At 35.7% G+C, this 227,442-nt stretch overlaps 1 protein-coding gene, 13 long non-coding RNA genes and 2 pseudogenes across 16 annotated transcripts; 12 read left to right on the forward strand and 4 right to left on the reverse strand.

The window, feature by feature from the left end:
* The first annotated feature begins 580 nt into the window (after positions 1–580).
* Positions 581–5,222, forward strand: LOC146751620 (uncharacterized). The gene is made up of 3 exons (XR_014941285.1): positions 581–3,541; positions 4,589–4,633; positions 5,178–5,222. It is a non-coding gene; the product is annotated as an uncharacterized LOC146751620 (long non-coding RNA).
* A 7,729-nt stretch (positions 5,223–12,951) lies between these two features.
* Positions 12,952–73,264, forward strand: LOC146751621 (uncharacterized). Its single transcript, XR_014941312.1, has 3 exons — positions 12,952–13,842; positions 72,721–72,784; positions 73,158–73,264. It is a non-coding gene; the product is annotated as an uncharacterized LOC146751621 (long non-coding RNA).
* Positions 44,329–50,963, reverse strand: LOC146751622 (uncharacterized). Its single transcript, XR_014941320.1, has 2 exons — positions 48,767–50,963; positions 44,329–48,147 (listed from the first exon to the last, which is right to left on the reverse strand). It is a non-coding gene; the product is annotated as an uncharacterized LOC146751622 (long non-coding RNA).
* On the reverse strand, positions 55,926–57,472 carry LOC146751623 (uncharacterized). Its single transcript, XR_014941325.1, has 2 exons — positions 56,783–57,472; positions 55,926–56,200 (listed from the first exon to the last, which is right to left on the reverse strand). It is a non-coding gene; the product is annotated as an uncharacterized LOC146751623 (long non-coding RNA).
* Positions 73,265–73,524: 260 nt separating the features above from the next.
* Positions 73,525–75,717, reverse strand: LOC146751624 (uncharacterized). Of its 2 annotated transcripts, XR_014941309.1 has the most exons (4): positions 75,302–75,717; positions 74,479–74,593; positions 74,001–74,118; positions 73,525–73,593 (listed from the first exon to the last, which is right to left on the reverse strand). It is a non-coding gene; the product is annotated as an uncharacterized LOC146751624 (long non-coding RNA). The 2 variants fall into 2 exon arrangements; XR_014941308.1 differs by lacking the exon at positions 73,525–73,593 and having other exon boundaries at positions 73,691–74,118; positions 75,302–75,710.
* Positions 73,983–74,723, forward strand: LOC146751625 (uncharacterized). The gene is made up of 2 exons (XR_014941303.1): positions 73,983–74,072; positions 74,487–74,723. It is a non-coding gene; the product is annotated as an uncharacterized LOC146751625 (long non-coding RNA).
* A 263-nt stretch (positions 75,718–75,980) lies between the features above and the next one.
* On the forward strand, positions 75,981–81,112 carry LOC146751626 (doublesex and mab-3 related transcription factor 3-like; annotated as a pseudogene). Its single transcript, XR_014941298.1, has 2 exons — positions 75,981–77,206; positions 79,482–81,112. The product of XR_014941298.1 is annotated as a doublesex and mab-3 related transcription factor 3-like (transcript).
* Positions 81,113–85,488: 4,376 nt separating this feature from the next.
* Positions 85,489–92,143, reverse strand: LOC146751627 (uncharacterized). Its single transcript, XR_014941323.1, has 2 exons — positions 92,058–92,143; positions 85,489–86,100 (listed from the first exon to the last, which is right to left on the reverse strand). It is a non-coding gene; the product is annotated as an uncharacterized LOC146751627 (long non-coding RNA).
* A 2,924-nt stretch (positions 92,144–95,067) lies between these two features.
* Positions 95,068–105,619, forward strand: LOC146751628 (uncharacterized). The gene is made up of 7 exons (XM_085533906.1): positions 95,068–95,232; positions 95,686–96,289; positions 97,070–97,107; positions 97,270–97,422; positions 102,685–104,656; positions 104,855–104,901; positions 105,531–105,619. The coding sequence occupies exons 1-5, from the start codon at positions 95,068–95,070 to the stop codon at positions 102,832–102,834; spliced, it is 1,110 nt and encodes a 369-aa protein (XP_085390032.1). The 3' UTR covers positions 102,835–104,656; positions 104,855–104,901; positions 105,531–105,619.
* Positions 105,620–107,668: 2,049 nt separating this feature from the next.
* Positions 107,669–111,676, forward strand: LOC146751629 (uncharacterized). Its single transcript, XR_014941324.1, has 2 exons — positions 107,669–109,072; positions 109,502–111,676. It is a non-coding gene; the product is annotated as an uncharacterized LOC146751629 (long non-coding RNA).
* Positions 111,677–112,519: 843 nt separating this feature from the next.
* LOC146751630 (uncharacterized) lies at positions 112,520–116,135 on the forward strand. The gene is made up of 2 exons (XR_014941316.1): positions 112,520–114,132; positions 115,423–116,135. It is a non-coding gene; the product is annotated as an uncharacterized LOC146751630 (long non-coding RNA).
* A 16,963-nt stretch (positions 116,136–133,098) lies between these two features.
* Positions 133,099–136,714, forward strand: LOC146751631 (uncharacterized). The gene is made up of 2 exons (XR_014941318.1): positions 133,099–134,711; positions 136,002–136,714. It is a non-coding gene; the product is annotated as an uncharacterized LOC146751631 (long non-coding RNA).
* Positions 136,715–141,202: 4,488 nt separating this feature from the next.
* LOC146751632 (uncharacterized) lies at positions 141,203–143,565 on the forward strand. Its single transcript, XR_014941319.1, has 2 exons — positions 141,203–141,562; positions 142,853–143,565. It is a non-coding gene; the product is annotated as an uncharacterized LOC146751632 (long non-coding RNA).
* Positions 143,566–143,675: 110 nt separating this feature from the next.
* Positions 143,676–150,415, forward strand: LOC146751633 (uncharacterized). Its single transcript, XR_014941317.1, has 2 exons — positions 143,676–148,412; positions 149,703–150,415. It is a non-coding gene; the product is annotated as an uncharacterized LOC146751633 (long non-coding RNA).
* Positions 150,416–150,636: 221 nt separating this feature from the next.
* On the forward strand, positions 150,637–206,754 carry LOC146751634 (uncharacterized). Its single transcript, XR_014941299.1, has 5 exons — positions 150,637–150,696; positions 150,799–155,262; positions 156,557–157,021; positions 206,046–206,109; positions 206,518–206,754. It is a non-coding gene; the product is annotated as an uncharacterized LOC146751634 (long non-coding RNA).
* Positions 206,755–207,502: 748 nt separating this feature from the next.
* On the forward strand, positions 207,503–215,271 carry LOC146751635 (doublesex and mab-3 related transcription factor 3-like; annotated as a pseudogene).
* The last annotated feature ends 12,171 nt before the right edge of the window (positions 215,272–227,442 follow it).

Here is a 227,442-nt window from a genome sequence, read left to right on the forward strand (position 1 = left end):
GTAATACTATTCTTTTCAATATTTGTCCTTATTGAGCAATTGAGATTTGAGAATTGAGCCCTATACTTACACCTGATATTTATCCCGTAGGTCGAAATGATGTCAGTGTTTGTAGATATTGGGGAGTTGCTGTTCACAACTTTGCATTAATTAAGGTGTTAGAGAGACACATTCTGTGAGTGCTTCCCTTCGTTTTTACACAGAAAATCAACAGATCAACCTGTAACAGTGAATTAGGTTTTCCTATAAATTTGATATAAATCCTATAATCACACGTGTGCTAGAAGGTTAGGAATGTGAAATGCTTTGTTTTTCCAGATATGTAACCCAGCTTTTATTTATGTCAGGGTAGAATCTTCTCTCTTGCTCTGTGCAATAAAACAATCCTTGCATATTACAGTTTAAATTGCATTTTTATCTTGGTGATTGTGTTTTATTTAGAGAGAAAATACAGTATTTTGTCTGTTTTGTGGTTTTGATTTTTAATAAATAATTGAAGGGGAAAGGGTCTGGTCTGTCACTCCTTTAGAGTATAAGCAGTTGTGTGCTAAATGCTGCTTTTAAGCATCTATCTTGTCTGTCTTGTGTGTCTTTCCATTTACAGGACATAGTGACAGTAACACTTGAAGTCCTAGGAAATATTAAGGAAGAAAACGTTAATCTCTTTATACAGGTAAATATGAATACATCGCAGTCAAGTGCGAAATCACTGTGTCCTTTTGTAGAAAATCATCTTACGCTGTTCTGTTTGTGAAAACATTTTTCCTCTTTGTAGAATCTTGTGTGGGAAAAGAATGTGAAAGATAGGACTGGATGTACCATGGATGTCATAAGACTGAAGGTTTGCCTGAAACTTCCAACCTCTTTGTTTTGTGCTTTCCCTCTTTTTAAATGGAAAGAAACTGCAGTGTATTGTCAGCCACATACAGGTCAAAGAGCAGACAAAAGAGAGAACATCAGTTTGTCATTGATCCATGTAGAGACACTTAAATACCTGCTGGCCAATGAGACCACTCAAGGTAGCTGACAGAGAAGCAAACCACAGTACTACTTGCTGTGTAGTGAAAGGGGAGACTTGCAGTCCCAAACATGAGTGGGACAGGATGAATGATCAGGACATAAGTGAAAGGAGGTGATGTTGTTTTCCCCTCCTTTACTCTGAAAGGTCTCATCCGGATATTTCACCTAGATGGCTCCTTAGCTAGGGATGTAGTTACAGGTTTCTGTCCACGATTACAGTTATTGGCATAATAAACAGAAGTTTAATTGAGTGTAACAATGCAGCACAATGCTAGTTATGGTCCACCTAAAATTTTTTGATTACATCAGGCTGCAGTTTTAAAGATGTGATTTACACATAAGTGTATTCATCCCCGTGTACGATTCATTGCATAGTTCTGAGGTGAACGTTGGTGATGCTTGAGGATATACTTTCATTTTCCTTAAACCACAAAGCTAAGTAAATGATAAAAAAGTCGATTGTATGATTAGACAAGGTCTAAGGAAAACAATCAAATGTGCTGTGATTTGTTTCCTGAGAACATATGTGTGTCACAGGCAGCAAGGTAATTATTTCTACTTCACTGGAAGAAAGGTTTGTTTCTTGACAAGTAGAACAACAGCAGCATAAAGCCGGCAGTGCTGATGCACTTCAAGCTGTCTGTTGTACTCATTAGCTGTACTGCTGATTAGAAGTATGCTTCTGTTGTACTGAGCTTTGGGATCAAAGTAATATTTACATTCTATTTTAGACAGTTTTCTAGTGATGAAAACTCTTTTAGTGCAACGTTTGGCATGTGAGTTAATGGACTTAGTTTTGAAAGTATTCCGTTGTTAATTCCATTGCTAGTCATTTCACCACACAGATATTTGTTCTTTCTCTGCTATTGAGAGATTCTGTTTCAAGACAGTGTAAGTGTTAAGCATGAGAACTCAGTGGGAACAGACTCAGCATTTTTGCCTATTTTACATCACCTTGGACAGGTGATGAGGCTTTCATAGAGACATATATCATACATACAATCAAAGTGGCATGGTAGGAGATGACATTGAAATTTGCACAAATATTCCAGGTTACCGTCCAAATGAGAAGCTGAAGGCAGAGTATAGCAAAGTATAATTATTAATTGTAAGAATGGTTGTTACAAGAGATGACTCTGTTGCATTGTTATTTTGATCAACCTCTGCATATTTGTCAGAGGTTTTTCCCTGCTCTGTGTACTTGTAAAGTTGTTTTGTTTTTTTTTCTCCATAAGTATTTTGTTTTTAAAGGTTTGTTTATATACTCTAAGAGTTATTTTTCTGGTAAGGGACTCGTATCTATTCAAGGCAAATCTCATCAAGAGATAGTCCAAGGTGTCCATGAGCTGTATGATCTGGAAGAGACTGCAATAGAATGGAAAGAAGATGAAAAAAGAACCAATAGGTTCATTCCCAGGGTGAGAGAGTGAGGCAGACTACTACATACTGTATCGGATTAACAGATGATGTAGTTGCCTGGAAGTAGAATAAAATGTCAGGTAACAGAGGCATCTAAGTAAAGTGTACTGAAAGAACAGACCTACAGAACAGTGAGGATTGGTAAGTGCAGAAATAGTTTTTCATTTCTAGCTTTTTCATTGATAGTTGGCCATAAAAACAGTTCCTTACAACGTAGTAACTTAAGCAGTATGAATGAAAATCATACATTGTGTAAAATGATTTTGGCATAGTTTAAATGCAAATTAATTTGAGCGTTTATTAAACATGCTCAATCCAGTTGTTTTAATTATTGTCTAGCACTTGACAGAGGAGAAGCCAGAAGGCCTTGTCAACGAAGCATCTCGGTATGGATATCAAAACCACTTTTTTAATCATTGTCAGTGACTGCACTGTGCGGAAGATCATTCAAAATTGATTCTTTTTCTTTTCTAAGGTTTTCCCCTCCCTTGCTTTTAAACAAAGGTAGAAAACAAAAATTACTCTGTACTTCATTTGATCATTCTGCTTAGATATGAATTTTCTAATAAGTAGGTTGATCTGAAAATAATGCCTCCTCTTTTTTTCCATGGAAACTACAACAGATAGAGTACAAATAACAGGTTGAAAGAAGCTCAACTTTCAGCTACAAAAACAGTTTTCAGTATAGTCTCCTCACCATTAGCTATACATTTTTGCTAGCAGTGAAAAAGCCTCAGCATGCTGTGCTTGTAAACATTTCAGTGGCCATGGCTTGTCTTTCATGTCACTGTCTGCTGCTACTTTTGTCTACTGAAATGCACAAGCCACAAGTAACCTCAAGAAGCTAATACTGTAGTCATTCCATGATGTTTTAGTTGGCTGATGGTTTGGTTAATGTTTGCCTTCCTGTACTAACAATCTAGTAATTTTACAGTGCTATGAGAGACATACTGCTTCTGCCTTACAAAAAACTGCTTGTTCAAGGTGTTCCTTTTTTCTTTTTCCAAATGCATAGGCAGGTTGCATTAGCTGATCTTGTAATCGTCAATAAAACGGATTTGGTGTCAAGGGAAGAATTGAATAAAGTCAGAACAACTGTCAGGTATGAAATTTCTGGTATAACCGTGACATTGTACATGCTCAAATGTTATTAGAAATTAGATCTCACGATTGTTCCAACAGATCGTGTAGTGAAAAAGAGCAGTGAGAAAGCAGTGAAAAAGAGTCTGCCCCTTTCTGGAGATGTTTCCAGTGCATTTCTGTGCTTCCACAGTCTTATCAGCTTGCCTAAGTAAGATTTGATGTTACCTGCTCAGAAGTGTAGAATTATAGAATAGAATCAAAGAATGCTCTTAAGTTGGAAGGAACCTTCAAGGACCATTGACTCCAACCTCTGGCTCTACTCAGGACCACCCAAAATTCCAATTCTATGTCTGAGAGCTTTCTCCAAATGTTCCTTGAACTCTGGCTGCTTGGGGCTGTTCCATGTCTACGGCCCTCTGGTGAAGAACCTTTTCCTAATACCCAACCTGACCCTCTTCTGGTGCAACTCCACACCGTTTCCTTGGCTAAATTAGGCCTAAAAAATGCCTTATAATAGACTTTGTCTTAAGTGCTCACATTCTTATACTATTGGGCAGCTGTTGCCATTTGTCTGAGTTAACTACAGGGGGCAGTGTCTGGTAGTCCATACATGTTTATTAGCAAATATAAAGGGGTATGGAAGATATCTGAATAATTGTCATGGATGTAAAAGAACAAACGGGCTGAATCAAAGCAGTGTTCAAAGATGTGTTCCATCTTTCTCAGTACCCTGGCAGACAAAATGGAATATTGAGAAATACTTTGCAACGTTATTTGTGGTTCAGACTCTTGAGAATTCTTAACCTTGCAGTTTGTACTGGGAGAAGAAAAATGCTATGTTCAGTAGTAGTATTTTATTGTCAGAAGTTGTGAATTTTGACCTTGGTTCGGCTATAAAATGTCACAAAAGCAAACTTTTTCTTGATGCCTCTTGGACTGTAAAACATTGAGTAACAGTGTGAGAGATGTCGTTATGTTTCTTGTATTGCTCTACATTGTTAAATTGTTCAATGGATATATTACAGTTGCGTTTGCACCTCATTTTGCTTTTTTCTATTTGTTTTAGGTCAATAAGTGGACTTGTCGAAATTTTGGAGACACAAAGGTCGAGGTATTAGATTAACCTGTATTCCAACAAGTACCAAATCCTGTCCCACTGACATTATTTTTACAAAGCTTTCATTATGATCTGTTGGCTGTGCACATGCATACCTACCTGTACTGTGTTTTAATGTGTGCTTGTGTTCGAAGAGGTACAGAAAGATTGTTCCCATCAGAGAATTAGATAACACTTAGGCATCCAATACAAATCACATCTTTCAGAAAACAGATTCTTGTGTGGTTTTTTTTTTGTTTGTTTGTTTGTTTAGTATTAATTTATTTTTAAACTGTATTCACTAAAAATCTCTTTTTATGCTCCCATATTACTGTACAGCTGAAAGCTGCTTTACTCCACGGTAGATAGCACTGACTGCTGACATCTGAAAATAGGGCTAGCTTCTGGTGCTTTGCATTGGAATAAGAGATCAGGAAAAAAAACCAACAAACATGAACAATTATTTATATGTTTAAAAATGAGTAATCAAAGCTTCAGTACACATAATTCTTACATGCAGTGAAAATACAAAGCTTTCTTTCTCTCCCTATCTGTGCAGAGTTGATCTTTCCAATGTGCTGGACCTGCATGCTTTAGACAGTCTATCTGGAATCAGGTATGGCAATAATTTCACTTTTATTAAAAGGAATGCTCATTGCATAGATACACGCATGAAGTAGGTACATTTACATTTAGGCAGAGTCTGCATCTGAATTTCTGTTCCATGTTCTAGTTCAGACACTTGTTTACAATTCTCAGTAAGAGTAAGAAGTACTAGAAAGAGGATGTTTTTCCACTTGAGATACATGCAGCAAAAGATTGTAGGGTTCGTAAAATGAAATGAGAGCCAAAGCACCCATGATTGTTTGGCGTTTTCCCCCCGTTTCCCTTGTTGAGGCTTTCAGTTGTCCATTAGTACTACTGCTACTAAATAAGATCTCAGTGCTTTTTTCTGGTTCTCTTAAAACTCAGAGGATTTAATTTTTTTCTTGCTTTACATTGTGATGAACTGGAGACCTTAGTTGTCTCAGGAAACTCTGAGTTCCACAACAACCTAAGCCTTGGAAATGTTGTTCAGCGTGTTCCTGGATCCGTTATGTCCTCTGGTTCTTTTATGACTAAGAGGCTCAGCTTTAAATTAGCAAACACTGCACAGTGTGCAGTGGGAATTAGCTTTGGGAATGAGTTAAGTAGAAAGTGGTGTATAGTATTTCACTTCATTTTATACTGCACATTTTACTCTTAGAAGCAATGGCTTTGTTCCTTTTTTACTTCCTAACATAGTTTCAAAAAGTGATGCCCAACAAATCATCCCACAGGTGTCAGAAGTTACTTTTTGTTTTATAAAGATGTAAGAGTGTAAAATGTAGATAGAAGTCCATGGCGACTTACTCTATGATGGTTAAAAGTTAGTAGGAGGGTCGTACTATTAGCCTTGTTGTGAAAATGGGTCTCCTAAGTCTTTCTTGTAAGACACTGACAGCTGAGTTAGAACAAAGCGTTTCTAACCATAACAGACTCTCTTGGCCCAAGGACAGCTTGAATCCAACCAGAAATGACCATCCAATAGGTCACTCCTTGCTTTATCACTCATATGTCAGAATTTTTTTCCTAATCTAGAAAGGAAATCCGTAATTGTTCTGTACATTACTATAGTCAAATTAGAGAATTGACAGTGGAATTCCAGCAGTTAAGCTGTGGCAGACTTCCTATCACAGATCATTTGAAAGATCAAACAAACATAATTAAACATAACTATTCTGAGATTAAAGCTGAATTAACAGTTGAAAATTACTTTGATAACAGCACTTTAGTTTTGGTCTGCAGTACTGAAGAGTTTGTGTAGATCTTGTTTGAGATAATGACACTGCATCCATCCAGTGCAAATGCAACATCTGCTTGTTTACAGCTTGCAGAAAAAATTGGAGAGTATGAAGACAACAGATGCACATCTCGACAAGGTAATTACAACAAGGACTGCTTCAGTCTCGCTGTTAGAAGATAGTTCAGGATAACTGCAACCATGGCATACTAATCATCTTATTTTTTCAGAAGGTTTCAGGTAGAGAATAGTATGTTTAAGATCTCTGGAATATTACACTGAATGCCATGTACTTTGATAGAGATAGATAGTAAATGTATATACTGAGTTCTGCTTTCAAATATGGTTTAAGAGTTCTGTTTTTGGAAACAGTGTTCTTGTACATTACTACAACAGACAAGTAATACTATTCTTTCCAATATTTGTCCTTATTGAGCAATTGAGATTTGAGAATTGAGCCCTATACTTACACCTGATATTTATCCCGTAGGTCGAAATGATGTCAGTGTTTGTAGATATTGGGGAGTTGCTGTTCACAACTTTGCATTAATTAAGGTGTTAGAGAGACACATTCTGTGAGTGCTTCCCTTTGTTTTTACACAGAAAATCAACAGATCAACCTGTAACAGTGAATTAGGTTTTCCTATAAATTTGATATAATACCTACAATCGCATGTGTGCTAGAAGGTTAGGAATGTGAAATGCTTTGTTTTTCCAGATATGTAACCCAGCTTTTATTTATGTCAGGGTAGAATCTTCTCTCTTGCTCTGTGCAATAAAACAATCCTTGCATATTACAGTTTAAATTGCATTTTTATCTTGGTGATTGTGTTTTATTTAGAGAGAAAATACAGTATTTTGTCTGTTTTGTGGTTTTGATTTTTAATAAATAATTGAAGGGGAAAGGGTCTGGCCTGTCACTCCTTTAGAGTATAAGCAGTTGTGTGCTAAATGCTGCTTTTAAGCATCTATCTTGTCTGTCTTGTGTGTCTTTCCATTTACAGGACATAGTGACAGTAACACTTGAAGTCCTAGGAAATATTAAGGAAGAAAACGTTAATCTCTTTATACAGGTAAATATGAATACATCGCAGTCAAGTGCGAAATCACTGTGTCCTTTTGTAGAAAATCATCTTACGCTGTTCTGTTTGTGAAAACATTTTTCCTCTTTGTAGAATCTTGTGTGGGAAAAGAATGTGAAAGATAGGACTGGATGTACCATGGATGTCATAAGACTGAAGGTTTGCCTGAAACTTCCAACCTCTTTGTTTTGTGCTTTCCCTCTTTTTAAATGGAAAGAAACTGCAGTGTATTGTCAGCCACATACAGGTCAAAGAGCAGACAAAAGAGAGAACATCAGTTTGTCATTGATCCATGTAGAGACACTTAAATACCTGCTGGCCAATGAGACCACTCAAGGTAGCTGACAGAGAAGCAAACCACAGTACTACTTGCTGTGTAGTGAAAGGGGAGACTTGCAGTCCCAAACATGAGTGGGACAGGATGAATGATCAGGACATAAGTGAAAGGAGGTGATGTTGTTTTCCCCTCCTTTGCTCTGAAAGGTCTCATCCGGATATTTCACCTAGATGGCTCCTTAGCTAGGGATGTAGTTACAGGTTTCTGTCCACGATTACAGTTATTGGCATAATAAACAGAAGTTTAATCGAGTGTAACAATGCAGCACAATGCTAGTTATGGTCCACCTAAAATTTTTTTATTACATCAGGCTGCAGTTTTAAAGATGTGATTTACACATAAGTGTATTCATCCCCGTGTACGATTCATTGCATAGTTCTGAGGTGAACGTTGGTGATGCTTGAGGATATACTTTCATTTTCCTTAAACCACAAAGCTAAGTAAATGATAAAAAAGTCGATTGTATGATTAGACAAGGTCTAAGGAAAACAATCAAATGTGCTGTGATTTGTTTCCTGAGAACATATGTGTGTCACAGGCAGCAAGGTAATTATTTCTACTTCACTGGAAGAAAGGTTTGTTTCTTGACAAGTAGAACAACAGCAGCATAAAGCCGGCAGTGCTGATGCACTTCAAGCTGTCTGTTGTACTCATTAGCTGTACTGCTGATTAGAAGTATGCTTCTGTTGTACTGAGCTTTGGGATCAAAGTAATATTTACATTCTATTTTAGACAGTTTTCTAGTGATGAAAACTCTTTTAGTGCAACGTTTGGCATGTGAGTTAATGGACTTAGTTTTGAAAGTATTCCGTTGTTAATTCCATTGCTAGTCATTTCACCACACAGATATTTGTTCTTTCTCTGCTATTGAGAGATTCTGTTTCAAGACAGTGTAAGCGTTAAGCATGAGAACTCAGTGGGAACAGACTCAGCATTTTTGCCTATTTTACATCACCTTGGACAGGTGATGAGGCTTTCATAGAGACATATATCATACATACAATCAAAGTGGCATGGTAGGAGATGACATTGAAATTTGCACAAATATTCCAGGTAACCGTCCAAATGAGAAGCTGAAGGCAGAGTATAGCAAAGTATAATTATTAATTGTAAGAATGGTTGTTACAAGAGATGACTCTGTTGCATTGTTATTTTGATCAACCTCTGCATATTTGTCAGAGGTTTTTCCCTGCTCTGTGTACTTGTAAAGTTGTTTTGTTTTTCTTTTTTTCTCCATAAGTATTTTGTTTTTAAAGGTTTGTTTATATACTCTAACAGTTATTTTTCTGGTAAGGGACTGGTATCTATTCAAGGCAAATCTCATCAAGAGATAGTCCAAGGTGTCCATGAGCTGTATGATCTGGAAGAGACTGCAATAGAATGGAAAGAAGATGAAAAAAGAACCAATAGGTTCATTCCCAGGGTGAGAGAGTGAGGCAGACTACTACATACTGTATCGGATTAACAGATGATGTAGTTGCCTGGAAGTAGAATAAAATGTCAGGTAACAGAGGCATCTAAGTAAAGTGTACTGAAAGAACAGACCTACAGAACAGTGAGGATTGGTAAGTGCAGAAATAGTTTTTCATTTCTAGCTTTTTCATTGATAGTTGGCCATAAAAATAGTTCCTTACAATGTAGTCACTTAAGCGGTATGAATGAAAATCATACATTGTGTAAAATGATTTTGGCATAGTTTAAATGCAAATTAATTTGAGCATTTTTTAAACATGCTTAATCCATCTGTTTTAATTATTGTCTAGCACTTGAGACAGGAGAAGCCAGAAGGCCTTGTCAATGAAGCATCTCGGTATGGATATCAAAACCACTTTTTTAATCATAGTCAGTGACTGCACTGTGCGGAAGATCATTCAAAATTGATTCTTTTTCTTTTCTAAGGTTTTCCCCTCCCTTGCTTTTAAACAAAGGTAGAAAACAAAACTTACTCTGTACTTCATTTGATCATTCTGCTTAGATATGAATTTTCTAATAAGTAGGTTGATCTGAAAATAATGCCTCCTCTTTTTTTCCATGGAAACTACAACAGATGGAGTACAAATAACAGGTTGAAAGAAGCTCAACTTTCAGCTACAAAAACAGTTTTCAGTATAGTCTCCTCACCATTAGCTATACATTTTTGCTAGCAGTGAAAAAGCCTCAGCATGCTGTGCTTGTAAACATTTCAGTGGCCATGGCTTGTCTTTCATGTCACTGGCTGCTGCTACTTATGTCTCCTGAAATGCACAAGCCACAAGTCACCTCAAGAAGCTAATACTGTAGTCATTCCATGATGTTTTAGTTGGCTGATGGTTTGGTTAATGTTTGCCTTCCTGTACTAACAATCTAGTAATTTTACAGCGCTATGAGAGACATACTGCTTCTGCCTTACAAAAAACTGCTTTTTTTTTCAAGGTGTTCCTTTTTTCTTTTTCCAAATGCATAGGCAGGTTGCATTAGCTGATCTTGTAATCATCAATAAAACGGATTTGGTGTCAAGGGAAGAATTGAATAAAGTCAGACCAACTGTCAGGTATGAAATTTCTGGTATAACCGTGACGTTGTACATGCTCAAATGTTATTAGAAATTAGATCTCATGATTGTTCCAACAGATCGTGTAGTGAAAAAGAGCAGTGAGAAAGCAGTGAAAAAGAGTCTGCCCCTTTCTGGAGATGTTTCCAGTGCATTTCTGTGCTTCCACAGTCTTATCAGCTTGCCTAAGTAAGATTTGATGTTACCTGCTCAGAAGTGTAGAATTATAGAATAGAATCAAAGAATGCTTTTAAGTTGGAAGGAACCTTCAAGGACCATTGACTCCAACCTCTGGCTCTACTCAGGACCACCCAAAATTCCAATTCTATGTCTGAGAGCTTTCTCCAAATGTTCCTTGAACTCTGGCTGCTTGGGGCTGTTCCATGTCTACCGCCCTCTGGTGAAGAACCTTTTCCTAATACCCAACCTGACCCTCTTCTGGTGCAACTCCACACCGTTTCCTTGGCTAAATTAGGCCTAACAAATGCCTTATAATAGACCTTTGTCTTAAGTGCTCACATTCTTATACTATTGGGCAGCTGTTGCCATTTGTCTGAGTTAACTACGGGGGGCAATGTCTGCTAGTCCATACATGTTTATTAGCAAATATAAAGGGGTATGGAAGATATCTGAATAATTGTCATGGATGTAAAAGAACAAATGGGCTGAATCAAAGCAGTGTTCAAAGGTGTGTTCCATCTTTCTCAGTACCCTGACAGACAAAATGGAATATTGAGAAATACTTTGCAACGTTATTTGTGGTTCAGACTCTTGAGAATTCTTAACCATGCAGCTTGTACTGGGAGAAGAAAAATGCTCTGTTCAGTAGTAATATTTTATTGTCAGAAGTTGTGAATTTTGACCTTGGTTCGGCTATAAAATGTCACAAAAGCAAACTTTTTCTTGATGCCTCTTGGACTGTAAAACATTGAGTAACAGTGTGAGAGATGTCGTTATGTTTCTTGTATTGCTCTACATTGTTAAATTGTTCAATGGATATATTACAGTTGCGTTTGCACCTCATTTTGCTTTTTTCTATTTGTTTTAGGTCAATAAATGGACTTGTCGAAATTTTGGAGACACAAAGGTTGAGGTATTAGATTAACCTGTATTCCAACAAGTACCAAATCCTGTCCCACTGACATTATTTTTACAAAGCTTTCATTATGATCTGTTGGCTGTGCACATGCATACCTACCTGTACTGTGTTTTAATGTGTGCTTGTGTTCGAAGAGGTACAGAAAGATTGTTCCCATCAGAGAATTAGATAACACTTAGGCATCCAATACAAATCACATCTTTCAGAAAACAGATTCTTGTGTGGTTTTTTTTTTGTTTGTTTGTTTGTTTAGTATTAATTTATTTTTAAACTGTATTCACTAAAATTCTCTTTTTATGCTCCCATATTACTGTACAGCTGAAAGCTGCTTTACTCCACGGTAGATAGCACTGACTGCTGACATCTGAAAATAGGGCTAGCTTCTGGTGCTTTGCATTGGAATAAGAGATCAGGAAAAAAAACCAACAAACATGAACAATTATTTATATGTTTAAAAATGAGTAATCAAAGCTTCAGTACACATAATTCTTACATGCAGTGAAAATACAAAGCTTTCTTTCTCTCCCTATCTGTGCAGAGTTGATCTTTCCAATGTGCTGGACCTGCATGCTTTAGACAGTCTATCTGGAATCAGGTATGGCAATAATTTCACTTTTATTAAAAGGAATGCTCATTGCATAGATACACGCATGAAGTAGGTACATTTACATTTAGGCAGAGTCTGCATCTGAATTTCTGTTCCATGTTCTAGTTCAGACACTTGTTTACAATTCTCAGTAAGAGTAAGAAGTACTAGAAAGAGGATGTTTTTCCACTTGAGATACATGCAGCAAAAGATTGTAGGGTTCGTAAAATGAAATGAGAGCCAAAGCACCCATGATTGTTTGGCGTTTTCCCCCCGTTTCCCTTGTTGAGGCTTTAAGTTGTCCATTAGTACTACTAGTAATCAATAAGATCTCAGTGCTTTTTTCTGGTTCTCTTAAAACTCAGAGGATTTAATTTTTTTCTTGCTTTACATTGTGATGAACTGGAGACCTTAGTTGTCTCAGGAAACTCTGAGTTCCACAACAACCTAAGCCTTGGAAATGTTGTTCAGCGTGTTCCTGGATCCGTTATGTCCTCTGGTTCTTTTATGACTAAGAGGCTCAGCTTTAAATTAGGAAGCACTGCACAGTGTGCAGTGGGAATTAGCTTTGGGAATGAGTTAAGTAGAAAGTGGTGTATAGTATTTCACTTCATTTTATACTGCACATTTTACTCTTAGAAGCAATGGCTTTGTTCCTTTTTTACTTCCTAACATAGTTTCAAAAAGTGATGCCCAACAAATCATCCCACAGATGTCAGAAGTTACTTTTTTGTTTTATAAAGATGTAAGAGTGTAAAATGTATATAGAAGTCCATGGCGACTTACTCTGTGATGGTTAAAAGTTAATAGGAGGGTCGTACTACTAGCCTTGTTGTGAAGATGGGTCTCCTAAGTCTTTCTTGTAAGACACTGACAGCTGAGTTAGAACAAAGCGTTTCTAACCATAACAGACTCTCTTGGCCCAAGGACAGCTTGAATCCAACCAGAAATGACCATCCAATAGGTCACTCCTTGCTTTATCACTCATAGGTCAGAATTTTTTTCCTAATCTAGAAAGGAAATCCGTAATTGTTCTGTACATTACTATAGTCAAATTAGAGAATTGACAGTGGAATTCCAGCAGTTAAGCTGTGGCAGACTTCCTATCACAGATCATTTGAAAGATCAAACAAACATAATTAAACATAACTATTCTGAGATTAAAGCTGAATTAACAGTTGAAAATTACTTTGATAACAGCACTTTAGTTTTGGTCTGCAGTACTGAAGAGTTTGTGTAGATCTTGTTTGAGATAATGACATTGCATCCATCCAGTGCAAATGCAACATCTGCTTGTTTACAGCTTGCAGAAAAAATTGGAGAGTATGAAGACAACAGATGCACATCTCGACAAGGTAATTATAACAAGCACTGCTTCAGTCTCGCTGTTAGAAGATAGTTCAGGATAACTGCAGCCATGGCATACTAATCATCTTATTTTTTCAGAAGGTTTCAGGTAGAGAATAGTATGTTTAAGATCTCTGGAATATTACCCTGAATGCCATGTACTTTGATATAGATAGATAGTAAATGTATATACTGAGTTCTGCTTTCAAATATGGCTTAAGAGTAATTCACAACATCCTTCTCTCCACATTGGGAAGATATAAATTTGATTGGTGAACTTTTCTATGAATGAAGAATTGGATGTAGGATTGGGTCCAGAGACAGCTTGTAAGTGGCTCAATGTCTGGATGGAGTTTGGTGATGATTGGTGCCCGCTCTACAAAACTGACAGAACAACACCATTTTTATCAGGACACACTCTGTAAGATTTACTTTTTCTTTAATTATTTATTTTTTAATTTTTTTCCTTTGCCAAAGAAAAGTGGGAGTGTCATCAGCTTTTCCATAGCACAGGATCAGCTTAAGTCAAGGTCTCTTCTCTTCTCTTCTCTTCTCTTCTCTTCTCTTCTCTTCTCTTCTCTTCTCTTCTCTTCTCTTCTCTTCTCTTCTCTTCTCTTCTCTTCTCTTCTCTTCTCTTCTCTTCTCTTCTCTTCTCTTCTCTTCTCTTCTCTCTTCTCTACTTTTCTCTACTTTTCTTCTCTTTTCCCCTTTCCTTTCCTTTCCTTTCCTTTCCTTTCCTTTCCTTTCCTTTCCTTTCCTTTCCTTTCCTTTCCTTTCCTTTCCTTTCCTTTCCTTTCCTTTCCTTTCCTTTCCTTTCCTTTCCTTTCCTTTCCTTTCCTTTCCTTTCCTTTCCTTTCCTTTCCTTTCCTTTTTTCTTCCCTTCCCTTCCCTTCCCTTCCCTTCCCTTCCCTTCCCTTCCCTTCCCTTCCCTTCCCTTCCCTTCCCTTCCCTTCCCTTCCCTTCCCTTCCCTTCCCTTCCCTTCCCTTCCCTTCCCTTCCCTTCCCTTCCCTTCCCTTCCCTTCCCTTCCCTTCCCTTCCCTTCCCTTCCCATTCCCATTCCCATTCCTTTCCTTTCTTCCTTTTTTTTTTTAATCCTCTATCCCCTCTCCTCCTCTCCCACCCCCTCCCCTTCTCTCCCCTCCTGTCCTCTCCCTTCCCATCCTTACCCCTCCCCTCTTTTTCTTTTTCTTCCCCCTTTTCATATTTTTCTAATTCTTCTCCAGTTCTTCTTCTCTATCTTCATTTTTTCTTCTTCTGCCTTGCTTTTTTCTCTATTTTCATTTTCGTTGCAACTTTCTTAAAACTTTTCACATTCTTCATTATTTCTTGCTTTTCATCTTTCTTTTCTTTTTTTTCTATTCCTCTTCCTTTTCCTCTCCCATTTCCCCCCCTATTTTCTTTTGCTTTTGGTTCTCCTTACCCTATTTGTTTTTCTTTTCCTTCCCCATTTTCTGTTCTCCTTTCTCTTTTTCTTCCCTATTTAATTTTCATTTTCTCTTCCTTCCCTCTTTATACTTTTTTTTTTTTTTAATTTCCCCTTTATGTTTCCCTTTCCCCTTCCTTTTCCCTTTCCTTGTCTTACTTTTCTTTATATTTTTCCTTTTTTTAAATTTTTCTTTCTTTTCTTCTTCTTCTCCCCTTCTTTCCTTTGGCTTTTTTTTTTTTCTTTCTTCCCCTCTTTGTTTCTTCTTTCTCCCCCATTTTCTTTCTCTTCTCCTTTTTCTATTCTTTTTCTTCCCTATTATCATTCTTCTTCTATTTTCTTCCCTGTTTTCTTCCCTCTTTTTTCTCCCTTTATCTTTACTTTCCCCTTTTGTTTTTGGTTTTTTTGCCCTATTTCTTTTTCTTTACCCTTTTCTTCCCTATCTTCATTTAATTTTTCTTCTTTCTTGCTTTCTTTTTAATTTTCATTTTCTTTCCATTTTTCCTCCCCTTATCTCATTCTTTTTTATTTCTTGCTTTTCTTCTCTCTTTTCTTTTTTCCTCCTTTTTATTGTTCTTTTTCTTCCTACTTTTAAAAGCTTGATATCTTTTTTCTTATTTTCTTCCCCCCTTTTTTTTGTTCCCATATATTCTTTACTTCTTTTCCTCTTTCTTTTCCATTTCCCCCCCTATTTTCTATTGCTATTGGTTCTTCTTACCCTGTTTTTCTTTTGCTTCTCCCACTTCTGTTCTCTTTTTCGTTTTTCTTCCCTATTTCATTTTCATTTTCTATTCCCCCTTTGCTTTCCTCCTTTTTCTTGCCCTTCTTTTTTTCTTCCCCTTTATGTTTCCCTTCTTCTTTTCTATTTCCTTTTCTTTTCTTTTCTTTTCTTTTCTTTTCTTTTCTTTTCTTTTCTTTTCTTTTCTTTTCTTTTCTTTTCTTTTCTTTTCTTTTCTTTTCTTTTCTTTTCTTTTCTTTTCTTCTCTTCTCTTCTCTTTTCTTTTCTTTTCTTTTCTTTTCTTTTCTTTTCTTTTCTTTTCTTTTCTTTTCTTTTCTTTTCTTTTCTTTTCTTTTCTTTTCTTTTCTTTTCTTTTCTTTCTCTTTTCTTCTTTTTCTTCCCTATTATCATTCTTGTCTATTTTCTTCCCCGTTTTCTTCCCTCTTTCTTCTTCCACTTTTATCTTTACTCTCCACTTTCTGTTTCCGTTTTTTTTTCCTATTTATTTTTTTTTTAACTATTTGTTCCCTATCTTCCTTTTATTTTTCTCCTTTCATGCTTTTTTTAATTTTCATTTTCTTTCCATTTTTCCTCCCCATTTCTCCTTCTTTTTTATTTCTTGCTTTTCTTCTCTATTTTCTCCCCCCCCCCCTTTTTTAAACTTTTTTTCCTAGTCTTAAAAACTTGATAATTTATTTCATAATAAATGTTTCTTCCCTTCCCCCCCCGCCCCCTTTTTTTTTGTTCCCATTTATTTTTACTTCTTTTCCTCTTCCTTTTACATTCTCCCCCCACCCCCCCTTCCATTTTTTTTTTGGCTTTTGGTTCTTTTACACTACTTGTTTTTCTTTTGCTTCTCCCATTACTCTTCTTTTTTCCTTTTCTTCAATATTTAATGTTCTTATTCTATTTTCTTCCCCCTTTCCTTCCCTCTATTTATTGCTCTCATTTTTTTCTATCCCTTTATGTTTCCCTTTTTTCCCTATTTATTTTACTTTACCCCTTTATTCCCTATCTTCATTTTATTTTTCTTCTCTCTTGCTTTCTTTTTAATTTTCATTTTCTTCCCATTTTTCTTCCCCTTATCTCATTCTTTTTAATTCCTTTCCTTTCCTTTCCTTTCCTTTCCTTTCCTTTCCTTTCCTTTCCTTTCCTTTCCTTTCCTTTCCTTTCCTTTCCTTTCCTTTCCTTTCCTTTCCTTTCCTTTCCTTTCCTTTCCTTTCCTTTCCTTTCCTTTCCTTTCCTTTCCTTTCCTTTCCTTTCCTTTCCTTTCCTTTCCTTTCCTTTCCTTTCCTTTCCTTTCCTTTCATACTTTCCTTTGCTTTCCTTTCTTTTATAAATTCCCTTCTTTTCTAATTCCCTTCCTTTGCATTATACCTACCTTCCCTTTGTGTTCCTTAGCAGTTTCCTTTAGACCTTCCTTTGCATTCCTTTTTTTAGAAATTAACCTCCCCTTCCTTTTTTATATACTTCCCTATCCTTACAATTCTACATACATTGACTTTCCTTTATACATTGCTTTCCTTTCCATTATATCTACCTTTCCTTTCTTTTCTATTCCCTTCCTTTCCCTTCCTTTATACTTACCTTTGCTTCCTTTATTTTATACTTTCCCTTCCTTTATACTTTCCATTCCCTTATACTTTCCTTTCCATTCCTATTTTTAAACTTACCCATTCCTTTCATTTATACTTTCTTATCCTTTCCAATATACTTACCTTTGCTTTCCATTCTTTTATACTTTCCCTTCCTTTATACTTTCCTTTCTTTTATACTTTCCCTTCCTTTATACTTTCCTTTTCTTTATACTTTCCTTTCCTTTATACTTTCCTTTTCTGTATACTTTCCTTTCCTTTACACTTTCATTTCAATTCCTATTTTTAAACTTAGCCTCTCCTTTCATTTATACTTTCCTTTCCTTTCATACTTACATTTGCTTTCCTATCTTTTATAAATTCCCTTCTTTTATAATTCCCTTCCCTTTGCAATATACCTACATTCCCTTTCTGTTCTGTAACATTTTCCTTTAGACCTTCCTTTCCATTCCTTTTTTTGTTTTAAATTAACCTTTCCTTTCCTTTTTTATATACTTGCCTATCCTTACAATTCTACATACATTGATTTTCCTTTATACATTGCTTTCCTTTCCATTATATCTACCTTTCCTTTTTTTTCTATTCCCTTCCTTTACCTTCCTTTATACTTAACTTTGCTTCCTTTCTTTTATACTTTCCCTTCCTTTATACTTTCCATTCCCTTATACTTTCCTTTCCATTCCTATTTTTAAACTTACCCATTCCTTTCATTTATACTTTCTTATCCTTTCCAATATACTTTCCTTTGCTTTCCTTTCTTTTATACTTTCCCTTCCTTTATACTTTCCTTTTCTTTATACTTTCCTTTCTTTTATACTTTCCTTTTCTGTATACTTTCCTTTCCTTTACACTTTCATTTCAATTCCTATTTTTAAACTTACTCTTTCCTTTCATTTATACATTCCGTTCATACTTACCTTTGCTTTCCTTTCTTTTATAAATTCTTTTCTTTTATAATTCCCTTCCCTTTGCATTTTACCTACATTCCCTTTCTGTTCTGTAACATTTTCCTTTAGAACTTCTTTTCCATTCCTTTTTTTTTTTTAAATTAACCTTTCCTTTCCTTTTTTATATACTTCCCTATACTTACAATTCTAGATACATTGATTTTCCTTTATACATTGCTTTCCTTTCCATTATATCTACCTTTCCTTTCTTTTCTATTCCCTTCCTTTCCCTTCCTTTATACTTAACTTTGCTTCCTTTCTTTTATACTTTCCCTTCCTTTATACTTTCCTTTTCTTTATACTTTCCCTTCCTTTATACTTTCCTTTTCTTTATACTTTCCTTTATACTTTCCTTTTCTGTATACTTTCCTTTCCTTTACACTTTCATTTCAATTCCTATTTTTAAACTTAGCCTCTCCTTTCATTTATGGTTTCCTTTCCTTTCCTTTCATACTTACCTTTGCTTTCCTTTCTTTTATAAATTCCCTTCTTTTATAATTCCCTTCCCTTTGCATTATACCTACATTCCCTTTCTGTTCTGTAACATTTTCCCTTAGACCTTCCTTTCCATTCCTTTTTTTTTTTTTAAATTAACCTTTCCTTTCCTTTTTTATATACTTCCCTATCCTTACAATTCTACATACATTGACTTTCCTTTATACTTTGCTTTCCTTTCCATTATATCTACCTTTCCTTTCTTTTCTATTCCCTTCCTTTCCCTTCCTTTATACTTACCTTTGCTTCCTTTCTTTTATACTTTCCCTTCCTTTATACTTTCCATTCCCTTATACTTTCCTTTCCATTCCTATTTTTAATCTTACCCATTCCTTTCATTTATACTTTCTTATCCTTTCCAATATACTTACCTTTGCTTTCCTTTCTTTTATACTTTCCCTTTCCTTTTCTGTATACTTTCTTTTCCTTTACACTTTCATTTCAATTCCTATTTTTAAACTTAGCCTCTCCTTTCATTTATACTTTCCTTTCCTTTCATACTTACCTTGTCTTTCCTTTCCTTTATAAATTCCCATCTTTTATAATTCCCTTCCCTTTGAATTATACCTACATTCCCTTACTGTTCTGTAACATTTTCCCTTAGACCTTCCTTTGCATTCCTTTTTTTTTTTTAAATTAACCTTTCCTTTCCTTTTTTATATACTTCCCTATCCTTACAATTCTACATACATTGACTTTCCTTTATACTTTGCTTTCCTTTCCATTATATCTACCTTTCCTTTCTTTTCTATTCCCTTCCTTTCCCTTCCTTTATACTTACCTTTGCTTCCTTTCTTTTATACTTTCCCTTCCTTTATACTTTCCTTTTCTTTATACTTTCCTTTCTTTTATACTTTCCTTTTCTGTATACTTTCCTTTACTTTACACTTTCATTTCAATTCCTATTTTTAAACTTAGCCTCTCCTTTCATTTATACTTTCCTTTCCTTTCCTTTCATACTTACCTTTGCTTTCCTTTCTTTTATAAATTCCCTTCTTTTATAATTCCCTTCCCTTTGCATTATACCTACATTCCCTTTCTGTTCTGTAACATTTTCCCTTAGACCTTCCTTTCCATTCCTTTTTTTTTTTAAATTAAGCTTTCCTTTCCTTTTTTATATACTTCCCTATCCTTACAATTCTACATACATTGATTTTCCTTTATACATTGCTTTCCTTTCCATTATATCTACCTTTCCTTTCTTTTCTATTCCCTTCCTTTCCCTTCCTTTATACTTACCTTTGCTTCCTTTCTTTTATACTTTCCCTTCCTTTATACTTTCCATTCCCTTATACTTTCCTTTCCATTCCTATTTTTAAACTTACCCATTCCTTTCATTTATACTTTCTTATCCTTTCCAATATACTTACCTTTGCTTTCCTTTCTTTTATACTATCCCTTCCTTTATACTTTCCTTTTCTTTATACTTCCCTTTCCTTTATACTTTCCTTTTCTGTATACTTTCCTTTCCTTTACACTTTCATTTCAATTCCTATTTTTAAACTTACCCTTTCCTTTCATTTATACTTTCCGTTCATACTTACCTTTGCTTTCCTTTCTTTTATAAATTATTTTCTTTTATAATTCCCTTCCCTTTGCATTATACCTACATTCCCTTTCTGTTCTGTAACATTTTCCTTTAGACCTTCCTTTCCATTCCTTTTTTTTTTTTTAAATTAACCTTTCCTTTTTTATATACTTCCCTATCCTTACAATTCTACATACATTGACTTTCCTTTATACATTGCTTTCCTTTCCATTATATCTACCTTTCCTTTCTTTTCTATTCCCTTCCTTTCCCTTCCTTTATACTTACCTTTGCTTCCTTTATTTTATACTTTCCCTTCTTTTATACTTTCCATTCCCTTATACTTTCCTTTCCATTCCTATTTTTAATCTTACCCATTCCTTTCATTTATACTTTCTTATCCTTTCCAATATACTTACCTTTGCTTTCCTTTCTTTTATACTTTCCCTTTCCTTTTCTGTATACTTTCTTTTCCTTTACACTTTCATTTCAATTCCTATTTTTAAACTTAGCCTCTCCTTTCATTTATACTTTCCTTTCCTTTCATACTTACCTTGTCTTTCCTTTCCTTTATAAATTCCCATCTTTTATAATTCCCTTCCCTTTGAATTATACCTACATTCCCTTACTGTTCTGTAACATTTTCCCTTAGACCTTCCTTTGCATTCCTTTTTTTTTTTTTAAATTAACCTTTCCTTTCCTTTTTTATATACTTCCCTATCCTTACAATTCTACATACATTGACTTTCCTTTATACTTTGCTTTCCTTTCCATTATATCTACCTTTCCTTTCTTTTCTATTCCCTTCCTTTCCCTTCCTTTATACTTACCTTTGCTTCCTTTCTTTTATACTTTCCCTTCCTTTATACTTTCCTTTTCTTTATACTTTCCTTTCTTTTATACTTTCCTTTTCTGTATACTTTCCTTTACTTTACACTTTCATTTCAATTCCTATTTTTAAACTTAGCCTCTCCTTTCATTTATACTTTCCTTTCCTTTCCTTTCATACTTACCTTTGCTTTCCTTTCTTTTATAAATTCCCTTCTTTTATAATTCCCTTCCCTTTGCATTATACCTACATTCCCTTTCTGTTCTGTAACATTTTCCCTTAGACCTTCCTTTCCATTCCTTTTTTTTTTTAAATTAAGCTTTCCTTTCCTTTTTTATATACTTCCCTATCCTTACAATTCTACATACATTGATTTTCCTTTATACATTGCTTTCCTTTCCATTATATCTACCTTTCCTTTCTTTTCTATTCCCTTCCTTTCCCTTCCTTTATACTTACCTTTGCTTCCTTTCTTTTATACTTTCCCTTCCTTTATACTTTCCATTCCCTTATACTTTCCTTTCCATTCCTATTTTTAAACTTACCCATTCCTTTCATTTATACTTTCTTATCCTTTCCAATATACTTACCTTTGCTTTCCTTTCTTTTATACTATCCCTTCCTTTATACTTTCCTTTTCTTTATACTTCCCTTTCCTTTATACTTTCCTTTTCTGTATACTTTCCTTTCCTTTACACTTTCATTTCAATTCCTATTTTTAAACTTACCCTTTCCTTTCATTTATACTTTCCGTTCATACTTACCTTTGCTTTCCTTTCTTTTATAAATTATTTTCTTTTATAATTCCCTTCCCTTTGCATTATACCTACATTCCCTTTCTGTTCTGTAACATTTTCCCTTAGACCTTCCTTTGCATTCCTTTTTTTTTTTTTTAAATTAACCTTTCCTTTCCTTTTTTATATACTTCCCTATCCTTACAATTCTACATACATTGACTTTCCTTTATACATTGCTTTCCTTTCCATTATATCTACCTTTCCTTTCTTTTCTATTCCCTTCCTTTCCCTTCCTTTATACTTACCTTTGCTTCCTCTCTTTTATACTTTCCCTTCCTTTATACTTTCCTTTTCTTTATACTTTCCTTTTCTTTATACTTTCCTTTTCTGTATACTTTCCTTTCCTTTACACTTTCATTTCAATTCCTATTTTTAAACTTAGCCTCTCCTTTCATTTATACTTTCCTTTCCTTTCATACTTACCTTTGCTTTCCTTTCCTTTATAAATTCCCTTCTTTTATAATTCCCTTCCCTTTGCATTATACCTACATTCCCTTTCTGTTCTGTAACATTTTCCCTTAGACCTTCCTTTGCATTCCTTTTTTTTTTTTTAAATTAACCTTTCCTTTCCTTTTTTATATACTTCCCTATCCTTACAATTCTACATACATTGACTTTCCTTTATACTTTGCTTTCCTTTCCATTATATCTACCTTTCCTTTCTTTTCTATTCCCTTCCTTTCCCTTCCTTTATACTTACCTTTGCTTCCATTCTTTTATACTTTCCCTTCCTTTATACTTTCCTTTTCTTTCTACTTTCCTTTCCTTTATACTTTCCTTTTCTGTATACTTTCCTTTCCTTTACACTTTCATTTCAATTCCTATTTTTAAACTTAGCCTCTCCTTTCATTTATACTTTCCTTTCCTTTCCTTTCCTTTCCTTTCATACTTACCTTTGCTTTCCTTTCTTTTATAAATTCCCTTCTTTTATAATTCCCTTCCCTTTGCATTATACCTACATTCCCTTTCTGTTCTGTAACATTTTCCCTTAGACCTTCCTTTCCATTCCTTTTTTTTTTTAAATTAACCTTTCCTTTCCTTTTTTATATACTTCCCTATACTTACAATTCTACATACATTGATTTTCCTTTATACATTGCTTTCCTTTCCATTATATCTACCTTTCCTTTCTTTTCTATTCCCTTCCTTTCCCTTCCTTTATACTTACCTTTGCTTCCTTTCTTTTATACTTTCCCTTCCTTTATACTTTCCATTCCCTTATACTTTCCTTTCCATTCCTATTTTTAAACTTACCCATTCCTTTCATTTATACTTTCTTATCCTTTCCAATATACTTTCCTTTGCTTTCCTTTCTTTTATACTTTCCCTTCCTTTATACTTTCCTTTTCTTTATACTTTCCTTTCTTTTATACTTTCCTTTTCTGTATACTTTCCTTTCCTTTACACTTTCATTTCAATTCCTATTTTTAAACTTACTCTTTCCTTTCATTTATACATTCCGTTCATACTTACCTTTGCTTTCCTTTCTTTTATAAATTCTTTTCTTTTATAATTCCCTTCCCTTTGCATTATACCTACATTCCCTTTCTGTTCTGTAACATTTTCCCTTAGACCTTCCTTTGCATTCCTTTTTTTTTTTTTTAAATTAACCTTTCCTTTCCTTTTTTATATACTTCCCTATCCTTACAATTCTACATACATTGACTTTCCTTTATACATTGCTTTCCTTTCCATTATATCTACCTTTCCTTTCTTTTCTATTCCCTTCCTTTCCCTTCCTTTATACTTACCTTTGCTTCCTCTCTTTTATACTTTCCCTTCCTTTATACTTTCCTTTTCTTTATACTTTCCTTTTCTTTATACTTTCCTTTTCTGTATACTTTCCTTTCCTTTACACTTTCATTTCAATTCCTATTTTTAAACTTAGCCTCTCCTTTCATTTATACTTTCCTTTCCTTTCATACTTACCTTTGCTTTCCTTTCCTTTATAAATTCCCTTCTTTTATAATTCCCTTCCCTTTGCATTATACCTACATTCCCTTTCTGTTCTGTAACATTTTCCCTTAGACCTTCCTTTGCATTCCTTTTTTTTTTTTTAAATTAACCTTTCCTTTCCTTTTTTATATACTTCCCTATCCTTACAATTCTACATACATTGACTTTCCTTTATACTTTGCTTTCCTTTCCATTATATCTACCTTTCCTTTCTTTTCTATTCCCTTCCTTTCCCTTCCTTTATACTTACCTTTGCTTCCATTCTTTTATACTTTCCCTTCCTTTATACTTTCCTTTTCTTTCTACTTTCCTTTCCTTTATACTTTCCTTTTCTGTATACTTTCCTTTCCTTTACACTTTCATTTCAATTCCTATTTTTAAACTTAGCCTCTCCTTTCATTTATACTTTCCTTTCCTTTCCTTTCCTTTCCTTTCATACTTACCTTTGCTTTCCTTTCTTTTATAAATTCCCTTCTTTTATAATTCCCTTCCCTTTGCATTATACCTACATTCCCTTTCTGTTCTGTAACATTTTCCCTTAGACCTTCCTTTCCATTCCTTTTTTTTTTTAAATTAAGCTTTCCTTTCCTTTTTTATATACTTCCCTATCCTTACAATTCTACATACATTGATTTTCCTTTATACATTGCTTTCCTTTCCATTATATCTACCTTTCCTTTCTTTTCTATTCCCTTCCTTTCCCTTCCTTTATACTTACCTTTGCTTCCTTTCTTTTATACTTTCCCTTCCTTTATACTTTCCATTCCCTTATACTTTCCTTTCCATTCCTATTTTTAAACTTACCCATTCCTTTCATTTATACTTTCTTATCCTTTCCAATATACTTACCTTTGCTTTCCTTTCTTTTATACTATCCCTTCCTTTATACTTTCCTTTTCTTTATACTTCCCTTTCCTTTATACTTTCCTTTTCTGTATACTTTCCTTTCCTTTACACTTTCATTTCAATTCCTATTTTTAAACTTACCCTTTCCTTTCATTTATACTTTCCGTTCATACTTACCTTTGCTTTCCTTTCTTTTATAAATTCTTTTCTTTTATAATTCCCTTCCCTTTGCATTATACCTACATTCCCTTTCTGTTCTGTAACATTTTCCCTTAGACCTTCCTTTGCATTCCTTTTTTTTTTTTTTTAAATTAACCTTTCCTTTCCTTTTTTATATACTTCCCTATCCTTACAATTCTACATACATTGACTTTCCTTTATACATTGCTTTCCTTTCCATTATATCTACCTTTCCTTTCTTTTCTATTCCCTTCCTTTCCCTTCCTTTATACTTACCTTTGCTTCCTCTCTTTTATACTTTCCCTTCCTTTATACTTTCCTTTTCTTTATACTTTCCTTTTCTTTATACTTTCCTTTTCTGTATACTTTCCTTTCCTTTACACTTTCATTTCAATTCCTATTTTTAAACTTAGCCTCTCCTTTCATTTATACTTTCCTTTCCTTTCATACTTACCTTTGCTTTCCTTTCCTTTATAAATTCCCTTCTTTTATAATTCCCTTCCCTTTGCATTATACCTACATTCCCTTTCTGTTCTGTAACATTTTCCCTTAGACCTTCCTTTGCATTCCTTTTTTTTTTTTTAAATTAACCTTTCCTTTCCTTTTTTATATACTTCCCTATCCTTACAATTCTACATACATTGACTTTCCTTTATACTTTGCTTTCCTTTCCATTATATCTACCTTTCCTTTCTTTTCTATTCCCTTCCTTTCCCTTCCTTTATACTTACCTTTGCTTCCATTCTTTTATACTTTCCCTTCCTTTATACTTTCCTTTTCTTTCTACTTTCCTTTCCTTTATACTTTCCTTTTCTGTATACTTTCCTTTCCTTTACACTTTCATTTCAATTCCTATTTTTAAACTTAGCCTCTCCTTTCATTTATACTTTCCTTTCCTTTCCTTTCCTTTCCTTTCATACTTACCTTTGCTTTCCTTTCTTTTATAAATTCCCTTCTTTTATAATTCCCTTCCCTTTGCATTATACCTACATTCCCTTTCTGTTCTGTAACATTTTCCCTTAGACCTTCCTTTCCATTCCTTTTTTTTTTTAAATTAAGCTTTCCTTTCCTTTTTTATATACTTCCCTATCCTTACAATTCTACATACATTGATTTTCCTTTATACATTGCTTTCCTTTCCATTATATCTACCTTTCCTTTCTTTTCTATTCCCTTCCTTTCCCTTCCTTTATACTTACCTTTGCTTCCTTTCTTTTATACTTTCCCTTCCTTTATACTTTCCATTCCCTTATACTTTCCTTTCCATTCCTATTTTTAAACTTACCCATTCCTTTCATTTATACTTTCTTATCCTTTCCAATATACTTACCTTTGCTTTCCTTTCTTTTATACTATCCCTTCCTTTATACTTTCCTTTTCTTTATACTTCCCTTTCCTTTATACTTTCCTTTTCTGTATACTTTCCTTTCCTTTACACTTTCATTTCAATTCCTATTTTTAAACTTACCCTTTCCTTTCATTTATACTTTCCGTTCATACTTACCTTTGCTTTCCTTTCTTTTATAAATTATTTTCTTTTATAATTCCCTTCCCTTTGCATTATACCTACATTCCCTTTCTGTTCTGTAACATTTTCCCTTAGACCTTCCTTTGCATTCCTTTTTTTTTTTTTTAAATTAACCTTTCCTTTCCTTTTTTATATACTTCCCTATCCTTACAATTCTACATACATTGACTTTCCTTTATACATTGCTTTCCTTTCCATTATATCTACCTTTCCTTTCTTTTCTATTCCCTTCCTTTCCCTTCCTTTATACTTACCTTTGCTTCCTCTCTTTTATACTTTCCCTTCCTTTATACTTTCCTTTTCTTTATACTTTCCTTTTCTTTATACTTTCCTTTTCTGTATACTTTCCTTTCCTTTACACTTTCATTTCAATTCCTATTTTTAAACTTAGCCTCTCCTTTCATTTATACTTTCCTTTCCTTTCATACTTACCTTTGCTTTCCTTTCCTTTATAAATTCCCTTCTTTTATAATTCCCTTCCCTTTGCATTATACCTACATTCCCTTTCTGTTCTGTAACATTTTCCCTTAGACCTTCCTTTGCATTCCTTTTTTTTTTTTTAAATTAACCTTTCCTTTCCTTTTTTATATACTTCCCTATCCTTACAATTCTACATACATTGACTTTCCTTTATACTTTGCTTTCCTTTCCATTATATCTACCTTTCCTTTCTTTTCTATTCCCTTCCTTTCCCTTCCTTTATACTTACCTTTGCTTCCATTCTTTTATACTTTCCCTTCCTTTATACTTTCCTTTTCTTTCTACTTTCCTTTCCTTTATACTTTCCTTTTCTGTATACTTTCCTTTCCTTTACACTTTCATTTCAATTCCTATTTTTAAACTTAGCCTCTCCTTTCATTTATACTTTCCTTTCCTTTCCTTTCCTTTCCTTTCCTTTCATACTTACCTTTGCTTTCCTTTCTTTTATAAATTCCCTTCTTTTATAATTCCCTTCCCTTTGCATTATACCTACATTCCCTTTCTGTTCTGTAACATTTTCCCTTAGACCTTCCTTTCCATTCCTTTTTTTTTTTAAATTAAGCTTTCCTTTCCTTTTTTATATACTTCCCTATCCTTACAATTCTACATACATTGATTTTCCTTTATACATTGCTTTCCTTTCCATTATATCTACCTTTCCTTTCTTTTCTATTCCCTTCCTTTCCCTTCCTTTATACTTACCTTTGCTTCCTTTCTTTTATACTTTCCCTTCCTTTATACTTTCCATTCCCTTATACTTTCCTTTCCATTCCTATTTTTAAACTTACCCATTCCTTTCATTTATACTTTCTTATCCTTTCCAATATACTTACCTTTGCTTTCCTTTCTTTTATACTATCCCTTCCTTTATACTTTCCTTTTCTTTATACTTCCCTTTCCTTTATACTTTCCTTTTCTGTATACTTTCCTTTCCTTTACACTTTCATTTCAATTCCTAGTTTTAATCTTACCCTTTCCTTTCATTTATACTTTCCGTTCATACTTACCTTTGCTTTCCTTTCTTTTATAAATTCTTTTCTTTTATAATTCCCTTCCCTTTGCATTATACCTACATTCCCTTTCTGTTCTGTAACATTTTCCCTTAGACCTTCCTTTGCATTCCTTTTTTTTTTTTTTAAATTAACCTTTCCTTTCCTTTTTTATATACTTCCCTATCCTTACAATTCTACATACATTGACTTTCCTTTATACATTGCTTTCCTTTCCATTATATCTACCTTTCCTTTCTTTTCTATTCCCTTCCTTTCCCTTCCTTTATACTTACCTTTGCTTCCTTTCTTTTATACTTTCCCTTCCTTTATACTTTCCTTTTCTTTATACTTTCCTTTTCTTTATACTTTCCTTTTCTGTATACTTTCCTTTCCTTTACACTTTCATTTCAATTCCTATTTTTAAACTTAGCCTCTCCTTTCATTTATACTTTCCTTTCCTTTCATACTTACCTTTGCTTTCCTTTCCTTTATAAATTCCCTTCTTTTATAATTCCCTTCCCTTTGCATTATACCTACATTCCCTTTCTGTTCTGTAACATTTTCCCTTAGACCTTCCTTTGCATTCCTTTTTTTTTTTTTAAATTAACCTTTCCTTTCCTTTTTTATATACTTCCCTATCCTTACAATTCTACATACATTGACTTTCCTTTATACTTTGCTTTCCTTTCCATTATATCTACCTTTCCTTTCTTTTCTATTCCCTTCCTTTCCCTTCCTTTATACTTACCTTTGCTTCCATTCTTTTATACTTTCCCTTCCTTTATACTTTCCTTTTCTTTCTACTTTCCTTTCCTTTATACTTTCCTTTTCTGTATACTTTCCTTTCCTTTACACTTTCATTTCAATTCCTATTTTTAAACTTAGCCTCTCCTTTCATTTATACTTTCCTTTCCTTTCCTTTCCTTTCCTTTCATACTTACCTTTGCTTTCCTTTCTTTTATAAATTCCCTTCTTTTATAATTCCCTTCCCTTTGCATTATACCTACATTCCCTTTCTGTTCTGTAACATTTTCCCTTAGACCTTCCTTTCCATTCCTTTTTTTTTTTAAATTAAGCTTTCCTTTCCTTTTTTATATACTTCCCTATCCTTACAATTCTACATACATTGATTTTCCTTTATACATTGCTTTCCTTTCCATTATATCTACCTTTCCTTTCTTTTCTATTCCCTTCCTTTCCCTTCCTTTATACTTACCTTTGCTTCCTTTCTTTTATACTTTCCCTTCCTTTATACTTTCCATTCCCTTATACTTTCCTTTCCATTCCTATTTTTAAACTTACCCATTCCTTTCATTTATACTTTCTTATCCTTTCCAATATACTTACCTTTGCTTTCCTTTCTTTTATACTATCCCTTCCTTTATACTTTCCTTTTCTTTATACTTCCCTTTCCTTTATACTTTCCTTTTCTGTATACTTTCCTTTCCTTTACACTTTCATTTCAATTCCTATTTTTAAACTTACCCTTTCCTTTCATTTATACTTTCCGTTCATACTTACCTTTGCTTTCCTTTCTTTTATAAATTATTTTCTTTTATAATTCCCTTCCCTTTGCATTATACCTACATTCCCTTTCTGTTCTGTAACATTTTCCCTTAGACCTTCCTTTGCATTCCTTTTTTTTTTTTTTAAATTAACCTTTCCTTTCCTTTTTTATATACTTCCCTATCCTTACAATTCTACATACATTGACTTTCCTTTATACATTGCTTTCCTTTCCATTATATCTACCTTTCCTTTCTTTTCTATTCCCTTCCTTTCCCTTCCTTTATACTTACCTTTGCTTCCTCTCTTTTATACTTTCCCTTCCTTTATACTTTCCTTTTCTTTATACTTTCCTTTTCTTTATACTTTCCTTTTCTGTATACTTTCCTTTCCTTTACACTTTCATTTCAATTCCTATTTTTAAACTTAGCCTCTCCTTTCATTTATACTTTCCTTTCCTTTCATACTTACCTTTGCTTTCCTTTCCTTTATAAATTCCCTTCTTTTATAATTCCCTTCCCTTTGCATTATACCTACATTCCCTTTCTGTTCTGTAACATTTTCCCTTAGACCTTCCTTTGCATTCCTTTTTTTTTTTTTAAATTAACCTTTCCTTTCCTTTTTTATATACTTCCCTATCCTTACAATTCTACATACATTGACTTTCCTTTATACTTTGCTTTCCTTTCCATTATATCTACCTTTCCTTTCTTTTCTATTCCCTTCCTTTCCCTTCCTTTATACTTACCTTTGCTTCCATTCTTTTATACTTTCCCTTCCTTTATACTTTCCTTTTCTTTCTACTTTCCTTTCCTTTATACTTTCCTTTTCTGTATACTTTCCTTTCCTTTACACTTTCATTTCAATTCCTATTTTTAAACTTAGCCTCTCCTTTCATTTATACTTTCCTTTCCTTTCCTTTCCTTTCCTTTCATACTTACCTTTGCTTTCCTTTCTTTTATAAATTCCCTTCTTTTATAATTCCCTTCCCTTTGCATTATACCTACATTCCCTTTCTGTTCTGTAACATTTTCCCTTAGACCTTCCTTTCCATTCCTTTTTTTTTTTAAATTAAGCTTTCCTTTCCTTTTTTATATACTTCCCTATCCTTACAATTCTACATACATTGATTTTCCTTTATACATTGCTTTCCTTTCCATTATATCTACCTTTCCTTTCTTTTCTATTCCCTTCCTTTCCCTTCCTTTATACTTACCTTTGCTTCCTTTCTTTTATACTTTCCCTTCCTTTATACTTTCCATTCCCTTATACTTTCCTTTCCATTCCTATTTTTAAACTTACCCATTCCTTTCATTTATACTTTCTTATCCTTTCCAATATACTTACCTTTGCTTTCCTTTCTTTTATACTATCCCTTCCTTTATACTTTCCTTTTCTTTATACTTCCCTTTCTTTTATACTTTCCTTTTCTGTATACTTTCCTTTCCTTTACACTTTCATTTCAATTCCTATTTTTAAACTTACCCTTTCCTTTCATTTATACTTTCCGTTCATACTTACCTTTGCTTTCCTTTCTTTTGTAAATTATTTTCTTTTATAATTCCCTTCCCTTTGCATTATACCTACATTCCCTTTCTGTTCTGTAACATTTTCCCTTAGACCTTCCTTTGCATTCCTTTTTTTTTTTTTTAAATTAACCTTTCCTTTCCTTTTTTATATACTTCCCTATCCTTACAATTCTACATACATTGACTTTCCTTTATACATTGCTTTCCTTTCCATTATATCTACCTTTCCTTTCTTTTCTATTCCCTTCCTTTCCCTTCCTTTATACTTACCTTTGCTTCCTCTCTTTTATACTTTCCCTTCCTTTATACTTTCCTTTTCTTTATACTTTCCTTTTCTTTATACTTTCCTTTTCTGTATACTTTCCTTTCCTTTACACTTTCATTTCAATTCCTATTTTTAAACTTAGCCTCTCCTTTCATTTATACTTTCCTTTCCTTTCATACTTACCTTTGCTTTCCTTTCCTTTATAAATTCCCTTCTTTTATAATTCCCTTCCCTTTGCATTATACCTACATTCCCTTTCTGTTCTGTAACATTTTCCCTTAGACCTTCCTTTGCATTCCTTTTTTTTTTTTTAAATTAACCTTTCCTTTCCTTTTTTATATACTTCCCTATCCTTACAATTCTACATACATTGACTTTCCTTTATACTTTGCTTTCCTTTCCATTATATCTACCTTTCCTTTCTTTTCTATTCCCTTCCTTTCCCTTCCTTTATACTTACCTTTGCTTCCATTCTTTTATACTTTCCCTTCCTTTATACTTTCCTTTTCTTTCTACTTTCCTTTCCTTTATACTTTCCTTTTCTGTATACTTTCCTTTCCTTTACACTTTCATTTCAATTCCTATTTTTAAACTTAGCCTCTCCTTTCATTTATACTTTCCTTTCCTTTCCTTTCCTTTCCTTTCATACTTACCTTTGCTTTCCTTTCTTTTATAAATTCCCTTCTTTTATAATTCCCTTCCCTTTGCATTATACCTACATTCCCTTTCTGTTCTGTAACATTTTCCCTTAGACCTTCCTTTCCATTCCTTTTTTTTTTTAAATTAAGCTTTCCTTTCCTTTTTTATATACTTCCCTATCCTTACAATTCTACATACATTGATTTTCCTTTATACATTGCTTTCCTTTCCATTATATCTACCTTTCCTTTCTTTTCTATTCCCTTCCTTTCCCTTCCTTTATACTTACCTTTGCTTCCTTTCTTTTATACTTTCCCTTCCTTTATACTTTCCATTCCCTTATACTTTCCTTTCCATTCCTATTTTTAAACTTACCCATTCCTTTCATTTATACTTTCTTATCCTTTCCAATATACTTACCTTTGCTTTCCTTTCTTTTATACTATCCCTTCCTTTATACTTTCCTTTTCTTTATACTTCCCTTTCCTTTATACTTTCCTTTTCTGTATACTTTCCTTTCCTTTACACTTTCATTTCAATTCCTAGTTTTAATCTTACCCTTTCCTTTCATTTATACTTTCCGTTCATACTTACCTTTGCTTTCCTTTCTTTTATAAATTATTTTCTTTTATAATTCCCTTCCCTTTGCATTATACCTACATTCCCTTTCTGTTCTGTAACATTTTCCCTTAGACCTTCCTTTGCATTCCTTTTTTTTTTTTTTAAATTAACCTTTCCTTTCCTTTTTTATATACTTCCCTATCCTTACAATTCTACATACATTGACTTTCCTTTATACATTGCTTTCCTTTCCATTATATCTACCTTTCCTTTCTTTTCTATTCCCTTCCTTTCCCTTCCTTTATACTTACCTTTGCTTCCTCTCTTTTATACTTTCCCTTCCTTTATACTTTCCTTTTCTTTATACTTTCCTTTTCTTTATACTTTCCTTTTCTGTATACTTTCCTTTCCTTTACACTTTCATTTCAATTCCTATTTTTAAACTTAGCCTCTCCTTTCATTTATACTTTCCTTTCCTTTCATACTTACCTTTGCTTTCCTTTCCTTTATAAATTCCCTTCTTTTATAATTCCCTTCCCTTTGCATTATACCTACATTCCCTTTCTGTTCTGTAACATTTTCCCTTAGACCTTCCTTTGCATTCCTTTTTTTTTTTTTAAATTAACCTTTCCTTTCCTTTTTTATATACTTCCCTATCCTTACAATTCTACATACATTGACTTTCCTTTATACTTTGCTTTCCTTTCCATTATATCTACCTTTCCTTTCTTTTCTATTCCCTTCCTTTCCCTTCCTTTATACTTACCTTTGCTTCCATTCTTTTATACTTTCCCTTCCTTTATACTTTCCTTTTCTTTCTACTTTCCTTTCCTTTATACTTTCCTTTTCTGTATACTTTCCTTTCCTTTACACTTTCATTTCAATTCCTATTTTTAAACTTAGCCTCTCCTTTCATTTATACTTTCCTTTCCTTTCCTTTCCTTTCCTTTCATACTTACCTTTGCTTTCCTTTCTTTTATAAATTCCCTTCTTTTATAATTCCCTTCCCTTTGCATTATACCTACATTCCCTTTCTGTTCTGTAACATTTTCCCTTAGACCTTCCTTTCCATTCCTTTTTTTTTTTAAATTAACCTTTCCTTTCCTTTTTTATATACTTCCCTATACTTACAATTCTACATACATTGATTTTCCTTTATACATTGCTTTCCTTTCCATTATATCTACCTTTCCTTTCTTTTCTATTCCCTTCCTTTCCCTTCCTTTATACTTACCTTTGCTTCCTTTCTTTTATACTTTCCCTTCCTTTATACTTTCCATTCCCTTATACTTTCCTTTCCATTCCTATTTTTAAACTTACCCATTCCTTTCATTTATACTTTCTTATCCTTTCCAATATACTTTCCTTTGCTTTCCTTTCTTTTATACTTTCCCTTCCTTTATACTTTCCTTTTCTTTATACTTTCCTTTCTTTTATACTTTCCTTTTCTGTATACTTTCCTTTCCTTTACACTTTCATTTCAATTCCTATTTTTAAACTTACTCTTTCCTTTCATTTATACATTCCGTTCATACTTACCTTTGCTTTCCTTTCTTTTATAAATTCTTTTCTTTTATAATTCCCTTCCCTTTGCATTATACCTACATTCCCTTTCTGTTCTGTAACATTTTCCCTTAGACCTTCCTTTGCATTCCTTTTTTTTTTTTTTAAATTAACCTTTCCTTTCCTTTTTTATATACTTCCCTATCCTTACAATTCTACATACATTGACTTTCCTTTATACATTGCTTTCCTTTCCATTATATCTACCTTTCCTTTCTTTTCTATTCCCTTCCTTTCCCTTCCTTTATACTTACCTTTGCTTCCTCTCTTTTATACTTTCCCTTCCTTTATACTTTCCTTTTCTTTATACTTTCCTTTTCTTTATACTTTCCTTTTCTGTATACTTTCCTTTCCTTTACACTTTCATTTCAATTCCTATTTTTAAACTTAGCCTCTCCTTTCATTTATACTTTCCTTTCCTTTCATACTTACCTTTGCTTTCCTTTCCTTTATAAATTCCCTTCTTTTATAATTCCCTTCCCTTTGCATTATACCTACATTCCCTTTCTGTTCTGTAACATTTTCCCTTAGACCTTCCTTTGCATTCCTTTTTTTTTTTTTAAATTAACCTTTCCTTTCCTTTTTTATATACTTCCCTATCCTTACAATTCTACATACATTGACTTTCCTTTATACTTTGCTTTCCTTTCCATTATATCTACCTTTCCTTTCTTTTCTATTCCCTTCCTTTCCCTTCCTTTATACTTACCTTTGCTTCCATTCTTTTATACTTTCCCTTCCTTTATACTTTCCTTTTCTTTCTACTTTCCTTTCCTTTATACTTTCCTTTTCTGTATACTTTCCTTTCCTTTACACTTTCATTTCAATTCCTATTTTTAAACTTAGCCTCTCCTTTCATTTATACTTTCCTTTCCTTTCCTTTCCTTTCCTTTCATACTTACCTTTGTTTTCCTTTCTTTTATAAATTCCCTTCTTTTATAATTCCCTTCCCTTTGCATTATACCTACATTCCCTTTCTGTTCTGTAACATTTTCCCTTAGACCTTCCTTTCCATTCCTTTTTTTTTTTAAATTAACCTTTCCTTTCCTTTTTTATATACTTCCCTATACTTACAATTCTACATACATTGATTTTCCTTTATACATTGCTTTCCTTTCCATTATATCTACCTTTCCTTTCTTTTCTATTCCCTTCCTTTCCCTTCCTTTATACTTACCTTTGCTTCCTTTCTTTTATACTTTCCCTTCCTTTATACTTTCCATTCCCTTATACTTTCCTTTCCATTCCTATTTTTAAACTTACCCATTCCTTTCATTTATACTTTCTTATCCTTTCCAATATACTTTCCTTTGCTTTCCTTTCTTTTATACTTTCCCTTCCTTTATACTTTCCTTTTCTTTATACTTTCCTTTCTTTTATACTTTCCTTTTCTGTATACTTTCCTTTCCTTTACACTTTCATTTCAATTCCTATTTTTAAACTTACTCTTTCCTTTCATTTATACATTCCGTTCATACTTACCTTTGCTTTCCTTTCTTTTATAAATTCTTTTCTTTTATAATTCCCTTCCCTTTGCATTATACCTACATTCCCTTTCTGTTCTGTAACATTTTCCTTTAGAACTTCCTTTCCATTCCTTTTTTTTTTTTAAATTAACCTTTCCTTTCCTTTTTTATATACTTCCCTATCCTTACAATTCTACATACATTGATTTTCCTTTATACATTGCTTTCCTTTCCATTATATCTACCTTTCCTTTCTTTTCTATTCCCTTCCTTTCCCTTCCTTTATGCTTAACTTTGCTTCCTTTCTTTTATACTTTCCCTTCCTTTATACTTTCCTTTTCTTTATACTTTCCCTTCCTTTATACTTTCCTTTTCTTTATACTTTTTTTTATACTTTCCTTTTCTGTATACTTTCCTTTCCTTTACAATTTCATTTCAATTCCTATTTTTAAACTTAGCCTCTCCTTTCATTTATAGTTCCCTTTCATTTCCTTTCATACTTACCTTTGCTTTCCTTTCTTTTATAAATTCCCTTCTTTTATAATTCCCTTCCCTTTGCATTATACCTACATTCCCTTTATGTTCTGTAACATTTTCCCTTAGACCTTCCTTTCCATTCCTTTTTTTTTTTTTAAATTAAGCTTTCCTTTCCTTTTTTATATACTTCCCTATCCTTACAATTCTACATACATTGACTTTCCTTTATACTTTGCTTTCCTTTCCATTATATCTACCTTTCCTTTCTTTTCTATTCCCTTCCTTTCCCTTCCTTTATACTTATTTTTGCTTCCTTTATTTTATACTTTCCCTTCTTTTATACTTTCCATTCCCTTATACTTTCCTTTCCATTCCTATTTTTAATCTTACCCATTCCTTTCATTTATACTTTCTTATCCTTTCCAATATACTTACCTTTGCTTTCCTTTCTTTTATACTTTCCCTTTCCTTTTCTGTATACTTTCTTTTCCTTTACACTTTCATTTCAATTCCTATTTTTAAACTTAGCCTCTCCTTTCATTTATACTTTCCTTTCCTTTCATACTTACCTTTGCTTTCCTTTCCTTTATAAATTCCCATCTTTTGTAATTCCCTTCCCTTTGAATTATACCTACATTCCCTTTCTGTTCTGTAACATTTTCCCTTAGACCTTCCTTTGCATTCCTTTTTTTTTTTTTAAAATTAACCTTTCTTTTCCTTTTTTATATACTTCCCTATCCTTACAATTCTACATACATTGACTTTCCTTTATACTTTGCTTTCCTTTCCATTATATCTACCTTTCCTTTCTTTTCTATTCCCTTCCTTTCCCTTCCTTTATACTTACCTTTGCTTCCTTTCTTTTATACTTTCCCTTCCTTTATACTTTCCTTTTCTTTCTACTTTCCTTTCCTTTATACTTTCCTTTTCTGTATACTTTCCTTTCCTTTACACTTTCATTTCAATTCCTATTTTTCAACTTAGCCTCTCCTTTCATTTATACTTTCCGTTCATACTTACCTTTGCTTTCCTTTCTTTTATAAATTCCCTTCTTTTATAATTCCCTTGCCTTTGCATTATACCTACATTCCCTTTCTGTTCTGTAACATTTTCCCTTAGACCTTCGTTTCCATTCCTTTTTTTTTTAAATTAACCTTTCCTTTCCTTTTTTATATACTTCCCTATCCTTACAATTCTACATACATTGACTTTCCTTTATACATTGCTTTCCTTTCCATTATATCTACCTTTCCTTTCTTTTCTATTCCCTTCCCTTCCCTTCCTTTATACTTACCTTTGCTTCCTTTCTTTTATACTTTCCCATCCTTTATACTTTCCATTCCCTTATAATTTCCTTTCCATTCCTATTTTTAAACTTATCCATTCCTTTCATTTATACTTTCTTATCCTTTCCAATATACTTACCTTTGATTTCCTTTCTTTTATACTATCCCTTCCTTTATACTTTCCTTTTCTTTATACTTCCCTTTCCTTTATACTTTCCTTTTCTGTATACTTTCCTTTCCTTTACACTTTCATTTCAATTCCTATTTTTAAACTTACCCTTTCCTTTCATTTATACTTTCCGTTCATACTTACCTTTGCTTTCCTTTCTTTTATAAATTCCCTTCTTTTCTAATTCCCTTCCCTTTGCATTATACCTACATTCCCTTTCTGTTCTGTAACATTTTCCTTTAGACCTTCCTTTCCAATCCTTTTTTTTTTTTTAAATTAACCTTTCCTTTCCTTTTTTATATACTTCCCTATCCTTACAATTATACATACATTGACTTTCCTTTATACATTGCTTTCCTTTCCATTATATCTACCTTTCCTTTCTTTTCTATTCCCTTCCTTTCCCTTCCTTTATACTTACCTTTGCTTCCTTTCTTTTATACTTTCCTTTCCTTTATACTTTCCTTTTCTGTATACTTTCCTTTCCTTTACACTTTCATTTCAATTCCTATTTTTAAACTTAGCCTCTCCTTTCATTTATACTTTCCTTTCCTTTCATACTTACCTTTGCTTTCCTTTCCTTTATAAATTCCCTTCTTTTATAATTCCCTTCCCTTTGCATTATACCTACATTCCCTTTCTGTTCTGTAACATTTTCCCTTAGACCTTCCTTTGCATTCCTTTTTTTTTTTTTTAAATTAACCTTTCCTTTCCTTTTTTATATACTTCCCTATCCTTACAATTCTACATACATTGACTTTCCTTTATACATTGCTTTCCTTTCCATTATATCTACCTTTCCTTTCTTTTCTATTCCCTTCCTTTCCCTTCCTTTATACTTACCTTTGCTTCCTCTCTTTTATACTTTCCCTTCCTTTATACTTTCCTTTTCTTTATACTTTCCTTTTCTTTATACTTTCCTTTTCTGTATACTTTCCTTTCCTTTACACTTTCATTTCAATTCCTATTTTTAAACTTAGCCTCTCCTTTCATTTATACTTTCCTTTCCTTTCATACTTACCTTTGCTTTCCTTTCTTTTATAAATTCCCTTCTTTTATAATTCCCTTCCCTTTGCATTATACCTACATTCCCTTTCTGTTCTGTAACATTTTCCCTTAGACCTTCCTTTCCATTCCTTTTTTTTTTTTTAAATTAACCTTTCCTTTCCTTTTTTATATACTTCCCTATCCTTACAATTCTACATACATTGACTTTCCTTTATACTTTGCTTTCCTTTCCATTATATCTACCTTTCCTTTCTTTTCTATTCCCTTCCTTTCCCTTCCTTTATACTTACCTTTGCTTCCTTTCTTTTATACTTTCCCTTCCTTTATACTTTCCTTTTCTTTCTACTTTCCTTTCCTTTATACTTTCCTTTTCTGTATACTTTCCTTTCCTTTACACTTTCATTTCAATTCCTATTTTTAAACTTAGCCTCTCCTTTCATTTATACTTTCCGTTCATACTTACCTTTGCTTTCCTTTCTTTTATAAATTCCCTTCTTTTATAATTCCCTTCCCTTTGCATTATACCTACATTCCCTTTCTGTTCTGTAACATTTTCCCTTAGACCTTCGTTTCCATTCCTTTTTTTTTTAAATTAACCTTTCCTTTCCTTTTTTATATACTTCCCTATCCTTACAATTCTACATACATTGACTTTCCTTTATACATTGCTTTCCTTTCCATTATATCTACCTTTCCTTTCTTTTCTATTCTATTCCCTTCCCTTCCCTTCCTTTATACTTACCTTTGCTTCCTTTCTTTTATACTTTCCCATCCTTTATACTTTCCATTCCCTTATAATTTCCTTTCCATTCCTATTTTTAAACTTATCCATTCCTTTCATTTATACTTTCTTATCCTTTCCAATATACTTACCTTTGATTTCCTTTCTTTTATACTATCCCTTCCTTTATACTTTCCTTTTCTTTATACTTCCCTTTCCTTTATACTTTCCTTTTCTGTATACTTTCCTTTCCTTTACACTTTCATTTCAATTCCTATTTTTAAACTTACCCTTTCCTTTCATTTATACTTTCCGTTCATACTTACCTTTGCTTTCCTTTCTTTTATAAATTCCCTTCTTTTCTAATTCCCTTCCCTTTGCATTATACCTACATTCCCTTTCTGTTCTGTAACATTTTCCTTTAGACCTTCCTTTCCAATCCTTTTTTTTTTTTTAAATTAACCTTTCCTTTCCTTTTTTATATACTTCCCTATCCTTACAATTATACATACATTGACTTTCCTTTATACATTGCTTTCCTTTCCATTATATCTACCTTTCCTTTCTTTTCTATTCCCTTCCTTTCCCTTCCTTTATACTTACCTTTGCTTCCTTTCTTTTATACTTTCCTTTCCTTTATACTTTCCTTTTCTGTATACTTTCCTTTCCTTTACACTTTCATTTCAATTCCTATTTTTAAACTTAGCCTCTCCTTTCATTTATACTTTCCTTTCCTTTCATACTTACCTTTGCTTTCCTTTCCTTTATAAATTCCCTTCTTTTATAATTCCCTTCCCTTTGCATTATACCTACATTCCCTTTCTGTTCTGTAACATTTTCCCTTAGACCTTCCTTTGCATTCCTTTTTTTTTTTTTTAAATTAACCTTTCCTTTCCTTTTTTATATACTTCCCTATCCTTACAATTCTACATACATTGACTTTCCTTTATACTTTGCTTTCCTTTCCATTATATCTACCTTTCCTTTCTTTTCTATTCCCTTCCTTTCCCTTCCTTTATACTTACCTTTGCTTCCTTTCTTTTATACTTTCCCTTCCTTTATACTTTCCTTTTCTTTATACTTTCCTTTTCTTTATACTTTCCTTTTCTGTATACTTTCCTTTCCTTTACACTTTCATTTCAATTCCTATTTTTAAACTTAGCCTCTCCTTTCATTTATACTTTCCTTTCCTTTCATACTTACCTTTGCTTTCCTTTCTTTTATAAATTCCCTTCTTTTATAATTCCCTTCCCTTTGCATTATACCTACATTCCCTTTCTGTTCTGTAACATTTTCCCTTAGACCTTCCTTTCCATTCCTTTTTTTTTTTTTAAATTAACCTTTCCTTTCCTTTTTTATATACTTCCCTATCCTTACAATTCTACATACATTGACTTTCCTTTATACTTTGCTTTCCTTTCCATTATATCTACCTTTCCTTTCTTTTCTATTCCCTTCCTTTCCCTTCCTTTATACTTACTTTTGCTTCCTTTCTTTTATACTTTCCTTTCCTTTATACTTTCCTTTTCTGTATACTTTCCTTTCCTTTACACTTTCATTTCAATTCCTATTTTTAAACTTAGCCTCTCCTTTCATTTATACTTTCCTTTCCTTTCATACTTACCTTTGCTTTCCTTTCCTTTATAAATTCCCTTCTTTTATAATTCCCTTCCCTTTGCATTATACCTACATTCCCTTTCTGTTCTGTAACATTTTCCCTTAGACCTTCCTTTGCATTCCTTTTTTTTTTTTTTTAAATGAACCTTTCCTTTCCTTTTTTATATACTTCCCTATCCTTACAATTCTACATACATTGACTTTCCTTTATACATTGCTTTCCTTTCCATTATATCTACCTTGCCTTTCTTTTCTATTCCCTTCCTTTCCCTTCCTTTATACTTACCTTTGCTTCCTTTCTTTTATACTTTCCCTTCCTTTATACTTTCCTTTTCTTTATACTTTCCTTTTCTTTATACTTTCCTTTTCTGTATACTTTCCTTTCCTTTACACTTTCATTTCAATTCCTATTTTTAAACTTAGCCTCTCCTTTCATTTATACTTTCCTTTCCTTTCATACTTACCTTTGCTTTCCTTTCCTTTATAAATTCCCTTCTTTTATAATTCCCTTCCCTTTGCATTATACCTACATTCCCTTTCTGTTCTGTAACATTTTCCCTTAGACCTTCCTTTCCATTCCTTTTTTTTTTTTAAATTAACCTTTCCTTTCCTTTTTTATATACTTCCCTATCCTTACAATTCTACATACATTGACTTTCCTTTATACTTTGCTTTCCTTTCCATTATATCTACCTTTCCTTTCTTTTCTATTCCCTTCCTTTCCCTTCCTTTATACTTACCTTTGCTTCCTTTCTTTTATACTTTCCCTTCCTTTATACTTTCCATTCCCTTATACTTTCCATTCCTATTTTTAAACTTACCCATTCCTTTCATTTATACTTTCTTATCCTTTCCAATATACTTACCTTTGCTTTCCTTTCTTTTATACTATCCCTTCCTTTATACTTTCCTTTTCTTTATACTTCCCTTTCCTTTATACTTTCCTTTTCTGTATACTTTCCTTTCCTTTACACTTTCATTTCAATTCCTATTTTTAAACTTACCCTTTCCTTTCATTTATACTTTCCGTTCATACTTACCTTTGCTTTCCTTTCTTTTATAAATTCCCTTCTTTTCTAATTCCCTTCCCTTTGCATTATACCTACATTCCCTTTCTGTTCTGTAACATTTTCCTTTAGACCTTCCTTTCCATTCCTTTTTTTTTTTTTAAATTAACCTTTCCTTTCCTTTTTTATATACTTCCCTATCCTTACAATTCTACATACATTGACTTTCCTTTATACATTGCTTTCCTTTCCATTATATCTACCTTTCCTTTCTTTTCTATTCCCTTCCTTTCCCTTCCTTTATACTTACTTTTGCTTCCTTTCTTTTATACTTTCCCTTCCTTTATACTTTCCTTTTCTTTATACTTTCCTTTTCTTTATACTTTCCTTTTCTGTATACTTTCCTTTCCTTTACACTTTCATTTCAATTCCTATTTTTAAACTTAGCCTCTCCTTTCATTTATACTTTCCTTTCCTTTCATACTTACCTTTGCTTTCCTTTCCTTTATAAATTCCCTTCTTTTATAATTCCCTTCCCTTTGCATTATACATACATTCCCTTTATGTTCTGTAACATTTTCCCTTAGACCTTCCTTTCCATTCCTTTTTTTTTTTTTAAATTAACCTTTCCTTTCCTTTTTTATATACTTCCCTATCCTTACAATTCTACATACATTGACTTTCCTTTATACTTTGCTTTCCTTTCCATTATATCTACCTTTCCTTTCTTTTCTATTCCCTTCATTTCCCTTCCTTTATGCTTAACTTTGCTTCCTTTCTTTTATACTTTCCCTTCCTTTATACTTTCCTTTTCTTTATACTTTCCCTTCCTTTATACTTTCCTTTTCTTTATACTTTCCTTTATACTTTCCTTTTCTGTATACTTTCCTTTCCTTTACAATTTCATTTCAATTCCTATTTTTAAACTTAGCCTCTCCTTTCATTTATAGTTTCCTTTCCTTTCCTTTCATACTTACCTTTGCTTTCCTTTCTTTTATAAATTCCCTTCTTTTATAATTCCCTTCCCTTTGCATTATACCTACATTCCCTTTATGTTCTGTAACATTTTCCCTTAGACCTTCCTTTCCATTCCTTTTTTTTTTTTTAAATTAAGCTTTCCTTTCCTTTTTTATATACTTCCCTATCCTTACAATTCTACATACATTGACTTTCCTTTATACTTTGCTTTCCTTTCCATTATATCTACCTTTCCTTTCTTTTCTATTCCCTTCCTTTCCCTTCCTTTATACTTACCTTTGCTTCCTTTATTTTATACTTTCCCTTCTTTTATACTTTCCATTCCTTTATACTTTCCTTTCCATTCCTATTTTTAATCTTACCCATTCCTTTCATTTATACTTTCTTATCCTTTCCAATATAATTACCTTTGCTTTCCTTTCTTTTATACTTTCCCTTTCCTTTTCTGTATACTTTCTTTTCCTTTACACTTTCATTTCAATTCCTATTTTTAAACTTAGCCTCTCCTTTCATTTATACTTTCCTTTCCTTTCATACTTACCTTTGCTTTCCTTTCCTTTATAAATTCCCATCTTTTATAATTCCGTTCCCTTTGAATTATACCTACATTCCCTTTCTGTTCTGTAACATTTTCCCTTAGACCTTCCTTTGCATTCCTTTTTTTTTTTTTAAATTAACCTTTCCTTTCCTTTTTTATATACTTCCCTATCCTTACAATTCTACATACATTGACTTTCCTTTATACTTTGCTTTCCTTTCCATTATATCTACCTTTCCTTTCTTTTCTATTCCCTTCCTTTCCCTTCCTTTATACTTACCTTTGCTTCCTTTCTTTTATACTTTCCCTTCCTTTATACTTTCCTTTTCTTTATACTTTCCTTTCCTTTATACTTTCCTTTTCTGTATACTTTCCTTTCCTTTACACTTTCATTTCAATTCCTATTTTTAAACTTAGCCTCTTCTTTCATTTATACTTTCCTTTCCTTTCCTTTCATACTTACCTTTGCTTTCCTTTCTTTTATAAATTCCCTTCTTTTATAATTCCCTTCCCTTTGCATTATACCTATATTCCCTTTCTGTTCTGTAACATTTTCCCTTAGACCTTCCTTTCCATTCCTTTTTTTTTTTAAATTAACCTTTCCTTTCCTTTTTTATATACTTCCCTATCCTTACAATTCTACATACATTGACTTTCCTTTATACTTTGCTTTCCTTTCCATTATATCTACCTTTCCTTTCTTTTCTATTCCCTTCCTTTCCCTTCCTTTATACTTACCTTTGCTTCCTTTCTTTTATACTTTCCCTTCCTTTATACTTTCCTTTTCTTTATACTTTCCTTTCCTTTATACTTTCCTTTTCTGTATACTTTCCTTTCCTTTACACTTTCATTTCAATTCCTATTTTTAAACTTAGCCTCTCCTTTCATTTATACTTTCCTTTCCTTTCCTTTCATACTTACCTTTGCTTTCCTTTCTTTTATAAATTCCCTTCTTTTATAATTCCCTTCCCTTTGCATTATACCTACATTCCCTTTCTGTTCTGTAACATTTTCCCTTAGACCTTCGTTTCCATTCCTTTTTTTTTTTAAATTAACCTTTCCTTTCCTTTTTTATATACTTCCCTATCCTTACAATTCTACATACATTGACTTTCCTTTATACTTTGCTTTCCTTTCCATTATATCTACCTTTCCTTTCTTTTCTATTCCCTTCCTTTCCCTTCCTTTATACTTACCTTTGCTTCCTTTCTTTTATACTTTCCCTTCCTTTATACTTTCCATTCCCTTATACTTTCCTTTCCATTCCTATTTTTAAACTTACCCATTCCTTTCATTTATACTTTCTTATCCTTTCCAATATACTTACCTTTGCTTTCCTTTCTTTTATACTATCCCTTCCTTTATACTTTCCTTTTCTTTATACTTCCCTTTCCTTTATACTTTCCTTTTCTGTATACTTTCCTTTCCTTTACACTTTCATTTCAATTCCTATTTTTAAACTTACCCTTTCCTTTCATTTATACTTTCCGTTCATACTTACCTTTGCTTTCCTTTCTTTTATAAATTCCCTTCTTTTCTAATTCCCTTCCCTTTGAATTATACCTACATTCCCTTTCTGTTCTGTAACATTTTCCTTTAGACCTTCCTTTCCATTCCTTTTTTTTTTTTTAAATTAACCTTTCCTTTCCTTTTTTATATACTTCCCTATCCTTACAATTCTACATACATTGACTTTCCTTTATACATTGCTTTCCTTTCCATTATATCTACCTTTCCTTTCTTTTCTATTCCCTTCCTTTCCCTTCCTTTATACTTACCTTTGCTTCCTTTCTTTTATACTTTCCCTTCCTTTATACTTTCCTTTTCTTTATACTTTCCTTTTCTTTATACTTTCCCTTTCTGTATACTTTCCTTTCCTTTACACTTTCATTTCAATTCCTATTTTTAAACTTAGCCTCTCCTTTCATTTATACTTTCCTTTCCTTTCATACTTACCTTTGCTTTCCTTTCTTTTATAAATTCCCTTCTTTTATAATTCCCTTCCCTTTGCATTATACCTACATTCCCTTTCTGTTCTGTAACATTTTCCCTTAGACCTTCCTTTCCATTCCTTTTTTTTTTTTTAAATTAACCTTTCATTTCCTTTTTTATATACTTCCCTATCCTTACAATTCTACATACATTGACTTTCCTTTATACTTTGCTTTCCTTTCCATTATATCTACCTTTCCTTTCTTTTCTATTCCCTTCCTTTCCCTTCCTTTATACTGACCTTTGCTTCCTTTCTTTTATACTTTCCCTTCCTTTATACTTTCCATTCCCTTATAATTTCCTTTCCTTTATACTTTCCTTTTCTGTATACTTTCCTTTCCTTTACACTTTCATTTCAATTCCTGTTTTTAAACGTAGCCTCTCCTTTCATTTATACTTTCCTTTCCTTTCCTTTCATACTTACCTTTGCTTTCCTTTCTTTTATAAATTCCCTTCTTTTATAATTCCCTTCCCTTTGCATTATACCTACATTCCCTTTCTGTTCTGTAACATTTTCCCTTAGACCTTCCTTTCCATTCCTTTTTTTTTTAAATTAACCTTTCCTTTCCTTTTTTATATACTTCCCTATCCTTACAATTCTACATACATTGACTTTCCTTTATACTTTGCTTTCCATTCCATTATATCTACCTTTCCTTTCTTTTCTATTCCCTTCCTTTCCCTTCCTTTATACTTACCTTTGCTTCCTTTCTTTTATACTTTCCCTTCCTTTATACTTTCCTTTTCTTTATACTTTCCTTTCCTTTATACTTTCATTTTCTGTATACTTTCCTTTCCTTTACACTTTCATTTCAATTCCTATTTTTAAACTTACCCTTTCCTTTCATTTATACTTTCCGTTCATACTTACCTTTGCTTTCCTTTCTTTTATAAATTCCCTTCTTTTATAATTCCCTTCCCTTTGCATTATACCTACATTCCCTTTCTGTTCTGTAACATTTTCCTTTAGAACTTCCTTTCCATTCCTTTTTTTTTTTTAAATTAACCTTTCCTTTCCTTTTTTATATACTTCCCTATACTTACAATTCTACATACATTGATTTTCCTTTATACATTGCTTTCCTTTCCATTATATCTACCTTTCCTTTTTTTTCTATTCCCTTCCTTTACCTTCCTTTATACTTAACTTTGCTTCCTTTCTTTTATACTTTCCCTTCCTTTATACTTTCCTTTTCTTTATACTTTCCCTTCCTTTATACTTTCCTTTTCTTTATACTTTCCTTTATACTTTCCTTTTCTGTATACTTTCCTTTCCTTTACACTTTCATTTCAATTCCTATTTTTAAACTTAGCCTCTCCTTTCATTTATACTTTCCTTTCCTTTCCTTTCCTTTCCTTTCATACTTACCTTTGCTTTCCTTTCTTTTATAAATTCCCTTCTTTTATAATTCCCTTCCCTTTGCATTATACCTACATTCCCTTTCTGTTCTGTAACATTTTCCCTTAGACCTTCCTTTCCATTCCTTTTTTTTTTTAAATTAACCTTTCCTTTCCTTTTTTATATACTTCCCTATACTTACAATTCTACATACATTGATTTTCCTTTATACATTGCTTTCCTTTCCATTATATCTACCTTTCCTTTCTTTTCTATTCCCTTCCTTTCCCTTCCTTTATACTTACCTTTGCTTCCTTTCTTTTATACTTTCCCTTCCTTTATACTTTCCATTCCCTTATACTTTCCTTTCCATTCCTATTTTTAAACTTACCCATTCCTTTCATTTATACTTTCTTATCCTTTCCAATATACTTACCTTTGCTTTCCTTTCTTTTATACTTTCCCTTTCCTTTTCTGTATACTTTCTTTTCCTTTACACTTTCATTTCAATTCCTATTTTTAAACTTAGCCTCTCCTTTCATTTATACTTTCCTTTCCTTTCATACTTACCTTTGCTTTCCTTTCTTTTATAAATTCCCATCTTTTATAATTCCCTTCCCTTTGCATTATACCTACACTCCCTTTCTGTTCTGTAACATTTTCCCTTAGACCTTCCTTTGCATTCCTTTTTTTTTTTTTAAATTAACCTTTCCTTTCCTTTTTTATATACTTCCCTATCCTTACAATTCTACATACATTGACTTTCCCTTATACTTTGCTTTCCTTTCCATTATATCTACCTTTCCTTTCTTTTCTATTCCCTTCCTTTCCCTTCCTTTATACTTACCTTTGCTTCCTTTCTTTTATACTTTCCCTTCCTTTAAACTTTCTATTCCCTTATACTTTCCTTTCCATTCCTATTTTTAAACTTACCCATTCCTTTCATTTATACTTTCTTATCCTTTCCAATATACTTACCTTTGCTTTCCTTTCTTTTATACTTTCCCTTCCTTTATACTTTCTTTTTCTTTATACTTTCCCTTCCTTTCTACTTTCCTTTTCTTTATACTCTCCTTTCCTTTATACTTTCCTTTTCTGTATACTTTCCTTTCCTTTACACTTTCATTTCAATTCCTGTTTTTAAACTTAGCCTCTCCTTTCATTTATACTTTCCTTTCCTTTCATACTTACCTTTGCTTTCCTTTCTTTTATAAATTCCCTTCTTTTATAATTCCCTTCCCTTTGCATTATACCTACATTCCCTTTCTGTTCTGTAACGTTTTCCCTTAGACCTTCCTTTCCATTCCTTTTTTTTTTTAAATTAACCTTTCCTTTCCTTTTTTATATACTTCACTATCCTTACAATTCTACATACATTGACTTTCCTTTATACTTTGCTTTCCATTCCATTATATCTACCTTTCCTTTCTTTTCTATTCCCTTCCTTTCCCTTCCTTTATACTTACCTTTGCTTCCTTTCTTTTATACTTTCCCTTCCTTTATTCTTTCCTTTTCTTTATACTTTCCTTTCCTTTATACTTTCCTTTTCTGTATACTTTCCTTTCCATTACACTTTCTTTTCAATTCCTATTTTTAAACTTAGCCTCTCCTTTCATTTATACTTTCCTTTCCTTTCCTTTCATACTTACCTTTGCTTTCCTTTCTTTTATAAATTCCCTTCTTTTATAATTCCCTTCCCTTTGCATTATACCTACACTCCCTTTCTGTTCTGTAACATTTTCCCTTAGACCTTCCTTTCCATTCCTTTTTTTTTTTAAATTAACCTTTCCTTTCCTTTTTTATATACTTGCCTATCCTTACAATTCTACATACATTGATTTTCCTTTATACATTGCTTTCCTTTCCATTATATCTACCTTTCCTTTCTTTTCTATTCCCTTCCTTTCCCTTCCTTTATACTTACCTTTGCTTCCTTTCTTTTATGCTTTCCCTTCCTTTATACTTTCCATTCCCTTATACTTTCCTTTCCATTCCTATTTTTAAACTTACCCATTCCTTTCATTTATACTTTCTTATCCTTTCCAATATACTTACCTTTGCTTTCCTTTCTTTTGTACTTTCCCTTCCTTTATACTTTCCTTTTCTTTATACTTTCCCTTCCTTTATACTTTCCTTTTCTTTATACTTTCCTTTCCTTTATACTTTCCTTTTCTGTATACTTTCCTTTCCTTTACACTTTCATTTCAATTCCTATTTTTAAACTTAGCCTCTCCTTTCATTTATACTTTCCTTTCCTTTCATACTTACCTTTGCTTTCCTTTCCTTTATAAATTCCCTTCTTTTATAATTCCCTTCCCTTTGCATTATACATACATTCCCTTTATGTTCTGTAACATTTTCCCTTAGACCTTCCTTTCCATTCCTTTTTTTTTTTTTAAATTAACCTTTCCTTTCCTTTTTTATATACTTCCCTATCCTTACAATTCTACATACATTGACTTTCCTTTATACTTTGCTTTCCTTTCCATTATATCTACCTTTCCTTTCTTTTCTATTCCCTTCCTTTCCCTTCCTTTATACTTACCTTTGCTTCCTTTCTTTTATACTTTCCCTTCCTTTATACTTTCCATTCCCTTATACTTTCCTTTCCATTCCTATTTTTAAACTTACCCATTCCTTTCATTTATACTTTCCTATCCTTTCCAATATACTTTCCTTTGCTTTCCTTTCTTTTATACTTTCCCTTCCTTTATACTTTCCTTTTCTTTATACTTTCCTTTCTTTTATACTTTCCTTTCCTGTATACTTTCCTTTCCTTTACACTTTCATTTCAATTCCTATTTTTAAACTTACTCTTTCCTTTCATTTATACATTCCGTTCATACTTACCTTTGCTTTCCTTTCTTTTATAAATTCTTTTCTTTTATAATTCCCTTCCCTTTGCATTATACCTACATTCCCTTTCTGTTCTGTAACATTTTCCTTTAGAACTTCCTTTCCATTCCTTTTTTTTTTTAAATTAACCTTTCCTTTCCTTTTTTATATACTTCTCTATACTTACAATTCTACATACATTGATTTTCCTTTATACATTGCTTTCCTTTCCATTATATCTACCTTTCCTTTCTTTTCTATTCCCTTCATTTCCCTTCCTTTATGCTTAACTTTGCTTCCTTTCTTTTATACTTTCCCTTCCTTTATACTTTCCTTTTCTTTATACTTTCCCTTCCTTTATACTTTCCTTTTCTTTATACTTTCCTTTATACTTTCCTTTTCTGTATACTTTCCTTTCCTTTACAATTTCATTTCAATTCCTATTTTTAAACTTAGCCTCTCCTTTCATTTATAGTTTCCTTTCCTTTCCTTTCATACTTACCTTTGCTTTCCTTTCTTTTATAAATTCCCTTCTTTTATAATTCCCTTCCCTTTGCATTATACCTACATTCCCTTTATGTTCTGTAACATTTTCCCTTAGACCTTCCATTCCATTCCTTTTTTTTTTTTTAAATTAAGCTTTCCTTTCCTTTTTTATATACTTCCCTATCCTTACAATTCTACATACATTGACTTTCCTTTATACTTTGCTTTCCTTTCCATTATATCTACCTTTCCTTTCTTTTCTATTCCCTTCCTTTCCCTTCCTTTATACTTACCTTTGCTTCCTTTATTTTATACTTTCCCTTCTTTTATACTTTCCATTCCTTTATACTTTCCTTTCCATTCCTATTTTTAATCTTACCCATTCCTTTCATTTATACTTTCTTATCCTTTCCAATATACTTACCTTTGCTTTCCTTTCTTTTATACTTTCCCTTTCCTTTTCTGTATACTTTCTTTTCCTTTACACTTTCATTTCAATTCCTATTTTTAAACTTAGCCTCTCCTTTCATTTATACTTTCCTTTCCTTTCATACTTACCTTTGCTTTCCTTTCCTTTATAAATTCCCATCTTTTATAATTCCCTTCCCTTTGAATTATACCTACATTCCCTTTCTGTTCTGTAACATTTTCCCTTAGACCTTCCTTTGCATTCCTTTTTTTTTTTTTAAATTAACCTTTCCTTTCCTTTTTTATATACTTCCCTATCCTTACAATTCTACATACATTGACTTTCCTTTATACTTTGCTTTCCTTTCCATTATATCTACCTTTCCTTTCTTTTCTATTCCCTTCCTTTCCCTTCCTTTATACTTACCTTTGCTTCCTTTCTTTTATACTTTCCCTTCCTTTATACTTTCCTTTCCTTTATACTTTCCTTTCCTTTATACTTTCCTTTTCTGTATACTTTCCTTTCCTTTACACTTTCATTTCAATTCCTATTTTTAAACTTAGCCTCTCCTTTCATTTATACTTTCCTTTCCTTTCCTTTCATACTTACCTTTGCTTTCCTTTCTTTTATAAATTCCCTTCTTTTATAATTCCCTTCCCTTTGCATTATACCTACATTCCCTTTCTGTTCTGTAACGTTTTCCCTTAGACCTTCCTTTCCATTCCTTTTTTTTTTTAAATTAACCTTTCCTTTTTTATATACTTCCCTATCCTTACAATTCTACATACATTGACTTTCCTTTATACTTTGCTTTCCTTTCCATTATATCTACCTTTCCTTTCTTTTCTATTCCCTTCCTTTCCCTTCCTTTATACTTACCTTTGCTTCCTTTCTTTTATACTTTCCCTTCCTTTATACTTTCCATTCCCTTATACTTTCCTTTCCATTCCTATTTTTAAACTTACCCATTCCTTTCATTTATACTTTCTTATCCTTTCCAATATACTTACCTTTGCTTTAGTTTCTTTTATACTATCCCTTCCTTTATACTTTCCTTTTCTTTATACTTCCCTTTCCTTTATACTTTCCTTTTCTGTATACTTTCCTTTCCTTTACACTTTCATTTCAATTCCTATTTTTAAACTTACCCTTTCCTTTCATTTATACTTTCCGTTCATACTTACCTTTGCTTTCCTTTCTTTTATAAATTCCCTTCTTTTCTAATTCCCTTCCCTTTGCATTATACCTACATTCCCTTTCTGTTCTGTAACATTTTCCTTTAGACCTTCCTTTCCATTCCTTTTTTTTTTTTTAAATTAACCTTTCCTTTCCTTTTTTATATACTTCCCTATCCTTACAATTCTACATACATTGACTTTCCTTTATACATTGCTTTCCTTTCCATTATATCTACCTTTCCTTTCTTTTCTATTCCCTTCCTTTCCCTTCCTTTATACTTACCTTTGCTTCCTTTCTTTTATACTTTCCCTTCCTTTATACTTTCATTTTCTTTATACTTTCCTTTTCTTTATACTTTCCTTTTCTGTATACTTTCCTTTCCTTTACACTTTCATTTCAATTCCTATTTTTAAACTTAGCCTCTCCTTTCATTTATACTTTCCTTTCCTTTCATACTTACCTTTGCTTTCCTTTCTTTTATAAATTCCCTTCTTTTATAATTCCCTTCCCTTTGCATTATACCTACATTCCCTTTCTGTTCTGTAACATTTTCCCTTAGACCTTCCTTTCCATTCCTTTTTTTTTTTTTAATTAACCTTTCATTTCCTTTTTTATATACTTCCCTATCCTTACAATTCTACATACATTGACTTTCCTTTATACTTTGCTTTCCTTTCCATTATATCTACCTTTCCTTTCTTTTCTATTCCCTTCCTTTCCCTTCCTTTATACTTACCTTTGCTTCCTTTCTTTTATACTTTCCCTTCCTTTATACTTTCCATTCCCTTATACTTTCCTTTCCATTCCTATTTTTAAACTTACCCATTCCTTTCATTTATACTTTCTTATCCTTTCCAATATACTTACCTTTGCTTTCCTTTCTTTTGTACTTTCCCTTCCTTTATACTTTCCTTTTCTTTATACTTTCCCTTCCTTTATACTTTCCTTTTCTTTATACTTTCCTTTCTTTTATACTTTCCTTTTCTGTATACTTTCCTTTCCATTACTATTTCATATCAATTCCTATTTTTAAACTTACTCTTTCCTTTCATTTATACATTCCGTTCATACTTACCTTTGCTTTCCTTTCTTTTATAAATTCCCTTCTTTTATAATTCCCTTCCCTTTGCATTATACCTACATTCCCTTTCTGTTCTGTAACATTTTCCTTTAGAACTTCCTTTCCATTCCTTTTTTTTTTTTAAATTAACCTTTCCTTTCCTTTTTTATATACTTCCCTATACTTACAATTCTACATACATTGATTTTCCTTTATACATTGCTTTCCTTTCCATTATATCTACCTTTCCTTTCTTTTCTATTCCCTTCCTTTCCCTTCCTTTATACTTAACTTTGCTTCCTTTCTTTTATACTTTCCCTTCCTTTATACTTTCCTTTTTTTTATACTTTCCCTTCCTTTATACTTTCCTTTTCTTTATACTTTCCTTTATACTTTCCTTTTCTGTATACTTTCCTTTCCTTTACACTTTCATTTCAATTCCTATTTTTAAACTTAGCCTCTCCTTTCATTTATAGTTTCCTTTCCTTTCCTTTCATACTTACCTTTGCTTTCCTTTCTTTTATAAATTCCCTTCTTTTATAATTCCCTTCCCTTTGCATTATACCTACATTCCCTTTCTGTTCTGTAACATTTTCCCTTAGACCTTCCTTTCCATTCCTTTTTTTTTTTTTTTAAATTACCCTTTCCTTTCCTTTTTTATATACTTCCCTATCCTTACAATTCTACATACATTGACTTTCCTTTATACTTTGCTTTCCTTTCCATTATATCTACCTTTCCTTTCTTTTCTATTCCCTTCCTTTCCCTTCCTTTATACTTACCTTTGCTTCCTTTCTTTTATACTTTCCCTTCCTTTATACTTTCCATTCCCTTATACTTTCCTTTCCATTCCTATTTTTAAACTTACCCATTCCTTTCATTTATACTTTCTTATCCTTTCCAATATACTTACCTTTGCTTTCCTTTCTTTTATACTTTCCCTTTCCTTTTCTGTATACTTTCTTTTCCTTTACAGTTTCATTTCAATTCCTATTTTTAAACTTAACCTCTCCTTTCATTTATACTTTCCTTTCCTTTCATACTTACCTTTGCTTTCCTTTCTTTTATAAATTCCCATCTTTTATAATTCCCTTCCCTTTGAATTATACCTACATTCCCTTTCTGTTCTGTAACATTTTCCCTTAGACCTTCCTTTGCATTCCTTTTTTTTTTTTAAATTAACCTTTCCTTTCCTTTTTTATATACTTCCCTATCCTTACAATTCTACATACATTGACTTTCCTTTATACTTTGCTTTCCTTTCCATTATATCTACCTTTCCTTTCTTTTCTATTCCCTTCCTTTCCCTTCCTTTATACTTACCTTTGCTTCCTTTCTTTTATACTTTCCCATCCTTTATACTTTCCATTCCCTTATAATTTCCTTTCCATTCCTATTTTTAAACTTACCCATTCCTTTCATTTATACTTTCTTATCCTTTCCAATATACTTACCTTTGCTTTCCTTTCTTTTATACTATCCCTTCCTTTATACTTTCCTTTTCTTTATACTTCCCTTTCCTTTATACTTTCATTTTCTGTATACTTTCCTTTCCTTTACACTTTCATTTCAATTCCTATTTTTAAACTTACCCTTTCCTTTCATTTATACTTTCCGTTCATACTTACCTTTGCTTTCCTTTCTTTTATAAATTCCCTTCTTTTCTAATTCCCTTCCCTTTGCATTATACCTACATTCCCTTTCTGTTCTGTAACGTTTTCCCTTAGACCTTCCTTTCCATTCCTTTTTTTTTTTTAAATTAACCTTTCCTTTCCTTTTTTATATACTTCCCTATCCTTACAATTCTACATACATTGACTTTCCTTTATACTTTGCTTTCCATTCCATTATATCTACCTTTCCTTTCTTTTCTATTCCCTTCCTTTCCCTTCCTTTATACTTACCTTTGCTTCCTTTCTTTTATACTTTCCCTTCCTTTATACTTTCCTTTTCTTTATACTTTCCTTTCCTTTATACTTTCCTTTTCTGTATACTTTCCTTTCCTTTACACTTTGTTTTCAATTCCTATTTTTAAACTTAGCCTCTCCTTTCATTTATACTTTCCTTTCCTTTCCTTTCATACTTACCTTTGCTTTCCTTTCTTTTATAAATTCCCTTCTTTTATAATTCCCTTCCCTTTGCATTATACCTACACTCCCTTTCTGTTCTGTAACATTTTCCCTTAGACCTTCCTTTCCATTCCTTTTTTTTTTTAAATTAACCTTTCCTTTCCTTTTTTATATACTTGCCTATCCTTACAATTCTACATACATTGATTTTCCTTTATACATTGCTTTCCTTTCCATTATATCTACCTTTCCTTTCTTTTCTATTCCCTTCCTTTCCCTTCCTTTATACTTACCTTTGCTTCCTTTCTTTTATACTTTCCCTTCCTTTATACTTTCCATTCCCTTATACTTTCCTTTCCATTCCTATTTTTAAACTTACCCATTCCTTTCATTTATACTTTCTTATCCTTTCCAATATACTTACCTTTGCTTTCCTTTCTTTTGTACTTTCCCTTCCTTTATACTTTCCTTTTCTTTATACTTTCCCTTCCTTTATACTTTCCTTTTCTTTATACTTTCCTTTCTTTTATACTTTCCTTTTCTGTATACTTTCCTTTCCATTACTATTTCATATCAATTCCTATTTTTAAACTTACTCTTTCCTTTCATTTATACATTCCGTTCATACTTACCTTTGCTTTCCTTTCTTTTATAAATTCCCTTCTTTTATAATTCCCTTCCCTTTGCATTATACCTACATTCCCTTTCTGTTCTGTAACATTTTCCTTTAGAACTTCCTTTCCATTCCTTTTTTTTTTTTAAATTAACCTTTCCTTTCCTTTTTTATATACTTCCCTATACTTACAATTCTACATACATTGATTTTCCTTTATACATTGCTTTCCTTTCCATTATATCTACCTTTCCTTTCTTTTCTATTCCCTTCCTTTCCCTTCCTTTATACTTAACTTTGCTTCCTTTCTTTTATACTTTCCCTTCCTTTATACTTTCCTTTTTTTTATACTTTCCCTTCCTTTATACTTTCCTTTTCTTTATACTTTCCTTTATACTTTCCTTTTCTGTATACTTTCCTTTCCTTTACACTTTCATTTCAATTCCTATTTTTAAACTTAGCCTCTCCTTTCATTTATAGTTTCCTTTCCTTTCCTTTCATACTTACCTTTGCTTTCCTTTCTTTTATAAATTCCCTTCTTTTATAATTCCCTTCCCTTTGCATTATACCTACATTCCCTTTCTGTTCTGTAACATTTTCCCTTAGACCTTCCTTTCCATTCCTTTTTTTTTTTTTTTAAATTACCCTTTCCTTTCCTTTTTTATATACTTCCCTATCCTTACAATTCTACATACATTGACTTTCCTTTATACTTTGCTTTCCTTTCCATTATATCTACCTTTCCTTTCTTTTCTATTCCCTTCCTTTCCCTTCCTTTATACTTACCTTTGCTTCCTTTCTTTTATACTTTCCCTTCCTTTATACTTTCCATTCCCTTATACTTTCCTTTCCATTCCTATTTTTAAACTTACCCATTCCTTTCATTTATACTTTCTTATCCTTTCCAATATACTTACCTTTGCTTTCCTTTCTTTTATACTTTCCCTTTCCTTTTCTGTATACTTTCTTTTCCTTTACAGTTTCATTTCAATTCCTATTTTTAAACTTAACCTCTCCTTTCATTTATACTTTCCTTTCCTTTCATACTTACCTTTGCTTTCCTTTCTTTTATAAATTCCCATCTTTTATAATTCCCTTCCCTTTGAATTATACCTACATTCCCTTTCTGTTCTGTAACATTTTCCCTTAGACCTTCCTTTGCATTCCTTTTTTTTTTTTTAAATTAACCTTTCCTTTCCTTTTTTATATACTTCCCTATCCTTACAATTCTACATACATTGACTTTCCTTTATACTTTGCTTTCCTTTCCATTATATCTACCTTTCCTTTCTTTTCTATTCCCTTCCTTTCCCTTCCTTTATACTTACCTTTGCTTCCTTTCTTTTATACTTTCCCATCCTTTATACTTTCCATTCCCTTATAATTTCCTTTCCATTCCTATTTTTAAACTTACCCATTCCTTTCATTTATACTTTCTTATCCTTTCCAATATACTTACCTTTGCTTTCCTTTCTTTTATACTATCCCTTCCTTTATACTTTCCTTTTCTTTATACTTCCCTTTCCTTTATACTTTCATTTTCTGTATACTTTCCTTTCCTTTACACTTTCATTTCAATTCCTATTTTTAAACTTACCCTTTCCTTTCATTTATACTTTCCGTTCATACTTACCTTTGCTTTCCTTTCTTTTATAAATTCCCTTCTTTTCTAATTCCCTTCCCTTTGCATTATACCTACATTCCCTTTCTGTTCTGTAACGTTTTCCCTTAGACCTTCCTTTCCATTCCTTTTTTTTTTTTAAATTAACCTTTCCTTTCCTTTTTTATATACTTCCCTATCCTTACAATTCTACATACATTGACTTTCCTTTATACTTTGCTTTCCATTCCATTATATCTACCTTTCCTTTCTTTTCTATTCCCTTCCTTTCCCTTCCTTTATACTTACCTTTGCTTCCTTTCTTTTATACTTTCCCTTCCTTTATACTTTCCTTTTCTTTATACTTTCCTTTCCTTTATACTTTCCTTTTCTGTATACTTTCCTTTCCTTTACACTTTGTTTTCAATTCCTATTTTTAAACTTAGCCTCTCCTTTCATTTATACTTTCCTTTCCTTTCCTTTCATACTTACCTTTGCTTTCCTTTCTTTTATAAATTCCCTTCTTTTATAATTCCCTTCCCTTTGCATTATACCTACACTCCCTTTCTGTTCTGTAACATTTTCCCTTAGACCTTCCTTTCCATTCCTTTTTTTTTTTAAATTAACCTTTCCTTTCCTTTTTTATATACTTGCCTATCCTTACAATTCTACATACATTGATTTTCCTTTATACATTGCTTTCCTTTCCATTATATCTACCTTTCCTTTCTTTTCTATTCCCTTCCTTTCCCTTCCTTTATACTTACCTTTGCTTCCTTTCTTTTATACTTTCCCTTCCTTTATACTTTCCATTCCCTTATACTTTCCTTTCCATTCCTATTTTTAAACTTACCCATTCCTTTCATTTATACTTTCTTATCCTTTCCAATATACTTACCTTTGCTTTCCTTTCTTTTGTACTTTCCCTTCCTTTATACTTTCCTTTTCTTTATACTTTCCCTTCCTTTATACTTTCCTTTTCTTTATACTTTCCTTTCTTTTATACTTTCCTTTTCTGTATACTTTCCTTTCCATTACTATTTCATATCAATTCCTATTTTTAAACTTACTCTTTCCTTTCATTTATACATTCCGTTCATACTTACCTTTGCTTTCCTTTCTTTTATAAATTCCCTTCTTTTATAATTCCCTTCCCTTTGCATTATACCTACATTCCCTTTCTGTTCTGTAACATTTTCCTTTAGAACTTCCTTTCCATTCCTTTTTTTTTTTTAAATTAACCTTTCCTTTCCTTTTTTATATACTTCCCTATACTTACAATTCTACATACATTGATTTTCCTTTATACATTGCTTTCCTTTCCATTATATCTACCTTTCCTTTCTTTTCTATTCCCTTCCTTTCCCTTCCTTTATACTTAACTTTGCTTCCTTTCTTTTATACTTTCCCTTCCTTTATACTTTCCTTTTTTTTATACTTTCCCTTCCTTTATACTTTCCTTTTCTTTATACTTTCCTTTATACTTTCCTTTTCTGTATACTTTCCTTTCCTTTACACTTTCATTTCAATTCCTATTTTTAAACTTAGCCTCTCCTTTCATTTATAGTTTCCTTTCCTTTCCTTTCATACTTACCTTTGCTTTCCTTTCTTTTATAAATTCCCTTCTTTTATAATTCCCTTCCCTTTGCATTATACCTACATTCCCTTTCTGTTCTGTAACATTTTCCCTTAGACCTTCCTTTCCATTCCTTTTTTTTTTTTTTTAAATTACCCTTTCCTTTCCTTTTTTATATACTTCCCTATCCTTACAATTCTACATACATTGACTTTCCTTTATACTTTGCTTTCCTTTCCATTATATCTACCTTTCCTTTCTTTTCTATTCCCTTCCTTTCCCTTCCTTTATACTTACCTTTGCTTCCTTTCTTTTATACTTTCCCTTCCTTTATACTTTCCATTCCCTTATACTTTCCTTTCCATTCCTATTTTTAAACTTACCCATTCCTTTCATTTATACTTTCTTATCCTTTCCAATATACTTACCTTTGCTTTCCTTTCTTTTGTACTTTCCCTTCCTTTATACTTTCCTTTTCTTTATACTTTCCCTTCCTTTATACTTTCCTTTTCTTTATACTTTCCTTTCTTTTATACTTTCCTTTTCTGTATACTTTCCTTTCCATTACTATTTCATATCAATTCCTATTTTTAAACTTACTCTTTCCTTTCATTTATACATTCCGTTCATACTTACCTTTGCTTTCCTTTCTTTTATAAATTCCCTTCTTTTATAATTCCCTTCCCTTTGCATTATACCTACATTCCCTTTCTGTTCTGTAACATTTTCCTTTAGAACTTCCTTTCCATTCCTTTTTTTTTTTTAAATTAACCTTTCCTTTCCTTTTTTATATACTTCCCTATACTTACAATTCTACATACATTGATTTTCCTTTATACATTGCTTTCCTTTCCATTATATCTACCTTTCCTTTCTTTTCTATTCCCTTCCTTTCCCTTCCTTTATACTTAACTTTGCTTCCTTTCTTTTATACTTTCCCTTCCTTTATACTTTCCTTTTTTTTATACTTTCCCTTCCTTTATACTTTCCTTTTCTTTATACTTTCCTTTATACTTTCCTTTTCTGTATACTTTCCTTTCCTTTACACTTTCATTTCAATTCCTATTTTTAAACTTAGCCTCTCCTTTCATTTATAGTTTCCTTTCCTTTCCTTTCATACTTACCTTTGCTTTCCTTTCTTTTATAAATTCCCTTCTTTTATAATTCCCTTCCCTTTGCATTATACCTACATTCCCTTTCTGTTCTGTAACATTTTCCCTTAGACCTTCCTTTCCATTCCTTTTTTTTTTTTTTTAAATTACCCTTTCCTTTCCTTTTTTATATACTTCCCTATCCTTACAATTCTACATACATTGACTTTCCTTTATACTTTGCTTTCCTTTCCATTATATCTACCTTTCCTTTCTTTTCTATTCCCTTCCTTTCCCTTCCTTTATACTTACCTTTGCTTCCTTTCTTTTATACTTTCCCTTCCTTTATACTTTCCATTCCCTTATACTTTCCTTTCCATTCCTATTTTTAAACTTACCCATTCCTTTCATTTATACTTTCTTATCCTTTCCAATATACTTACCTTTGCTTTCCTTTCTTTTATACTTTCCCTTTCCTTTTCTGTATACTTTCTTTTCCTTTACAGTTTCATTTCAATTCCTATTTTTAAACTTAACCTCTCCTTTCATTTATACTTTCCTTTCCTTTCATACTTACCTTTGCTTTCCTTTCTTTTATAAATTCCCATCTTTTATAATTCCCTTCCCTTTGAATTATACCTACATTCCATTTCTGTTCTGTAACATTTTCCCTTAGACCTTCCTTTGCATTCCTTTTTTTTTTTTTAAATTAACCTTTCCTTTCCTTTTTTATATACTTCCCTATCCTTACAATTCTACATACATTGACTTTCCTTTATACTTTGCTTTCCTTTCCATTATATCTACCTTTCCTTTCTTTTCTATTCCCTTCCTTTCCCTTCCTTTATACTTACCTTTGCTTCCTTTCTTTTATACTTTCCCTTCCTTTAAACTTTCTATTCCCTTATACTTTCCTTTCCATTCCTATTTTTAAACTTACCCATTCCTTTCATTTATACTTTCTTATCCTTTCCAATATACTTACCTTTGCTTTCCTTTCTTTTATACTTTCCCTTCCTTTATACTTTCTTTTTCCTTATACTTTCCCTTCCTTTCTACTTTCCTTTTCTTTATACTCTCCTTTCCTTTATACTTTCCTTTTCTGTATACTTTCCTTTCCTTTACACTTTCATTTCAATTCCTGTTTTTAAACTTAGCCTCTCCTTTCATTTATACTTTCCTTTCCTTTCCTTTCATACTTACCTTTGCTTTCCTTTCTTTTATAAATTCCCTTCTTTTATAATTCCCTTCCCTTTGCATTATACCTACATTCCCTTTCTGTTCTGTAACGTTTTCCCTTAGACCTTCCTTTCCATTCCTTTTTTTTTTTAAGTTAACCTTTCCTTTCCTTTTTTATATACTTCCCTATCCTTACAATTCTACATACATTGACTTTCCTTTATAATTTGCTTTCCATTCCATTATATCTACCTTTCCTTTCTTTTCTATTCTTTTCCTTTCCCTTCCTTTATACTTACCTTTGCTTCCTTTCTTTTATACTTTCCCTTCCCTTATTCTTTCCTTTTCTTTATACTTTCCTTTCCTTTATACTTTCCTTTTCTGTATACTTTCCTTTCCTTTACACTTTCTTTTCAATTCCTATTTTTAAACTTAGCCTCTCCTTTCATTTATACTTTCCTTTCCTTTCCTTTCATACTTACCTTTGCTTTCCTTTCTTTTATAAATTCCCTTCTTTTATAATTCCCTTCCCTTTGCATTATACCTACACTCCCTTTCTGTTCTGTAACATTTTCCCTTAGACCTTCCTTTCCATTCCTTTTTTTTTTTAAATTAACCTTTCCTTTCCTTTTTTATATACTTGCCTATCCTTACAATTCTACATACATTGATTTTCCTTTATACATTGCTTTCCTTTCCATTATATCTACCTTTCCTTTCTTTTCTATTCCCTTCCTTTCCCTTCCTTTATACTTACCTTTGCTTCCTTTCTTTTATACTTTCCCTTCCTTTATACTTTCCATTCCCTTATACTTTCCTTTCCATTCCTATTTTTAAACTTACCCATTCCTTTCATTTATACTTTCTTATCCTTTCCAATATACTTACCTTTGCTTTCCTTTCTTTTGTACTTTCCCTTCCTTTATACTTTCCTTTTCTTTATACTTTCCCTTCCTTTATACTTTCCTTTTCTTTATACTTTCCTTTCCTTTATACTTTCCTTTTCTGTATACTTTCCTTTCCTTTACAATTTCATTTCAATTCCTATTTTTAAACTTAGCCTCTCCTTTCATTTATACTTTCCTTTCCTTTCATACTTACCTTTGCTTTCCTTTCTTTTATAAATTCCCTTCTTTTATAATTCCCTTCCCTTTGCATTATACCTACATTCCCTTTCTGTTCTGTAACATTTTCCCTTAGACCTTCCTTTCCATTCCTTTTTTTTTTTTAAATTAACCTTTCCTTTCCTTTTTTATATACTTCCCTATCCTTACAATTCTACATACATTGACTTTCCTTTATACTTTGCTTTCCTTTCCATTATATCTACCTTTCCTTTCTTTTCTATTCCCTTCCTTTCCCTTCCTTTATACTTACCTTTGCTTCCTTTATTTTATACTTTCCCTTCTTTTATACTTTCCATTCCTTATACTTTCCTTTCCATTCCTATTTTTAAACTTGCCCATTCCATTCATTTATACTTTCTTATCCTTTCCAATATACTTACCTTTGCTTTCCTTTCTTTTATACTTTCCCTTCCTTTATACTTTCCTTTTCTTTATACTTTCCTTTCCTTTATACTTTCCTTTTCTGTATACTTTCCTTTCCTTTACACTTTCATTTCAATTCCTATTTTTAAACTTAGCCTCTCCTTTCATTTATACTTTCCTTTCCTTTCATACTTACCTTTGCTTTCCTTTCTTTTATAAATTCCCTTCTTTTATAATTCCCTTCCCTTTGCATTATACCTACATTCCCTTTCTGTTCTGTAACATTTTCCTTTAGACCTTCCTTTGCATTCCTTTTTTTTTTTTAAATTAACCTTTCCTTTCCTTTTTTATATACTTCCCTATCCTTACAATTCTACATACATTGACTTTACTTTATACATTGCTTTCCTTTCCATTATATCTACCTTTCCTTTCTTTTCTATTCCCTTCCTTTCCCTTCCTTTATACTTACCTTTGCTTCCTTTCTTTTATACTTTCCCTTCCTTTATACTTTCCATTCCCTTATACTTTCCTTTCCATTCCTATTTTTAAACTTACCCATTCCTTTCATTTATACTTTCTTATCCTTTCCAATATACTTACCTTTGCTTTCCTTTCTTTTATACTTTCCCTTCCTTTATACTTTCCTTTTCTTTATACTTCCCTTTCCTTTATACTTTCCTTTTCTGTATACTTTCCTTTCCTTTACACTTTCATTTCAATTCCTATTTTTAAACTTACCCTTTCCTTTCATTTATACTTTCCGTTCATACTTACCTTTGCTTTCCTTTCTTTTATAAATTCCCTTCTTTTATAATTCCCTTCCCTTTGCATTATACCTACATTCCCTTTCTGTTCTGTAACATTTTCCTTTAGACCTTCCTTTCCATTCCTTTTTTTTTTTTAAATTAACCTTTCCTTTCCTTTTTTATATACTGCCCTATCCTTACAATTCTACATAAATTGACTTTCCTTTATACATTGCTTTCCTTGCCATTATATCTACCTTTCCTTTCTTTTCTATTCCCTTCCTTTCCCTTCCTTTATACTTACCTTTGCTTCCTTTCTTTTATACTTTCCCTTCCTTTATACTTTCCATTCCCTTATACTTTCCTTTCCATTCCTATTTTTAAACTTACCCATTCCTTTCATTTATACTTTCTTATCCTTTCCAATATACTTACCTTTGCTTTCCTTTCTTTTATACTTTCCCTTTCCTTTTCTGTATACTTTCCTTTCCTTTACACTTTCATTTCAATTCCTATTTTTAAACTTAGCCTCTCCTTTCATTTATACTTTCCTTTCCTTTCATACTTACCTTTGCTTTCCTTTCTTTTATAAATTCCCTTCTTTTATAATTCCCTTCCCTTTGCATTATACCTACATTCCCTTTCTGTTCTGTAACATTTTCCTTTAGACCTTCCTTTGCATTCCTTTTTTTTTTTTAAATTAACCTTTCCTTTCCTTTTTTATATACTTCCCTATCCTTACAATTCTACATACATTGACTTTACTTTATACATTGCTTTCCTTTCCATTATATCTACCTTTCCTTTCTTTTCTATTCCCTTCCTTTCCCTTCCTTTATACTTAACTTTGCTTCCTTTCTTTTATACTTTCCCTTCCTTTATACTTTCCATTCCCTTATACTTTCCTTTCCATTCCTATTTTTAAACTTACCCATTCCTTTCATTTATACTTTCTTATCCTTTCCAATATTCTTACCTTTGCTTTCCTTTCTTTTATACTTTCCCTTCCTTTATACTTTCCTTTTCTTTATACTTTCCCTTCCTTTATACTTTCCTTTTCTTTATACTTTCCTTTCCTTTATACTTTCCTTTTCTGTATACTTTCCTTTCCTTTACAATTTCATTTCAATTCCTATTTTTAAACTTAGCCTCTCCTTTCATTTATACTTTCCTTTCCTTTCATACTTACCTTTGCTTTCCTATCTTTTATAAATTCCCTTCTTTAATAATTCCCTTCCCTTTGCATTATACCTACCTTCCCTTTTTGTTCTGTAACATTTTCCTTTAGACCTTCCTTTCCATTCCTTTTTTTTTTTAAATTAACCTTTCCTTTCCTTTTTTATATACTTCCCTATCCTTACAATTCTACATACATTGACTTTCCTTTATACATTGCTTTCCTTTCCATTATATCTACCTTTCCTTTCTTTTCTATTCCCTTCCTTTCCCTTCCTTTATACTTACCTTTGCTTCCTTTCTTTTATACTTCCTTTATACTTTCCATTCCCTTATACTTTCCTTTCCATTCCTATTTTTAAACTTACCCATTCCTTTCATTTATACTTTCTTATCCTTTCAATATACTTACCTTTGCTTTCCTTTCTTTTATACTTTCCCTTCCTTTATACTTTCCTTTTCTTTATACTTTCCTTTCCTTTATAATTTCCTTTTCTGTATACTTTCCTTTCCTTTACACTTTCATTTCAATTCCTATTTTTAAACTTAGCCTCTCCTTTCATTTATACTTTCCTTTCCTTTCCTTTCCTTTCATACTTACCTTTGCTTTCCTTTCTTTTATAAATTCCCTTCTTTTATAATTCCCTTCCCTTTGCATTATACCTACATTCCCTTTCTGTTCTGTAACATTTTCCTTTAGACCTTCCTTTCCATTCCTTTTTTTTTTTTTAAATTAACCTTTCCTTTCCTTTTTTATATACTTCCCTATCCTTACAATTCTACATACATTGACTTTCCTTTATACATTGCTTTCCTTTCCATTATATCTACCTTTCCTTTCTTTTCTATTCCCTTCCTTTCCCTTCCTTTATACTTACCTTTGCTTCCTTTCTTTTATACTTTCCCTTCCTTTATACTTTCCATTCCCTTATACTTTCCTTTCCATTCCTATTTTTAAACTTACCCATTCCTTTCATTTATACTTTCTTATCCTTTCCAATATACTTACCTTTGCTTTCCTTTCTTTTATACTTTCCCTTCCTTTATACTTTCCTTTTCTTTATACTTCCCTTTCCTTTATACTTTCCTTTTCTGTATACTTTCCTTTCCTTTACACTTTCATTTCAATTCCTATTTTTAAACTTACCCTTTCCTTTCATTTATACTTTCCGTTCATACTTACCTTTGCTTTCCTTTCTTTTATAAATTCCCTTCTTTTATAATTCCCTTCCCTTTGCATTACACCTACATTCCCTTTCTGTTCTGTAACATTTTCCTTTAGACCTTCCTTTCCATTCCTTTTTTTTTTTTAAATTAACCTTTCCTTTCCTTTTTTATATACTGCCCTATCCTTACAATTCTACATAAATTGACTTTCCTTTATACATTGCTTTCCTTGCCATTATATCTACCTTTCCTTTCTTTTCTATTCCCTTCCTTTCCCTTCCTTTATACTTACCTTTGCTTCCTTTCTTTTATACTTTCCCTTCCTTTATACTTTCCATTCCCTTATACTTTCCTTTCCATTCCTATTTTTAAACTTACCCATTCCTTTCATTTATACTTTCTTATCCTTTCCAATATACTTACCTTTGCTTTCCTTTCTTTTATACTTTCCCTTTCCTTTTCTGTATACTTTCCTTTCCTTTACACTTTCATTTCAATTCCTATTTTTAAACTTAGCCTCTCCTTTCATTTATACTTTCCTTTCCTTTCATACTTACCTTTGCTTTCCTTTCTTTTATAAATTCCCTTCTTTTATAATTCCCTTCCCTTTGCATTATACCTACATTCCCTTTCTGTTCTGTAACATTTTCCTTTAGTCCTTCCTTTGCATTCCTTTTTTTTTTTTAAATTAACCTTTCCTTTCCTTTTTTATATACTTCCCTATCCTTACAATTCTACATACATTGACTTTACTTTATACATTGCTTTCCTTTCCATTATATCTACCATTCCTTTCTTTTCTATTCCCTTCCTTTCCCTTCCTTTATACTTAACTTTGCTTCCTTTCTTTTATACTTTCCCTTCCTTTATACTTTCCATTCCCTTATACTTTCCTTTCCATTCCTATTTTTAAACTTACCCATTCCTTTCATTTATACTTTCTTATCCTTTCCAATATACTTACCTTTGCTTTCCTTTTTTTTATACTTTCCCTTCCTTTATACTTTCCTTTTCTTTATACTTTCCCTTCCTTTATACTTTCCATTTCTTTATACTTTCCTTTCCTTTATACTTTCCTTTTCTGTATACTTTCCTTTCCTTTACAATTTCATTTCAATTCCTATTTTTAAACTTAGCCTCTCCTTTCATTTATACTTTCCTTTCCTTTCATACTTACCTTTGCTTTCCTATCTTTTATAAATTCCCTTCTTTAATAATTCCCTTCCCTTTGCATTATACCTACCTTCCCTTTTTGTTCTGTAACATTTTCCTTTAGACCTTCCTTTCCATTCCTTTTTTTTTTAAATTAACCTTTCCTTTCCTTTTTTATATACTTCCCTATCCTTACAATTCTACATACATTGACTTTCCTTTATACATTGCTTTCCTTTCCATTATATCTACCTTTCCTTTCTTTTCTATTCCCTTCCTTTCCCTTCCTTTATACTTAACTTTGCTTCCTTTCTTTTATACTTTCCCTTCCTTTATACTTTCCATTCCCTTATACTTTCCATTCCATTCCTATTTTTAAACTTACCCATTCCTTTCATTTATACTTTCTTATCCTTTCCAATATACTTACCTTTGCTTTCCTTTCTTTTATACTTTCCCTTTCCTTTTCTCTATACTTTCCTTTCCTTTACACTTTCATTTCAATTCCTATTTTTAAACTTAGCCTCTCCTTTCATTTATACTTTCCTTTCCTTTCATACTTACCTTTGCTTTCCTTTCTTTTATACTTTCCCTTCCTTTATACTTTCCATTCCCTTATACTTTCCTTTCCATTCCTATTTTTAAACTTACCCATTCCTTTCATTTATACTTTCTTATCCTTTCCAATATACTTACCTTTGCTTTCCTTTCTTTTATACTTTCCCTTCCTTTATACTTTCCTTTTCTTTATACTTTTCCTTCCTTTATACTTTCCTTTTCTTTATACTTTCCTTTCCTTTATACTTTCCTTTTCTGTATACTTTCCTTTCCTTTACACTTTCATTTCAATTCCTATTTTTAAACTTAGCCTCTCCTTTCATTTATACTTTCCTTTCCTTTCCTTTCATACTTACCTTTGCTTTCCTTTCTTTTATAAATTCCCTTCTTTTATAATTCCCTTCCCTTTGCATTATACCTACATTCCCTTTCTGTTCTGTAACATTTTCCCTTAGACCTTCCTTTGCATTCCTTTTTTTTTTTTTAAATTAACCTTTCCTTTCCTTTTTTATATACTTCCCTATCCTTACAATTCTACATACATTGACTTTCCTTTATACATTGCTTTCCTTTCCATTATATCTACCTTTCCTTTCTTTTCTATTCCCTTCCTTTCCCTTCCTTTATACTTACCTTTGCTTCCTTTCTTTTATACTTTCCCTTCCTTTATACTTTCCATTCCCTTATACTTTCCTTTCCATTCCTATTTTTAAACTTACCCATTCCTTTCATTTATACTTTCTTATCCTTTCCAATATACTTACCTTTGCTTTCCTTTCTTTTATACTTTCCCTTCCTTTATACTTTCCTTTTCTTTATACTTTCCTTTCCTTTATAATTTCCTTTTCTGTATACTTTCCTTTCCTTTACACTTTGATTTCAATTCCTATTTTTAAACTTAGCCTCTCCTTTCATTTATAGTTTCCTTTCCTTTCCTTTCATACTTACCTTTGCTTTCCTTTCTTTTATAAATTCCCTTCTTTTATAATTCCCTTCCCTTTGCATTATACCTACATTCCCTTTCTGTTCTGTAACATTTTCCTTTAGACCTTCCTTTCCATTCCTTTTTTTTTTCCTTAAATTAACCTTTCCTTTCCTTTTTTATATACTTCCCTATCCTTACAATTCTACATACATTGACTTTCCTTTATACTTTGCTTTCCTTTCCATTATATCTACCTTTCCTTTCTTTTCTATTCCCTTCCTTTCCCTTCCTTTATACTTACCTTTGCTTCCTTTCTTTTATACTTTCCCTTCCTTTATACTTTCCATTCCCTTATACTTTCCATTCCTATTTTTAAACTTACCCATTCCTTTCATTTATACTTTCTTATCCTTTCCAATATACTTACCTTTGCTTTCCTTTCTTTTATACTTTCCCTTTCCTTTTCTGTATACTTTCTTTTCCTTTACACTTTCATTTCAATTCCTATTTTTAAACTTAGCCTTTCCTTTCATTTATACTTTCCTTTCATATTTACCTTTGCTTTCCTTTCTTTTATATATTCCCTTCTTTTATAATTCCCTTCCCTTTGAATTATACCTACATTCCCTTTCTGTTCTGTAACATTTTCCCTTAGACCTTCCTTTCCATTCCTTTTTTTTTTTTTTAAATTTACCTTTCCTTTCCTTTTTTATATACTTCCCTATCCTTGCAATTCTACATATATTGACTCTCCTTTATACATTGCTTTCCTTTCCATTATATCTACCTTTCCTTTCTTTTCTATTCCCCTCCTTTCCCTTCCTTTATACTTACCTTTGCTTCCTTTCTTTTATACTTTCCCTTCCTTTATACTTTCCATTCCTTTATACCTTCCTTTCCATTCCTATTTTTAAACTTACCCATTCCTTTCATTTATACTTTCTTATCCTTTCCAATATACTTACCTTTGCTTTCTTTTATACTTTCCCTTCCTTTATACTTACCTTTTCTTTATACTTTCCTTTCCATTATACTTTCCTTTCTTTTGTACCTTCCTTTCCTTTACACTTTCCTTTCCTTAGCATACCTTTATACTTTCCTTTCATTTATTTTTTTCTTGCCTATATATTTGATTTTTTTTTCTTATTTTCTTCCTTCCCCCCCCAACCCCCTTTTTTTCTGTTCTTATATATTTTTTATTTCATTTTCTTTTCCTTTTCCTTCCCCCCCCCTTTTTTCTTCTTTTCTCTTTACTTTTTCTTTTTTTTCTACTTATTTTTCTTGCTTTCTTTCCTTATCCTTTGGCTTTTTCTTCCTCTTTTTGTTTTGTTTTTCTTCCCCATTTTCTTTCCCTTCTCCTTTTTCGATTCTTTTTCTTCCCAAATCTTCTTCTATTTTCTTCCCTGTTTTCTTCCCTCGTCTTTCTTCCCCTTTTATCTTTTACTTTCTCCTGTTTTATGTTTTTTTTTCCCTGTGTCTTTTTCTTTACCTTTTTCTTCCCTACCTCCATTTTATTTTTCTTCTTTCTTGCTTTCTTTTTAATTTTCATTTTCTTTACATTTTTCTTCCGCTTTTCTCATTATTTTTTATTTCTTGCTTTTCTTCCCTGTTCCCCCCCCCCCGACACCCACCCATCCACATTTTGTCTTTTGCTTCCTCCTTTTAAAATCTTGATTGTTTTTTTCTTATTTTCTTCCCTTCCCCCCCTCTTTTTTTGTTCCCATATATTTTTTACTTGTTTATGTTTTCCTCTTCCTTTTCTATCCCCCCCCCCCACCATTTTTCTTTTGCTTTTGGTTCTTCTTAACCTGTTTTTCTTTTGCTTCCCTCTTTTTGTTCTCCTTTCTCTAATTTAATTTTCATTTTCTCTTCCCCCTTTCCTTGCCTCTTTTTTCTTGCTCCCTTTTTTCTTCCCCTTTATGTTTCCCTTTCCCTTTCTTTCCCTTTATCTTTTTTTTCTCTTTTTTCTTTTATTTTCCTGTCTTTTCTTTCTTTACTTTTTCTTTTTTTCTTCTTCTTTTTCTTCCCTTCTTTCCTTTTGCTTTTGCTTCTTCTTCCCCTTTTTGTTTTATTTTTCTTCCCCATTTTCTTTCCCTTCTCCTTTTTCTATTCTTTTTCTTCCCTATTATCATTCTTCTTCTATTTTCTTCCCTGTTTTCTCCCCTCTTTTTTCTTCCCCTTTTATCTTGACTTTCTCCTGTTTCATGTTTTTTTCCCTATTTCTTTTTTTTAACTTTTTCTTCCCTATCTTTATTTTTCTTCTTTCTTGCTTTTTTCTCTTTTTAATATTCGTTTTCTTTCCATTTTTCTTCCCCTTTTCTCATTCTTTTTTATTTCTTGATTTTCTTCCCTCTTTTTACCCTGACCCATTCTTTGTCTTCTTTTTTCTTTTTAAAGTTTGATAATTTTTTTTCTTCTCTTCCCTTCCCCCTTTTTTTTATAGCCCATATATTTACTTCTTTTTTTTTCCTTTTCCAATCATTCCCCCACCCCCCAACCCCTATTTTCTTTAGCTTTTGTTTCTTTTTACCCTGTTTTACTTTCGCTTCCTCCTTTTCTGTTCTCTTTTCTCTTTTTCTTCCCTATTTAATTTTCTTTTTTGCTTCCCCATTTCCTTCCCTCTTTTTTCTTGCTTTTTTTCCTTTCCCTTTATGTTTCTTTTTCTTCTTCTCTATTCTTTACCTTTTTCTTTTTTTTTTTTCTTTTCTTTTCTTTTACCTTTTTTTTCTTTTTTCTTTTTTCTTTTTACCTTTGTTTTCCTTTTTTTTTTCTTTTCCTTTCTTTTTTTATTCTTTTCTTCTTCTTTTCTTTTTCTTCCCTTCTTTCCTTTCGCTTTTACTTTCTCTTCCCCTTTTTGTTTTTTCTTCCCCATTTTTTCCCTTCTCCTTTTCCTATTATTTTTCTTCCCTATTATCATTCTTCTTCTATTTCCTTCCCTGTATTCTTCCCTCTTTTTTCTTCCCTCTTTTTTTCTTCCTTTTATCTTTACTTTCCCCCTTCTGTTTCCTGTTTTTTATTTCTCCTATTTCTTTTCCATTACCTTTTTTCCCTATCTTCCCCCTTTTCTATTCCCTTTTCTCTTTTTCTTCACTGTTTAATTTTCATTTCCTCTTTCTTCCCCCTTTCCTTCCCTGTTTTTTCTTGCTCCTTTTTTTTTTCCTTCCCCTTTATGTTTCCTTATCGCTTTCTTTCTCTTTCCCTCTCTCTTTCGTATTCCCTTTCTTCTTCACTTCCCTCTTTTCTTTACTCTTCATTCCTTTCTTTTTCTTCTTCTTCTTTTTCTTCCTTTTCTTTGCCTTCTTTTTCTTCACTTCTTTCATTTTCCTTTTGTTCATTTCTCCTGTTTTTGTTTTTCTTTTCTTCCCCATTTTCTTTTCCTTCTATTTTTTATATTCTTTTTCTTCCCTATTATCATTTTTCTTCTTTTTTTCCCCGTTTTCTTACCTTTACCCCCCCAATTTTATTTTTGTCTTCCCTCTTCTATTTCCTTTTATCTTTCTCCTATTACTTTTTTTCTCTTCTTCTTTCCTTTCTTTACATTCTCTTCTTTTCTTCCTTCTTTTCTTTTTTCCTTTCTTTTTTCTATCCTCTTTCCATTTTCTCCCCTCCCGTCTCCTCATTTCTTTTTTTTTCCCTCTCTTCCCCTTTCTTTCCCTTTTCCTTTCTATTTCCCTTTCCCTTTATTTCCCTTTCCCTTCCCTTTCTCTTTTCTTCTTTTCATTTCTTCTTTTAATTTTTTTTTCTTCTTCGACTTTCCTTCTTTCCTTTTGCTTTTGTTTTTTCTTCCCCTATTTTTTTCTTCCTCATTTTCTTTCCCTTCTCCTCTCACTATTCTTTTTCTTCCCAACTATCATTCTTCTTCTATTTTCCTCCCTCTTTTCTTCCCCCTTTATTCTTCCCCTTTTATCTTTGCTTTCCCACTTCTCTTTCCCTTCCCTCCCCTTTCTTTCCCTTTACCCCCTTCTATCCCTTTCCCTTTCTTTTTTCTTATTTTCTTTTCTTTTCTTTTATTCTTTTCTTTTGCTACCCTATTTTTCTTCTCTATTTTTTCTTCTTTTTTCTTTTTCTTTTTCTCTTCTTTTTTCTTTTTCTATTATCTTTTGGCTTTGCTATTACCTTCTCCTTTTTGTTTTTCTAGATCTTCATTTTTTCCCTTTATTCTATTCTTCTTTCTCTTTTCTATCCCTATTATTTTTTTCCTTTTTCATTAACTTTTTTCTTTTTCTTTATCTTTTTTTCTTTTTTTTTTCTTTCTTTTCTGTTGCTCTTTCTTCTCATTTCTTTTTCTTTTATTTTTTTCTGCTGCTTTTTCTTCTTGTTTCATTGTTTTTCCTTTTCTTTTGCTTTTTAAATCTCTCTATTTTTCCTTTCCTTTTTTTCTTTCTCTTTTTCTTCCCTCGTTTCTTTTTTATCCCAATTTTCTTCACCTTTTTCTTTCATCTTCTTCCCCTTCTTCATTTCCTTTACTTCCCTTTTTTTTTACTTTTAAAGCACAATTACTTCATGAAATGATACTTCTCGATGTACAAACAGATATAAAAATATCATCTGATACCTCTTTGCGCTGTTCTCACAATCATAGAGTAGCCATCAGTAGCTTTGGTTTTGGTAAAAAAAAAAAAAAAGAAAAAAAAAATCTGCAGGACTGTCGTACAAATACTAGTGATGGGGGATGGAGGGGAGATATTCTGGCCATCAGTGACCTTTCCCTTCCATTTCCCCCCCTTATTTTCTTTTGCTTTTGGTTCTTCTTAACCTATTTGTTTCTCTCTTCCTTCCCCCTTTTCTGTTCTCCTTTCTCTTTTTCTTCCCTATTTTCTCTTCCCCCTTTCCTTCCCCCTTTTTTCTTGCTCTTTTTTTTAACTTCCCCTTTATGTTTCCCTTTCCCTTTCCTTTTATTTCCCTTTCCCTTTATTTCCCTTCCCTTTTTCTTTTCTCTTTTCTATTCTTTTCTTTGGGGAAGCTGTATTTATGTTGTATTTACTTTGGTATTTATCTTACCTTTTTAGAGGAGTTGTGCCTGCTTCTGCTTCTTCAAAAAGGAACAGGGAGCTCTACAGTAGAAGCCTGAAGGTGAGGTGGGCTGGCCTCTCTGCCTGCCTGTGCTCCTTCCTTCCCCCTGGAAAGTTTATCACATGAGATTTTGATAGGCTTCTTCTTACCCTATTTGTTTTACTATTCCTCCCCCCTTTTGTGTTCTCCTTTTTCTTTTTCTTCCCTATTTAATTTTCATTTTCTCTTTACTTCCCCCTTTCCTTCCCTCTTTTTTCTTGCTCTTTCTTTTTCTTCCCCTTTATGTTTCCCTTTCTCTTGATTTCTCTTTCTCTTCCTCTTTCCCTTCCCCTTCCCTTTTCTTTTCCCCTTCTGTTTCTTCCCTTACTTCCCTTCTTTTTTGGGAAGCTGTATTTATCTTGTATTTACTTTTGTATTTATCTTACCTTTTTAGAGGTGTTGTGCCTGCTTCTGCTGGCTTCAAAAAGGAACAAGGAGTTCTACAGTAGAAGCCTGAAGGTGAGGTGGGCTGGCCTCTCTGCCTGCCTGTGCTCCTTCCTTCCCCCTGAAAACATCACCACATGAGATTTTGATAGGATTCTTTTTACTCTATTTGTTTTTCTTTTCCTTCCATCTTTTCTGTTCTCCTTTCTCTTTTTCTTCCCTATTTAATTTTCATTTTCTCTTTGCTTCCCAATTTCCTTCCCTCTTTTTTCTTGCTTTTTTTTCCTTCCCTTTTATGTTTCTCTTTTTCTTTTCCATTTCCCTTTCCTTTTTTTTAAATAAAGCACAATAAAATAATGAAATGACACTTCTCGACGTACAAACATAAAAATATCATCTGATACCTCTTTGCGCTGTTCTCACAATCATAGAGTAGCCATCAGTAGCTTTGATTTTGGTAATAAATAAATAAATAAATAAATAATCTGCAGGACTGTGGTACAAATAATAGTGATGAGGGATGGAGGGGAGATATCCTGGCCACCTCTCCCTTCCATTTCCCCAACTTATTTTCTTTTGCTTTTGGTTCTTCTTAACCTATTTGTTTTCCTTTTCCTTCCCCCTTTTCTGTTCTCCTTTCTCTTTTTCTTCCCTATTTAAGTTTCTTTTTGTCTTTACTTCCCCCTTTCCTTCCCTCTTTTTTCTTGCTCTTTTTTTTACTTCCCCTTTATGTTTCCCTTTCCCTTTATTTCCCTTTCCCTTTCTCTATCCCTTCCCTTTTTCTTTTCTCTTTTCTATTCTTTTCTTTGGGGAAGCTGTATTTATGTTGTATTTACTTTGGTATTTATCTTACCTTTTTAGAGGAGTTGTGCCTGCTTCTGCTTCTTCAAAAAGGAACAGGGAGCTCTACAGTAGAAGCCTGAAGGTGAGGTGGGCTGACCTCTCTGTCTGCCTGTGCTCCTTCCTTCCCCCTGGAAAGTTCACCACATGAGACTTTGATAGGCTTCTTCTTACCCTATTTGTTTTACTTTTCCTCCCCCCTTTCGTGTTCTCCTTTCTCTTTTTCTTCCCTATTTAATTTTCATTTTCTGTTTACTTCCCCCTTTTCTTCCCTCTTTTTTCTTGCTCTTTCTTTTTCATCCCCTTTATGTTTCCGTTTCCCTTCCTCTTTCCCTTTCCCTTCCACTTCCCCTTTCTCTTTCCCTTTCCCTTCCCCTTTCCCTTTTCCTTCCCTTTTCTCTTTCCTTTCCCTTTTTGTTTCCCCTTCCCTTCCCTTCTTTTCCTTCCAAGAAGCTGTATTTATCTTGTATTTACTTATGTATTTATCTTACCTTTTTAGAGATGTTGTGCCTGCTTCTGCTGGCTTCAAAAAGGAACAGGGAGCTCTACAGTAGAAGCCTGAAGTTGAGGTGGGGTGGCCTCTCTGCCTGTACTCCTTCCTTCCTCCTGGAATGTTCACCACATGAGGTTTTGATAGGCTTCCATAATGTATGGGTATGGAAAGCTGCAACTAACTCTGCAGATGACTGGTATATACTTAACATCTGAAATCTCAATCAAATTTTCTGCTTGTTGAGTTATTGTCTGGCATTCACTTATTTCCTGATTTGGCCATCACTTCTGGCTGCTCTTTTGACAGATTTTCACTATTTCTGCAGTCACATTGGTCTGGCAACAGGGGAATCAGCTGTGGCTGTGGGTGTGGTGAGAGCAGCACAACCACCCCATCCTTCTCTGAGTCCTCACTTCCTCTGCAGCATTGCTTCACAGACCCTTGCACACCCTAAAAGCAGCGGCCAGCAACCAGCCACAGTGACCTGGGTTTAATTTGTCTGCAGTTGAATACAATTAGTCCCCAGACAAACTTGGGTCGCCTTTTTGTTTCACCAAAAAAATCACTGATGCTGAAGATCTGGCATATGCTCCAGCCTTACAGCTCAAGTCCTGTCACCCGCCCCCCCCCCCCATTTCACCCCCCCCCCGTCCCATCTCCCTTCCCCCCCGGCAATGTGTGAGTTCAGCTGAAAGTGAACTGTATATACAAGACATTTGAGAGCTCCTTGTGAAATGGGCTTGTATTTTAAACTTCCAAGCGTCTGGAACCTCAACTGGCTTTGAATGCATCCCTGAGCCGAGCCCAATCTGGACACATACCTGAGGGTGGAGAGCAGAGACGATCCGCTTTTGGGAGCCGGGCTGAAAACGGCTGCGCCATAACCCGCATAGTACACCAGGATCACTCCGTCGGGCAAGCGGCTCCATCTAGCGGCCGTGGCCCGTTTCATGCCGGACGCTCAGTGATGTCACCAACGAATGAGCTGACGTTACAGCACGGGGCGACCCTTCCCCGATCCCGGGCAGCCCCAGGATCTTTCTGGGAGCGATATGAGCAGAGCAGGGGTGGGGTGCATTGTAACCCCTCTTCTCAGCGTCACCCGCAGGTTCACCAGCAACTCACTGCAGCGCTCCCTGAGAACCACTGAAAGGGCTTGGTGCTGTGAGCACCTGGAGGAGCTCTTTGTGATAGGGAGTGGCCGAATGTTGCTTCCGGCTTTGCTGCTGGATAGATTTGCTGTGTACTGATGTCAAATGCATTACAGTAGTCTGAGGCACCGGGAGATGACTGCCAGGCCCTCTGTCAAAGGAAAAACAAGTCTTTTGGCAGTGTGAAAAATAAACTGGGCTGTTCTCCAGTAGCAACCCAGAAAGATTATTGGATTTTGCACTTTGTTAGTAATTTGTAAGCAAATACTCAAACTATCAAATAGAAAACAATATTTCCTTATTTTATTTTATTTTATTTTATTTTATTTTATTTTATTTTATTTTATTTTAGTTTATTTTATCTTATTTTATTTTATTTTAGAATGTGAGCTGAATAACATCTTCATCCTCACCTCCAGATTGCAGTATGGGAGCCAGTTGAGATGTCTCCTTCATGCTTTTGGTCTGGCAATCAGCTACTTTGCTGGATCAAACAGCCTGGAGACCCAATAGTGGCTGTCATCAGATGGTGAAGACATCACAGGCCATTTCCTGTTCCTGCTCCCACTCAGCCCCATCTGCACATTGGTCAGATGCACAGCTTCTGAATGTGCAGCTGCTCAAGGGATATTCTCTCCTTCCCACAGCCACACACACCAGAGATAACTCACATCAAGGACTGGATGTGAGCCCTTGGCAGGGCCCTCCATGACAGGAATCCAAACTGTTTTGAGATCTTTCAGCACATTAACCATTTCACAGCCATCTTTTCTGTGGATGTTATCATAAAAGCTGAGGAGATCTTATCTTTCACTGTTAAGTGCTGGCTCATGAGAAAAGGCTGCTCTGATGTCTCCTCATGCTTAACAACATAATGGTATATTTGAATGAACACATCTTCACTAGCAGACAAGGGTGTGGGTCTAGAGCATAAGCAGAGGATAAATTTTCCCCACCGTTTGTGCTGGGAGTGAATTATCCTGTAACATTCTCAGGGAACAGGAAGAAGGAGGAAACTGTAACGAGGCAGTGCCACTTCCATGCTCAGAAGAGGATATGTGAGCATCTTCCTGCACTCAGCTTGAAGTTCCCACACACAAAAGGACCTAGACCCTTGTTTTTCAGTCTTCTGCTGACATATATCATGTAGCACTTCATATGCCTTTATTTTTACTTAGCCTTACTGACATGCCTATATAAACCAGTGTAACCTGTAAGACTGGCATTGTCAAAGTGATTGTTCAGGAAGCTATTTTCACAGTTTAAGGCCAAGAAGATGCTACCGCTTTTCAAGTGCTACATGGAATTTGTTGCTTGTAAAGGTCAGCTTTCATGGTTCATGCTGTAACACTACCCTAATCCTCATCAGGATCAACAACATGGATGATGACAATGATCCTTTTTCTCCACCAGAGTCCTCTGTTTCACTGGCAAAAATACTGGAGGCAGGAAGAAGGCTGTGGGTTGGATCCTTGGGTACTTTTTCCACTGATGAAATGAAGGCAAGCAAATGACAGATCCAACTGTGCAGCCTTGGGTGTATGAATCAGTATTATCTGCTGGCTGGAGCTCCTGGTAGGTTTTGCACTAAGAAATGGTTTTGGTGTCACATTTGACATGAGACTCAGACTATCATGGGGTGTTTTGGGCTCATCTTATACACTATCTCAAGCTCTTTGGGAACAAGCAGCCTATTTTTCATTATGCAATATCGTCTTTATTCATCTACATGTTAATTGCTGGTTTCTAGCCTTTCTAGATCTGTGACCTAAGAATCACAAATCACGACAGGGGCAGAGGCAATTAGTTGTCCTCGGGCTGCTCTCTAAGACTCAAGTGTGTAAATTGCTCTTTCATTCGCATGTGAATTATTCTTAATATCCCTTCTCTGGTAATAAATACGTGGCTGTGAAGGCATGAAGATGTGTGTGTGTGTGTGTGTGTGAGAGGGGGGGGTGGTGAGGGGGGGGGGATTAAGAGGGAAAGGTAGCATGACCCTCCCGTTCTCTTTTCTTTTTCAAGTAAAAGCTACCCCTAGGTCTTAACATTCTCTCAAAAAGATAATGCTACCGGTTTGTTTGCTTTCTGCATTCCCCTTGGATGCTAAGGCAAGACTAACACCGAGAGCATAAAGAAGTTCATGTGCACGTTGCCTCATATTGTATACGTGCTTCTCTATTAGCTCTGGACAGAGAGCATAACCAGATGAAAACGGGTAACCAGCACAGGTCAGGCAATTCAAAGAGAAAGATGGGGTCTTCAGAAGGGCACCTCAGCTTTATTCCCACTCTCATCTTCTGCAACCCGAGCCAGCAACACCCGCGGCTCCACAGGACGGCCATCGCTCCTGCCTCGGGCAGAGAACAGCCCTTTGCCATGCTGACTGTCTGCTCTGCTCTGCCAGGAGCTGATGGTTTACTTACAGCAGAGGAATGTATCTCCCGTTCTGGACAGCATGGTGACCTCCTGCTCAGCTTACTCAGACTCCTTTCTCAGAGTGACAAAGTGGGTAAATTGCACCAGAAATGCCCTGTCCATTCCCAGGGTGAGAGAGTGAGGCAGACCTGTAGGAGGCCAGTGGCCAGGATTTTCCATTTACATGCCCTTAGTTCCCTCTCAGTCTGGTAGGGGTGACTGTGAGCACAATTTGGAAGCCTTTGCTTGCTTCATGCCATATCTACTTGGGCTCATCACTGTGGGCTTGGGAAACCAGACAAGTACTTCCATTGGTTTCTGCAGACCATCTTTCACATTTGTGCATTCAGAAGCTCTGCTGTGTGAACACAGCCTCTGTCTGCATCAGCTTGCAGTGTCCCCTTCCCCAGCTGCTGATGTTTGTCAGGTCAGCACTGCACTTGCATGAGGGAGGTCAGCAGAGCAACATCCTTAGGTAAATGACTGCAAAGGATTTCAAGCAAATACATTGCCCCCTTTTGTGATTGGAGCCCTGGGGTATCTCCCTTTTTGTGTGTACCTCTGGTAAAAACGTGGTCCGTGGGCTTTTGCTCTGCCCTTCTTAGCTTCACACACGACAGGCAAGGTACCTGAAACAAGTGCTGAGGGAGGTTGCTAAGCATCCAGCCTTAGAAATATTTAAAGCTCAGCTGAGCAGGGACTAAAACAAATTGCTCTAGATTTTAGGCTAGTTCTGCTTTGAGCAGGAGGTTGAACCAGATGCCTTCAAGGGGTCCTTTCCAAAAAAAGATTATTTTTTTTCTAAATGTTGTGTTCTAATCAATGAAGACATCAGGTTTGGAAGAGAAACCTGTTTTTCTTGCTGGGGAATGAACTGGTTTCTGCAGAACAAGAACTAGGATATATTGATTTATATGAACAGCTCTGAGCCAGCAGATGTGGTGCAGTGGTTCTACCAGTGCTGCTGCACTTACAGAGGAAATGTTGGTCTTCCAGGGTATTCTCTCTGAATATTTACATCTTACAACCAGTGCAATAGGAATCCCAGAGTGAAAATGCTCAAGTTCCTCTGAGAGAACTTGCACACTGGGTTGACTCATTGCTGTCTTGTAACTAGTGAAGAAGGATGGAAGGATTAATATAGCACATCTGATGCAGGAGAAAAAAGGATGCTTTTCTTATACGTGGAAGAATGAGACAGATGACTGAAAAGAAGCACAAAATGCCTAGGTCATGTCTCATGACTCTTGCAGTTTTGTTCTCACGTGACATTGTAAAGAGAATTTAATTTTATCAGAAAAATGCTTTTTTTTTCTTTATTCTTTCTTTCCTTCCCTAGGAGCCTGCTCTGTTCCCTATAGGGAGAGTCTGTCCTCTGGTGTCCATAGAGGCATTTGGACTCAGCATTTGTTGACTTCTCTGCCTTCCTTTGCAGACATCAGTGAGGAGAGGCTGGGTGATGCCAGCGGAACAGACAATGCTGAGACCTACAGTGACGAAGACACAGACCAAAGGAATTCCCCAGACATGGCTAAAGCCAGAACCTGCTTCACCCCTGAAAGCCCAGAAATTGTATAAGTGGATGAGGTAGGTTACGCGGTTCAGAAAAATGGTGGGAGCACAGAGAGCCGTCCAGAGAGCCCCAAGTACCATGCAGAGCAGAATCACCTACTGATAGAAGGTCCTTCTGGGACAGTTTCTTTACCTTTCAGCTTGAAAGCCAACAGACCTCCACTGGAAGTGCTGAAAAAGATTTTCCCTAACCAGAAGCCAATGGTGCTGGAGTTGATCCTGAAAGGATGTGGTGGTGACCTGGTGAGTGCTGTTGAGGTTCTCTTGTCCAGCCGGTCTTCAGTGGCCAGTGGTGAGAGAACTACTGCAGAGTCAGATGGTCTAGTTCTACCTTCCAATGGGCATATTTTTGAACACACGCTGAGTTCCTATCCTATTTCCTCTTCCAAGTGGTCAGTGGGCTCAGCCTTCAGGGTCCCTGACACACTGAGGTTCTCTGCTGACTCCAGCAATGTTGTGCCCAATCCTCTGACTGTACCTTTGCAGCACCCATTTCCTCAGCCACCTCGCTACCCGCTGATGCTGAGGAACACTTTGGCAAGAAACCAGTCCAGTCCTTTCCTGCCTAATGATGTCACCCTTTGGAACACCATGACGCTGCAGCAGCAGTACCAGCTGCGGTCCCAGTATGTCAGTCCTTTCTCTAGCAACTCGGCCAGCATCTTCCAAAGCTCTTCTGTCCTTCCTTCTCGCTCATCAGAAGATCCTAGGATCTCAATCCCTGATGACGGATGTCCTATTGTGTCTAAGCAACCTCTTTACACAGAAGATGAGTATGATGAAAGGTCTGATTCTTCAGACTCAAGAATACTCAACACATCTTCTTAGGATGACATTTGGCATATGATAAGTAAGTAAGTGATATTTGCAGTGCAGCTGAACTACTGGGCCTGAAGAGGAGAGACGTATACTCCATGAAACACTTGCAATTGTATTAAAACTTGACTTTGCTTGGTATTGTACTATAGCAATAAAAACATAACTTATTTAATTTCTTGCACTTCATTGGATAATGCCAAATAGCAATACTCTGGCTTTAGCTCTGAGTGTGTACGACAAGGAAAGACTTTATGGCCATCGGTTACGGGACTCTGGAAGATTCGTAGCGGGAACAGAAGCTCAAGGTCTACTTTGTTCCTTAACTCAGACAACTGGGGATATTAAACTAGAATACTTGAATGCTGTTTTATAAGAGAGAACTCCTCAGGACATAAGAAATCAAACAAAAGTAGTTCAATTGCAAATGGACTAAAACAAGGACCAGTCATCATCTTTGCATTGAAAGGAAAGGCAGAAGAATTATGCACATGGAACTAGCATGAACTGCTTCTGTACTGTTTGAGCTTGGACATTTTTTAGAAAAATAATCTTATGAGTTATTCTTTTCCCATGGCTAGGTCAAAATGTGTAATGTCAGTGTAAAACCAATTACGGCTGTGAAGTGCATGAAGTGTATTGTGAAATGGACACAAGATTAAACATTGTCAGGTTAATGTAGCATGCTAAGGACTCTAGAAAAATAAACTAAGATGGTTTATGTCATTTATATTGGGCAAATAGCATTTCTGAGGATAGAGAGCTGATTAACTGCCAGCTGGGGTAACAATGTCTAGTTCCAGCAACAGCAGACAAGGCAAGTCTATTTTTCCCAGTCCAGGTTCTGCCCCCCTGCCTCGTAGCCTGAAACTGAGTCTCAGCAAATGCTATCATGAGGGAAGCTTAGGTCCTTGGATGTGTGCTACAGACACTTCCAAGTTCAGGAGAGTGAAGCAGAACTTGTAACAGTCACAGTAAGCAGGAAAAAAAAAATATATATAAGTCAATAAGAGGCTCTCCTGCCCCTTCAGAAACATTTTTTTTTTATTTTTATTTTTTTTTTTATTTTTTTTTCCCCCTATGCTATAGAAATAGAAATAGGAGATAGGGTGTAATAGCAGATCTTTCTTTAAAACAGTGTGGAGTTAAATGGCAGCTTTCCCGAATCTGGAAAAGTAATTATTTGAACAATTTATTGCATGTTTGCATGCATGAACTCCCCTTTTATCCTACTTTCATTACAGTGTCAGAATAACACTACAAATTGCTTCTGGTGAAGAATGCCACTACATTCACTCTCCACCTAGATATTTGTCTGTTAAGCTTTTTGTGCCATTTTTTGAACCATTTGCCACTGACCACATCTGCTTGGCAGCTGGATTTTCCAAAACACTTCTTTCTGTGTGGATGCAATGGCTGGCAGGCCTGCCATGTGTACAGATCAGCCCTACCCCTCAAACCCAATGAGGGTTCCCCTAGAGGGGGGAAGCCTAAAGCAGGTGGGCTGTAGGACCTTAGAATTTGTCAGGCATGTTGCCTAGTATCACTGCTAATGTGAATGCCTGTGTTCTCCTTTGGCATTTCATACTTTGTAATGTTTGTGTTCTCAATGGATCCCACAGTTTATACTGATATTGAACAGGCACAAGCAGAAGGAGAATAAAATAAATAATGTTTTTATTTTCTCTGGGGGATAAATGATCAGAAATACACTTTTTATTGTGTATTTTTGCAATCTGTTCAGTAAAGCAATTTGTAGTTGTATGCTAGAGAGCAAAGAGGGAAAGTTGGAGAGTGGGAGAAAAGAAAATAAATAGCATTCCTTATGCAAATGTAAGAACATCTGGAATTTTCATAATGCAGAATTACAGTTTTGTACTGACACGTTTTCCTGTGCCCACATGGAATTTGTAAACAAATTCATCTTCAAGACACTCCAAGCAGAAAAGTGATAGACACTCATAAAATAAGCTTGGTCTTGCAAACAGAAAGAGATGAGGTAGTGAAATGCTGTGCTCCAACATCGTAGAGGAGTTAGGTGTGAAAGGCTCGATGCGAACAAACAGGTTCGTGAGCTCAGGTTTTGAGCTCATGCACCAAGCAGATTTCCCTCCAGCAGAGGCTTTTGTATAGGCACCCTCATAGGTTGAATGAATTCTGTTTCTTTTTCTTTCTTTTGTTTCCCAGCAGAGGGTGAATAACCTCCAGCAGGAAGACCAAACAGTGGCAACCGACAGCTCATAGTGATCTTATGCACTGTGGTCTGTGGGTTTTCAGTGAGCAGAACCTTGACATCTTGGAAATGGAACATATCTTTCAGAGAAAGATGACCTTTGGCCAAGCTGGGGCAAACTGTTCATACTACAAACATGATGGGTGAAAAAATGCAGGGTCAGCAATGCAGTTATCAGCAATTATTAAATCCTATCTCTTTTGATAAACTGTTGTGGGTTTTTTGTTTTGTTTTGTTTTGTTTTTTCCTTTGTGAAAGCGCTGAAATTAAAATAGTCATTCTTTCAGGAATCATAGAATATCTTTTGACTAAATTCACTATTATTATTATTATTATTATTAAATAAAGTAAACATAAACATGTTAAAAACAAAAACCAAACACATTTTGTTTGTCTGCAGACAACTTCTGCAGTATTGTGGCTATTTACAAGTTCCATTAAAGCAAACAAACCAACAGGAAAATAAACTAACCAACCAACCAAACTGACCCAAACAAACCAATTGGACTGACCAGCAGTTATATGTCTAGGAAAGGATACTGTTCATACAGCTGTGTTTCCAGGCTGCCACTAAATGTGGATGTCATTTCTAGACTTCACTCAACATGCAGCAAGGATCTGGGGCCCTTGGCATATTGGCAGAGCCCCATGGTGCTGGAGTCTGCTCCTTATGTCTTTACCTGTGGGTAATCCTAACTCCATCCTGCCTTTACAGTGTGGGCAAATAGGAGATGAGAGAACCTCTGCTTCCCTATGCACCATAATGTACTATTGCATCCCATCCCATCCCATCCCATTCCATCTCATCCCACTCCTGGCACCTGGCCCACATGCACTACCCAATTGCACCTTTTCCTTTGCATCAGCAGACGTTCTTGAGAACACCTGTTTTGTCTCAGGCCATGCACTTCCCAGCCCTGGTTCCTGCAGGTACCAGGTCCCAGCCCTCTGTTTTCTGGCTCCGTCTCGTGGTAAAATAAGGGAGAAGACGCGTGGGTGAAGAGGAAGGAGTGAAACTGGCTGCGTGTCTGGAAACCATAAAGAACGAGCTTAAGCATCAAGAAGATCAGCGAAGCCTTTGTTGTAGTCCTGCAATTAAGTGGTCCTATTTCATTTTGATTTGTTATTTTTGTAGGGGGCGATACCGCAGCCACGAGTCACTTGGAGCAAGAGGACTTCCCCTCATTTCACGGCGCAGTTCTCGCTCTGGGTGCGCGGAGCGGCTGAGCCCAGGTGCATTTTCTGTGGTGCTCCTCCTGTCAGGACGGTGATTTCACGGCTCACCACCCGCCTGTGCGCACAACACAGACGGTAACTCCGCAGGAAGCCCTTCTTCCGGCTGCTCCGCACTCAGCCGCTCCGCGGGGCGGCTGCGATCAGAACACAGCGCTGTGCTGCGCTGCCCCACGTCCCTCCCCGCGGCTCCGCAGTTGGCTGCGTGCTCCCCGCGGCCCCGACGTGCCCTCCTTGCGGCCCCAGGGCCACTCTGCGAACGCTGGCTGAACAGGCTGGCCTCGCGTTCGTGCTGACACGTTTGAAGAACGATTTGGATTCTCCCAGTATACTGTTTCAGTCATTCACTCCTTATGTGGACGTGAGTAGGCGAGTAGGATTGAGGCTAAATTTATATGTTAATTTTAATACTGAAGCCATCCTGTATTTGAAGAAGAAGATTAATTCTTCAATTTCATTTCTTACTTGATATTGCATATTGCCATTACTGGGAAATCAAATTATTTCTGAATGCGCACTTTCCAAACTTCAATTCTAGTGGGCATATAACCCTCAAGCATCATTCTTCTCCCTTCCCTATAACCAACTAACTTAATGCAGAATCTTAATGTTCCTGCACTCGTCTGGAACACACACTGGCAGATAACAAGCCTTCTTCCCCAAGCACATTTTGATAATGCAGCGTCTCAGCAGCTTTCTGCATGACTCAGCAGCTCCTGGTAGGATGCTGTGTGTACACTGGAAATCTCAGCTGAGATTTCCCTTAGAGAGACTAATTACATTGATCTCCACAGTAACACAGTACCAGAGGGCCTTAACCACAGCTGTGTGACAAACACGTGGACACACAGTGTGAGTCCTGACATCACATGGAAGGTCAAACTTTTGTGCAGGTACTGGGCAGTAGACCTTGTAGATGGTAAGTTTAGAGCATCGTATGTGTTGAAAGATTGGGAATGCAGAGGGAGACATACTTCTAGGAGAACTGCCGTTGGAGACCAGGCTTCGTTAGAGTCTCAGCAGAACAGAAACATGTACAGAACCTTTGGGAATGCGGCTTGTTATTTCTGTATTCACTCTATGGAAAATGAAGATGAGACATGGGCAACTCTCACAAGGGTACATCCCTGCTCTGCCCACTGATCTGAGGGAGATCTCGTAGCTCAGTTTGAGCTTCAGATGTCTCTTTCTCCATCTCCATGAAGTAAAAAAAGCTGCTACAAGGAGTACATGGCTATTACCTGTAAATTCTCCAGTGCTCTGTAAGAACTGGACACCAGTGCTGGGGCTGATTACCTTTAATATGTTCATTAATGATACTGACAGTGGGGTTGAGTGCACCCTTAGCAAGCTTGTGGATGGCACCAAGCTGTGGGGTGCAGTTGACACTCCAGAGGGACAGGATGCCATCCTGAGGGACCTAGACAGTGCTGAGCAATGGGCACAAGTAACATTATGAGATTCTATAAATCCAAGTACAAGATGTTGCACCTGAGCAGAGGCAAACCCAATACCAATACCACCTGTGGGATGAAAGGATTCAGTGCAGCCCTGTTGGAAGTAACCGCGGGAGACAAGTCTCATGCTATCATGGTCAACAAGCCTCGTTTATTAGGTGTTACAGCATCTCATTTATACAAGCAGTAATAAGTTCATGCATATTGCAAAAGTAAAGCTCAGGATTGGTGGGTTACACATTACTTCATCTGACCTTTGTGGTTAGTCTTGTGGATACTTTTTCTTTACAGCTATGTCTTCACCTTGCTACACATCTTGTTTTTCCCTCAGGCCGTCCTTGCCTCTAGCTACATATCCTGTCTTTAGCTACATACCCTGTCTTTTCACATCCTGATTTCTTCTCAGCTGCCTAGCCCGTGATCGGCCCTAGGATAGACCGTCTTTGTCTTCAGTCACGTTCATTCTTTTACAATTTCACTAATGGAATCTCTTCATGTCCTTTCTCACAAAGCCATTCTGCATAAACACTCTCCACACTTACCCCGTTTTCTTTTAAACTGAAAAGGGGTTTGATTTACTGACCGATTAATCATATTTAACAATCAGTTCAGTTCATTTGTTCAATCAGTTCTCATGTAGTTTTATCCTGCTCCATAGCTGCTGCTCTGTGAACTTCTCCTCTCGATCCATGGCTGCTGCTCCGTAGAATTCTTCTTGTATTACAACAATTTCAAGATACTGCCTATAGAGTAACAACACTACTTAAATTAATAACATAACTATTATAACTCAATCAAGACCTCGATTAACAATACTCTAAAAGTGAAAAAAGAGACAAGTCAAATACAACTTAACAACATTACTGTTAAACCTGCTGTAAAGGACAAATGTGTTTGCTCTGCAACCTAAGTTTCTGCAACCTGAAAATAAATCTGTGAGGGTCCCATTGTGTTAATCTGTAACTGATCAGGAAAAGTCTTCAATTTTCATATACTCTGATATATTGATTTTAATGACCACTAAAATTTGTGCAATAAGTGCTTTTAAGATGCTCACAACCATGCTCTACTGACTGAGTTATCCGGGCTAATAATTGATGAATGATTGTGCAATTTTATGAAGTAGCATGTCAAATAGAACCAATTTTAGAGGACAAATGTACTAGAGTATCAGTAGGGGCATTAATACTTATTGACCCTTGAGAAACAGCAAGCTGTGTTGGTGGTGGATGAGACAGATAGTGCCAGCAGGGCGTCCCCTGCTTCAAGGTGCACCTTTCCTCTCTCACCCATCACAGATTCTCTCCTGCATTCAGGGTCTGAAGGATTTCTTCCAGTTGTACACCACAGCCGCATGGCCAGTGCGTGATATAGAGCCCAAGTGGAACACCTGCTTGGAAAACAAAATAAACTATCAAATTCAGTTCTATTAGCGTGCACTTTTGTCAAATGATGCATGGTTATATTTTCAGATCCCAATTAATTGGATGTAAAAGAGGTATCTGTTCTATGATACAGGGTCATCTCTTTGTCTGGGATTCCTTTCCAGGTTTTGTCTTTGCAAATTAAGAAAAGCTAATTAATAGGCTAATAATATCATAAGCAAACAGTACTAAAACATTAAAAGAGCTATTCCTGTAGATTCTAGCATTGATTAGATCAAATCCTGTTTAATACACATCTGATCTATTACTAAAATAGAAGAAGCACACAACATCCTAGCTAATGCCTTCAACTCTAAATCTTGAGACTGCATTGGTAAAACAGAAAATCACACACTATGTCAAACTATTAGTAATATTATCTATAACACAGCAAGTTACAAAGCAATACCACTAAGTAAGAAACACACAGTTACAATTTCTATAAAGACTGGATGCTATTTTCTGCCTTCAGATGAGACCAAACGTATCATGCTGGAACCCACGTAGGGCCAGTCCCTGTGGAAATAAGAGCATATTCACGACCCCAAGTTGTCAATGGTAGGGGACAGTCCCAAAATTCTGTGGCCATATTCCAAACATTAACCATAGGCTGTTCCTTTAGCACTGGGGAAGCCTCAAAATGATGATCCACATAAGCTGTATCTCTATGAACACGATTCAAAAAATTCAGCACAAACTAAACAAGCAAAACCTTGCATAATATTTCTTGTCGTGTGTCTCCCATATTCCCCCTTTTTTGTTTAATAATAAGAATGGATTTCAATGTTTGATAAATGTGATCAGTGATAGCTTGTTCAGTGGGAGAATGAGCAATGGCTGTAGTATGTCTAACACACCCTTCTTGGAGGAAAGTTTGAGTGGCCTTAGAGGTATACGCAGGCCTATTATCTGTTTTTGTAGTATGTGGGATTCCCATAGCAGCATAAGCAGATAACCAGTGTTTACGGGTGTCATGACTGTGTTCACCTGTATGTGCTGTGGCAAATACGTAAGAAGAATGAATATCTATTGTTACATGTGCATATTTTAGACGGCCAAATTCAGGAATGTGAGTGACATTTGTCTGACACAGTTGAAGAGGTGCTGTGTCACAGGGATTTGTCCCAGTCTGAGGCAAAGAGCTATCAGTCAAATTATGTAGCTGATATTCAGTCATCAACACGGTGTATTGCATAGGAGAGAGGATCATTCTTAACACAGTTTTCCAATCGTGAGGGGTCATAGCGTAACTGTCACTGTTTGTAACCAAAAGATTGTATGGAAAGGCTGACTGAACTCCGAATGTTCTCACTGACTCCCTTAGCTCCTTCACTGCCTCGTAAGGCAGGGATTCCCAACGGGGGACCTGATTAGGAAAGGTTTGCAACGTGTCAGCATCACCCCTTCATATTGTTTCTTTTCTGCACGGCTCTAAGACATCACAGGATGCTGTAGGGAAATTTGTCATTCCTGCTTCCTTCCAAGTATCATCAGGAGGAAATGCATCCGATTCGCTTTCTGGATCTTCTGGACCTGGGTCACAACGATCCCCTGGTTTCAGTCCATCCGTGTCTTTAACCACGTTACACGCGGGCTGCACAGACGCAGCCGCGCACGACGAGGCGGGGGGGGGGGCGGCAGGCGGCCGCTGGCTGGGAACGGCTGCTTGTGTCGGAGCGCGGCCGCTGTTCTTTCTCGCGCTGCTTCTCACGTTTCCCGACTCCCTCTAGCATACAGCAGCGTTGTGGGTGTTGGATTGACACTTGCTGCACCAAATCCCAGTGGCTTGGCACTCGTGACAGATGTGGCCAGTTTTTTCACAACGGAAACATTTCATGCGGGAGCTGTTCTGCGAGCGTGGGCTTGTAGCGACTGCAGCTTGGAGGGGTGCAAGGGCTGCTAAAACCTGAGTATGCGAGGATCTAGATTGCTCCTGAAATGCCTTTGCCTGCTCTTGCAACCCGTCACTAATTTTCTGTAAAGCACTCCTAAGAATGCCTGGGTTCCAGTTGGAACCGAAGCAGCCTTTTCTAGCAACTCGGGGATTGACCAATCTCCGGGCAATGTATTAACCAGAGATCGGGTTGAGGAATTGCCATTTTGGAGCACACGTTGTTTAATCAATGCCCCTTGCATATATTCTGGAACACTAGCCTTCTTGATGGCATCCACAACCTTATCTATGAAATTACCTAGCGGCTCCTCACGCCCCTGTCTTATTCCCATGTAAATGGGCGTTCCCCCCGCAGCTTTTCTACTATCCATAGCTTTCCTGGCTATATTCCTAGTTTCTCGCAAAACTTCAGGATCAGAAATCACCTGAGCCTCTATTCGAGTCCATGCCCCGAGACCCAACAATTGTTCCATTGTTACACCTGCTAAGGGGTCTCCTGGTCCTCTCTGTACTGCTGCGGACGCCACAGCCTGCTGATGCCAATGAGCATTAAACAAGATTAACTGATGAGGGGTAGAGATCAATTTCGTTATGCTTCTAATATCTGCTGGGAGAAGGATATGCGCACTAAAAAGATCATCTATCATTTGCCTGGCCGGTTCCCTAGTCACCCCATATGTCCCTACTGTAGCCCGCAACTGTGATAACATCTTCCAGTCCAGAGATTGAATCTCAGCCTGGACTCCTCCCTGCGGCAAGGGAGTGTAAACAACAGGGAATGCAAGATTCTCAGTTGCTGTCTGTACTAACTCATTATCGCCATCCTCCATCCCGTGCCTTGCCAGCATAGACCACAACTCGCGTCTTTCCCTTGCGACAGTCCCCGCAAGATCAGACCCAGCCCCAGAGATCGGACCCGACCCGCGCAGAATTGACGGCTCCGGAGCCACCGGGAGCTCAGAGCAGCCGGACGGCTGCGGCTGCGGCACAGGCGGTGCCGAGACATGGAGCGGCGCCGAGGCAGCTCCGGACGGCGGAGCTCCGGACGGCGGAGGGGGAGGGCTAGAGGAGACCTCCGTGGGCTCCGTTCCTAGGTCAGCCTGCATTTCGCGAGGGGGTGCAGAGGGCGCTGAGGCTGCAGCCGGCAAGGTAACGGAGGAAAAAACAGGGGGGTTCGGGACACTAGTGCCCCATGGCAGCCCATCATCTTGATTCTGTTTTTGCGCAGCTTGAGCTTCCCGAGCTGCCCTTTTTTCCGCCTGACTCATCAACAACTCGTTATGCACTGCTTTCCACAACTTACTTCTCTTTTTTGCTGGCTTATCATCGTCTAAAACTAACTCCCACAGTTTATCCCCATACCGCCGCCACTCCTCTAAGGTGTGCACTGAGTGGGGATTTGCAAAAAAGCCATATGAGACCGCGCGGCTCAATAAAGCAGGGAGATCCTTTACTAAGTCTATACCTTTAAACTGTCTCCGCCTAAGAAAAGCGGAAAATAAATCATATGCTGCTTGCCTGTCCATATTTACTCACGTCGGTTCCGTTGCAGCCCTTCAGGCTTCGGCAGCACGTATCTGCATAAACACTCTCCACACAGCCCTGCCAAAAAACACCTGGCAATGCGCCCCTTGTGTCATGGTTTTGTAATGCCGCTATCAATATTCCACATCATAACATCATGTGCAGTATGGATCATTGAAAGGTTCATACTCCAGTTCCGTGGAATAAGCCCTGAATTTTCCTGTTCGTTGTGGGAGAGTCAGACCAGATGGCCATCAGAGGTCCCTTCCAACTCTGAGGTTTCTGTGATTCTATAATTCTGTGAAAGCTTAGCACCTTAGAAGACAAACATTAAAACTATTAGACAAGCCAGGTACTTGACCAGGAAATTAGAATTTGGAGCCTACTAAGTGAATTCTCCTCAATGAGAAATTCTGTTATTGTCTCCAGAGAGAACAGAGTTTTATTCCAGTCAGGCAGTTATCCCACTTGTTCCCTTCTCACAGGATTTCACTGTTTGGTTTTGTTTGTTTGTTTGTTTGTTTTTTAATGGTCAAATATTCTGTTATCAGAATACAATAAATTAGTATTTGCTACCGTCTAGTGGTAGCATTTATTTTATTGCCTCTACATGCTTTGTTCTGCAATAACGTTCTTTTCTCCTCAGAAATTCCTAAGCTGATCTTGACTTTATGCTTCTTCGCAGTAGTAAAGGCAAGGAAGGAAAAGCCTGCGTACTTTCAGTGATGGAACTTTTTACATTCATGGTGATATTTTTCTCTTCCTTTCCAAATGTTTTTTTCTTTAAGAGAATTTTGTCTTCAGCTTTTTGTTGAAGGATTTTACTGACACCACTGCGACATTGGATGACGACATCCAAGGTACATTAGGAGCTAAACTTGTGCTTTCTGCCACCACCATCAGTGAAGGAAGGGTGAATTTAATTAGCTAAGTGAAAAGAACACTTCAGTATTTGAAGAACGTGAAAGCAGCATTTTCTCAGTACAGCTGGACACATTTCCAAGACAAGAAAAATAAATAAATAAAGAGCTTCAACAAAAATAAAGAGCTTCAACAAACGAATAAATAAACAGTCCCATTTAAATCCAAGAAATTGCATGGATTTTATGTTGGGGTACTAAGTTGTTGTTGTAAGGATTTATGAGTGCATACAATTGTTCTGAGTAGATGGAGTGTTCTAGAATAGCTGAGTTGGGCCTGTAGGTTAAGAGTTAGTGGGCGGGGGGTTTAGGTAGGTGTGTGTATAGGTTCTTTTGCGTGCATCGGGTTTTGCCTAGTGGGTGTACGCGTCTGCGTGGGATTTAGGATGTTATATAAGGAGTGTGACGCAACAATAAATTGAGAGAAGACATCATGGCGTCCATGTTTGTATCTCTCCCCCAGACAGTTGAGGTCCTGGGATAAGTCAGGTTAGTTGGCGGATACGTCAATTTTACTTATACAACAAAAATGAAACTATTCAAAAATATGATTCCCAGGGATGCTGCAGATGGATGCTGGTGTATGAAATCCTCACTTCTGTTATAGACCACGCGTGCTGTGCTGCTCCTCTGTTTAGCTCTGTAGGTACCGGGAGCAATTTATGTGTTTTGAAGAACTGTCCAACCTGATAACTCATCTTTGCCACATTAAAAGATAGTTTTGTTGATGGCTGTTGGAGTACACAAGCTCTGATAAGACAGTGCAAAAAGGCAGCAGAAAAAAAAAAAAAAAAGAAAAAGAAAAAAGAAAAAGGAAAGCTATGAATGTTAAACGTGGAAGGCTGCATTGTGCCCAGGTACCAGTGTGCAGGAAACATGGCCTGCAGCAGTCCTGGGAAAGGGTGATGGAAGATAAAGAAGGCTGTGTCATAACATACCTTTGATGAAGAGAAACCACTGGGAAAAACAGATGTGGCATCCCTGAAGTCATCACTCTTAAGCTTGTCTGCCCATTGATCTGAGGGAGATCTTGTAGCTCAGTTTGAGCGTTAGATGTCTCTTTCTCCATCTCCATGAGGTAAAAAAAGCTGCTACAAGGAGTTCATGGCTATTACCTGTAAATTCTCCAGTGCTCTGTAAGAACTGGACACCAGTGCTGGGGCTGATTACCTTTAATATGTTCATTAATGATACTGACAGTGGGGTTGAGTGCACCCTTAGCAAGCTTGTGGATGGCACCAAGCTGTGGGGTGCAGTTGACACTCCAGAGGGACAGGATGCCATCCTGAGGGACCTAGACAGTGCTGAGCAATGGGCACAAGTAACATTATGAGATTCTATAAATCCAAGTACAAGATGTTGCACCTGAGCAGAGGCAAACCCAATACCAATACCACCTGTGGGATGAAAGGATTCAGTGCAGCCCTGCCAAAAAACACCTGGCAATGCGCCCCTTGTGTCATGGTTTTGTAATGCCGCTATCAATATTCCACATCACAACATCATGTGCAGTATGGATCATTGAAAGGTTCATACTCCTGTTCCGTGGAATAAGCCCTGAAGTTTCCTGTTCATTGTGGGAGAGTCGGACCAGATGGCCATCAGAGGTCCCTTCCAACTCTGAGGTTTCTGTGATTCTATAATTCTGTGAAAGCTTAGCACCTTAGAAGACAAACATTCAAACTATTATACAAGCCAAGTACTTGACCAGGAAATTAGAATTTGGAGCCTACTAAGTGAATTCTCCTCAATGAGAAATTCTGTTATTGTCTCCAGAGAGAACAGAGTTTTATTCCAGTCAGGCAGTTATCCCATTTGTTCCCTTCTCACAGGATTTCACTGTTTGGTTTTGTTTGTTTGTTTGTTTGTTTTTTAATGGTCAAATATTCTGTTATCAGAATACAATAAATTAGTATTTGCTACCATCTAGTGGTAGCATTTATTTTATTGCCTCTACATGCTTTGTTCTGCAATAACGTTCTTCTTTTCTGTCATCAGATGCCTCTCTACGTGAACGCCTGCATGCTGAAGAAGATGCCTGCATGCTGAAACCTTTTAGGTTTCTAGATATCTGACCTCAGATTCCTCCACCATTGTCCTACTGCTGCCTACTGTTTCTTCCAGGATTGCTGCTCGAGACTCTGCTCCGTGGGACCTCGCTGCCCGAGACTTCGCTTCTTGAGACCACGGTACTCTGACCATCTTTTCTGCGATTCACCGATCTGCTGTTTGCAGCCTGCTACTCCGCTGCTGCTCTCCCCTACGCTTATTTTGCCCCGGACCAACGTTAACAACGTGCTACGGGACGCTGCTGTATCCAGGAGGTGACTATTCCCCGCTTTAACGTAATTCTTGCTCTTTTCTGCCTTTTTCTATCGCCTACTTTCCCTTCCCCGTGTGGGAATCAAATGTTGTTTCTGCATTTAGAATAAGATAAGAATATTTTATTTCAAGGTCTCATTATATAAGTGAAGCAGTTTGTAGTTATTAGGTAGAAGTTATTAGGTACAAAGACTGCAGCTCCTGTCTGTCCAGCTGTCTGAAATAGAACTACTGATTTTTGGTGCTGGACAAAGAAGACCTGAATAATAAACGATCCAAAGAGGAGAAGTTGAAATAATTAACAATATGCCTGTATAAACTAGCAACAATGTATGTTTTAGTGTTTTGTTGTACGCATTGTAAAAATACCTAAGGATGTGCCTGAAGAGATATCGGGAAGGACTGGAATCACCCCCCACCCCGGGCTCTTTGTTTAACGACGATTTCTGGGACAGAATGAAAGAAGCTTTGGAGGAAATCAACATATCAATGCGATAAGAGTACCGAGACATCTTGGAAACAGAAACAGCAGGATGGCGACTGACAAGATAGCAAGTGAACTAACAAATTTCAGAATGTAATTAACAAATGCAAACCTCGGGTAAAATTGTAACCTGCAATACCCAACCAAAGGGGAGAGGGGAGGGGGAAACATATGGGAGAAAAGGTATAAAAACTGTAACATCATGTCCAAAGGCGCGCTTCTGCCATCAGGGTGCCCGCCATTGCAATCACGAATAAAAACTGCTTTTATCAGATATACCGTCCTGACCAAAAATTATTGAGGATATTTCCAACACCCATCCCCCTAATTTTGATATTTCGTCGCTCTCCCTTCCCCATCCCCTCAGTTGTCTATCATTTCTAATAAACTGGTCGATCAACATTTGAATGCTCTTCTTCTTAATCTCACGCCGGGCATAACATATCAAAAGAACCTTTGCCTCACTCCTAAATTGGAGCGAGACATTTTTATTGGCGCAGTCGGCAGGATACTCGTCATGAGAGTGTTGTCCTTCTAGTTTCTCTAAAACTTGTCTGTCTGTTTCTCCTGGAGTTGCAAGGAGCGATTGTTTTGATAACTTCATTTGATGTGAGCACCTCTCCAGGAAGACCGCTCCGCATTCTGAAACTTTCTCTCTTACGTGTCTACCTCTCGGGGACGTATGAATTAATTTGGACTGTTTGCTTTTGTTTTACACGTGTGTGCCTCCCTGGGGAGTCTATTTTGCATTGTGGTGGTTTTAAGTATCTTGTGACGTACCTTTGGTTTTAAAAAGTTTTGTGTGTGCACCTCCTGGGGAATTGGTGTGTGCTTCTCCAAGAAGTTTATTACTTTTGAGAAACTTAGAAGTTATTTCTAACTTTTGTTGCTTGAAGGTTGAAGTTTTTCGTTGTGGCTTGCCAGGATAGCCAGGACCGATTGAGGTGTTTACACTTTCTTTGGAAGTGTTGATTGAGTCGTTTGGTCTTTTGTGTAAAGGAGTGTTTTGAGCAGTTGTTGGTTTTGTTCAGTGTTTGCCTCTCTGAGGAGATAAGGAATCACCTCCTCCTCCCTCAACGTAGATTTCGTTGCCTGTAGATTTTGTTGTGAGTAAAATTACATTTGCTATGGAAGGTGAAAATATGTTGTTTGATATCCTTGAAAAGAACGCGTCTCGGCCATCGTCATCAGGGATGGACTGGGCACGTGAAAACTGGTATAACTTGCAGGCTGTTTCTGACCGCATTTGCGTTTTACAACATGGGGCTCGTACCCGAGCCGGGAAAGGCAAATCATTTATTTGTGCGGTACTCGGTGCTGCTTTAAAAGAAAAAGGAAAGCTATGAATGTTAAACGTGGAAGGCTGCATTGTGCCCAAGTACCAGTGTGCAGGAAACATGGCCTGCAGCACTCCTGGGAAAGGGTGATGGAAGATAAAGAAGGCTGTGTCATAACATACCTTTGATGAAGAGAAACCACTGGGAAAAACAGATGTGGCATCCCTGAAGTCATCACTCTTAAGCTTGTCTGAACCTTTTTTTCCTGCCCCTGCGTTGAGTACAGATACATGTTGGGCAGAGAAATGGCTTGAGAGCAGCCCTGAGGAGAGGGCTGTGGGGCTGTGGGTTGAGGTAAGATTCAATATGAGCTGTCAATGCGTGCTTGCAGCCCAGAAGGCCACCAGTAGCCTAGACTGCATGAAAAGAAGCGTGAGCAGGCTTTGAGCAAGCTGGTCTAGAGGGAGGTGTCCCCTCCAGCAGGAGGGCTCCCTGGGATCAGCCTTGGGAGCAGTGGGCATCCTGCAGACGGCACGGCTCTGGGAAGTCGCCGGCGGGGCTCCGCCGAACGGGGAAGGGGCGGCGCGACCCCGCGCCCTCCCAGGCACCCCCGCTGCGCCGCTGTCCCACCGCCCCCCGGGCCTCCGAGGGGCGAGCCGACCCGCCTCCGTCCCGCGGGGGCCGGCCGTCAGGGAGCCCGAGCCCGCGCCGCTGAGGCGGACGGAACCGCCTCTCTTCGCCGCGCCGTTGGCTCCGACCGGGAGCCTGTGTGAGGCCGCCGCTCCGCAGTGGAGCCGCGGCCGGGCGGGCGGCACCGGGCATCGCTATGGAGAGGAACCCCATCCCGGTGCTGACGGTGCAGACGACGCCCTACGAGGACCAGCGGCCGACGGGCGGCGGGGGGCTGCGGCGCCCCACGGGGCTCTTGGAGAGCCAGCGCAACTACCTGCCCAGCTTCGTGCAGAGCCTGCTCTCCTCCGTCGATCTCCGCGACCGCCAGGGCTGCACCATGGTGGTGGGCAGCGACGGCCGCTACTTGAGCAAGACGGCCATCGAGATCGTCGTCCAGATGGCCGCGGCCAACGGGGTAAGCTCTCCATGCACATGGCCAGAAAATGCCTGGAGATAAAGCAGCTGAGCCCTGTTCATGGTTCACATATATCAGCACCAATGTTCCTTTTAACCTTTAAGAGTTTTATTTAGAAAGGAGGTGCCTGTCTCAGAGTCGTATGTGACTTGACATGTGATTCATGGAATCTCAGAACTGTGGGGGTTGGAATGGACAACTGGGGATCATCAAGTCCAGTCCTGCTAAAGCAGGTTCACGACAATAGTTTTGTTCTAGGTTCTATCATTTCACTCAAGAATCTTGTTTGTATTTCAAATAAATTTTTGCATTGCTATGGAATTTGTGGGAGAACTTTGTCTTAGAGACTGTCATTGATCCGTATGACTAGCAGCAGGAGGAGTAAGAACATATCTCTGACACCAGTGTGGTAACAAGTGACTTAAGGTTGCAAGTCAGGTAATTTAATGACTGTTATTTAGAGACATAATCTTGGTTTTCATATCCTCAGATTTCTTGTCAGAGGTCCAGTTACTTGTTTTGTTGCTTCTGTACTGGAAGAGCTTTTTCAATTCACTAAAACAAGCAAAAAATAAGAATTTCTCTAGCCTGGTTTGGTGGACTTTTTTTAGCTACAGGTATGAGTTAATAAGGCAAACTAATCAGGTGACAAGTGCTGTGTTGCGATATGCTGGGAGTTCTGAAAATACTAGGAACGATTTCAAATGTGATGATAGTTGTGTGGAAAGGAGTGCTTAAAGCAGCTAATGGTTTTACTCCATTTTAATGTTCTCCCTTTAGGTATTGTATCTGTTGTTTATGCAAAGCATGGATTGCAGGTAAGATACTGGATTTCCCACATGTTTTAGATAAACTGCTACCCAGAACAGCTGTTGCAATGATGTTCATTTTGGTTAATTTTTTTACAATTGCTTTAATTCTTACAACAAATAAGGATATATTTCGTTTATTGTGGCTCACTAGTACTGTGTTTTGAACAGGAACAAAGAACTGATAAGCATGCAATTTTCAGCTTCTTACCAAGGCAGCAGCATCTCTGCAAAGAGTTGTCAGGTTACTTGACATGTGATTCATGGAATCTCAGATCTGTGGGGGTTGGAATGGACAACTGGGGATCATCAAGTCCAATCCTGGTAAAGCAGGTTCACGACAATAGTTTTGTTCTAGGTTCTATCATTTCACTCAAGAATCTTGGTTGTATTTCAAATAAATTTTTGCATTGCTATGGAATTTGTGGGAGAACTTTGTCTTAGAGACTGTCATTGATCCGTATTACTAGCAGCAGGAGGAGTAAGAACATATCTCTGACACCAGTGTGGTAACAAGTGACTTAAGGTTGTAAGTCAGGTAATTGAATGACTGTAATGGCAGCTACGGGGAGGAGAGGTCAGAGGGTTGGACTACTACATACTGTATCGGATTAACAGATGATTTAGTTGCCTGGAAGTAGAATAAAATGTCAGGTAACAGAGGCATCTAAGTAAAGTGTACTGAAAGAACAGACCTACAGAACAGTGAGGATTGGTAAGTGCAGAAATAGTTTTTCATTTCTAGCTTTTTCATTGATAGTTGGCCATAAAAACAGTTCCTTACAATGTAGTCACTTAAGCAGTATGAATGAAAATCATACATTGTGTAAAATGAATTTGGCATAGTTTAAATGCAAATTAATTTGAGCATTTTTTAAACATGCTTAATCCAGTTGTTTTAATTATTGTCCCAACTTGAGAGAGGAGAAGCCAGAAGGCCTTGTCAACGAAGCATCTCGGTATGGATATCAAAACCACTTTTTTAATCATAGTCAGTGACTGCACTGTGCGGAAGATCATTCAAAGTTGATTCTTTTTCTTTTCTAAGGTTTTCCCCTCCCTTGCTTTTAAACAAAGGTAGAAAACAAAACTTACTCTGTACTTCGTTTGATCATTCTGCTTAGATGTGAATTTTCTAATAAGTAGGTTGATCTGAAAATAATGCCTCCTCTTTTTTTCCATGGAAACTACAACAGATAGAGTACAAATAACAGGTTGATAGAAGCTCAACTTTCAGCTACAAAAACAGTTTTCAGTATAGTCTCCTCACCATTAGCTATACATTTTTGCTAGCAGTGAGAAAGCCTCAGCATGCTGTGCTTGTAAACATTTCAGTGGCCATGGCTTGTCTTTCATGTCACTGTCTGCTGCTACTTTTGTCTACTGAAATGCACAAGCCACAAGTAACCTCAAGAAGCTAATACTGTAGTCATTCCATGATGTTTTAGTTGGCTGATGGTTTGGTTAATGTTTGCCTTCCTGTACTAACTAACAATCTAGTAATTTTACAGCGCTATGAGAGACATACTGCTTCTGCCTTACAAAAAACTGCTTGTTCAAGGTGTTCCTTTTTTCTTTTTCCAAATGCATAGGCAGGTTGCATTAGCTGATCTTGTAATCGTCAATAAAACGGATTTGGTTTCAAGGGAAGAATTGAATAAAGTCAGACCAACTGTCAGGTATGAAATTTCTGGTTTAACCGTGACATTGTATGTGCTCAAATGTTATTAGAAATTAGATCTCATGATTGTTCCAACAGATCGTGTAGTGAAAAAGAGCAGTGAGAAAGCAGTGAAAAAGAGTCTGCCCCTTTCTGGAGATGTTTCCAGTGCATTTCTGTGCTTCCACAGTCTTATCAGCTTGCCTAAGTAAGATTTGATGTTACCTGCTCAGAAGTGTAGAATTATAGAATAGAATCAAAGAATGCTCTTAAGTTGGAAGGAACCTTCAAGGACCATTGACTCCAACCTCTGGCTCTACTCAGGACCACCCAAAATTCCAATTCTATGTCTGAGAGCTTTCTCCAAATGTTCCTTGAACTCTGGCTGCTTGGGGCTGTTCCATGTCTACGGCCCTCTGGTGAAGAACCTTTTCCTAATACCCAACCTGACCCTCTTCTGGTGCAACTCCACACCGTTTCCTTGGCTAAATTAGGCCTAAAAAATGCCTTATAATAGACCTTTGTCTTAAGTGCTCACATTCTTATACTATTGGGCAGCTGTTGCCATTTGTCTGAGTTAACTACAGGGGGCAGTGTCTGGTAGTACATACATGTTTATTAGCAAATCTAAAGGGGTATGGAAGATATCTGAATAATTGTCATGGATGTAAAAGAACAAATGGGCTGAATCAAAGCAGTGTTCAAAGGTGTGTTCCATCTTTCTCAGTACCCTGACAGACAAAAAGGAATATTGAGAAATACTTTGCAACGTTATTTGTGGTTCAGACTCTTGAGAATTCTTAACCTTGCAGTTTGTACTGGGAGAAGAAAAATGCTCTGTTCAGTAGTAATATTTTATTGTCAGAAGTTGTGAATTTTGACCTTGGTTCGGCTATAAAATGTCACAAAAGCAAACTTTTTCTTGATGCCTCTTGGACTGTAAAACATTGAGTAACAGTGTGAGAGATGTTGTTATGTTTCTTGTATTGCTCTACATTGTTAAATTGTTCAATCGATATATTACAGTTGCGTTTGCACCTCATTTTGCTTTTTTCTATTTATTTTAGGTCAATAAATGGACTTGTCGAAATTTTGGAGACACAAAGGTCGAGGTATTAGATTAACCTGTATTCCAACAAGTACCAAATCCTGTCCCACTGACATTATTTTTACAAAGCTTTCATTATGATCTGTTGGCTGTGCACATGCATACCTACCTGTACTGTGTTTTAATGTGTGCTTGTGTTCAAAGAGGTACAGAACGATTGTTCCCATCAGAGAATTAGATAACACTTAGGCATCCAATACAAATCACATCTTTCAGAAAACAGATTCTTGTGTATTTTTTGTATGTTTGTTTGTTTGTTTGTTTAGTATTAATTTATTCTTTAACTGTATTCACTAAAATTCTCTTTTTATGCTCCCATATTACTGTACAGCTGAAAGCTGCTTTACTCCACGGTAGATAGCACTGACTGCTGACATCTGATAATAGGGCTGGCTTCTGGTGCTTTGCATTGGAATAAGAGATCAGGAAAAAAAAACAACAGACATGAACAATTATTTATATGTTTAAAAATGAGTAATCGAAGTTTCAGTACACATAATTCTTACATGAAGTGAAAATACAAAGCTTTCTTTCTCTCCCTATCTGTGCAGAGTTGATCTTTCCAATGTGCTTGACCTGCATGCTTTAGACAGTCTATCTGGAATCAGGTATGGCAATAATTTCACTTTTATTAAAAGGAATGCTCATTGCATAGATACACGCATGAAGTAGGTACATTTACATTTAGGCAGAGTCTGCATCTGAATTTCTGTTGCATGTTCTAGTTCAGACACTTGTTTACAATTCTCAGTAAGAGTAAGAAGTACTAGAAAGAGGATGTTTTTCCACTTGAGATACATGCAGCAAAAGATTGTAGGGTTTGTAAAATGAAATGAGAGCCAAAGCACCCATGATTGTTTGGCGTTTTCCCCCCGTTTCCCTTGTTGAGGCTTTCAGTTGTCCATTAGTACTACTACTACTAAATAAGATCTCAGTGCTTTTTTCTGGTTCTCTTAAAACTCAGAGGATTTAATTTTTTTCTTGCTTTACATTGTGATGAACTGGAGACCTTAGTTTTCACAGGAAACTCTGAGTTCCACAACAACCTAAGCCTTGGAAATGTTGTTCAGCGTGTTCCTGGATCCGTTATGTCCTCTGGTTCTTTTATGACTAAGAGGCTCAGCTTTAAATTAGCAAACACTGCACAGTGTGCAGTGGGAATTAGCTTTGGGAATGAGTTAAGTAGAAAGTGGTGTATAGTATTTCACTTCATTTTATACTGCACATTTTACTCTTAGAAGCAATGGCTTTGTTCCTTTTTTACTTCCTAACATAGTTTCAAAAAGTGATGCCCAACAAATCATCCCACAGATGTCAGAAGTTACTTTTTGTTTTATAAAGATGTAAGAGTGTAAAATGTAGATAGAAGTCCATGGCGACTTACTCTATGATGGTTAAAAGTTAGTAGGAGGGTCGTACTATTAGCCTTGTTGTGAAAATGGGTCTCCTAAGTCTTTCTTGTAAGACACTGACAGCTGAGTTAGAACAAAGCGTTTCTAACCATAACAGACTCTCTTGGCCCAAAGACAGCTAGAAACCAACCAGAAATGACCATCCAATAGGTCACTCCTTGCTTTATCACTCATAGGTCAGAATTTTTTTCCTAATCTAGAAAGGAAATCCGTAATGGTTCTGTACATTACTATAGTCAAATTAGAGAATTGACAGTGGAATTCCAGCAGTTAATCTGTGGCAGACTTCCTATCACAGATCATTTGAAAGATCAAACAAACATAATTAAACATAACTATTCTGAGATTAAAGCTGAATTAACAGTTGAAAATTACTTTGATAACAGCACTTTAGTTTTGGTCTGCAGTACTGAAGAGTTTGTGTAGATCTTGTTTGAGATAATGACACTGCATCCATCCAGTGCAAATGCAACATCTGCTTGTTTACAGCTTGCAGAAAAAATTGGAGAGTATGAAGACAACAGATGCACATCTCGACAAGGTAATTACAACAAGCACTGCTTCAGTCTCGCTGTTAGAAGATAGTTCAGGATAACTGCAACCATGGCATACTAATCATCTTATTTTTTCAGAAGGTTTCAGGTAGAGAATAGTATGTTTAAGATCTCTGGAATATTACCCTGAATGCCATGTACTTTGATACAGATAGATAGTAAATGTATATACTGAGTTCTGCTTTCAAATATGGTTTAAGAGTTCTGTTTTTGGAAACAGTGTTCTTGTACATTACTACAACAGACAAGTAATACTATTCTTTTCAATATTTGTCCTTATTGAGCAATTGAGATTTGAGAATTGAGCCCTATACTTACACCTGATATTTATCCCGTAGGTCGAAATGATGTCAGTGTTTGTAGATATTGGGGAGTTGCTGTTCACAACTTTGCATTAATTAAGGTGTTAGAGAGACACATTCTGTGAGTGCTTCCCTTTGTTTTTACACAGAAAATCAACAGATCAACCTGTAACAGTGAATTAGGTTTTCCTATAAATTTGATATAAATCCTATAATGGCACGTGTGCTAGAAGGTTAGGAATGTGAAATGCTTTGTTTTTCCAGATATGTAACCCAGCTTTTATTTATGTCAGGGTAGAATCTTCTCTCTTGCTCTGTGCAATAAAACAATCCTTGCATATTACAGTGTAAATTGCATTTTTATCTTGGTGATTGTGTTTTATTTAGAGAGAAAATACAGTATTTTGTCTGTTTTGTGGTTTTGATTTTTAATAAATAATTGAAGGGGAAAGGGTCTGGCCTGTCACTCCTTTAGAGTATAAGCAGTTGTGTGCTAAATGCTGCTTTTAAGCATCTATCTTGTCTGTCTTGTGTGTCTTTCCATTTACAGGACATAGTGACAGTAACACTTGAAGTCCTAGGAAATATTAAGGAAGAAAACCTTAATCTCTTTATACAGGTAAATATGAATACATCGCAGTCAAGTGCGAAATCACTGTGTCCTTTTGTAGAAAATCATCTTACGCTGTTGTGTTTGTGAAAACATTTTTCCTCTTTGTAGAATCTTGTGTGGGAAAAGAATGTGAAAGATAGGACTGGATGTACCATGGATGTCATAAGACTGAAGGTTTGCCTGAAACTTCCAACCTCTTTGTTTTGTGCTTTCCCTCTTTTTAAATGGAAAGAAACTGCAGTGTATTGTCAGCCACATACAGGTCAAAGAGCAGACAAAAGAGAGAACATCAGTTTGTCATTGATCCATGTAGAGACACTTAAATACCTGCTGGCCAATGAGACCACTCAAGGTAGCTGACAGAGAAGCAAACCACAGTACTACTTGCTGTGTAGTGAAAGGGGAGACTTGCAGTCCCAAACATGAGTGGGACAGGATGAATGATCAGGACATAAGTGAAAGGAGGTGATGTTGTTTTCCCCTCCTTTGCTCTGAAAGGTCTCATCCATTTCACCTAGATGGCTCCTTAGCTAGGGATGTAGTTACAGGTTTCTGTCCACGATTACAGTTATTGGCATAATAAACAGAAGTTTAACTGAGTGTAACAATGCAGCACAATGCTAGTTATGGTCCACCTAAAATTTTTTGATTACATCAGGCTGCAGTTTTAAAGATGTGATTTACACATAAGTGTATTCATCCCCGTGTACGATTCATTGCATAGTTCTGAGGTGAACGTTGGTGATGCTTGAGGATATACTTTCATTTTCCTTAAACCACAAAGCTAAGTAAATGATAAAAAAGTCGATTGTATGATTAGACAAGGTCTAAGGAAAACAATCAAATGTGCTGTGATTTGTTTCCTGAGAACATATGTGTGTCACAGGCAGCAAGGTAATTATTTCTACTTCACTGGAAGAAAGGTTTATTTCTTGACAAGTAGAACAACAGCAGCATAAAGCCAGCAGTGCTGATGCACTTCAAGCTGTCTGTTGTAGTCATTAGCTGTACTGCTGATTAGAAGTATGCTTCTGTTGTACTGAGCTTTGGGATCAAAGTAATATTTACATGATATTTTAGACAGTTTTCTAGTGATGAAAACTCTTTTAGTGCAACGTTTGGCATGTGAGTTAATGGACTTAGTTTTGAAAGTATTCCGTTGTTAATTCCATTGCTAGTCATTTCACCACCCAGATATTTGTTCTTTCTCAGCTATTGAGAGATTCTGTTTCAAGACAGTGTAAGTGTTAAGCATGAGAACTCAGTGGGAACAGACTCAGCATTTTTGCCTATTTTACATCACCTTGGACAGGTGATGAGGCTTTCATAGAGACATATATCATACATACAATCAAAGTGGCATGGTAGGAGATGACATTGAAATTTGCACAAATATTCCAGGTAACCGTCCAAATGAGAAGCTGAAGGCAGAGTATAGCAAAGTATAATTCTTAATTGTAAGAATGGTTGTTACAAGAGATGACTCTGTTGCATTGTTATTTTGATCAACCTCTGCATATTTGTCAGAGGTTTTTCCCTGCTCTGTGTACTTGTAAATTTTTTTTGGTTTTTTTTCTCCGTAAGTATTTTGTTTTTAAAGGTTTGTTTATATACTCTAAGAGTTATTTTTCTGGTAAGGGACTCGTATCTATTCAAGGCAAATCTCATCAAGAGAGAGTCCAAGGTGTCCATGAGCTGTATGATCTGGAAGAGACTGCAATAGAATGGAAAGAAGATGACAAAAGAACCAATAGGTTCATTCCCAGGGTGAGAGAGTGAGGCAGACTACTACAAACTGGATCGGATTAACAGATGATGTAGTTGCATGGAAGTAGAATAAAATGTCAGGTAACAGAGGCATCTAAGTAAAGTGTACTGAAAGAACAGACCTACAGAACAATGAGGATTGGTAAGTGCAGAAATAGTTTTTCATTTATAGCTTTTTCATTGATAGTTGGCCATAAAAACAGTTCCTTACAACGTAGTAACTTAAGCAGTATGAATGAAAATCATACATTGTGTAAAATGATTTTGGCATAGTTTAAATGCAAATTAATTTGAGCGTTTTTTAAACATGCTCAATCCAGTTGTTTTAATTATTGTCTAGCACTTGACAGAGGAGAAGCCAGAAGGCCTTGTCAACGAAGCATGTCGGTATGGATATCAAAACCACTTTTTTAATCATAGTCAGTGACTGCACTGTGCGGAAGATCATTCAAAATTGATTCTTTTTCTTTTCTAAGGTTTTCCCCTCCCTTGCTTTTAAACAAAGGTTGAAAGCAAAAATTACTCTGTACTTCATTTGATCATTCTGCTTAGATATGAATTTTCTAACAAGTAGGTTGATCTGAAAATAATGCCTCCTCTTTATTTCCATGGAAAATACAACAGATAGAGTACAAATAACAGGTTGAAAGAAGCTCAACTTTCAGCTACAAAAACAGTTTCCAGTATAGTCTCCTCACCATTAGCTATACATTTTTGCTAGCAGTGAAAAAGCCTCAGCATGCTGTGCTTGTAAACATTTCAGTGGCCATGGCTTGTCTTTCATGTCACTGGCTGCTGCTACTTTTGTCTACTGAAATGCACAAGCCACAAGTCACCTCAAGAAGCTAATACTGTAGTCATTCCATGATGTTTTAGTTGGCTGATGGTTTGGTTAATGTTTGCCTTCCTGTACTTACAATCTAGTAATTTTACAGTGCTATGAGAGACATACTGCTTCTGCCTTACAAAAAACTGCTTGTTCAAGGTGTTCCTTTTTTCTTTTTCCAAATGCACAGGCAGGTTGCATTAGCTGATCTTGTAATCGTCAATAAAACGGATTTGGTGTCAAGGGAAGAATTGAATAAAGTCAGAACAACTGTCAGGTATGAAATTTCTGGTATAACCGTGACATTGTACATGCTCAAATGTTATTAGAAATTAGATCTCATGATTGTTCCAACAGATCGTGTAGTGAAAAAGAGCAGTGAGAAAGCAGTGAAAAAGAGTCTGCCCCTTTCTGGAGATGTTTCCAGTGCATTTCTGTGCTTCCACAGTCTTATCAGCTTGCCTAAGTAAGATTTGATGTTACCTGCTCAGAAGTGTAGAATTATAGAATAGAATCCAAGAATGCTCTTAAGTTGGAAGGAACCTTCAAGGACCATTGACTCCAACCTCTGGCTCTACTCAGGACCACCCAAAATTCCAATTCTATGTCTGAGAGCTTTCTCCAAATGTTCCTTGAACTCTGGCTGCTTGGGGCTGTTCCATGTCTACCGCCCTCTGGTGAAGAACCTTTTCCTAATACCCAACCTGACCCTCTTCTGGTGCAACTCCACACCGTTTCCTTGGCTAAATTAGGCCTAAAAAATGCCTTATAATAGACCTTTGTCTTAAGTGCTCACATTCTTATACTATTGGGCAGCTGTTGCCATTTGTCTGAGTTAACTACAGGGGGCAGTGTCTTGTAGTACATACATGTTTATTAGCAAATCTAAAGGGGTATGGAAGATATCTGAATAATTGTCATGGATGTAAAAGAACAAACGGGCTGAATCAAAGCAGTGTTCAAAGGTGTGTTCCATCTTTCTCAGTACCCTGACAGACAAAATGGAATATTGAGAAATACTTTGCAACGTTATTTGTGGTTCAGACTCTTGAGAATTCTTAACCTTGCAGTTTGTACTGGGAGAAGAAAAATGCTATGTTCAGTAGTAGTATTTTATTGTTAGAAGTTGTGAATTTTGACCTTGGTTCGTCTATAAAATGTCACAAAAGCAAACTTTTTCTTGATGCCTCTTGGACTGTAAAACATTGAGTAACAGTGTGAGAGATGTCGTTATGTTTCTTGTATTGCTCTACATTGTTAAATTGTTCAATGGATATATTACAGTTGCATTTGAACCTCATTTTACTTTTTTCTATTTGTTTTAGGTCAATAAATGGACTTGTCGAAATTTTGGAGACACAAAGGTCGAGGTATTAGATTAACCTGTATTCCAACAAGTACCAAATCCTGTCCCACTGACATTATTTTTACCAAGCTTTCATTATGATCTGTTGGCTGTGCACATGCATACCTACCTGTACTGTGTTTTAATGTGTGCTTGTGTTCAAAGAGGTACAGAACGATTGTTCCCATCAGAGAATTAGATAACACTTAGGCATCCAAAACAAATCACATCTTTCAGAAAACAGATTCTTGTGTGGTTTTTAGTATTAATTTGTTTTTTAACTGTATTCACTAAAATTCTCTTTTTATGCTCCCATATTACTGTACAGCTGAAAGCTGCTTTACTCCATGGTAGATAGCACTGACTGCTGACATCTGAAAATAGGGCTAGCTTCTGCTGCTTTGCATTGGAATAAGAGATCAGGAAAAAAAACCAACAAACATGAACAATTATTTATATGTTTAAAAATGAGTAATCGATGCTTCAGTACACATAATTCTTACATGCAATGAAAATACAAAGCTTTCTTTCTCTCCCTATCTGTGCAGAGTTGATCTTTCCAATGTGCTGGACCTGCATGCTTTAGACAGTCTATCTGGAATCAGGTATGGCAATAATTTCACTTTTATTAAAAGGAATGCTCATTGCATAGATACACGCATGAAGTAGGTACATTTACATTTAGGCAGAGTCTGCATCTGAATTTCTGTTGCATGTTCTAGTTCAGACACTTGTTTACAATTCTCAGTAAGAGTAAGAAGTACTAGAAAGAGGATGTTTTTCCACTTGAGATACATGCAGCAAAAGATTGTAGGGTTTGTAAAATGAAATGAGAGCCAAAGCACCCATGATTGTTTGGCGTTTTCCCCCCGTTTCCCTTGTTGAGGCTTTCAGTTGTCCATTAGTACTACTACTACTAAATAAGATCTCAGTGCTTTTTTCTGGTTCTCTTAAAACTCAGAGGATTTAATTTTTTTCTTGCTTTACATTGTGATGAACTGGAGACCTTAGTTTTCACAGGAAACTCTGAGTTCCACAACAACCTAAGCCTTGGAAATGTTGTTCAGCGTGTTCCTGGATCCGTTATGTCCTCTGGTTCTTTTATGACTAAGAGGCTCAGCTTTAAATTAGCAAACACTGCACAGTGTGCAGTGGGAATTAGCTTTGGGAATGAGTTAAGTAGAAAGTGGTGTATAGTATTTCACTTCATTTTATACTGCACATTTTACTCTTAGAAGCAATGGCTTTGTTCCTTTTTTACTTCCTAACATAGTTTCAAAAAGTGATGCCCAACAAATCATCCCACAGATGTCAGAAGTTACTTTTTTGTTTTATAAAGATGTAAGAGTGTAAAATGTAGATAGAAGTCCATGGCGACTTACTCTATGATGGTTAAAAGTTAGTAGGAGGGTCGTACTATTAGCCTTGTTGTGAAAATGGGTCTCCTAAGTCTTTCTTGTAAGACACTGACAGCTGAGTTAGAACAAAGCGTTTCTAACCATAACAGACTCTCTTGGCCCAAAGACAGCTTGAATCCAACCAGAAATGACCATCCAATAGGTCACTCCTTGCTTTATCACTCATATGTCAGAATTTTTTTCCTAATCTAGAAAGGAAATCCGTAATGGTTCTGTACATTACTATAGTCAAATTAGAGAATTGACAGTGGAATTCCAGCAGTTAATCTGTGGCAGACTTCCTATCACAGATCATTTGAAAGATCAAACAAACATAATTAAACATAACTATTCTGAGATTAAAGCTGAATTAACAGTTGAAAATTACTTTGATAACAGCACTTTAGTTTTGGTCTGCAGTACTGAAGAGTTTGTGTAGATCTTGTTTGAGATAATGACACTGCATCCATCCAGTGCAAATGCAACATCTGCTTGTTTACAGCTTGCAGAAAAAATTGGAGAGTATGAAGACAACAGATGCACATCTCGACAAGGTAATTACAACAAGCACTGCTTCAGTCTCGCTGTTAGAAGATAGTTCAGGATAACTGCAACCATGGCATACTAATCATCTTATTTTTTCAGAAGGTTTCAGGTAGAGAATAGTATGTTTAAGATCTCTGCAATATTACCCTGAATGCCATGTACTTTGATACAGATAGATAGTAAATGTATATACTGAGTTCTGCTTTCAAATATGGTTTAAGAGTTCTGTTTTTGGAAACAGTGTTCTTGTACATTACTACAACAGACAAGTAATACTATTCTTTTCAATATTTGTCCTTATTGAGCAATTGAGGTTTGAGAATTGAGCCCTATACTTACACCTGATATTTATCCTGTAGGTCGAAATGATGTCAGTGTTTGTAGATATTGGGGAGTTGCTGTTCACAACTTTGCATTACTTAAGGTGTTAGAGAGACACATTCTGTGAGTGCTTCCCTTCGTTTTTACACAGAAAATCAACAGATCAACCTGTAACAGTGAATTAGGTTTTCCTATAAATTTGATATAAATCCTATAATGGCACGTGTGCTAGAAGGTTAGGAATGTGAAATGCTTTGTTTTTCCAGATATGTAACCCAGCTTTTATTTATGTCAGGGTAGAATCTCCTCTCTTGCTCTGTGCAATAAAACAATCCTTGCATATTACAGTGTAAATTGCATTTTTATCTTGGTGATTGTGTTTTATTTAGAGAGAAAATACAGTATTTTGTCTGTTTTGTGGTTTTGATTTTTAATAAATAATTGAAGGGGAAAGGGTCTGGCCTGTCACTCCTTTAGAGTATAAGCAGTTGTGTGCTAAATGCTGCTTTTAAGCATCTATCTTGTCTGTCTTGTGTGTCTTTCCATTTACAGGACATAGTGACAGTAACACTTGAAGTCCTAGGAAATATTAAGGAAGAAAACGTTAATCTCTTTATACAGGTAAATATGAATACATCGCAGTCAAGTGCGAAATCATTGTGTCCTTTTGTAGAAAATCATCTTACGCTGTTGTGTTTGTGAAAACATTTTTCCTCTTTGTAGAATCTTCTGTGGGAAAAGAATGTGAAAGATAGGACTGGATGTACCATGGATGTCATAAGACTGAAGGTTTGCCTGAAACTTCCAACCTCTTTGTTTTGTGCTTTCCCTCTTTTTAAATGGAAAGAAACTGCAGTGTATTGTCAGCCACATACAGGTCAAAGAGCAGACAAAAGAGAGAACATCAGTTTGTCATTGATCCATGTAGAGACACTTAAATACCTGCCAGCCAATGAGACCACTCAAGGTAGCTGACAGAGAAGCAAACCACAGTACTACTTGCTGTGTAGTGAAAGGGGAGACTTGCAGTCCCAAACATGAGTGGGACAGGATGAATGATCAGGACATAAGTGAAAGGAGGTGATGTTGTTTTCCCCTCCTTTGCTCTGAAAGGTCTCATCCATTTCACCTAGATGGCTCCTTATCTAGGGATGTAGTTACAGGTTTCTGTCCATGATTACAGTTATTGGCATAATAAACAGAAGTTTAACTGAGTGTAACAATGCAGCACAGTGCTAGCTATGGTCCCCCTAAAATTTTTTGATTACATCAGACTGCAGTTTTAAAGATGTGATTTACACATAAGTGTATTCATCCCCGTGTACGATTCATTGCGTAGTTCTGAGGTGAACGTTGGTGATGCTTGAGGATATACTTTCATTTTCCTTAAACCACAAAGCTAAGTAAATGATAAAAAAGTCGATTGTATGATTAGACAAGGTCTAGGGAAAACAATCAAATGTGCTGTGATTTGTTTCCTGAGAACATATGTGTGTCACAGGCAGCAAGGTAATTATTTCTACTTCACTGGAAGAAAGGTTTATTTCTTGACAAGTAGAACAACAGCAGCATAAAGCCGGCAGTGCTGATGCACTTCAAGCTGTCTGTTGTACTCATTAGCTGTACTGCTGATTAGAAGTATGCTTCTGTTGTACTGAGCTTTGGGATCCGAGTAATATTTACATTCTATTTTAGACAGTTTTCAAGTGATGAAAACTCTTTTAGTGCAACGTTTGGCATGTGAGTTAATGGACTTAGTTTTGAAGGTATTCCATTGTTAATTCCATTGCTAGTCATTTCACCACACAGATATTTGTTCTTTCTCTGCTATTGAGAGATTCTGTTTCAAGACAGTGTAAGTGTTAAGCATGAGAACTCAGTGGGAACAGACTCAGCATTTTTGCCTATTTTACATCACCTTGGACAGGTGATGAGGCTTTCATAGAGACATATATCATACATACAATCAAAGTGGCATGGTAGGAGATGACATTGAAATTTGCACAAATATTCCAGGTAACCGTCCAAATGAGAAGCTGAAGGCAGAGTATAGCAAAGTATAATTATTAATTGTAAGAATGGTTGTTACAAGAGATGACTCTGTTGCATTGTTATTTTGATCAACCTCTGCATATTTGTCAGAGGTTTTTCCCTGCTCTGTGTACTTGTAAAGTTGTTTTGGTTTTTTTTCTCCGTAAGTATTTTGTTTTTAAAGGTTTGTTTATATACTCTAACAGTTATTTTTCTGGTAAGGGACTGGTATCTATTCAAGGCAAATCTCATCAAGAGATAGTCCAAGGTGTCCATGAGCTGTATGATCTGGAAGAGACTGCAATAGAATGGAAAGAAGATGAAAAAAGAACCAATAGGTTCATTCCCAGGGTGAGAGAGTGAGGCAGACTACTACATACTGGATCGGATTGACAGCTGATGTAGTTGCCTGGAAGTAGAATAAAATGTCAGGTAACAGAGGCATCTAAGTAAAGTGTACTGAAAGAACAGACCTACAGAACAGTGAGGATTGGTAAGTGCAGAAATAGTTTTTCATTTCTAGCTTTTTCATTGATAGTTGGCCATAAAAATAGTTCCTTACAATGTAGTCACTTAAGCGGTATGAATGAAAATCATACATTGTGTAAAATGATTTTGGCATAGTTTAAATGCAAATTAATTTGAGCATTTTTTAAACATGCTTAATCCAGTTGTTTTAATTATTGTCTAGCACTTGAGACAGGAGAAGCCAGAAGGCCTTGTCAATGAAGCATCTCGGTATGGATATCAAAACCACTTTTTTAATCATAGTCAGTGACTGCACTGTGCGGAAGATCATTCAAAATTGATTCTTTTTCTTTTCTAAGGTTTTCCCCTCCCTTGCTTTTAAACAAAGTTAGAAAACAAAACTTACTCTGTACTTCATTTGATCATTCTGCTTAGATATGAATTTTCTAATAAGTAGGTTGATCTGAAAATAATGCCTCCTCTTTTTTTCCATGGAAACTACAACAGATGGAGTACAAATAACAGGTTGAAAGAAGCTCAACTTTCAGCTACAAAAACAGTTTTCAGTATAGTCTCCTCACCATTAGCTATACATTTTTGCTAGCAGTGAAAAAGCCTCAGCATGCTGTGCTTGTAAACATTTCAGTGGCCATGGCTTGTCTTTCATGTCACTGGCTGCTGCTACTTATGTCTCCTGAAATGCACAAGCCACAAGTCACCTCAAGAAGCTAATACTGTAGTCATTCCATGATGTTTTAGTTGGCTGATGGTTTGGTTAATGTTTGCCTTCCTGTACTAACTAACAATCTAGTAATTTTACAGCGCTATGAGAGACATACTGCTTCTGCCTTACAAAAAACTGCTTGTTCAAGGTATTCCTTTTTTCTTTTTCCAAATGCATAGGCAGGTTGCATTAGCTGATCTTGTAATCGTCAATAAAACGGATTTGGTTTCAAGGGAAGAATTGAATAAAGTCAGACCAACTGTCAGGTATGAAATTTCTGGTATAACCGTGACATTGTACATGCTCAAATGTTATTAGAAATTAGATCTCATGATTGTTCCAACAGATCGTGTAGTGAAAAAGAGCAGTGAGAAAGCAGTGAAAAAGAGTCTGCCCCTTTCTGGAGATGTTTCCAGTGCATTTCTGTGCTTCCACAGTATTATCGGCTTGCCTAAGTAAGATTTGATGTTACCTGCTCAGAAGTGTAGAATTATAGAATAGAATCCAAGAATGCTTTTAAGTTGGAAGGAACCTTCAAGGACCATTGACTCCAACCTCTGGCTCTACTCAGGACCACCCAAAATTCCAATTCTATGTCTGAGAGCTTTCTCCAAATGTTCCTTGAACTCTGGCTGCTTGGGGCTGTTCCATGTCTACCGCCCTCTGGTGAAGAACCTTTTCCCAATACCCAACCTGACCCTCTTCTGGTGCAACTCCACACCGTTTCCTTGGCTAAATTAGGCCTAACAAATGCCTTATAATAGACCTTTGTCTTAAGTGCTCACATTCTTATACTATTGGGCAGCTGTTGCCATTTGTCTGAGTTAACTACGGGGGGCAATGTCTGCTAGTCCATACATGTTTATTAGCAAATATAAAGGGGTATGGAAGATATCTGAATAATTGTCATGGATGTAAAAGAACAAATGGGCTGAATCAAAGCAGTGTTCAAAGGTGTGTTCCATCTTTCTCAGTACCCTGACAGACAAAATGGAATATTGAGAAATACTTTGCAACGTTATTTGTGGTTCAGACTCTTGAGAATTCTTAACCTTGCAGCTTGTACTGAGAGAAGAAAAATGCTCTGTTCAGTAGTAATATTTTATTGTCAGAAGTTGTGAATTTTGACCTTGGTTCGGCTATAAAATGTCACAAAAGCAAACTTTTTCTTGATGCCTCTTGGACTGTAAAACATTGAGTAACAGTGTGAGAGATGTCGTTATGTTTCTTGTATTGCTCTACATTGTTAAATTGTTCAATCGATATATTACAGTTGCGTTTGCACCTCATTTTGCTTTTTTCTATTTGTTTTAGGTCAATAAATGGACTTGTCGAAATTTTGGAGACACAAAGGTCGAGGTATTAGATTAACCTGTATTCCAACAAGTACCAAATCCTGTCCCACTGACATTATTTTTACAAAGCTTTCATTATGATCTGTTGGCTGTGCACATGCATACCTACCTGTACTGTGTTTTAATGTGTGCTTGTGTTCGAAGAGGTACAGAACGATTGTTCCCATCAGAGAATTAGATAACACTTAGGCATCCAATACAAATCACATCTTTCAGAAAACGCATTCTTGTGTGGTTTTTTTTTTGTTTGTTTGTTTGTTTAGTATTAATTTATTTTTTAACTGTATTCACTAAAATTCTCTTTTTATGCTCCCATATTACTGTACAGCTGAAAGCTGCTTTACTCCATGGTAGATAGCACTGACTGCTGACATCTGAAAATAGGGCTAGCTTCTGCTGCTTTGCATTGGAATAAGAGATCAGGAAAAAAAACCAACAAACATGAACAATTATTTATATGTTTAAAAATGAGTAATCGAAGCTTCAGTACACATAATTCTTACATGCAGTGAAAATACAAAGCTTTCTTTCTCTCCCTATCTGTGCAGAGTTGATCTTTCCAATGTGCCGGACCTGCATGCTTTAGACAGTCTATCTGGAATCAGGTATGGCCATAATTTCACTTTTATTAAAAGTAATGCTCATTGCATAGATACACGCATGAAGTAGGTACATTTACATTTAGGCAGAGTCTGCATCTGAATTTCTGTTGCATGTTCTAGTTCAGACACTTGTTTACAATTCTCAGTAAGAGTAAGAAGTAATAGAAAGAGGATGTTTTTCCACTTGAGATACATGCAGCAAAAGATTGTAGGGTTTGTAAAATGAAATGAGAGCCAAAGCACCCATGATTGTTTGGCGTTTTCCCCCCGTTTCCCTTGTTGAGGCTTTAAGTTGTCCATTAGTACTACTAGTAATCAATAAGATCTCAGTGCTTTTTTCTGGTTCTCTTAAAACTCAGAGGATTTAATTTTTTTCTTGCTTTACATTGTGATGAACTGGAGACCTTAGTTTTCACAGGAAACTCTGAGTTCCACAACAACCTAAGCCTTGGAAATGTTGTTCAGCGTGTTCCTGGATCCGTTATGTCCTCTGGTTCTTTTATGACTAAGAGGCTCAGCTTTAAATTAGGAAGCACTGCACAGTGTGCAGTGGGAATTAGCTTTGGGAATGAGTTAAGTAGAAAGTGGTGTATAGTATTTCACTTCATTTTATACTGCACATTTTACTCTTAGAAGCAATGGCTTTGTTCCTTTTTTACTTCCTAACATAGTTTCAAAAAGTGATGCCCAACAAATCATCCCACAGATGTCAGAAGTTACTTTTTTGTTTTATAAAGATGTAAGAGTGTAAAATGTAGATAGAAGTCCATGGCGACTTACTCTATGATGGTTAAAAGTTAGTAGGTCGTACTACTAGCCTTGTTGTGAAAATGGGTCTCCTAAGTCTTTCTTGTAAGACACTGACAGCTGAGTTAGAACAAAGCGTTTCTAACCATAACAGACTCTCTTGGCCCAAGGACAGCTTGAATCCAACCAGAAATGACCATCCAATAGGTCACTCCTTGCTTTATCACTCATATGTCAGAATTTTTTTCCTAATCTAGAAAGGAAATCCGTAATTGTTCTGTACATTACTATAGTCAAATTAGATAATTGACAGTGGAATTCCAGCAGTTAATCTGTGGCAGACTTCCTATCACAGATCATTTGAAAGATCAAACAAACATAATTAAACATAACTATTCTGAGATTAAAGCTGAATTAACAGTTGAAAATTACTTTGATAACAGCACTTTAGTTTTGGTCTGCAGTACTGAAGAGTTTGTGTAGATCTTGTTTGAGATAATGACACTGCATCCATCCAGTGCAAATGCAACATCTGCTTGTTTACAGCTTGCAGAAAAAATTGGAGAGTATGAAGACAACAGATGCACATCTCGACAAGGTAATTACAACAAGCACTGCTTCAGTCTCGCTGTTAGAAGATAGTTCAGGATAACTGCAACCATGGCATACTAATCATCTTATTTTTTCAGAAGGTTTCAGGTAGAGAATAGTATGTTTAAGATCTCTGCAATATTACACTGAATGCCATGTACTTTGATATAGATAGATAGTAAATGTATATACTGAGTTCTGCTTTCAAATATGGTTTAAGAGTTCTATTGTTGGAAACAGTGTTCTTGTACATGGAGAGCATTACTACAACAGACAAGTAATACTATTCTTTCAATATTTGTCCTTATTGAGCAATTGAGATTTGAGAATTGAGCCCTATACTTACACCTGATATTTATCCCGTAGGTCGAAATGATGTCAGTGTTTGTAGATATTGGGGAGTTGCTGTTCACAACTTTGCATTAATTAAGGTGTTAGAGAGACACATTCTGTGAGTGCTTCCCTTCGTTTTTACACAGAAAATCAACAGATCAACCTGTAACAGTGAATTAGGTTTTCCTATAAATTTGATATAAATCCTATAATGGCACGTGTGCTAGAAGGTTAGGAATGTGAAATGCTTTGTTTTTCCAGATATGTAACCCAGCTTTTATTTATGTCAGGGTAGAATCTCCTCTCTTGCTCTGTGCAATAAAACAATCCTTGCATATTACAGTGTAAATTGCATTTTTATCTTGGTGATTGTGTTTTATTTAGAGAGAAAATACAGTATTTTGTCTGTTTTGTGGTTTTGATTTTTAATAAATAATTGAAGGGGAAAGGGTCTGGCCTGTCACTCCTTTAGAGTATAAGCAGTTGTGTGCTAAATGCTGCTTTTAAGCATCTATCTTGTCTGTCTTGTGTGTCTTTCCATTTACAGGACATAGTGACAGTAACACTTGAAGTCCTAGGAAATATTAAGGAAGAAAACCTTAATCTCTTTATACAGGTAAATATGAATACATCGCAGTCAAGTGCGAAATCACTGTGTCCTTTTGTAGAAAATCATCTTACGCTGTTGTGTTTGTGAAAACATTTTTCCTCTTTGTAGAATCTTCTGTGGGAAAAGAATGTGAAAGATAGGACTGGATGTACCACGGATGTCATAAGACTGAAGGTTTGCCTGAAACTTCCAACCTCTTTGTTTTGTGCTTTCCCTCTTTTTAAATGGAAAGAAACTGCAGTGTATTGTCAGCCACATACAGGTCAAAGAGCAGACAAAAGAGAGAACATCAGTTTGTCATTGATCCATGTAGAGACACTTAAATACCTGCCAGCCAATGAGACCACTCAAGGTAGCTGACAGAGAAGCAAACCACAGTACTACTTGCTGTGTAGTGAAAGGGGAGACTTGCAGTCCCAAACATGAGTGGGACAGGATGAATGATCAGGACATAAGTGAAAGGAGGTGATGTTGTTTTCCCCTCCTTTGCTCTGAAAGGTCTCATCCATTTCACCTAGATGGCTCCTTATCTAGGGATGTAGTTACAGGTTTCTGTCCATGATTACAGTTATTGGCATAATAAACAGAAGTTTAATTGAGTGTAACAATGCAGCACAGTGCTAGCTATGGTCCCCCTAAAATTTTTTGATTACATCAGGCTGCAGTTTTAAAGATGTGATTTACACATAAGTGTATTCATCCCCGTGTACGATTCATTGCATAGTTCTGAGGTGAACGTTGGTGATGCTTGAGGATATACTTTCATTTTCCTTAAACCACAAAGCTAAGTAAATGATAAAAAAGTCGATTGCATGATTAGACAAGGTCTAAGGAAAACAATCAAATGTGCTGTGATTTGTTTCCTGAGAACATATGTGTGTCACAGGCAGCAAGGTAATTATTTCTACTTCACTGGAAGAAAGGTTTATTTCTTGACAAGTAGAACAACAGCAGCATAAAGCCGGCAGTGCTGATGCACTTCAAGCTGTCTGTTGTACTCATTAGCTGTACTGCTGATTAGAAGTATGCTTCTGTTGTACTGAGCTTTGGGATCCGAGTAATATTTACATTCTATTTTAGACAGTTTTCAAGTGATGAAAACTCTTTTAGTGCAACGTTTGGCATGTGAGTTAATGGACTTAGTTTTGAAGGTATTCCATTGTTAATTCCATTGCTAGTCATTTCACCACACAGATATTTGTTCTTTCTCTGCTATTGAGAGATTCTGTTTCAAGACAGTGTAAGTGTTAAGCATGAGAACTCAGTGGGAACAGACTCAGCATTTTTGCCTATTTTACATCACCTTGGACAGGTGATGAGGCTTTCATAGAGACATATATCATACATACAATCAAAGTGGCATGGTAGGAGATGACATTGAAATTTGCACAAATATTCCAGGTAACCGTCCAAATGAGAAGCTGAAGGCAGAGTATAGCAAAGTATAATTATTAATTGTAAGAATGGTTGTTACAAGAGATGACTCTGTTGCATTGTTATTTTGATCAACCTCTGCATATTTGTCAGAGGTTTTTCCCTGCTCTGTGTACTTGTAAAGTTGTTTTGGTTTTTTTTCTCCGTAAGTATTTTGTTTTTAAAGGTTTGTTTATATACTCTAACAGTTATTTTTCTGGTAAGGGACTGGTATCTATTCAAGGCAAATCTCATCAAGAGATAGTCCAAGGTGTCCATGAGCTGTATGATCTGGAAGAGACTGCAATAGAATGGAAAGAAGATGAAAAAAGAACCAATAGGTTCATTCCCAGGGTGAGAGAGTGAGGCAGACTACTACATACTGGATCGGATTAACAGCTGATGTAGTAGCCTGGAAGTAGAATAAAATGTCAGGTAACAGAGGCATCTAAGTAAAGTGTACTGAAAGAACAGACCTACAGAACAGTGAGGATTGGTAAGTGCAGAAATAGTTTTTCATTTCTAGCTTTTTCATTGATAGTTGGCCATAAAAATAGTTCCTTACAATGTAGTCACTTAAGCGGTATGAATGAAAATCATACATTGTGTAAAATGATTTTGGCATAGTTTAAATGCAAATTAATTTGAGCATTTTTTAAACATGCTTAATCCAGTTGTTTTAATTATTGTCTAGCACTTGAGACAGGAGAAGCCAGAAGGCCTTGTCAATGAAGCATCTCGGTATGGATATCAAAACCACTTTTTTAATCATAGTCAGTGACTGCACTGTGCGGAAGATCATTCAAAATTGATTCTTTTTCTTTTCTAAGGTTTTCCCCTCCCTTGCTTTTAAACAAAGGTAGAAAACAAAACTTACTCTGTACTTCATTTGATCATTCTGCTTAGATATGAATTTTCTAATAAGTAGGTTGATCTGAAAATAATGCCTCCTCTTTTTTTCCATGGAAACTACAACAGATGGAGTACAAATAACAGGTTGAAAGAAGCTCAACTTTCAGCTACAAAAACAGTTTTCAGTATAGTCTCCTCACCATTAGCTATACATTTTTGCTAGCAGTGAAAAAGCCTCAGCATGCTGTGCTTGTAAACATTTCAGTGGCCATGGCTTGTCTTTCATGTCACTGGCTGCTGCTACTTATGTCTCCTGAAATGCACAAGCCACAAGTCACCTCAAGAAGCTAATACTGTAGTCATTCCATGATGTTTTAGTTGGCTGATGGTTTGGTTAATGTTTGCCTTCCTGTACTAACTAACAATCTAGTAATTTTACAGCGCTATGAGAGACATACTGCTTCTGCCTTACAAAAAACTGCTTGTTCAAGGTATTCCTTTTTTCTTTTTCCAAATGCATAGGCAGGTTGCATTAGCTGATCTTGTAATCGTCAATAAAACGGATTTGGTTTCAAGGGAAGAATTGAATAAAGTCAGACCAACTGTCAGGTATGAAATTTCTGGTATAACCGTGACATTGTACATGCTCAAATGTTATTAGAAATTAGATCTCATGATTGTTCCAACAGATCGTGTAGTGAAAAAGAGCAGTGAGAAAGCAGTGAAAAAGAGTCTGCCCCTTTCTGGAGATGTTTCCAGTGCATTTCTGTGCTTCCACAGTATTATCGGCTTGCCTAAGTAAGATTTGATGTTACCTGCTCAGAAGTGTAGAATTATAGAATAGAATCCAAGAATGCTTTTAAGTTGGAGGGAACCTTCAAGGACCATTGACTCCAACCTCTGGCTCTACTCAGGACCACCCAAAATTCCAATTCTATGTCTGAGAGCTTTCTCCAAATGTTCCTTGAACTCTGGCTGCTTGGGGCTGTTCCATGTCTACCGCCCTCTGGTGAAGAACCTTTTCCCAATACCCAACCTGACCCTCTTCTGGTGCAACTCCACACCGTTTCCTTGGCTAAATTAGGCCTAACAAATGCCTTATAATAGACCTTTGTCTTAAGTGCTCACATTCTTATACTATTGGGCAGCTGTTGCCATTTGTCTGAGTTAACTACGGGGGGCAATGTCTGCTAGTCCATACATGTTTATTAGCAAATATAAAGGGGTATGGAAGATATCTGAATAATTGTCATGGATGTAAAAGAACAAATGGGCTGAATCAAAGCAGTGTTCAAAGGTGTGTTCCATCTTTCTCAGTACCCTGACAGACAAAATGGAATATTGAGAAATACTTTGCAACGTTATTTGTGGTTCAGACTCTTGAGAATTCTTAACCTTGCAGCTTGTACTGAGAGAAGAAAAATGCTCTGTTCAGTAGTAATATTTTATTGTCAGAAGTTGTGAATTTTGACCTTGGTTCGGCTATAAAATGTCACAAAGCAAACTTTTTCTTGATGCCTCTTGGACTGTAAAACATTGAGTAACAGTGTGAGAGATGTCGTTATGTTTCTTGTATTGCTCTACATTGTTAAATTGTTCAATCGATATATTACAGTTGCGTTTGCACCTCATTTTGCTTTTTTCTATTTGTTTTAGGTCAATAAATGGACTTGTCGAAATTTTGGAGACACAAAGGTCGAGGTATTAGATTAACCTGTATTCCAACAAGTACCAAATCCTGTCCCACTGACATTATTTTTACAAAGCTTTCATTATGATCTGTTGGCTGTGCACATGCATACCTACCTGTACTGTGTTTTAATGTGTGCTTGTGTTCGAAGAGGTACAGAAAGATTGTTCCCATCAGAGAATTAGATAACACTTAGGCATCCAATACAAATCACATCTTTCAGAAAACGCATTCTTGTGTGGTTTTTTTTTTTTTTGTTTGTTTGTTTAGTATTAATTTATTTTTTAACTGTATTCACTAAAATTCTCTTTTTATGCTCCCATATTACTGTACAGCTGAAAGCTGCTTTACTCCATGGTAGGTAGCACTGACTGCTGACATCTGAAAATAGGGCTAGCTTTTGGTGCTTTGCATTGGAATAAGAGATCAGGAAAAAAAACCAACAAACACGAACAATTATTTATATGTTTAAAAATGAGTAATCGAAGCTTCAGTACGCATAATTCTTACATGCAGTGAAAATACAAAGCTTTCTTTCTCTCCCTATCTGTGCAGAGTTGATCTTTCCAATGTGCCGGACCTGCATGCTTTAGACAGTCTATCTGGAATCAGGTATGGCCATAATTTCACTTTTATTAAAAGTAATGCTCATTGCATAGATACACGCATGAAGTAGGTACATTTACATTTAGGCAGAGTCTGCATCTGAATTTCTGTTGCATGTTCTAGTTCAGACACTTGTTTACAATTCTCAGTAAGAGTAAGAAGTAATAGAAAGAGGATGTTTTTCCACTTGAGATACATGCAGCAAAAGATTGTAGGGTTTGTAAAATGAAATGAGAGCCAAAGCACCCATGATTGTTTGGCGTTTTCCCCCCGTTTCCCTTGTTGAGGCTTTAAGTTGTCCATTAGTACTACTAGTAATCAATAAGATCTCAGTGCTTTTTTCTGGTTCTCTTAAAACTCAGAGGATTTAATTTTTTTCTTGCTTTACATTGTGATGAACTGGAGACCTTAGTTTTCACAGGAAACTCTGAGTTCCACAACAACCTAAGCCTTGGAAATGTTGTTCAGCGTGTTCCTGGATCCGTTATGTCCTCTGGTTCTTTTATGACTAAGAGGCTCAGCTTTAAATTAGGAAGCACTGCACAGTGTGCAGTGGGAATTAGTTTTGGGAATGAGTTAAGTAGAAAGTGGTGTATAGTATTTCACTTCATTTTATACTGCACATTTTACTCTTAGAAGCAATGGCTTTGTTCCTTTTTTACTTCCTAACATAGTTTCAAAAAGTGATGCCCAACAAATCATCCCACAGATGTCAGAAGTTACTTTTTTGTTTTATAAAGATGTAAGAGTGTAAAATGTAGATAGAAGTCCATGGCGACTTACTCTATGATGGTTAAAAGTTAGTAGGTCGTACTACTAGCCTTGTTGTGAAAATGGGTCTCCTAAGTCTTTCTTGTAAGACACTGACAGCTGAGTTAGAACAAAGCGTTTCTAACCATAACAGACTCTCTTGGCCCAAGGACAGCTTGAATCCAACCAGAAATGACCATCCAATAGGTCACTCCTTGCTTTATCACTCTTAGGTCAGAATTTTTTTCCTAATCTAGAAAGGAAATCCGTAATTGTTCTGTACATTACTATAGTCAAATTAGAGAATTGACAGTGGAATTCCAGCAGTTAATCTGTGGCAGACTTCCTATCACAGATCATTTGAAAGATCAAACAAACATAATTAAACATAACTATTCTGAGATTAAAGCTGAATTAACAGTTGAAAATTACTTTGATAACAGCACTTTAGTTTTGGTCTGCAGTACTGAAGAGTTTGTGTAGATCTTGTTTGAGATAATGACACTGCATCCATCCAGTGCAAATGCAACATCTGCTTGTTTACAGCTTGCAGAAAAAATTGGAGAGTATGAAGACAACAGATGCACATCTCGACAAGGTAATTACAACAAGCACTGCTTCAGTCTCGCTGTTAGAAGATAGTTCAGGATAACTGCAACCATGGCATACTAATCATCTTATTTTTTCAGAAGGTTTCAGGTAGAGAATAGTATGTTTAAGATCTCTGCAATATTACACTAAATGCCATGTACTTTGATATAGATAGATAGTAAATGTATATACTGAGTTCTGCTTTCAAATATGGTTTAAGAGTTCTATTGTTGGAAACAGTGTTCTTGTACATGGAGAGCATTACTACAACAGACAAGTAATACTATTCTTTCAATATTTGTCCTTATTGAGCAATTGAGATTTGAGAATTGAGCCCTATACTTACACCTGATATTTATCCCGTAGGTCGAAATGATGTCAGTGTTTGTAGATATTGGGAAGTTGCTGTTCACAACTTTGCATTAATTAAGGTGTTAGAGAGACACATTCTGTGAGTGCTTCCCTTCGTTTTTACACAGAAAATCAACAGATCAACCTGTAACAGTGAATTAGGTTTTCCTATAAATTTGATATAATACCTACAATCGCATGTGTGCTAGAAGGTTAGGAATGTGAAATGCTTTGTTTTTCCAGATATGTAACCCAGCTTTTATTTATGTCAGGGTAGAATCTTCTCTCTTGCTCTGTGCAATAAAACAATCCTTGCATATTACAGTTTAAATTGCATTTTTATCTTGGTGATTGTGTTTTATTTAGAGAGAAAATACAGTATTTTGTCTGTTTTGTGGTTTTGATTTTTAATAAATAATTGAAGGGGAAAGGGTCTGGCCTGTCACTCCTTTAGAGTATAAGCAGTTGTGTGCTAAATGCTGCTTTTAAGCATCTATCTTGTCTGTCTTGTGTGTCTTTCCATTTACAGGACATAGTGACAGTAACACTTGAAGTCCTAGGAAATATTAAGGAAGAAAACCTTAATCTCTTTATACAGGTAAATATGAATACATCGCAGTCAACTGCAAAATCATTGTGTCCTTTTGTAGAAAATCATCTTACGCTGTTGTGTTTGTGAAAACATTTTTCCTCTTTGTAGAATCTTGTGTGGGAAAAGAATGTGAAAGATAGGACTGGATGTACCATGGATGTCATAAGACTGAAGGTTTGCCTGAAACTTCCAACCTCTTTGTTTTGTGCTTTCCCTCTTTTTAAATGGAAAGAAACTGCAGTGTATTGTCAGCCACATACAGGTCAAAGAGCAGACAAAAGAGAGAACATCAGTTTGTCATTGATCCATGTAGAGACACTTAAATACCTGCCAGCCAATGAGACCACTCAAGGTAGCTGACAGAGAAGCAAACCACAGTACTACTTGCTGTGTAGTGAAAGGGGAGACTTGCAGTCCCAAACATGAGTGGGACAGGATGAATGATCAGGACATAAGTGAAAGGAGGTGATGTTGTTTTCCCCTCCTTTGCTCTGAAAGGTCTCATCCATTTCACCTAGATGGCTCCTTATCTAGGGATGTAGTTACAGGTTTCTGTCCATGATTACAGTTATTGGCATAATAAACAGAAGCTTAACTGAGTGTAACAATGCAGCACAGTGCTAGCTATGGTCCCCCTAAAATTTTTAGATTACATCAGACTGCAGTTTTAAAGATGTGATTTACGCATAAGTGTATTCATCCCCGTGTACGATTCATTGCATAGTTCTGAGGTGAACGTTGGTGATGCTTGAGGATATACTTTCATTTTCCTTAAACCACAAAGCTAAGTAAATGATAAAAAAGTCGATTGTATGATTAGACAAGGTCTAAGGAAAACAATCAAATGTGCTGTGATTTGTTTCCTGAGAACATATGTGTGTCACAGGCAGCAAGGTAATTATTTCTACTTCACTGGAAGAAAGGTTTATTTCTTGACAAGTAGAACAACAGCAGCATAAAGCCGGCAGTGCTGATGCACTTCAAGCTGTCTGTTGTACTCATTAGCTGTACTGCTGATTAGAAGTATGCTTCTGTTGTACTGAGCTTTGGGATCCGAGTAATATTTACATTCTATTTTAGACAGTTTTCAAGTGATGAAAACTCTTTTAGTGCAACGTTTGGCATGTGAGTTAATGGACTTAGTTTTGAAGGTATTCCATTGTTAATTCCATTGCTAGTCATTTCACCACACAGATATTTGTTCTTTCTCTGCTATTGAGAGATTCTGTTTCAAGACAGTGTAAGTGTTAAGCATGAGAACTCAGTGGGAACAGACTCAGCATTTTTGCCTATTTTACATCACCTTGGACAGGTGATGAGGCTTTCATAGAGACATATATAATACATACAATCAAAGTGGCATGGTAGGAGATGACATTGAAATTTGCACAAATATTCCAGGTAACGGTTTAAATGAGAAGCTGAAGGCAGAGTATAGCAAAGTATAATTATTAATTGTAAGAATGGTTGTTACAAGAGATGACTCTGTTGCATTGTTATTTTGATCAACCTCTGCATATTTGTCAGAGGTTTTTCCCTGCTCTGTGTACTTGTAAAGTTGTTTTGTTTTTCTTTTATTCTCCGTAAGTATTTTGTTTTTAAAGGTTTGTTTATATACTCTAACAGTTATTTTTCTGGTAAGTGACTGGTATCTATTCAAGGCAAATCTCATCAAGAGATAGTCCAAGGTGTCCATGAGCTGTATGATCTGGAAGAGACTGCAATAGAATGGAAAGAAGATGAAAAAAGAACCAATAGGTTCATTCCCAGGGTGAGAGAGTGAGGCAAACTACTACATACTGGATCGGATTAACAGCTGATGTAGTTGCCTGGAAGTAGAATAAAATGTCAGGTAACAGAGGCATCTAAGTAAAGTGTACTGAAAGAACAGACCTACAGAACAGTGAGGATTGGTAAGTGCAGAAATAGTTTTTCATTTCTAGCTTTTTCATTGATAGTTGGCCATAAAAATAGTTCCTTACAATGTAGTCACTTAAGCGGTATGAATGAAAATCATACATTGTGTAAAATGATTTTGGCATAGTTTAAATGCAAATTAATTTGAGCATTTTTTAAACATGCTTAATCCAGTTGTTTTAATTATTGTCTAGCACTTGAGACAGGAGAAGCCAGAAGGCCTTGTCAATGAAGCATCTCGGTATGGATATCAAAACCACTTTTTTAATCATAGTCAGTGACTGCACTGTGCGGAAGATCATTCAAAATTGATTCTTTTTCTTTTCTAAGGTTTTCCCCTCCCTTGCTTTTAAACAAAGGTAGAAAACAAAACTTACTCTGTACTTCATTTGATCATTCTGCTTAGATATGAATTTTCTAATAAGTAGGTTGATCTGAAAATAATGCCTCCTCTTTTTTTCCATGGAAACTACAACAGATGGAGTACAAATAACAGGTTGAAAGAAGCTCAACTTTCAGCTACAAAAACAGTTTTCAGTATAGTCTCCTCACCATTAGCTATACATTTTTGCTAGCAGTGAAAAAGCCTCAGCATGCTGTGCTTGTAAACATTTCAGTGGCCATGGCTTGTCTTTCATGTCACTGGCTGCTGCTACTTATGTCTCCTGAAATGCACAAGCCACAAGTCACCTCAAGAAGCTAATACTGTAGTCATTCCATGATGTTTTAGTTGGCTGATGGTTTGGTTAATGTTTGCCTTCCTGTACTAACTAACAATCTAGTAATTTTACAGCGCTATGAGAGACATACTGCTTCTGCCTTACAAAAAACTGCTTGTTCAAGGTATTCCTTTTTTCTTTTTCCAAATGCATAGGCAGGTTGCATTAGCTGATCTTGTAATCATCAATAAAACGGATTTGGTTTCAAGGGAAGAATTGAATAAAGTCAGACCAACTGTCAGGTATGAAATTTCTGGTATAACCGTGACATTGTACATGCTCAAATGTTATTAGAAATTAGATCTCATGATTGTTCCAACAGATCGTGTAGTGAAAAAGAGCAGTGAGAAAGCAGTGAAAAAGAGTCTGCGCCTTTCTGGAGATGTTTCCAGTGCATTTCTGTGCTTCCACAGTCTTATCAGCTTGCCTAAGTAAGATTTGATGTTACCTGCTCAGAAGTGTAGAATTATAGAATAGAATCCAAGAATGCTTTTAAGTTGGAAGGAACCTTCAAGGACCATTGACTCCAACCTCTGGCTCTACTCAGGACCACCCAAAATTCCAATTCTATGTCTGAGAGCTTTCTCCAAATGTTCCTTGAACTCTGGCTGCTTGGGGCTGTTCCATGTCTACCGCCCTCTGGTGAAGAACCTTTTCCCAATACCCAACCTGACCCTCTTCTGGTGCAACTCCACACCGTTTCCTTGGCTAAATTAGGCCTAACAAATGCCTTATAATAGACAATATAATATTGTCACTTATAAATGACAATAATAATTGTCTTAAGTGCTCACATTCTTATACTGTTGGGCAGCTGTTGCCATTTGTCTGAGTTAACTACGGGGGGCAATGTCTGCTAGTCCATACATGTTTATTAGCAAATATAAAGGGGTATGGAAGATATCTGAATAATTGTCATGGATGTAGAAGAACAAATGGGCTGAATCAAAGCAGTGTTCAAAGGTGTGTTCCATCTTTCTCAGTACCCTGACAGACAAAATGGAATATTGAGAAATACTTTGCAACGTTATTTGTGGTTCAGACTCTTGAGAATTCTTAACCTTGCAGCTTGTACTGAGAGAAGAAAAATGCTCTGTTCAGTAGTAATATTTTATTGTCAGAAGTTGTGAATTTTGACCTTGGTTCGGCTATAAAATGTCACAAAAGCAAACTTTTTCTTGATGCCTCTTGGACTGTAAAACATTGAGTAACAGTGTGAGAGATGTCGTTATGTTTCTTGTATTGCTCTACATTGTTAAATTGTTCAATCGATATATTACAGTTGCGTTTGCACCTCATTTTGCTTTTTTCTATTTGTTTTAGGTCAATAAATGGACTTGTCGAAATTTTGGAGACACAAAGGTCGAGGTATTAGATTAACCTGTATTCCAACAAGTACCAAATCCTGTCCCACTGACATTATTTTTACAAAGCTTTCATTATGATCTGTTGGCTGTGCACATGCATACCTACCTGTACTGTGTTTTAATGTGTGCTTGTGTTCGAAGAGGTACAGAACGATTGTTCCCATCAGAGAATTAGATAACACTTAGGCATCCAATACAAATCACATCTTTCAGAAAACGCATTCTTGTGTGGTTTTTTTTTTTGTTTGTTTGTTTGTTTAGTATTAATTTATTTTTTAACTGTATTCACTAAAATTCTCTTTTTATGCTCCCATATTACTGTACAGCTGAAAGCTGCTTTACTCCATGGTAGATAGCACTGACTGCTGACATCTGAAAATAGGGCTAGCTTCTGCTGCTTTGCATTGGAATAAGAGATCAGGAAAAAAAACCAACAAACATGAACAATTATTTATATGTTTAAAAATGAGTAATCGAAGCTTCAGTACGCATAATTCTTACATGCAGTGAAAATACAAAGCTTTCTTTCTCTCCCTATCTGTGCAGAGTTGATCTTTCCAATGTGCCGGACCTGCATGCTTTAGACAGTCTATCTGGAATCAGGTATGGCCATAATTTCACTTTTATTAAAAGTAATGCTCATTGCATAGATACACGCATGAAGTAGGTACATTTACATTTAGGCAGAGTCTGCATCTGAATTTCTGTTGCATGTTCTAGTTCAGACACTTGTTTACAATTCTCAGTAAGAGTAAGAAGTAATAGAAAGAGGATGTTTTTCCACTTGAGATACATGCAGCAAAAGATTGTAGGGTTTGTAAAATGAAATGAGAGCCAAAGCACCCATGATTGTTTGGCGTTTTCCCCCCGTTTCCCTTGTTGAGGCTTTAAGTTGTCCATTAGTACTACTAGTAATCAATAAGATCTCAGTGCTTTTTTCTGGTTCTCTTAAAACTCAGAGGATTTAATTTTTTTCTTGCTTTACATTGTGATGAACTGGAGACCTTAGTTTTCACAGGAAACTCTGAGTTCCACAACAACCTAAGCCTTGGAAATGTTGTTCAGCGTGTTCCTGGATCCGTTATGTCCTCTGGTTCTTTTATGACTAAGAGGCTCAGCTTTAAATTAGGAAGCACTGCACAGTGTGCAGTGGGAATTAGCTTTGGGAATGAGTTAAGTAGAAAGTGGTGTATAGTATTTCACTTCATTTTATACTGCACATTTTACTCTTAGAAGCAATGGCTTTGTTCCTTTTTTACTTCCTAACATAGTTTCAAAAAGTGATGCCCAACAAATCATCCCACAGATGTCAGAAGTTACTTTTTTGTTTTATAAAGATGTAAGAGTGTAAAATGTAGATAGAAGTCCATGGCGACTTACTCTATGATGGTTAAAAGTTAGTAGGTCGTACTACTAGCCTTGTTGTGAAAATGGGTCTCCTAAGTCTTTCTTGTAAGACACTGACAGCTGAGTTAGAACAAAGCGTTTCTAACCATAACAGACTCTCTTGGCCCAAGGACAGCTTGAATCCAACCAGAAATGACCATCCAATAGGTCACTCCTTGCTTTATCACTCTTAGGTCAGAATTTTTTTCCTAATCTAGAAAGGAAATCCGTAATTGTTCTGTACATTACTATAGTCAAATTAGAGAATTGACAGTGGAATTCCAGCAGTTAATCTGTGGCAGACTTCCTATCACAGATCATTTGAAAGATCAAACAAACATAATTAAACATAACTATTCTGAGATTAAAGCTGAATTAACAGTTGAAAATTACTTTGATAACAGCACTTTAGTTTTGGTCTGCAGTACTGAAGAGTTTGTGTAGATCTTGTTTGAGATAATGACACTGCATCCATCCAGTGCAAATGCAACATCTGCTTGTTTACAGCTTGCAGAAAAAATTGGAGAGTATGAAGACAACAGATGCACATCTCGACAAGGTAATTACAACAAGCACTGCTTCAGTCTCGCTGTTAGAAGATAGTTCAGGATAACTGCAACCATGGCATACTAATCATCTTATTTTTTCAGAAGGTTTCAGGTAGAGAATAGTATGTTTAAGATCTCTGCAATATTACACTGAATGCCATGTACTTTGATATAGATAGATAGTAAATGTATATACTGAGTTCTGCTTTCAAATATGGTTTAAGAGTTCTATTGTTGGAAACAGTGTTCTTGTACATGGAGAGCATTACTACAACAGACAAGTAATACTATTCTTTCAATATTTGTCCTTATTGAGCAATTGAGATTTGAGAATTGAGCCCTATACTTACACCTGATATTTATCCCGTAGGTCGAAATGATGTCAGTGTTTGTAGATATTGGGGAGTTGCTGTTCACAACTTTGCATTAATTAAGGTGTTAGAGAGACACATTCTGTGAGTGCTTCCCTTCGTTTTTACACAGAAAATCAACAGATCAACCTGTAACAGTGAATTAGGTTTTCCTATAAATTTGATATAAATCCTATAATGGCACGTGTGATAGAAGGTTAGGAATGTGAAATGCTTTGTTTTTCCAGATATGTAACCCAGCTTTTATTTATGTCAGGGTAGAATCTCCTCTCTTGCTCTGTGCAATAAAACAATCCTTGCATATTACAGTGTAAATTGCATTTTTATCTTGGTGATTGTGTTTTATTTAGAGAGAAAATACAGTATTTTGTCTGTTTTGTGGTTTTGATTTTTAATAAATAATTGAAGGGGAAAGGGTCTGGCCTGTCACTCCTTTAGAGTATAAGCAGTTGTGTGCTAAATGCTGCTTTTAAGCATCTATCTTGTCTGTCTTGTGTGTCTTTCCATTTACAGGACATAGTGACAGTAACACTTGAAGTCCTAGGAAATATTAAGGAAGAAAACCTTAATCTCTTTATACAGGTAAATATGAATACATCGCAGTCAAGTGCGAAATCACTGTGTCCTTTTGTAGAAAATCATCTTACGCTGTTGTGTTTGTGAAAACATTTTTCCTCTTTGTAGAATCTTCTGTGGGAAAAGAATGTGAAAGATAGGACTGGATGTACCATGGATGTCATAAGACTGAAGGTTTGCCTGAAACTTCCAACCTCTTTGTTTTGTGCTTTCCCTCTTTTTAAATGGAAAGAAACTGCAGTGTATTGTCAGCCACATACAGGTCAAAGAGCAGACAAAAGAGAGAACATCAGTTTGTCATTGATCCATGTAGAGACACTTAAATACCTGCCAGCCAATGTGACCACTCAAGCTAGCTGACAGAGAAGCAAACCACAGTACTACTTGCTGTGTAGTGAAAGGGGAGACTTGCAGTCCCAAACATGAGTGGGACAGGATGAATGATCAGGACATAAGTGAAAGGAGGTGATGTTGTTTTCCCCTCCTTTGCTCTGAAAGGTCTCATCCATTTCACCTAGATGGCTCCTTATCTAGGGATGTAGTTACAGGTTTCTGTCCATGATTACAGTTATTGGCATAATAAACAGAAGTTTAATTGAGTGTAACAATGCAGCACAGTGCTAGCTATGGTCCCCCTAAAATTTTTTGATTACATCAGGCTGCAGTTTTAAAGATGTGATTTACACATAAGTGTATTCATCCCCGTGTACGATTCATTGCATAGTTCTGAGGTGAACGTTGGTGATGCTTGAGGATATACTTTCATTTTCCTTAAACCACAAAGCTAAGTAAATGATAAAAAAGTCGATTGTATGATTAGACAAGGTCTAAGGAAAACAATCAAATGTGCTGTGATTTGTTTCCTGAGAACATATGTGTGTCACAGGCAGCAAGGTAATTATTTCTACTTCACTGGAAGAAAGGTTTATTTCTTGACAAGTAGAACAACAGCAGCATAAAGCCGGCAGTGCTGATGCACTTCAAGCTGTCTGTTGTACTCATTAGCTGTACTGCTGATTAGAAGTATGCTTCTGTTGTACTGAGCTTTGGGATCCGAGTAATATTTACATTCTATTTTAGACAGTTTTCAAGTGATGAAAACTCTTTTAGTGCAACGTTTGGCATGTGAGTTAATGGACTTAGTTTTGAAGGTATTCCATTGTTAATTCCATTGCTAGTCATTTCACCACACAGATATTTGTTCTTTCTCTGCTATTGAGAGATTCTGTTTCAAGACAGTGTAAGTGTTAAGCATGAGAACTCAGTGGGAACAGACTCAGCATTTTTGCCTATTTTACATCACCTTGGACAGGTGATGAGGCTTTCATAGAGACATATATAATACATACAATCAAAGTGGCATGGTAGGAGATGACATTGAAATTTGCACAAATATTCCAGGTAACGGTTTAAATGAGAAGCTGAAGGCAGAGTATAGCAAAGTATAATTATTAATTGTAAGAATGGTTGTTACAAGAGATGACTCTGTTGCATTGTTATTTTGATCAACCTCTGCATATTTGTCAGAGGTTTTTCCCTGCTCTGTGTACTTGTAAAGTTGTTTTGTTTTTCTTTTTTTCTCCGTAAGTATTTTGTTTTTAAAGGTTTGTTTATATACTCTAACAGTTATTTTTCTGGTAAGGGACTGGTATCTATTCAAGGCAAATCTCATCAAGAGATAGTCCAAGGTGTCCATGAGCTGTATGATCTGGAAGAGACTGCAATAGAATGGAAAGAAGATGAAAAAAGAACCAATAGGTTCATTCCCAGGGTGAGAGAGTGAGGCAAACTACTACATACTGGATCGGATTAACAGCTGATGTAGTTGCCTGGAAGTAGAATAAAATGTCAGGTAACAGAGGCATCTAAGTAAAGTGTACTGAAAGAACAGACCTACAGAACAGTGAGGATTGGTAAGTGCAGAAATAGTTTTTCATTTCTAGCTTTTTCATTGATAGTTGGCCATAAAAATAGTTCCTTACAATGTAGTCACTTAAGCGGTATGAATGAAAATCATACATTGTGTAAAATGATTTTGGCATAGTTTAAATGCAAATTAATTTGAGCATTTTTTAAACATGCTTAATCCATCTGTTTTAATTATTGTCTAGCACTTGAGACAGGAGAAGCCAGAAGGCCTTGTCAACGAAGCATGTCGGTATGGATATCAAAACCACTTTTTTAATCATAGTCAGTGACTGCACTGTGCGGAAGATCATTCAAAATTGATTCTTTTTCTTTTCTAAGGTTTTCCCCTCCCTTGCTTTTAAACAAAGTTAGAAAACAAAACTTACTCTGTACTTCATTTGATCATTCTGCTTAGATATGAATTTTCTAATAAGTAGGTTGATCTGAAAATAATGCCTCCTCTTTTTTTCCATGGAAACTACAACAGATGGAGTACAAATAACAGGTTGAAAGAAGCTCAACTTTCAGCTACAAAAACAGTTTTCAGTATAGTCTCCTCACCATTAGCTATACATTTTTGCTAGCAGTGAAAAAGCCTCAGCATGCTGTGCTTGTAAACATTTCAGTGGCCATGGCTTGTCTTTCATGTCACTGGCTGCTGCTACTTATGTCTCCTGAAATGCACAAGCCACAAGTCACCTCAAGAAGCTAATACTGTAGTCATTCCATGATGTTTTAGTTGGCTGATGGTTTGGTTAATGTTTGCCTTCCTGTACTAACTAACAATCTAGTAATTTTACAGCGCTATGAGAGACATACTGCTTCTGCCTTACAAAAAACTGCTTGTTCAAGGTATTCCTTTTTTCTTTTTCCAAATGCATAGGCAGGTTGCATTAGCTGATCTTGTAATCGTCAATAAAACGGATTTGGTTTCAAGGGAAGAATTGAATAAAGTCAGACCAACTGTCAGGTATGAAATTTCTGGTATAACCGTGACATTGTACATGCTCAAATGTTATTAGAAATTAGATCTCATGATTGTTCCAACAGATCGTGTAGTGAAAAAGAGCAGTGAGAAAGCAGTGAAAAAGAGTCTGCCCCTTTCTGGAGATGTTTCCAGTGCATTTCTGTGCTTCCACAGTATTATCGGCTTGCCTAAGTAAGATTTGATGTTACCTGCTCAGAAGTGTAGAATTATAGAATAGAATCCAAGAATGCTTTTAAGTTGGAAGGAACCTTCAAGGACCATTGACTCCAACCTCTGGCTCTACTCAGGACCACCCAAAATTCCAATTCTATGTCTGAGAGCTTTCTCCAAATGTTCCTTGAACTCTGGCTGCTTGGGGCTGTTCCATGTCTACCGCCCTCTGGTGAAGAACCTTTTCCCAATACCCAACCTGACCCTCTTCTGGTGCAACTCCACACCGTTTCCTTGGCTAAATTAGGCCTAACAAATGCCTTATAATAGACCTTTGTCTTAAGTGCTCACATTCTTATACTATTGGGCAGCTGTTGCCATTTGTCTGAGTTAACTACGGGGGGCAATGTCTGCTAGTCCATACATGTTTATTAGCAAATATAAAGGGGTATGGAAGATATCTGAATAATTGTCATGGATGTAAAAGAACAAATGGGCTGAATCAAAGCAGTGTTCAAAGGTGTGTTCCATCTTTCTCAGTACCCTGACAGACAAAATGGAATATTGAGAAATACTTTGCAACGTTATTTGTGGTTCAGACTCTTGAGAATTCTTAACCTTGCAGCTTGTACTGAGAGAAGAAAAATGCTCTGTTCAGTAGTAGTATTTTATTGTCAGAAGTTGTGAATTTTGACCTTGGTTCGGCTATAAAATGTCACAAAAGCAAACTTTTTCTTGATGCCTCTTGGACTGTAAAACATTGAGTAACAGTGTGAGAGATGTCGTTATGTTTCTTGTATTGCTCTACATTGTTAAATTGTTCAATCGATATATTACAGTTGCGTTTGCACCTCATTTTGCTTTTTTCTATTTGTTTTAGGTCAATAAATGGACTTGTCGAAATTTTGGAGACACAAAGGTCGAGGTATTAGATTAACCTGTATTCCAACAAGTACCAAATCCTGTCCCACTGACATTATTTTTACAAAGCTTTCATTATGATCTGTTGGCTGTGCACATGCATACCTACCTGTACTGTGTTTTAATGTGTGCTTGTGTTCGAAGAGGTACAGAACGATTGTTCCCATCAGAGAATTAGATAACACTTAGGCATCCAATACAAATCACATCTTTCAGAAAACGCATTCTTGTGTGGTTTTTTTTTTGTTTGTTTGTTTGTTTAGTATTAATTTATTTTTTAACTGTATTCACTAAAATTCTCTTTTTATGCTCCCATATTACTGTACAGCTGAAAGCTGCTTTACTCCATGGTAGATAGCACTGACTGCTGACATCTGAAAATAGGGCTAGCTTCTGCTGCTTTGCATTGGAATAAGAGATCAGGAAAAAAAACCAACAAACATGAACAATTATTTATATGTTTAAAAATGAGTAATCGAAGCTTCAGTACACATAATTCTTACATGCAGTGAAAATACAAAGCTTTCTTTCTCTCCCTATCTGTGCAGAGTTGATCTTTCCAATGTGCCGGACCTGCATGCTTTAGACAGTCTATCTGGAATCAGGTATGGCCATAATTTCACTTTTATTAAAAGTAATGCTCATTGCATAGATACACGCATGAAGTAGGTACATTTACATTTAGGCAGAGTCTGCATCTGAATTTCTGTTGCATGTTCTAGTTCAGACACTTGTTTACAATTCTCAGTAAGAGTAAGAAGTAATAGAAAGAGGATGTTTTTCCACTTGAGATACATGCAGCAAAAGATTGTAGGGTTTGTAAAATGAAATGAGAGCCAAAGCACCCATGATTGTTTGGCGTTTTCCCCCCGTTTCCCTTGTTGAGGCTTTAAGTTGTCCATTAGTACTACTAGTAATCAATAAGATCTCAGTGCTTTTTTCTGGTTCTCTTAAAACTCAGAGGATTTAATTTTTTTCTTGCTTTACATTGTGATGAACTGGAGACCTTAGTTTTCACAGGAAACTCTGAGTTCCACAACAACCTAAGCCTTGGAAATGTTGTTCAGCGTGTTCCTGGATCCGTTATGTCCTCTGGTTCTTTTATGACTAAGAGGCTCAGCTTTAAATTAGGAAGCACTGCACAGTGTGCAGTGGGAATTAGCTTTGGGAATGAGTTAAGTAGAAAGTGGTGTATAGTATTTCACTTCATTTTATACTGCACATTTTACTCTTAGAAGCAATGGCTTTGTTCCTTTTTTACTTCCTAACATAGTTTCAAAAAGTGATGCCCAACAAATCATCCCACAGATGTCAGAAGTTACTTTTTTGTTTTATAAAGATGTAAGAGTGTAAAATGTAGATAGAAGTCCATGGCGACTTACTCTATGATGGTTAAAAGTTAGTAGGTCGTACTACTAGCCTTGTTGTGAAAATGGGTCTCCTAAGTCTTTCTTGTAAGACACTGACAGCTGAGTTAGAACAAAGCGTTTCTAACCATAACAGACTCTCTTGGCCCAAGGACAGCTTTAATCCAACCAGAAATGACCATCCAATAGGTCACTCCTTGCTTTATCACTCTTAGGTCAGAATTTTTTTCCTAATCTAGAAAGGAAATCCGTAATTGTTCTGTACATTACTATAGTCAAATTAGAGAATTGACAGTGGAATTCCAGTAGTTAATCTGTGGCAGACTTCCTATCACAGATCATTTGAAAGATCAAACAAACATAATTAAACATAACTATTCTGAGATTAAAGCTGAATTAACAGTTGAAAATTACTTTGATAACAGCACTTTAGTTTTGGTCTGCAGTACTGAAGAGTTTGTGTAGATCTTGTTTGAGATAATGACACTGCATCCATCCAGTGCAAATGCAACATCTGCTTGTTTACAGCTTGCAGAAAAAATTGGAGAGTATGAAGACAACAGATGCACATCTCGACAAGGTAATTACAACAAGCACTGCTTCAGTCTCGCTGTTAGAAGATAGTTCAGGATAACTGCAACCATGGCATACTAATCATCTTATTTTTTCAGAAGGTTTCAGGTAGAGAATAGTATGTTTAAGATCTCTGCAATATTACACTGAATGCCATGTACTTTGATATAGATAGATAGTAAATGTATATACTGAGTTCTGCTTTCAAATATGGTTTAAGAGTTCTATTGTTGGAAACAGTGTTCTTGTACATGGAGAGCATTACTACAACAGACAAGTAATACTATTCTTTCAATATTTGTCCTTATTGAGCAATTGAGATTTGAGAATTGAGCCCTATACTTACACCTGATATTTATCCCGTAGGTCGAAATGATGTCAGTGTTTGTAGATATTGGGGAGTTGCTGTTCACAACTTTGCATTAATTAAGGTGTTAGAGAGACACATTCTGTGAGTGCTTCCCTTCGTTTTTACACAGAAAATCAACAGATCAACCTGTAACAGTGAATTAGGTTTTCCTATAAATTTGATATAAATCCTATAATGGCACGTGTGCTAGAAGGTTAGGAATATGAAATGCTTTGTTTTTCCAGATATGTAACCCAGCTTTTATTTATGTCAGGGTAGAATCTCCTCTCTTGCTCTGTGCAATAAAACAATCCTTGCATATTACAGTGTAAATTGCATTTTTATCTTGGTGATTGTGTTTTATTTAGAGAGAAAATACAGTATTTTGTCTGTTTTGTGGTTTTGATTTTTAATAAATAATTGAAGGGGAAAGGGTCTGGCCTGTCACTCCTTTAGAGTATAAGCAGTTGTGTGCTAAATGCTGCTTTTAAGCATCTATCTTGTCTGTCTTGTGTGTCTTTCCATTTACAGGACATAGTGACAGTAACACTTGAAGTCCTAGGAAATATTAAGGAAGAAAACCTTAATCTCTTTATACAGGTAAATATGAATACATCGCAGTCAAGTGCGAAATCACTGTGTCCTTTTGTAGAAAATCATCTTACGCTGTTGTGTTTGTGAAAACATTTTTCCTCTTTGTAGAATCTTCTGTGGGAAAAGAATGTGAAAGATAGGACTGGATGTACCACGGATGTCATAAGACTGAAGGTTTGCCTGAAACTTCCAACCTCTTTGTTTTGTGCTTTCCCTCTTTTTAAATGGAAAGAAACTGCAGTGTATTGTCAGCCACATACAGGTCAAAGAGCAGACAAAAGAGAGAACATCAGTTTGTCATTGATCCATGTAGAGACACTTAAATACCTGCCAGCCAATGAGACCACTCAAGGTAGCTGACAGAGAAGCAAACCACAGTACTACTTGCTGTGTAGTGAAAGGGGAGACTTGCAGTCCCAAACATGAGTGGGACAGGATGAATGATCAGGACATAAGTGAAAGGAGGTGATGTTGTTTTCCCCTCCTTTGCTCTGAAAGGTCTCATCCATTTCACCTAGATGGCTCCTTATCTAGGGATGTAGTTACAGGTTTCTGTCCATGATTACAGTTATTGGCATAATAAACAGAAGTTTAATTGAGTGTAACAATGCAGCACAGTGCTAGCTATGGTCCCCCTAAAATTTTTTGATTACATCAGGCTGCAGTTTTAAAGATGTGATTTACACATAAGTGTATTCATCCCCGTGTACGATTCATTGCATAGTTCTGAGGTGAACGTTGGTGATGCTTGAGGATATACTTTCATTTTCCTTAAACCAAAAAGCTAAGTAAATGATAAAAAAGTCGATTGCATGATTAGACAAGGTCTAAGGAAAACAATCAAATGTGCTGTGATTTGTTTCCTGAGAACATATGTGTGTCACAGGCAGCAAGGTAATTATTTCTACTTCACTGGAAGAAAGGTTTATTTCTTGACAAGTAGAACAACAGCAGCATAAAGCCGGCAGTGCTGATGCACTTCAAGCTGTCTGTTGTACTCATTAGCTGTACTGCTGATTAGAAGTATGCTTCTGTTGTACTGAGCTTTGGGATCCGAGTAATATTTACATGATATTTTAGACAGTTTTCAAGTGATGAAAACTCTTTTAGTGCAACGTTTGGCATGTGAGTTAATGGACTTAGTTTTGAAGGTATTCCATTGTTAATTCCATTGCTAGTCATTTCACCACACAGATATTTGTTCTTTCTCTGCTATTGAGAGATTCTGTTTCAAGACAGTGTAAGTGTTAAGCATGAGAACTCAGTGGGAACAGACTCAGCATTTTTGCCTATTTTACATCACCTTGGACAGGTGATGAGGCTTTCATAGAGACATATATCATACATACAATCAAAGTGGCATGGTAGGAGATGACATTGAAATTTGCACAAATATTCCAGGTAACCGTCCAAATGAGAAGCTGAAGGCAGAGTATAGCAAAGTATAATTATTAATTGTAAGAATGGTTGTTACAAGAGATGACTCTGTTGCATTGTTATTTTGATCAACCTCTGCATATTTGTCAGAGGTTTTTCCCTGCTCTGTGTACTTGTAAAGTTGTTTTGTTTTTCTTTTTTTCTCCGTAAGTATTTTGTTTTTAAAGGTTTGTTTATATACTCTAACAGTTATTTTTCTGGTAAGGGACTGGTATCTATTCAAGGCAAATCTCATCAAGAGATAGTCCAAGGTGTCCATGAGCTGTATGATCTGGAAGAGACTGCAATAGAATGGAAAGAAGATGAAAAAAGAACCAATAGGTTCATTCCCAGGGTGAGAGAGTGAGGCAGACTACTACATACTGGATCGGATTAACAGCTGATGTAGTTGCCTGGAAGTAGAATAAAATGTCAGGTAACAGAGGCATCTAAGTAAAGTGTACTGAAAGAACAGACCTACAGAACAGTGAGGATTGGTAAGTGCAGAAATAGTTTTTCATTTCTAGCTTTTTCATTGATAGTTGGCCATAAAAATAGTTCCTTACAATGTAGTCACTTAAGCGGTATGAATGAAAATCATACATTGTGTAAAATGATTTTGGCATAGTTTAAATGCAAATTAATTTGAGCATTTTTTAAACATGCTTAATCCATCTGTTTTAATTATTGTCTAGCACTTGAGACAGGAGAAGCCAGAAGGCCTTGTCAATGAAGCATCTCGGTATGGATATCAAAACCACTTTTTTAATCATAGTCAGTGACTGCACTGTGCGGAAGATCATTCAAAATTGATTCTTTTTCTTTTCTAAGGTTTTCCCCTCCCTTGCTTTTAAACAAAGGTAGAAAACAAAACTTACTCTGTACTTCATTTGATCATTCTGCTTAGATATGAATTTTCTAATAAGTAGGTTGATCTGAAAATAATGCCTCCTCTTTTTTTCCATGGAAACTACAACAGATGGAGTACAAATAACAGGTTGAAAGAAGCTCAACTTTCAGCTACAAAAACAGTTTTCAGTATAGTCTCCTCACCATTAGCTATACATTTTTGCTAGCAGTGAAAAAGCCTCAGCATGCTGTGCTTGTAAACATTTCAGTGGCCATGGCTTGTCTTTCATGTCACTGGCTGCTGCTACTTATGTCTCCTGAAATGCACAAGCCACAAGTCACCTCAAGAAGCTAATACTGTAGTCATTCCATGATGTTTTAGTTGGCTGATGGTTTGGTTAATGTTTGCCTTCCTGTACTAACTAACAATCTAGTAATTTTACAGCGCTATGAGAGACATACTGCTTCTGCCTTACAAAAAACTGCTTGTTCAAGGTATTCCTTTTTTCTTTTTCCAAATGCATAGGCAGGTTGCATTAGCTGATCTTGTAATCGTCAATAAAACGGATTTGGTGTCAAGGGAAGAATTGAATAAAGTCAGACCAACTGTCAGGTATGAAATTTCTGGTATAACCGTGACATTGTACATGCTCAAATGTTATTAGAAATTAGATCTCATGATTGTTCCAACAGATCGTGTAGTGAAAAAGAGCAGTGAGAAAGCAGTGAAAAAGAGTCTGCCCCTTTCTGGAGATGTTTCCAGTGCATTTCTGTGCTTCCACAGTATTATCGGCTTGCCTAAGTAAGATTTGATGTTACCTGCTCAGAAGTGTAGAATTATAGAATAGAATCCAAGAATGCTTTTAAGTTGGAAGGAACCTTCAAGGACCATTGACTCCAACCTCTGGCTCTACTCAGGACCACCCAAAATTCCAATTCTATGTCTGAGAGCTTTCTCCAAATGTTCCTTGAACTCTGGCTGCTTGGGGCTGTTCCATGTCTACCGCCCTCTGGTGAAGAACCTTTTCCCAATACCCAACCTGACCCTCTTCTGGTGCAACTCCACACCGTTTCCTTGGCTAAATTAGGCCTAACAAATGCCTTATAATAGACCTTTGTCTTAAGTGCTCACATTCTTATACTATTGGGCAGCTGTTGCCATTTGTCTGAGTTAACTACGGGGGGCAATGTCTGCTAGTCCATACATGTTTATTAGCAAATATAAAGGGGTATGGAAGATATCTGAATAATTGTCATGGATGTAAAAGAACAAATGGGCTGAATCAAAGCAGTGTTCAAAGGTGTGTTCCATCTTTCTCAGTACCCTGACAGACAAAATGGAATATTGAGAAATACTTTGCAACGTTATTTGTGGTTCAGACTCTTGAGAATTCTTAACCTTGCAGCTTGTACTGAGAGAAGAAAAATGCTCTGTTCAGTAGTAATATTTTATTGTCAGAAGTTGTGAATTTTGACCTTGGTTCGGCTATAAAATGTCACAAAAGCAAACTTTTTCTTGATGCCTCTTGGACTGTAAAACATTGAGTAACAGTGTGAGAGATGTCGTTATGTTTCTTGTATTGCTCTACATTGTTAAATTGTTCAATCGATATATTACAGTTGCGTTTGCACCTCATTTTGCTTTTTTCTATTTGTTTTAGGTCAATAAATGGACTTGTCGAAATTTTGGAGACACAAAGGTCGAGGTATTAGATTAACCTGTATTCCAACAAGTACCAAATCCTGTCCCACTGACATTATTTTTACAAAGCTTTCATTATGATCTGTTGGCTGTGCACATGCATACCTACCTGTACTGTGTTTTAATGTGTGCTTGTGTTCGAAGAGGTACAGAACGATTGTTCCCATCAGAGAATTAGATAACACTTAGGCATCCAATACAAATCACATCTTTCAGAAAACGCATTCTTGTGTGGTTTTTTTTTTTGTTTGTTTGTTTGTTTAGTATTAATTTATTTTTTAACTGTATTCACTAAAATTCTCTTTTTATGCTCCCATATTACTGTACAGCTGAAAGCTGCTTTACTCCATGGTAGATAGCACTGACTGCTGACATCTGAAAATAGGGCTAGCTTCTGCTGCTTTGCATTGGAATAAGAGATCAGGAAAAAAAACCAACAAACATGAACAATTATTTATATGTTTAAAAATGAGTAATCGAAGCTTCAGTACACATAATTCTTACATGCAGTGAAAATACAAAGCTTTCTTTCTCTCCCTATCTGTGCAGAGTTGATCTTTCCAATGTGCCGGACCTGCATGCTTTAGACAGTCTATCTGGAATCAGGTATGGCCATAATTTCACTTTTATTAAAAGTAATGCTCATTGCATAGATACACGCATGAAGTAGGTACATTTACATTTAGGCAGAGTCTGCATCTGAATTTCTGTTGCATGTTCTAGTTCAGACACTTGTTTACAATTCTCAGTAAGAGTAAGAAGTAATAGAAAGAGGATGTTTTTCCACTTGAGATACATGCAGCAAAAGATTGTAGGGTTTGTAAAATGAAATGAGAGCCAAAGCACCCATGATTGTTTGGCGTTTTCCCCCCGTTTCCCTTGTTGAGGCTTTAAGTTGTCCATTAGTACTACTAGTAATCAATAAGATCTCAGTGCTTTTTTCTGGTTCTCTTAAAACTCAGAGGATTTAATTTTTTTCTTGCTTTACATTGTGATGAACTGGAGACCTTAGTTTTCACAGGAAACTCTGAGTTCCACAACAACCTAAGCCTTGGAAATGTTGTTCAGCGTGTTCCTGGATCCGTTATGTCCTCTGGTTCTTTTATGACTAAGAGGCTCAGCTTTAAATTAGGAAGCACTGCACAGTGTGCAGTGGGAATTAGCTTTGGGAATGAGTTAAGTAGAAAGTGGTGTATAGTATTTCACTTCATTTTATACTGCACATTTTACTCTTAGAAGCAATGGCTTTGTTCCTTTTTTACTTCCTAACATAGTTTCAAAAAGTGATGCCCAACAAATCATCCCACAGATGTCAGAAGTTACTTTTTTGTTTTATAAAGATGTAAGAGTGTAAAATGTAGATAGAAGTCCATGGCGACTTACTCTATGATGGTTAAAAGTTAGTAGGTCGTACTACTAGCCTTGTTGTGAAAATGGGTCTCCTAAGTCTTTCTTGTAAGACACTGACAGCTGAGTTAGAACAAAGCGTTTCTAACCATAACAGACTCTCTTGGCCCAAGGACAGCTTGAATCCAACCAGAAATGACCATCCAATAGGTCACTCCTTGCTTTATCACTCTTAGGTCAGAATTTTTTTCCTAATCTAGAAAGGAAATCCGTAATGGTTCTGTACATTACTATAGTCAAATTAGAGAATTGACAGTGGAATTCCAGCAGTTAATCTGTGGCAGACTTCCTATCACAGATCATTTGAAAGATCAAACAAACATAATTAAACATAACTATTCTGAGATTAAAGCTGAATTAACAGTTGAAAATTACTTTGATAACAGCACTTTAGTTTTGGTCTGCAGTACTGAAGAGTTTGTGTAGATCTTGTTTGAGATAATGACACTGCATCCATCCAGTGCAAATGCAACATCTGCTTGTTTACAGCTTGCAGAAAAAATTGGAGAGTATGAAGACAACAGATGCACATCTCGACAAGGTAATTACAACAAGCACTGCTTCAGTCTCGCTGTTAGAAGATAGTTCAGGATAACTGCAACCATGGCATACTAATCATCTTATTTTTTCAGAAGGTTTCAGGTAGAGAATAGTATGTTTAAGATCTCTGCAATATTACACTGAATGCCATGTACTTTGATATAGATAGATAGTAAATGTATATACTGAGTTCTGCTTTCAAATATGGTTTAAGAGTTCTATTGTTGGAAACAGTGTTCTTGTACATGGAGAGCATTACTACAACAGACAAGTAATACTATTCTTTCAATATTTGTCCTTATTGAGCAATTGAGATTTGAGAATTGAGCCCTATACTTACACCTGATATTTATCCCGTAGGTCGAAATGATGTCAGTGTTTGTAGATATTGGGGAGTTGCTGTTCACAACTTTGCATTAATTAAGGTGTTAGAGAGACACATTCTGTGAGTGCTTCCCTTCGTTTTTACACAGAAAATCAACAGATCAACCTGTAACAGTGAATTAGGTTTTCCTATAAATTTGATATAAATCCTATAATGGCACGTGTGCTAGAAGGTTAGGAATGTGAAATGCTTTGTTTTTCCAGATATGTAACCCAGCTTTTATTTATGTCAGGGTAGAATCTCCTCTCTTGCTCTGTGCAATAAAACAATCCTTGCATATTACAGTGTAAATTGCATTTTTATCTTGGTGATTGTGTTTTATTTAGAGAGAAAATACAGTATTTTGTCTGTTTTGTGGTTTTGATTTTTAATAAATAATTGAAGGGGAAAGGGTCTGGCCTGTCACTCCTTTAGAGTATAAGCAGTTGTGTGCTAAATGCTGCTTTTAAGCATCTATCTTGTCTGTCTTGTGTGTCTTTCCATTTACAGGACATAGTGACAGTAACACTTGAAGTCCTAGGAAATATTAAGGAAGAAAACCTTAATCTCTTTATACAGGTAAATATGAATACATCGCAGTCAAGTGCGAAATCACTGTGTCCTTTTGTAGAAAATCATCTTACGCTGTTGTGTTTGTGAAAACATTTTTCCTCTTTGTAGAATCTTCTGTGGGAAAAGAATGTGAAAGATAGGACTGGATGTACCACGGATGTCATAAGACTGAAGGTTTGCCTGAAACTTCCAACCTCTTTGTTTTGTGCTTTCCCTCTTTTTAAATGGAAAGAAACTGCAGTGTATTGTCAGCCACATACAGGTCAAAGAGCAGACAAAAGAGAGAACATCAGTTTGTCATTGATCCATATAGAGACACTTAAATACCTGCCAGCCAATGTGACCACTCAAGGTAGCTGACAGAGAAGCAAACCACAGTACTACTTGCTGTGTAGTGAAAGGGGAGACTTGCAGTCCCAAACATGAGTGGGACAGGATGAATGATCAGGACATAAGTGAAAGGAGGTGATGTTGTTTTCCCCTCCTTTGCTCTGAAAGGTCTCATCCATTTCACCTAGATGGCTCCTTATCTAGGGATGTAGTTACAGGTTTCTGTCCATGATTACAGTTATTGGCATAATAAACAGAAGTTTAATTGAGTGTAACAATGCAGCACAGTGCTAGCTATGGTCCCCCTAAAATTTTTTGATTACATCAGGCTGCAGTTTTAAAGATGTGATTTACACATAAGTGTATTCATCCCCGTGTACGATTCATTGCATAGTTCTGAGGTGAACGTTGGTGATGCTTGAGGATATACTTTCATTTTCCTTAAACCACAAAGCTAAGTAAATGATAAAAAAGTCGATTGCATGATTAGACAAGGTCTAAGGAAAACAATCAAATGTGCTGTGATTTGTTTCCTGAGAACATATGTGTGTCACAGGCAGCAAGGTAATTATTTCTACTTCACTGGAAGAAAGGTTTATTTCTTGACAAGTAGAACAACAGCAGCATAAAGCCGGCAGTGCTGATGCACTTCAAGCTGTCTGTTGTACTCATTAGCTGTACTGCTGATTAGAAGTATGCTTCTGTTGTACTGAGCTTTGGGATCCGAGTAATATTTACATTCTATTTTAGACAGTTTTCAAGTGATGAAAACTCTTTTAGTGCAACGTTTGGCATGTGAGTTAATGGACTTAGTTTTGAAGGTATTCCATTGTTAATTCCATTGCTAGTCATTTCACCACACAGATATTTGTTCTTTCTCAGCTATTGAGAGATTCTGTTTCAAGACAGTGTAAGTGTTAAGCATGAGAACTCAGTGGGAACAGACTCAGCATTTTTGCCTATTTTACATCACCTTGGACAGGTGATGAGGCTTTCATAGAGACATATATCATACATACAATCAAAGTGGCATGGTAGGAGATGACATTTAAATTTGCACAAATATTCCAGGTAACGGTTTAAATGAGAAGCTGAAGGCAGAGTATAGCAAAGTATAATTATTAATTGTAAGAATGGTTGTTACAAGAGATGACTCTGTTGCATTGTTATTTTGATCAACCTCTGCATATTTGTCAGAGGTTTTTCCCTGCTCTGTGTACTTGTAAAGTTGTTTTGTTTTTCTTTTTTTCTCCGTAAGTATTTTGTTTTTAAAGGTTTGTTTATATACTCTAACAGTTATTTTTCTGGTAAGGGACTGGTATCTATTCAAGGCAAATCTCATCAAGAGATAGTCCAAGGTGTCCATGAGCTGTATGATCTGGAAGAGACTGCAATAGAATGGAAAGAAGATGAAAAAAGAACCAATAGGTTCATTCCCAGGGTGAGAGAGTGAGGCAGACTACTACATACTGGATCGGATTAACAGCTGATGTAGTTGCCTGGAAGTAGAATAAAATGTCAGGTAACAGAGGCATCTAAGTAAAGTGTACTGAAAGAACAGACCTACAGAACAGCGAGGATTGGTAAGTGCAGAAATAGTTTTTCATTTCTAGCTTTTTCATTGATAGTTGGCCATAAAAATAGTTCCTTACAATGTAGTCACTTAAGCGGTATGAATGAAAATCATACATTGTGTAAAATGATTTTGGCATAGTTTAAATGCAAATTAATTTGAGCATTTTTTAAACATGCTTAATCCATCTGTTTTAATTATTGTCTAGCACTTGAGACAGGAGAAGCCAGAAGGCCTTGTCAATGAAGCATCTCGGTATGGATATCAAAACCACTTTTTTAATCATAGTCAGTGACTGCACTGTGCGGAAGATCATTCAAAATTGATTCTTTTTCTTTTCTAAGGTTTTCCCCTCCCTTGCTTTTAAACAAAGGTAGAAAACAAAACTTACTCTGTACTTCATTTGATCATTCTGCTTAGATATGAATTTTCTAATAAGTAGGTTGATCTGAAAATAATGCCTCCTCTTTTTTTCCATGGAAACTACAACAGATGGAGTACAAATAACAGGTTGAAAGAAGCTCAACTTTCAGCTACAAAAACAGTTTTCAGTATAGTCTCCTCACCATTAGCTATACATTTTTGCTAGCAGTGAAAAAGCCTCAGCATGCTGTGCTTGTAAACATTTCAGTGGCCATGGCTTGTCTTTCATGTCACTGGCTGCTGCTACTTATGTCTCCTGAAATGCACAAGCCACAAGTCACCTCAAGAAGCTAATACTGTAGTCATTCCATGATGTTTTAGTTGGCTGATGGTTTGGTTAATGTTTGCCTTCCTGTACTAACTAACAATCTAGTAATTTTACAGCGCTATGAGAGACATACTGCTTCTGCCTTACAAAAAACTGCTTGTTCAAGGTATTCCTTTTTTCTTTTTCCAAATGCATAGGCAGGTTGCATTAGCTGATCTTGTAATCGTCAATAAAACGGATTTGGTTTCAAGGGAAGAATTGAATAAAGTCAGACCAACTGTCAGGTATGAAATTTCTGGTATAACCGTGACATTGTACATGCTCAAATGTTATTAGAAATTAGATCTCATGATTGTTCCAACAGATCGTGTAGTGAAAAAGAGCAGTGAGAAAGCAGTGAAAAAGAGTCTGCGCCTTTCTGGAGATGTTTCCAGTGCATTTCTGTGCTTCCACAGTATTATCGGCTTGCCTAAGTAAGATTTGATGTTACCTGCTCAGAAGTGTAGAATTATAGAATAGAATCAAAGAATGCTTTTAAGTTGGAAGGAACCTTCAAGGACCATTGACTCCAACCTCTGGCTCTACTCAGGACCACCCAAAATTCCAATTCTATGTCTGAGAGCTTTCTCCAAATGTTCCTTGAACTCTGGCTGCTTGGGGCTGTTCCATGTCTACCGCCCTCTGGTGAAGAACCTTTTCCCAATACCCAACCTGACCCTCTTCTGGTGCAACTCCACACCGTTTCCTTGGCTAAATTAGGCCTAACAAATGCCTTATAATAGACCTTTGTCTTAAGTGCTCACATTCTTATACTATTGGGCAGCTGTTGCCATTTGTCTGAGTTAACTACGGGGGGCAATGTCTGCTAGTCCATACATGTTTATTAGCAAATATAAAGGGGTATGGAAGATATCTGAATAATTGTCATGGATGTAAAAGAACAAATGGGCTGAATCAAAGCAGTGTTCAAAGGTGTGTTCCATCTTTCTCAGTACCCTGACAGACAAAATGGAATATTGAGAAATACTTTGCAACGTTATTTGTGGTTCAGACTCTTGAGAATTCTTAACCTTGCAGCTTGTACTGAGAGAAGAAAAATGCTCTGTTCAGTAGTAGTATTTTATTGTCAGAAGTTGTGAATTTTGACCTTGGTTCGGCTATAAAATGTCACAAAAGCAAACTTTTTCTTGATGCCTCTTGGACTGTAAAACATTGAGTAACAGTGTGAGAGATGTCGTTATGTTTCTTGTATTGCTCTACATTGTTAAATTGTTCAATCGATATATTACAGTTGCGTTTGCACCTCATTTTGCTTTTTTCTATTTGTTTTAGGTCAATAAATGGACTTGTCGAAATTTTGGAGACACAAAGGTCGAGGTATTAGATTAACCTGTATTCCAACAAGTACCAAATCCTGTCCCACTGACATTATTTTTACAAAGCTTTCATTATGATCTGTTGGCTGTGCACATGCATACCTACCTGTACTGTGTTTTAATGTGTGCTTGTGTTCGAAGAGGTACAGAACGATTGTTCCCATCAGAGAATTAGATAACACTTAGGCATCCAATACAAATCACATCTTTCAGAAAACGCATTCTTGTGTGGTTTTTTTTTTGTTTGTTTGTTTGTTTAGTATTAATTTATTTTTTAACTGTATTCACTAAAATTCTCTTTTTATGCTCCCATATTACTGTACAGCTGAAAGCTGCTTTACTCCATGGTAGATAGCACTGACTGCTGACATCTGAAAATAGGGCTAGCTTCTGGTGCTTTGCATTGGAATAAGAGATCAGGAAAAAAAACCAACAAACATGAACAATTATTTATATGTTTAAAAATGAGTAATCGAAGCTTCAGTACACATAATTCTTACATGCAGTGAAAATACAAAGCTTTCTTTCTCTCCCTATCTGTGCAGAGTTGATCTTTCCAATGTGCCGGACCTGCATGCTTTAGACAGTCTATCTGGAATCAGGTATGGCCATAATTTCACTTTTATTAAAAGTAATGCTCATTGCATAGATACACGCATGAAGTAGGTACATTTACATTTAGGCAGAGTCTGCATCTGAATTTCTGTTGCATGTTCTAGTTCAGACACTTGTTTACAATTCTCAGTAAGAGTAAGAAGTAATAGAAAGAGGATGTTTTTCCACTTGAGATACATGCAGCAAAAGATTGTAGGGTTTGTAAAATGAAATGAGAGCCAAAGCACCCATGATTGTTTGGCGTTTTCCCCCCGTTTCCCTTGTTGAGGCTTTAAGTTGTCCATTAGTACTACTAGTAATCAATAAGATCTCAGTGCTTTTTTCTGGTTCTCTTAAAACTCAGAGGATTTAATTTTTTTCTTGCTTTACATTGTGATGAACTGGAGACCTTAGTTTTCACAGGAAACTCTGAGTTCCACAACAACCTAAGCCTTGGAAATGTTGTTCAGCGTGTTCCTGGATCCGTTATGTCCTCTGGTTCTTTTATGACTAAGAGGCTCAGCTTTAAATTAGGAAGCACTGCACAGTGTGCAGTGGGAATTAGCTTTGGGAATGAGTTAAGTAGAAAGTGGTGTATAGTATTTCACTTCATTTTATACTGCACATTTTACTCTTAGAAGCAATGGCTTTGTTCCTTTTTTACTTCCTAACATAGTTTCAAAAAGTGATGCCCAACAAATCATCCCACAGATGTCAGAAGTTACTTTTTTGTTTTATAAAGATGTAAGAGTGTAAAATGTAGATAGAAGTCCATGGCGACTTACTCTATGATGGTTAAAAGTTAGTAGGTCGTACTACTAGCCTTGTTGTGAAAATGGGTCTCCTAAGTCTTTCTTGTAAGACACTGACAGCTGAGTTAGAACAAAGCGTTTCTAACCATAACAGACTCTCTTGGCCCAAGGACAGCTTGAATCCAACCAGAAATGACCATCCAATAGGTCACTCCTTGCTTTATCACTCTTAGGTCAGAATTTTTTTCCTAATCTAGAAAGGAAATCCGTAATTGTTCTGTACATTACTATAGTCAAATTAGAGAATTGACAGTGGAATTCCAGCAGTTAATCTGTGGCAGACTTCCTATCACAGATCATTTGAAAGATCAAACAAACATAATTAAACATAACTATTCTGAGATTAAAGCTGAATTAACAGTTGAAAATTACTTTGATAACAGCACTTTAGTTTTGGTCTGCAGTACTGAAGAGTTTGTGTAGATCTTGTTTGAGATAATGACACTGCATCCATCCAGTGCAAATGCAACATCTGCTTGTTTACAGCTTGCAGAAAAAATTGGAGAGTATGAAGACAACAGATGCACATCTCGACAAGGTAATTACAACAAGCACTGCTTCAGTCTCGCTGTTAGAAGATAGTTCAGGATAACTGCAACCATGGCATACTAATCATCTTATTTTTTCAGAAGGTTTCAGGTAGAGAATAGTATGTTTAAGATCTCTGCAATATTACACTGAATGCCATGTACTTTGATATAGATAGATAGTAAATGTATATACTGAGTTCTGCTTTCAAATATGGTTTAAGAGTTCTATTGTTGGAAACAGTGTTCTTGTACATGGAGAGCATTACTACAACAGACAAGTAATACTATTCTTTCAATATTTGTCCTTATTGAGCAATTGAGATTTGAGAATTGAGCCCTATACTTACACCTGATATTTATCCCGTAGGTCGAAATGATGTCAGTGTTTGTAGATATTGGGGAGTTGCTGTTCACAACTTTGCATTAATTAAGGTGTTAGAGAGACACATTCTGTGAGTGCTTCCCTTCGTTTTTACACAGAAAATCAACAGATCAACCTGTAACAGTGAATTAGGTTTTCCTATAAATTTGATATAAATCCTATAATGGCACGTGTGCTAGAAGGTTAGGAATGTGAAATGCTTTGTTTTTCCAGATATGTAACCCAGCTTTTATTTATGTCAGGGTAGAATCTCCTCTCTTGCTCTGTGCAATAAAACAATCCTTGCATATTACAGTGTAAATTGCATTTTTATCTTGGTGATTGTGTTTTATTTAGAGAGAAAATACAGTATTTTGTCTGTTTTGTGGTTTTGATTTTTAATAAATAATTGAAGGGGAAAGGGTCTGGCCTGTCACTCCTTTAGAGTATAAGCAGTTGTGTGCTAAATGCTGCTTTTAAGCATCTATCTTGTCTGTCTTGTGTGTCTTTCCATTTACAGGACATAGTGACAGTAACACTTGAAGTCCTAGGAAATATTAAGGAAGAAAACCTTAATCTCTTTATACAGGTAAATATGAATACATCGCAGTCAAGTGCGAAATCACTGTGTCCTTTTGTAGAAAATCATCTTACGCTGTTGTGTTTGTGAAAACATTTTTCCTCTTTGTAGAATCTTCTGTGGGAAAAGAATGTGAAAGATAGGACTGGATGTACCATGGATGTCATAAGACTGAAGGTTTGCCTGAAACTTCCAACCTCTTTGTTTTGTGCTTTCCCTCTTTTTAAATGGAAAGAAACTGCAGTGTATTGTCAGCCACATACAGGTCAAAGAGCAGACAAAAGAGAGAACATCAGTTTGTCATTGATCCATGTAGAGACACTTAAATACCTGCCAGCCAATGTGACCACTCAAGCTAGCTGACAGAGAAGCAAACCACAGTACTACTTGCTGTGTAGTGAAAGGGGAGACTTGCAGTCCCAAACATGAGTGGGACAGGATGAATGATCAGGACATAAGTGAAAGGAGGTGATGTTGTTTTCCCCTCCTTTGCTCTGAAAGGTCTCATCCATTTCACCTAGATGGCTCCTTATCTAGGGATGTAGTTACAGGTTTCTGTCCATGATTACAGTTATTGGCATAATAAACAGAAGTTTAATTGAGTGTAACAATGCAGCACAGTGCTAGCTATGGTCCCCCTAAAATTTTTTGATTACATCAGGCTGCAGTTTTAAAGATGTGATTTACACATAAGTGTATTCATCCCCGTGTACGATTCATTGCATAGTTCTGAGGTGAACGTTGGTGATGCTTGAGGATATACTTTCATTTTCCTTAAACCACAAAGCTAAGTAAATGATAAAAAAGTCGATTGTATGATTAGACAAGGTCTAAGGAAAACAATCAAATGTGCTGTGATTTGTTTCCTGAGAACATATGTGTGTCACAGGCAGCAAGGTAATTATTTCTACTTCACTGGAAGAAAGGTTTATTTCTTGACAAGTAGAACAACAGCAGCATAAAGCCGGCAGTGCTGATGCACTTCAAGCTGTCTGTTGTACTCATTAGCTGTACTGCTGATTAGAAGTATGCTTCTGTTGTACTGAGCTTTGGGATCCGAGTAATATTTACATTCTATTTTAGACAGTTTTCAAGTGATGAAAACTCTTTTAGTGCAACGTTTGGCATGTGAGTTAATGGACTTAGTTTTGAAGGTATTCCATTGTTAATTCCATTGCTAGTCATTTCACCACACAGATATTTGTTCTTTCTCAGCTATTGAGAGATTCTGTTTCAAGACAGTGTAAGTGTTAAGCATGAGAACTCAGTGGGAACAGACTCAGCATTTTTGCCTATTTTACATCACCTTGGACAGGTGATGAGGCTTTCATAGAGACATATATCATACATACAATCAAAGTGGCATGGTAGGAGATGACATTTAAATTTGCACAAATATTCCAGGTAACGGTTTAAATGAGAAGCTGAAGGCAGAGTATAGCAAAGTATAATTATTAATTGTAAGAATGGTTGTTACAAGAGATGACTCTGTTGCATTGTTATTTTGATCAACCTCTGCATATTTGTCAGAGGTTTTTCCCTGCTCTGTGTACTTGTAAAGTTGTTTTGTTTTTCTTTTTTTCTCCGTAAGTATTTTGTTTTTAAAGGTTTGTTTATATACTCTAACAGTTATTTTTCTGGTAAGGGACTGGTATCTATTCAAGGCAAATCTCATCAAGAGATAGTCCAAGGTGTCCATGAGCTGTATGATCTGGAAGAGACTGCAATAGAATGGAAAGAAGATGAAAAAAGAACCAATAGGTTCATTCCCAGGGTGAGAGAGTGAGGCAGACTACTACATACTGGATCGGATTAACAGCTGATGTAGTTGCCTGGAAGTAGAATAAAATGTCAGGTAACAGAGGCATCTAAGTAAAGTGTACTGAAAGAACAGACCTACAGAACAGCGAGGATTGGTAAGTGCAGAAATAGTTTTTCATTTCTAGCTTTTTCATTGATAGTTGGCCATAAAAATAGTTCCTTACAATGTAGTCACTTAAGCGGTATGAATGAAAATCATACATTGTGTAAAATGATTTTGGCATAGTTTAAATGCAAATTAATTTGAGCATTTTTTAAACATGCTTAATCCATCTGTTTTAATTATTGTCTAGCACTTGAGACAGGAGAAGCCAGAAGGCCTTGTCAATGAAGCATCTCGGTATGGATATCAAAACCACTTTTTTAATCATAGTCAGTGACTGCACTGTGCGGAAGATCATTCAAAATTGATTCTTTTTCTTTTCTAAGGTTTTCCCCTCCCTTGCTTTTAAACAAAGGTAGAAAACAAAACTTACTCTGTACTTCATTTGATCATTCTGCTTAGATATGAATTTTCTAATAAGTAGGTTGATCTGAAAATAATGCCTCCTCTTTTTTTCCATGGAAACTACAACAGATGGAGTACAAATAACAGGTTGAAAGAAGCTCAACTTTCAGCTACAAAAACAGTTTTCAGTATAGTCTCCTCACCATTAGCTATACATTTTTGCTAGCAGTGAAAAAGCCTCAGCATGCTGTGCTTGTAAACATTTCAGTGGCCATGGCTTGTCTTTCATGTCACTGGCTGCTGCTACTTATGTCTCCTGAAATGCACAAGCCACAAGTCACCTCAAGAAGCTAATACTGTAGTCATTCCATGATGTTTTAGTTGGCTGATGGTTTGGTTAATGTTTGCCTTCCTGTACTAACTAACAATCTAGTAATTTTACAGCGCTATGAGAGACATACTGCTTCTGCCTTACAAAAAACTGCTTGTTCAAGGTATTCCTTTTTTCTTTTTCCAAATGCATAGGCAGGTTGCATTAGCTGATCTTGTAATCGTCAATAAAACGGATTTGGTGTCAAGGGAAGAATTGAATAAAGTCAGACCAACTGTCAGGTATGAAATTTCTGGTATAACCGTGACATTGTACATGCTCAAATGTTATTAGAAATTAGATCTCATGATTGTTCCAACAGATCGTGTAGTGAAAAAGAGCAGTGAGAAAGCAGTGAAAAAGAGTCTGCCCCTTTCTGGAGATGTTTCCAGTGCATTTCTGTGCTTCCACAGTATTATCGGCTTGCCTAAGTAAGATTTGATGTTACCTGCTCAGAAGTGTAGAATTATAGAATAGAATCAAAGAATGCTTTTAAGTTGGAAGGAACCTTCAAGGACCATTGACTCCAACCTCTGGCTCTACTCAGGACCACCCAAAATTCCAATTCTATGTCTGAGAGCTTTCTCCAAATGTTCCTTGAACTCTGGCTGCTTGGGGCTGTTCCATGTCTACCGCCCTCTGGTGAAGAACCTTTTCCCAATACCCAACCTGACCCTCTTCTGGTGCAACTCCACACCGTTTCCTTGGCTAAATTAGGCCTAACAAATGCCTTATAATAGACCTTTGTCTTAAGTGCTCACATTCTTATACTATTGGGCAGCTGTTGCCATTTGTCTGAGTTAACTACGGGGGGCAATGTCTGCTAGTCCATACATGTTTATTAGCAAATATAAAGGGGTATGGAAGATATCTGAATAATTGTCATGGATGTAAAAGAACAAATGGGCTGAATCAAAGCAGTGTTCAAAGGTGTGTTCCATCTTTCTCAGTACCCTGACAGACAAAATGGAATATTGAGAAATACTTTGCAACGTTATTTGTGGTTCAGACTCTTGAGAATTCTTAACCTTGCAGCTTGTACTGAGAGAAGAAAAATGCTCTGTTCAGTAGTAATATTTTATTGTCAGAAGTTGTGAATTTTGACCTTGGTTCGGCTATAAAATGTCACAAAAGCAAACTTTTTCTTGATGCCTCTTGGACTGTAAAACATTGAGTAACAGTGTGAGAGATGTCGTTATGTTTCTTGTATTGCTCTACATTGTTAAATTGTTCAATCGATATATTACAGTTGCGTTTGCACCTCATTTTGCTTTTTTCTATTTGTTTTAGGTCAATAAATGGACTTGTCGAAATTTTGGAGACACAAAGGTCGAGGTATTAGATTAACCTGTATTCCAACAAGTACCAAATCCTGTCCCACTGACATTATTTTTACAAAGCTTTCATTATGATCTGTTGGCTGTGCACATGCATACCTACCTGTACTGTGTTTTAATGTGTGCTTGTGTTCAAAGAGGTACAGAACGATTGTTCCCATCAGAGAATTAGATAACACTTAGGCATCCAATACAAATCACATCTTTCAGAAAACGCATTCTTGTGTGGTTTTTTTTTTGTTTGTTTGTTTGTTTAGTATTAATTTATTTTTTAACTGTATTCACTAAAATTCTCTTTTTATGCTCCCATATTACTGTACAGCTGAAAGCTGCTTTACTCCATGGTAGATAGCACTGACTGCTGACATCTGAAAATAGGGCTAGCTTCTGCTGCTTTGCATTGGAATAAGAGATCAGGAAAAAAAACCAACAAACATGAACAATTATTTATATGTTTAAAAATGAGTAATCGAAGCTTCAGTACACATAATTCTTACATGCAGTGAAAATACAAAGCTTTCTTTCTCTCCCTATCTGTGCAGAGTTGATCTTTCCAATGTGCCGGACCTGCATGCTTTAGACAGTCTATCTGGAATCAGGTATGGCCATAATTTCACTTTTATTAAAAGTAATGCTCATTGCATAGATACACGCATGAAGTAGGTACATTTACATTTAGGCAGAGTCTGCATCTGAATTTCTGTTGCATGTTCTAGTTCAGACACTTGTTTACAATTCTCAGTAAGAGTAAGAAGTAATAGAAAGAGGATGTTTTTCCACTTGAGATACATGCAGCAAAAGATTGTAGGGTTTGTAAAATGAAATGAGAGCCAAAGCACCCATGATTGTTTGGCGTTTTCCCCCCGTTTCCCTTGTTGAGGCTTTAAGTTGTCCATTAGTACTACTAGTAATCAATAAGATCTCAGTGCTTTTTTCTGGTTCTCTTAAAACTCAGAGGATTTAATTTTTTTCTTGCTTTACATTGTGATGAACTGGAGACCTTAGTTGTCTCAGGAAACTCTGAGTTCCACAACAACCTAAGCCTTGGAAATGTTGTTCAGCGTGTTCCTGGATCCGTTATGTCCTCTGGTTCTTTTATGACTAAGAGGCTCAGCTTTAAATTAGCAAACACTGCACAGTGTGCAGTGGGAATTAGCTTTGGGAATGAGTTAAGTAGAAAGTGGTGTATAGTATTTCACTTCATTTTATACTGCACATTTTACTCTTAGAAGCAATGGCTTTGTTCATTTTTTACTTCCTAACATAGTTTCAAAAAGTGGTGCCCAACAAATCATCCCACAGATGTCAGAAGTTACTTTTTTGTTTTATAAAGATGTAAGAGTGTAAAATGTATATAGAAGTCCATGGCGACTTACTCTGTGATGGTTAAAAGTTAATAGGAGGGTCGTACTACTAGCCTTGTTGTGAAGATGGGTCTCCTAAGTCTTTCTTGTAAGACACTGACAGCTGAGTTAGAACAGAGCGTTTCTAACCATAACAGACTCTCTTGGCCCAAGGACAGCTTTAATCCAACCAGAAATGACCATCCAATAGGTCACTCCTTGCTTTATCACTCTTAGGTCAGAATTTTTTTCCTAATCTAGAAAGGAAATCCGTAATTGTTCTGTACATTACTATAGTCAAATTAGATAATTGACAGTGGAATTCCAGCAGTTAATCTGTGGCAGACTTCCTATCACAGATCATTTGAAAGATCAAACAAACATAATTAAACATAACTATTCTGAGATTAAAGCTGAATTAACAGTTGAAAATTACTTTGATAACAGCACTTTAGTTTTGGTCTGCAGTACTGAAGAGTTTGTGTAGATCTTGTTTGAGATAATGACATTGCATCCATCCAGTGCAAATGCAACATCTGCTTGTTTACAGCTTGCAGAAAAAATTGGAGAGTATGAAGACAACAGATGCACATCTCGACAAGGTAATTACAACAAGCACTGCTTCAGTCTCGCTGTTAGAAGATAGTTCAGGATAACTGCAACCATGGCATACTAATCATCTTATTTTTTCAGAAGGTTTCAGGTAGAGAATAGTATGTTTAAGATCTCTGCAATATTACACTGAATGCCATGTACTTTGATATAGATAGATAGTAAATGTATATACTGAGTTCTGCTTTCAAATATGGCTTAAGAGTAATTCACAACATCCTTCTCTCCACATTGGGAAGATATAAATTTGATTGGTGAACTTTTCTATGAATGAAGAATTGGATGTAGGATTGGGTCCAGAGACAGCTTGTCAGTGGCTCAATGTCTGGATGGAGTTTGGTGATGATTGGTGCCCGCTCTACAAAACTGACAGAACAACACCGTTTTTATCAGGACACACTCTGTAAGATTTACTTTTTCTTTAATTATTTATTTTTTAATTTTTTTCCTTTGCCAAAGAAAAGTGGGAGTGTCATCAGCTTTTCCATAGCACAGGATCAGCTTAAGTCAAGGTCTCTTCTCTTCTCTTTTCTCTTCTTTTCTCTTTTCTCTTCTTTTCTCTTCTTTTCTTTTCTTTTCTTTTTTTTTCTCTTCTCTTCTCTTCTCTTCTCTTCTCTTCTCTTCTCTTCTCTTCTCTTCTCTTCTCTTCTCTTCTCTTCTCTTCTCTTCTCTTCTCTTCTCTTCTCTTCTCTTCTCTTCTCTTCTCTTCTCTTTTCTTTTCTTTTCTTTTCTTCTTTTCTTTCCTTTCCTTTATTTTCCTTTTCCCTTCTCTTCTCTTCTCTTCTCTTCTCTTCTCTTCTCTTCTCTTCTCTTCTCTTCTCTTCTCTTCTCTTCTCTTCTCTTCTCTTCTCTTTCTCTTCTCTTCTTCTTCTCTTCTCTTCTCTTCTCTTCTCTTCTCTTCTCTTCTCTTTTCTCTTCTCTCTTCTCTACTTTTCTCTACTTTTCTCTACTTTTCTTCTCTTTTCCCCTTTCCTTTCCTTTCCTTTCCTTTCCTTTCCTTTCCTTTCCTTTCCTTTCCTTTCCTTTCCTTTCCTTTCCTTTCCTTTCCTTTCCTTTCCTTTCCTTTCCTTTCCTTTCCTTTCCTTTCCTTTCCTTTCCTTTCCTTTCCTTTCCTTTCCTTTCCTTTCCTTTCCTTTTTTCTTTTCTTCCCTTCCCTTCCCTTCCCTTCCCTTCCCTTCCCTTCCCTTCCCTTCCCTTCCCTTCCCTTCCTTCCCTTCCCTTCCCTTCCCTTCCCTTCCCTTCCCTTCCCTTCCCTTCCCTTCCCTTCCCTTCCCTTCCCTTCCCATTCCCATTCCCATTCCTTTCCTTTCTTCCTTTTTTTTTTTAATCCTCTATTCCCTCTCCTCCTCTCCCACCCCCTCCCCTTCTCTCCCCTCCTGTCCTCTCCCTTCCCATCCTTACCCCTCTTTTTCTTTTTCTTCCCCCTTTTCATATTTTTCTAATTCTTCTCCAATTCTTCTTCTCTATCTTCATTTTTTCTTCTTCTGCCTTGCTTTTTTCTCTATTTTCATTTTCGTTGCAACTTTCTTAAAATTTTTCACATTCTTCATTATTTCTTGCTTTTCATCTTTCTTTTCTTTTTTTTCTATTCCTCTTCCTTTTCCTCTCCCATTTCCCCCCCTGTTTTCTTTTGCTTTTGGTTCTCCTTACCCTATTTGTTTTTCTTTTCCTTCCCCATTTTCTGTTCTCCTTTCTCTTTTTCTTCCCTATTTAATTTTCATTTTCTCTTCCTTCCCTCTTTATACTTTTTTTTTTTAATTTCCCCTTTATGTTTCCCTTTCCCCTTCCTTTTCCCTTTCCTTGTCTTACTTTTCTTTATATTTTTCCTTTTTTTAAATTTTTCTTTCTTTTCTTCTTCTTCTCCCCTTCTTTCCTTTGGCTTTTTTTTTTTTTTCTTTCTTCCCCTCTTTGTTTCTTCTTTCTCCCCCATTTTCTTTCTCTTCTCCTTTTTCTATTCTTTTTCTTCCCTATTATCATTCTTCTTCTATTTTCTTCCCTGTTTTCTTCCCTCTTTTTTCTCCCTTTATCTTTACTTTCCCCTTTTGTTTTTGTTTTTTTTGCCCTATTTCTTTTTCTTTACCCTTTTCTTCCCTATCTTCATTTATTTTTTCTTCTTTCTTGCTTTCTTTTTAATTTTCATTTTCTTTCCATTTTTCCTCCCCTTATCTCATTCTTTTTTATTTCTTGCTTTTCTTCTCTCTTTTCTTTTTTCCTCCTTTTTATTGTTCTTTTTCTTCCTACTTTTAAAAGCTTGATATCTTTTTTCTTATTTTCTTCCCCCCTTTTTTTTGTTCCCATATATTCTTTACTTCTTTTCCTCTTCCTTTTCCATTTCCCCCCCTATTTTCTATTGCTATTGGTTCTTCTTACCCTGTTTTTCTTTTGCTTCTCCCACTTCTGTTCTTTTTCGTTTTTCTTCCCTATTTCATTTTCATTTTCTATTCCACCTTTGCTTCCCTCCTTTTTCTTGCCCTTCTTTTTTTCTTCCCCTTTATGTTTCCCTTCTTCTTTTCTATTTCCTTTCCTTTTCTTTTCTTTTCTTTTCTTTTCTTTCTTTTCTTTTCTTTTCTTTTCTTTTCTTTTCTTTTCTTTTCTTTTCTTTTCTTTTCTTTTCTTTTCTTTTTCTTTTCTTTTCTTTTCTTTTCTTTTCTTTTCTCTTCTTTTCTCTTCTTTCTTTCTCTTTTCTTCTTTTTCTTCCCTATTATCATTCTTGTCTATTTTCTTCCCTGTTTTCTTCCCTCTTTCTTCTTCCACTTTTATCTTTACTCTCCACTTTCTGTTTCCGTTTTTTTTTCCTATTTATTTTTTTTTGAACTTTTTGTTCCCTATCTTCCTTTTATTTTTCTCCTTTCATGCTTTTTTTAATTTTCATTTTCTTTCCATTTTTCCTCCCCATTTCTCCTTCTTTTTTATTTCTTGCTTTTCTTCTCTATTTTCTTCCCCCCCCCCCTTTTTTAACTTTTTTTCCTAGTCTTAAAAACTTGATAATTTATTTCATAATAAATGTTTCTTCCCTTACCCCCCGCCCCCTTTTTTTTTGTTCCCATTTATTTTTACTTCTTTTCCTCTTCCTTTTACATTCTCCCCCCCCCCCCCCCTTTCAATTTTTTTTTGGCGTTTGGTTCTTTTACACTACTTGTTTTTCTTTTGCTTCTCCCAATTACTCTTTTTTTTTCCTTTTCTTCAATATTTAATGTTCTTATTCTATTTTCTTCCCTATTTCCTTCCCTATATTTATTGCTCTCATTTTTTTCTATCCCTTTATGTTTCCCTTTTTTCCCTATTTATTTACGTTACCCCTTTATTCCCTATCTTCATTTTATTTTTCTTCTCTCTTGCTTTCTTTTTAATTTTCATTTTCTTCCCATTTTTCTTCCCCTTATCTCATTCTTTTTTATTGATTTCCTTTCCTTTCCTTTTTTTTCCTTTCCTTTCTTTTCCTTTCCTTTCCTTTCCTTTCCTTTCCTTTCCTTTCCTTTCCTTTCCTTTCCTTTCCTTTCCTTTCCTTTCCTTTCCTTTCCTTTCCTTTCCTTTCCTTTCCTTTCCTTTCCTTTCCTTTCCTTTCCTTTCCTTTCCTTTCCTTTCCTTTCCTTTCCTTTCCTTTCCTTTCCTTTCCTATACTTTCCTTTCCTTTCCTATGCTTTCCTTTCCTTTCCTATACTTTCCTTTCCTTTCATACTTTCCTTTGCTTTCCTTTCTTTTTTTGCTTTCCCTTTCCTTTTCTGTATACTTTCTGTATACTTTCTTTAAACTTACCCATTCCTTTCATTTATACTTTCTTATCCTTTCCAATATACTTACCTTTGCTTTCCTTTCTTTTATACTTTCCCTTTCCTTTTCTGTATACTTTCTTTTCCTTTACACTTTGATTTCAATTCCTATTTTTAAACTTAGCCTCTCCTTTCATTTATACTTTCCTTTCATACTTACCTTTGCTTTCCTATCTTTTATAAATTCCCTTCTTTTATAATTCCCTTCCCTTTGCATTATACCTACATTCCCTTTCTGTTCTGTAACATTTTCCTTTCCACCTTCCTTTCCATTTTTTTTTTTTTTAAATTAACCTTTCCTTTCCTTTTTTATATACTTCCCTATCCTTACAATTCTACATACATTGACTTTCCTTTATACATTGCTTTCCTTTCCATTATATCTACCTTTCCTTTCTTTTCTATTCCCTTCCTTTCCCTTCCTTTATACTTACCTTTGCTTTCCTATCCTTTATAAATTCCCTTCTTTTATAATTCCCTTCCCTTTGCATTATATCTACATTCCCTTTCTGTTCTGTAACATTTTCCCTTAGACCTTCCTTTCCATTCCTTTTTTTTTTTTAAATTAACCTTTCCTTTCCTTTTTTATATACTTCCCTATCCTTACAATTCTACATACATTGACTTTCCTTTATACTTTGCTTTCCTTTCCATTATATCTACCTTTCCTTTCTTTTCAATTCCCTTCCTTTCCCTTCCTTTATACTTAACTTTGCTTCCTTTCTTTTATACTTTCCCTTCCTTTATACTTTCCATTCCCTTATACTTTCCTTTCCATTCCTATTTTTAAACTTACCCATTCCTTTCATTTATACTTTCTTATCCTTTCCAATATACTTACTTTTGCTTTCCTTTCCTTTATACTTTCCCTTTCCTTTTCTGTATACTTTCTTTTCCTTTACACTTTCATTTCAATTCCTATTTTTAAACTTAGCCTCTCCTTTCATTTATACTTTCCTTTCCTTTCACCCTTGCTTTCCTTTCGTTTATAAATTCCCTTCTTTTATAATTCCCTTCCCTTTGCATTATACCTACATTCCCTTTCTGTTCTGTAACATTTTCCTTTAGACCTTCCTTTCCATTCCTTTTTTTTTTTTAAATTAACCTTTCCTTTCCTTTTTTATATACTTCCCTGTACTTACAATTCTACATACATTGATTTTCCTTTATACATTGCTTTCCTTTCCATTATATCTACCTTTCCTTTCTTTTCTATTCCCTTCCTTTCCCTTCCTTTATACTTAACTTTGCTTCCTTTCTTTTATACTTTCCCTTCCTTTATACTTTAATTCCCTTATACTTTCCTTTCCATTCCTATTTTTAAACTTACCAATTCCTTTCATTTATACTTTCTTATCCTTTCCAATATACTTACCTTTGCTTTCCTTTCTTTTATACTTTCCCTTTCCTTTTCTGTATACTTTCTTTTCCTTTACACTTTGATTTCAATTCCTATTTTTAAACTTAGCCTCTCCTTTCATTTATACTTTCCTTTCATACTTACCTTTGCTTTCCTATCTTTTATAAATTCCCTTCTTTTATAATTCCCTTCCCTTTGCATTATACCTACATTCCCTTTCTGTTCTGTAACATTTTCCTTTAGACCTTCCTTTGCATTCCTTTTTTTTTTTTAAATTAACCTTTCCTTTCCTTTTCTATATACTTCCCTATCCTTACAATTCTACATACATTGACTTTCCTTTATACATTGCTTTCCTTTCCATTATATCTACCTTTCTTTTCTATTCCCTTCCTTTCCCTTCCTTTATACTTAACTTTGCTTCCTTTCTTTTATACTTTCCCTTCCTTTATACTTTCCATTCCCTTATACTTTCCTTTCCATTCCTATTTTTAAACTTACCCATTCCTTTCATTTATACTTTCTTATCCTTTCCAATATACTTACCTTTGCTTTCCTTTCTTTTATACTTTCCCTTCCTTTATACTTTCCTTTTCTTTATACTTTCCTTTCCTTTATACTTTTCTTTTCTGTATACTTTCCTTTCCTTTACAATTTCATTTCAATTCCTATTTTTAAACTTAGCCTCTCCTTTCATTTATACTTTCCTTTCCTTTCATACTTACCTTTGCTTTCCTTTCTTTTATAAATTCCCTTCTTTTATAATTCCCTTCCCTTTGCATTATACCTACATTCCCTTTCTGTTCTGTAACATTTTCCCTTAGACCTTCCTTTCCATTCCTTTTTTTTTTTTTAAATTAACCTTTCCTTTCCTTTTTTATATACTTCCCTATCCTTACAATTCTACATACATTGACTTTCCTTTATACTTTGCTTTCCTTTCCATTATATCTACCTTTCCTGTCTTTTCTATTCCCATCCTTTCCCTTCCTTTATACTTACCTTTGCTTCCTTTCTTTTATACTTTCCCTTCTTTTATACTTTCCATTCCCTTATAATTTCCTTTCCATTCCTATTTTTAAACTTACCCATTCCTTTCATTTATACTTTCTTATCCTTTCCAATATACTTACCTTTGCTTTCCTTTCTTTTCTACTTTCCCTTTCCTTTTCTGTATACTTTCTTTTCCTTTACACTTTCATTTCAATTCCTATTTTTAAACTTAGCCTCTCCTTTCATTTATACTTTCCTTTCCTTTCATACTTACCTTTGCTTTCCTATCTTTTATAAATTCCCTTCTTTTATAATTCCCTTCCCTTTGCATTATACCTACATTCTCTTTCTGTTCTGTAACATTTTCCCTTAAACCTTCCTTTCCATTCCTTTTTTTTTTTTTAAATTAACCTTTCCTTTCCTTTTTTATATACTTCCCTATCCTTACAATTCTACATACATTGACTTTCCTTTATACATTGCTTTCCTTTCCATTATATCTACCTTTCCTTTCTTTTCTATTCCCTTCCTTTCCCTTCCTTTATACTTACCTTTGCTTCCTTTCTTTTATACTTTCCCTTCCTTTATACTTTCCATTCCCTTATACTTTCCTTTCCATTCCTATTTTTAAACTTACCCATTCCTTTCATTTATACTTTCTTATCCTTTCCAATATACTTACCTTTGCTTTCCTTTCTTTTATACTTTCCCTTCCTTTATACTTTCCTTTTCTTTATACTTTCCTTTCCTTTATACTTTCCTTTTCTGTATACTTTCCTTTCCTTTACACTTTAATTTCAATTCCTATTTTTAAACTTAGCCTCTCCTTTCATTTATAGTTTCCTTTCCTTTCCTTTCATACTTACCTTTGCTTTCCTATCTTTTATAAATTCCCTTCTTTTATAATTCCCTTCCCTTTGCATTATACCTACATTCCCTTTCTGTTCTGTAAGATTTTCCTTTAGACCTTCCTTTCCATTCCTTTTTTTTTTTAAATTAACATTTCCTTTCATTTTTAATATACTTGCCTATCCTTACAATTCTACATACATTGATTTTCCTCTATACATTGCTTTCCTTTCCATTATATCTAACTTTCCTTTTTTTTCTATTCCCTTCCTTTCCCTTCTTTTATACTTACCTTTGCTTCCTTTCTTTTATACTTTCCCTTCCTTTACACTTTCCATTCCCTTTTACTTTCCTTTCCATTCCTATTTTTAAACTTACCCATTCCTTTCATTTATACTTTCTTATCCTTTCCAATATACTTACCTTTGCTTTCCTTTCTTTTACTTTCCCTTCCTTTATACTTTCCTTTTCTGTATACTTTCCTTTCCTTTACACTTTCATTTCAAATCCTATTTTTAAACTTAGCCTCTCCTTTCATTTATACTTTCCATTCCTTTCCTTTCACCCTTGCTTTCCTTTCTTTTATAAATTCCCTTCTTTTATAATTCCCTTCCCTTTGCATTATACCTACATTCCCTTTCTGTTCTGTAACATTTTCCTTTAGACCTTCCTTTCCATTCCTTTTTTTTTTTTTAAATTAACCTTTCCTTTCCTTTTTTATATACTTCCCTATACTTACAATTCTACATACATTGATTTTCCTTTATACATTGCTTTCCTTTCCATTATATCTACCTTTCCTTTCTTTTCTATTCCCTTCCTTTCCCTTCCTTTATACTTACCTTTGCTTCCTTTCTTTTATACTTTCCCTTCCTTTATACTTTCCATTCCCTTATACTTTCCTTTCCATTCCTATTTTTAAAATTACCCATTCCTTTCATTTATACTTTCTTATCCTTTCCAATATACTTACCTTTGCTTTCCTTTCTTTTCTACTTTCCCTTTCCTTTTCTGTATACTTTCTTTTCCTTTACACTTTCATTTCAATTCCTATTTTTAAACTTAGCCTCTCCTTTCATTTATACTTTCCTTTCCTTTCATACTTACCTTTGCTTTCCTATCTTTTATAAATTCCCTTCTTTAATAATTCCATTCCCTTTGCATTATACCTACATTCCCTTTCTGTTCTGTAACATTTTCCCTTAAACCTTCCTTTCCATTCCTTTTTTTTTTTAAATTAACCTTTCCTTTCCTTTTCTATATACTTCCCTATCCTTACAATTCTACATACATTGACTTTCCATTATACTTTGCTTTCCTTTCCATTATATCTACCTTTCCTTTCTTTTCTATTCCCTTTCTTTCCCTTCCTTTATACTTACCTTTGCTTCCTTTCTTTTATACTTTCCCTTCCTTTATACTTTCCATTCCCTTATACTTTCCTTTCCATTCCTATTTTTAAACTTACCCATTCCTTTCATTTATACTTTCTTATCCTTTCCAATATACTTACCTTTGCTTTCCTTTCTTTTCTACTTTCCCTTCCTTTATACTTTCCTTTTTATTATACTTTCCCTTCCTTTATACTTTCCTTTTCTTTATACTTTCCTTTCCTTTATACTTTCCTTTTCTGTATACTTTCCTTTCCTTTACACTTTCATTTCAATTCCTATTTTTAAACTTACCCTTTCCTTTCATTTATACTTTCCGTTCATACTTACCTTTGCTTTCCTTTCTTTTATAAATTCCCTTCTTTTATAATTCCCTTCCCTTTGCATTATACCTACATTCCCTTTCTGTTCTGTAACATTTTCCTTTAGACCTTCCTTTCCATTCCTTTTTTTTTTTTTTAAATTAAACTTTCCTTTCCTTTTTTTTATACTTCCCTATCCTTACAATTCTACATACATTGACTTTCCTTTATACGTTGCTTTCCTTTCCATTATATCTACCTTTCCTTTCTTTTCTATTCCCTTCCTTTCCCTTCCTTTATACTTACCTTTGCTTCCTTTCTTTTATACTTTCCCTTCCTTTATACTTTCCATTCCCTTATACTTTCCTTTCCATTCCTATTTTTAAACTTACCCATTCCTTTCATTTATACTTTCTTATCCTTTCCAATATACTTACCTTTGCTTTGCTTTCTTTTATACTATCCCTTCCTTTATACTTTCCTTTTCTTTATACTTCCCTTTCCTTTATACTTTCCTTTTCTGTATTCTTTCCTTTCCTTTACTCTTTCATTTCAATTCCTATTTTTAAACTTACCCTTTCCTTTCATTTATACTTTCCTTTCCTTTCCTCTCCTCTCATACTTACCTTTGCTTTCCTTTCTTTTATAAATTCCCTTCTTTTATAATTCCCTTCCCTTTGCATTATACCTACATTCCCTTTCTGTTCTGTAACATTTTCCTTTAGACCTTCCTTTCCATTCCTTTTTTTTTTTAAATTAACCTTTCCTTTCCTTTTTTTTATACTTCCCTATCCTTACAATTCTACATACATTGACTTTCCTTTCTACTTTGCTTTCCTTTCCATTATATCTACCTTTCCTTTCTTTTCTATTCCCTTCCTTTCCCTTCCTTTATACTTACCTTTGCTTCCTTTCTTTTATACTTTCCCTTCCTTTATACTTTCCATTCCCTTATACTTTTCTTTCCATTCCTATTTTTAAACTTACCCATTCCTTTCATTTATACTTTCTTCTCCTTTCCAATATACTTACCTTTGTTTCCTTTCTTTTATACTTTCCCTTCCTTTATACTTTCCTTTTCTTTATACTTTCCTTTCCTTTATACTTTCCTTTTCTATATACTTTCCTTTCCGTTACACTTTCATTTCAATTCCTATTTTTAAACTTAGCCTTTCCTTTCATTTATACTTTGCGTTCATACTTACATTTGCTTTCCTTTCTTTTATAAATTCCCTTCTTTTATAATTCCCTTCCCTTTGCATTATACCTACATTCCCTTTCTGTTCTGTAACATTTTCCTTTAGACCTTCCTTTCCATTCCTTTTTTTTTTTAAATTAACCTTCCCTTTCCTTTTTTATATACTTTTCCCTTTACTTACAATTCAACATACATTGATTTTCCTTTATACATTGCTTTCCTTTCCATTATATCTACCTTTCCTTTCTTTTCTATTCCCTTCCTTTCCCTTCCATTATACTTACCTTTGCTTCCTTTCTTTTATACTTTCCCTTCCTTTATACTTTCCATTCCCTTATACTTTCCTTTCCATTCCTATTTTTAAACTTACCCATTCCTTTCATTTATACTTTCTTATCCTTTCCAATATACTTACCTTTGCTTTCCTTTCTTTTATACTTTCCCTTCCTTTATACTTTCCTTTTCTTTATACTTTCCTTTCCTTTATACTTTCCTTTTCTGTATACTTTCCTTTCCTTTACACTTTCATTTCAATTCCTATTTTTAAACTTAGCCTCTCCTTTCATTTATACTTTCCTTTCCTTTCATACTTACCTTTGCTTTCCTTTCTTTTATAAATTCCCTTCTTTTATAATTCCCTTCACTTTGCATTATACCTACATTCCCTTTCTATTCTGTAACATTTTCCTTTAGACCTTCCTTTGCATTCCTTTTTTTTTTTAACTTAACCTTTCCTTTTTTATATACTTCCTTATCCTTACAATTCTACATACATTGACTTTCCTTTATACTTTGCTTTCCTATCCATTATATCTTCCTTTCCTTTCTTTTCTATTCCCTTCCTTTCCATTCCATTACATTTACCTTTGCTTCCTTTATTTTATACTTTCCCTTCCTTTATACTTTCCATTCCCTTATACTTTCCATTCCTATTTTTAAACTTACCCATTCCTTTCATTTATACTTTCTTATCCTTTCCAATATACTTACCTTTGCTTTCCTTTCTTTTATACTTTCCCTTCCTTTATACTTTCCTTTTCTTTATACTTTCCTTTCCTTTATACTTTTCTTTTCTGTATACTTTCCTTTCCTTTACACTTTCATTTCAATTCCTATTTTTAAACTTAGCCTCTCCTTTCATTTATACTTTCTTATCCTTTCCTTTCATACTTACCTTTTCTTTCCTTTCTTTTATAAATTCCCTTCTTTTATAATTCCCTTCCCTTTGCATTATACCTGCATTCCCTTTCTGTTCTGTAACATTTTCTTTTAGACCTTCCTATCCATTCCTTTTTTTTTTTAAATTAACCTTTCCTTTCCTTTTTTATATACTTCCCTATCCTTACAATTCTACATACATTGACTTTCCTTTATACATTGCTTTCCTTTCCATTATATCTACCTTTCCTTTCTTTTCTATTCCCTTCCTTTCCCTTCCTTTATACTTACCTTTGCTTCCTTTCTTTTATACTTTCCCTTCCTTTATACTCTCCATTCCCTTATACTTTCCTTTCCATTCCTATTTTTAAACTTACCCATTCCTTTCATTTATACTTTCTTATCCTTTCCAATATACTTACCTTTGCTTTCCTTTCTTTTATACTTTCCCTTCCTTTATACTTTCCTTTTCTTTATACTTTCCTTTATACTTTCCTTTTCTGTATACTTTCCTTTCCTGTACACTTTCATTTCAATTCCTGTTTTTAAACTTAGCCTCTCCTTTCATTTATACTTTCCTTTCCTTTCATACTTACCTTTGCTTTCCTTTCTTTTATAAATTCCCTTCTTTTATAATTCCCTTCCCTTTGCATTATACCTACATTCCCTTTCTGTTCTGTAACATTTTCCTTTAGACCTTCCTTTCCATTCCTTTTTTTTTTTTTTAATTAACCTTTCCTTTCCTTTTTTATATACTTCCCTATCCTTACAATTCTACATACATTGACTTTCCTTCATACTTTGCTTTCCTTTCCATTATATCTACCTTTCCTTTCTTTTCTATTCCCTTCCTTTCCCTTCCTTTATACTTACCTTTGCTTCCTTTCTTTTATACTTTCCCTTCCTTTATACTTTCCATTCCCTTATACTTTCCATTCCTATTTTTAAACTTACCCATTCCTTTCATTTATACTTTCTTATCCTTTCCAATATAATTACCTTTGATTTCCTTTCTTTTATACTTTCCCTTCCTTTATACTTTCCTTTTCTTTATACTTTCCTTTCCTTTATACTTTCCTTTCCTTTCCTTTACACTTTCATTTCAATTCCTATTTTTAAACTTACCCTTTCCTTTCTTTATACTTTCCGTTCATACTTACCTTTTCTTTCCTTTTATTTCTACTTTCCCTTCTTTTATAATTCCCTTCCCTTTGCATTATACCTACATTCCCTTTCTGTTCTGTAACATTTTCCTTTAGACCTTCCTTTCCATTCCTTTTTTTTTTTTTAAATTAACCTTTCCTTTCCTTTTTTATATACTTCCCTATCCTTACAATTCTACATACATTGACTTTCCTTTATACATTGCTTTCCTTTCCATTATATGTATTTTTCCTTTCTTTTCTATTCCCTTCCTTTCCCTTCCTTTATACTTACCTTTGGTTCCTTTCTTTTATACTTTCCCTTCCTTTATACCTTCCATTCCCTTATACTTTCCTTTCCATTCCTATTTTTAAACTTACCCATTCCTTTCATTTATACTTTCTTATCCTTACCAATATACTTACCTTTGCTTTCCTTTCTTTTATACTTTCCGTTCCTTTATACTTTCCTTTTCTTTATACTTTCCCTTCCTTTATACTTTCCTTTTCTGTATACTTTCCTTTCCTTTACACTTTCATTTCAATTCCTATTTTTAAACTTAGCCTTTCCTTTCATTTAGACTTTCTGTTCATACTTACCTTTGCTTTCCATTCTTGTATACTTTCCCTTCCTTTATACTTTCCTTTCTTTTATACTTTCCCTTCCTTTATACTTTCATTTTCTTTATACTTTCCTTTCCTTTATACTTTCCTTTTCTGTATACATTCCTTTCCTTTACACTTTCATTTCAATTCCTATTTTTAAACATAGCCTCTCCTTTCATTTATACTTCCCTTTCCTTTCCTTTCATACTTATCTTTGCTTTCCTTTCTTTTATAAATTCCCTTCTTTTATAATTCCCTTCCCTTTGCATTATACCTACATTCCCTTTCTGTTCTGTAACATTTTCCCTTAGACCTTCATTTCCATTCCTTTTTTTTTTTTTAAATTAACCTTTCCTTTCCTTTTTTATATACTTCCCTATCCTTACAATTCTACATACATTGACTTTCCTTTCTACTTTGCTTTCCTTTCCATTATATCTACCTTTCCTTTCTTTTCTATTCCCTTCCTTTCCCTTCCTTTATACTTACCTTTTCTTCCTTTCTTTTATACTTTCCCTTCCTTTATACTTTCCATTCCCTTATACTTTCCTTTCCATTCCAATTTTTAAACTTACCCATTCCTATCATTTATACTTTCTTATCCTTTCCAATATACTTACCTTTGCTTTCCTTTCTTTTATACTTTCCCTTTCCTTTTCTGTATACTTTCTTTTCCTTTACACTTTCATTTCAATTCCTATTTTTAAAATTAGACTTTCCTTTCATTTATAGTTTCCTTTCCTTTCATACTTACCTTTGCTTTCCTATCTTTTATAAATTCCCTTCTTTAATAATTCCCTTCCCTTTGCATTATACCTACCTTCCCTTTTTGTTCTGTAACATTTTCCTTTAGACCATCCTTTCCATTCCTTTTTTTTTTTAAAATTAACCTTTCCTTTCCTTTTTTATATACTTCCCTATCCTTACAATTCTACATACATTGACTTTCCTTTATACATTGCTTTCCTTTCCATTATATCTACCTTTCCTTTCTTTTCTATTCCCTTCCTTTCCCTTCCTTTATACTTACCTTTGCTTCCTTTCTTTTATACTATCCCTTCCTTTATACTCTCCATTCCCTTATACTTTCCTTTCCATTCCTATTTTTAAACTTACCCATTCCTTTCATTTATACTTTCTTATCCTTTCCAATATATTTACCTTTGCTTTCCATTCTTTTATACTTTCCCTTCCTTTATACTTTCCTTTTCTTTATACTTTCCCTTCCTTTATACTTTCCTTTTCTTTATACTTTCCTTTCCTTTATACTTTCCTTTTCTGTATACTTTCCTTTCCTTTACACTTCCATTTCAATTCCTATTTTTAAACTTAGCCTCTCCTTTCATTTATACTTCCCTTTCCTTTCCTTTCATACTTACCTTTGCTTTCCTTTCTTTTATAAATTCCCTTCTTTTATAATTCCCTTCCCTTTGCATTATACCTACATTCCCTTTCTGTTCTGTAACATTTTCCCTTAGACCTTCCTTTCCATTCCTTTTTTTTTTTTAAATTAACCTTTCCTTTCCTTTTTTATATACTTCCCTATCCTTACAATTCTACATACATTGACTTTCCTTCATACTTTGCTTTCCTTTCCATTATATCTATCTTTCCTTTCTTTTCTATTCCCTTCCTTTCCCTTCCTTTATACTTACCTTTCCTTCCTTTCTTTTATACTTCCCCTTCCTTTATACTTTCCATTCCCTTATACTTTCCTTTCCATTCCTATTTTTAAACTTACCCATTCCTATCATTTATACTTTCTTATCCTTTCCAATATACTTACCTTTGCTTTCCTTTCTTTTATACTTTCCCTTTCCTTTTCTGTATACTTTCTTTTCATTTACACTTTCATTTCAATTCCTATTTTTAAACTTAGCCTCTCCTTTCGTTATACTTTCCTTTCCTTTCATACTTCCCTTTGCTTTCCTATCTTTTATAAATTCCCTTCTTTAATAATTCCCTTCCCTTTGCATTATACCTACCTTCCCTTTTTGTTCTGTAACATTTTCCTTTAGACCTTCCTTTCCATTCCTTTTTTTTTTTAAATTAACCTTTCCTTTCCTTTTTTATATACTTCCCTATCCTTACAATTCTACATACATTTACTTTCCTTCATACTTTGCTTTCCTTTCCATTATATCTACCTTTCCTTTCTTTTCTATTCCCTTCCTTTCCCTTCCTTTATACTTACCTTTGCTTCCTTTCTTTTATACTTTCCCTTCCTTTATACTTTCCATTCCCTTATACTTTCCTTTCCATTCCTATTTTTAAACTTACCCATTCCTTTCATTTATACTTTCTTATCCTTTCCAATATACTTACCTTTGCTTTCCTTTCTTTTATACTTTCCCTTCCTTTATACTTTCCTTTTCTTTATACTTTCCTTTCCTTTATACTTTCCTTTTCTGTATACTTTCCTTTCCTTTACACTTTCATTTCAATTCCTATTTTTAAACTTAGCCTTTCCTTTCATTTATACTTTCCTTTCCTTTCCTTTCATACTTACCTTTGCTTTCCTTTCTTTTATAAATTCCCTTCTTTTATAATTCCCTTCCCTTTGCATTATACCTACATTCCCTTTCTGTTCTGTAACATTTTCCTTTAGACCTTCCTTTCCATTCCTTTTTTATTTTAAATTAACCTTTCCTTTCCATTTTTATATACTTCCCTATCCTTACAATTCAACATACATTGACTTTCCTTTATACATTGCTTTCCTTTCCATTATATCTACCTTTCCTTTCTTTTCTATTCCCTTCCTTTCCCTTCCTTTATACTTACCTTTGCTTCCTTTCTTTTATACTTTCCCTTCCTTTATACTTTCCAATCCCTTATACTTTCCTTTCCATTCCTATTTTTAAACTTACCCATTCCTTTCATTTATACTTTCTTATCCTTTCCAATATACTTACCTTTGCTTTCCTTTCTTTTGTACTTTCCCTTCCTTTATACTTTCCTTTTCTTTATACTTTCCTTTCCTTTATACTTTTCTGTATACTTTCCTTTCCTTTACACTTTCATTTCAATTCCTATTTTTACACTTAGCCTCTCCTTTCATTTATACTTTCCTTTCCTTTCATACTTACCTTTGCTTTCCTTTCTTTTATAAATTCCCTTCTTTTATAATTCCCTTCCCTTTGCATTATACCTACATTCCCTTTCTGTTCTGTAACATTTTCCTTTAGACCTTCCTATCCATTCCTTTTTTTTTCTTAAATTAACCTTTCCTTTCCTTTCTTATATACTTCCCTATCCTTACAATTCTACATACATTGACTTTCCTTTATACATTGCTTTCCTTTCCATTATATCTACCTTTCCTTTCTTTTCTATTCCCTTCCTTTCCCTTCCTTTATACTTACCTTTGCTTCCTTTCTTTTATACTTTCCCTTCCTTTATACTTTCCATTCCCTTATACTTTCCTTTCCATTCCTATTTTTAAACTTACCCATTCCTTTCATTTATACTTTCTTATCCTTTCCAATATACTTACCTTTGCTTTCCATTCTTTTATACTTTCCCTTCCGTTATACTTTCCTTTCTTTTATACTTTCCCTTCCTTTATACTTTCATTTTCTTTATACTTTCCTTTCCTTTATACTTTCCTTTTCTGTATACCTTCCTTTCCTTTACACTTTCATTTCAATTCCTATTTTTAAACATAGCCTCTCCTTTCATTTATACTTCCCTTTCCTTTCCCTTCATACTTATCTTTGCTTTCCTTTCTTTTATAAATTCCCTTCTTTTATAATTCCCTTCCCTTTGCATTATACCTACATTCCCTTTCTGTTCTGTAACATTTTCCCTTAGACCTTCATTTCCATTCCTTTTTTTTTTTTTAAATTAACCTTTCCTTTCCTTTTTTATATACTTCCCTATCCTTACAATTCTACATACATTGACTTTCCTTTATACTTTGCTTTCCTTTCCATTATATCTACCTTTCCTTTCTTTTCTATTCCCTTCCTTTCCCTTCCTTTATACTTACCTTTTCTTCCTTTCTTTTATACTTTCCCTTCCTTTATACTTTCCATTCCCTTATACTTTCCTTTCCATTCCAATTTTTAAACTTACCCATTCCTATCATTTATACTTTCTTATCCTTTCCAATACAATTACCTTTGATTTCCTTTCTTTTATACTTTCCCTTCCTTTATACTTTCCTTTTCTTTATACTTTCCTTTCCTTTATACTTTCCTTTCCTTTCCTTTACACTTTCATTTCAATTCCTATTTTTAAACTTACCCTTTCCTTTCTTTATACTTTCCGTTCATACTTACCTTTGCTTTCCTTTCTTTTATAAATTCCCTTCTTTTATAATTCCCTTCCCTTTCCATTATACCTACATTCCCTTTCTGTTCTGTAACATTTTCCTTTAGACCTTCCTTTCCATTCCTTTTTTTTTTTTTTAAATTAACCTTTCCTTTCCTTTTTTATATACTTCCCTATCCTTACAATTCTACATACATTGACTTTCCTTTATACATTGCTTTCCTTTCCATTATATGTATTTTTCCTTTCTTTTCTATTCTCTTCCTTTCCCTTCCTTTATACTTACCTTTGGTTCCTTTCTTTTATACTTTCCCTTCCTTTATACCTTCCATTCCCTTATACTTTCCTTTCCATTCCTATTTTTAAACTTACCCATTCCTTTCATTTATACTTTCTTATCCTTTCCAATATACTTACCTTTGCTTTCCTTTCTTTTATACTTTCCCTTCCTTTATACTTTCCATTCCCTTATACTTTCCTTTCCATTCCAATTTTTAAACTTACCCATTCCTATCATTTATACTTTCTTATCCTTTCCTTTGCTTTCCTTTCTTTTATACTTTCCCTTTCCTTTTCTGTATACTTTCTTTTCCTTTACACTTTCATTTCAATTCCTATTTTTAAACTTAGACTTTCCTTTCATTTATACATTCCTTTCCTTTCATACTTACCTTTGCTTTCCTATCTTTTATAAATTCCCTTCTTTAATAATTCCCTTCCCTTTGCATTATACCTACCTTCCCTTTTTGTTCTGTAACATTTTCCTTTAGACCATCCTTTCCATTCCTTTTTTTTTTTAAAATTAACCTTTCCTTTCCTTTTTTATATACTTCCCTATCCTTACAATTCTACATACATTGACTTTCCTTTATACATTGCTTTCCTTTCCATTATATCTACCTTTCCTTTCTTTTCTATTCCCTTCCTTTCCCTTCCTTTATACTTACCTTTGCTTCCTTTCTTTTATACTATCCCTTCCTTTATACTCTCCATTCCCTTATACTTTCCTTTCCATTCCTATTTTTAAACTTACCCAGTCCTTTCATTTATACTTTCTTATCCTTTCCAATATATTTACATTTGCTTTCCATTCTTTTATACTTTCCCTTCCTTTATACTTTCCTTTTCTTTATACTTTCCCTTCCTTTATACTTTCCTTTTCTTTATACTTTCCTTTCCTTTATAATTTCCTTTTCTGTATACTTTCCTTTCCTTTACACTTCCATTTCAATTCCTATTTTTAAACTTAGCCTCTCCTTTCATTTATACTTCCCTTTCCTTTCCTTTCATACTTACCTTTGCTTTCCTTTCTTTTATAAATTCCCTTCTTTTATAATTCCCTTCCCTTTGCATTATACCTACATTCCCTTTCTGTTCTGTAACATTTTCCCTTAGACCTTCCTTTCCATTCCTTTTTTTTTTTTAAATTAACCTTTCCTTTCCTTTTTTATATACTTCCCTATCCTTACAATTCTACATACATTGACTTTCCTTCATACTTTGCTTTCCTTTCCATTATATCTACCTTTCCTTTCTTTTCTATTCCCTTCCTTTCCCTTCCTTTATACTTACCTTTCCTTCCTTTCTTTTATACTTCCCCTTCCTTTATACTTTCCATTCCCTTATACTTTCCTTTCCATTCCTATTTTTAAACTTACCCATTCCTATCATTTATACTTTCTTATCCTTTCCAATATACTTACCTTTGCTTTCCTTTCTTTTATACTTTCCCTTTCCTTTTCTGTATACTTTCTTTTCATTTACACTTTCATTTCAATTCCTATTTTTAAACTTAGCCTCTCCTTTCATTTATACTTTCCTTTCCTTTCATACTTACCTTTGCTTTCCTATCTTTTATAAATTCCCTTCTTTTATAATTCCCTTCCCTTTGCATTATACCTACCTTCCCTTTTTGTTCTGTAACATTTTCCTTTAGACCTTCCTTTCCATTCCTTTTTTTTTTTAAATTAACCTTTCCTTTCCTTTTTTATATACTTCCCTATCCTTACAATTCTACATACATTGACTTTCCTTCATACTTTGCTTTCCTTTCCATTATATCTACCTTTCCTTTCTTTTCTATTCCCTTCCTTTCCCTTCCTTTATACTTACCTTTGCTTCCTTTCTTTTATACTTTCCCTTCCTTTATACTTTCCATTCCCTTATACTTTCCTTTCCATTCCTATTTTTAAACTTACCCATTCCTTTCATTTATACTTTCTTATCCTTTCCAATATACTTACCTTTGCTTTCCTTTCTTTTATACTTTCCCTTCCTTTATACTTTCCTTTTCTTTATACTTTCCTTTCCTTTATACTTTTCTGTATACTTTCCTTTCCTTTACACTTTCATTTCAATTCCTATTTTTAAACTTAGCCTCTCCTTTCATTTATACTTTCCTTTCCTTTCCTTTCATACTTACCTTTGCTTTCCTTTCTTTTATAAATTCCCTTCTTTTATAATTCCCTTCCCTTTGCATTATACCTACATTCCCTTTCTGTTCTGTAACATTTTCCTTTAGACCTTCCTATCCATTCCTTTTTTTTTCTTAAATTAACCTTTCCTTTCCTTTCTTATATACTTCCCTATCCTTACAATTCTACATACATTGACTTTCCTTTATACATTGCTTTCCTTTCCATTATATCTACCTTTCCTTTCTTTTCTATTCCCTTCCTTTCCCTTCCTTTATACTTACCTTTGCTTCCTTTCTTTTATACTTTCCCTTCCTTTATACTTTCCATTCCCTTATACTTTCCTTTCCATTCCTATTTTTAAACTTACCCATTCCTTTCATTTATACTTTCTTATCCTTTCCAATATACTTACCTTTGCTTTCCTTTCTTTTATACTTTCCCTTCCTTTATACTTTCCATTCCCTTATACTTTCCTTTCCATTCCTATTTTTAAACTTACCCATTCCTTTCATTTATACTTTCTTATCCTTTCCAATATACTTACCTTTACTTTCCATTCTTTTATACTTTCCCTTCCTTTATACTTTCCTTTCTTTTATACTTTCCCTTCCTTTATACTTTCATTTTCTTTATACTTTCCTTTCCTTTATACTTTCCTTTTCTGTATACTTTCCTTTCCTTTACACTTTCATTTCAATTCCTATTTTTAAACATAGCCTCTCCTTTCATTTATACTTCCCTTTCCTTTCCTTTCATACTTATCTTTGCTTTCCTTTCTTTTATAAATTCCCTTCTTTTATAATTCCCTTCCCTTTGCATTATACCTACATTCCCTTTCTGTTCTGTAACATTTTCCCTTAGACCTTCCTTTCCATTCCTTTTTTTTTTTTTAAATTAACCTTTCCTTTCCTTTTTTATATACTTCCCTATCCTTACAATTCTACATACATTGACTTTCCTTTCTACTTTGCTTTCCTTTCCATTATATCTACCTTTCCTTTCTTTTCTATTCCCTTCCTTTCCCTTCCTTTATACTTACCTTTTCTTCCTTTCTTTTATACTTTCCCTTCCTTTATACTTTCCATTCCCTTATACTTTCCTTTCCATTCCAATTTTTAAACTTACCCATTCCTATCATTTATACTTTCTTATCCTTTCCAATATACTTACCTTTGCTTTCCTTTCTTTTATACTTTCCCTTTCCTTTTCTGTATACTTTCTTTTCCTTTACACTTTCATTTCAATTCCTATTTTTAAACTTAGACTTTCCTTTCATTTATACTTTCCTTTCCTTTCATACTTACCTTTGCTTTCCTATCTTTTATAAATTCCCTTCTTTAATAATTCCCTTCCCTTTGCATTATACCTACCTTCCCTTTTTGTTCTGTAACATTTTCCTTTAGACCTTCCTTTCCATTCCTTTTTTTTTTTAAAATTAACCTTTCCTTTCCTTTTTTATATACTTCCCTATCCTTACAATTCTACATACATTGACTTTCCTTTATACATTGCTTTCCTTTCCATTATATCTACCTTTCCTTTCTTTTCTATTCCCTTCCTTTCCCTTCCTTTATACTTACCTTTGCTTCCTTTCTTTTATACTATCCCTTCCTTTATACTCTCCATTCCCTTATACTTTCCTTTCCATTCCTATTTTTAAACTTACCCATTCCTTTCATTTATACTTTCTTATCCTTTCCAATATATTTACCTTTGCTTTCCATTCTTTTATACTTTCCCTACCTTTATACTTTCCTTTTCTTTATACTTTCCCTTCCTTTATACTTTCCTTTTCTTTATACTTTCCTTTCCTTTATACTTTCCGTTTCTGTATACTTTCCTTTCGTTTACACTTCCATTTCAATTCCTATTTTTAAACTTAGCCTCTCCTTTCATTTATACTTCCCTTTCCTTTCCTTTCATACTTACCTTTGCTTTCCTTTCTTTTATAAATTCCCTTCTTTTATAATTCCCTTCCCTTTGCATTGTACCTACATTCCCTTTCTGTTCTGTAACATTTTCCTTTAGACCTTCCTTTGCATTCCTTTTTTTTTTTTTATAAATTAACCTTTCCTTTCCTTTTTTATATACTTCCCTATCCTTACAATTCTACATACATTGACTTTCCTTTATACTTTGCTTTCCTTTCCATTATATCTACCTTTCCTTTCTTTTCTATTCCCTTCCTTTCCCTTCCTTTATACTTACCTTTGCTTCCTTTCTTTTATACTTTCCCTTCCTTTATACTTTCCATTCCCTTATACTTTCCTTTCCATTCCTATTTTTAAACTTACCCATTCCTTTCATTTATACTTTCTTATCCTTTCCAATATACTTACCTTTGCTTTCCTTTCTTTTATACTTTCCCTTTCCTTTTCTGTATACTTTCTTTTCATTTACACTTTCATTTCAATTCCTATTTTTAAACTTAGCCTCTCCTTTCATTTATACTTTCCTTTCCTTTCATACTTACCTTTGCTTTCCTATCTTTTATAAATTCCCTTCTTTTATAATTCCCTTCCCTTTGCATTATACCTACCTTCCCTTTTTGTTCTGTAACATTTTCCTTTAGACCTTCCTTTCCATTCCTTTTTTTTTTTAAATTAACCTTTCCTTTCCTTTTTTATATACTTCCCTATCCTTACAATTCTACATACATTGACTTTCCTTCATACTTTGCTTTCCTTTCCGTTATATCTACCTTTCCTTTCTTTTCTATTCCCTTCCTTTCCCTTCCTTTATACTTACCTTTGCTTCCTTTCTTTTATACTTTCCCTTCCTTTATACTTTCCATTCCCTTATACTTTCCTTTCCATTCCTATTTTTAAACTTACCCATTCCTTTCATTTATACTTTCTTATCCTTTCCAATATACTTACCTTTGCTTTCCTTTCTTTTATACTTTCCCTTCCTTTATACTTTCCTTTTCTTTATACTTTCCTTTCCTTTATACTTTCCTTTTCTGTATACTTTCCTTTCCTTTACACTTTCATTTCAATTCCTATTTTTAAACTTAGCCTTTCCTTTCATTTATACTTTCCTTTCCTTTCCTTTCATACTTACCTTTGCTTTCCTTTCTTTTATAAATTCCCTTCTTTTATAATTCCCTTCCCTTTGCATTATACCTACATTCCCTTTCTGTTCTGTAACATTTTCCTTTAGACCTTCCTTTCCATTCCTTTTTTATTTTAAATTAACCTTTCCTTTCCATTTTTATATACTTCCCTATCCTTACAATTCTACATACATTGACTTTCCTTTATACATTGCTTTCCTTTCCATTATATCTACCTTTCCTTTCTTTTCTATTCCCTTCCTTTCCCTTCCTTTATACTTACCTTTGCTTCCTTTCTTTTATACTTTCCCTTCCTTTATACTTTCCATTCCCTTATACTTTCCTTTCCATTCCTATTTTTAAACTTACCCATTCCTTTCATTTATACTTTCTTATCCTTTCCAATATACTTACCTTTGCTTTCCTTTCTTTTATACTTTCCCTTCCTTTATACTTTCCTTTTCTTTATACTTTCCTTTCCTTTATACTTTTCTGTATACTTTCCTTTCCTTTACACTTTCATTTCAATTCCTATTTTTAAACTTAGACTTTCCTTTCATTTATACTTTCCTTTCCTTTCATACTTACCTTTGCTTTCCTATCTTTTATAAATTCCCTTCTTTAATAATTCCGTTCCCTTTGCATTATACCTACCTTCCCTTTTTGTTCTGTAACATTTTCCTTTAGACCATCCTTTCCATTCCTTTTTTTTTTTAAAATTAACCTTTCCTTTCCTTTTTTATATACTTCCCTATCCTTACAATTCTACATACATTGACTTTCCTTTATACATTGCTTTCCTTTCCATTATATCTACCTTTCCTTTCTTTTCTATTCCCTTCCTTTCCCTTCCTTTATACTTACCTTTGCTTCCTTTCTTTTATACTATCCCTTCCTTTATACTCTCCATTCCCTTATACTTTCCTTTCCATTCCTATTTTTAAACTTACCCATTCCTTTCATTTATACTTTCTTATCCTTTCCAATATATTTACCTTTGCTTTCCATTCTTTTATACTTTCCCTACCTTTATACTTTCCTTTTCTTTATACTTTCCCTTCCTTTATACTTTCCTTTTCTTTATACTTTCCTTTCCTTTATACTTTCCGTTTCTGTATACTTTCCTTTCGTTTACACTTCCATTTCAATTCCTATTTTTAAACTTAGCCTCTCCTTTCATTTATACTTCCCTTTCCTTTCCTTTCATACTTACCTTTGCTTTCCTTTCTTTTATAAATTCCCTTCTTTTATAATTCCCTTCCCTTTGCATTGTACCTACATTCCCTTTCTGTTCTGTAACATTTTCCTTTAGACCTTCCTTTGCATTCCTTTTTTTTTTTTTATAAATTAACCTTTCCTTTCCTTTTTTATATACTTCCCTATCCTTACAATTCTACATACATTGACTTTCCTTTATACTTTGCTTTCCTTTCCATTATATCTACCTTTCCTTTCTTTTCTATTCCCTTCCTTTCCCTTCCTTTATACTTACCTTTGCTTCCTTTCTTTTATACTTTCCCTTCCTTTATACTTTCCATTCCCTTATACTTTCCTTTCCATTCCTATTTTTAAACTTACCCATTCCTTTCATTTATACTTTCTTATCCTTTCCAATATACTTACCTTTGCTTTCCTTTCTTTTATACTTTCCCTTTCCTTTTCTGTATACTTTCTTTTCATTTACACTTTCATTTCAATTCCTATTTTTAAACTTAGCCTCTCCTTTCATTTATACTTTCCTTTCCTTTCATACTTACCTTTGCTTTCCTATCTTTTATAAATTCCCTTCTTTTATAATTCCCTTCCCTTTGCATTATACCTACCTTCCCTTTTTGTTCTGTAACATTTTCCTTTAGACCTTCCTTTCCATTCCTTTTTTTTTTTAAATTAACCTTTCCTTTCCTTTTTTATATACTTCCCTATCCTTACAATTCTACATACATTGACTTTCCTTCATACTTTGCTTTCCTTTCCGTTATATCTACCTTTCCTTTCTTTTCTATTCCCTTCCTTTCCCTTCCTTTATACTTACCTTTGCTTCCTTTCTTTTATACTTTCCCTTCCTTTATACTTTCCATTCCCTTATACTTTCCTTTCCATTCCTATTTTTAAACTTACCCATTCCTTTCATTTATACTTTCTTATCCTTTCCAATATACTTACCTTTGCTTTCCTTTCTTTTATACTTTCCCTTCCTTTATACTTTCCTTTTCTTTATACTTTCCTTTCCTTTATACTTTCCTTTTCTGTATACTTTCCTTTCCTTTACACTTTCATTTCAATTCCTATTTTTAAACTTAGCCTTTCCTTTCATTTATACTTTCCTTTCCTTTCCTTTCATACTTACCTTTGCTTTCCTTTCTTTTATAAATTCCCTTCTTTTATAATTCCCTTCCCTTTGCATTATACCTACATTCCCTTTCTGTTCTGTAACATTTTCCTTTAGACCTTCCTTTCCATTCCTTTTTTATTTTAAATTAACCTTTCCTTTCCATTTTTATATACTTCCCTATCCTTACAATTCTACATACATTGACTTTCCTTTATACATTGCTTTCCTTTCCATTATATCTACCTTTCCTTTCTTTTCTATTCCCTTCCTTTCCCTTCCTTTATACTTACCTTTGCTTCCTTTCTTTTATACTTTCCCTTCCTTTATACTTTCCATTCCCTTATACTTTCCTTTCCATTCCTATTTTTAAACTTACCCATTCCTTTCATTTATACTTTCTTATCCTTTCCAATATACTTACCTTTGCTTTCCTTTCTTTTATACTTTCCCTTCCTTTATACTTTCCTTTTCTTTATACTTTCCTTTCCTTTATACTTTTCTGTATACTTTCCTTTCCTTTACACTTTCATTTCAATTCCTATTTTTAAACTTAGACTTTCCTTTCATTTATACTTTCCTTTCCTTTCATACTTACCTTTGCTTTCCTATCTTTTATAAATTCCCTTCTTTAATAATTCCGTTCCCTTTGCATTATACCTACCTTCCCTTTTTGTTCTGTAACATTTTCCTTTAGACCATCCTTTCCATTCCTTTTTTTTTTTAAAATTAACCTTTCCTTTCCTTTTTTATATACTTCCCTATCCTTACAATTCTACATACATTGACTTTCCTTTATACATTGCTTTCCTTTCCATTATATCTACCTTTCCTTTCTTTTCTATTCCCTTCCTTTCCCTTCCTTTATACTTACCTTTGCTTCCTTCCTTTTATACTATCCCTTCCTTTATACTCTCCATTCCCTTATACTTTCCTTTCCATTCCTATTTTTAAACTTACCCATTCCTTTCATTTATACTTTCTTATCCTTTCCAATATATTTACCTTTGCTTTCCATTCTTTTATACTTTCCCTTCCTTTATACTTTCCTTTTCTTTATACTTTCCCTTCCTTTATACTTTCCTTTTCTTTATACTTTCCTTTCCTTTATACTTTCCTTTTCTGTATACTTTCCTTTCCTTTACACTTCCATTTCAATTCCTATTTTTAAACTTACCCTTTCCTTTCATTTATACTTTCCTTTCCTTTCCTTTCATACTTACCTTTGCTTTCCTTTCTTTTATAAATTCCCTTCTTTTATAATTCCCTTCCCTTTGCATTATACCTACATTCCCTTTCTGTTCTGTAACATTTTCCCTTAGACCTTCCTTTCCATTCCTTTTTTTTTTTTAAATTAACCTTTCCTTTCCTTTTTTATATACTTCCCTATCCTTACAATTCTACATACATTGACTTTCCTTCATACTTTGCTTTCCTTTCCATTATATCTACCTTTCCTTTCTTTTCTATTCCCTTCCTTTCCCTTCCTTTATACTTACCTTTCCTTCCTTTCTTTTATACTTCCCCTTCCTTTATACTTTCCATTCCCTTATACTTTCCTTTCCATTCCTATTTTTAAACTTACCCATTCCTATCATTTATACTTTCTTATCCTTTCCAATATACTTACCTTTGCTTTCCTTTCTTTTATACTTTCCCTTTCCTTTTCTGTATACTTTCTTTTCATTTACACTTTCATTTCAATTCCTATTTTTAAACTTAGCCTCTCCTTTCATTTATACTTTCCTTTCCTTTCATACTTACCTTTGCTTTCCTATCTTTTATAAATTCCCTTCTTTTATAATTCCCTTCCCTTTGCATTATACCTACCTTCCCTTTTTGTTCTGTAACATTTTCCTTTAGACCTTCCTTTCCATTCCTTTTTTTTTTTAAATTAACCTTTCCTTTCCTTTTTTATATACTTCCCTATCCTTACAATTCTACATACATTTACTTTCCTTCATACTTTGCTTTCCTTTCCATTATATCTACCTTTCCTTTCTTTTCTATTCCCTTCCTTTCCCTTCCTTTATACTTACCTTTGCTTCCTTTCTTTTATACTTTCCCTTCCTTTATACTTTCCATTCCTTTATACTTTCCTTTCCATTCCTATTTTTAAACTTACCCATTCCTTTCATTTATACTTTCTTATCCTTTCCAATATACTTACCTTTGCTTTCCTTTCTTTTATACTTTCCCTTCCTTTATACTTTCCTTTTCTTTATACTTTCCTTTCCTTTATACTTTCCTTTTCTGTATACTTTCCTTTCCTTTACACTTTCATTTCAATTCCTATCTTTAAACTTAGCCTTTCCTTTCATTTATACTTTCCTTTCCTTTCCTTTCATACTTACCTTTGCTTTCCTTTCTTTTATAAATTCCCTTCTTTTATAATTCCCTTCCCTTTGCATTATACCTACCTTCCCTTTCTGTTCTGTAACATTTTCCTTTAGACCTTCCTTTCCATTCCTTTTTTATTTTAAATTAACCTTTCCTTTCCATTTTTATATACTTCCCTATCCTTACAATTCTACATACATTGACTTTCCTTTATACATTGCTTTCCTTTCCATTATATCTACCTTTCCTTTCTTTTCTATTCCCTTCCTTTCCCTTCCTTTATACTTACCTTTGCTTCCTTTCTTTTATACTTTCCCTTCCTTTATACTTTCCATTCCCTTATACTTTCCTTTCCATTCCTATTTTTAAACTTACCCATTCCTTTCATTTATACTTTCTTATCCTTTCCAATATACTTACCTTTGCTTTCCTTTCTTTTATACTTTCCCTTCCTTTATACTTTCCTTTTCTTTATACTTTCCTTTCCTTTATACTTTTCTGTATACTTTCCTTTCCTTTACACTTTCATTTCAATTCCTATTTTTAAACTTAGCCTCTCCTTTCATTTATACTTTCCTTTCCTTTCCTTTCATACTTACCTTTGCTTTCCTTTCTTTTATAAATTCCCTTCTTTTATAATTCCCTTCCCTTTGCATTATACCTACATTCCCTTTCTGTTCTGTAACATTTTCCTTTAGACCTTCCTATCCATTCCTTTTTTTTTTTTAAATTAACCTTTCCTTTCCTTTCTTATATACTTCCCTATCCTTACAATTCTACATACATTGACTTTCCTTCATACTTTGCTTTCCTTTCCATTATATCTACCTTTCCTTTCTTTTCTATTCCCTTCCTTTCCCTTCCTTTATACTTACCTTTGCTTCCTTTCTTTTATACTTTCCCTTCCTTTATACTTTCCATTCCCTTATACTTTCCTTTCCATTCCTATTTTTAAACTTACCCATTCCTATCATTTATACTTTCTTATCCTTTCCAATATACTTACCTTTGCTTTCCTTTCTTTTATACTTTCCCTTCCTTTATACTTTCCTTTTCTTTATACATTCGTTTCCTTTATACTTTCCTTTTCTGTATACTTTCTTTTCCTTTACACTTTCATTTCAATTCCTATTTTTAAACTTAGCCTCTCCTTTCATTTATACTTTCCTTTCCTTTCATACTTACCTTTGCTTTCCTTTCTTTTATAAATTCCCTTCTTTTATAATTCCCTTCCCTTTGAATTATACCTACATTCCCTTTCTGTTCTGTAACATTTTCCCTTAGACCTTCCTTTCCATTCCTTTTTTTTTTTTTAAATTAACCTTTCCTTTCCTTTTTTATATACTTCCCTATCCTTACAATTCTACATACATTGACTTTCCTTTATACTTTGCTTTCCTTTCCATTATATCTACCTTTCCTTTCTTTTCTATTCCCTTCCTTTCCCTTCCTTTATACTTACCTTAGCTTCCTTTATTTTATACTTTCCCTTCCTTTATACTTTCCATTCCCTTATACTTTCCTTTCCATTCCTATTTTTAAACTTACCCATTCCTATCATTTATACTTTCTTATCCTTTCCAATATACTTACCTTTGCTTTCCTTTCTTTTATACTTTCCCTTTCCTTTTCTGTATACTTTCTTTTCATTTACACTTTCATTTCAATTCCTATTTTTAAACTTAGCCTCTCCTTTCATTTATACTTTCCTTTCCTTTCATACTTACCTTTGCTTTCCTATCTTTTATAAATTCCCTTCTTTTATAATTCCCTTCCCTTTGCATTATACCTACCTTCCCTTTTTGTTCTGTAACATTTTCCTTTAGACCTTCCTTTCCATTCCTTTTTTTTTTTAAATTAACCTTTCCTTTCCTTTTTTATATACTTCCCTATCCTTACAATTCTACATACATTTACTTTCCTTCATACTTTGCTTTCCTTTCCATTATATCTACCTTTCCTTTCTTTTCTATTCCCTTCCTTTCCCTTCCTTTATACTTACCTTTGCTTCCTTTCTTTTATACTTTCCCTTCCTTTATACTTTCCATTCCTTTATACTTTCCTTTCCATTCCTATTTTTAAACTTACCCATTCCTTTCATTTATACTTTCTTATCCTTTCCAATATACTTACCTTTGCTTTCCTTTCTTTTATACTTTCCCTTCCTTTATACTTTCCTTTTCTTTATACTTTCCTTTCCTTTATACTTTCCTTTTCTGTATACTTTCCTTTCCTTTACACTTTCATTTCAATTCCTATCTTTAAACTTAGCCTTTCCTTTCATTTATACTTTCCTTTCCTTTCCTTTCATACTTACCTTTGCTTTCCTTTCTTTTATAAATTCCCTTCTTTTATAATTCCCTTCCCTTTGCATTATACCTACCTTCCCTTTCTGTTCTGTAACATTTTCCTTTAGACCTTCCTTTCCATTCCTTTTTTATTTTAAATTAACCTTTCCTTTCCATTTTTATATACTTCCCTATCCTTACAATTCTACATACATTGACTTTCCTTTATACATTGCTTTCCTTTCCATTATATCTACCTTTCCTTTCTTTTCTATTCCCTTCCTTTCCCTTCCTTTATACTTACCTTTGCTTCCTTTCTTTTATACTTTCCCTTCCTTTATACTTTCCATTCCCTTATACTTTCCTTTCCATTCCTATTTTTAAACTTACCCATTCCTTTCATTTATACTTTCTTATCCTTTCCAATATACTTACCTTTGCTTTCCTTTCTTTTATACTTTCCCTTCCTTTATACTTTCCTTTTCTTTATACTTTCCTTTCCTTTATACTTTTCTGTATACTTTCCTTTCCTTTACACTTTCATTTCAATTCCTATTTTTAAACTTAGCCTCTCCTTTCATTTATACTTTCCTTTCCTTTCCTTTCATACTTACCTTTGCTTTCCTTTCTTTTATAAATTCCCTTCTTTTATAATTCCCTTCCCTTTGCATTATACCTACATTCCCTTTCTGTTCTGTAACATTTTCCTTTAGACCTTCCTATCCATTCCTTTTTTTTTTTTAAATTAACCTTTCCTTTCCTTTCTTATATACTTCCCTATCCTTACAATTCTACATACATTGACTTTCCTTCATACTTTGCTTTCCTTTCCATTATATCTACCTTTCCTTTCTTTTCTATTCCCTTCCTTTCCCTTCCTTTATACTTACCTTTGCTTCCTTTGTTTTATACTTTCCCTTCCTTTATACTTTCCATTCCCTTATACTTTCCTTTCCATTCCTATTTTTAAACTTACCCATTCCTATCATTTATACTTTCTTATCCTTTCCAATATACTTACCTTTGCTTTCCTTTCTTTTATACTTTCCCTTCCTTTATACTTTCCTTTTCTTTATACATTCGTTTCCTTTATACTTTCCTTTTCTGTATACTTTCTTTTCCTTTACACTTTCATTTCAATTCCTATTTTTAAACTTAGCCTCTCCTTTCATTTATACTTTCCTTTCCTTTCATACTTACCTTTGCTTTCCTTTCTTTTATAAATTCCCTTCTTTTATAATTCCCTTCCCTTTGAATTATACCTACATTCCCTTTCTGTTCTGTAACATTTTCCCTTAGACCTTCCTTTCCATTCCTTTTTTTTTTTTTAAATTAACCTTTCCTTTCCTTTTTTATATACTTCCCTATCCTTACAATTCTACATACATTGACTTTCCTTTATACTTTGCTTTCCTTTCCATTATATCTACCTTTCCTTTCTTTTCTATTCCCTTCCTTTCCCTTCCTTTATACTTACCTTAGCTTCCTTTATTTTATACTTTCCCTTCCTTTATACTTTCCATTCCCTTATACTTTCCTTTCCATTCCTATTTTTAAAATTACCCATTCCTTTCATTTATACTTTCTTATCCTTTCCAATATACTTACCTTTGCTTTCCTTTCTTTTATACTTTCCCTTCCTTTATACTTTCATTTTCTTTATACTTTCCCTTCCTTTATACTTTCCTTTTCTTTATACTTTCCTTTCCTTTATACTTTTCTGTATACTTTCCTTTCCTTTACACTTTCATTTCAATTCCTATTTTTAAACATAGCCTCTCCTTTCATTTATACTTTCCATTCCTTTCCTTTCATACTTACCTTTGCTTTCCTTTCTTTTATAAATTCCCTTCTTTTATAATTCCCTTCCCTTTGCATTATACCTACATTCCCTTTCTGTTCTGTAACATTTTCCTTTAGACCTTCCTTTCCATTCCTTTTTTATTTTAAATTAACCTTTCCTTTCCATTTTTATATACTTCCCTATCCTTACAATTCTACATACATTGACTTTCCTTTATACATTGCTTTCCTTTCCATTATATCTACCTTTCCTTTCTTTTCTATTCCCTTCCTTTCCCTTCCTTTATACTTACCTTTGCTTCCTTTCTTTTATACTTTCCCTTCCTTTATACTTTCCATTCCCTTATACTTTCCTTTCCATTCCTATTTTTAAACTTACCCATTCCTTTCATTTATACTTTCTTATCCTTTCCAATATACTTACCTTTGCTTCCTTCCTTTTATACTATCCCTTCCTTTATACTCTCCATTCCCTTATACTTTCCTTTCCATTCCTATTTTTAAACTTACCCATTCCTTTCATTTATACTTTCTTATCCTTTCCAATATATTTACCTTTGCTTTCCAATCTTTTATACTTTCCCTTCCTTTATACTTTCCTTTTCTTTATACTTTCCCTTCCTTTATACTTTCCTTTTCTTTATACTTTCCTTTCCTTTATACTTTCCTTTTCTGTATACTTTCCTTTCCTTTACACTTCCATTTCAATTCCTATTTTTAAACTTAGCCTCTCCTTTCATTTATACTTCCCTTTCCTTTCCTTTCATACTTACCTTTGCTTTCCTTTCTTTTATAAATTCCCTTCTTTTATAATTCCCTTCCCTTTGCATTATACCTACATTCCCTTTCTGTTCTGTAACATTTTCCCTTAGACCTTCCTTTCCATTCCTTTTTTTTTTTTAAATTAACCTTTCCTTTCCTTTTTTATATACTTCCCTATCCTTACAATTCTACATACATTGACTTTCCTTCATACTTTGCTTTCCTTTCCATTATATCTACCTTTCCTTTCTTTTCTATTCCCTTCCTTTCCCTTCCTTTATACTTACCTTTCCTTCCTTTCTTTTATACTTCCCCTTCCTTTATACTTTCCATTCCCTTATACTTTCCTTTCCATTCCTATTTTTAAACTTACCCATTCCTATCATTTATACTTTCTTATCCTTTCCAATATACTTACCTTTGCTTTCCTTTCTTTTATACTTTCCCTTTCCTTTTCTGTATACTTTCTTTTCATTTACACTTTCATTTCAATTCCTATTTTTAAACTTAGCCTCTCCTTTCATTTATACTTTCCTTTCCTTTCATACTTACCTTTGCTTTCCTATCTTTTATAAATTCCCTTCTTTTATAATTCCCTTCCCTTTGCATTATACCTACCTTCCCTTTTTGTTCTGTAACATTTTCCTTTAGACCTTCCTTTCCATTCCTTTTTTTTTTTAAATTAACCTTTCCTTTCCTTTTTTATATACTTCCCTATCCTTACAATTCTACATACATTGACTTTCCTTCATACTTTGCTTTCCTTTCCATTATATCTACCTTTCCTTTCTTTTCTATTCCCTTCCTTTCCCTTCCTTTATACTTACCTTTGCTTCCTTTCTTTTATACTTTCCCTTCCTTTATACTTTCCATTCCCTTATACTTTCCTTTCCATTCCTATTTTTAAACTTACCCATTCCTTTCATTTATACTTTCTTATCCTTTCCAATATACTTACCTTTGCTTTCCTTTCTTTTATACTTTCCCTTCCTTTATACTTTCCTTTTCTTTATACTTTCCTTTCCTTTATACTTTCCTTTTCTGTATACTTTCCTTTCCTTTACACTTTCATTTCAATTCCTATCTTTAAACTTAGCCTTTCCTTTCATTTATACTTTCCTTTCCTTTCCTTTCATACTTACCTTTGCTTTCCTTTCTTTTATAAATTCCCTTCTTTTATAATTCCCTTCCCTTTGCATTATACCTACATTCCCTTTCTGTTCTGTAACATTTTCCTTTAGACCTTCCTATCCATTCCTTTTTTTTTTTTAAATTAACCTTTCCTTTCCTTTCTTATATACTTCCCTATCCTTACAATTCTACATACATTGACTTTCCTTCATACTTTGCTTTCCTTTCCATTATATCTACCTTTCCTTTCTTTTCTATTCCCTTCCTTTCCCTTCCTTTATACTTACCTTTGCTTCCTTTCTTTTATACTTTCCCTTCCTTTATACTTTCCATTCCCTTATACTTTCCTTTCCATTCCTATTTTTAAACTTACCCATTCCTATCATTTATACTTTCTTATCCTTTCCAATATACTTACCTTTGCTTTCCTTTCTTTTATACTTTCCCTTCCTTTATACTTTCCTTTTCTTTATACTTTCCTTTCCTTTATACTTTCCTTTTCTGTATACTTTCCTTTCCTTTACACTTTCATTTCAATTCCTATTTTTAAACTTAGCCTCTCCTTTCATTTATACTTTCCTTTCCTTTCATACTTACCTTTGCTTTCCTTTCTTTTATAAATTCCCTTCTTTTATAATTCCCTTCCCTTTGAATTATACCTACATTCCCTTTCTGTTCTGTAACATTTTCCCTTAGACCTTCCTTTCCATTCCTTTTTTTTTTTTTAAATTAACCTTTCCTTTCCTTTTTTATATACTTCCCTATCCTTACAATTCTACATACATTGACTTTCCTTTATACTTTGCTTTCCTTTCCATTATATCTACCTTTCCTTTCTTTTCTATTCCCTTCCTTTCCCTTCCTTTATACTTACCTTAGCTTCCTTTATTTTATACTTTCCCTTCCTTTATACTTTCCATTCCCTTATACTTTCCTTTCCATTCCTATTTTTAAAATTACCCATTCCTTTCATTTATACTTTCTTATCCTTTCCAATATACTTACCTTTGCTTTCCTTTCTTTTATACTTTCCCTTCCTTTATACTTTCATTTTCTTTATACTTTCCCTTCCTTTATACTTTCCTTTTCTTTATACTTTCCTTTCCTTTATACTTTTCTGTATACTTTCCTTTCCTTTACACTTTCATTTCAATTCCTATTTTTAAACATAGCCTCTCCTTTCATTTATACTTTCCATTCCTTTCCTTTCATACTTACCTTTGCTTTCCTTTCTTTTATAAATTCCCTTCTTTTATAATTCCCTTCCCTTTGCATTATACCTACATTCCCTTTCTGTTCTGTAACATTTTCCTTTAGACCTTCCTTTCCATTCCTTTTTTATTTTAAATTAACCTTTCCTTTCCATTTTTATATACTTCCCTATCCTTACAATTCTACATACATTGACTTTCCTTTATACATTGCTTTCCTTTCCATTATATCTACCTTTCCTTTCTTTTCTATTCCCTTCCTTTCCCTTCCTTTATACTTACCTTTGCTTCCTTTCTTTTATACTTTCCCTTCCTTTATACTTTCCATTCCCTTATACTTTCCTTTCCATTCCTATTTTTAAACTTACCCATTCCTTTCATTTATACTTTCTTATCCTTTCCAATATACTTACCTTTGCTTCCTTCCTTTTATACTATCCCTTCCTTTATACTCTCCATTCCCTTATACTTTCCTTTCCATTCCTATTTTTAAACTTACCCATTCCTTTCATTTATACTTTCTTATCCTTTCCAATATATTTACCTTTGCTTTCCAATCTTTTATACTTTCCCTTCCTTTATACTTTCCTTTTCTTTATACTTTCCCTTCCTTTATACTTTCCTTTTCTTTATACTTTCCTTTCCTTTATACTTTCCTTTTCTGTATACTTTCCTTTCCTTTACACTTCCATTTCAATTCCTATTTTTAAACTTAGCCTCTCCTTTCATTTATACTTCCCTTTCCTTTCCTTTCATACTTACCTTTGCTTTCCTTTCTTTTATAAATTCCCTTCTTTTATAATTCCCTTCCCTTTGCATTATACCTACATTCCCTTTCTGTTCTGTAACATTTTCCCTTAGACCTTCCTTTCCATTCCTTTTTTTTTTTTAAATTAACCTTTCCTTTCCTTTTTTATATACTTCCCTATCCTTACAATTCTACATACATTGACTTTCCTTCATACTTTGCTTTCCTTTCCATTATATCTACCTTTCCTTTCTTTTCTATTCCCTTCCTTTCCCTTCCTTTATACTTACCTTTCCTTCCTTTCTTTTATACTTCCCCTTCCTTTATACTTTCCATTCCCTTATACTTTCCTTTCCATTCCTATTTTTAAACTTACCCATTCCTATCATTTATACTTTCTTATCCTTTCCAATATACTTACCTTTGCTTTCCTTTCTTTTATACTTTCCCTTTCCTTTTCTGTATACTTTCTTTTCATTTACACTTTCATTTCAATTCCTATTTTTAAACTTAGCCTCTCCTTTCATTTATACTTTCCTTTCCTTTCATACTTACCTTTGCTTTCCTATCTTTTATAAATTCCCTTCTTTTATAATTCCCTTCCCTTTGCATTATACCTACCTTCCCTTTTTGTTCTGTAACATTTTCCTTTAGACCTTCCTTTCCATTCCTTTTTTTTTTTAAATTAACCTTTCCTTTCCTTTTTTATATACTTCCCTATCCTTACAATTCTACATACATTGACTTTCCTTCATACTTTGCTTTCCTTTCCATTATATCTACCTTTCCTTTCTTTTCTATTCCCTTCCTTTCCCTTCCTTTATACTTACCTTTGCTTCCTTTCTTTTATACTTTCCCTTCCTTTATACTTTCCATTCCCTTATACTTTCCTTTCCATTCCTATTTTTAAACTTACCCATTCCTTTCATTTATACTTTCTTATCCTTTCCAATATACTTACCTTTGCTTTCCTTTCTTTTATACTTTCCCTTCCTTTATACTTTCCTTTTCTTTATACTTTCCTTTCCTTTATACTTTCCTTTTCTGTATACTTTCCTTTCCTTTACACTTTCATTTCAATTCCTATCTTTAAACTTAGCCTTTCCTTTCATTTATACTTTCCTTTCCTTTCCTTTCATACTTACCTTTGCTTTCCTTTCTTTTATAAATTCCCTTCTTTTATAATTCCCTTCCCTTTGCATTATACCTACATTCCCTTTCTGTTCTGTAACATTTTCCTTTAGACCTTCCTATCCATTCCTTTTTTTTTTTTAAATTAACCTTTCCTTTCCTTTCTTATATACTTCCCTATCCTTACAATTCTACATACATTGACTTTCCTTCATACTTTGCTTTCCTTTCCATTATATCTACCTTTCCTTTCTTTTCTATTCCCTTCCTTTCCCTTCCTTTATACTTACCTTTGCTTCCTTTCTTTTATACTTTCCCTTCCTTTATACTTTCCATTCCCTTATACTTTCCTTTCCATTCCTATTTTTAAACTTACCCATTCCTATCATTTATACTTTCTTATCCTTTCCAATATACTTACCTTTGCTTTCCTTTCTTTTATACTTTCCCTTCCTTTATACTTTCCTTTTCTTTATACTTTCCTTTCCTTTATACTTTCCTTTTCTGTATACTTTCCTTTCCTTTACACTTTCATTTCAATTCCTATTTTTAAACTTAGCCTCTCCTTTCATTTATACTTTCCTTTCCTTTCATACTTACCTTTGCTTTCCTTTCTTTTATAAATTCCCTTCTTTTATAATTCCCTTCCCTTTGCATTATACCTACATTCCCTTTCTGTTCTGTAACATTTTCCCTTAGACCTTCCTTTCCATTCCTTTTTTTTTTTTAAATTAACCTTTCCTTTCCTTTTTTATATACTTCCCTATCCTTACAATTCTACATACATTGACTTTCCTTCATACTTTGCTTTCCTTTCCATTATATCTACCTTTCCTTTCTTTTCTATTCCCTTCCTTTCCCTTCCTTTATACTTACCTTTCCTTCCTTTCTTTTATACTTCCCCTTCCTTTCTACTTTCCATTCCCTTATACTTTCCTTTCCATTCCTATTTTTAAACTTACCCATTCCTATCATTTATACTTTCTTATCCTTTCCAATATACTTACCTTTGCTTTCCTTTCTTTTATACTTTCCCTTTCCTTTTCTGTATACTTTCTTTTCATTTACACTTTCATTTCAATTCCTATTTTTAAACTTAGCCTCTCCTTTCATTTATACTTTCCTTTCCTTTCATACTTACCTTTGCTTTCCTATCTTTTATAAATTCCCTTCTTTTATAATTCCCTTCCCTTTGCATTATACCTACCTTCCCTTTTTGTTCTGTAACATTTTCCTTTAGACCTTCCTTTCCATTCCTTTTTTTTTTTAAATTAACCTTTCCTTTCCTTTTTTATATACTTCCCTATCCTTACAATTCTACATACATTGACTTTCCTTCATACTTTGCTTTCCTTTCCATTATATCTACCTTTCCTTTCTTTTCTATTCCCTTCCTTTCCCTTCCTTTATACTTACCTTTGCTTCCTTTCTTTTATACTTTCCCTTCCTTTATACTTTCCATTCCCTTATACTTTCCTTTCCATTCCTATTTTTAAACTTACCCATTCCTTTCATTTATACTTTCTTATCCTTTCCAATATACTTACCTTTGCTTTCCTTTCTTTTATACTTTCCCTTCCTTTATACTTTCCTTTTCTTTATACTTTCCTTTCCTTTATACTTTCTGTATACTTTCCTTTCCTTTACACTTTCATTTCAATTCCTATCTTTAAACTTAGCCTTTCCTTTCATTTATACTTTCATTTCCTTTCCTTTCATACTTACCTTTGCTTTCCTTTCTTTTATAAATTCCCTTCTTTTATAATTCCCTTCCCTTTGCATTATACCTACATTCCCTTTCTGTTCTGTAACATTTTCCTTTAGACCTTCCTATCCATTCCTTTTTTTTTTTTAAATTAACCTTTCCTTTCCTTTCTTATATACTTTCCTATCCTTACAATTCTACATACATTGACTTTCCTTCATACTTTGCTTTCCTTTCCATTATATCTACCTTTCCTTTCTTTTCTATTCCCTTCCTTTCCCTTCCTTTATACTTACCTTTGCTTCCTTTATTTTATACTTTCCCTTCCTTTATACTTTCCATTCCCTTATACTTTCCTTTCCATTCCTATTTTTAAAATTACCCATTCCTATCATTTATACTTTCTTATCCTTTCCAATATACTTACCTTTGCTTTCCTTTCTTTTATACTTTCCCTTCCTTTATACTTTCCTTTTCTTTATACTTTCCTTTCCTTTATACTTTCCTTTTCTGTATACTTTCCTTTCCTTTACACTTTCATTTCAATTCCTATTTTTAAACTTAGCCTCTCCTTTCATTTATACTTTCCTTTCCTTTCATACTTACCTTTGCTTTCCTTTCTTTTATAAATTCCCTTCTTTTATAATTCCCTTCCCTTTGAATTATACCTACATTCCCTTTCTGTTCTGTAACATTTTCCCTTAGACATTCCTTTCCATTCCTTTTTTTTTTTTTTAAATTAACCTTTCCTTTCCTTTTTTATATACTTCCCTATCCTTACAATTCTACATGCATTGACTTTCCTTTATACTTTGCTTTCCTTTCCATTATATCTACCTTTCCTTTCTTTTCTATTCCCTTCATTTCCCTTCCTTTATACTTACCTTTGCTTCCTTTATTTTATACTTTCCCTTCCTTTATACTTTCCATTCCCTTATACTTTCCTTTCCATTCCTATTTTTAAAATTACCCATTCCTTTCATTTATACTTTCTTATCCTTTCCAATATACTTACCTTTGCTTTCCTTTCTTTTATACTTTCCCTTCCTTTATACTTTCATTTTCTTTATACTTTCCCTTCCTTTATACTTTCCTTTTCTTTATACTTTCCTTTCCTTTATACTTTTCTGTATACTTTCCTTTCCTTTACACTTTCATTTCAATTCCTATTTTTAAACATAGCCTCTCCTTTCATTTATACTTTCCATTCCTTTCCTTTCATACTTACCTTTGCTTTCCTTTCTTTTACAAATTCCCTTCTTTTATAATTCCCTTCCCTTTGCATTATACCTACATTCCCTTTCTGTTCTGTAACATTTTCCTTTAGACCTTCCTATCCATTCCTTTTTTTTTTTTAAATTAACCTTTCCTTTCCTTTCTTATATACTTCCCTATCCTTACAATTCTACATACATTGACTTTCCTTCATACTTTGCTTTCCTTTCCATTATATCTACCTTTCCTTTCTTTTCTATTCCCTTCCTTTCCCTTCCTTTATACTTACCTTTGCTTCCTTTCTTTTATACTTTCCCTTCCTTTATACTTTCCATTCCCTTATACTTTCCTTTCCATTCCTATTTTTAAACTTACCCATTCCTATCATTTATACTTTCTTATCCTTTCCAATATACTTACCTTTGCTTTCCTTTCTTTTATAATTTCCCTTCCTTTATACTTTCCTTTTCTTTATACTTTCCTTTCCTTTATACTTTCCTTTTCTGTATACTTTCCTTTCCTTTACACTTTCATTTCAATTCCTATTGTTAAACTTAGCCTCTCCTTTCATTTATACTTTCCTTTCCTTTCATACTTACCTTTGCTTTCCTTTCTTTTATAAATTCCCTTCTTTTATAATTCCCTTCCCTTTGAATTATACCTACATTCCCTTTCTGTTCTGTAACATTTTCCCTTAGACCTTCCTTTCCATTCCTTTTTTATTTTAAATTAACCTTTCCTTTCCATTTTTATATACTTCACTATCCTTACAATTCTACATACATTGACTTTCCTTTATACATTGCTTTCCTTTCCATTATATCTACCTTTCCTTTCTTTTCTATTCCCTTCCTTTCCCTTCCTTTATACTTACATTTGCTTCCTTTATTTTATACTTTCCCTTCCTTTATACTTTCCATTCCCTTATACTTTCCTTTCCATTCCTATTTTTAAACTTACCCATTCCTTTCATTTATACTTTCTTATCCTTTCCAATATACTTACCTTTGCTTTCCTTTCTTTTATACTTTCCCTTCCTTTATACTTTCCTTTTCTTTATACTTTCCTTTCCTTTATACTTTTCTGTATACTTTCCTTTCCTTTACACTTTCATTTCAATTCCTATTTTTAAACTTAGCCTCTCCTTTCATTTATACTTTCCTTTCCTTTCCTTTCATACTTACCTTTGCTTTCCTTTCTTTTATAAATTCCCTTCTTCTATAATTCCCTTCCCTTTGCATTATACCTACATTCCCTTTCTGTTCTATAACATTTTCCTTTAGACCTTCCTATCCATTCCTTTTTTTTTTTTAAATTAACCTTTCCTTTCCTTTCTTATATACTTCCCTATCCTTACAATTCTACATACATTGACTTTCCTTCATACTTTGCTTTCCTTTCCATTATATCTACCTTTCTTTTCTATTCCCTTCCTTTATACTTACCTTTGCTTCCTTTCTTTTATACTTTCCCTTCCTTTATACTTTCCATTCCCTTATACTTTCCTTTCCATTCCTATTTTTAAAATTACCCATTCCTTTCATTTATACTTTCTTATCCTTTCCAATATACTTCCCTTTGCTTTCCTTTCTTTTATACTTTCCCTTCCTTTATACTTTCCTTTTCTTTATACTTTCCCTTCCTTTATACTTTCCTTTTCTTTATACTTTCCTTTCCTTTATACTTTCCTTTTCTGTATACTTTCCTTTCCTTTACACTTTCAATTCAATTCCTATTTTTAAACTTAGCCTCTCCTTTCATTTATACTTCCCTTTCCTTTCATACTTACCTTTGCTTTCCTTTCTTTTATAAATTCCCTTCTTTTATAATTCCCTTTCCTTTGCATTATACCTACATTCCCTTTCTGTTCTGTAACATTTTCCTTTAGACCTTCCTATCCATTCCTTTTTTTTTTTTAAATTAACCTTTCCTTTCCTTTCTTATATACTTCCCTATCCTTACAATTCTACATACATTGACTTTCCTTCATACTTTGCTTTCCTTTCCATTATATCTACCTTTCCTTTCTTCTCTATTCCCTTCCTTTCCCTTCCTTTATACTTACCTTTGCTTCCTTTATTTTATACTTTCCCTTCCTTTATACTTTCCATTCCCTTATACTTTCCTTTCCACTCCTATTTTTAAAATTACCCATTCCTTTCATTTATACTTTCTTATCCTTTCCAATATACTTACCTTTGCTTTCCTTTCTTTTATACTTTCCCTTCCTTTATACTTTCCTTTTCTTTATACTTTCCCTTCCTTTATACTTTCCTTTTCTTTATACTTTCCTTTCCTTTATACTTTCCTTTTCTGTATACTTTCCTTTCCTTTACACTTTCATTTCAATTCCTATTTTTAAACTTAGCCTCTCCTTTCATTTATACTTTCCTTTCCTTTCCTTTCATACTTACCTTTGCTTTCCTTTCTTTTATAAATTCCCTTCTTTTATAATTCCCTTCCCTTTGCATTATACCTACATTCCCTTTCTGTTCTGTAACATTTTCCTTTAGACCTTCCTATCCATTCCTTTTTTTTTTTTTAAATTAACCTTTCCTTACCTTTCTTATATACTTCCCTATCCTTACAATTCTACATACATTGACTTTCCTTCATACTTTGCTTTCCTTTCCATTATATCTACCTTTCCTTTCTTTTCTATTCCCTTCCTTTCCCTTCCTTTATACTTACCTTTGCTTCCTTTCTTTTATACTTTCCATTCCTTTATACTTTCCATTCCCTTATACTTTCCTGTCCATTCCTATTTTTAAAATTACCCATTCCTTTCATTTATACTTTCTTATCCTTTCCAATATACTTACCTTTGCTTTCCTTTCTTTTATACTTTCCCTTCCTTTATACTTTCCTTTTCTTTATACTTTCCTTTCCTTTATACTTTCCTTTTCTGTATACTTTCTTTCCTTTACACTTTCATTTCAATTCCTATTTTTAAACTTAGCCTCTCCTTTCATTTATACTTTCCTTTCATACTTACCTTTGCTTTCCTTTCTTTTATAAATTCCCTTCTTTTATAATTCCCTTCCCTTTGCATTATACCTACATTCCCTTTCTGTTCTGTAACATTTTCCCTTAGACCTTCATTTCCATTCCTTTTTTTTTTTTTAAATTAACCTTTCCTTTCCTTTTTTATATACTTCCCTATCCTTACAATTCTACATACATTGACTTTCCTTCATACTTTGCTTTCCTTTCCATTATATCTACCTTTCCTTTCTTTTCTATTCCCTTCCTTTCCCTTCCTTTATACTTACCTTTGCTTCCTTTATTTTATACTTTCCCTTCCTTTATACTTTCCATTCCCTTATACTTTCCTTTCCATTCCTATTTTTAAAATTACCCATTCCTTTCATTTATACTTTCTTATCCTTTCCAATATACTTACCTTTGCTTTCCTTTCTTTTATACTTTCCCTTCCTTTATACTTTCCTTTTCTTTATACTTTCCCTTCCTTTATACTTTCCTTTTCTTTATACTTTCCTTTCCTTTATACTTTCCTTTTCTGTATACTTTCATTTCCTTTACACTTTCATTTCAATTCCTATTTTTAAACTTAGCCTTCCTTTCATTTATACTTTCCTTTCCTTTCCTTTCATACTTACCTTTTGCTTTCCTTTCTTTTATAAATTCCCTTCTTTTATAATTCCCTTCCCTTTGCATTATACCTACATTCCCTTTCTGTTCTGTAACATTTTCCTTTAGACTTTCCTTTCCATTCCTTTTTTTTTTTTTTTTAAATTAACCTTTCCTTTCCTTTTTTATATACTTCCCTATCCTTACAATTCTACATACACTGACTTTCCTTTATGCATTGCTTTCCTTTCCATTATATCTACTTTTCCTTTCTTTTCTATTCCCTTCCTTTCCCTTCCTTTATACTTACCTTTGCTTCCTTTCTTTTATACTTTCCCTTCCTTTATACTTTCCATTCCCTTATACTTTCCTGTCCATTCCTATTTTTAAAATTACCCATTCCTTTCATTTATACTTTCTTATCCTTTCCAATATACTTACCTTTGCTTTCCTTTCTTTTATACTTTCCCTTCCTTTATACTTTCCTTTTCTGTATACTTTCCTTTCCTTTACACTTTCATTTCAATTCCTATTTTTAAACTTAGACTTTCCTTTCATTTATACTTTCCTTTCATATTTACCTTTGCTTTCCTTTCTTTTATAAATTCCCTTCTTTTATAATTCTTTTCCCTTTGCATTATACCTACATTCCCTTTCTGTTCTGTAACATTTTGTTTAGACCTTCCTTTCCATTCCTTTTTTTTTTTTTTTTAAATTTACCTTTCCTTTCCTTTTTTATATACTTCCCTATCCTTGCAATTCTACATATATTGACTTTCCTTTATACATTGCTTTCCTTTCCATTATATCTACCTTTCCTTTCTTTTCTATTCCCTTCCTTTCCCTTCCTTTATACTTACCTTTGCTTCCTTTCTTTTATACTTTCCCTTCCTTTATACTTTCCATTCCTTTATACTTTCCTTTCCATTCCTATTTTTAAACTTACCCATTCCTTTCATTTATACTTTCTTATCCTTTCCAATATACTTACCTTTGCTTTCCTTTCTTTTATACTTTCCCTTCCTTTATACTTTTCTTTTCTTTATACTTTCCTTTCCATTATACTTTCCTTTCTTTTGTACCTTCCTTTCCTTTACACTTTCCTTTCCTTAGCATACCTTTATACTTTCCTTTCGTTTATACTTTGCTTTTCTTTCCTTTCATTTATTTTTTTCTTGCCTATATATTTGATTTTTTTTTTCTTATTTTCTTCCTTCCCCCCCCTCACCCCTTTTTTTTCTGTTCTTATATATTTTTTATTTCATTTTCTTTTCCTTTTCCTTCCCCCCCCCCCTTTTTCTTCTTTTCTCTTTACTTTTTCTTTTTTTTCTACTTATTTTTCTTGCCTTCTTTCCTTATTCTTTGGCTTTTTCTTCCTCTTTTTGTTTTGTTTTTCTTCCCCATTTTCTTTCCCTTCTCCTTTTTCGATTCTTTTTCTTCCCAAATCTTCTTCTATTTTCTTCCCTGTTTTCTTCCCTCGTCTTACTTCCCCTTTTATCTTTTACTTTCTGTTTTATGTTTTTTTTTTCCCTGTGTCTTTTTCTTTACCTTTTTCTTCCCTACCTCCATTTTATTTTTCTTCTTTATTGCTTTCTTTTTAATTTTCATTTTCTTTACATTTTTCTTCCGCTTTTCTCATTATTTTTTATTTCTTGCTTTTCTTCCCTCTTCCCCCCCCCGACACCCACCCATCCACATTTTGTCTTTTGCTTCCTCCTTTTAAAATCTTGATTGTTTTTTTCTTATTTTCTTCCCTTCCCCCCCTCTTTTTTTGTTCCCATATATTTTTTACTTGTTTATGTTTTCCTCTTCCTTTTCCATCCCCCCCCCCCCCCACCATTTTTCTTTTGCTTTTGGGTTCTTCTTAACCTGTTTTTCTTTTGCTTCCCTCTTTTTGTTCTCCTTTCTCTATTTAATTTTCATTTTCTCTTCCCCCTTTCCTTGCCTCTTTTTTCTTGCTCCTTTTTTTCTTCCCCTTTATGTTTCCCTTTCCCTTTCTTTCCCTTTATCTTTTTTCTCTTTTTTCTTTTATTTTCCTGTCTTTTCTTTCTTTACTTTTTCTTTTTTCTTCTTCTTCTTTTTCTTCCCTTCTTTCCTTTTGCTTTTGCTTCTTCTTCCCCTTTTTGTTTTATTTTTCTTCCCCATTTTCTTTCCCTTCTCCTTTTTCTATTCTTTTTCTTCCCTATTATCATTCTTCTTCTATTTTCTTCCCTGTTTTCTCCCCTCTTTTTTCTTCCCCTTTTATCTTGACTTTCTCCTGTTTCATGTTTTTTTCCCTATTTCTTTTTTTTAACTTTTTCTTCCCTATCTTTATTTTATTTTTCTTCTTTCTTGCTTTTTTCTCTTTTTAATATTCGTTTTCTTTCCATTTTTCTTCCCCTTTTCTCATTCTTTTTTATTTCTTGATTTTCTTCCCTCTTTTCTTTTTACCCTGACCCATTCTTTGTCTTCTTTTTTCTTTTTAATTTTTGATAATTTTTTTTTCCTTCTTCTCTTCCCTTCCCCCTTTTTTTATAGCCCATATATTTACTTCTTTTTTTTTTCCTTTTCCAATCATTCCCCCACCCCCCAACCCCTATTTTCTTTAGCTTTTGTTTCTTTTTACCCTATGTTTTACTTTCGCTTCCTCCTTTTCTGTTCTCTTTTCTCTTTTTCTTCCCTATTTAATTTTCATTTTCTCTTTGCTTCCCCATTTCCTTCCCTCTTTTTTCTTGCTTTTTTTTCTTTCCCTTTATGTTTCTTTTTCTTCTTCTCTATTCTTGACCTTTTTCTTTTTCTTTTTTTTCTTTTCTTTTCTTTTTCCTTTTTTTTCCTTTTTTTTCTTTTCCTTTCTTTTTTTATTCTTTTCTTCTTCTTTTCTTTTTCTTCCCTTCTTTCCTTTTGCTTTTACTTTCTCTTCCCCTTTTTGTTTTTTCTTCCCCATTTTTTCCCTTCTATTTTTCCTATTCTTTTTCTTCCCTATTATCATTCTTCTTCTATTTCCTTCCCTGTATTCTTCCCTCTTTTTTCTTCCCTCTTTTTTTCTTCCTTTTATCTTTACTTTCCCCCTTCTGTTTCCTGTTTTTTATTTCTCCTATTTCTTTTCCATTACCTTTTTTCCCTATCTTTCCCCTTTTCTATTCCCTTTTCTCTTTTTCTTCACTGTTTAATTTTCATTTCCTCTTTCTTCCCCCTTTCCTTCCCTGTTTTTTCTTGCTCTTTTTTTTTTCCTTCCCCTTTATGTTTCCTTATCGCTTTCTTTCTCTTTCCCTCTCTCTTTCGTATTCCCTTTCTTCTTCACTTCCCTCTTTTCTTTACTCTTCATTCCTTTCTTTTTCTTCTTCTTCTTTTTCTTCCTTTTCTTTGCCTTCTTTTTCTTCACTTCTTTCATTTTCCTTTTGTTCATTTCTCCTGTTTTTGTTTTTCTTTTCTTCCCCATTTTCTTTTCCTTCTATTTTTTATATTCTTTTTCTTCCCTATTATCATTATTCTTCTTTTTTTCCCCGTTTTCTTACCTTTACCCCCCCCAATTTTATTTTTGTCTTCCCTCTTCTATTTCCTTTTATCTTTCTCCTATTACTTTTTTTCTCTTCTTCTTTCCTTTCTTTATATTCTCTTCTTTTCTTCCTTCTTTTCTTTTTTCCTTTCTTTTTTCTATCCTCTTTCCATTTTCTCCCCTCCCCTCTCCTCATTTCTTTTTTTTTTCCCTCTCTTCCCCTTTCTTTCCCTTTTCCTTTCTATTTCCCTTTCCCTTTATTTACCTTTCCCTTCCCTTTCTCTTTTCTTCTTTTCATTTCTTCTTTTAATTTTTTTTTCTTCTTCAACTTCCCTTCTTTCCTTTTGCTTTTGTTTTTTCTTCCCCTATTTTTTTCTTCCTCATTTTCTTTCCCTTCTCCTCTCACTATTCTTTTTCTTCCCAACTATCATTCTTCTTCTATTTTCCTCCCTCTTTTCTTCCCCCTTTATTCTTCCCCTTTTATCTTTGCTTTCCCACTTCTCTTTCCCTTCCCTCCCCTTTCTTTCCCTTTACCCCCTTCTATCCCTTTCCCTTTCTTTTTTCTTATTTTCTTTTCTTTTTTTTATTCTTTTCTTTTGCTACCCTATTTTTCTTCTCTATTTTTTCTTCTTTTTTCTTTTTCTTTTTCTCTTCTTTTTTCTTTTTCTATTTTCTTTTGGCTTTGCTATTAACTTATCCTTTTTGTTTTTCTATATCTTCATTTTTTCCCTTTATTCTATTCTTCTTTCTCTTTTCTATCCCTATTATTTTTTTCCTTATTCATTAACTTTTTTCTTTTTCTTTTTCTTTATCTTTTTTTTTTCTTTCTTTTCTGTTGCTCTTCTTGTTTCTTTTTCTTTTATTTTTTTCTGCTTCTTTTTCTTCTTGTTTCATTGTTTTTCCTTTTCTTTTGCTTTTTAAATCTCTCTATTTTTCCTTTCCTTTTTTTCTTTCTCTTTTTCTTCCCTCGTTTCTTTTTTATCCCAATTTTCTTCACCTTTTTCTTTCATCTTCTTCCCCTTCTTCATTTCCTTTACTTCCCTTTTTTTTTACTTTTAAAGCACAATTACTTCATGAAATGATACTTCTCGATGTACAAACAGATATAAAAATATCATCTGATACCTCTTTGCGCTGTTCTCCCAATCATAGAGTAGCCATCAGTAGCTTTGGTTTTGGTAAAAAAAAAAAAAAAGAAAGAAAAAAAAAATCTGCAGGACTGTCGTACAAATACTAGTGATGGGGGATGGAGGGGAGATATTCTGGCCATCAGTGACCTTTCCCTTCCATTTCCCCCCCTTATTTTCTCCTTTTGTGTTCTCCTTTTTCTTCCCTATTTAATTTTCATTTTCTCTTTACTTCCCCCTTTCCTTCCCTCTTTTTTCTTGCTCTTTCTTTTTCTTCCCCTTTATGTTTCCCTTTCTCTTGATTTCTCTTTCTCTTCCTCTTTCCCTTCCCCTTCCCTTTTCTTTTCCCCTTCTGTTTCTTCCCTTACTTCCCTTCTTTTTTGGGAAGCTGTATTTATCTTGTATTTACTTTTGTATTTATCTTACCTTTTTAGAGGTGTTGTGCCTGCTTCTGCTGGCTTCAAAAAGGAACAAGGAGCTCTACAGTAGAAGCCTGAAGGTGAGGTGGGCTGGCCTCTCTGCCTGCCTGTGCTCCTTCCTTCCCCCTGAAAACATCACCACATGAGATTTTGATAGGATTCTTTTTACTCTATTTGTTTTTCTTTTCCTTCCATCTTTTCTGTTCTCCTTTCTCTTTTTCTTCCCTATTTAATTTTCATTTTCTCTTTGCTTCCCCATTTCCTTCCCTCTTTTTTCTTGCTTTTTTTTCCTTCCCTTTTATGTTTCTCTTTCCCTTTATTTCCCTTTCCTCTTTCCCTTTCTCCTTCCTTTCCTTTCTCTTTTCTTTTCTTTTGTACTCTTTTCTTCTTCTTCTTTGTCTTCCATTCTTTCCTTTTGCTTTTGCTTTTTCTTCCCCTATTTGTTTTTTTTTCTTCCCCATTTTCTTTCCCTTCTCCTTTTACTATTCTTGTTCTTCCCAATTATCATTCTTCTTCTATTTTCCTCCCTCTTTTCTTCCCCCTTTATTCTTCCTCTTTTATCTTTGCTTTCCCACTTCTCTTTCCCTTCCCCTTTATGTTTCTATTTCCCTTTCCTTTTCCCTTTCCTTTTTTTCTTTTTATTTTTCTTTTTTTTTTTCTTCCTTATTTTTCTTCTCTATTTTTTCTTCTTTTTCCATTTTCTTATTCTCTTCCTTTTTCTTTTTCTATTTTCTTTTGGTTTTGTTTTTTCCTTATCCTTTTTGTTTTTCGTTATCTTCCCTTTTTTCCCCTTCCCTTTATTTTATTCTTCTTTCTCTTTTTTCCCCTATTCTCATTTTATTTTTTCCCTCTCATTAACCTTTTTTTCTTTTTTCATTTTCTTTTTCTGTTGCTTTTTCTTGTTTCTTTTTTTCTTTTTCTCTTGTATTTTCTTATTCTATTGTTTTTCCTTTCCTCTTGCTTCTTTAAATCTCTCTATTTTTCCTCTCCTTTTTTATTTTTTCTTTCTCTTTTTCTTCCCTTATTTCTTTTTTTACTCTATTTTCTTCACCTTTCTCTTTCACCTTCTTCCCCTTTTTCTTTTCCATTTCCCTTTCCTTTTTTTTTTAAAAAGCACAATAAATTCATGAAATGACACTTCTCGACGTACAAACATAAAAATATCATCTGATACCTCTTTGCGCTGTTCTCACAATCATAGAGTAGCCATCAGTAGCTTTGATTTTGGTAATAAATAAATAAATAAATAAATAAATAATCTGCAGGACTGTGGTACAAATAATAGTGATGAGGGATGGAGGGGAGATATCCTGGCCACCTCTCCCTTCCATTTCCCCCCCTTATTTTCTTTTGCTTTTGGTTCTTCTTAACCTATTTGTTTTCCTTTTCCTTCCCCCTTTTCTGTTCTCCTTTCTCTTTTTCTTCCCTATTTAAGTTTCTTTTTGTCTTTACTTCCCCCTTTCCTTCCCTCTTTTTTCTTGCTCTTTTTTTTTACTTCCAATTTATTTTTACCTTTCCCTTTATTTCCCTTTCCCTTTCTCTATCCCTTCCCTTTTTCTTTTCTCTTTTCTATTCTTTTCTTTGGGGAAGCTGTATTTATGTTGTATTTACTTTGGTATTTATCTTACCTTTTTAGAGGAGTTGTGCCTGCTTCTGCTTCTTCAAAAAGGAACAGGGAGCTCTACAGTAGAAGCCTGAAGGTGAGGTGGGCTGACCTCTCTGTCTGCCTGTGCTCCTTCCTTCCCCCTGGAAAGTTCACCACATGAGACTTTGATAGGCTTCTTCTTACCCTATTTGTTTTACTTTTCCTCCCCCCTTTCGTGTTCTCCTTTCTCTTTTTCTTCCCTATTTAATTTTCATTTTCTGTTTACTTCCCCCTTTTCTTCCCTCTTTCTTCTTGCTCTTTCTTTTTCATCCCCTTTATGTTTCCACTTCCCTTCCTCTTTCCCTTTCCCTTCCACTTCCCCTTTCTCTTTCCCTTTCCCTTCCCCTTTTCCTTCCCTTTTCTCTTTCCTTTCCCTTTTTGTTTCCCCTTCCCTTCCCTTCTTTTCCTTCCAAGAAGCTGTATTTATCTTGTATTTACTTATGTATTTATCTTACCTTTTTAGAGATGTTGTGCCTGCTTCTGCTGGCTTCAAAAAGGAACAGGGAGCTCTACAGTAGAAGCCTGAAGTTGAGGTGGGGTGGGCTGTCTGCCTGTACTCCTTCCTTCCTCCTGGAAAGTTCACCACATGAGGTTTTGATAGGCTTCCATAATGTATGGGTATGGAAAGCTGCAACTAACTCTGCAGATGACTGGTATATACTTAACATTTGAAATCTCAATAAAATTTTCTGCTTGTTGAGTTATTGTCTGGCATTCACTTATTTCCTGATTTGGCCATCACTTCTGGCTGCTCTTTTGACAGATTTTCACTATTTCTGCAGTCACATTGGTCTGGCAACAGGGGAATCAGCTGTGGCTGTGGGTGTGGTGAGAGCAGCACAACCACCCCATCCTTCTCTGAGTCCTCACTTCCTCTGCAGCATTGCTTCACAGACCCTTGCACACCCTAAAAGCAGCGGCCAGCAACCAGCCATAGTGACCTGGGTTTAATTTGTCTGCAGTTGAATACAATTAGTCCCCAGACAAACTTGGGTCGCCTTTTTGTTTCACCAAAAAAATCACTGATGCTGAAGATCTGGCATATGCTCCAGCCTTACAGCTCAAGTCCTGTCACCCGCCCCGCCCTCCCCCATCTCCCCCCCCCCCCATCCCGTCCCGTCCTGTCCCGTCCCATCTCACACACACACCCCCCCCCCCGGCAATGTGTGAGTTCAGCTGAAAGTGAACTGTATATACAAGACATTTGAGAGCTCCTTGTGAAATGGGCTTGTATTTTAAACTTCCAAGCGTCTGGAACCTCAACTGGCTTTGAATGCATCCCTGAGCCGAGCCCAATCTGGACACATACCTGAGGGTGGAGAGCAGAGACGATCCGCTTTTGGGAGCCGGGCTGAAAACGGCTGCGCCATAACCCGCATAGTACACCAGGATCACTCCGTCGGGCAAGCGGCTCCATCTAGCGGCCGTGCCCCGTTTCATGCCGGACGCTCAGTGATGTCACCAACGAATGAGCTGACGTTACAGCACGGGGCGACCCTTCCCCGATCCCGGGCAGCCCCAGGATCTTTCTGGGAGCGATATGAGCAGAGCAGGGGTGGGGTGCATTGTAACCCCTCTTCTTAGCGTCACCCGCAGGTTCACCAGCAACTCACTGCAGCGCTCCCTGAGAACCACTTAAAGGGCTTGGTGCTGTGAGCACCTGGAGGAGCTCTTTGTGATAGGGAGTGGCTGAATGTTGCTTCCGGCTTTGCTGCTGGCTAGATTTGCTGTGTACTGATATCAAATGCATTACAGTAGTTTGAGGCACCGGGAGATGACTGCCAGGCCCTCTGTCAAAGGAAAAACAAGTCTTTTGGCAGTGTGAAAAATAAACTGGGCTGTTCTCCAGTAGCAACCCAGAAAGATTATTGGATTTTGCACTTTGTTAGTAATTTGTAAGCAAATACTCAAACTATCAAAGTAGAAAATAATATTTCCTTATTTTATTTTATTTCATTTTATTTTGTTTTATTTTATTTTATTTTATTTTATTTTATTTTATTTTATTTTATTTTATTTTATTTTATTTTATTTTATTTTATTTTATTTTAGAATGTGAGCTGAATAACATCTTCATCCTCACCTCCAGATTGCAGTATGGGAGCCAGTTGAGATGTCTCCTTCATGCTTTTGGTCTGGCAATCAGCTACTTTGCTGGATCAAACAGCCTGGAGACCCAATAGTGGCTGTCATCAGATGGTGAAGACATCACAGGCCATTTCCTGTTCCTGCTCCCACTCAGCCCCATCTGCACATTGGTCAGATGCACAGCTTCTGAATGTGCAGCTGCTCAAGGGATATTCTCTCCTTCCCACAGCCACACACACCAGAGATAACTCACATCAAGGACTGGATGTGAGCCCTTGGCAGGGCCCTCCATGACAGGAATCCAAACTGTTTTGAGATCTTTCAGCACATTAACCACTTCACAGCCATCTTTTCTGTGGATGTTATCATAAAAGCTGAGGAGATCTTATCTTTCACTGTTAAGTGCTGGCTCATGAGCAAGGGCTGCTCTGATGTCTCCTCATGCTTAACAACATAATGGTATATTTGAATGAACACATCTTCACTAGCAGACAAGGGTGTGGGTCTAGAGCATAAGCAGAGAATAAATTTTCCCCACCATTTGTGCTGGGAGTGAATTATCCTGTAACATTCTCAGGGAACAGGAAGAAGGAGGAAACTGTAACGAGGCAGTGCCACTTCCATGCTCAGAAGAGGTATGTGAGCATCTTCCTGCACTCAGCTTGAAGTTCCCACACACAAAAGGACCTAGACCCTTGTTTTTCAGTCTTCTGCTGACATATATCATGTAGCACTTCATATGCCTTTATTTTTACTTAGCCTTACTGACATGCCTATATAAACCAGTGTAACCTGTAAGACTGGCATTGTCAAAGTGATTGTTCAGGAAGCTATTTTCACAGTTTAAGGCCAAGAAGATGCTACTGCTTTTCAAGTGCTACATGGAATTTGTTGCTTGTAAAGGTCAGCTTTCATGGTTCATGCTGTAACACTACCCTAATCCTCATCAGGATCAACAACATGGATGATGACAATGATCCTTTTTCTCCACCAGAGTCCTCTGTTTCACTGGCAAAAATACTGGAGGCAGGAAGAAGGCTGTGGGTTGGATCCTTGGGTACTTTTTCCACTGATGAAATGAAGGCAAGCAAATGACAGATCCAACTGTGCAGCCTTGGGTGTATGAATCAGTATTATCTGCTGGCTGGAGCTCCTGGTAGGTTTTGCACTAAGAAATGGTTTTGGTGTCACATTTGACATGAGACTCAGACTATCATGGGGTGTTTTGGGCTCATCTTATACACTATCTCAAGCTCTTTGGGAACAAGCAGCCTATTTTTCATTATGCAATATCGTCTTTATTCATCTACATGTTAATTGCTGGTTTCTAGCCTTTCTAGATCTGTGACCTAAGAATCACAAATCACGACAGGGGCAGAGGCAATTAGTTGTCCTCGGGCTGCTCTCTAAGACTCGAGTGTGTAAATTGCTCTTTCATTCACACGTGAATTATTCTTAATATCCCTTCTCTGGTAATAAATACGTGGCTGTGAAGGCATGAAGATGTGTGTGTGTGTGTGCGAGGGGGGTGGGGGTGGTGGGGGATTAAGAGGGAAAGGTAGCATGACCCTCCCGTTCTCTTTTCTTTTTCAAGTAAAAGCTACCCCTAGGTCTTAACATTCTCTCAAAAAGATAATGCTACCGGTTTGTTTGCTTTCTGCATTCCCCTTGGATGCTAAGGCAAGACTAACACCGAGAGCATAAAGAAGTTCATATGCACGTTGCCTCATACTGTATACATGCTTCTCTATTAGCTCTGGACAGAGAGCATAACCAGATGAAAAACGGGTAACCAGCACAGGTCAGGCAATTCAAAGAGAAAGATGGGGTCTTCAGAAGGGCACCTCAGCTTTATTCCCACTCTCATCTTCTGCAACCTGAGCCAGCAACACCCGCGGCTCCACAGGACGGCCATCGCTCCTGCCTCGAGCAGAGAACAGCCCTTTGCCATGCTGACTGTCTGCTCTGCTCTGCCAGGAGCTGATGGTTTACTTACAGCAGAGGAATGTATCTCCCGTTCTGGACAGCATGGTGACCTCCTGCTCAGCTTACTCAGACTCCTTTCTCAGAGTGACAAAGTGGATAAATTGCACCAGAAATGCCCTGTCCATTCCCAGGGTGAGAGAGTGAGGCAGACCTGTAGGAGGCCAGTGGCCAGGATTTTCCATTTACATGCCCTTAGTTCCCTCTCAGTCTGGTAGGGGTGACTGTGAGCACAATTTGGAAGCCTTTGCTTGCTTCATGCCATATCTACTTGGGCTCATCACTGTGGGCTTGGGAAACCAGACAAGTACTTCCATTGGTTTCTGCAGACCATCTTTCACATTTGTGCATTCAGAAGCTCTGCTGTGTGAACACAGCCTCTGTCTGCACCAGCTTGCAGTGTCCCCTTCCCCAGCTGCTGATGTTTGTCAGGTCAGCACTGCACTTGCATGAGGGAGGTCAGCAGAACAACATCCTTAGGTAAATGACTGCAAAGGATTTCAAGCAAATACATTGCCCCCTTTTGTGATTGGAGCCCTGGGGTATCTCCCTTTTTGTGTGTACCTCTGGTAAAAACGTGGTCCGTGGGCTTTTGCTCTGCCCTTCTTAGCTTCACACACGACAGGCAAGGTACCTGAAACAAGTGCTGAGGGAGGTTGCTAAGCATCCAGCCTTAGAAATATTTAAAGCTCAGCTGAGCAGGGACTAAAACAAATTGCTCTAGATTTTAGGCTAGTTCTGCTTTGAGCAGGAGGTTGAACCAGATGCCTTCAAGGGGTCCTTTCCAAAAAAAGATTATTTTTTTCTAAATGTTGTGTTCTAATCAATGAAGGCATCAGGTTTGGAAGAGAAACCTGTTTTTCTTGCTGGGGAATGAACTGGTTTCTGCAGAACAAGAACTAGGATATATTGATTTATATGAACAGCTCTGAGCCAGCAGATGTGGTGCAGTGGTTCTACCAGTGCTGCTGCACTTACAGAGGAAATGTTGGTCTTCCAGGGTATTCTCTCTGAATATTTACATCTTACAACCAGTGCAATAGGAATCCCAGAATGAAAATGCTCAAGTTCCTCTGAGAGAACTTGCACACTGGGTTGGCTCATTGCTGTCTTGTAACTAGTGAAGAAGGATGGAAGGATTAGTATAGCACATCTGATGCAGGAGAAAAAAGGATGCTTTTCTTATACGTGGAAGAATGAGACAGATGACTGAAAAGAAGCACAAAATGCCTAGGTGTCACGGGTTACTTAGATTTACCTATGCCCGTGACAGGGGAAGCCACCCCGTGGGCCCCCCTCCTGGGGCCCGGAAAGGAGGGGGAAAAAGGGAGTGGGATAAAACAGCAACAATCTAAGGAGGAAAAACTTATTTTACTAAATATGATACCGAAATACAAGATAACACAATATAATATAATTGAGGCTAACAAATTGAACGAAACAGAGAGAGAGAGTCCCCGAAAACCGAGAGGCCTACTGTGAACTCTAGGCGACACGGCTGGAACGCTTCCCACTCTCCGAGAAGTTCGAGAGAAGAAGGAGGGCACTCCAGCCTGGGAACGAGATTATACAGCGTCCTGGTCCCGTGACTTATCATTAACCCTGTTGTTCTCTGGGATATGTAGTCTTCTTCTGTGGACTGCACATTCAATAGAAGTATCCATACTTTACATGATGTTATGATGTGGAATACTGATACTGATAGCAAAATTACAAAACCATGACATTCCACCCCTTATTCTACATTATTACATCATGGTAAATATATATATATATACATATATATACACGTATGTAAAATTATGATAGCTAAACAGTAGAATTACATGTAACATAACTAAATGTACAACTATAATAACTAAAATACACTACACATGCAAACATATATACATATAAATACATAAAATTATTGACTGCACTCCCCCAGCATCAAATTCCCTTGTGGCACACATTGAACATCCCCATCCTTCTGCATTACCCACCAAGTGCACCCAGGTCCCTGAGCAAAGACAGTTCCACGGATAGGTTTGCCCTTTCCAGAAGCTGGAAGGACCCAAACAGCTTTTCCCAACATGTTCTTTACATGTACAACAGGGACCTTATCTCCCTCTACAGTGTGTAGGGGGCTAGATTGACTAGGACCATCACGATTGACAGATCCTCTAGTATTCACCAACCAAGTGGCTTCTGCCAGATTCTTCTCCCAGTGCTTAAATGTTCCGCCACCCATTGCTTTCAACATAGTTTTCAACAACCCATTATATCGTTCAATTTTACCAGAAGCTGGTGCATGGTAGGGAATATGATAAATCCACTCAATGCCATGATCTTTGGCCCAAGTATTTATAAGGGAATTTTTAAAATGTGTCCCATTATCAGATTCAATTCTTTCTGGGGTGCCATGTCGCCACAGGACTTGTTTCTCAAGACCTAATATGGTGTTTCGAGCAGTAGCATGGGGTACTGCGTATGTTTCAAGCCACCCAGTGGTTGCCTCTACCATGGTGAGTACATAACACTTACCACTGCGAGATCGTGGCAAGGTGATATAATCAACCTGCCACACCTCCCCATATTTATACTTTTGCCACCGCCCTTCCTCCCAGAGAGGTTTCATCCTTTTGGCTTGTTTAATTATGGCACATGTTTCACAATCATGAATAATCCGCGCAATAGCGTCCATGGTTAAGTCCACCCCTCGGTCTCTGGCCCACTTATATGTCGCGTCTCTTCCTTGATGACCTGAGGTCTCATGAGCCCATCGAGCTAGAAATAATTCGCCCTTATTCTGCCAATCCAAGTCAATTTGAGCCATCTCAATTTTGGCAGCTTTATCTACCTGATGGTTGTTTTGTTGTTCTTCAGTAGCCCGACTTTTGGGCACATGTGCATCCACATGACGCACCTTTACAACCATATTCTTTGTTCGGGCTGGGAAGCGTGTGCGTTTAACAGCTGTAACTTTTGATGATGCAGGTGAGGAGTAGGACTGGAATACTTTGATCAGATCCTTCATTAGACCTGGTGGCCCGTACGAGGATTGACCTTCATCAGTTGTTTCTGATACTATTACGGGATCATCATTACGATTAGTTGATGGAAACAATTTCTTGCATATTTCATAATTGCTTTCAATCCCTTAAACAGAGCAACTGGGATGAAGAGTGGATTCATAGCTGGCAGGCTCTGTAAAAGTCAGAGCTAGCTAGCTTTGCTCTAAGGGAGAAAGAAATCCCTTTGTTTTCTACACAAAAGTTAGATAGCAGTGCTGAGAATGTACAGCAGCCCTTAATGTTGACAATTTGTCTGGTATTTCAAGGTCACGTTCTCAGTGAGCAGCTACGAAAAGATAACACTCCCCTAACGAAGCTCTTTAAGAGTAAAGTGAGAGTTGTTCTAAAAGCTAAAAAGCTCTATGCCCGCATTCTCCACCAAAAAATCTGTCACGGGTTACTTAGATTTACCTATGCCCGTGACAGGGGAAGCCACCCCGTGGGCCCCCCTCCTGGGGCCCGGAAAGGAGGGGGAAAAAGGGAGTGGGATAAAACAGCGACAATCTAAGGAGGAAAAACTTATTTTACTAAATATGATACCGAAATACAAGATAACACAATATAATATAATTGAGGCTAACAAATTGAACGAAACAGAGAGAGAGAGTCCCCGAAAACCGAGAGGCCTACTGTGAACTCTAGGCGACACGGCTGGAACGCTTCCCACTCTCCGAGAAGTTCGAGAGAAGAAGGAGGGCACTCCAGCCTGGGAACGAGATTATACAGCGTCCTGGTCCCGTGACTTATCATTAACCCTGTTGTTCTCTGGGATATGTAGTCTTCTTCTGTGGACTGCACATTCAATAGAAGTATCCATACTTTACATGATGTTATGATGTGGAATACTGATACTGATAGCAAAATTACAAAACCATGACACTAGGTCATGTCTCATGACTCTTGCAGTTTTGTTCTCACGTGACATTGTAAAGAGAATTTAATTTTATCAGAAAAATGCTTTTTTTTTCTTTATTCTTTCTTTCCTTCCCTAGGAGCCTGCTCTGTTCCCTTTAGGGAGAGTCTGTCCTCTGGTGTCCATAGAGGCATTTGGACTCAGCATTTGTTGACTTCTCTGCCTTCCTTTGCAGACATCAGTGAGGAGAGGCTGGGTGATGCCAGCGGAACAGACAATGCTGAGACCTACAGTGACAAAGACACAGACCAAAGGAATTCCCCAGACATGGCTAAAGCCAGAACCTGCTTCACCCCTGAAAGCCCAGAAATTGTATAAGTGGATGAGGTATGTTACGCAGTTCAGAAAACTGGTGGGAGCACAGAGAGCCGTCCAGAGAGCCCCAAGTACCATGCAGAGCAGAATCACCTCCTGATAGAAGGTCCTTCTGGGACAGTTTCTTTACCTTTCAGCTTGAAAGCCAACAGACCTCCACTGGAAGTGCTGAAAAAGATTTTCCCTAACCAGAAGCCAATGGTGCTGGAGTTGATCCTGAAAGGATGTGGTGGTGACCTGGTGAGCGCTGTTGAGGTTCTCTTGTCCAGCCGGTCTTCAGTGGCCAGTGGTGAGAGAACTTCTGCAGAGTCAGATGGTCTAGTTCTACCTTCCAACGGGCATATTTTTGAACACACGCTGAGTTCCTATCCTATTTCCTCTTCCAAGTGGTCAGTGGGCTCAGCCTTCAGGGTCCCTGACACACTGAGGTTCTCTGCTGACTCCAGCAATGTTGTGCCCAATCCTCTGACTGTACCTTTGCAGCACCCATTTCCTCAGCCACCTCGCTACCCGCTGATGCTGAGGAACACTTTGGCAAGAAACCAGTCCAGTCCTTTCCTGCCTAATGATGTCACCCTTTGGAACACCATGACGCTGCAGCAGCAGTACCAGCTGCGGTCCCAGTATGTCAGTCCTTTCTCTAGCAACTCAGCCAGCATCTTCCAAAGCTCTTCTGTCCTTCCTTCTCGCTCATCAGAAGATCCTAGGATCTCAATCCCTGATGACGGATGTCACAGAATCACAGAATCACAGAATTACCCTGGTTGGAAGGGACCTCAAGGATCATGTAGTTCCAACCCCCCTGCCTAGCAGGGCCACCAAACATACACATTTACTAGATCAGGTTGCCCAGGGCCCCGTCCAACCTGGTCTTGAACACCTCCAAGGACGGGGCATCCACAACCTCACTGGGCAGCCTGTTCCAGGACCTAACCACCCTTCTAGTAAAGAACTTACCCCTAACATCCAACCTAAATCTTCCCTCCTTCAACTTAAAACCATTTCCCCTAGTCCTGCTATTATCAGCCCTTTCGAAGAGTTTACTCCCCTCCTGGGAGTAAGTTCCCTTCAGGTACTGAAAGGCTGCAATGAGGTCACCCCGCAACCTTCTCTTCTCCAGGCTGAACAAACCCAACTCCCTCAGCCTGTCCTCATAGGGGAGGTGCTCCAGCCCCCTGATCATCTTTGTGGCCCTCCTCTGGACCCTTTCCAAAATCTCCATATCTTTTTTGTACTGAGGGCTCCACACCTGGGCACAGTACTCCAGATGGGGCCTCACAAGAGCAGAGTAGAGAGGGACGATCACCTCCCTATCCCTGCTGACCACCCCTCTCCTGATGGAGCCCAGGATCCCATTTGCTTTCTGGGCTGCCAGAGCGCACTGCTGGCTCATGTTAAGTTTCTCATCTATCAGGACCCCTAGGTCTTTTTCAGCCGAGCTGCTCTCAAGGACAACTCCTCCCAGCCTGTACAGGTGCCTGGGGTTCTTCCGGCCCAAGTGCAAAACCTTGCACTTTGCCGTGTTGAACCTCATTAGGTTCACCCGAGCCCAGCTTTCCAGCCTGTCAAGGTCCCTCTGAATGGCATCTGTTCCCTCCACCGTATCAACTGCACCACTCAGCTTGGTGTCATCAGCAAACTTGCTGAGGGTGCACTCCATTCCCTCATCGATGTCATTAATAAAGATGTTAAAGAGCACCGGTCCCAAGACAGACCCTTGAGGGACGCCGCTCGTTACCGGCCTCCACCTGGACATAGAGCCATTGACCACCACCCTCTGTCTGCGGCCTTTCAACCAATTGCTTATCCATCTAGTTGTCCACCCATCAAATCCACCTCCCTCCAATTTGGAGATAAGGATGTGGTGGGGGACCATGTCAAAGGCCTTGCTCAGGTCCAGGTAAATGACATCGGTCGCCTTCCCTTCATCCACCAACGCCGTCACTCCATCATAGAAGGCCACAAGATTAGTTAAGCATGACCTTCCCCTGGTGAAGCCGTGCTGGCTGTCTCGGATCACATGCTTGTTCTTTATGTGATCAAGCATGTTGTCCAGGAGGATCTGTTCCATAATCTTCCCAGGCACAGAGGTGAGACTCACCGGCCTGTAGTTACCCGGGTCGCCCCTGCTCCCCTTCTTGTAAATGGGAGTGACGTGACCCTTCTTCCAATCATCCGGGACCTCACCTGACAGCCACGACTTCTCAAATATGATGGAGAGCGGCTCAGCAACCACCTCAGCCAGCTCCTTCAGGACCCTGGGATGCACGCCATCTGGCCCCATAGACTTATACTCATTCAGTCTAAGGAGGCACTCTCGGACTTGCTCTACCCTTACAGTGGGGAGGGATTTACCTCCTTGGTCCCCACATGGAGGGATGGGGGTGCAAGACTTAGGGACGTGAAAAAGACTAGAATCCTGGCCACCAGTGAAGACCGAGGTGAAGAACTCATTCAGCACCTCAGCTTTCTCTTCATCTGTTGAAGCCATTTCTCCTTTTGAATTTACCAGAGTAGGTACGCCCATTTTGGCCTGTCTCTTCTGGCCAATGTACCTGTAGAAGGTTTTCTTATTGTTTTTCACATCCCTCGCCAAGTTCAGTTCTGCCTGTGCCTTGGCTTTCCTGATCCCACATCTGCAAGTTCGGACGGCATCCCTGTATTCTTCCCGGGTGACACAGCCTTGTTTCCAGAGCTTGTACACCCCTTTCTTCACCCTCAGTTCTCTTAGCAGGTCCTTGCTGAGCCATGCCGGTTTTCTACCTCTCCTGCCCACTTTCTTAATCAGGGGAATGGAGACCTCTTGTGCTGCCAGGAGGGCATCCTTGAACAGTAGCCAGCTCTCCTCAACGTCCTTATCTTTGAGGGCAGCGCGCCAGGGGATCTTGGCCAGCATTCCATTGAGTAGCTTGAAGTCTGCTCTTCTAAAGTTGAGCATCCTGGTCCTGCTCTTTGCCAGGCCCACATCGCTTGAGATCACAAACTCAACCAGGGCATGATCGCTGGAGCCCAGGCAGCCTCCAACCTTGACGCCTTTGATGATCTCCTCAGCGTTGGTGAGCAGCAGGTCCAGCAACGCTTGACCTCTGGTCGGTCTGTCCAATACCTGAACCAGAAAGCTATCATCAATGGATTCCAAGAGCCTTCTGGAGCTCTTGCAGCTCGCCGTGTGGTTTTCCCAACAGATGTCAGGATGGTTGAAGTCCCCCACCAGGACAAGAGCCCGTGAGCCAGACGCCTCACGCATCTGGAGCAAGAAAGCCTCATCAGCAGCCTCCCCTTGATCAGGTGGCCTGTAGTATACCCCTAATACCAGCTGACCTTTATTAGTCCCATCTCTAATCCTAACCCACAGGCTCTCAACCTGTTCTTGACTGTTTCTCATGGGGAGCTCCTCACAGTTTATCCAATCTCTGACATAAAGGGCGACTCCCCCACCCTTCCTACCTCGCCTATCTCTCCTAAAGAGCCTATAGCCATCGATGGTAGTATCCCAATTGTGGGAGTCATCCCACCATGTTTCTGTGATAGCAACAATGTCATAATTTTCAGAGTGCATCACAGTTTCCAGTTCCTCCTGCTTGTTACTCAGGCTCCGTGCATTAGTATAAAGGCACTTCAGCCGGGCTGTCCGTCTCACCACCTTCATAAGCGATCCAGGATCCGCTAGAACAGCGGCATCCCCAGCATCCCCCTGCCCTACTCCCTCCTTTTGCACTCTGCAATCTTTGCCCACAGAGTTTGGTACAATCCCTCGAATGCACCGTTCAACCCCAGTAGCCCTTATTTTGTCCCCTTCCCCCTTCGTTCCTAAGGGGAATGTCCTATTGTGTCTAAGCAACCTCTTTACACAGAAGATGAGTATGATGAAAGGTCTGATTCTTCAGACTCAAGAATACTCAACACATCTTCTTAGGATGACATTTGCCATATGATAAGTAAGTAAGTGATATTTTCAGTGCAGCTGAACTACTGGGCCTGAAGAGGAGAGACGTATACTCCATGAAACACTTGCAATTGTATTAAAACTTGACTTTGCTTGGTATTGTACTATAGCAATAAAAACATAACGTATTTAATTTCTTGCACTTCATTGGATAATGCCAAATAGCAATACTCTGGCTTTAGCTCTGAGTGTGTACGACAAGGAAAGACTTTATGGCCATCGGTTATGGGACTCTGGAAGATTCGTAGCGGAAACAGAAGCTCAAGGTCTACTTTGTTCCTTAACTCAGACAACTGGGGATATTAAACTAGAATACTTGAATGCTGTTTTATAAGAGAGAACTCCTCAGGACATAAGAAATCAAACAAAAGTAGTTCAATTGCAAATGGACTAAAACAAGGACCAGTCATCATCTTTGCATTGAAAGGAAAGGCAGAAGAATTATGCACATGGAACTAGCATGAACTGCTTCTGTACTGTTTGAGCTTGGACATTTTTTAGAAAAATAATCTTATGAGTTATTCTTTTCCCATGGCTAGGTCAAAATGTGTAATGTCAGTGTAAAACCAATTACGGCTGTGAAGTGCATGAAGTGTATTGTGAAATGAACACAAGATTAAACATTGTCAGGTTAATGTAGCATGCTAAGGACTCTAGAAAAATAAACTAAGATGATCATCTTGGTTTATGTCATTTATATTGGGCAAATAGCATTTCTGAGGATAGAGAGCTGATTAACTGCCAGCTGGGGTAACAATGTCTAGTTCCAGCAACAGCAGACAAGGGAAGTCTATTTTTCCCAGTCCAGGTTCTGCCCCCCTGCCTCTTAGCCTGAAACTGAGTCTCAGCAAATGCTGTCATGAGGGAAGCTTAGGTCCTTGGATGTGTGCTACAGACACTTCCAAGTTCAGGAGAGTGAAGCAGAACTTGTAACAGTCACAGTAAGCAGGAAAATATATATATATAAGTAAATAAGAGGCTCTCCTGCCCCTTCAGAAAAACTTTTTTTAAAAAATTTATTTATTTATTTATTTATTTATTTTCCCCTTATGCTATAGAAATAGAAATAGGAGATAGGGTGTAATAGCAGACCTTTCTTTAAAACAGTGTGGAGTTAAATGGCAGCTTTCCCGAATCTGGAAACGTAATTATTTGAACAATTTATTGCATGTTTGCATGCATGAACTCCCCTTTTATCCTACTTTCATTACAGTGTCAGAATAACACCACAAATTGCTTCTGGTGAAGAATGCCACTACATTCACTCTCCACCTAGATATTTGTCTGTTAAGCTTTTTGTGCCATTTTTTGAACCATTTGACAGTGACCACATCTGCTTGGCAGTTGGATTTTCCAAAACACTTCTTTCTGTGTGGATGCAATGGCTGGCAGGCCTGCCATGTGTACAGATCAGCCCTACCCCTCAAACCCAATGAGGGTTCCCCTAGAGGGGGGAAGCCTAAAGCAGGTGGGCTGTAGGACCTTAGAATTTGTCAGGCATGTTGCCTAGTATCACTGCTAATGTGAATGCCTGTGTTCTCCTTTGGCATTTCATACTTCGTAATGTTTGTGTACTCAATGGATCCCACAGTTTATACTGATACTGAACAGGCACAAGCAGAAGGAGAATAAAATAAATAATGTTTTTATTTTCTCCGGGGGATAAATGATCAGAAATACACTTTTTATTGTGTATTTTTGCAATCTGTTCAGTAAAGCAATTTGTAGTTGTATGCTAGAGAGCAAAGAGGGAAAGGTGGAGAGTGGGAGAAAAGAAAATAAATAGCATTCCTTATGCAAATGTAAGAACATCTGGAATTTTCATAATGCAGAATTACAGTTTTGTACTGACACGTTTTCCTGTGCCCACATGGAATTTGTAAACAAATTCATCTTCAAGACACTCCAAGCAGAAAAGTAATAGACACTCATAAAATAAGCTTGGTCTTGCAAACAGAAAGAGATGAGGTAGTGAAATGCTGTGCTCCGACATCGTAGAGGAGTTAGGTGTGAAAGGCTCGATGCGAACAAACAGGTCCGTGAGCTCAGGTTTTGAGCTCATGCACCAAGCAGATTTCCCTCCAGCAGAGGCTTTTGTATAGGCACCCTCATAGGTTGAATGAATTCTGTTTCTTCTTCTTTCTTTTGTTTCCCAGCAGAGGGTGAATAACCTCCAGCAGGAAGACCAAACAGTGGCAACCGACAGCTCACAGTGATCTTATGCACTGTGGTCTGTGGGTTTTCAGTGAGCAGAACCTTGACATCTTGGAAATGGAACATATCTTTCAGAGAAAGATGACCTTTGGCCAAGCTGGGGCAAACTGTTCATACTACAAACATGATGGGTGAAAAAATGCAGGGTCAGCAATGCAGTTATCAGCAATTATTAAATCCTATCTCTTTTGATAAACTGTTGTGGGTTGTTTTTTTGTTTTTGTTTTTTTTCTTTGTGAAAGCGCTGAAATTAAAATAGTCATTCTTTCAGGAATCATAGAATATCTTTTGACTAAATTCACAATTATTATTATTATTATTTTTAAATAAAGTAAACATAAGCATGTTAAAAACAAAAACCAAACACATTTTGTTTGTCTGCAGACAACTTCTGCAGTATTTTGGCTATTTACAAGTTCCATTAAAGCAAACAAACCAACAGGAAAATAAACTAACCAACCAACCAAACTGACCCAAACAAACCAATTGGACTGACCAGCAGTTATATGTCTAGGAAAGGATACTGTTCATACAGCTGTGTTTCCAGGCTGCCACTAAATGTGGATGTCATTTCTAGACTTCACTCAACATGCAACAAGGATCTGGGGCCCTTGGCATATTGGCAGGGCCCCATGGTGCTGGAGTCTGCTCCTTATGTCTTTACCTGTGGGTAATCCTAACTCCATCCTGCCTTTACAGTGTGGGCAAATAGGAGATGAGAGAACCTCTGCTTCCCTATGCACCATAATGTACTATTGCATCCTATCCCGTCCCTTCCCATTCCATCTCATCCCACTCCTGGCACCTGGCCCACATGCACTACCCAATTGCACCTTTTCCTTTGCATCAGCAGACGTTCTTGAGAACACCTGTTTTGTCTCAGGCCATGCACTTCCCAGCCCTGGTTCCTGCAGGTACCAGGTCCCAGCCCTCTGTTTTCTGGCTCCGTCTCGTGGTAAAATAAGGGAGAAGACGCGTGGGTGAAGAGGAAGGAGTGAAACTGGCTGCGTGTCTGGAAACCATAAAGAACGAGCTTAAGCATCAAGAAGATCAGCGAAGCCTTTGTTGTAGTCCTGCAATTAAGTGGTCCTATTTCATTTTGATTTGTTATTTTTGTAGGGGGCGATACCGCAGCCACGAGTCACTTGGAGCAAGAGGACTTCCCCTCATTTCACGGCGCAGTTCTCGCTCTGGGTGCGCGGAGCGGCTGAGCCCAGGTGCATTTTCTGTGGTGCTCCTCCTGTCAGGACGGTGATTTCACGGCTCACCACCCGCCTGTGCGCACAACACAGACGGTAACTCCGCAGGAAGCCCTTCTTCCGGCTGCTCCGCACTCAGCCGCTCCGCGGGGCGGCTGCGATCAGAACACAGCGCTGTGCTGCGCTGCCCCACGTCCCTCCCCGCGGCTCCGCAGTTGGCTGCGTGCTCCCCGCGGCCCCGACGTGCCCTCCTTGCGGCCCCAGGGCCACTCTGCGAATGCTGGCTGAACAGGCTGGCCTCGCGTTCGTGCTGACACGTTTGAAGAACGATTTGGGTTCTCCCAGTATACTGTTTCAGTCATTCACTCCTTATGTGGACGTGAGTGGGCGAGTAGGATTGAGGCTAAATGTATATGTTAATTTTAATACTGAAGCCATCCTGTATTTGAAGAAGAAGATTAATTCTTTAATTTCATTTCTTACTTGATATTGCATATTGCCATTACTGGGAAATCAAATTATTTCTGAATGCGCACTTTCCAAACTTCAATTCTAGTGGGCATATAACCCTCAAGCATCATTCTTCTCCCTTCCCTATAACCAACTAACTTAATGCAGAATCTTAATGTTCCTGCACTCGTCTGGAACACACACTGGCAGATAACAAGCCTTCTTCCCCAAGCACATTTTGATAATGCAGTGTCTCAGCAGCTTTCTGCATGACTCAGCAGCTCCTGGTAGGATGCTGTGTGTACACTGGAAATCTCAGCTGAGATTTCCCTTAGAGAGACTAATTACATTGATCTCCACAGTAACACAGTACCAGAGGGCCGTAACCACAGCTGTGTGACAAACACGTGGACACACAGTGTGAGTCCTGACATCACATGGAAGGTCAAACTTTTGTGCAGGTACTGGGCAGTAGACCTTGTAGATGGTAAGTTTAGAGCATCGTATGTGTTGAAAGATTGGGAATGCAGAGGGAGAAATACTTCTAGGAGAACTGCCGTTGGAGACCAGGCTTCGTTAGAGTCTCAGCAGAACAGAAACATGTACAGAACCTTTGGGAATGCGGCTTGTTATTTCTGTATTCACTCTATGGAAAATGAAGATGAGACACGGGCAACTCTCACAAGGGTACATCCCTGCTCTGCCCACTGATCTGAGGGAGATCTCGTAGCTCAGTTTGAGTGTCAGATGTCTCTTTCTCCATCTCCATGAGGTAAAAAAAGCTGCTACAAGGAGTACATGGCTATTACCTGTAAATTCTCCAGTGCTCTGTAAGAACTGGACACCAATGCTGGGGCTGATTACCTTTAATATGTTCATTAATGATACTGACAGTGGGGTTGAGTGCACCCTTAGCAAGCTTGTGGATGGCACCAAGCTGTGGGGTGCAGTTGACACTCCAGAGGGACAGGATGCCATCCTGAGGGACCTAGACAGTGCTGAGCAATGGGCACAAGTAACATTATGAGATTCTATAAATCCAAGTACAAGATGTTGCACCTGAGCAGAGGCAAACCCAATACCAATACCACCTGTGGGATGAAAGGATTCAGTGCAGCCCTGTTGGAAGTAACCGCGGGAGACAAGTCTCATGCTATCATGGTCAACAAGCCTCGTTTACTAGGTGTTACAGCATCTCAGTTATACAATCAGTAATAAGTTCATGTATATTGCAAAAGTAAAGTTCAGGATTGGTGGGTTACACATTACTTCATCTGACCTTTGTGGTTAGTCTTGTGGATACTTTTTCTTTACAGCTATGTCTTCACCTTGCTACACATCTTGTTTTTCCCTCAGGCCGTCCTTGCCTCTAGCTACATATCCTGTCTTTAGCTACATACCCTGTCTTTTCACATCCTGATTTCTTCTCAGCTGCCTAGCCCGTGATCGGCCCTAGGATAGACCGTCTTTGTCTTCAGTCACGTTCATTCTTTTACAATTTCACTAATGGAATCTCTTCATGTCCTTTCTCACAAAGCCATTCTGCATAAACGCTCTCCACACTTCCCCCGTTTTCTTTTAAACTGAAAAGGGGTTTGATTTACTGACCGATTAATCATATTTAACAATCAGTTCAGTTCATTTGTTCAATCAGTTCTCATGTAGTTTTGTCCTGCTCCATAGCTGCTGCTCTGTGAACTTCTCATCTCGATCCATGGCTGCTGCTCCGTAGAATTCTTCTTGTATTACAACAATTTCAAGATACTGCCTATAGAGTAACAACACTACTTAAATTAATAACATAACTATTATAACTCAATCAAGACCTCGATTAACAATACTCTAAAAGTGAAAAAAGAGACAAGTCAAATACAACTTAACAACATTACTGTTAAACCTGCTGTAAAGGACAAATGTGTTTGCTCTGCGACCTAAGTTTCTGCAACCTGAAAATAAATCTGTGAGGGTCCCATTGTGTTAATCTGTAACTGATCAGGAAAAGTCTTCAATTTTCATATATTCTGATATATTGATTTTAATGACCACTAAAATTTGTGCAATAAATGCTTTTAAGATGCTCACAACCATGCTCTACCGACTGAGTTATCCGGGCTAATAATTGATTAATGATCGTGCAATTTTATGAAGTAGCATGTCAAATAGAACCAATTTTAGAGGACAAATGGACTAGAGTATCAGTAGGGGCATTAATACTTATTGACCCTTGAGAAACAGCAAGCTGTGTTGGTGGTGGATGAGACAGATAGTGCCAGCAGGGCGTCCCCTGCTTCAAGGTGCACCTTTCCTCTCTCACCCATCACAGATTCTCTCCTGCATTCAGGGTCTGAAGGATTTCTTCCAGTTGTACACCACATCCGCATGGCCAGTGCGTGATATAGAGCCCAAGTGGAACACCTGCTTGGAAAACAAAATAAACTATCAAATTCAGTTCTATTAGCATGCACTTTTGTCAAATGATGCATGGTTATATTTTCAGATCCCAATTAATTGGATGTAAAAGAGATATCTGTTCTATGATACAGGGTCATCTCTTTGTCTGGGATTCCTTTCCAGGTTTTGTCTTTGCAAATTAAGAAAAGCTAATTAATAGGCTAATAATATCATAACCAAACAGTACTAAAACATTAAAAGAGCTATTCCTGTAGATTCTAGCATTGATTAGATCAAATCCTGTTTAATACACATCTGATCTATTACTAAAATAGAAGAAGCACACAACATCCTAGCTAATGCCTTAAACTCTAAATCTTGAGACTGCATTGGTAAAACAGAAAATCACACACTATGTCAAACTATTAGTAATATTATCTATAACACAGCAAGTTACAAAGCAATACCACTAAGTAAGAAACACACAATTACAATTACTATAAAGGCTGGATGCTATTTTCTGCCTTCAGATGAGACCAAACGTATCATGCTGGAACCCACGTAGGGCCAGTCCCTGTGGAAATAAGAGCATATTCACGACCCCAAGTTGTCGATGGTAGGGGACAGTCCCAAAGTCCTGTGGCCATATTCCAAACATTAACCATAGGCTGTTCCTTTAGCACTGGGGAAGCCTCAAAATGACGATCCACATAAGCTGTATCTCTATGAACACGATTCAAAAAATTCAGCACAAACTAAACAAGCAAAACCTTGCATAATATTTCTTGTAGTGTGTCTCCCATATTCCCCCTTTTTGTTTAATAATAAGAATGGATTTCAATGTTTGATAAATGTGATCAGTGATAGCTTGTTCAGTGGGAGAATGAGCAATGGCTGTAGTATGTCTAAAACACCCTTTTTGGAGGAAAGTTTGAGTGGCCTTAGAGGTATATGCAGGCCTATTCTCTGTTTTTGTAGTATGTGGGATTCCCATAGCAGTATAAGCAGATAACCAGTGTTTACGGGTGTCATGACTGTGTTCACCTGTATGTGCTGTGGCAAATACGTAAGAAGAATGAATATCTATTGTTACATGTGCATATTTTAGACGGCCAAATTCAGGAATGTGAGTGACATTTGTCTGACACAGTTGAAGAGGTGCTGTGTCACAGGGATTTGTCCGAGTCTGAGGCAAAGAGCTATCAGTCAAATTATGTAGCTGATATTCAGTCATCAACACGGTGTATTGCATAGGAGAGAGGATCATTCTTAACACAGTTTTCCAATCGTGAGGGGTCATAGCGTAACTGTCACTGTTTGTAACCAAAAGATTGTATGGAAAGGCTGACTGAAGTCCGAATGTTCTCACTGACTCCCTTAGCTCCTTCACTGCCTCGTAAGGCAGGGATTCCCAACGGGGGACCTGATTAGGAAAGGTTTGCAACGTGTCAGCATCACCCCTTAATATTGTTTCTTTTCTGCACGGCTCTAAGACATCACAGGATGCTGTAGGGAAATTTGTCATTTATCAGGAGGAAATGCATTCCTCCTGCATTCGCTTTCTGGATCTTCTGGACCTGGGTCACAACGATCCCCTGGTTTCAGTCCATCCGTGTCTTTAACCACGTTACACGCGCACGACGAGGGGGGGGGGGGGGGGCGGCAGGCGGCCGCTGGCTGGGAACGGCTGCTTGTGTCGGAGCGCGGCCGCTGTTCTTTCTCGCGCTGCTTCTCACGTTTCCCGACTCCCTCTAGCATACAGCAGCGTTGTGGGTGTTGGATTGACACTTGCTGCACCAAATCCCAGTGGCTTGGCACTCGTGACGGATGTGGCCAGTTTTTTCACAACGGAAACATTTCACGCGGGAGCTGTTCTGCGAGCGTGGGCTTGTAGCGACTGCAGCTTGGAGGGGTGCAAGGGCTGCTAAAACCCGAGTATGCGAGGATCTAGATTGCTCCTGAAATGCCTTTGCCTGCTCTTGCAACCCGTCACTAATTTTCTGTAAAGCACTCCTAAGAATGCCTGGGTTCCAGTTGGAACCGAAGCAGCCTTTTCTAGCAACTCGGGGATTGACCAATCTCCGGGCAATGTATTAACCAGAGATCGGGTTGAGGAATTGCCATTTTGGAGCACACGTTGTTTAATCAATGCCCCTTGCATATATTCTGGAACACTAGCCTTCTTGATGGCATCCACAACCTTATCTATGAAATTACCTAGCGGCTCCTCACGCCCCTGTCTTATTCCCATGTAAATGGGCGTTCCCCCCGCAGCTTTTCTACTATCCATAGCTTTCCTGGCTATATTCCTAGTTTCTCGCAAAACTTCAGGATCAGAAATCGCCTGAGCCTCTATTCGAGTCCATGCCCCAAGACCCAACAATTGTTCCATTGTTACACCTGCTAAGGGGTCTCCTGGTCCTCTCTGTACTGCTGCGGACGCCACAGCCTGCTGATGCCAATGAGCATTAAACAATATTAACTGATGAGGGGTAGAGATCAATTTCGTTATGCTTCTAATATCTGCTGGGAGAAGGATATGCGCACTAAAAAGATCATCTATCATTTGCCTGGCCGGTTCACTAGTCACCCCATATGTCCCTACTGTAGCCCGCAACTGTGATAACATCTTCCAGTCCAGAGATTGAATCTCAGCCTGGACTCCTCCCTGCGGCAAGGGAGTGTAAACAACAGGGAATGCAAGATTCTCAGTCGCTGTCTGTACTAACTCATTATCGCCATCCTCCATCCCGTGCCTTGCCAGCATAGACCACAACTCGCGTCTTTCCCTTGCGACAGTCCCCGCAAGATCAGACCCAGCCCCAGAGATCGGACC

Source organism: Coturnix japonica, unplaced genomic scaffold, assembly GCF_054131305.1.
Source record: "Coturnix japonica strain WE unplaced genomic scaffold, WE-NBRP24 Scf070, whole genome shotgun sequence".
Classification (NCBI taxonomy): Eukaryota; Metazoa; Chordata; class Aves; order Galliformes; family Phasianidae; genus Coturnix; species Coturnix japonica.

Coding starts and splice junctions, on each gene's coding strand:
- LOC146751628 (XM_085533906.1), top strand. CDS start 95,068: ATGTTGTTTGATATCCTTGAAAAGAACGCGTCTCGGCCATCGTCATCA. Junction 97,108..97,269: donor ATGCAAAGCATGGATTGCAG/GTAAGATACTGG, acceptor TGTTTTGAACAG/GAACAAAGAACTGATAAGCA. Junction 97,423..102,684: donor GATCATCAAGTCCAATCCTG/GTAAAGCAGGTT, acceptor TTCCATTTACAG/GACATAGTGACAGTAACACT.